The sequence below is a fragment of the Musca autumnalis genome, unplaced genomic scaffold (genome assembly GCF_047663935.1).
Source record: "Musca autumnalis isolate F117 unplaced genomic scaffold, ASM4766393v1 scaffold_2, whole genome shotgun sequence".
Classification (NCBI taxonomy): domain Eukaryota; kingdom Metazoa; phylum Arthropoda; class Insecta; order Diptera; family Muscidae; genus Musca; species Musca autumnalis.
In genome coordinates, this window is record NW_027411755.1 from 2,813,257 (window position 1) to 3,090,321 (window position 277,065).

The 277,065-nt window shown below is 35.6% G+C and overlaps 4 protein-coding genes across 6 annotated transcripts; 2 read left to right on the top strand and 2 right to left on the bottom strand.

The window, feature by feature from the left end:
* Positions 1 to 1,643: 1,643 nt before the first annotated feature.
* Positions 1,644 to 160,925, bottom strand: ZnT35C (solute carrier family 30 member 3). Of its 3 annotated transcripts, XM_073966539.1 has the most exons (8): positions 160,213 to 160,925; positions 141,028 to 141,203; positions 98,853 to 98,963; positions 92,812 to 92,932; positions 70,779 to 70,958; positions 24,128 to 24,695; positions 22,566 to 22,713; positions 1,644 to 4,226 (listed from the first exon to the last, which is right to left on the bottom strand). In XM_073966539.1, exons 1-8 carry the CDS (start codon positions 160,242 to 160,244, stop codon positions 4,081 to 4,083), a joined length of 1,482 nt encoding a protein of 493 aa, XP_073822640.1. In that variant the 5' UTR covers positions 160,245 to 160,925; the 3' UTR covers positions 1,644 to 4,080. The 3 variants fall into 3 exon arrangements, with proteins under 3 accessions (XP_073822640.1, XP_073822641.1, XP_073822642.1); XM_073966540.1 differs by lacking the exons at positions 141,028 to 141,203; positions 160,213 to 160,925 and adding an exon at positions 111,836 to 112,673; XM_073966541.1 differs by lacking the exons at positions 141,028 to 141,203; positions 160,213 to 160,925 and adding an exon at positions 111,832 to 112,110.
* A 30,661-nt stretch (positions 160,926 to 191,586) lies between these two features.
* dao (down and out) lies at positions 191,587 to 254,098 on the top strand. The gene is made up of 6 exons (XM_073966543.1): positions 191,587 to 194,463; positions 224,883 to 225,123; positions 227,087 to 227,367; positions 227,451 to 228,555; positions 232,060 to 232,402; positions 238,189 to 254,098. Exons 1-6 carry the CDS (start codon positions 193,943 to 193,945, stop codon positions 238,494 to 238,496), a joined length of 2,799 nt encoding a protein of 932 aa, XP_073822644.1. The 5' UTR covers positions 191,587 to 193,942; the 3' UTR covers positions 238,497 to 254,098.
* l(2)k14505 (ATP synthase mitochondrial F1 complex assembly factor 2 homolog l(2)k14505) lies at positions 253,828 to 256,441 on the bottom strand. The gene is made up of 3 exons (XM_073966546.1): positions 256,239 to 256,441; positions 255,653 to 256,141; positions 253,828 to 255,591 (listed from the first exon to the last, which is right to left on the bottom strand). Exons 1-3 carry the CDS (start codon positions 256,321 to 256,323, stop codon positions 255,341 to 255,343), a joined length of 825 nt encoding a protein of 274 aa, XP_073822647.1. The 5' UTR covers positions 256,324 to 256,441; the 3' UTR covers positions 253,828 to 255,340.
* A 9,883-nt stretch (positions 256,442 to 266,324) lies between these two features.
* Positions 266,325 to 268,246, top strand: TfIIS (RNA polymerase II elongation factor). Its single transcript, XM_073966544.1, has 2 exons — positions 266,325 to 266,522; positions 266,758 to 268,246. The coding sequence occupies exons 1-2, from the start codon at positions 266,454 to 266,456 to the stop codon at positions 267,625 to 267,627; spliced, it is 939 nt and encodes a 312-aa protein (XP_073822645.1). The 5' UTR covers positions 266,325 to 266,453; the 3' UTR covers positions 267,628 to 268,246.
* The last annotated feature ends 8,819 nt before the right edge of the window (positions 268,247 to 277,065 follow it).

The window sequence follows — 277,065 nt, forward strand, 5'->3', positions numbered from 1 at the left end:
TCACCAAAATCAATAGGCTTCTTCCCATCCAGTATCACCATCAACACCCAAAATTTGGTGACGATCTGAGCAAAATTGCGACCTGTAGCGAGGTTACTAGGTTTAGAATCGACAAAGCTCGTCGAGACATTCATTTTGGTATATATAAGTATAGGTCTACGACCATTATTTCGTTGCATTACAAACTTTTGGTCCAAAAACTACTTATAATACCCTCCACACATAATTGTGTAGGGTATAATAAACTCAATTTATCACTTTAATCAATTAAATTTGATTTTTGGTTAAAAAAAATCTTTTGTATGTTTTATCTGGGTTCCACTGTGAAAGAATTGTCAAATTTCTACAGTGGGACCTAGAGGTTATTTTTAGTTTTCGCCAAATCAATCATGTGATGCAATAGATGGCACTATTTTTACAAATTTGCCGGACTTGCCAACTCTGTTTAAAACTATGGCATACTTTTAGGCGTAAATAAAGATACACTCTTTATAATGGGGAAAAAGTTGGCAACTATGGCAAATACATGAAAATAGCGCCATCTATTGAATCACATGATTGATTTGGCGAAAACTAAAAATAACGTCTAGGTCCCACTGTAGAAATTCGACAATTCTTTAACAGTGGAACCTACTTAAAACTAAAAAAAAATTATTGTTTCATAAAAATCACATTGAATAGGTTTAAAATGTTCAAACTGTCATAGAAATGTGTTCAAAAAGTACGGGAATGGAAAAATATCAAAAATTGCAAACATTCTGGCCGAATTGTCAAAATCAACTTATCACACAATCAGATGTCAGCAAACAAGGTGCGAGTTTCTGCTCAGCCAAATGTGAGTGGTAGAAAATATTTGAAGGGAGCTTCATTCAGCGCCATATTTATTTAAAGAGAAGTACAACTTTTGCTACTTTTTGGACTATCATACTCAAATCGTGTATTCTTTTGCAATATGGTTGTAGGACTTCCAAACATACACTATAGCAAATTTAAACTTCATACTTACCAAATAATAACTGCACAAATAAATACGACAAATAAATGTTACTTTTTGATTTTTTATTTGTATTATAAACTAAGTTAGAAAAAAATGTTATCTTTAATGAAAATATAACGAAACCAGTCTATAGATGATACTGTCACACTTACAAAATGGAGATTACTATATCCTTCGCTATAAAGGGAATATTCAGATTGTCATTCCGTTTGTAAATCATCAAAATATTCGTCTGGATCTTTATTAAGTACATTCTTGATCAACATACAATTCTTAGTCGGCTTTAAAATGTCTGTCTGTTAAAATTTAGGTACCGGTTAGGCATACATTCTAGCTGGTACTAGACGGGGAAATTGATACTTCAAACTTAGTTACACAATAAAATCATTTAAAAGACAACAAAGTAATAAAATCATGTAAAAGACAACAAAGTTATAAAACTGCAATATACTTTTACAATAAACAATGTCTTATACCAATATCATTGATTCAGATATGATTAAATTGTACAAATTACAATATGATTTTTTAAATTTACAAATATTTCTACTGATTTGTCTTAATTATTGTTTTAAAATTCCTCGATGAATTTTACATTCATACCTACCATATGGCATAGCATTAATTATATCTGGAACACAAAGTATTTAATAAACTTTTGATTTTATTGAGTTATGTTTCATTGTCTGGGGTTTCAATGAACCTTTAACACACATATTTTGTTAAGATAAATATGAACAATATCTACATACATATGTTATTTACATATACATTATATTGTGATTGAGAATATGGAATTTACTTTGAAACATTCTTAATATTATAATCTGTACATATATATGTAGTTTGGTAATTGTTAGAATGCATTTGTGTGTGTGTCTTGTGTACAAGACTTTGTTTAATGAAAATAATGCAATTGTTGTTCATTTTCTTACAACAACACTAACAAAGTGTTGGTATGCAATAATCTTTGATTATGGCAGTAATAATATTGTTCTTTAGAAAATTATTTAACTAAAATGCTTCTTCTTCTGTATAATACATGCACACATATTTAAATGAAAAAACAATGTTCTAAACAAATAATTTTGATTTCTGATTATTTCTATAACAAATGCAATATTTTTAAACTTAACATAATAAATTTCTTTAAACTATTGCTTTAGTTTAACAAAAAAATACAACAACTACAAAGATAATACGAAGAACAAAATAAAAATATATAATAAAAATACATGAAGAAATATAATTTTCTTGTAATTTAACACACAGACTTTTCAGACAGAGGGGCGGAGAAGAAAAGGAAATAGCACGGAATGTTGGTGATTTTGTTTCTTTCGTTGTTAAAAGAAAACAAAAAACAAAACAGTATCATTGTCAGCAACAACAACACTACCAGCAGCACAAAAATAAAAAATGACAAAGATTGCATTCTTATAGTAAAGAAAAAACAAACCGTATGTAGCAAATTATGAATCCAGGGTGTTTTGAAATGATTACACTGTGCAACACTGGAAACGCAAACAACTTATTCTATTTTCTGAAAGTACATTCTGAGACTACAAAAACCTTTATAGGGTTTTGTGTTCTTAGATCGTGTTTAGATTTTATGGTCTCATCTAAACCGACCTAAAATGAGCCTTTTTCCAGTGATCGGACCTTTATCTCCGAAACTAATAAGAATTTTACTTTGCAGTCTTCAGCAATATTGTAGCCCTAAAGTAGTAGAACTTATGTGTCAAACAGATGAACTAGGAAAAGCTGAATCTAGCGCATCAAACTCGTTAAAATAAAGAAAAGTTTATATAATTTCTGAAATTCTGTTAGAAGTTGAAACAAGTAACCATTCTGAAAATTTTCCAAATAATGTGGCCATCAATTCTTCAGAGCATTCTGAAACTCTAAAGTTGTTATTTCACGTTGTTTAAGGTGTATTTCATAACATACCTTTTACAAAACTTATTTCACACAATGTTCACACAGGCTGTTTATTCTCATATTGGGGAATTCAATGTGTTACTGAAATATTTACCAAATTGTTGTTGAAAAATTTGCTATAAACAATATAATGTTCTGAAGAGTTGTGTATTACATTTCAGAGAATATTTTCCCAAAATGTAACATTAAGAAGAATTTAACATTTTGGGAGATGCGCTGCAACATATACACAAATTATAGAATTTTAAGATATATTATAACATTTGAGGCAATAAATGCAGTTTTTCGAGTTCACTATTCCTCCAAATATTTTCTTCTTGCTCTTATCTACAAGTTTGCTACAGATGTCAAAACAAGATTCGTATTGGTTTCAGAGATACAGCCACGATTTGTCGATCTTTAACAATGTTTAGATGAGGCCATAAAAACCGAACCCGATCTAAGAAAACAAAACCCAAATATGGTTTTTGCCTATTGGTCCTCTACTTTCATAAAATTCTGGACAGAAGTTGTTTGCACGCAATTGGCTCAAAAATGTTGCACAGTGTTATGTTCACCAAGCACAAAAATAAATAGTTTTGTCAATAGAATGGTGCAGGAAATGGGCCCAAAGAGTATGTCTTATGTACATTTCATAAGTTAACGGAAATATTTGTAAAGGAATTCAAGTCATTATAATTTATATAAATCAGCCACTAAATACAAAAATATTTTTTATAAATTTTTCGCCATCGTTTACTGTCATTTTACTACAAACACCCTGAAGTATATTTTTTATGTATCTATTTATATGACTGCATAATGTTATATACTCGTAAACATACAAATGCATGTGACTAACATACTATATGTATGTGTATATTAAATGCTGGCCTGTATATGTGTCATTGCAGTGTTATCAATGTGTGAATTTAATATCTGCATGTCTGTCTGTTCCACCATGTATAAGTATGCCATTATTTTTTGTTGTTAAAGATGTTTGTTGTTGTTTGTTTGAAATGAAATGTAAGAAGTTGTTGAAGAAGCAGAATCCTTCTCTACTAGTATATGCTGTAAGTAAATAACGAAGTATGCAACCTAACCCTTCGTCTCTATACTCCACAGCACATCTCCACTTGATGTCATCATCAACGAGATTCGTTTACTCAGACTTCTGGCACGGTGCACTGTGTGCAGGTTTCCATTTCGGGTGTGAAATCCTCAATTTGTATGGTTGTCTCAAAGAAGTTGTAACGCATATGAACAGCAGTGGTGGCTTCCTGCATTATTTTTTTGGGATCAGCACCTTCAGCTGCAAAAAGAAAAGAAAACGAAAAAAGGAATGAAAATACAACACCAAAGTAAAAGAGGAAAATAAACGAACAAAATGAAAAATAACACTAACAGAATATTATCATTAAAGAAGCAAACAAAGTGTAGACACCAAAAGACAGACGGACAAACAAACATTCAGAAAAGAGCGACACAAAATAAATCAATATAAATGCTAAATGCAAATCTTCCGTATTACCTCTAGACATTCAAATTTGCTTCTTCTTCTTTCTTACCCCTATCCCTCCATATTCTTTTCACTCTGAAGCAAGGTGAAAGATGAGCAAAACTTTGAAAATTCAATTCGTCGCAGCCAGACAAAGTCCATGGCTTGTTACTTTATTTTATTTGGCTATAATGCAAATTGCATTTTCGCACGTGCATGCCAAAGCCAAATACAAATGTCAGAGCATAGAATGCCATACAAAAACAAAAAAACAACATTCTTCTTAGAAAAGTCTTAGCAATATTCTTTTAACACTGCAGCATCATAGAATAAATAAGGATAAGAAGAAGAAATCAACAAACAACAATAACAGAAAACTATCATTGCCAATTTTATTTTCTTTATTTTTGTTTGTATTGTTTTTTTTTCACAACAAGCAAACAAGCTGGTGGGGCTATATTTTCCACTTTATCCCAGAGTTAGTAGTAGTATTCAGATCATTTGCATAAACAGATCCCAAATAATGCAGCTCTCTGTTAAAACACAGTTCAGTCGCAAATTTACAAAATATAGTTGGAGTGCAAACGCTAATGCTTTTGCTTTGGCTTATTCTCCACAGTAATTATGGCTTTTTTAATTTATAATGCACAGCAATTTAAGCGTGTAAAATAAATTTTAGAAAATTTGAATTAGTGACTCCAGATGGTAGTGTTGTGGTGGAAAATATTATTTCGTATGCAAAATAAGTAATAGGAAGAGAGCGTAAATTTGGTAAGCATTTTGAAAATTAGTTTCAGACGGAACGAATTTTATATACTATACGATATAACATCCAAGTTCAGAAATGACGCCACCTGAATGGGTTTAGTCCATATTGAAACAGGAGTTAGGTGAGTTGGTTTGACTGGTCAATTTAACAGGTGCAGTGTATCATGGGAATCGTTATTGCATGCTAGGCGGATGATCTGTTTTACGCCATCAATCCTTGCCCAATAAGAATTGAGGCACTTTTATCAACCGGATCTTAGTTTCGCCGAAATAACCCTCAATAAGTCTCAGTATTTACCGTCCTACGTTGTTCAAGCGGAACAATTGCCAGATGCCAGTTTTGCCGAAGCAATAGGAGACCATTCGCCTCGAATTGTTTCTTTCACGAACGATTTTGGTTGGATTGGGCTCTTATTTTAAGAAACATTTAAAATTTTTGATTTATTTCGGGCTCCAAGATTCGCCACCTGTGACGATCTTATAAAAGTCCTCTGAAACACCACGATCGTATTTTTTTCCAAAATTTTATTACACAAATCGACACGACACAAATTGAGCGATTTTCAAATTGTGCGAGATCCAACGAGAACTAACCTTTTCTATGAGCAGCTGTTCATGCAAATCGAATGTAAACTTTCCAATGGAAATGCCAGATGGAGCCAGGCAATACATAGTGTTGCATAGTCTAAAAATATTTATAGTATGTGGTTAACAAGGATTCTTTATCTGCTCCCTAAGTGCTGGCTGCTTATAATCTCAAAGCAGATAGATGTGGCATGCGCGGACGACATGTATAAGCCATAGATTGTGATTACCATGACTTTGGGGTAATTAGTGGTCGGAATTATTAACCTATCGACCACACATACAGTGGGTGACACAACTTTTCAAACAAGCCCGAACTGTATTATTTCTACAACCTGGAACAGCTTAGCATGACTGACCGTATAAAATGCTTTAGCCAGGTGCAATGCTACCTTCTGTGCCACGACATGTTCTGGTTTTAGACCTCGGCTATTATGTGTGGAAATGGCATGCAGTGCTGTTGTGGTACTATGCTACTTCCGGAAAACGTGTTGATGATCCGCAACTTGGTAACACGTTCTGATGCTGGGGAGGAGTAAAGACTCATACATTGTTGCATCGCGTAGCATCGCGGACAACATCACCTGGAGGAGATTGCACGGATGGACGAGATCACAAACGATGAAATCACTTCACTTTGTCCGCTCGTTACCGAGGTGTCGGATCTGTCAGTACCACGCCGTTAAACATGCCATATGTCCGATTATCTTTTTTCAGAGTTCGATAACTCATTAACCCTTTGTCCCCAATTTACTACTACTGGTTCCAATGTTGCAGCACTCTAGCATTTTTCCGCTTGTACTCACCGAGGAATTTATAAGATACTAGCTGACCCGGTATCGCGTTGCTGGCCCGTCATTTTTGATTTCCGTGTAAGGCTTAGTAATCTATCTACAATTTGTCTATCTAATATTGATACCTCTAGATAGCCTGGCCGAATTGACGATAAGTCGACGTTTTGGTATAACCCTCATGCAATGGTATCTCCAGATGTAAAATAGAAAATTACTTTAATTATAGCCTCCACCATAATATGAAGGGTATAATTAACTTTATGACTCTGTTTGTAACACATCGGAATATTCTTCGTAGAACCTATAAAGTATATATTCGTGATCAACATAAAAAATACGTGAATATAACGATGTCCGTCTATCTGTTGAAATCAAGATACAGCTCGCGATATTTTACATAGAGCTTTTCAATTTGGTACAGAAGTTTCTATTTTTTGTCGTAGCAGGTTTGGTATTGAAAATTGATTATATCAGTCCACATTTTGATATAGCACCGACTGACCAACCGATTTTCGGAATTTTCAGGGTTTTTAGCCGCATTATCCTATCGAAATGACAATACTTTAGTATTAAGTCTCCCTTAGAGGCATAACGCATTTTTGCAAAGGATTATCACCATAGGTCCACGTTTTGATAGAACTACCCTAGAGCGGTACCGCCCGAGTGTCGATATTTTTAGTTAGTTTTAATCTCATTATCCATCAGAAATGGCTGCAATTTGGTATTTAGCATTCAGTGTGGGTATAAAACATAGAATATTCGGTATAGGGAGTATTAACCATTTCTGCAGAGAATTATCGGCATATAGGACGGTACCTCCCGAGTTTCGATAGTTTGGAGGTTTAAGTCTCATTATCCCACCGAAATGGCTATGGCAATTTGGTGTGTTGTCTTCATTGTGGGTATATAGAATATTCGGTAGACGTTTTTTATGTAGCCTTCATTGACCGATACCTTCCGATTTTCAATATTTTCAAGGTTTTAGCGGCATTACTCAACAGAAATGGCTATATTTGGAGGTATCAAATATTTTAGCAGAGGATTGTCGGTATAAATCCATGTTTTCATTCATAAAACGATAGCTGCCGATTTTTTGGGGATTTTGAATGTTTTAGCCACATTATTCAACCGGAATGGCTTAAGCCTGATTTCAATATAATTTATGGTGGTGTGCATAAACGTTGGGGCCGGTCGAACTTAACGTCGTTTTTACTTCTTGTTAACAGAGAGATGTTTCATGGAACACGTTATTATTTTGCACTCCTAAATATGAAAACATCTGTGATTCATAAAAAATGACTTCAAAATGCTATTGGGTTTATCTGGACTTTGCTGTATTAAAAAACGTGGTCTTGATCTAGTTATTCCAAGCACTGAAGTCAATGTTCATGTCATGTTTGCTGTCCCACTTACTAAATTTGTAAATCTAATCAGTAAGAATAAAGTTTTCAAAAATTGGATGCAATCGCGGTATTCTGCTTCCAAAACACCCAATAATGGCAGAGGCCACAATTGCAATTGTATTGAGTACCAATACGTCTAATAATCTCTGATATTTAGAGATTTGTTAAAACCCGTTTTTGGGGAGGTCCCCCACACCCTCCATTTTCGGTATTCTCCCACCTTATGAACCTACACACAATTTCATCCAATTCGGTCGATTAGAAAGTTTAATTTAGGTAATCATGCCAGTCTTAAAAATCCCTCTATACATTTAGATAGTTTATAGATACACCGAATTGCTGGCCCATCGCATTAGTGACGAATGCACATTTTTTAGACGTTCTAGTTATTTAACCATCTTTGAAATTATGTGTTGCCTGATTTCTCAATCGATTTTTTGGAAATTCGGTCAAGGGACATTTAACATTATTTAGGTATTCCAAATTGTGGGGTTGATCGCGCTTTCCCAATTATTGAGGTCAGAGTTTATAGCGTTGTTGTAGTCACGCTTACTAAAATTAAGGATATTACCTATAATTATACATTTTTAAAAAAATTGGGCTGACCGCGATATTCCACTTCCGAGATGACTATTCAAGATCAAAACAGTCATTACCATAGTATTACAATACATTTTTAAACAAAACGATCAAAATTATCTTTGATTTCACGTTTTCTTAAAAAATTTTGTGGGGGAGGTACACTGGTCACTCCACTGACCAGTATAAAATGTAGCTAAAAACCTATTCTCAGACCTAAAAACTCCACATACAAAATTTCATCGAATTCGGTCCAGCCGTTTCGGAGGAGTTTAATTTCGAACATCATGGCAGTCTCGAAGAATTTTATATATATATAGATATCAAAATATAATTTATCAGAATATAAATTCAGATATCTGACTCATTCCCTATTCCCGTCGCCTCTGCTGGGAAATTAGATCTAATTTGAGGTATTCGATCAGCAGGGATATGGCGGCGGCTGCCGCAAAGATGACATCTATGAAATTCCTATCTACCACCGGAAAATCAGAGGGATTGGGCAGTTATCTAAAGCGTTGTTTGGATAATTCTCTAAATCCTTGCCTTGCAGAGGTTATGAAGTCGAGTAGTATATTGATGGAGATGTGAATAGGGAGGTTGCAAAGTCACGTCATTCGTAAGACCAGGTGACACGTTGGATATATTAGGCAAATTATGACAGTCTATATTTCCTCTGGTAATTTCATAGGGCTGAATTCCATAGTTCATTCAGTTATCGCCGCCTAGAACCAGGTAGTTATAGCCTTCTAACTGGGACTGGCAAATAAAGCGGACCGCAGTTGTTAATCGGCGGTATATACATATTTAGGAGTTCTGTCTCGGCGATTCCACACTTGACCCCTACCGCCCTACACTCTAGGCATGGGTCACTAGAGGCGAGCCCCTGCGAGATTGGTCTGTACTGGAGAGACTGGATTGCAAGTCTACCACTTCCACTTCTCATATAATCCAAGCGCAGTACGTTCTATCCATCACAATTCTGAAGACTGCGGGTGTTGTTCAGCTTTGTTTTTCTTAATTGCTGCGACCATTATCCTTCTCCTACTCATAAAATTCGCAATGTCATTGTTATTCGATGCCAAGGATGCTATTGAATCATGGGTGCAAGTGATCTGGCATCTAATTTTTTTAGCATTTTCACTCATGAATTTTATATGAGCGTGACCGCCATAAGATGACATTCATTTTCGGATCTTAAGACGACATTCATTGTCGGATCCTAAGCATGTCATTTTGACCAATGCTTTGACATGTCATTTTCACCAACCCTTTGGCATGACATTTTCATGTCTTGTTTGGAAAATGGAAAATTCTGTATTGAAATGTGATGTTCATGACAAACCAAACTCTTCATTAATTCAAACTAATTCATGAAATAACTAGAACTAATTTATCAGCATAAAGTTTACACCCAAAATTTCAATTTAATCACCGCCGCTGCACCGCAACAGAGTTTACTTCGTCCACTCTCAGCCACTGATTTCGTTTCATCTTACAAAAGCTTTTCTATTATCTTCTCATCACCAGTTCAGATTTCGACATGGACTCCAACAGCACTCCTTTAAGAATTTCTAGTTCGTGAACCTACATTTAATTTGTAATTTTATAACAAAAATGTTGGAAATGTATGCTCTTTGTTTTGATGTCGCTACTTGTGTGGATGTACAAATCGACTTGTTTGTTTGTAATGATCTGTACAAATGATTCAAATGCTGATGAAAAGATCGGATCTTTCACGACTTCCTTTGCATGGTTTTAATGCTAATGAAAAGATTAGATCTTTCACGACTGCTGGGATGGTCACATAAAAGCCCGAACAGCAATTTTCGAGTTAATGACCGCGGCTGGTACTGCTGTCATAGAGTTTGCGGGGATGTTTCATTATCTAATGATGACGACAAAGACTTACTGAGGATAAAGTGGACACAACTTACAGCTCCATGATCTCTACACCTCCTCAGAAAGGTCAGCCCTAAACAATTTCAGAAATTTACACATTCACGACATCGGTTGCAAACGGGACGGACCAGAAAAATCCGGGAAATAACGCTCATAAAATAAAGACGAATGTTACTTGTAGTTGTTGGGGAGACGGCCCTGGATGAGATAATGATTTCAATTCGGTGCATAGAACCGGCCGTCGCTGAATTGCTCACATATCAGTTGTTGTAAGTAATTGGACGAAAATCAGTTTTGGGACTTCGCATTTTTCATCCCAAGTTGGTCAAGAGTCAAACTTTGCACAAATAATGGTAGGCGTTTTCCACACATTAACTACATTTGTCTTCCTTTCGGAAGCTTGAACATCTTTATCATTAATCATTATGTTTGACATTCTATTCTTACCATGGTAGATAGCTTGCTAAAATATCCCAAATTAATAATTTGAAAATTATTTTAAATTATTTACATCTTTGTGTTTATTTCAGCTTAAGTCCATATTTTGTTGTAATTCAATTGTTTGAATAACAACAAAATATTTTAAAGTGGATATGAAATTGATTAGTTGCGGACGAAGGGTAGGGAATACTATAGTTTCAGTTGTCACCAAACAACTTCATCAGTTCCCTTTTTCGCAGACTCTGTATCGATAAACAGGTCAATAAAGCAATCTAGCAAATTAAACAAAATGAGAAATTTGCTGTATGGCCCTAAAGCTAATCACTAATCAATTTCATATCCACTTTAAAATATTTTGTTGTTATTCAAACAATTGAATTACAACAAAATATGGACTTAAGCTGAAATAAACACAAAGATGTAAAATTCTGCAGTCCAACAATAAAAAACGCCAACAATTTTAAATTATTAGTTATTTTAAATTTCCTTTTAAAATTCATTGAGAATGAGTACCAATCTGTATGTTGAAAAAAAGTTAAACAAACAAAACTTTTTGTCCAAATATTATCTAAAACGTCCAAAAACCATTCATTCGTTCATTACTAACATTCAGATTCAAGATATTGCAAAGCAGACACCTAACTTTTGAACATTTCTAGAAAACCCACCACTGAACTATGCATCGATTTTTAATACTAGTGATGGCTAAACTACAGCCATACCTCCAAATGTTAGACAAAATTGCATCCTTGCATTAGTGCGAAGAAAGAAGTTCCAACATTTATTTCAAATGACTAACGTTCATGTAAAAGTTGAAGCAAAACTTGAAGTTACAGCCAAGGGTAACAAAAGACAGCAAAAAAAAAAAAACAACAAACAAAGGTTAACAGAATACACCACAAAAAGGTGTATCAGTACTAACAACTGCAACTACCAATACGTAGAGTATGTTCAGCAATTGTAAGTTCTGAAAAACAAAAATTGCTTAAATGCTTCACTTGGGAATCTTTACATACTCACTACCTACAATTGCTAGAAATTTTAATCTTTTTTATGTTCTTTTCCCGCCTCTCAAGAAAACAAATCCAGAAAAACTGGATATTTTTGAAAGTTATTTATGGTTATAGGAAGTTGGGTTCTAACCTTGCACACCGAGCTGACTGTTCCTAAAACTCCAAAAAAGCAAGCCAAGGAATCACAAGGTGCTGCCACCACCACTGGAGACAAGACAAGTTTTTTAACCATTTTATGAAAGCGAAATGATAAATGCTGAACGGATGCTAAAGTACAACTCAAGTCATGCGGAAAGGAAAAGTTGTGGGATTTATTTTCACTTCCAAATTTATTGCTTGAGAATTGAAGTGGTAAAACGAAGTTATTTTTCTGTTACCTATAAAAAAGGGCATACAAAAATGTGTGGAAATAAAATCGGGAATTTAAAAAATTCCGCTTAAATGACAATGGCTGCAGTGCGGCCATAGCAATTAGTAAAAATTGCTTGCTGCAGTTCATTGCTAACAACAACGATGACGCAAAAGTCCAACCCAAACTATCACAACAATAACGACAACGATAACATCCTTATTAGAGTTTAACTTTGAAGTATTTGAAATTAAGTTAAGTTGTAGAAAGCCAATAAACCATAATGAGCCGAGTTTTTAAGTGAGTTTTGTTGAGTGGAATGAATGCAACACAACACAACACAACACATAACCCATACAAAACTCAACGCAACGCAACACAACAAAACACAAATACTGGAATACAAATAAAACTAACAATAATCAGCAGTAAAATTGCTTATGCTGTTGCTCCTCAGCCTGATGCTCAATGCCTTCGTTGATGTTGATGATGATCATGACGACCAGCATCATCATTACTCTTCTAATTATTATTATTATTTAGTAGTTCGTGGCAATGCAGTGCCAGAGTACACATAACAAACACAAGCATGTTCGAATGCCACGCTCGAAACTACAGGACCCAACAGCAATACAATTCGCATAGTTTCCAGATAATAACAAAAAAAGTTAACACAAATTCAAAATTAAGTTGTACTCCCTCAGCCAAAATTTTTAGTTTAGTTTTTTGAGTTCTGGAAAAGCAGGGGTATTTTGGAATGACAATATTTTTGTATTCAACGATTTTCTCTCCTATTATGTAACAATGTAAGAAAATAAAAAATTCAATTTGGTATTTGGTGCAATGACTGCACCCCTGTATTACAATTATATGGAACCTTCTTTATCATCACCGCGTTCCCACACGTATAGTGCGACACCACTTATACATATATGCTGAATATTTAGAACTTCTGAGGAGTTTAGGCACCACCAAAGAATAAAGGCTATCAACCATTTTACACCAGGTACTCCCTTCAAGAAGTCAGTCGATCGGGAAGCGATAGCCCTTGGATCGAACTTGTTGCACCCTCCACCATAAATTACCTAGAAAGAAATTGGGAGGTACCGTTCTATGGGCGCTATATGAATTATATAATTCTCTGGGCAATGTTTTATACCTACAACGAAGACTATAACCAAATTTCCCCATTTTGGTGTGATAATAAGTCTAACCCCCATTATTAGAAGTCGTCTTTTGTTATATTTTGGATTTACCGAACAGATTTAGAGCGTTCCGCTTAACTTAAAGTTAAAAGTGATGATTGAATTTCAAGGAGGAGCTTCTTGGCATTAACTTTCAATGTACAAATTATATTTTTAATGCCTCCAAATTGGTTTATTTTGCGTTTTCAAATCCATCAGGTAGTAAAAGAACACATGTTATAATGGCCCTAAAACCTTCAAAATACCGAAAATCGGAAGTTACCGTTCTGTGGGGGTAATATCAAAACGTGAACCCATACCGATCCTTTTCGGCAGGAATGTTTAATACTCTCAACGAAACTTTCAAACTTTTAGCCATTTCGGTTCTGTATGCCCGGGGGGTTCGATACCCGGACCGGGCAAAAAACACCATACTTTTCAACGGTAGTAAAACACACCTCAGAGTAATGTAGGCGACATTTCCTCAATAATCCAAGACAAGCCGTTCGGACTCGGCGATAAAAAGTATGTCCCATATCATTGAGTCAATATGAATCGACGTGAACTCATTGATATGAAACATATACCATCAAAATATTGCATATCAGGCTATACCGTCTACGGGGCTATCCCAAAATGTGGACCGACATAAGCCATTTCCAATACCAAACATCCTAGAGGCAATAGAATTTTTTTCTTTATCTTAAATATTGCGAGTTGTGTCTTGATTCCAACAGACAGACGGATAGAGGGACAACGTTATATCGATCAAGAATATTGATACTTTATAGTATCTCCGATAAATTATTTGACTTACTATTTGTTGTAGTCAAGCTTAATCTCATATTTGTTGTTTTCAAATTTAAAAAACAACAAGTTTAAAGTGGGGTGTAGTTAAAATTGATTACTTTTGGGGATGGCAGAGAATACTAGTTTCGTCCAACGCCACTTGGACTCATCAGTTCTCTTATTTATTTGATGTATTACAAACGGAATTACAAAGTTAATTTCACCAAGTTGCACTCAATTGCAAGCTAGTATCATTGCAGTCGAATTATACTTCGAATTGTTCTTTAATTTTTGGCGTCTAGGTTGATAATTTATAAGTGTTTCCTTTTTATTAAAACTCCGTGGATCATAAAATCTATTGTTCCATATTAAAAATGTGTTTATTCCATCTGTTGTTAACAATTCACATATAAGATACCTAAAACCCTAAGCCCGAAATCCAAACCCTTTTGTATGGAAAACATACACTAAACAAACTTTTTCATTTTTACTCATTCCTATCTGGATGTTTTGTTGAAAACTCATACCAGCACGAGACCATGATACACCAGACCCCAACACCATAATCAAAGGCATCGTTATGACCGTCATCATGGTTGTCGACATGGTCGCCTACCACAACAAAAACATCCACACACCATCACTTTGGTATGAATGAACGAACAACCATTCTATGTATCTTGTCTTTCGCAAAACGCACCATCGCTCGTTCTATGGACATTGGGTATTATTTTAAATACAAAACTTTAAATGAAAAACACTTTTGTATGCAATTTTTCTCATAGGGGTATATCTGAATTCATTTCAAATTCCATGGACACATACACGCGCACATCCACACAAACTCTCTATCTCCCATTTACCAACATAGAAATGTTCAGCTGGAATGAAACTTTGGCTAAATGTGCGGGTGTAGCCGCACAAACAATCGCCACCTGTGGTGCTGTGTTAACAACAAAAACGATACGTGCAGCATCATTTAATTTGGAATATTGTCTAGGTCTGTCTGCCATAAAGGTTTGTATGGGAAATTAAACAACTTATTTTAGTAATTTGTTTAACTGCAATTTTAATACAGCAATAATTTTAAGTTTAAGATCGTGTCAATTCTACCAAGTGTACGCTTTGGGATACCTTCCCAATTTTCTGTAAGATTTTATGTATACTTTCTAAAAACGCCACATGAAAATATAAACTTCCCTATTCAAACGGAAATTAGTCAAAATTATGTGCATTGCCGCTTTGGGTATAACAATTGTAGCGGCGATAATGATGTTCATGTTAATGTTTCCTCAATTGGAGCAGTCCTTATGAGTCCCTTTGTTTGATTCTTTTGTGTGCTGCGAACAATTGTCATTCATGCGTTTGTTTGCGCTTCCTTAAACAACCATTTAATTTTGATAGTTTGTAAGTCTGTTTTGGTGGCAAATGTTAGAGGAAATGGATGTATCGATGACTTTATTAAAGACTAGTAAAAAAATTCCCAAAAATGTATGTATATCGGTGGAGTGCAGAAATGTATAACTGTGGTGTGTAGTTATTGTTTTGCATTCCCATTCAAATCAATTCACAATTATTTTATTCTTAAGCTCGGGTCGATATAGAACACTGTGCGACACGAGATGGGGAAAAAACGGCGAGACACGTGTCTTCTCTTTTTCGATCTTTAATCATGTTGGGGGGTCAGAAAATGGTTAGTAATCTTTAGCTTACAAAATTACACACAGTGAAATTGAGGAAGAGTTTTTTTGTATCATTAAAAAAACTATAAGGAGCTGATGAGGGTTTGTGGCAAAATCGGAAACTATAGCCTCTCAATAACCCAAAAGTCAAAATATGTTTTTTGTTTATTTTAGTTGGTGAGCAAAATAACTTTTGGCTTCAGATTCCACTTTATTACCATTGGACCCAATATCCTTTCTTGGAATAGAATTAACCCCCAGTTTTTGTAACTTATTTTTGTTCGTTCGTCTATGTAATAATTTAGGCATCCATAGCTCAGCACCCAGAATACATACATACCTAATTTTTCGTATACCCGTTCCATATATTATTAAGAATTCTTAATTTTAAAATCAGCCCTCTACATTGCGCTAAAGCGAGTAAACCGATCGACAAAATTTGACAATTCTTGTGGGAATAACAAACATTTTTACAAAAACAGGGGGTAATAATTCAGACTGATTCACAAGTCTGTAACCCTATTTTCGGATTAGCTGAGTCTGTGTAACCCACAGATTAAATTTTCCCTTCCACTAAACGAATATGTTCTTTTTTCAAATCCTGTCTCTTAAATATTACGTTAATTATAATCATGATAACGTCTATGTATACAGGTCACGCCATAATGCCGCTACCACCATTACACATTACACCCAATTTACAATAGAGTAAACATCCATAAAATTGATCAGCAACAACATTTGACCAACAAAATTTTGAATATGAATGCAAAATTAAATGAAATTACACGATAACAAGTAACAATCATTAGCCTTGTTCGACACGACCAAGATGTATCAAACCCCCATGTATATATGCGCACACACACACACATATATCTGCACATATTCGATTCGTAATTATACAGCAAATTTGTATTTTAAAAATCATAAATGCAATAATGATAAGAAATGAAATTAGCAGCAAACAAACAAGATACACATGAACTCGCTTTTCAACATCAGAGATGGGAAATTCGAAAATGGTCGCAAATTTTGTGACACTAAGAAAATGAAATAATATGGGATAGGAATGACACACCATACACAAAACAAAGAATGCAACTCGCTTATGCAACCAAATGCAACCAAAGATAAAACGTTAAGATCGTTGGCAGCCAGCGTAAGAAAAAAAATAATCCGCTGTATCAGACCAATTTCGTTTCAAATTAGGTGCCTACTGTCCACCTTATTATATATCATGAAAAACAAAATTGCAAATAACCGACACGAAATTCAATGAACTTTAAGGAGTCAGCTTGAGGATCTTGACCTCGCAGACGATATTTTTTACAAAAAAATTGAAAATTGCAATGCTTTGGTCGTACATACTAGACAGAAGCAATGGTCGAGCAAAAACCACTTGGAAAAGAAGACAGATGAAAGAGGTAGAGAGAGAGAGAGAGAGAGAGTGAGAGAGAGAGGGCAGCGGTACTAGCCGGAATGAAATTAATTGCAATAGAGCAGTGCCGACCAAGGCCTACATAAGGTCGGCCAATAAGCCCAGCTGATTATTATGTTTGATTTTAAAAACATTATTGTGATTTAAAATACAAAGAAACTAAAATCACAATAATGTAAAATCTATTATGTTTGTTGTTAAATGTTGTTAACAGTACTCTGAATGGCCGACCTTCTGTAAGCCTTGAGTGCCGACCAAGAAGAGCGAAGCCACAAATGTGAATGTATTCAAAACATTGCCAATTTATGACAGTGTGTTAGTAAGATTGTATGCACGCAAGCTACCAAAAAAAAAACAATTCAAAACATTTGCTCTCTCTTGCACGCTCTTTGCGTTCGGATCGTATGTGTGTGAATCGCCGAAAATCTTTGTAACCAGGGACAAATGGCTGTTCGGCACTGCAATAGAGAGATAGAATACTGGGTCGGCACCCAGCAAAAATTCGGATCCGTTAGTTATTATGTAACCCATTACAAAGTAATGTAAACAAAAATAACTACTTAAATTACTCCTTATTATGAGTTATGAGTACGGTGGCACAGAGCTAGTGTGTCCGACTACAAATCAGAGTGTTGTGTGTTCAACGCTCATCACCGGCCGGGTACTTTTTGTTAAAAAAAACCAATGAACACTTGGTGGTGCACATGTAAACATTAAAACAACCCTTAGTATTTAGTGTGTTCGGCTACAAAGCTACAGAAGCTCGTGTGTTCAAATCCAGTAAGGGGCGAAATAAAATAAAAATATGAAGTGTGTTGAAATTGAAAACAAATTCTACCTAAACTGTTCTAAAAATAAAAAAAAAATATTTTTTGTCATATAGCTTATTTTTCAACTTCCAGTGGCGTAGAATAACTAGTTATTCTAGTGGTCATAGAATAACTAGTAATTCAGTGCGACATGCCCTTGTTAAAATAATGGGTTAGTAGGGGGATTTGTGAGTAGTTACGGCTGCCAAAAGTCCCTTACAAAACACATTATTTTGGTAGGATTTTTTGCTGGACATATATGGAGAATAAGAGCGTCGCATAGTGTTGCCGCGGTGGACAAAAACCGAAAAATGTGAGCAAACTTTTATATATGTTTACATTTCTTTCTGACAGTAAAAACATCCGATAAGACGAATCTGAAAGAATTCTGTCGATATGTGCATCCATAATGAAATAATAGCTCTTTAAATATGACAAATATTACCCAGGTAATCTAAAGCAATAATCATATGCAAATTAGACGACCTTTAAAAATACTATTTCTGAAAATTTTGTTCATAATATTAAAAATTTTGGATATTATATATAAATATAATATTTTAGTACAATAAGTTGGCATCAACTGGACATGGGCAAAAATTACCGTTAACAAGAATTAAAAAAAAATTAAATTTGATAAAAAATATATAAATTCTTAATATTTTGTAGAGTAAATCTTTTTATTGCCACATTGGCTCTTCGTTTTCGTGTATTGGACATCTCTTCCGAAATGTGTAAACACTTTCTGCCCATAACTGCATCTTTTGAGATATTTCAATATTTGATCAATTTTACCTATTGCGACAAAAATCGGATCGGATTTGGATATAGCTTCCATATATATTTTCGAATGATGTCATATATTTGAAACACTAAACATGCAATGTATGTCAAATATTGAAGAAATTTGGAAAGTGTGACGTAATTATTCGTAATTGGTAGAACAAAATTGTGTGAGTTATGTAAAACTTTCGGGAAAATGTGTAACTTAAATCCAAATCTTAACAGATTTTTGTCAAAATATATACAGACTAGCCAAATTCATTACAATCTGATTTTAAAAGAGATCGGACATATACCTTTATCGGCAGAATTTGTATATAAATGGGGCTATATCCAAATCTGAGCCGATTTGGAGGCCTAATAAAATAATACATAGGCTATTCGATCAAAATTGACCGAGTTATAGCAATATCTGGGAAAGATATATATGGGGGCTATATCCAAATCTGAACCGATTTTTGTGCAAATCGAAGCTACCTAGGGGCCTAAGAAAAAAATACATAGTATATTTGAAGACTATTCGATCAAAATTCAACGAGTTATAGCAAAATCTGGGGAATATATTTTTGGGTCTAAATACAAATCTGAACCGATATGGTCCAAAGTTGGTATTTTTCAGTCATCATAAGTACTTGCGCAAAAATTCATCAACCTTGGCCAACTCCTTCTTTTTTTATTCCACTTTTGTATGGAAGTGCCAAAAATGACAAAAAGTATAAAATTAAAAAAAAAAACATAATGTTATTAAAATGGATTGTATTTACATTTACACTCATGGAATGACCTGTCAGCGTAAGCGTTGCAACATGATGATAAGCTATTATCCAACATTTACCATCAATCCAGACTGGTCCCTAATTCTTTCGATTTGTTTCAACTAACACATAACAAGTACTATCGTGTGTCCATGCTTATTTGGTAGTAAGAAGACCGCGTGTACGTTAATGCCAAAGTTAGACCTTGTCTTGGAACCCCTGACGAAAGCAGCATTAAGCTGCATTTGTCAGAATTTGCCGCAAGGTTAATACCTGGTCAATAGTGGAGGTCTAAAACAGTGATTTGGCTTAAATATTTAATTGACCATAGGCTATAGTCGCTTACATAGAATGATGGAAACTATAGGGGGAGACATATCCCCCCGGCCCGTTTTGTGTACGGATCATGGGATCCTAAAGTTTCAATCATCGGGTATTCGTTCCTCCTGCCATATGGCTCTTGATAGCTGATAAATACACCTTAACCGCGTGTCTTGAAAAGCATCTACTCCAGCGATCTTAGTCCAGAGCAAAAAAAAAACAATTTAGACACCAAATATGTTTGGACGAAATCCGTTTCCGACAATTTAGAGACGATATAGGCTTGTCCGTTTACCTGTCTGCCTGAAGCGATAATTTGGTTCAACCATTGGTTCTCATCTTATTTTATAAAAACTTAGTTTAAGTTCGAAGATGTGCCCTTTCCTACGGTTGATTTGAGAAATTTTGTGGTACCTCACACAAAACATCAAAAGCTTTCGCTAAAACAGTGCGCACGATAACTCTCAAATCAACCCATTTGGTCAAAACTATGCATATAGCTACATATATTTCTTCTAGACATCGATCTGGTTCTAAAATGGTTTACGATCATATACGAGGGCTGACATTTTCATTGGGAAAATTTAAATTTTTTAGCATAAACATATTTTGATTTGAAAAAATCACTTTGCAAAAAATAGAATGTTATATACCCTGAGATAGAGACATCCTTAGACATTTCTTCCACCTATTAACAATTGATATTATTAGATCCAGTAAATACGATCGCGGTGCTTCAAACGATGTTTGTAAAATCGTCACAGACGACTAATCTTGGGTCTATGCGTATAAGCCCGACATAAATCAGCAACCGATCATGTCGGAATTCGAATGCGAGCCAAATCCAATGAAAGTTGTTCATGGAAGAAGCACATCGAAGCAAATGGTCGCCTGTTTCTTCGGCAAAACTGACCATTTGGCGACTATACGACATAAGCAGCGCAGGACGGTTAATTTTGAGTGGTATACGGCAGTTTGTTTGCCTGAAGTCTCCTGATAAACTCGAATAGCGAAAAAGAGAGGACGAATCATTGTGTGCTTTTACACATCAATTCAAACCAGCGTCTTTTTGTCCGGAAAAACGTGGAATTGATCGGTCATCCGACGTACAGCCCTGGCTAGGCATTCAATGACTTTATTTATTTCCCGCACAACAAGAAAAACGGCGTATGCAACGATACGCCAGAAAACGTAAATTCGTAAAAGCGTTCAAAAACATGTTTTTGAGGTATCTTAATCGGAGTGGAAATTGTCCTGCAGCAATTGGTTTGACCCCATGAAAGAGTATATAAATCATGATGAAGACTATTTAAGAAAACTATATTTGACGACCCTTTTGTCGGGATCAAGTCCCAACTTCCTGAGAAAATGAACCAAAAACTCTAAAAAAAACCCCTGTCGGCACCAACCGTATCCGGCACCAACCGAGTATCCGATTTGGCTGAAACTTTGCACATCGTAAAATTTAATCAAGTTTTATGATGGTTTATATCGGACTGCACTTTCTGGTACCTGCCTCTCTAAAGTTGCAACCTGTCGGCACCAACCATATCCGGCACCAACCATATCCGGCACCAACCGAGTATCCCATTTGGCTGAAACTTTGCACATCGTAAAATTTATTCAAGTTTTATGAGGGTTTATATCGGACTACACTTTCTGGTACCTTCCTCTCTAAAGTTGCAAATTTTCGTTTAAGTACAATTCAAAGGCTGTTGAAGAATCCGTTGGAAATTTCTAAGAAATGTACTCCCTGTGATCCTGTTTACATCGATATTATGTTTTTCTTGAGCAATTCATATAGGCTGAGGTTTATATATCTGCCGGCAAAGCAGACTACATTTTGGATTGGTGGTATTTACTCAATGTCATCTTAGGGGGCATCGTCGTCATCGCTACTACTGGATTTGTTACTTGATCATATTTATTGGGAAGTATCTGAATCCAAGCCATCAGTTTGATGTTTTTCTCTTTAATAGAACTTTCTGGCTTCCTTCTGATCCATGTACACTTCGAAGTCCTCAGTAATAAAAACCAAATTTTTCTTCTAAAGGGAGTCTAATTTCGAACTTATGTCACAAGGCACACGAACAAGAATAAATGAATTCATTTTTGTCATCCCTATCACCCATACACACACTACATTATATGGAGAATAGCAATTAAACAACAATGCTTGCTCCGTTCTGGGCCAACAAACACTTGTTGTTGCGATAAACCTCTTGCAATCGATTCCAACGGCAATCCTTGGAGACACAAAACAAATTCGAACAATTTTTAAAATTCCCCAAACTCCAACGTATAAAACAAACAAATTTCTTCTATGCCTATTTACATACATACAGATATGTATGTGTCTATGTAAGTTGTGCGTGCTCTAACAAACCGAACAATATGAAATGATTAAGTGAGTATGCTCACGGCCGTTTTATGGATTCCACTGTATAAATACATGTTGTACATGTGTACGAATGGTAAGAGATTTTACATTACCGCCTTGTGGGAATATGAGTTTATGATATGAGCGGGAACAGAAAATATGTGCTTGTACTTACCAATTGCCAAGTGAACAGATAACGCCACTTTATTAATGCTTAAAGCCCAAATACGCAAATTATGAACACGCTGTACACCCTCGATTTGTTGGAAAATGTTAAGAACTTCCGCATAATGCAAATAGCTTGGTGTACCCTCCATGAGAACCTAAGTCCACATGCACACGTTCGTAACATAAAAAAACACACGAAAGGAGCAAAGCGCAAATGGGGTAGGTCCAATGGTGTTGGTGTTTGCAACCATCAGCAGTGGGAGATGGAGGTCAGGATCCCATCGCACAATTTTACACACATTGTATATTTATCATTTTTAACCGCAGGCGATGACAGTTCAAATACCGAGCCATTTGTTTTGGCGATGAGGGGGGTTGGTAGGTTTGCACAATTCCAAAGGTAGTTGCAATCATCCAACCAACATGGCAGAGAAAATATTATGGAAATATGAAATGAAATAGAAAGAAAAAAAAACAATAGAATGAAAATCAAAAACAAAAATAATCAGACAAAACAAGTTAGGTTTTCATGTCGGTGTTCTTGTGTTCTAAATTCAAACAATAAAATAAATAAATAATTTGCAGTTGTCGCTGATGGAGGTGTTGTTATTGCTGTTGTTGTTCTGTTCTGTTTTATTTATTTTTTATTTTTTTGGTGAACAATATTACGACAGCAAACAAGATCAAATTACGAAATAAGCTTTGCAAATTTCGAAATTCAAATCTCTGGTGGTACGATTTATTTCCATGCCACAGGAAAGGGAAACACAGAAACCGAACCAAAAATAAAAATCAACGAGTAGATATTTACAGTGTATTAGATGGGAACAGAGTCGTTGCAATCATAAGCCAGAATTTGGAAAAGTATAAAAGACAGAGTTGATGGGACGCATGGTTCTGGTAGTACTTTTACACTTAATGACAGTAGATTCCTTACGTCAGACAGCCAATTGTTTTATGCTTTAAATTCCTTGTTTGTGCATTCTGTTTTAAATTTATATTCATGAATTAATTTCAAATGAAAAATATTTCTTATCTAGCCAAGAATACAAATATTTTGTAGGATTCCTAAAACTGATTTTAAATATATTTTTTCTGCGAATCAAATCTCGCGACACTCGAATATACAACATTCACAAATCATGAACTCAAAACAATGAACACAAAAACGAGCAATACCGACGAGATAAAATTAAAAAGAAACAACAAAACTGAATAACAGAATAACGGCGGCAGAATAAGCATCAGCAATTTACATTTACCGAATATTTTATATCTAAAATGATAAATGAGTTGTTGTTTAGCCTCGGTGAAACGAGAAAAAACACACACAAAAATAAAAAACAACATTTCCACAAAATTATGGCATTCGGTGAGGTTCAAATCAAATGATGGTGTGATAGAACACACACACACAAACTGTTTCCATCACAAAAATTATAAATAGAATCCATGGGAATTAAAACCATTAAACCGCAAATGGAATCAATTAAAAAAGCAACAACAACGATGACCTTTTATATGAATTAAACTTTAATAATATGATAAAAAGAAATAAATTGAACTTACCAATAATGCATCCTTTATAATGGCGAATGTTGTAAAGAGGACAATAATTGAAAAGACAAATGTACAAATAGGATCGGCCAGCGACCATTCAGGCTTAAAGTAAATAACAATTGCGGCAATGAAAACACCGACACTTTGCACCATATCACCCAGTACATGAATATATGCTGCTCGGACATTCATGTTTTGAACCTCCTTAGCCGCTTCACCACCATGATGATGAGTGGCCACCGATGTTTCGGCCATTACAGCAGCCATTTCTGCTCTAACTTCACTAACCGAACGAGAATTCTGATATGAGAAGGTTTGTAAACCTGCTGATGGCAATTCAGCATCGGGCAGAACACCACCCTCCAATGTCTCTGTGGGTGGTGTAGGACAAACTGCATGTGATCGAGTACCATTCTCATTGACAAATTCTGGGAATGGTGATGATTTTTGTGCTGGTGTCAAGGAAATATCGTTAGTATGGGTTATGGATGATTTTTTGCCTTTCTTCTTTTTACCACCATGACTGTGACCCAAACCACCACCATGACTGTGGCCATGTTGAAGTTGAACACCCATGCTGAAAAGAACAAAGGAAGACAAATGTAGAATTAAAATAGTGTCTATGAGAGTATCTTTTGAGAGATATATGTACATACATATTTATGTATGTGGAATATATTCTAAATTTATGACAAACTAGCGGACCCGGCGAACTTCGTCTCGCTATTAAGGAATAAAATTTCATACAAAAACTCAATTTTCGATTTTTCTAATTTTCCGACTTTTCCAGAGAGATTTTTCAAAATTTTCTTCCGTAAAGACCTTCTCCTCGAAAATACGAATAACTGACAAAAAATTTTACAGAAATCGGCCTAGCCGTTCTCATTTTATGAATTACTATAAATTTTTTACACCATTTTTATATATATAGATATGTACATTAGGGATATAACTTTTTCCACTTTTTTGCAAGTATCAAAAATACCACCACATAGCCATGTAGAGCATGAAAAACTATTACGAAATAAGGTATAATTTTTTCTCTATCGCGAAAAAAGTTTCCGCACCAAATGCATTGAAGTTCGGTAATTCATTTTTCAATTTTATCTGTTATAACAACATATTTGCTTTTCATTAAAATTTTTATTTTTTTGCAATCTAATTTAAAATCATTATCAAACCGTTCTAGACCAATTTGTTCTCAAATCGCGCCATTTCGGAGCATATTAGGAAATTTTGACACTACTGCAATTTTTGGTTTTTCTTTATAAACTCGTTAATTTTATGTTTATATTTATTGTACCTATCGGACAAGAGAATATGGTGTCATTTGTAACAAATTCGTTAAAGTTACAGACCGTTTTTAATGACTGCATGTGAGAATTGTATTTATTTTCTATAAACATTTATTCAAACAAAGTCAATTAAAAATTTTAAGTAGAAAAAATATCAAGAGGGTTTTAGTAATCACAGTCGGTTCGGAACATTTTTTCACCGAATCGATCTTAAAAACGTGTTTTCATTATTAGGACAAAATTCCCCACATGGTAATGGTGTTGTATTTTTGTAGAAAACAAATACGATTCTCACAGGCAAAGTCAACAAAAACAGCCTGTAACTTTCGCGACTTCGTCGCAAATGACCCCATATTTTTTTGTCTGGTAGGTACAAAAAATATAAACATTAAATTCACGAGTTTATAAAGAAAAAGTAAAAATTGCAATAGTTACAAAAGTTCCTAATATGCTCCATAATGGCGCGATTTGAGATCAAATTGGTCCAGAACATTTTGATAATGATTTTAAATTAGATTACAAAAAAATAAAAATTTTAATTAAAAGCAAATATGTTGTCATAACAGCTAAAATTAAAAAATGCATTACTGAACTTCAATGCATTTGGTGCGGAAACTTTTTTCGCTATAGAGAAAAATTAACGCCGTATTTCATGATAGTTTTCCATGCTCTACACGACTATGTGGTGGTATTTTTTTTGGTTATAGCCCTAATGTACATATGTATATTGGAAATAGAAATAGAATAGGAAAAGTTGATTATGTAAATTCAACTTAATTCAAATTACCCCCATTTGATCCCCAAATTTTCTATATTGAAAGACGTATTGGTGCGTATGATTGGTATAAATACTTAAACGGCCATTGGGAATATATCAAATTGAGTTAATATCACCTCAACTTTTATTATAATAAATGGGATAATGGAACGTATGAAATAGAGTTGTGCCAAAGGAACTATATGGAACTATATGGATCCAATGATCCACATAGTTTGTATGAACAAACTGCGTATAGTTATATCTCACGTTAGATTTAATGACGTAAATCATACGTTTTGGAACTAGTACAGTGAACAAGAAACTAGATTACCCAACTCCAGTATGCAACATAACCCATCTTACTAAACCATTTTGTATGACTTCATGATAACATATCCTGATGCAGCATCCATAAGAAATATTACAAACTGTAGTAGTGCTCCAACCGAAACGATTCTAGGCCCACACATTCCTCCTATTCACTAAAAATAGATATTTTTAAAATCTAATTTAGAACAAGGGCGAGATCAGCAGCTAAAATAGAAAAGAACCTCCCTTCATTTCAATCCCAAAATATGTTAAAACTTGTAAAAACAAGTATGAAAGTATCAGTCAGATGTGCTAACGGAGATATACCTTGAGCCTCTGACCAAAAATGAAGGAAACACAATAATTATGCCGCATTTAATATATATTGATATTTTTAATAAATATTGATTGTGCGATAGTTACACTATGCAACACTGAAAATGCAAACAACTTCTAGTATGCATACTGTAATAAATATTGAGACTACAAAAATCCTAGCTGGGTTTTGTCCTGTCAGATCGAGTTCGGATTTTATGGCCTCATTTAAATCGGCCTAAAACTACATATTTTTGCATTTATCGGGTCTTTGCTCTCTTTAGCGATATTGTAGCCCTATACTAGAAGAACTTACCTGTTGAACAGACCACATAAGAAGAACTCTATCTAGGGCATCAAAATCGATAAAATATTAGAAAATTGTGCATAATTTCTAGAATTCTAGTCGGTATCAGCTAAACTATTGGGAGTTGAACCAAGTAACCTTTTACTAAAATCTTCAAAATACAGTTCTCAGAAATTCTTCAAAACATTAGGAAACTCTAAAATGATTTTTTCATGTTGTTTAAGCTGTATTTTGTATCATTCCTTTTACAACGCCTATTTCAAACAATATTCACTCCAACACACAGTGGATCCACCCATTGGCCAAAAATAAAAAAATTAATGTCAACATTTTGGTACAACATCTGGCAACTCTGATAGCTATGACATGGACCTTTTTAAAAATATATTAATTTTTGTTTCATTCGAACGAGATCTTTTTAAGAATAGCTTCAAAAGTCGGAACATTTGACTAATATTTTTTGTTGTGAGTACAACCTATATTTTAAGTGCAAGTAAATATATGAAAAATATCGCCAAACGTATAGCCAAATATTATAGTGGATTTTGAAGGAGGAGGTAATATCTTAGTTTTCATTCTAAAATAGTGTTTTAGCGTGTTGCGGAATTCTAGTTATCTGCATATTTTCTTAGTGTATTTTGTAATGCATCATATATTTAAATTTGACCTAAGGTTTTAATCATGATGCCCACCAGTGCCCACCTCGGGAATAATTTTCCAAAGTAGGTCATGGGTTTAAGATTATTCAGTATTCAAATCAGCTGCCATCTAGTGCCAGACTATAACTGGTGGGTCGCTGACTAAAGCTGCCCTAGAATAGTGTTTCTATGGATATATTAGCGTATAACTCTGTTATCTGAACACGTACATTAACATAATTGGCATCAGTGGCAAGATGAAGAAATCTTCTTCCAAACTTGTCTTACGTTGGCGGTAGGTGCCTTTCAGGAAGAGCGCTATAAGATCTATATTAAAAATTTGACCAACTTTCAGACAAAAAATTTGATTTTTTTAATCCGCTAATTTGGTTGGATTTTATGTTGTTTTGGAGATTGTTTTGTTTCCCCAAGCCTATTTTTGCATCATATGATAATCGGGACCTTTGTTCATGTCATTTTGTATTAGCAGCATAAAACAATTCTTACCGTATACCCCCTCCAGAGGGGAAAGGGGGGGAGAATGTTACGCTCCTGGTTTCTTAAAACGCTCTTCGCAGCAGCACAAATCTGTAACCGGTGCAATTGGCTTGATTTTTACACTCTAAATATTTTTGGCCACTTTCTCCATACAAGTTGATCCACTGTGCAACAGTTTATTCTCGTATTTGGGATTTCACCACATTATTGACATATTCATTAAATTGTAGTTGAAAAATATACTAAAAACAACGTGATAGAGGCATTTTACAACAATAGAATGTTCTGAAGAGTTGTGTATTACATTTCAGCGAATATTTTTCCAAAAGAAAACATTAAGAAAAATTTAACAGTTTTGGAGATATGTTGCGAAATGTATACAATTTATGCAATTCTTAGAAATGTATTAAAATTTGAGGCAATAAGTGCAGTTTTTCGAGTTCACTATTTCTTTAAATATTTTATTCTTGTTCTTATTTACAATTTTGCTTCAGCGGTCAGAAGAAGATTCGCATTGGTTTCAGACAGGGTTTCGGAGTCGAGGTATTTTCGGCTCGACTCCGAGTGTAAATTCCTATACCACTAAAAATCAATAAAATGTGCACAATATTTTTAATTTTTCCTAAATTTTTGGTTTATATAGGCTAATCTCTTATTTTTCGTTATATGGGGGTTTCTGAGTGAAACCGGACAATTTTTAATATGAGGTTTTTGATTTCCCTTACTTCTGCTGTAGTGATGCTGCTCACCAGCAAAATATTTTAGTATAGTTTAAGAATTTTTTTGACTAACGGTGCAAAAACACTCATAACTTTTTTAATAATGGTAAAAATAGAAAATATTTTTTTTGTATTTTTTGCTGTTTTATCAGCTATCTAATAAAAAATATAAAAAATTTTTGCAACGTGAATTTGGATGGAATTTTCGCGATTTAAAATTTAAAATCAATTTTTACAAATGACCGTACTCTTCGTTTTTCTTGATTTTTTTTTATTAAACTACGATTAATTACACAAATTTTAAGACTAATTTTGGTAGTGGGATTCAAATGATTACTATTTTTTCTTATTTTTTAAAAACTTGCCAATACAATTTTTCCTTTATACCAGTGTGAAACATTTGTTATTTTGCCAAAAAGTAAAAAAAATTAAACCTTTTAACATTTGTTTTGTACTATTATTTGGGAATTTATCTTAAACATCTTAAAAACTTCGTAATTTTTCGATTTTGAAAATGGTTTAGCTGTTATTGTACCAGAAGTGTAGCCATCCGAATTTCATATATAATTAATAGATTATGCGAAATTTACCCAAATACATAAACATACTTTTTTGAAATCGGAACGGGTAAAACTTGTGAAGGACAATAAAATGTGACAATATCGATTTCTTGGATATGGGAAACCTACATACAATTTTCTGTGGAACATTTACGAAATTTCATCTTTCATACTTTTTCAGTTCTAGAACAAAAAGGACATGGAAGGCTAGAAGGACAAAAAATTCGACAGAAAGATTCCTCATTCTATTTTACTGAACTTCTGTCATCTTAAAATGATGAAACAATATCTCCAAACAGAGATATTGTGCTATTTTCTCAATGATTGTTGGAGGTCAATCAAAAAATTCATTATGTCATAACTCAGAAATTTCAGCTATGGAGTTCATAACATAATCAAGCTTTCATTCCGAAAAGGAATTTTACAACCCCAGATCTTGACTTCCATTTTGAGTTACCCAGTAAAATGTCCCATAGAGACAACAATGTCTTTAATAGAAGACAAGGATGACTTCTCATATAAAACAAGTCGACTTCTGACAAAAGAGATTAAAAGTATATTCTTAATTCGATTATCATTAAACTTATTATAATATACCGTTTGCATAAGTTCTCTTACAGCTTTCATCTAAATTCCTAATGATTAAAACAAAATTGTTGTCCCAAATTTAATGTTATAATCCATAACGTGGAAAAAATTTTGCCCGGAGTCGGAGTCGAGTTATTTTTTTCGACTCAGACTCCGACTCCGACTCCAGCAAAATTGCTCTACTCCGACTCGTAGACTCCGACTCCGAAACCCTGGTTTCAGAGATATGGCGCCGAATTGCTTTAAAAATGCAATATTTAACCATGCATGGATGTGGCCATAAAATCCAAGCTGGATTTGACACAACAAAACCCAACTAGGGGTTTTGTCGTTTGGGTCTGTACTTTCAAAAAATCCTCAGTTCAAATTGTTTGCACAAGATTACCTTAAAAATGTTGCACAGTGTTATCTTGCCGTCAGGGTTTCTTGGAGCATTTAGGTCTTTATCTAAGAAAGTATGCACGAGCCCCCGAAAAAATTGTGCCGCCGTAAAGGGGGCCGCAATTGCAACCTGCTAAAACAATTTCAAACGATCCTCCGAGAGGAGTTCTAAACTTCACTTTTTCCGAATTTTGTGTGGGAAATACCCGAAGTAATGGCCCGATATAGTCCATATTCGAACCTGATCTGTATCTGAAAGGAATAATGCGATGTGCAAAGTGGGGACCAAATCGATTGCTCCCTTTGAGAGATATAGTTCACACCATTTTACTGAAGGAGTGGACCGATATGTCCCATCTTCGAACTTAAACTAATATTGGGCAAAATATTGCGAATTTTCGAATATGGTTCGAATAGATTGAACGGTTCGAAAGTTATGGTGCGAACCAGCCAGACAGACGGACGGACGGACTTTCCTAAATCGACTCCAAATTGTCTAAAACTAATTTCGTCTACTAATTTTTGTACTTGAGGTCTTAAACAATATTTCGACGAGGCACATTTTTGATCGTATCAAAGTGTATTACCCTCTTTAGCCTAAAGGCTGAGGATATAAATATCAGTCGGCTTTGTCGACAAAAATATGCCCTCAGATTGCGTAATTCAGACTTTCGTATCGTATTTTTGGACGTATAAAAAATTTAGATAATTTTTGGGTATTTTTCATAAAGATTTGTATTAGATTTGGATTGAACCGCAAAAATTTTGAACTTTTGTGGAGCAGGTACCTGAACGTGAATCTTCTTTTGGGATTGATTCCTTTCGACAGTTATTGTGCCAAACATCAATGAGTGCAACCCGATTCATATTAACTCAATGATATGGGACCTATTTTTATCGTCGAGTCCGGACGGCGTGTCTTAAGATATCACTTGTAATCCATCTATATGGCTGTAAACAGCACCACAAGGTGGTAAAATTTAAAAACTACCCTCAAACATACATTTTTTAACTGCATTAAAGGGAAAAATTTTGCACTTTTGTGAGGGAGGCACTCGAAGGCATTGTCCGATATAGAGCTTCTTGCAACTTCATGTACATTTGAAAGACATTTTAAGATGTGCAAAGTTTCGGCCCAATCGGTAATTTTTGTGCCTCATCGGTAATTTTTGTGCCTTTGTGTTCATAATCTCAAGACGTATGAACTTCTGGCTTATGACTTCTGACAATACGTATACGCCAAATTGTACATGATTTATTTATGTTTAACATTAAAACAACATTGTCATCGATGTTTTTAAATGTACTATTGATACCTTCGGTATATGTCTTATGAACATGGAATCATTATTTACTGTTCACTAATTTAATATACCAAATTTGCGACATTCTGATTTGTTTGGTTTATTTATCAAACACATACATATATACATGTTGAACGTTGTTCGTTGTCCGTTGTCCGTTTGTTTAGTTGACAACTATACAATAAAAAATTCACCTGCCGCTCACATAAAGTAATATTGAACTTCATCAGATGACAAGGTTTTGTGTTTATGCATATAAATCTAAGTGGATATAAATAATGTTCGCGTTCGCAACAATATGCCGGAAGTGTCAAGTAAATAAAGTCCCATTTAACCGCACATGAATTGGAAACACAAAACGTTTGAATTTTCAACACATGTTCTAGATAAGATTTTTTGATAGCCCTCTTTTGACCTTTGCCATTTATCAAAGCAAAATGTTAAAAGGCTCAAACGCAAAGGGGTTAAAAAACAAGAAAATTTAGTCGCTTTAAATGCAGCCACTACTTTATTTTCCGGGAATTTGAGTTTTTGACAGTTTAATTTTTTCTTTGTAGCAGTGAACATGGGAACTTGACAAGTTTGACAGTGTGTGTGTGTGTGTGTGAATGTGTACACATATTGTTTATGTCAAATAACAAGTGTCGTATCGCACTGTCATACAAATGCAAATGTTCTCTTTGTTTGACTGTTGGTGTCTATGTGTATGGCGTGCATATATGTATGTTTGCATATGTGTGTGTATGTCCGTATGCCGTATTATTATTATTATTGTTGTTGTGGTATTGTAAGTTTAGCACATTTATTGTTTATTCATATTCTCTTAGGGTGAATTTTTCACTCGCCTTGTCATTCGCTCTTTTGACTATGAAAACTGAGAAGAAGTTTTTACTTAACATGTCACAGCATGTCTGTTGGTGAAGAACAAAACACAAACGGCAGCAGGAAGGCCAACAGAAGACAGCCGTCTGTCTTTCTGTCTGTCTATGTGTCTTTGTATGTACTTTACCTAACGGCTTTTATAAGAAGACTTTTCACTTCTGTTCAAAGAAAACTGACAATAATTCCTAACTTGTACATGCAAAAACAACAACAACAACACACACACACACCAATAGAGCATGTTTGCATGACAAGTGTGTTAGTGTTTTGCTTCTCTTGTTTTATCGTCACTTATCTAAAGTTTTATTGTTGTTTATGCTTACTTTCTGATTATACTTTTTTCACTTCCACTACATTTCCTTAACACACGTCGTTTTCAAGTGCAACAGTATGTGTGTATTTGCCTGGTTTATTCCCAAGGAATTGTATACATATTTGAGTTAGTGAGTGTTTGTTTGTGGCTGATTCGTGGTGTTTTGCTGGAAAAGTTGTTTATTTCACCAACAAGCATGTATGTATGTCTATGTGTCTGTGTGTTTGTCTCTGTATTTGAAAGGCTAGGGAAATTTATGTTCTTTGCCGTATTTGACGACAATCGAACTTGTTGACTTTTCTTCTCCGTTGTTGTGTTGTGGTTGTCGTTTATCGTTTGCTCCATTGTTTGTTGTTTCTTTGGTCATGTGTGATGTGTTGCATGAGTAACGAGTCCTACTGCTTTCAGTCACCCACCACTCCCTTTAAAGCTACAACTGAAGTGCATGACTATTTCACTTTGTTATCGTCGTTTTCATCCATTCTTTGACTTTTGTGACTGTTACTTGTTATATTGTTTCAAACAGGATATATTACGGTTACTGCTGATGCTACTACTACAGTCTGTTTATGGCAGACATGCATATTTAATGATTATTTTTGTGGGGAAAGTATGTATACCTTTGTTATTAATTTTGCGGTCTCCCGTTATTACTTTAAGGAACGGCTTAAATTTAATTGCCACACAAAAATTGCAAACAGAAAATTTCAAAGTCTATACTGAAATGTGAAAACGTCCACAAACATATGTTGTTTAATTTCACCAATGATATTTCCTTTATTTAACAAGACAACTTTTGCAGTAAACGTAATTTTATTGTCAAGTTCTTTACGTTCTATTCAAAGGGGGAAAGGCGTTTTGTATTGCCGCCATAAATTATTGCTCGTGCAAAATTCATTCACAGGATGAGACCAACAATAGACGAAGTTTTTCACATATCCATGAGCCACGAAAGGATTGTTTAATGAGGAAATGCTTGATATAGCCAATAATAGTTGAGTTTCGAAGTATGACAACTTTTTATTATGGGCTAAATATGATGAGTGTATATTAAGATTCCCAAAAAAGGTGAAATGAGATAATACTGCTTAGGGAAAAGTTTGTTATACACGTCGTACTATATTGTGTATAATTGTCATTACTTATACGCACAGATGTACATATGTGTATTAGGGTTATGACTTTTCCTGTAGTGAGAATGAATGTACTTTTGCCTATTAATGCCTAAAATAACGTTCATTCCGTTTTATTATAAAAAAGCTTCCACAAAAACACTTTTATTATTATTATATATATCAAGCTTTTTGTAGAAAATTAACTTATGTTGAAACTGAGGTATGGGGTATTGTAGCTCGCGATCAGTTTTACTATACCATAACTTTTGACCGCATTTCGGTAAAATAAACTGTTTTAGCCCGGTTCACCGAGGGGTTTCTTAAAATAATAATTTGAGCGGAAGCTGTGGTCGTACTAATGTAAAAAAATGGGAAAAAATCGTTGAATTAAACGAGTTTCATTATGTTATTTTCCAATTAGTGGTTTTACAACACAATGTAGAGCTTAATGCTCAAAGGAGAAGTTAAAGAGTACACTTGAGAGTTGAAGTTTCTAATGTATGATTTTTTAATATATCCACTGTATCTACCTCAAACGGATGCTGACATTTTGAAACCTGAAAAATGGGGTTTTTTGAATTTTTGCTCTAATCGGGACGCGCAGCTGGATTTCCCTAAAAGCTTATTATTTGATTGTAGTACTCGCGATTTCGCATTTTTTAATGTATAACATGAGGGTGTAGCCCTCACAGGATCACAGTAATCTGCGCCCAAACACGAAATTTTTGTGCATAAATTTTTCTCAAAAACCTATTTTTTTGGTTTAAAATTTACAAACGTCATTCGATTTCCGTGGAAACCCGCGTAAATTTAGTTTTTTTTACGTTCTGAAGGCGTGGACCTGTAGGTACAAATTTCGGGAGGGAAGTTTTACACGACCAACGAAGACATAATACCAAATTTCATCCATGTCGGATTAATATTGAGGCCACAACCGAAAATCGGGTGGTACCGTTCTATGGGGGCTATATAAAAACGTGGACCAATATAGTCCATTTGCAATACCAAACATCCTAGGAGTAATAGAAACTTCTATACCAAACTACAAAGCTCTGTCTTAAAAATTACGAGCTGTATCTTGATTTCAACAGACGGACAGCCGCACATGGTTATATCGACTTAGAATTTTACCCTGATCAAGAATATATACTTTATAGGGTATCCGATGAATATTTCGATGTGTTACAAACGGAATGACGAATTTAATCATAACCCTAATGTACATTAGATATACCGTTGACATTTTTATTTCTTGGGATCCAAATAAGCAAAATGCGAACATTTATAGCGGTTAACGATAAAACGGGATTTCTAACCGATCATTATTTACATCACAATTTATATGGGCGCAACAGAAATAGAGACAATGAAATAGATGAATCGATTTACACCAAAGGGAACGTCAAACTCCCTTGTAAAATTAAACAGGGAAATCTGGTGTACTGATTTTATGAAGCTAGCACTTTTCTAAAATGTTTGCATCCATTGCTAGCGAAGACGAACATGAAACAGACCCCAAAATATGGATATATACCGCCTAGCTAGAGTGATGAAAATAAGCTGATTAATGAAAAATAATGCCACAGTTGAAACACTCACTCCTAAGTATACCATTCTCACACCAATATGTCTTCTATAGGAAAAAAAACTAATAAGGCAGAAGATATGTAAAAGACTAACAATGCAATAAAGCACCAATGAAGTCAATTAAATATTCTACGCTATTGAAACGGTGCCACGGTACTGCAGTAGTAAGCACACAGGTCTTGCACTCTGAATGACTGGGTTCCATTCCTACCGCCACACAGTGGTTCAGAATTTTCCTGCTCAAAACTCTGTAAGTTTTAGACGGATAGAGATATTTTCATAATTCGGTCTAGTGGTTGCAGAGGAATACAAGGTCAACTTTAAAAATTTGAGTTTTTTTATATTTTGCATGAAACTGAGTTCTTAATACGTTCTAACTATTTAAGAAAGGTCAAACACCAATAAGCATACCATAAAAATACAAAACATTAAAAAACATTTTTTTCTGAAATTAAAAATAAAAGAACAAGTAAAAAAGTATCAGTCGACAGAGATATACCCTCAGCCTATATTCATTGACAGGTCGAATGTACATATTTAGTATATTTTCAGAATTTAGCCCTTTTTTGTACATTTGAACTTGCCGACAAATATGTGGATTAGGATTAAAGTTCAAAAGTGTTGCAGAGGGGGTGCTTAAAGGAATGGACCGACGTAGTTCTTTATGGAAGTGGATCTTATTTTCGGTGTCATATCTTTTCGATAGATGCCGCGCCCACCAGTCACTTCAGTAGGTCATCGTATAACTTTTGGACCAGTATGCCAGGAAGCATGGACTTATCCACGGAAAACATAATATAGCTGTAAACAGGGCCACAACGAACAGCATTGGTATAAATTTCCAAAGGATCTTTGAACAGACCCTAAACTGCACTTAGACACAAATGTTGAACTTTTGTAGGGTGGGGGGATTACCCTAAGGAGAGGACCGATTTGAGCCACTTAAGAAGTATTGCCCATCTTCGAACTGAAACTAAGTTCGGACAAAATATGAAGAAGGACCAAATCGGTTCATGAGTTCGAGAGTTATCGTGCTCTCCAGCCGCTACATATGGTGCCGTAGGGTTTTTTTACAACTTTCGGGCTGTTTTTTAAGAAGTATTGATTTGCCCCAGGAAAAAATTTTGTCATCGTAATGGACGCAGCGAATGCAAGTTACTTCAACAAAAATCAAAGTGATTCGAGAGCAGGTTTTGCAGTGAATCTATCCGAAATTTTGTGTGGGAGGTACCCGAAGGAGTGGAAAAATATAGTCCAATCGGGCAGATATATTAGGATGTGTCAAGTATGGACCAAATTGATCACTCCCTTCAAGAGCTATCGTGCGCACATTTTTGAAGTTTTTTGGGAAGGTGGAAGGAGTGGAACGATTTGGCTTTTCTTCGAACTTGAACTAAGTTTGGACAAAAGATTACGAAAGCCAAATTTTGAAACGAATCGGTTGAACAATTTGGGAGTTATCTTACTCTCCAACCACTACACACGGTGTCATAGGGCTTTCAGGCTATTTTCTCAGGAAGTATGGACCTGCCCCTGATGAAACTTGTACCGTCGTAGGGGGGGAGGGTGGGGGGGGTGGTGAAAACAAGTTGTTACAACAAAAATCGAAGCGATTCGAGTGCAGGTCCTAAACTGAATTTTCCATAAATTGTGTATAGGAGGTACCCGAAGGAGTGGACCGATTGAGTCCATATTAGAACCTCATTTAAGTCTGGTAGAAATTCCACGATGTGCAAAGTATGAACAAATCGATTACTATCTTCAAGATTTATCGTAAGAACAAAATTTCCTAACATTTTCGAACTTTTGTGGGGGAGGTACCGGAAGGAGTAGACCGATATAACCCATCTTCGAACTTAAACTAAGATTGGACAAAATATTACGAAAGCCAACATTTTGACCGAATCGGTTGAACAGTTAGAGAGTTATGGTGCGGTGCTGCCAGCCAGACAGGCGGACAGACAGACGGACATTGCTAAATTGACTCCAAATTGTCTGAAACGGATTTCGTCCAAATATACTTGGGGTCTAAAACCATTATTTCGATGAATCACATTTTGCCGGTATGAAAGTGTATATAAAGGGTGATCCATTTAGGGGTTCCCAACTTTTTTAAAGAAAAAAACATAGAAAATTTCAATTTATTATCATTTGAAAGAACATTCTTTGGCATTTAGTTTTTTAAGTTTATATCTATTAAATGTTGACCGCGTCTACATTTTAGACGGCATTGCCGTAGAGTCCAAATTTCGATAATTCGTTCAAACATTTCGACTGGTAACTGACGATTGACACGAGTGATGTTTTGCTTCAAGACCTGAATCGAAGAGGGGTTGTCCACAAACACATTAGGCTTTACATATCCCCACAGAAAAAGTCTAACAGTGTGATATCATACGATCTTGAAACCAAAATGTCGCCGAGATCACGAGCTTCATTTTCAGACATCAAATAATCGGCTATCGTGGTTGTTTATGTGAGAAACGCTACAGTGGCAACACTGTAGCTACACTGAATATACCTCACATAAACCTAGTTCCTCATCATCACTTGTTCTTACTCTCTTTCTCTCCTACTCTAATAATAACTAAAACCAGTTTTGGGGCCATGATACTGCGTTCAATGGCACTGGTCATCACTAGCAAAATAACTTTGAAACTGCAGGAACAGAAGAGAAAGAGAGTGGCAAAAATATTAATTTTGAATTGTGAAGTTATTAGAATAGAATGGCCCAACAGAGCCAAATAGGAATTCGTAACTAGTAATTTGTGAGTCAGAGTAGTTTTGGAAATATGAAATAAATTGCCCCTGGGGCAATCGTAAGCTTACTCGAACTGTCTTTTAATTAATGTGAAAAGTGACAGGGAAGTATTGCCCCGAGAATTATAAGGCTCGATAGTCAATTGGACGAGGTTTGTGACTCTGACGGAGTGTTGCCCATTTGCCTCCTGGGTAATATTTGATGGCCCAAAGTGCTGCGTTAAAGAAGACTTGTGCGCCTTCCTCATCCCGCTGCATCAGCATTGCATATGATACAAGGAACGGTGAGTTTTTTTGTGGTGTGGACATTAGTGCTGGCAAACCAAACTGACCCCGGCAGTTGGAGCCGTGGCGGTCAGTTTTCGAGTTGTTGGGGATCGCCCCAACATATGGTCCTTCGAGCCGGCAAAAACGAATAACAACCAAGGAAGTAAAAGACAGTTGTACAAAAAGTAAGTACACGAAATTCCATCATCATTATTATATTTGCTCGACAACGTATTGGCCCTCGGTCGCAAATATTTGTTGGAAATTGCCGTTACATATTTTTTGCAAGAAGATTTGCAAGATTTCTGACTCTTGTGTACCGTTAAAAATTCTTCTTGTCCATTGGTCTTGCCTTGCCCTTTGGGTTGTTGTTGTTTAGAACTGGCATATTTATTTTGTTTGCCTGCCTTTCCCCCTTACACTTGGCTTATTTACCCAAACGCACAAGTGGTGGTTGGGTTGCTGCTTATGCGCCATCCGCGCTGCGTCGATGCAGTTGGTCTGCTCTGCAGTTGCGCTGTCAACTTACATAGATGTCTCTTTGATGCTAGCAAATTTTTTTTCTCGTTTATGTTCTCTGTCTCTATGAAATGGTAATCTTGCTCGATTGAATGTGCAGGGAAGGAAATCTGTGTGTACCATCCCTTATTGAATTGATGTACATAGCTTGAATGTGGGTTTTGTTTTGTTATGTGGATTCGTGGTTTTCTCTTAATGGTTAATAAATAAGAGAATAAGACAAAACAAATGCAGAGGAGAAGAGATTGGTCATATGGTGGAGACAATGCGAATTCGGGCGAAAACTATTTAAAACAAAAACTAATGTAAACAGATGTTTTGCTCGTTGATAAATGGAAATCTAACTCGCTGTATACAATATTTGATTTGGAACAAATAGATCATTTTGTCACTTGGGCCATGTGACAATGAATTAATTTAATCGACTAATATGTGGATATTAATGATATGAACATTTTCATGTTTTTTGGAGACAGTGGCTCAGAAATTTTTACTCATAAATTGTTTGGAATAATAAAATATAATTTGTGTTTATGTTGGATGTTAATAGAAGACAACATACGGTGATAGAAACATACAACAAATTTACTCGCTGATGAAAAAGAAATAAAGTAAACATTGTTATTGGAGACAAATTGTGTGGCCTCCTGTGTTTACGTGGTGACTTGCTCAAGGCAGTTGTGTGTACATTGGCAAAATGAGGGAGAATTGTTGATGTTACAGGTTGGACATTTGGTCTAGCACAGTGTGTCGATTTGTATGATACACAAATATCTACTTTATGGGGAACTGTTAGATTGCCTGTACATTTGTGACAACTAAGAATTTATTAAAGATTGGTTCAAAAGCCTGATGTGTCGGAGTTTGGACAACAGCTTTCTCGTGGGGAAGGTTGTTTTAGCAAATGTCTAGTTTGTTGATGTGAGGACAAAAACTTTCTCGTGGAGATCTTTGTGAAAAGATTTGGTATTGTTGATGTCCGTGTGATAGCTTTCTCGTGGAGAAGGTGTTTTGGCAAATATTTGATTTGCTAACAAAATTTTTTGGATGAGAACCTTTTTGGAAACTTCTTAATTCATTGGTGTTTGAAAGCAGCTTTCTCGTGGAAAAGCTTTTGGTTAATATTTCAGTCAATGAATTAAATTACTGTTTTCTCGTGGAGAAGTATATTTGGAAAATATTTCTTGGCGATTGCATGAATTATTGATGATTGGCGTGCAACTTTCTCGAAGAGAATTTTCTTGGCGAATATTTGAATTGGTGATGTTTGGATGACGGCTTTCTCGGGGAGAAGTTTCTGAATTGTGGATGATTGTGTTCCAACGTTCTCGTGGAGACGTGTCGAGCGCTTTTATGAAATAGCTTATATTATATCATTGAAATGGGTTATACGAAGCGTGGAACTGAAGTCTGCTATTTTATCGTGGAAACTCCTTTAATTGGTTGAGAATTTGGCGTTTACTACAATACGCCCTTGAGTCATACGATTTGTTTCGTTGGTGTTGTTTTTACTTGCACATATTGATTGGAGATTTGAATTGCTGGTAGACAGCTGCATATTCGCTTTCGCCTAGTGGGTGCGGAATACAGAGAGATCTAAATGCGAATAAATTTCTTTTAAAACAAAAAAATTTTTTACGTGATTTCCAACTTTGGACTTGGAATACCGGTTGAGCTTAGAAGCTAAAAACTTTCTCTGGAGGAAAAGTTAATTTATTTGGAACATTTGGTTTTGCTCAGAAACTGCAAATATCGTAATTGTTGGAAATGCTTATGGTTATTAACTTTCTCATGGCTTTGTGCGGATTTTCGCTTACTCATTAAATTGCTGAGATTATTGACTTTCTCGTGAGGTTTTACTGTGACTTTTCTCTGGCTCCTTTAAATTGAATATATTAGAAGACGTTCTTGTGAATAGTTTACGAATTTATATTGCTCCCTCGAAGTGCTGAAAGCGAAAAGTGTTCCCCCGTGTAAAATTTTGCATCTTGTGTGGTCTGTAAAACTTCGATATAATTCTCTTCAAACGTTTCATTGAAAAGATGTCGGCCTTTGACGATTTTTTGACCCAATGTGAAGAAATTTTTTCATTTGAGGAAATGCTTGAGGATACCGATGCTTCGGGGTACAATACGTGGGCAATTGAAGCCGAGCGATCGGAACTTCAAGATGTATGGGCAGACTGGAATGAGGCCTATACAAATGTTAATATGGAAACCGAATGCGCTGATGAATATAAAGAGGTCTTAAAAACAAAACAAATGCTTGCTCACGAAAGTTATATAAGATGTATCAATATTCTGGAGCAGTGGGAGAAAGGAGGAGATAATGGAAGAAAGCCTAAAAAGGAATTGCAGAAAGAATTGAATGTCGTAAAAGAAGAGAATCGATGTTTTAATAGTTTGGCCCTTGGTGATAGCGGTGTGGACTTTGAATTGCATAGTTGCTTTAGATGCAATTCGGTTCATAATAATATTCTTCCTCATATGGATAAAGTATCTGAAAGTAATGTACATGAGTTTTTCTCATCTTCTGCACTCAACAACAGTATCTCAATGCTTGCTCCAAATGTTTTGGAAAACGAAGTTTCATACAATACTCGTGCATTAGGTGAACCATGCTCAAACAACAGTTCTGTTTCTTGCCTAGACAAAGATTTAGTTGAGTCTGAAGTTAATGGATATATTTCAAAGCAGCAAATTGCGAAAAATTGTACTGATAAACTTTCTGCTTTAGATATTGAAAATCCTAAAATTAATCGAAGTGGACCAGTAGATGTCTTAATCGTTAAGAATATTAATTCATTTATATGGCTACACGGAGACTGGTCCGAAGTATTTGGAATTGAGTGGATTTTGAATAGTCGCACAAATTTGAACCTTCGGCATGGGATAAATATTTCACATGGTATTAGAGAGATGGTATCAGATCAGATGACTAAATTTTTGGTAAATTGTATACTGAATTGTCTAATTGAAACACATGGTGTTTATGGCTCTTTGGGGTCTGCAAATGAATCGACTTTATGTTTGAGGATAGAAGTTTGTGGCTCTATTTCCTCAACTTGGTTTTTTGATAACTCAAAAATTGTCTCTTGGGAAAAAGTGTATCGTACTTTTCTGGAGCGATGTTGTTCTCGTCTAACGGTGGAATTAATCGATTTAATGGTGTCTAGATTTATCTTTTCGAAGATTTCGTTCATTGAGTGGTCTGACTCAACCTGGCTTTTATATTGGCTCAAGGAACCATTCAATCTCTGGACAACCGTTGTGGGTAAAGGGGTTCCTTATATTAAAGAAAAGACAGCTATTGACTGGCGTTACATTCGATGGGAAAATTACTCGGCAGATCTAGCAAACCGGGGGCGGACTCCTTTAGTGTTAAAGGAGTGTAATTTGCGATGGCACGCACAATACTGGCCCTTCGTGAGGATAGCTCAATGGCCCTCTGGTGGTGTGATATCGAAGCTACACTGGAAGCAAAAACTACTGAAGTTACTTTTGCTCGATCAGCCGAGGGTGATGTTATTTATCTCTAGTTTGGCATATTCGTATGCAAATGAGATGAATCATTTTGAAAGTATATGGCTCTTGGGAATGGCTCCTGCTCGATACCTTCTGACGTTGATGTTCACGAAAATTCCTTTCCTCTTGGAATTCTACTGTTGCGTAAGCAATCTAAAGGTAGTAACTGCTACCCCTTTACTTTCTCTGAAGCCCTTTTTGGACCAAGATCGACTTGCTCGAGGTAATGAATGCACATATCCTATTCTTACTCGGTCGTGCAGTAAACTGGATCTGCTTATATTCCCATACCGAGGCAACTATTGTAAGGCCCACGTCGGCTATGAACTCTATTTCTTGGTCCTTGCTATAAACCAGATTGAGTTCTTGGAGATAAATCTGTTGAAATCATACTATCGTAAGCGTGTGAAATTCCTCATGGCTCAGAGGAGGGGTAAAACTCATTTGGTGCAGGTTTCTTCGTCTGAGAAGACATCGCTTGGTCAACTATCCTCACTTTTTGGAATATCTGTTATTGGTACTAAGTCTTTTAGTGACGTAGAGTTTGTGTCTCTACGCACTTGTCGACGCTGTTGCATATTCTTGGTGAACGCCGTACGGAAAAATTGGTCTTATTTGATGACATCTTTATTCGAGGGCAGAGACGAAATCCGAAATTCAAACTTTATTATGTCGCAATGGCTCACATGGGTGGGCTGTGGATTGCTGGTCATGTCCTTTTTATACGAGCCTTCTTATCAGCGTTGCATTGGTTTAGCTCTCGACTTGTCTGTCCCGTTCGCTCTTACTCAAACGGCAAAGAGTAGGTGGATGTTAATCGTGAACTTCGATGAAATGTTATTTATTCGTGCCGCAGTACCTCACATAACCAAGATTCGGAATGAAGGGGTAAAGTGCGGTAATATAGATAGATTGATACCAGAAACTAAATTTGCATTAAAACCTACTGACGTCACTCTTTCTCGATCGGCTGAGAGGCCAAAGTCTTTGAAGAAGTGTTCTCGTTTTTATGCGGCAATGCGTGCTGGTGCTTCCGTACTTCACCTTGTTAGTTTGTCGTATTCGGGAGCAAATAAGACGTCTCATTTTGGAGGCATATGGCTTTTGACAAAGGAAATAAATCCTGGTCCATACTACTTGATGTCCTTTCCCAAGAAGATCCACTTTCTCTCGGAACCCGATTGTCTCGCGAGGAATCAAAAATTAGAATATGACAACATTTTTCTTGCTCTGGTGCCTTTCTTGTACCAAAACCTGCCTACTCGAGCTAGTGGATGTATAGCTTCTACATCGTCCTCACGTGTAGCAAACTGCATTTGTTTATCTTTCCGTACCAGAGTAAATTTGTAGAGCTTTATGTCGAACATAAACAATAAGAAGTGTAAAATCCTGATGGTGGCTCTTTCTCGTGAGAGGGCGACATTTGGTCTCTGTTTTTGGAGTATTTGGTGTGATATTAAGTTCGTGTCTCTCCGACGTTATTGCCCTCTTCTCAGTTTTTTGGTGCAGGAAGGATTTGGAGATATTGCGTAATTTTTTCCTGGTCAAAGCAGAAGTTTGTCTCAAATTTAGCGCTCTTACACTCTTGCAAAGTTTCGTCGATTATCTCCGTCCGTACTACAAGGCATTTCCTCATGGGAGTATTCGCAATCTTACTCTTGCTCGTTCTGAAGAAATTGAAGTCCAGCCAACATTATTTCTTGAAACACTGCCCTACATACACATCATATTTAAAATCGTTTGTCGTTGCCCTCTGTCATATCAGGTGTGAGACGATATAGAAAAAATTAAACATTATTTTGGCACTTTGGTTCTCTTCAATTTTGGCTCAACTATTATGTGCAGTTGAGGTGTTGGCTCTTAACGATGTTTATTATCTCCTAAGCTGAGATCCTGCTTAGTAATAAGTTTTACTAACTTTAGCTTATATTTCATTTGAAAATTGAATTTGTAAATTGTATTTAATGACTTAAACTAGACTAGTTGGGACGAGATCCCAAGGGGGGAGTATGTTTATGTGAGAAACGCTACAGTGGCAACACTGTAGCTACACTGAATATACCTCACATAAACCTAGTTCCTCATCATCACTTGTTCTTACTCTCTTTCTCTCCTACTCTAATAATAACTAAAACCAGTTTTGGGGCCATGATACTGCGTTCAATGGCACTGGTCATCACTAGCAAAATAACTTTGAAACTGCAGGAACAGAAGAGAAAGAGAGTGGCAAAAATATTAATTTTGAATTGTGAAGTTATTAGAATAGAATGGCCCAACAGAGCCAAATAGGAATTCGTAACTAGTAATTTGTGAGTCAGAGTAGTTTTGGAAATATGAAATAAATTGCCCCTGGGGCAATCGTAAGCTTACTCGAACTGTCTTTTAATTAATGTGAAAAGTGACAGGGAAGTATTGCCCCGAGAATTATAAGGCTCGATAGTCAATTGGACGAGGTTTGTGACTCTGACGGAGTGTTGCCCATTTGCCTCCTGGGTAATATTTGATGGCCCAAAGTGCTGCGTTAAAGAAGACTTGTGCGCCTTCCTCATCCCGCTGCATCAGCATTGCATATGATACAAGGAACGGTGAGTTTTTTTGTGGTGTGGACATTAGTGCTGGCAAACCAAACTGACCCCGGCAGTTGGAGCCGTGGCGGTCAGTTTTCGAGTTGTTGGGGATCGCCCCAACAGTGGTCGCAATTGAAGGTTATGTTCTCACCGACATCATTTTTGAAAAAATATGGACCGATGGACCATCAGCGGACAAACCACATGAAACAGTTTTTTTTTCTGGATGAAGTGACACCTCTTGAACCTCTTTAGGTTTCTCTAATTTCCTTGTTTTCATACCCATTCAGCCAAAAATGGGCCTCCTCACTAAACAAAAATTGGCTTGAAACACATCCCCCAATCGTAATAAAGTTGAACGATTTGTAAACGTAAGTCTTTCCATGATGACGTAAGTCTTTCCATGATGAAATGCCAAACAATACTAAACAACAGTATGACACGACTCACACGTGATCTGTCAAAAAAGGCTATTGAAAAAAGTACCTTTAGTTGGATCACCCGTTACCTTCGTTAGCATAAATGCTGAGGGTATAAATACTCCCCTTCGGTTTTCATAAAACTAATATAACTCTTATAAAACCTCATATATTAAACAAATTTCCATTTGTGTAAAAAAGCTATAATTCATATGGGAAACTGTATGGAATACGCAACAATAAAAAAGTGTTAAACGGACGGAAAGGGACTGATACAGAAGGGCTGAAAGAGGGCACTCTCGGGCATCATTCCAAACTGTTCCCTAAAAGTTCTAGTCCAGTAAAGTTGGGATTTCAATAAAATTTCGTACCTGAGGAAACTTATTGAAACCGTTCCTTAAGACAACAATCGTACGTACCTAACAATAACCAATATCTGTTATAGTTTCCGAGAAATAGCTAATTTTGTCTCCAGAAATTTGCAAACATTTAACAAAATTGCGAAAAAATTAACAATCGGTGGCGACAAAAAATTGGGGTTTTCGCCACACATCACAACATGTTCAACGGTGACAAAAATACCCCCAGCGTAATTAGGCCACTGTTTATGATATCTACCTACGAACGCCTGCAATTTTGGGCTGAATATTTCCATAACTTCTTTCGGGGGATGTGTAGTTTGAAAAATAAAATCAAATAAATTGTTATTCTGATTTTTATGGAACCAAATCGATTAAGCCAGATTTTGTGAATGAGGTAGATAGAAACTCATTTGTGTACATAACTGCAGACGGTTCCAGCTGAAGAGAAGACCCAATTTCTGTTCAAAGCTCAAGTGAAGAAGGTCACATCGACCTAGTTGTGGGAGTTTCTTGGGAGTTCGTACTAAGCTACCATTGCCTAATGTCTAAGTAGTTTTACTATCAAATAAACCACTCTCCAATATTTTTAAGAACAACCTAGAGTTTTTATTAGCTTTTATTGAGTCTTTATTCGTCTTTTTTACTTGTTCATAAAACTTAAGGAACTTTTGAGGCGTTAACAAAAACAACCCAAACGTTTAATATCACCAATCAATAACAATTCATCAATCAATCAAAATAGATTTGTATAACAAAGGACAATTTTGATTTAGATCATAAACACAACAAGCTTTACGATTTAAATCAAAATCTTAACTAAGTTATTTCACAGAGTGACATGTAATTTTCCCTTCAAAACAAAACAAACAAAAAAAATCTCAATTTTTATTTTCTTGCCTACTTATTTTACCATCAACCTTGTCCAACTTAAGAAAGTCCATTACAAGAAATATTTCACAAACATATGTAACAAATAACAGTACAGAAAAACGAGAAAAGGAGAAACAGATAAGGTCTGTTTTTAGGCCACAGCTTTCTTTGAAGTCATAAAATTGAAACGCTTGACAAGTTTTTGGTTTTTATTGTCGTGATGTCGTCTATTGACATAAATGTGGATTTAAAACTGAAATTGCATTTATAGTATTTGCACAAACATACTAATGTACATATATAACCTAAGTAGGTTAGGACAGGGTCAAGGTCTGTACTGTTTTGCTCAAGACATTTCCTTTTGATATTTATTCCTCTTTTTTTCTTGTTTTATAATGCACAAAATGCCATAACAGCAGACGAGCCAAGCGAGCAGAGCATCAAACTTGAGAAACTAAACTAAAGAAATTGTGAATGAAGCATTGTTTAGCAGAACTTTCGCCATATGTGCGGGTGAGTGCAAAAACATAAAAGCATTTGAAATTACTATAATTCTGTTTCAGTTTCTAGCTGAATACTTCAAAAAAAGAACAAAACAAAAAAATACTAAACAAAAACAAACAAAACATATTCTTTATGTGCTACGCTCCAGATTACTTTTACTGCAGAGCCTGAGGAATGGACCGAGAAGACAAGCAGCAACGATAATAAAATAGTTTTTATTTTTCTTTTTCTTCAGTTTTTATGCATGTCTGAGGAAACAACGAATGGCATGAAAAGTTCGCATTGTTAAAGTCATACTTAAACAGCAAAAGTTGTATTCTTAAACTTTAGGCGATTTTCTTAGTTTTTGTTTTTGTACGCTTAAAATATGTATAATTTTCTAGGAAATATTCTTGATGTTTGCGAAAATTTTAAAATGAGTAACGAAAATAATATATAGTTTGTCTTTTTAAGCTTCTTGTAAACAACAATAGCCCGCCGCTATACTGTTTTAAAGCCTTTTTTAAGATTTTGCCATTTTTTAAGATTTGTCATGCTTAAGTGTTCCATACGCCATTTGCCTGTTTTGAGATAAACGCATTTTAATGTTTTGCGTCACAACTGTGTGGAGCTGGCTAAAGCAAATATTTATATTTTTGACTTGAAATATTAATAATAGTGTATAGAACATATTTGCAAAAATTTTGAGGAATATGTATTGGAATATAAAAGTTATAGCGATTTTTTTAAAAAAATAATTTTTGTCGATTCGTTCCATATCCGCACTTATGACACAAATGTGAAATATCGTAAATCACATGGAACAAAGTGACAAAAAAATTTTCCATCTTTGCCTTAATAAATTAAATACTTCTAAATCGAAAATTAAAATTGTGATTTTTGAAATGTGTTTTTAAACTTTTAAGTTTTTAAAATATTAATTTTATAACTGAAAAAAGTTTATGCTTTCCCATCGAGGCGTGGATATCTTGGAAACAAGAGCAGATAGGAGAAAGCCGACAGAAATTCAGAAAGAGCATACCGGAAAACCCTAGAAACCATCTGTATCTCAAAAAGTCAAAAATGGCGTATGGATCACTTAAGCATGACACCGACGATATGTATGCACATGTTCACTTTTCTGGTGTATCCATAAGGAGAAATTTAAATAATATTGTCCATCGCTCTTGAAAATATTTTAATTAAAATTATCACTTTTAAACATGTCATTTCAATGTCCATTCATTTTAATATTGACCATTTGTGTTGGCCATAGATTTCATCTAAATATGTATTCAAAAAAGCTTCAAAAAGCTTTTAAATAACATTTAATGTTCATTAGTAAAATATAATTTAATCGCTATGATCCAAATAATAATTGACTTCTATCCAATATATCTACGTAAGGGCTTTATAGAGATTACAGTTCTCTCAATTAGGCCAGTACGTCATTCTTGTAAAGAAATTCAATGCTTATTCGGCCATAAGACATTCAATTCAGTATTTATTTAGATTGGATAGCATGTCTGGCATCATATAGCGGTAACATTCAATATCACAATGACATTTATATTGGAACATAAATAGAACTGCGGTCGTATGGGATTATTGGGAAAACGTTTATATGCTTTGTAATATCAAATATTCCCGAGGCAAAGAATAAATAGGCAATGGTTTTCATATTTTTAAAGTCGAGATTTATATATATTTATTAGGAAGTGTTACTAAACCTCTTTTCATGGCCTCAAAAAATTCTGAAACATGATGCCTAGCCAAACAATTTCAAAATATCTTGCCTCCGACTGAAAAATAACAAGTAAAGTCTTTAATTCGGCCGGGCCTAACTTTTTTACCCTCCACCATAGAATATTCGTAACTAATATGGAATAATTAAATTCGATTCCTGTCCACAATTCTATGTGATGAAGTTTTTTTGACCACTAAAAAGCCACAAATGCCAAAGGCAGAAAATGTAAACTTCAAATTATTTAATAATCGGACGGCGCCGTTATATTGAGGCTGTACCAAAACGTATTGTTATGCCCACAATTTTTGGTAGAGAAGTTTTTGGACCACTGGAAACCCTAAGCGCCAATTTTGAAAATTGAGATAAAAATTTAAAAATACCTTAAATCGAGTAGTACTACTTATGGAGCTATACCACAACTTGGGCCGATGAGACCTGCAAACGAAAGACGCATCTGTGCGTCCTATGCCAATTTGTTTGGTCGCTAGAGTGATTACATCAGACGAAAGGACGAACGGACGTGTCTATATCGACTCTGAATTTTATCTTTCTAGGTTCGCAACTGCGTTACAACCAATAAACAAAAACTTTATATACCATCCATCCTATGGCTGAGTATTATATAGTAGCTGAATCCGACGGGTTTTACCAGCCGAACGGTTTAATACCTCTCGGTATAAATGTGTATCAGCTGATTCCATAAAAATTGTACAAAGAGAAATGTAAATTTTACCACATTTAGCCATTACAGACAATTTTAAGTCGATTTAACCCTGTACGTCCGTCTGTATATCTCGAGACCGATTGGGTCCAAAATTTTTCACTCGTAATTTTTCGAAGATTGGCCACATTGAGTTCAAAATGTTACGCTTAAATAGTGTACACAATAATTCTCTAGGGGTCCAAACTTTGCCACTCTTAATATTTTTAAAATTTTCGTAAAAGTGTGGAACCGATTAAAATTGTTGAAATGGCTGATGAGCACGATAACTAACGAAACGAGTATCTGCTTTGACGAATCTTAAAGTTTCTTCCAAATGTACATTAGGGTTATGCCATTTTACAACCTAATATTTTATTTTATTACATGTTGATGAGTTTTTATCTAAGATTAAATAAAATCTTAATTATACGGTGATTCGATAAAAAATCTCACTTACAAAATCAGTTGAACATTTTTGGCAGACTTTTGAAGTCACTATAAACAGATATATAACTCGGAGTCACACGACATAACCAAAATTCCATATCCTTTTGTTTTTCACTAAAAATATAGTGTGATGGCGCATTCCACAAACTTCACAATTTCTTTGAGATGAACATGATCGTACGAAATGTGATTTCCCTAAGCAATTTATGCAATACTTATGCACTCTAACTACATATTCTCTCTGAACGGGGGTCATCTGCTTAAACGTTGGACACATTCGTAATGGATGGTTATTAAAGCATAGCATACAAAGTTCTACTGATCCAACATTCATATTGCGTACTTCTTAGGTCGACATGAAAATAGAAAAAGAGAAAAGAGAGAACAGCCCATATTCACGGGTGTTGTATAATAAATGTAATTTATATAACACTCATACACGTGCATCAATTAAGAACTACTACTGACAGGAAGCACACAAAGCTTAACTATAGGTCGATATATGTTACCTGTAGATGTCTTTATTTTTACCACCCTTACATGACAGTCACTTCCTCTATTAACGTCGATTACTCTTCCCATCTTCCATTCATTTGGTGGTAGTTGATCTTCTTTTATTAGCACGAAGTCGCCTTCTTTTACATCACCTTTTGGATTCTGCCACTTGTATCTTTTATGTAATTCTTGAAGGTATTCTGTTTTCCATCTCATACTAAATTTTTGATGAAGAATCTCTAGCTTTTCCCATCTATTTATTATTGATAAGTTGTCGTCTGGGAATTCCGGTGCAAATATTAAGGGGCCACCGCGAAGGAAATGTCCTGGCGTCAAAGCTTCCAAATCATCAGGATCTTCGGACAGTGGTGTTATTGGTCTTGAATTTAAAACACTTTCAATTCTAACTAGAAGTGTACTAAACTCCTCAAAGTTAAATTTGTGTTCCCCAATAACTTTTTTAAAATGCAATTTAAAACTTTTAACACCTGCCTCCCATAAGCCACCCATGTGCGGAGCTCCTGGTGGTATAAATTTCCATTCAAAACCATGTGCTAAGTATTTTTTACAGATTTCTTCGGACGATGTCTTTAAAAAATTAATATATTCAGACTTTATTTGACGATTAGCGCCTACAAAATTAGTCCCGTTGTCAGACATAATTTTTTTTGGTAAGCCTCGTCTTCCTACAAATCGTATAAAAGCCGCCAAAAATGCCTCTGATGATAGATTGGAGCAAGCTTCTAAGTGGATAGCTTTTGTTGCAAAACAAACAAATACAGAGGTATAAGCTTTCTGATATGGTGAATTTCGCAATGTTCCACTTTTTATCTGGAATGGGCCAGCAAAATCTACTCCTACATAAGTAAAAGGCAATGTTAATGAAGATCTTTCAACTGGCAACGCTGCCATAATCTGTGATTTTAAATTTTGTTTGTATCGGGCACATACTACACAGTTATGAACATACTTTTTTATCGTTCGTTTCAATCTTGGAATATAGAACTGTGTTCTTACTGTTGCCATCATGAGTGATATGTCTCCGTGTAATAGTGTTTTGTGAACAAAATCGAGAAAAATATGACAGAAATGTGATGAATTTGGAATTATTATTGGAAATCGTTCGTCGTATGTCATCTCTGTGTTAGCCAGCCGTCCATTCACTCGAATTACTTTGTTCTTATCTAAAAATGGGTTTAGAGATCTTAACGTGCTATGTTTTGAAACATTTCTAGAATTAATTAAATCATCATATTCTTGTTGAAAGTAAGACCTCTGTGTTAATCGAACAAGAAGCATTTTCCCTTGGTTTAGCTCTTCGTGGGAAAGCATTTTTTTCATTTTATTCCATTCTTCTTTCGTATAAATCTTCTCGTTTTCTTTCTGTAATTGTAAATTCGATTGTCTGTCTATAGAAATCGACGATTTTTTTATGGATTTATTTAAAAATCTACTTATATAACCTGCCACCCACAAGGCCTTATTATAAGAAGAGTACCTCGATATTATTTCATTTTCAACAATCGTAGTATTAAACACCGCAGTGTTTCTCTTTTCCGGTGGCTCCGGTAAAGGTAAACTAGATTCTGGCCACGTATCTTCAGGACTCAATAACCATATTGGACCATTCCACCATAGCGAATTGTTTACTAAATCCTTTGCACTACTGCCTCTAGTACCAAGGTCAGCAGGATTACATTTTGATGAAACGTGCCTCCATTTTGCATTTTCAGCATTCTGAAATATCATTGTTGTTCTATTTGCCACATATGTATTCCAGGCTGATGGGTGCTTTTTTAACCATGCTAGTACTATGGTTGAATCTGTCCATAAATATATGGAATTTACATTGAATTTTCCTGTTGACACTACACTCTTTATTAAAGAAGAAAGCAATACAGCTCCACATAACTCTAACCTTGGTAAACTTATCTTTTTTAATGGTGCTACTTTACTCTTAGCCACTAACAAATGCACATGACATCGTTGCCTATTTTCTGAACGAATGTATAATGTAGCACAGGATGCTTTCTCAGACGCGTCACAGAAACCATGTATCTGAACATTGTTTTCTGGACTGAAATATACCCATCTTTGTATTTTTATTAAGTGTACGTCTTCGAATTCTCTTATGAAAGTTCTCCACTTGGACAAAATAGAAGGCGATACTTCTTCGTCCCATTTTATTCCGTCTAGCCATAAATCTTGTAAAAGGATTTTCGCCTGTATAATTAAAGGTGATAACCAACCTGCAGGATCAAATAATTTTGATACTGCAGATAGTATTTTTCTTTTCGTTATAGAATTCTCTACATAAAGCTTATCAATATTATAAGAGAACGTATCTGTACTGCATTCCACTGAATGCCTAACGTTTTTGCCGAACTCATATCCTCTATTTTTAAAAAATCAGAATTTAATAAATTTTCCTCAGGTATTTGGGATAAAAGGGCTTTATTATTTGCAGTAATTTTTTTTAGCGGAAATCCAGCTGCCTTCAATGTCAATAAAAGCTGATTTCGCGCGTCTAATGCCGACTCAAGGGTATGACCGCCAGTCAAAATATCATCAACATAAGTTTCGTTTCTAAGTATTTTTGCTGCAAGAGGTTTTTCAACTTCTTCTTCAGAAGCTATCTGCAATAACGTTCTTATCGCTAGATATGGTGCACAATTTATTCCAAACGTTACTCTGTTCAATTCATAATCTACAATTTCATTCGTAACACTGTCTCTGAGTAATATTCTTTGAAATGATCTATCGGATTTATGAAGTATTATTTGACGGTACATTTTTTCAATGTCTCCGTTAAATACATATTGATACATACGCCAATTTAAAAGTACAGACGTTAGACCATTTTGTAAAATTGGGCCTGTATGTAACACATCGTTTAAGGAATATGAGCTTCTCGTTTTCCGCGAACCGTTAAATACCACTCTCACTTTTGTGCTAACACTATCAGGTTTAAAAACTGCATGGTGAGGTAAGTAATAAGAATAATACTTTCCATCGCTCTTAAATTCTTTCGAAGTAACTTTGTCCATATGACCGAGTGATAAATATTCATTTAAAACCTCACTGTATGTAATTTTCAGATCACTATTCTTTTCTAATTTTTTCTCCATATTTTCATACTGACGTTTCGCTAAGTATCTTGATGAATCCAAAAATATTGCGTCAGGAAATTCTTCCTTAAAGGGCAACCTAACAACATATCTACCGTCCTGCCGACGATAAGTTGTTCGAGTGTAATATCTCTCGCAATATTCGTCAGCTTCTGACAAAATTGTGGGTGAATATATTTCTTCCTGTTCCCAGAATTTCTTTAGCAGTTCTATAATATTCTCTGACTCCTCTGATATTTCTATTGTTGCTAAAGAATGTGCTTGGCGTATAATTGGACCATAAATGTACCATCCGTAAACAGAGTTCTGAGCCACCATATTTCCTAAAATATTCCTTTTTACACCATCTAATATAATGTATGGTATTACGTCACTGCCTATTAGCATATCAACCTGAGCAGAAATTAAGAACCCTGGATCTGCTAGTTTAAGATTTTGAATATCAGTTAAATCTGACAACACAACGGTTTCGGAGGGTAAAAAGCTTGTTAAATGCTTTACTACTATTACTTGCGTTTTCAGTTCAAAATTACCTTTATTATTACATAACCTAATTCTACATACTTTATCTGCGTTAGCCACTACTGTTCCACCTAGCCCACTCACTCTGAAATTTGCGCTTTCAGTTTGTATATTAATTCGCTTCACTATTCTGTGCGTTAAAAACGATCTTTTTGAAGCCGAATCTATAAGTGCTCTGATCGTAAATATTTCCCCCGCATGTTTAAGTTGTACCAGTGCAGTTGGCAACATAACATCATCTTGGCTTAGAGATACATGAGTGTCTACATTGGAACGTTGATCTAACGCATTTGATGAACCAGGTATATCATCATTTGTTATATGAGTACTAGTCTGATGTTCTATACTAGAACGTGAATAATGTGAGTCCCTTGGTACCGATCCAGGCCCTGATTCTGATGTCATATTCGATATGTGCAATTTTGTGTGGTGCTTTCTTTTGCAATATAGACATCTATGCATACTGGTACATTCTTGTGATATGTGTCCACTTGCCAGACAATTATTGCATAAATGTTTCTCACGGACTAGTTCCATTCTTTGACTGACAGAAAAATTGTTAAATCTATGACAGTTTTTAAGAATGTGGTTTTTCCCGCATAAAACGCATCTATTTGTATGTGGTTGATTTAAACTATGTTGTCCTGAATAATCAGAATTTACTGTTTGTAGAAGCATTTTTCCTCTAAGACTATCTATCCTTTCAAGAACTTGGTGTCTATTTATCAAAAAATCTTCCATTTGGGACCAAAGAGGTAATTCCGAGTGAGACTCTAACGATTGTTCCCATAAGGTTAGTGTAATAAAATTTATTATAGTCAATAAAAATATGAAATAGTTAGCAGCTGAATGTGCATTGATACCAAAGGCATTGCCCAAATGATAATGCACTCAGCAAGGGAGCTGGTTCTTATAGTGGTAAGAGCATGGAACAATAGAATATGGGCTAATAACACTGTGTGTAATTTTTTGTGTCATTGAAAATTAACCATATTCTGACACCGCAGCGTAATGGAAGACGAAAAATAAGAAGACACGTGTCTCGGCGTTTTTCCCTGTTACTTCGAATTTCGCGGTTATGGGCCCCCAAAAACCTGAGGCTTTGATGTCAAAAAGGAACATTTTGTCAGGCTCATATCTTCTAAACCGCTGAGAATTTTAGTTTACTCCTGGAGGCAAAGTTGTATCTCTCATCTTAAAGAATAATAATTGTGAAGACATAAAATCCATTCAACCTTATCTTCGAGGTCAAAATCGTTAAGGTCAAGTTTCCGTTATATTTTTTCTCAGATTTTGGCCTACAGATATCAAACCGATCAAAATTGAATCAAGCAACCAACTACAAAAATGTACCTTAGATCTCAATAAACAACTTTCTAGAACGTACGAATCCTGTAGAAATGGTTCTTAAAGGTCAAAATAGCAAAACAAATGCAATTTTTATTTTCTTTTTTCGGTTTCTGCTCCATAGAAATTAAACCATTCAAAATTCAAGAAAACATTCAACCACAATAATGTAGCGAATATATCAGTATATAACTTTGTGGAACATCAGAGCTCTCTATGAACTGTTCTTATATTAACTGTCTTATAAAAATATTAGATTTTTCTACTTTTTTCTCCCATTTTGGGAGAAAAAGAATAAAATGAACTACAAAAATTTACCTAAGATCTCAGTCAACAACTTCCTAGAACATATGAACATTCTAGGAACGGTCTTTCATGTTCAAAATTCACTAACAATTATATTATGGTTAATGCTCAGGTCTGGAAATAACAAACTGTCCAACACTCTAGAAAATTTGTAAGGTTTTTTATTTACGGACCTGACCAGGAAAGAATGGGTAAAACTAATGAAATTTTGAGCTTAAAGGGCCGCTCCTATAATGTTCATATGTTCTAGAAAGTTGTTAACTGAGATCTTAGGTACATTTTTGTAGTTGCTTGTATTCTTGAATTTTGAACGGTTTGGTATCTATGGACCAGAATCGGAGAAAAAGTATAAAAATCTAATATTTTCTAAAGTTTTTTGCTATTTTGAACTTTAAGAACAGTTCGTAGTGGGCTCTGATGTTCCACAAAGTTGTATACTGATATATTCGCTACATTATTGTGGTTGAATGTTTCCTTGAATTTTGAATGGTTTAATTTCTATGGAGCAGAAACTGAAAAAAAGAACATACAAATTGCATTTGTTTTGCTATTTTGACCTTTAACAACCATTTCTACAGGGTTCGTATGTTCTAGAAAGTTGTTTATTGAGATCTAAGGTACATTTTTGTAGTTGGTTGCTTGATTCAATTTTGATCGGTTTGATATCTGTAGGCCAAAATCTGAGAAAAAATATAACGGAAACTTGACCTTAACGATTTTGACCTCGAAGATAAGGTTGAATGGATTTTATGTCTTCACAATTATTATTCTTTAAGATGAGAGATACAACTTTGCCTCCAAGAGTAAACTAAAATTCTCAGCGGTTTAGAAGATATGAGCCTGACAAAATGTTCCTTTTTGACATCAAAGCCTCAGGTTTTTGGGGGCCCATAACCGCGAAATTCGAAGTAACAGGGAAAAACGCCGAGACACGTGTCTTCTTATTTTTCGTCTTCCATTACGCTGCGGTGTCAGAATATGGTTAATTTTCAATGACACAAAAAATTACACACAGTGTTATTAGCCCATATTCTATTGTTCCATGCTCTTACCACTATAAGAACCAGCTCCCTTGCTGAGTGCATTATCATTTGGGCAATGCCTTTGGTATCAATGCACATTCAGCTGCTAACTATTTCATATTTTTATTGACTATAATAAATTTTATTACACTAACCTTAACCTTTCTAGAACATACGAACCCTGTAGAAATGGTTGTTAAAGGTCAAAATAGAACATACGAACCCTGTAGAAATGGTTGTTAAAGGTCAAAATAGCAAAACAAATGCAATTTGTATTTTCTTTTTTTCAGTTTCTGCTCCATAGAAATTAAACCATTCAAAATTCAAGGAAACATTCAACCACAATAATGTAGCGAATATATCAGTATACAACTTTGTGGAACATCAGAGCCCACTTCGAACTGTTCTTAAAGTTCAAAATAGCAAAAAACTTTAGAAAATATTAGATTTTTATACTTTTTCTCCGATTCTGGTCCATAGATACCAAACCGTTCAAAATTCAAGAATACAAGCAACTACAAAAATGTACCTAAGATCTCAGTTAACAACTTTCTAGAACATATGAACATTATAGGAGCGGCCCTTTAAGCTCAAAATTTCATTAGTTTTACCCATTCTTTCCTGGTCAGGTCCGTAAATAAAAAACCTTACAAATTTTCTAGAGTGTTGGACAGTTTGTTATTTCCAGACCTGAGCATTAACCATAATATAATTGTTAGTGAATTTTGAACATGAAAGACCGTTCCTAGAATGTTCATATGTTCTAGGAAGTTGTTGACTGAGATCTTAGGTAAATTTTTGTAGTTCATTTTATTCTTTTTCTCCCAAAATGGGAGAAAAAAGTAGAAAAATCGAATATTTTTATAAGAACAGTTAATATAAGAACAGTTCATAGAGAGCTCTGATGTTCCACAAAGTTGTATACTGATATATTCGCTACATTATTGTGGTTAAATGTTTTCTTGAATTTTGAATGGTTTAATTTCTATGGAGCAGAAACCGAAAAAAGAAAATAAAAATTGCATTTGTTTTGCTATTTTGACCTTTAAGACCCATTTCTACAGGGTTCGTGTGTTCTAGAAAGTTGTTTATTGAAATCTATGGTACATTTTTGTAGTTGGTTTTTTGATTCAATTTTGATCGGTTTGATATCTGTAGGCCAAAATCTGAGAAAAAATTATAACGGAAACTTGACCTTAACGATTTTGACCTTGAAGATTAGGTTGAATGGATTTTATGTCTTCACAATTATTATTCTTTAAGATGAGAGCTACAACTATGCCTCCACGAGTAAACCAAAATTCTTAGCGGTTTAGAAGATATGAGCCTGACAAAATGATCCTTTTTGACATCAAGGCCTCAGGTCTTTGAGGGCCCATAACCGCGAAATTTTAAGTAACAGGGAAAAACGCCAAGACACGTGTCTTCTTATTTTTCGTCTTCTATCACGCTGCGGTGTTAGAATGTGGTTAATTTTTTTCATGTCGCACAGTGTAATTATTTTGTAACTTAGTTCCTCAGATTGATTTAACGTCAATAAAAATCAGAATTTAATACACAGCCAAACGAAACGGTTGTGGTTAAGTTCTCGTCTTTTAACAGAGGGTATATCTCTGTTGGCAAATCATATTTTAGGCTAGTTATTTTCTTACCTGCACAACTCTGTCACATACCACTCCTCGTAACACATTTCGAAAATATACATACATCAATGCACACACAAACAATCGTGCAAACAAAAATCACTGACATACACACAAAGATATCATTCTATATAACATGTTCTTATTACTAATATTTATAATGCTGCCAATTAAATCTTGTTAGAGTCTCTAGATGTTGCCTGGAAAATCTATATGCTGTTGCCAATGATGTTGTTATTGTTGATGATGATGGTGGTGGCGGTGTGTTGGTACTCTAGCCATTGTTATTGGCAATGCCTCCTTGTCTTGCCTTTGCCTAGCCGATGAATTGATGCTGCCGTTGCTCGTCCTGGCATTGTTGCTGTGGTTGCTGTTATTGTCGCACACTAACGAGCTTGTAAAGTTATAATTCAACATGTCTCTTGGCAAAGTAAAAGCAAAGCTCTGTGCTCCACACACAATGCTCATATTACAAATTACACACGATGATACGTGACTTTTAACTGCACTCATTCACACAGACCCTCACCATTAATACACAGAAATTCTTAGGATAAAAGAACACAGGCCACCATGTACATACGAGTATGTGTGCGTGTAAATGTGGTTTTAAGTTAATGGCTGATTGCAGGAATGTTGTTGCTACTGTTGTTATGGTATATCAAGGCTGGAGCAGTTATTTCGGACTCTAGAATTTCCCAGATTCTCCAAGCACACCACAATATGATCTCTGGCCATCGATGAGTGGCAGCGGTAGAAGTACACCGACCTATCGATGAGTAACAATGAAAAATTCAACGAAATAAAACAAACAAAAAGAAAGCAACAACCACAAGAATCTTGGCAATTCAATGCCTTCTCTCGTAACCAATAACACCAGCAGCATAACTGCTGCTGAACCACTTTACATGAGACTTTTATAAATTGAGGTATTGGTGTTGCAGCTGTTGTTGTTTTTGTTTTTTTTCTCCTGTGCTACGGTTATTACCGTAGTTGCTTCTTCGTTTTCTTTCATACGAAACGAAAAGAGAAAAAAACAACAAGGTGTATGAATGAGTGCAGCATAAAAGCGTTGAAGAACCATTAAAAAATTACGACCACAAATAACACCCAATAAGATTCTTCAAAGAGAGCTCTTGTTGCACACATTTTTACAAAGGTTTTCTTAAAAAAAAAAAGGAGAAGTACTAAGCTGGAATCATGCAAACATATAAGCCAACACTGGGTATTTATATGTGTATCTGAACTATAATGTATGACTTGTGTGCTAGTATTTCTAACGAAATGGAAAAAATAGCTACATATTTTTGTTCTAGCACGTGGCACATTAGGATGTTATGAGGAAGTTAAATGTTCAATGCTTATAACCTATACCGCCAGGGTAGGCTGCTATAAGTGGCTTTGCAACAAATCGAAGTAGTGGTTTAACGAGGGTATATACAATTGCATATGGTCAAAATGTGTCCCATCAAAATAATGGTTTTAGACCCTAAGCATGTTTGGACGAAATCCGTTTCATACCATTTGGAGTCGATTTAGCAATGTCCGACCATCTGTCTGGCTGGCTGGAGCGCACGATAACTTCCGAACGGATTAACCGATTTGATCCAAAAGTTGGCCTTCGTAATATTTTGTACAAACTTAGTTTAAATTCGAAGATGAGCCATATCGGTCCACTCCTTCCACTACCTCCCCCACAAAAGTTCAAAAATGTTAAAAAAATTGTGCGCACAATATCTCTTGAAGGGTGTAACCGATTTGGTCCATATGTGGACTACATCGGTCCACTCCTTCGGGTACCTGCTCTCGACCTGCTCTCGAATATTTTTGATTTTTTTTGTAACAACTTGTATTCGCTGTCCCCATTACGACGGTACAAGTTTTTTCAGGGGCAAGTCCATTCTTCCTGAGAAAATAACTCGAAATATGTTAAAAACTCACTATGTGGTGGTTGGAGCGCAGTATAACTCTTGAACTAATCTACCGATTTGGTCCAAAATTTGGCCCTCGTATTATTTTCTGCAAATTTAGGTTAAGTTCGAAGATGGGCTACATCGGTCCACAACTACGGTACCTCCCCCCACAAATTAAAAAATGTCACTAAAATAGTACACGCTATATACGAGAGCAGTTCGGAAACTTCTTAGCCTAGCACAAAAAGCGCGGTATAAACAGAAAAAAGTTAAGTGTTTTGGAAACTTCCATCTCTGTATTTATGTTGAAGGGAGCAACCGATTTGGTTCAAACTTTGGATCTGTTAATATTTTGTCCAAATTCAAAAATGTCCCATATCGGTATCCTCCTCCACAAAGTTCAACATGTTTTTCAATATTTTTTTGAAGTGTTTCTTTGGAAATTTATACCGATGCTACTCGTTGTGGTCCTGTTTACAACAATATTATGTTTTTCGTAGGCAAGTCCAGGCTTCCTGGTACCGTGGTCCAAAAGCTCTAAGCTATACGGTGTCCAACTGAAATGACTAGTGGAGACGATATATCCTAAAGAAATGGCGTCACTGGGCGGAACTTGCCCCTGCTATTTTAGTTACTTTCCGACGTAAACTGTAAAAACGCCGATACACGTGTCTCATCTTTTTAGCTCTACTTTCATAATCTACTCGATTTTCCTTGTAATTTTTTTTTATTATTGTCGCACAGTGTTTCTGCATAATGGGTATCGTAGAGAATTTTTAAATTTTTAGACTTTTACTTTACTAACTTTTAGAGACAAAACTGAATGAACCCCAACAAATGATATTTGAAATAGAAAGTGCATTGTAAGAAAAGCTGGGAAATTTTAATGATCACGTAAGTAAGTCTAGACTTCGATCGGGAAATTTTAATATGTTTTATGCGATTACAAACATGAACTTTTCCCAGAAAATATTTTTACAATAATACCCATGTACAAGTTTACCAAGATTACCAATTAGACCTATTCAACTTACGTGTGACATGCTAATATGCTCACGCCATCCGTGTTTTTTTACTCTTGTCCAGAAATAATTTTGCTTTTGGTTTTTGTTTTCCTTGCTCGTTTGCAGAATAAACAGTAATTGAAGTCCCGCCATTTATGGCTTTCCAAGTTTCTAGCCATTGTGTGGTCGTGAAACTAACACATTCGCAAAGGTGATGTTGTTTTTGCTGTGTCGCATGTGTGTGTGTGTGTTCTGGGAAGAACTAAAGAATACGTAGCGATTGGACGGCGGAACAAACGTTTACATTTTGTGACAATATAACGACTCACGTAACGTGACAAATGTGACAAGCGTGAAACGTATAACAAGCCAAACGTTAATGACAAATTGGCAACAATGTTCGATGCATGCCATGGCACGTCTGTATGTATGACAATATTTTTTCTTACGGTTTTGTCACACATACAATATGTGTTTGTACAATATTCATTTCATGGTTTCTTAATGTGTGGGGACCCGGAAAATGAATACAAGAAAAAATCAAATCAAAAGAAAAGAAAATAACACAGAAAACAAGAACAACTAATGGTGATGGAAATAAGTTATTGCTTAACAATTTTTTAAAATTATATACTTAAAAGCTGTGTTGCTTAAAAACATTATAAAATCTGTGGGTTTTAAACAATTAACTCACAAAATTATTGTCCATCTGCACATAATCCTAAAACCATAACTCACATTAAGCCAACAAATATCCTACAAATTCGAAATCCATTTATTTTAAATAAAATACAAACAATTCGGGTTTTTGCTTTGTTTCATTTTGTTTCTTTCGTTTTAACACAATGGCTAAAAACTAACGCACCAGCAACAGCAACAACAACTCAACAATAGAGTCAAAGCCAAATATAATACAAAAGGAGTCAACGCACAATCCTGTATACCATATACCTAGTTTATACATACACACATACATATGTATGAACCCACAACATTCATACAACCTCACATGCAGTTTTGCAACAGCAACATCAGTAAAATCCTTTTTTCTTAACAACCATAAATAATTGCATTGTTCTTGTTGTTGTTTTTATTTTTTGTGGTTTATATATTTTTTTCTCGCTTTGTAGTTTCTGCTCCATATCCAGTTTTTTTTTTCTTCAACTTTTTCTCAAAAAGGCCCATAAACACATTCCGACCAATAAAGCACACATCACATACAGAAACCAAGTGCGAGAGCCACAGCCAAAAAGAGTTAAAATAAGTCGATTGAACCTCTTGATGTGTGAACATGTGTTTGTTGTTATTATTTTTATTTATTTTTGTTAGCGTAACATTACCAAACACACCGGTGTTTGTATGAATTGGACTAATGTGTGACCCTTTGAAATGTACATTCATACATATGAAACATATGAATGTGGTCGTAATTTAGCCCACCACTGTGGGATGCATAAGATAATGAACCAGTTTTCTGATAACCACACTTTTCAATATTGTGGTAAATAAGGCGAGGAGAAGAATAATTAAAATTTCGACAGTGCAATACATGACTGGACAAAAGAGTACAGATGCCAATGAAAACGACATCTGTGTATCAGGTATAATATTCCTTTGTATAATCGACCTCTAGGAGAACAAGTAAAAAATTATCAGTCAGCTTTGCTGACAGAGATAAATCCTCAGACCGTGACTATACAAAAAAGTGACAGGAGCGGTGGAAAAAATGCTTCGTTGTAGAAATATATAGAGTTTTCCTAGGAGATAAAATGCTTTGAAAGTTTTAGGTGTTAATTTTTAGGCGTTTGTGGGGTAGGTATCAGGAACAGTCAGCATAATTTTTCCACTGACAGGCCTTATAACACACTCTAAACAGAGTAAAATTATAGCATTGTAACAAAGGCTATTAAAAACTTTAGTGTGAGAGATGTATGAAGGAGTGTTCCCAATGTACTCGGGTCATTTCGGGCCAAATATCTCAGGAAGTATTGTCTTCCCATAGCAAAACATATATAGTTGATGTCATGATTACAACACGCTGTAGCCGATCTTGAAAATGGATTTAATTTTGGGAGTCATTCCTATAAAAGTTTCGAACTTTTGAGAGGTCCGGCCTGAAAAGCATTGTCCGATATATACCGTATTAGAAGTTGATATATGTACGTTTGAGAGAAATATAGCAATTTGCTAAACTCCATCACAAAAGTTCAACATTTTCGCTTAAGCGAACTTTTGTGATGGAGGAACCCAAAGGCGTTGTCCGAAATAGACCTTCTTGGTATTTTATTTAATCTTTTTACAATGTGTAAAGTTTCGGCCTAATCGGATTCTCATTTCGTAAGTAATGGTGCTCATCAGTTATTTAACCTGGTGTCGGCAGGATTTTTCAGAGCTATTGACTTATTATCTCAGAAAGTATGGACGTGTCTCCGAAACAAAACTGGACCGTCCTATTACAGACTAAGAGATAATCTGCTGCAAAATATTTCACAATTTAGTTCATTTTGGATAATTATGGAATTTCTTTGGGGGAGGTACCCAACGAAGTGGACCAATATGACCCGTAGTCGAACTTGATCTAAATGTACACAAAATATTACGAGGACCAAATTTTGGACCAAACCGGTTGATGCGTTCGAGAATTATCGTGCGCTCCAGCTAGCCAGACAGACAGGCGGAAAGTGCTAAATCGACTTAAAATTTTCTGAAACCGATTTCGTCCAAACATAAAATCCAAATAATATTTATTAGCAAAAATACGTCCTATGTTTTCGTCTGCAAGTTCTTACGTGCAAAAAAGGTATTCGATATATCTATAATTGAAAGTTTCAATTTACACAGGTTGAGGGTATATTTATGTTTTGTTACACTGTGCAACACTGCATTTTTTTGCATTTTTTTAAAGTACATATTTAGACTACAAAAACCTTAGTAGGGTTTTGTCCTGTCAGATCCAGTTCGGATTTTATGGCCTCATCTAAACCGGGCTAAATCTACACTTTTTTGCATTTATCAGGTCTTTATCTCAGAAACGAATACGAATTTAGCCTTGTTGTATTTAGCAATATTGTAGCCCTAAACTAGTAGAACTTATCTTTTGAAAAAACCACACAAGAGAAACTCCATCTAGGGCATCAAAATCTATAAAATATAGAAAATTTTATATAATTGCTGAAATTCTGGTCAGTATCGGCGACACTATTGGGAGTTGAACCAAGTAACCTCTTGCAAAAATCTTCCAAATAAAGTTCTCAACAATTCTTTAGAACAGTCTGAAACTCTAAAATGCTTACTTCATGTTGTTTCAGCGGTATTTTGCATCATACCTTTTACAACACGTATTTCAAACACAGTTCACACCAACAGTTTATTCTCGCATTTCGGATTTCACTACATTATTGGCATTTTTATTAAATCATCGTTGAAAAATGTACTGAAAACAACGGCATAGAGGCATTTTACAACAATGACATGTTCTGAAGAGTTGTGTATTACATTCCAGGGAATATTTTTTCAAAAGAAAATATTCAGAAAAAATTAACGGTTTTTGAGATATGGTGCGAAATGTATAAAAATTGTGGAATTTTTGCATACATTTTGAAATTTGAGGCAATAAATGTAGTTTTTCGAGTTCACTATTCCTCCAAATATTTTATTCTTTTCCTTATCTACAAATTTGCTTCAGAGGTCAGAAGAAGATTCGCATTGGTTTCAGAGATATAGCCCCGAATTTCTTTAAAAAGTCAATATTTTACCATGTTTAGATGGGACCATAAAATCCGAGCTGGATCTGACACAACAAAAAACAAACTAGGGGTTCTTGTCGTTTGGGTATGTACTTTCAAAAAATCCTCAGTTCGAATTGTTTGCACAAGATTACTTTAAAAATGTTGCACAGTGTTATCAAAAAATCCGCTGTGCCATCATTACTAAGTAATTTGTAAAATAAGTAGTTTTGCCTAGCAAAAAGTTAAAGATAACCTGTATTTTCTAGCTCAATGGTAATGCAAAAGGTAGCTTGTTTTCATTACTTTGTAAATTGTTGGTGGAATAAAATCAGTTTCATTGACCAACGTTTTCGTACAGGCACCTAAGGTCAAAAAGTTGTGCTTTAAAGTACTCACAGCATTCTGAACAGATATAATATATAAATTTCATTTGCTATGGATTCTTAACTATAACCACTGTCCAACTAGTCTTGTTTAGTAGATTTCAGATTTTCCAGTTCTACAGTCCATAAAAACAAATAACAGAAACTCCTCAAGCTCAAAACACATACATGCACGCATAGACATACTATATGTAATTTGAAGAATAAACCTCAAAACAAACAATCTCGCATACACACACACTTTCACACACTGATTCGTAGGCAAATAAATTCATTCATATGTATACTCCTTTAAGCATACGCCTGAATTTATGCCTCGTTTAATTTCTTACTCTTTTTTGCAAAGGAACAACAAATACAGCAACAACAACACCTGCGACCTGGCAATTGTTATAAACAAACTTGTGTGTTTTTGAAACGCTCTTTAAAGTGTACGGACCAAACGTAGAAATAAATAACTACTCACAAAAAAAAATATCCAAACACACAAAGCCACACGCATAAATGGTCAAATGGCTGTTGCAGCCAACCAACCTGATGTTGAAAGTCAGAGCAAAAAAGGAACTGGCAAAGCCCATCACACTAAACATAGTAAACATAAGAGTTATACAAATACTAAAATTTATTTTACAAAAAAAAAAATCACAAAAGCGCACACATCAACACACACACACACTTGCCACTATTAAATATAACAATGAATCCAACAGCATCAGAGAAAGAAGAAAAATAAGTTGTGGAAAAACACAAGAGCGGGACTAACAAAAATAATAATAATAACAATAATAAAAAAGCGAGCAGGCAATACTACAACTATGAGACTCTAGTGATGACCGACCGTCCATGTATGGCGTTGTTGATGATGATGATGATGATGACGGCGATGATGAGAAAACGCCAAGCCATGGCATGCCACGCCATCCGTGAAAGAAACGACAAGGCACGCAAACAAAAAATCACATAACTCACAAACATACAAGAGGATATACCAAATCAGGATTTCACTTTGTACTTCAACAAACTTACAATAGTGTGGAGGATCAAATAATGCGGTTCATCAGGGGTTTAAGGAGTTGTATAATTTTAATCACCCTTTAAGGTTCAAATGAGAAAATGGATTAAGCTCGTCATTATTGGCTGTAGGCGAGTAGGAAATATATCATTCAAACTTATTAGTGAAGAAGCGAAATAAGTTACTAAAAGATCCACCCTAATAAACAGTCATAAACATGCATAAAAACATACGCTCCGAAATAAGAGTAGCGACTGCATTACAAACGACAAAAGCAATTAGAGTGTGTTGAAAATGTATTATAACAGGATTTCTGTAAAGACGCGACTTTTTTCCGCGCACACACACGCACATATCCACAAACGCTACTATTTCCTCCTCATAATTCCGTGTGAACACATACATACCCCCCATGCACTTTAGTGTTGGTATAGCGTTCAAATATTGTAAATGTAGACGAACGAACAGCAGCGATGGTTTTTTTCCCAAACGACAAATGTTATTGTCGTTGTTGCCGGTGTCGAGTAACAAAATTCCACTGTTTACGGGCTAAATCTGATGTGGAATGTGCCAACAAGGAGGGACAGACAAACAACTCCGACACAAAGACAAAAACGAAAACAGTAGAACTAAAGCATGAAAGCTTAACATTTAGCAGCGGGAAAAATGTTGAAATGTTTAACGCAAAATTTCACCAGCCAACAACGCTGACACTCGTTAGCGTTGGGGTTGCTGTGATTTAGATGACACTGTGTAATCTCAGCTTTGTTATGCTTCGCTATTAGACAAAAATTCCCAAAGATGATGGAGAACATGGCGAAGGAAATATACGAGGGTGTTATTGTGATAACTGTTGGCAATAACACCTTTAAAAAATTGTATATTTTTGGGGTCAGAACAAGTAACCTAAAAAGTTGCACATTGGAGCCGGAAAAAGTGAATTGTGGTTAACGGTTAAATCACTCTCGAAACCTGGGAAGAATGAAAATAAGACTTCAGTCACGTTTGTGCGACGCTACATGTTATGCTAATTGCATTAAGGATATTTATTTTGACCACAGATTCTTTAAGGAAAACTCTGCCAGGACGACATGGACACTATAGGAAAGCTTGTCGAGACAGCTATCCCCTGTGCTAATAAAATCTTTAAAGAATATTGCTACATCGGGCAATATGTCTCGATGAGCTTTCCAATGATACCCATATTGTCTTGGCAGAATCTTTCTTAAACGATTTGTGTTCAAAATAAGTATCCTTAATGCAGGGTCATTCCCAAAAACGGCCAGGGTCATTCTAAAGATTTTATTAACTCAGGGGATAGCTGTCTCGATAAGCTTTCCTATTGTACTCGACGACATGGGTACCAGAATTTTTCTTAAAAAATCTGTGGTCCAAATAAATATCCTTCTTCTAGGGTCATTCCCAAAAATGTAAATATCGCGACATCGGGCAATATATTTAAAATATTTTATTAGCACAGTGGATAACTGTCTGAATAAGCTTTCCAATGATACCCATGTTGTCCTGGCAGAATTTTCCTTAAAGGAGCTGCGGTCAAAATAAGTATCCGTATTGCAGGGTCATTCCCAAAAACGGTAAATATCTCGAGATCAGGCAATATTTTTAAAGATTTTATTAGATCACGAGATAGCTGCCTCGATAAGCTTCTACAAAAAAACATTTTTAATTAGATCTGCAGATAGTTATCTCGACAAGCTTTCCTGGCAGAATTTTCCTTAAAGGAACTGTGTGTCAAAATAAGTATCCTTCTTCTAGAGTCATTCCCAAAAAGGTAAATATCGCCACATCTGGCAATATTTTTAAAGATGTTATTAGCTCAGGAGATAGTTATCTCGATAAGCTTTTCAATGATACCCATGTTGTCCTGGCAGAATTTTCCTTAAAGGAGCTGTGCGTCAAAATAAGTATCCTTCTTCTAGGGTCAATCCCAAAAAGGTAAATATCGCGACATCGGGCAATATTTTTTAAAGATTTTATTAGCTGATACCCACTTTCTCCTGGCAGAATTTTCCTTTAAGGACATAAAAAGGATATTTGTTTACAAAAAAGCATTTTTTAAATAACTCTGTTAACTTTAACAGTGCTCCGCTAAAGCGCTGTTACCAAAAGCCTTAACAGAGCAGTTTGTGTGGTAAATACGAATTTATCTTAATGGACACACGTCGATGCTAACAGAATTCCGACTACTAACAAACCCAAGGTACGACATCTTGGAGTAGTTAGTAGTCGGAATTCTGCACCATCGACCAATCTTCACGTCGTCCACGCCTGCCACAGATATCTGTCGGTCGGTCTGTGGAATGAATAATATTCAAACCTGTTAGAACGCCTGAGAACTGCGAGAGTCTGCCTCCTCATGTCATCAGTGGGACATCTGTAGGAAGATATGAAGATTCTTCCAGTACGGCAACACAATGGCAAGCTTTTGTAGCAGTATTAGCTCGGGTGTGACTGTGAGAGTCATCCTAGTCAGCGTACGGTAGATAGACTCCCTCACCCAGGTAACTCAGGAGGGATCTTCACGATTTAGAGGGAGAGAGAGATCCAACATTCAAAGCCTAACAACCAAGTTGTAATAGGATTCACACAGATGGAGGAACAGATTCCAAAAGCAACTATCGTGTAAATGCGGACCTCGGTGTACATCATCCATAATATATCGTAGCTGAAGAACGTCAGTTGCCATCACTAACTAGAGTAGTTTTGGCTCAACTAAGTTCCGGATGATGCTGCGGTCGGATTTCTTATAGGACAAGGATTGATGACAGCGTGCAAAACATCTGCCCTACTCAATTAACTCCAGTATCTTTGAACAGACAGACTCAACTAGGGCAGCTGGTCTACAAATAACAATTTACTGTTACAACAAGAAATTAATTCTAAAACATTGTGATCTTTTTATTCAAAGGATGCATTGAATCCTTATAGTCGTCCTCAGTCTTCATTTCCCAAAATCCGCATACTAACGACTTAAAGTTTTAAATAACTTTAGTATAAAATCTTCATTTTATATGGCTCTATATAAAGAAGGAACTTTTTTCAAACTATCATCTAAAAAATAACCCCAAAAATGTCCTTGCCGCTTCAAAGTGGAGGGAATCTCTTTAAACTTTCAATTGCTTAATTTGCCATTTATTTGAGCATCGCATAAAAAACGTAGAATTAATTTTAGTCTGCAATTGTTATTCCACTACATGTGTATGTACTCTACTAATCACCAACATCCCCCCTCCCTGCACTTTGCTATAACCCGCCTAAAGTCTAGAATTCATTTCAATTAGCCAACTCAATTGTGCCAACATGCCAAACACGTTTATCAAACATTTCCAAGTGGCAAATACATTCCAAAATGGCAACTCAACTTAACTCGGCGACAAATCTCAGTGAGACTAAACTTGAGCCCTCCAAAAGAGCCAAGAAAAAGTGCCAACATCAGCTAAACTATACAAAAGCACAGACAACACGAAAAAGAGGAGTAAGAAGTCCTAAGCCAAAAAAAATTCTCTGCTGCAAAAATTATCAACTAAAGTGTAAATACGGCACAGCAGCCGGGACAAATGCTGAAATCTTAAGCTTGTTGACACAAATCTCTTGGCCAACAGTGAACCTGAATGAAATTCCTAACAACACAAGTCCTGTCCGACGATCCCTGGGTATAAAGAAAACAGGAAATAACGGACACTAAACGAAAAACACAAATAATGCTGTATTTACATCATTGCGAAACGTGCACAGTAGACATGGGTGTAGAGAGGAAGAAGAAAATAAAATAAACTAGTAAATATAATTTAAGAGAATTCCTTCACTCATTGCAGGTACTCAGTTTGAGAAGTACTCATCATAAATATTACTTGTGGTGACTATTATCGTATTAGATGCTTATTATTTTGTACTTACATTAAATTCACCAAAATGGCTAGACCAGATGTTATTAACATGACAGGAGCGTTCAGTTCAAAATCTTGGTTTATGACACGTTGAATGGCTAGCCACACCAAAATGGCTGTAATGAACCAAATCATGACAACAGATGCCAAGGCTCCAATCACTTCGGCACGATACCAACCAAAGGACATGCTGTAACAGAAAGAACAGAAAAATATATGTTAAAAGATATTGGTAAATCGGGGGTTATGTTTCAAAGTTAATGCGAAAAAGGAGAATGACTCTGTCATTGGAAACTTGTGAGCACCAAAAAATGGGCTGTATATTCCCAGCAAACCAAATGTGGGACGTCCGACACGTCTTCACCTCCTAAATGTAAGCTTATCAATGTATCTTTCTCCGAAAACTCGTCAAATGATCTTCCTACCGTACTCTATTGTAGGTAATAGACTACTTTTTTAAACCCCCTTTTTATATATTTTTATTTGTTAGTATGTATATCAGCACAGTTTGGGCAGACGTTGACAATTTTGTTCTTTCTTTGTGCGTTCTGAATGGACAATTTTCCATCTCCATTACTCAACTTAATTAACATAGATAATTGTTCCTTCGCATGTACTTTTTCACGGCTAGATTTTTCCGCTTTCATGCTGGCTTCGCAGATCTCTAAATTGCCAACCGAAAGAGCAAGCCTTCGAGGCGCAGACTGTCAACGCCTTTAGTTTTTGGTGGCCTGCTTATAGAGAATCGCCTAGGCCAACCACAAAGAGATGCCATCCACAAGATAACTGCAAAGATATCGTCCCGGCTGTGACAACGACTCAATAACAAGTAAGAAAGTATTAAACGGCTTTGCCGACTGAGTTATACCCCCAGGTTGTGTGAATTGAAACTTTCATCTATTGACAATATCGATTCTAATACCTGCTACGCAGATTTTGTGGAACTTTTTGGAAATATAAACTTGCAAAAAATATATTTGGGTTGAAACTCAAAAGGGGATGTACTTGAAGGAATGGACCGACATAGTCAATTTTGGAAGTGGATCTTCTTTTGGGAGTCATTACTTTCTACAGATATGGTGCTCACCACTCATTTCAGTTGGTCACCGTATAACATAGAGGTTTTGGGTCACGATGTAAGGAAGCATGTACATGCCCACGAAAAACATATTATCGCTTAAAAAGTGCGCGAGAGAGTTATAGTGCGCTCCAACCAGTATACATGGTGCCATAGGAGATTTTCACAACTTTCGGGTTATTTTCTCTGATAAAACTTGAACCGTCGTAATGAGGGCAGCGATTACAAGTTGTTACAAGAACAAGTAAAAAAGTATCAGTCGGCTTTGCCGACAGAGATATACCCTCAGCCTGTGTATATTGAAACAATTTTTTTTCCAAAAAACGCATGTATTTAGAGAGTTTTAAAAATTTTGGTGGTTTGAACTGACAAAAATGTTGATTAGGATTTAATATCAAAAGTTTTGCGGAGGAGATACTAAAAAGAATGGATCTCCAGCCACTACATATGGTACCATAGGGGTTTTTTAGAACTTCAGGGATGTTTGCTCAAGAAGTATGAACTTGACCCTGAAACAACTTTTACCATCGCAATTGAGGCAGCAATGCAAGTTGCTTCAACAAAAATCAAAGTGATTCGAAAGCAGGTCTTAAAGTGAACATGTATCCGAAATTTTGAGTGGGACGTACCGGATGGAGTGGACAAATATAGTCCATATTTGAACCTGATCTATATCTGGTAGATATATTAGGATGTGTAAAGTATGGACCAATTCGGCCACTCTCTTCAAGAGTTATTGTACGCACAATTTTTCCGAACATTTTTGAACTTTTGTAGGGGAGGTACCTGAAGGAGTGGACCGATATGGCTTATCTTCGAACTTAAACTATGTTTGGACAAAATATTACTAAGGCCAAACTTTGGACCGAATCGGCAGACCTGTTCGAGAGTTATTTTGCCCTCCAACCTCCTCACACGGTGTCATAGGGGTTTTTTGCAACTTTCAGGCTATTTTCTCAGGAAGTATGGACTTGCCCCTGATGAAACTTATACCGTCGTATGGAGGGCAGTGAATACAAGTTGCTAAAGCAAAATCAAAGCGATTCGAGAGATGTTCCTAAACTGAACTTTTCCAAAATTTTGTGTGGGAGGTACCCGACGGAGTGGACCGATTGAGTCCATATTAAAACCTGATCTAAGTCTGGTACACGCTCCGCGATGGGCAAAGTATGGACCAAATCGGTTACACCCTTCAAGAGTTATCGTGCGCTCAAATTTTCCGAACTTTTTCGAACTTTTGTGGGGGAGGTACCGGAAGGAGTGGACCGATATAGCTCATCTTCGAACTTGAACTAAGTTTGGACAAAATATTACGAAAGCCAAAATTTGAACCGAATCGGTTCATCCCTTCGAGAGTTATCGTGCGCTCCAGCCAGCCAGACAGACAGACAGACGGACGGACATTGCTCAATCGACTCCAAATTGTCTGAAACACATTTCGTCCAAACATACTTGGGGTCTAAAACCATTATTTCGATGAGGCACATTTTGCCCGTATGAAAGTGTATATACCCTTCATAGCCTAAAGGCTGAGGGTATAAAAATCGAAGCGATCAGAGAGCAGGTCCTAAACTGAACTTTTCTGAAATTTTGTCTGGGAGGTACCGGAAATATTATGAAGGCCAAAATTTGGACCAAATCGGCTCATCCGTTCGAAAGTTATTGTGCGCTCCAACCAACCAGACAGATGGACGACTTCAAATTGTCTTAAACGGATTTCGTTGAAACATACATACTTAGGGTCTAAAATTATTATTTCAATGAGGCACATTATGCCCATATGAAAGTGTATATACGCTCGTTAGCATAAAGGTATAAAAATCTCCTCAGCCATTTTCTTCTTCAGGTTAGTCCAGATTTTCCTAAATTTCCAGACTCAAAAAATTAAAAAAATCAACAAAAAGTCATCACCCTAGGCCAGTATTCTCTGTGTACTGTATTGATCTTCAGTAGATTATGTTCTGGGATTTCTTATTCAGATCGACGAAGAATAAAAATCATTTAAGACAGCTTATAGCTCTATTCAGTTCCAATCAGGTCATGAGAAATTCCTAGGTCAGAGGATTTTCTTGTGAGCTCGTGTGTTCCGCTCTATTTATTGAACTTTGATCTTCTCAACCCGCTCCGTCTGCCCCCTAAATATTTTGTTCAAACTTAGATCAATCTTTACCTACCACCACAAAGGCTCAATTTTTTGTCGTTAAAATGGTGTCCATGATAACCCTCGGAGGGAGTAACAAATTTGGTCCATATTTTACAGGTTCGAATATTAAATATATATCACTCCACTTTTTCGGGTACCCCCGCACAAAATGTCGAATTTTTTAGGTAAAGTACAATTTAAGATTAGATTTTTTTTTTTTTGAATTTTCTTGAATAGGCTGCGACATTTTTTCATGGGCAAGTCAATACTTTCTTCTTGAGATAATAGTCTAAACTCAAATACCTGATGGGCACAATAACTTACGAATGGGCAAACCGATTTGGCCGAACCTTGCAAATCGTAAAATGTGTTCAAGAGGATGTACATCGGATGACACATTCCCTTAAGCGGGGTACACACGATCAGTTGTGACTGTCGATTTTTTGCAAATATCGATAACTGTCAAACTGGCAAGCAAGCACAAAACATTTTGTGGTTGCCTGATGACTGGCAAAAATGAGCGGCTACACTGGCAAGCAACCGATTACTTGATCGTGTGTAGCCCGCTTTACAAAAGTTCAAAATTTTCCTTTAAATGCGTTTTAAAGAACGTTTGGTAATTTCTACCGAAGGTACTTTCTGATGTCTTATTTACTGTATTGTATTTTCGGTATTTTCGAATATGCACTGCGTATCGGTCCACTCCTACCATTGAAAATTCCATTTTTTTTTTCTTTTTGACATTTTTACTGCTGGTAGTCCTCGCGGCTCATATTACGACAGTATAATTTTTTCGGGGATAAGTCCATACCAATTAAGCTATGAAAATCCTATGGCCACCAACTATGGCTCTTAAAAGAAGTTCTCGATCTGATCCAATCATTGCACATGGTAATTATTTTTCTTCACCTTTGTCATATTCGAACATACGCGTACATCATTGTTCTCATCTAAAGAATACTCGGGGCAATCTATTTGCATTTAATGACACCATGGCCGAAATAATTTTTGAACCATTTTCACCCGTTTGATACTACTCTCAGCTGATTCATAAGAAATTAAACAACACCAAGGCCACTTAAACAAATTTTGCCTCTCTTCTACATATTTCATTCTTTTTTTGCTACCTCATATTAAACGTTATTTAATAAACATAAAAAATTATCTACCATTTGAAACTTTTTGACCAAACACTACAACAGGGAGAAAATACCACACAACACTCATCTTCACATTACGATACGATTCCTCCTTCGAGTAGTTGAAGGAGAAGAAACTTTTATTTATAAACACACATTTCATTGGTGTTAGCCTTGAAGTATGCAACAATCTAATAAAATAATTGCATAAATAAATTATATGATTCAGCATTGTTCTTGTAGCCGAATACTAGCCACAGTCGTTTCCATTATTCTACACTTTTCCATTGTTTCATTTAGGGTTGATGTGGAGGCAGTGGTTTGACCGGTATTGTGGCACCTCTGATACTTCTCCACTGTTGCTTCAACTCTCGAGATGGTATTTGTTACGGAGGGCGCTGGCGTTTGTTTAACAACAATTTATTAAATTTGCAGATGCTTGAACAGCCAACATGCACTTTTGTAACAACACCTAAATTTAGCACCCCGTTTTCCCCACCTCACTCACATTCATGCACGACGCATTCACTCACTCATAAGATCCCCTAAAGCATGCTTTAAAAAAATAAATGTTTGTTAGTACATAACATTTACAACATTACTCTTAAATGCTACAACTAAAGTCGTTTGGATCCAGCATTTTGGGTGAGTAAGACACGTTAGGAAGGAGGATGAGCGGGGAGTGGTTGGTGCTAAAAATTTATAAATCTTCAAAAGAAGTAACGTCACAAGAAGCAAACGGAGTATGCATGATAGAACATGGTGGCAATTGTGAATGTACATAAAGGGCAGTTAGCACTCACACACACATTCACACACACCGACAAACACAATTTGATGATGAAGAAGAATCACAAGCTAAACAAACACACCCAGAACGTCCGTCGTGACCACAATTGCAATGAAAATGAAATTTTCAGAAGCCATTGTGTAAATATAAATGTCTATCTATTGTTTGTGCTCCTCCTGATGCCACACACTGATATTCACATGGAATAATGGCATTCAGTTCCTTCTCTTGCCACTGTTGTTGTTGTTTATTTTCTGTTTTGATAAATTAGGCTTGTCAACTTTTAAGGCCAGAATACGAAAAGCTGCACCTTGTTGTCTTGGCCATAGTAGAATGCCAAAACAATGCTAGAATGCACCCAAAAAGTATGCTTCGTTTTTTCTTGTCTTGTATTGTATTTATTTTCTTTATTTCATTGCAAATATTCCTCCATTTGATGTAGCTAAGCAGTTTTGGTTGGAATGGGTGGTAGCAGTAGTGTGATTGCTGCACTCTCCTCACATATTCGTCACATACACATACATACACACACTCATACTTGTGCATTTAAACTTCCATTCACAACACATTTAAAAGAAAAACGTATTTTTTATTTGCTTTATTGTGGTCTGCATACAATTTTCTTACTCATTTCAGGGAATATGGAAGTGCACATTAGCCAGTCATTCCACGTCGGATGAGAATAGATTTACGACAACATTTGGCGTCATCAATGATCTCAAATTGTTTTTCTTTTGTATTGTTTTGACAAGTATCTGGGATATTCCTAAAGGATTTGAATTGAGTGGATTAAAGACATGTATGAATTTGTCAAAAAAAAAAAGATATTGTCTCAAATCTTTCCAACAATAACCAGGGGCATTTTTCTCATATCGAAGAGTGCAGATCGATTCTAGTTTTAGTTCAATAAAATGCGAAGTTCCTATTTAAAAGAAATATGCGCACTCATTATAATACTCTCAACCTTTAATGAAGATATAAATATATACTAGGGCCCAAAAAACGAAATTTTTTGAAAGGGTTACCCCTTAAATGGCGATCCGTCAACGTTAAACCTTTCTGCTTCTATAAAAGGGTGCTTCTATAGACCCTTTCTCAAAGAAAGGGTGCTTCTATAGACCCTTTCTCAAAGAAAGGTGCTTCTATAGACCCTTTCTCAAAGAAAGGGTGCTTCTATAGACCCTTTCTCAAAGAAAGGTTGCTTCTATAGACCCTTTCTCAAAGAAAGGGTGCTTCTATAGACCCTTTCTCAAAGAAAGGGTGCTTCTATAGACCCTTTCTCAAAGAAAGGGTGCTTCTATAGACCCTTTCTCAAAGAAAGGGTGCTTCTATAGACCCTTTCTCAAAGAAAGGGTGCTTCTATAGACCCTTTCTCAAAGAAAGGGTGCTTCTATAGACCCTTTCTTAAAGAAAGGGTGCTTCTATAGACCCTTTCTTAAAGAAAGGGTGCTTCTATAGACCCTTTCTTAAAGAAAGGGTGCTTCTATAGACCCTTTCTTAAAGAAAGGGTGCTTCTATAGACCCTTTCTTAAAGAAAGGGTGCTTCTATAGACCCTTTCTTAAAGAAAGGGTGCTTCTATAGACCCTTTCTTAAAGAAAGGGTGCTTCTATAGACCCTTTCTTAAAGAAAGGGTGCTTCTATAGACCCTTTCTTAAAGAAAGGGTGCTTCTATAGACCCTTTCTTAAAGAAAGGGTGCTTCTATAGACCCTTTCTTAAAGAAAGGGTGCTTCTATAGACCCTTTCTTAAAGAAAGGGTGCTTCTATAGACCCTTTCTTAAAGAAAGGGTGCTTCTATAGACCCTTTCTTAAAGAAAGGGTGCTTCTATAGACCCTTTCTTAAAGAAAGGGTGCTTCTATAGACCCTTTCTTAAAGAAAGGGTGCTTCTATAGACCCTTTCTTAAAGAAAGGGTGCTTCTATAGACCCTTTCTTAAAGAAAGGGTGCTTCTATAGACCCTTTCTTAAAGAAAGGGTGCTTCTATAGACCCTTTCTTAAAGAAAGGGTGCTTCTATAGACCCTTTCTTAAAGAAAGGGTGCTTCTATAGACCCTTTCTTAAAGAAAGGGTGCTTCTATAGACCCTTTCTTAAAGAAAGGGTGCTTCTATAGACCCTTTCTTAAAGAAAGGGTGCTTCTATAGACCCTTTCTTAAAGAAAGGGTGCTTCTATAGACCCTTTCTTAAAGAAAGGGTGCTTCTATAGACCCTTTCTTAAAGAAAGGGTGCTTCTATAGACCCTTTCTTAAAGAAAGGGTGCTTCTATAGACCCTTTCTTAAAGAAAGGGTGCTTCTATAGACCCTTTCTTAAAGAAAGGGTGCTTCTATAGACCCTTTCTTAAAGAAAGGGTGCTTCTATAGACCCTTTCTTAAAGAAAGGGTGCTTCTATAGACCCTTTCTTAAAGAAAGGGTGCTTCTATAGACCCTTTCTTAAAGAAAGGGTGCTTCTATAGACCCTTTCTTAAAGAAAGGGTGCTTCTATAGACCCTTTCTTAAAGAAAGGGTGCTTCTATAGACCCTTTCTTAAAGAAAGGGTGCTTCTATAGACCCTTTCTTAAAGAAAGGGTGCTTCTATAGACCCTTTCTTAAAGAAAGGGTGCTTCTATAGACCCTTTCTTAAAGAAAGGGTGCTTCTATAGACCCTTTCTTAAAGAAAGGGTGCTTCTATAGACCCTTTCTTAAAGAAAGGGTGCTTCTATAGACCCTTTCTTAAAGAAAGGGTGCTTCTATAGACCCTTTCTTAAAGAAAGGGTGCTTCTATAGACCCTTTCTTAAAGAAAGGGTGCTTCTATAGACCCTTTCTTAAAGAAAGGGTGCTTCTATAGACCCTTTCTTAAAGAAAGGGTGCTTCTATAGACCCTTTCTTAAAGAAAGGGTGCTTCTATAGACCCTTTCTTAAAGAAAGGGTGCTTCTATAGACCCTTTCTTAAAGAAAGGGTGCTTCTATAGACCCTTTCTTAAAGAAAGGGTGCTTCTATAGACCCTTTCTTAAAGAAAGGGTGCTTCTATAGACCCTTTCTTAAAGAAAGGGTGCTTCTATAGACCCTTTCTTAAAGAAAGGGTGCTTCTATAGACCCTTTCTTAAAGAAAGGGTGCTTCTATAGACCCTTTCTTAAAGAAAGGGTGCTTCTATAGACCCTTTCTTAAAGAAAGGGTGCTTCTATAGACCCTTTCTTAAAGAAAGGGTGCTTCTATAGACCCTTTCTTAAAGAAAGGGTGCTTCTATAGACCCTTTCTTAAAGAAAGAGCCTCTCTGGGTAATGGTCCAAAAGCTCTAAAAAACCCCCGCAGGCACAAACTAAACAGAACGTAAGTATATCCTTTTTGTCCATCCCTCAATTACACCTCACAATCCATATAGAATTTCCCATACAATTCAATGTGTGCATAAGTTTTGTTGAAAAAAAACATTGAGAAATATTAAGGTTTGTCTTTGCATTTGCAAGCAATTGTACGAGCCAAAGTTGTGGAGTGTGGCCTGAAAGGCACCAGTTGAGGAAACGGAAATGTGCAAAATTTTCGCCAAATTAGGTGGTCGTTTTCTTGCTTCTATTCCAATGAATCTATGCTGTGTTCACGTATCCCCACTACTGCTCCCCTCCACCACCAAACCCGCAATTGTTACATTTTCAATTGCAAACTTTTGGGAAAGGGATACGCCTTAGAAGAGCCAAAAAAGGGGGTCAGTAATTTTGTGGAAGTAGTTTGTTGGTCGTTTGGTTATTTGGTTATTTGGTCTATTTTTTGCTGTTAAGAGTTGGGTAAGTGCAATAACAAACCTATGTATGTGTGTGTATGTTTGGGTGTGGTGTTCAGACACACACACACCACTAGGACGTTTTGAGGTAATTTTCGTTCGTTTGCTGTATAAATTTAAGTTTTTATTTTTCTAAACAAAACCGAAAAATTCCAAAAGTAATTTCATATTGAAGTTGTGAATTTACTTATTTTGTAGGTCGAAAATTGAAAATTACATTTTCATTGCACTCAAAACAAATATATCCAGTATTCACTTTATTCACCACTAAATGTCAAACAAATGCAGGCAGAAGAATTTTGGGAGGGAAGGTAAAAAGAGTAAAGAGCACACACTTGCCATTTGCAGAGACTCCTGGTAGGCATCAGCAAATAGTTAATGGTCAAAGTTGGGAATGTTTGTGTTAAGCCAAGAGTAAAAACAGAAACTTTGACTGGCAACAATTAAAATGTAGCCAAATCAAATATGCAAGGGGAGAAGGTGGAGAGATAGAAGATGAACAAGAAAATATTATATATATTTTTTAAATATGGCTTTAGAGAGATTTAAATTTGATATCAAAAACCTTACAACTACCACTAAATCCCGCTTTAAAAAGCAAAACTGCACTTTGGCAATAGCCTAATTAGAAAAGAGTTGGTATAGTTTGCATATTCCTCCCGTACTCTGTTTGCCTGGATTTTCATTCGTTTCTTATGCACCATACACTTTTGTTTAGATATACATTTAAAGTTGTAAACAAATCTTTGGAGAAATAACGTCAACAATAAAAACCAACAAAAAATTGCTTTTGTTCCTCGTTTGCATACAAAATATGGCCGAAATGGCGACGTCAAACCTAAAACCACATGGCCAAAACCAACGCAAAACACTCAGAAGAAGAAATATCCAAACGACGACTTTGTCTATAACATAACTGACTTTCAGCCTGCCTGCCAGCCAGCCAACCAGCTGCATGCCTGCTCGGCTGGCTGGTTATTATACCCGGTTTGGGCCTAAAAACCAATCTCATATTCATAAAATATTCCAAGCTACTCACTTATACTCGTAAAGTTGCCTCGCTGTTGTTGCATAGAGAAAAATAAACAACGAAAATTTCCCAAAAAAAGATGAGAAAGAAACTTATATATTTTTATTTGGATACAAAAACTACTGCCATAATTTGCTAGAGTTTGGCATGGCCGACAAAGTAATTCCCAACACATTAGTAGTAAAATTTGGGAATAAGCAAATAATCAAAGGTTACCACGGCTAATCATAAGCCAACCAATTCACACAAACCCGGGGGTAGTGCTAGGATGCCAGTCTGCTTTCAAAGAAGATGCAAAAGATGGAGTCTTTCACAACAATCCGAAAATTTAGATGATGCGATTGAAGTCTGTCTTCTCTCGCACAAGATATCCAATATTTAGTTAAAATTAGACTACAAAGAATACTTTCGGTAAGAATTTCCAAACGATTCTCGGACAGACCCTAAACTGAAATGTTGAACTTTTCTGAAGGAGGTACCCTAAGGAGTAGACTGACAAGGCCCATTTTCGTACTTAAACTATGTTTGGGCAAACTATTACGAGATCCAACATTTGGGCCAAATTGGTTGCTCCGTTTATGAGATATTGCCTTTACCATGTTAGCGAATATATTTCAACATTGGTGGGGGATGTACCGTAAGGAGTGTACAGATTGGCACCATCATCGAACTTTGTCTAAGATTTGAAGAAATATTAGGATATGAAAAGTTTAGAACAACCCAGTATCCAGTTCAAAAGATGTCGTGGGCACAGCCGTAGGATGGGTTTAAAGCATTCGGTTCATTTTCTTAGGATGTATGAAATTGTCGTCGTAATGGGGGTAGCGAATACAATTTGTTGAAAAAAAGGAGGTCACGTCTCTTTTAAGCCACACCCCTGAGAGACCACGTCTCTTTTAAGCCACACCCTCTATGAAAAACGCCTCCTTTAAGCCACACCCCTGAGAGACCACGCATCTTTTAAGCCACACCCTCTATGAAAAACGCCTCCTTTAAGCCACCCCCCTTATTAACCACGCCTCTTTCAAGCCACCCCCTTATTAACTACGCCCCTTTCAAGCCACCCCCTTATTAACCACGCCTCTTTGAAGCCACTCCCCTTATTAACTAAGCCTCTGTCAAGCCACACCCCTGAGAGACCACGCCTCTTTTAAGCCACACCCTTTATGAAAAACGCCTCTTTAAAGCCACGCCTCCTTTAAGAAACTCCCATTACAGACCAAGCATCATTTAAGCCACACCTCTTAACACCTCTTTTAAGCCACACCCCTTATTGACCCTTACAGACCACGCATCTTTTAATCCACACCCCTTATTGACCCCTACAGACCACCCACCTTTTAATCCACACCCCTTATAGGCCACGCCACCTTTTAAGTCACACCCCTTATAGGCCACACCCGTTTTAAGCCACACCCCTTATAGAACATGCCCCTTTCAAACCACTCTTCTTTTAATCCACACCCCTTATAGACCACACTCCTCATAGACCACGCCCCTCATAGACCACACTCCTTAAAGACCACGCCCCTTATAGACCACGCCCCTCATAGACCGCACTCCTTAAAGACCACGCCCCTCATAGACCACACTCCTTAAAGACCACGCCCCTCATAGACCACGCCACTCATAGAGCATACTCCTTAAAGACCACGCCCCTCATAGAGCACACTCCTTAAAGACCACGCCCCTCATAGACCACGCCCCTCATAGAGCACACTCCTTAAAGACCACGCCCCTCATAGACCACGCCCCTCATAGAGCACACTCCTTAAAGACCACGCCCCTCATAGACCACGCCCCTCATAGAGCACACTCCTTAAAGACCACGCCCCTCATAGACCACGCCACTCATAGACCACACTCCTTAAAGACCACGCCCCTCATAGACCACGCCCCTCATAGACCACGACCCTTATAGACCACACTCCTTAAAGACCACGCCCCTTATAGACCACGCCACTTTTAAGCCACACCCCTTATAGACCACACTCCTTAAATACCACTCCCCTCATAGACCACGCCCCTCATAGACCACGCCCCTCATATACCACGCCCCTTATAGACCACACTCCTTAAATACCACTCCCCTCATAGACCACGCCCCTTATAGACCACACTCCTTAAATACCACGCCCCTCATAGACCACGCCTCTTTTAAGCCACAACCCTTTATAGACCACGCCCCTCATAGACCACGCCCCTTATAGACCACACCTCTTTTAAGCCACACCCCTTATATACCACGCCTCTTTTAAGCCACAACCCTTTATAGACCACACCCCTTATAGACAACGCCTATTTTAAGCCACACCCCTTATATACCACGCCTCCTTTTAGCTACAACCCTTTATAGACCACACCCCTTATGGACCACGCCTCTTTTAAGCCACACCCCTTATATACCACGCCTCCTTTTAGCTACAACCCTTTATAGACCACACCCCTTATGGACCACTCCTCTTTTAAGCCACAACCCTTTATAGACCACGCCCCTCATAGACCACGCCCCTTATAGACCACGCCTCTTTTAAGCCACACCCCTTATATACCACGCCTCCTTTTAGCTACAACCCTTTATAGACCACACCCCTTATGGACCACGCCTCTTTTAAGCCACACCCCTTATATACCACGCCTCCTTTTAGCTACAACCCTTTATAGACCACACCCCTTATGGACCACGCCTCTTTTAAGCCACACCCCTTATATACCACGCCTCCTTTTAGCTACAACCCTTTATAGACCACACCCCTTATGGACCACGCCTCTTTTAAGCCACACCCCTTATATACCACGCCTCCTTTTAGCTACAACCCTTTATAGACCACACCCCTTATGGACCACGCCTCTTTTAAGCCACACCCCTTATAGACCACGCCTTTTTTAGGACACACCCCTCATAGACCACACCCCTTATACACCACACCCATTATAGAACAAGCCTCTTTTAAGCAACACCCCTTATAGAACACGACTCTTTTAAGCCACACCTCTTATAGAACACGCCTTTTTTAAGCCACACCCCTTATAGACCTCGTCTTTTTTGCAGCAAAACTGAACATGTTCCGACTATACGGCTTGTTTGGTGAACTACAATGTGTTTGCCTGAAGTCTCGGGAGAAATTTGAAAAAGGCACAAGAGAAGAAGAAGAACAAGAGAAATCATTGTGCACTATGGCAATGCGAGTTCTCAAACATCGATTCAAAGCAAAGCCTTTTGGACCGGATAAAACGTTGAATTGCCGTACCTGACCTGACTTAGCACCCAATGACTTTATTTGATACCCACACATTAAGAAAGAATAAGGCGTGGTCAACGATTTTCGTCGCCAGAAAATGCTGTTGAAGCGTTTAAAAACCGGAGTACGTTAAGGCTAAAAACTATCAAATTTTCCGAGAAAAATTCATGCGGTGCATATAAATGAGAATCATTTCCACAGTGTGTGAATATAATTCTCATTCGCTTCCTTTTGCTACCCACATAAGTATTTCGGTTTTGGACACCAGAAGTCGTGAAGTGCTGGAGTCAACCGAAGATACACGAAGTTGACGTGTCGCCTGGTACCCAACATAAACGAAGCTTCCTGCGAGACGTTCGCTTCCGTGACTCGTTCGCTTCTCTTGTATACACTGCGATTCGTTCGCTTCCGCGACTCGTTCGCTTCTGTTGTATACACTGCGATTCGTTCGCTTCCGCGATTCGTTTGCTTCCGCGACTCGTTCGCTTCCGCGATTCGTTCGCTTCCGCGACTCGTTCGCTTCCGCGATTCATTCGCTTCCGCGACTCGTTCGCTTCCCTCTAAATACGATCGTCTTCTCGTTTCATGCTGACTGAACCAAAGGGCCTCAACGAGAACCACCAACCCGACTACCACAGCCGAATCCAGAGCCGAGGGTCACCGCACGATTTCACCTAGCCGAGGATATCAACCCGAGTCGCTCCAACACGACCGCACCAAACCAAGTAACTTCAACCCGAGTCGCTCCAACACGACTGCACCAAGTCAAGTAACTTCAACCCGAGTCGCATCAACACGACTACACTGAGTCGAGTATCATCAACCCGAGTCACTCCAACACGACTACACTAAGCCGAGTATCATCAACCCGAAGACATCAGCCCGAGTCCCTTCAGCACGACTACACCAAGCCGAGTAATATCAACCCGAGTCTCTTCAACACGACTACACTAAGCCGAGTAACATCAACCCGAGTCGCTTCAACACGACTACACCAAGCCGAATACCATCAACCCGAGTCGATTCAACACGACCACAAAACCCAGAAGCCAAACAAGCAGAGTCATTGGGTGCGAGTACTACAGCCGAGCATCAACGTAACGACCACTACCACTGGGTACGATCAAGCCAACACCTGCCACCAGCGCTACAACTACAACTTTACCAACATCACTCTTTCTCGTGTCGCCCGAAGACGATTGACTACGAGCCCACAGTAAGGTTCCACCCAGCTGAGACGAATAACCACCATATATAATTGCATTTATCACATAAGTATCGACATGTTAATCATAAATTAAGCAACAAGGGGTGATAATAAAGAATTGAATTGTCATCACCCGTGTTTTCACTTAAAGTTTCGTGGGTCCTTGAGTTGACCCTGGCTGCGACTGAACTCACCTCAGCCTTAGACAAAACCCCCGTTATATCATTCCTTTCGTAGGATTTTTAAGAGCTGTTATCGTTGTTATCGGAATTACAAGGACAAATCGGTTGTTCCGTTCATGAGTTACATCGACTCCAATTTGTCTAAAACGGATTTCCTCCAAACATTTACATATGTATGTATATGGTATCAATGGTATCAATATGAATTTTCGAAATTTTTTCTCAAAAATGATTTTCTGTAGCACGGATGAATGAACTTTTGCCTATTGATCACAAAACTAACGTTTACTCCATGGAAATAAAAAAGTCCACGCACAAATCGATTTTAAATAATATATTTTTTTTTTTTTTTTTGAAAAAAATTATGAAAAGAAAAACAACAACAACGCAACTGATTTCTAGCATAACTCAATTCTACAAATCAAAACGGGAACTTCTTGGATTTTTGTCGCACAGAAATTAAAACTTTTTTTGGAACATTAGAAATTTAGAACTGCAATACCCCCCGAGCCAACCTCTTAGACATCCAAGCTTTATAATCCCTATTATTTTTGTGGGTTACAAACCCATGGATTAAATCAAGTAAGAAACTCACACACATATAGGACTGGTAAAATTTACTAAGGAAACATAGATGGAAACAAATACGTGAAGTTTGTTTTTCTTCTACTTAGTAGTCGTTTTTTCTTTTACTTAACTAACAAATGCAAAACATAGGAAACCCTTCGCTCAGCCTAAACGCTACGTAGCAAAACGAGTGGGGTGTATGGTAAGCAGGCATATGCATTAGCCAGCTTGAATTTGTTGCTCTCTTACTTGTTAGAGACTTGTTAAGGGCCGTTAGTTTGTTGTTTTTGTCTATTCCCAGCGTAGAATCTCATCATGTAATGCATTTTATTTTAAACCAATTTTTCCGGTAAAGTTTGTTTTTCTCTTGATTTCCTATGCAGGGCTGCTTTTTACTTAAATTGACATTAACATACGGAAATTTTTAGTTTATGTTTATGACAACAAGAGGAAGTCAACAACGTTGTGGTTCTATAATGTTCTTACTCTTGTTGTTGTTGTGAACTAACTTTACCAAAAATATATGCACGTTTTTTACATAAAACATAAGGGAAGCACTGAAAAAAAAACTTCTAAATCGACCTTACAACTTGTGTGATATATTGAGTGGCTTCATATTTGTGACAACAACAATCTAAACACTGGAGTAGGCAATAATATTGAACACAGCACAGAATGTCTGTTGTATATGGTAAATTGTTGCAACATCATGACCCATGTACATTGGTAACTCAATAGGATGTTATAAAAACACCTGGGAAACTATGCACAAAAATGTGAACTGTTTTTGTGGTCCTATTTGATTTTGTTTTTATTTCATTGAAGTTAATCATGTACATGTTCATGATTCCCATCGTTTATGGCCTAGAGTCTGTCAATTTAAAATTTTGTATTAAATAGTTTTACCTCAGGGCCACATATCACTAGAGTATGTTTCAAGAATTTTGCTAAAAAGTAGTTTTTACATTAAAGTTGAACTGAGTAATGGAAGAAGATTGTTTGCAAATAAATAATCAATGGCAGGAGGGTAATACTATTTATTGGCCTATGTGGTATCGCTCTCTGGTTTATTATTATGTACAACAAAATTTTCAACACAAGTAACAAATATACAAATTATGGTTTCTAGAATACATTCAATTAAAATTTATGTAAAATATTTGAATTAAACTTTTAGAAAATGTTTATTAAAATATTTTTATTTAGAAGTAAAAAAAAACAACAACAACATTCCTCAACTTTTCACATTTTTACCAGTCTACATGTAAACCTATGATTTTTTAATTAATTGAATTAATCGAGCTAACATGACCTAAGAAGTTTGTGTTGAAAAAGTGAATTCTATCAAAGTCCCACACTTATGATTTTTTTGTTAATAATAAATATAGAAATCACTTCATTCGCTCACACAAAAACCCAATTTGTACCCAGAGTTTTGTTGGCGAACACCCGTTCACGTGCAGCCACAATACATATCCGTTTCCGGAATAGAACAACTTACCACTCCGTTGGCACAAATGACGCTCGTTTATCAGAACGTCTTACAACGCCTTCTCTTTTTCCTACTCGCTGCCGTGTCATGTGAGTGATACGAAACAAATAATAGAAAGAAATTTGTCACTCAGCTAAGAGCTGCTATTAATATTTGCAACATACTATGTGCAAAAAAGGATTTTTTTGTTTGTTGTTGTCCCTTCTTTTTCTTCTACTCTCTTGCAATTTTATTCCCACTGAGAAATATGGAATTCTATTTCACGTTTCAAATCGAATTCATGTTCACATATGTTTGATTCTCAACTCGTGTGATCCCCAAATGCCAATGTCGAACGGAGTGCTTCGTATAGTTTTGGTTTGCCCATTAAATGCCAAATAAATTTGTCGACTAAAGACGTTAATAAAACTAAAATTTGAACATTTATTGAGATTCCGGTGTGTATGTGGGTGGGATGTTACGGTAGAAAATTTGACATTAAATTAAATGACCGGAAACTAACGAACAAATATAAAAGTCTTAAATGTGTGATCGCTTCAATATTGTAGCAGTGTGTGTGTATAAAAAGTTGAATATAGTCATTGTAGCAAATCAATCGAAAACTTTTACAATTTAAAGAATATGTCTTCAGTTAACATTTGTAGTGTAGGAAACAAAGGAACAGTGGTTTCAAGGCATAAATATGTATTTGAAATACATTTTAAATCGAAGAAGACTAAACTAAAGATAAGTCTCAGATGAGTTTGATGCCTGTTACAGCCGATCAGCATCATCCGACGTGGGAGCATATCACGGGTATAATATGGATTTATTGCATATCACCAAAATGTAGAAGCCCGGTCCAAAAACCCTAATATTATGACGAACGGTTATATGCCTGATATTAGTTCGCTTTTGGAAGGCTATAACCGTCTGGTGCTAGGGGACTTCTGGCTGAGCAAATTTATAGCTTCACATTTGTAATTGCCACAGCTCACCAGACATACCATTAAGGCACACGATCATTTCCCTTGGCTCAAACCACCTCCCTGTAGACATATCCGTTAACATACAACCGGACTTCATTGTCTCTGACCATAGAAAAGCCAATGGGCAAAGATTCAGAGTATTTACCAATCGCTACAAAGAGATGCCCTACCCTCAGATGGTCGGGTAGATGAGAGACACTTTCGAGACCTCATCACAGCTGCAACCGCTCGACCAAATATCCCAACAGATGCGACGGGATTAGCAAATCAGCGTGATGACCTTCGTCGTACAAACTCTGAAAACCCAAGAGTTAGGGAACTTAGAGTTAGGTTAGAGTGGCAGCCGGTATCACAAGATCACATAGACCTATTGAGGTCCCCAGGGAACTTACTTGCTAATATGCGAGCATAAGCGGAAAAAGTGGCTAGACCATCTGAAGCAAGCCATCCTGTAGTAATGGATTGAGTAAATTGTGGGCAACGGTTAAACCACTCTCGAATCAGAGAAAGAAAGATGACAAAACTGCTGTCACGAAAGTAACATTCATCAGTATGACAGAGACAGATCTGAAGAGATGCGTATTATTAAAAACCGGTAATTTATAGAGTACCCCGAGATTGATGGGATGTAGACGAGTGCTCTACAACGGACACACCTCTCAGCTGAGGAGGTAGCACCACAATTAAAGATGAGTAATGTTGAAGATGTCATCGGAAACGAAAAATCATCAAAAGGGTTAGGGCCACATAAATGGTGGTATTGATTAAGCAACAAGATGAACCCAGAGTTGAGTATTTTACATGTGTCATCAATTTATCGTTACCCTCCTATATTGTAGCACAAATGTGGAAAGGCTGCAAGCAAAGGCGTCGTACATGCCAATTTACCTCCTGTCGACAGTAGTGAAAATCTTAGAGGCGCTACTCCTCTCCATAGTGAGAAGTTCTTTCCCATTTGCCCAACATCATTATGGATTCCGGGAAATGCCCAGCACCACAACAATACTACACACCATATCCGCACATATCAGTCAAGGACAGACCCAGAACATGCCATGCGACCGAACAGTTATGGTGGCTCTTGACCTATCATAGGCTTTTGTCAACCTACCATCAACCATGCCAAGCTGTTCGAGGACATAAAGACGAGAGAAGTCGCGTTGGTGGAATTCCGAAATAAGAAGTCCAAGACTCGTAGAGTAAGACAGAGAGTTCTCCAAGACGAGATGATATCTCCGTAACTGTTTAATCTTCATGAAATTCCACACCATATAGACGGAATAGATATCGTACTATATGATGGCACGATCTTGGCGACGTGTCCTATCGTCGATGATATATGTGATAGGTTAAATATCTATTTATATGGCTGACTTAGTGCAGTTTTTCCATCTGAGGAATGTGCAAATATCCGTCGATAAATTCACGACCACCTAGACGGTTGTAATGAAGCAGCCCCTGACCATATTGATCGATGGTGTCCTGATTTCGACCCCAAGATATTGGATGTAACGTTCGATAACATATTAAAGTCGTCCGCACAAACCGCTGCTATTTGTGATATGATCAGAAGTAGGAACAAGATCCTCGAGTCGCTGGCCGGCAACACTTGGGGTGCTGACGAAGAAACCTTTTTACCTCTTACAAATCTATAGGCCGGGCTGTGGTAAGTTATGCGGCACCACTGTCGTATGTAAATATTACCGATATACAGTGGAAGAATATTCAAACCTGGCAGAGTGTCAGTCCGAGCTTGAGTATCAATACCACAATCTAGTGCACAAACATTCCAGAACCAAGACCGTCAGGAGATCAAAGAGTCTGTCAGGCATTCATACTGATGCAGTTGCGAGAGCAATACGAAACATATTGTGAATGCCGTAACTTGGAGACTGCCCTAATCTATCGCAGCAGATTAACGCCGATTGAACGTGAGTGGTCTTCGTCTTGATAAGACCCGGACGATACATCCGCCTCAACTCGTACTGTAGTTCGATTCTCTAACTCATTTTTTGAGTTACCGACAATTATCGGTAAAATTAAAATGCTTATAATTTCGGTTGGGTGCCACCGTGGTGCAATGGTATGCACGCCCGCCTTGCACGCAGAAGGTCGGGGGTTCGATTCCCCGACCAGGCAACATCAAACATTTTTCAACGGTGGCAAAATACCCCTCAGTAATGTTGGCGACATTTCCTGAGTATCTCAGCCTTGAAAAACTTCTCCACAAGTGGTGTCTTAAGACACGCCGTTCGGACTCGGCGATAAACAGTAGGTCCCATATCATTGAGCTAATATGAATCGGGGTGCACTCATTGATATGTGAGAAGTCTCCCTTGTCCCGTATGGGATGTTGTGGAACAATGTTTTTTGTTTTTATAATTTCGGTAATTACCGATGTTTTTCGGTAAGTTAGCGACGAATAAAAAGCAGTCGTAAAGTTCTACCGATAGCAAGAGTGTTGACAACTTTTTTGAACTTTTCATTCATAATTTTGCGTTTTAATTTTACCGATTTTTGTCGGTAACTCAAAAATTGAGTTAGAGAATCGCACTACTGAGCCCTAATTGATGGCACGATATTCAACTCGTGTCCTGAATGTCGAACAAAGAATTTTAATGGTCAGAACAGCAAACTAACAGCTGTTGTTGCCCTTTTTCCAATACGTAGAAGTCAGTAGTGGGATTCTCTAAGGCATTTTTATACCCTCAGCATTTATGCTAACGAGGGTATATACACTTTCATACGGGCAAAATGTGCCTCATCGAAATAATGGTTTTAGACCCCAAGTATGTTTGGACGAAATGTGTTTCAGACAATTTGGAGTCGATTGAGCAATGTCCGTCCGTCTGTCTGGCTGGCTGGCTGGCTGGAGCGCACGATAAATCTCGAACGGATGAACCGATTCGGTTCAAATTTTGGCTTTCGTAATATTTTGCCCAAACTTAGTTTAAGTTCGAAGATGAGCTATATCGGTCCACTCCTTCCGGTACCTCCCCCACAAAAGTTCGAAAATGTTCGGAAAATTTGTGCGCACGATAACTCTTGAAGGGAGTAACCGATTTGGTTCATACTTTGCCCATCGTGGAGCGTGTACCAGACTTAGATCAGGTTTTAATATGGACTCAATCGGTCCACTCCGTCGGGTACCTCCCCGCAATTTGGAAAAGTTCAGTTTAGGACCATCTCTCGAATCGCTTTGATTTTTGCTTTAGCAACTTGTATTCACTGCCCTCCATACGCCGGTATAAGTTTCATCAGGGGCAAGTCCATACTTCCTGAGAAAATAGCCTGAAAGTTGCAAAAAACCCCTATGACACCGTGTGAGGAGGTTGGAGGGCAAAATAACTCTCGAACAGGTCTGCCGATTCGGTCCAAAGTTTGGCCTTAGTAATATTTTGTCCAAACATAGTTTAAGTTCGAAGATAAGCCATATCGGTCCACTCCTTCAGATACCTCCCCCACAAAGGTTCAAAAATGTTCGGAAAAATTGTGCGTACGACCATACTTTACACATCCTAATATATCTACCAGATATAGATCAGGTTCACATATGGACTATATTTGTCCACTCCATCCGGTACCTCCCACACAAAATTTCGGATGTTCACTTTAAGACCTGCTTTCGAATCGCTTTGATTTTTGTTGAAGCAACTTGCATTCGCTGCCTCAATTGTGATGGTAAAAGTTGTTTCAGGGGCAAGTCCATACTTCTTGAGCAAACATCCCTGAAGTTGTAAAAAAACCCTATGGTACCATATGTAGTGGCTGGATATCCATTCTATTTAGTATCTCCTCCGCAAAACTTTTGATCTCTAATCCTAATCAAAATTTTTGACAGTTCAAACGCCCAAAATTTTTAAAACTCCCTAAATACATGCGTTTTTTGGGAAAAAATTGTTGCAATATACACAGGCTGAGGGTATATCTCTGTCGGCCGACTGATACTTTTTTACTTGTTTATTTATCGACAAATATCGATAAAATTAAAATGCTTACAATTTCGGTAATTAACGATGTTTCTCGGTAAGTTAGCGACGAATAAAAAGTAGTCGCAAATTTCTACCGACAACAACAGTGATGCCAACTTTTATTTGAACTTTTTATTTACAATTTTGCGATTTAATTTTAACTAAAGATGGTTTTCTTCTTCGTTCTTTTGTGTATGCCCAAATTTTGTTATTACTTGGGCAAAATTGATAGAAATTTTCATTATTTTATAAACAATTTCCTAAGGAATCAATCAGTCAATGCGAATATGAATTTGTATTATATGTATATATGATATCTGCTAGTCTGTAAAAATTATTAGATCCTTTGGACCCACTGTACATTAGCTATTTTAAAAAACCCACAAAAGGGCGCTATGCCAATATATTTCGATTTTTTTTTCAATAGCTACATTTTAGTGGTGGTATAACGAAAAAGGACAAAAAAACAAGCAAACTTACCGTTGTGTTGAAGGTCGACCGGCAATCCATATGGCAAACAAGGATATCATAAAACTTGCAAAATCGGTTAACAAGTGAGCAGCATCTGTTGCAATTGCCAAACTATTTGACCAAATGCCACCTGTAAAATGATTGTAACATGAGAAATATTGTCTTTTGTTTTTGTTGTTGTTTTTGTACTTTAACATTTTGTTTTTATTTCGAGCATAGCCTTCCGCCCTACACTAACCAACCAACGACAGGAAGGTATCATTTGTTCTGTTCATGCTTTTCTGAAGTTCAAGCGCCTGGAGGGCAATCGACAGGCAGCAGCAGCGGCAGCAACACGAAACAAAAGAATCCAATACAACAACACTGAAAAGGCGGAGTTGTCCGTTTGTCTATGAGTCCAATAAAATGTACACGGATGACCTTTTCACATTGTCATACCCCCCAAAAAAAGCAATGTATGGCATTGGAATGCCAGCGAAAGAAGAAGAAGAAGAAGTGCTGAGTTGAGTGGGTGGCTTGGGCATGCAAAAGGCAAACAGCAACGACTTGCTACAACTTTCGAAATGACTGACATGACATTACATCACACAAAAAAAAAGAACACACATACCATTTACCAAACCAGAATTGCAATGAAATGCAGCAATTCTCAAAGAAGTTAGTTTTGCCTTTCGCAAGTAGAGTATAATTGATGGAATCGAATGATATGACCACCACCAGTTAAATGACACTGATATTGTGAGATCTTTTTTTTAACGAAACGTAATGGGAGGAATCTACTGGAAATTCAATGTTTATGTTTGATAAAGGAAACCAAAAGAAGACGTGGTTCTTTTGCACTTGGTTTGCATTTTTTTATGTGAATTGGAATGTGGGAGAGCTTGTGTTCCTTTTCATTAAAGGGCAGGAGTTCTCCCACTGTGAAATTGTTCAAATTTAAGTGAACACGCAAATAAAATGTTATGAGTAATTACAAACTAATGTTATATTAATCTGTAATCATTTATTAAAACAATAGCAGACGAAAAAAGTGTGATTTGCTATACTCCGTACCAACCTATGTTTCAAGTTTCGTATGATGCAGCTTCTGAAACTCCTTTTCTACGGCTTAGAATCATTTAATAGAAGAACATTATCGGTGTTGTATATACAATCGGTTATGTGCATTTTAAACTCATAATGAGAAAGTAAAAAAACGCGTTAAAATAAAACCGTAAGTATGGATTACACTAAGAGCTAGAAGTGCACTCAAATGCGAAAATTTCCTGAGTTCTGCGTACCTAGAGAAAATAATTAAAAAGCAAAAAGTATTTCGGACTCGTCGATAGACAGTAGGTCCCATATCATAGAACTAATATGAATCGGAATGCACTCATTGATATGAAAGAAGTCTCCCTAGTACCTTCTGGGATGTTTGTGGAACAATTATATTATGTCAAGAAGCATTGTCTTGCCCGCGAAAGAAACAATTAGAGTCCAATAAAAGTTTCAATACATTCCCACAACATATAAGCTGGTGCCGGCAGGGCTTTAGAGCTTTCGGTCTATTTTTGAGAAAGTATGGACTTGTCCTAAAATAGAGGTAAGTGTACAACCTGGGGCAAAAAAAAAATCAAAAAGAACCGATACATGTTCTTAAACTGCACTTGGGAGGCACAGGAAGGAAAGAACCGATATAACCCATCTTCGATATAAGCTTGGAAAATTATTACGAGCACCAAATTTTGTACTAAGTCAGTTTATCTATTCGAAAGTTATCGTGCACACCTGCATGTATAGTGGCAGGGTTCCTAGAGGTTTTTACAGCTTTCGGGCTATATTCTTAGGAAGTATGGGCGATATCTTAAACTTCACTTTTCTAAAATGTACCCGAAGGAGTGGATCGTTTTTAGCGAACAGTTTTTAAGGAAGAACTGAACCGATATGGTCAATCTTAGAACCTGATCTATGTTTGGACATAAACTACGAGGACGAAATGTTGGACCAAATCGGCTGATCCGTTCGAGAATGCGCTCCAGACATACAGAGAACGGACAGGGCTGAATTTATTCCAAATTGTCTGAAATTGATTTCGTCCAAATATAGGTTGGGTTTAAAACCATTACCCCCGTTATCCTATAGGCGTCGGTACATAAGGAGCCTCGAGGCTTTCATACTCCGCTTTATTTATGACATAATAACAATAAAACAAGTAACAAGTAAAAAAGTAACAGTAACAGACAGAAATATACCCTCAGCCTGTGTATATTGAAACAAATTATTCCCAAAAAACGTATGTTCTAAAAATTTTGGGCGTTTGAACCGACAAAAATATTGATTAGGAGGAGATACTAAAAAGAATGGATCTTCAGCCACTACATTTGGTGCCATAGGGGGTTTTTACACTCTTCGGGCTGTTTGCTCAAGAAGTATGGACTTGCCCCTAAAAAACGTTTACCATCGTAATTGAGGCAGCGAATGCAAGTTGCTTCAACAAAAAAAGTGATTCGATAGCAGGTCTTAAAGTAAACTTATCCGAAATTTTGTGTGGGAGGTATCGGATGGAGAGGACAAATATAGTCCATATTTGAACCTGATCTATATCTGGTAGATATATTAGGATGTGTAAAGTATAAACCAATTCGGCCACTCCCTTCAAGAGTTACCGTACGAATAATTTCCGAACATTTTTGAACTTTTGTGGGTGAGGTACCTGAAGGAGTGGACCGATATGGCTTATCTTCAAACTTAAACTATGTTTGGACAAAATATTACTAAGGAAGTATGGACTTGCCCCTGATGGAACTTTTACCGTCGTGTAGGGGGCGGTGAATACAAGCAGGTCCTAAACTGAACTTATCCGAAAATTTGTGTGGAAGGTACCAGAAGGAGTGGACCGATTGAGATCATATTGGAACCACATCTAAGTCTGGTAGACATTTGACGATTTGCAAAGTATGGACCAAATCGGTTACTCCCTGCAAGAGTTATCGTAGGTACAAATTTGCCGAACATTTTCGAACTTTTGTGGGGGAGGTACCGGAAGGAGTGGACCGATATAACCCATCTTCGAACTTAAACTAAGTTTGGACAAAATACTACGAAAGCCAAACTTTGGACCGAATCGGTTGATCCGTTCGAGAGTTATCGTGCGCTCCAGCCAGACAGACAGACAGACGGACGGACATTGCTCAATCGACTCCAAATTGTCTGAAACACATTTCGTCTAACATACTTGGGGTCTAAAACCATTATTTCGACGAGGCACATTTTGCCCGTATGAAAGTGTATATACCCTCGTTAGCATAAATGCTGAGGGTATAAAAAAGGATCAGTCGGCTTTGCCGACACAGATATACCCTCAGCCTGTGTGGACTTAAACATTTTTCCCAAAAAAATATGTATTAAAGGGGTTTTCAAAATTTTAGGCGTATGAACCGACAATATATGGATTTGAATAGAAGCTCAAAAGTTTTGCGGGGAAGGTATCTAAAGGAATGGACCGACATAGTCTATTTTGGAAGTGAGGCTTATTTCAGGAGTCATTCCCCTTGATAAATATCGCGACCACCTGTCTTTTCAGTTGATCACCATATAATTTAGAGGTTTTGGACCATCATATAAGGAAACATGTACTTGCCTACGAAAAACATAATATCGTAAACCACTAGGATTACTTTGGTAAACACTTTCAGGACCTTAACCGCGACCAGATCCCTAACCGCACTAAAATGTTGATCATTTGTATGGGTGGTACCGCAAGGAGTAGACTGATAGGGCCCATTTTTGAACATAAACTAAGTTTAGACAAAATATTTCGAGAATAAAAGTTTGGACCAAATACGTTGCTCTGTTTGTGAGATATCGCGCGTACCATGTTAGCGAATATTTTCGAATTTTTGTGGGGGGGTGCCGGAAGGAGTGGACCTACAAGCACCACCTTCGATTTTCATCTAATATTCGAAGAAATATTATGATATGCATAGTATGGACTAACTCAGTATTCGATTCGAGAGTTGTCGTGCTCTCCAGCCACTACATATGGTGCCATAGAGCGTTTTTACACCTATCGGGCTGATTTCTCAATAAGTATGGACTTGCTCCTGAAAAAACTTTTACCGTCGTAATTGAGGCAGCGAATGCAAGTTGCTTCAATAAAAATCAAAATGAAGAGCAGGTCTTAAAGTGAACTTATCCGAAATTTTGTGTGGGAGGTACCTGAAGGATTGGACAAATATAGTACATATTCGAACCTAATATATATTTGGTAGATATATTAGGGTGTATAAAGTATGGACCAAATCGGTCACTCCCATCAATAGTTATCGTACGCACAATTTTTCCGAACATATTTGGACTCTTGTGGGGGAGGTACCTGAAGGAGTGGAACGATATGGGTTATCTTCGCACTTAAACTATGTTTGGGCAAAATATTACGAAAAACAAATTGTGGACCGAATCGGCAGATCCGTTCGAGAGAAGTAACTTGCGCTCCAACCACTACACACGGTATCATAGGGTTTTTTGCACCTTTGAGGCTATTTTTTCAGGAAGTATGGACTTGCTCCTGATGAAACTTGTACCGCCGTAGAGGGGACAGTGAATACAACAAAAATCAAAGCGATTCGGGAGCAGGTCCTAAACTGAACTTTTCCGAAATTTTGTGTGGGAGGTATCCGAAGGAGTGGACCGATTGGGTCCATATTGGAACCTCATCTAAGTCTTGCAGAAGTTTCACGATGTTCAAAGCATGGACCAAATCGGTTATTCCCTTCAAGAGTTATCGTGCGCACAAACTTTCCATACATTTTCGAACTTTTGTGGGGAGGTACCGGAAGGAGTGGACCGATATAACCCATCTTCGAACTTAAACTAAGTTTGGACAAAATATTGCGATAGCCAACTTTTGGACCAAATCGGTTCATCCGTTCGAGAGTTATCGTGCGCACCATCCAGCCAGACAGAGAGACGGACGGCATTGCTAAATCGACTCCAAATTGTCTGAAACGGATTCCGTCCAAACATACTTGGGGTCTAAAACCATTATTTCGATGAGGTATATTTTGCCCGTATGAAAGTGTGTATGTATACCCTCGTTAGCATAATTGCTGAGGGTGTAAAAATAAAGAAGAAAATTATTATTATGTCAGAAATGAAGAGGAGCAAGAAAGCCAGCCGCGAGGCTTCTTATATACCGAGGCCTTAAAAGTTAAGGGTATAATTAATTATGTAGATGGTATGGACTATAGTAAATCGTTCGAAATTAACACGATTACGCTGGTTAGGTAATACTGCTAGAATGAATTAGTGCCTTCCAGCTTAAAATCGTCATTGCGTACATACCAAGGTTTCACCATGAAGGGAAAAGAGGTCAACATTTCGATGGAAAAAGTCAACTCCAAGGTAGAGAAAGACCACATTGCAATTCATTTTCCATATTTCCGCCTCACATTCCCACAGAAAGAGTGTCACCTTTGCACCATCTATCACTAGGAAGGAAAGGGAAATTATTTAAGCTAATAATATTTCCTTTTCTTAAAGCTTTAAATCTCAAATAACACTATACAATGTCATTTCCCAAAAAAAGGAACTACAATTACTGTCATTGACAATAGGACTAACATTTTGCCTTGAGCTATTTTTAAAATTTAAAAATATTTGCATGGCAGAACTTAGACAATAGCTACCATTTAAATTCAAACCTCATTTGCTTTACAATGATTAGGTAGAAAAATATAACCGCAAACAGAAATGTCCTCAAGGACATGCTACCATGCTTCACTTTTCTTTTTGACCATCATCATACGCCCACCCACCCCCAGTCTTCTTCTTAACAGAAAACTCAATCTTTACCCAATTTTCTACTTATTTAAATGGTAATAAATTATGATTTCGTGTGTTTTGTTCGCTTGGCCGACCGGCTGGCTGCCCAGCCTATTTAGTATTCTGCTCCAGACCCAGTTTAAAGAAAAACATGAACATGCCACATTAAAATCAAGGAAGGCAAATTATTTTCGGACAATATAAGTTTGTAACTGTGTGTATATATCTGCGGCACTTTTTTTACTTACCCACAATTTCGCATATCATGAAAAATAAGCAAAGACCGCTGGCAATGAGAAGTTTACGTCTTGCCTTAACGTCCACACCTTCGCTGCGTTGACGATGACAATGATCACGCACTGTAAAAAAAAAAAAAAACAAAACACAATGAATGTAAACTGAATTATATTTGAAAGAGAAAGAGAACAACGAAAACGTAATATAATTCTTTAGAAAAGTATAACAAATAGACCAAAACAATATGGTAAAAAATGTTTAACCGCATCTGAAACAGGAGAGGACCACCATTAAATTAAAGGAGGAAGGCAAAAAAGTTCTAAAAGTAATTTTCACAAACAGATGAAAAACATTAAAAACGAATTAAAATGACAATGTGGGGAGGGGAGGTATCGTCTATTCTAGTTTAAATTAAGAAAACGCTTTGAGACAACAACAAGGAACTTCGTTATGCAAACAATTAGTAGAGGGGAATCATTATTGTTATTCTATGTACAATGACGATGGTTTTAAAGAAATCGGAGAGACTTTTTGTTGCCTGACGTTAACCGCAGTTAGAATTCAAAAAATCTATATACAATATACGCCCGTTCATCTCCAGGATATACCTATAGATGTCCTCGTTCATGTTGTTCTATTTAAAGTACTTTGGTTTATTTGAATCTAGCCTTTATAAAGCAAAAAAAAAACGAAGTGAACATAAATACACAGCTCTTCATTCACTCCTAAAATTACATTTCAAATTTCAATTTGTCACCAATAACTTTCCTCAGTCACATCTATCTACCTACATTCAGTTCGTCTTATCCAAAGCCTTATACGGGGACAATAGGCAGGGAGAAGCATTTAATCCTTCAAAGAATACAATAAAACTGTTTTCTTCCAAAGACGATGACAATCAAGCAATGAATAGTAATGAATAGTATTTGTGTGCCGCCGCCATTCATCCTCAGTACTCAATATATTTTATTATCACTACTTTTTTTCCAACTTTTGCATATCCAGAGTCTATTAAATGCCTTTATTGCAACATGTCGCCGCCATATTTTATTGTTGTCTTGCTTTCTTTTTTCGTTTCATTTTTATGTCTTTGTTTGAGTTTTTTTGCATATGTGTTTGTGTGTGTGGGTTACTTTCTGCTTTATGCAGCTGCAAGCAAGTGTTGCAACAAATACTTTTGCGAAAATTGCCAAATGAACGTTCGTTCACACAGGCATGACGAAACGACAAAAAAGGACAAATTTCTGCTTTATTTGCATAAAAATTGCACAAAAACGTAAACTTTTGAATCCAAATTAAATTCTTAGGATATTCGAATATACACTACAGCACACACTCACACATATCCTGAAGCTTATAGCCGACCATAGCCATTCAAATGCCAGCATTAAAAAACGTAATCCAACAAACTTGTTTTTTGAGGATGCCAGATTAAAAATAAATGAGAATAGAAAAATGAAAGGAATTAGACGAAAATTCTCAATCACCCTTAAAAAAGGTGTTTAAAGATTTGGAAATTATTTCAATGATATATCGACCCACGCACGCTCTAGCGGCAATTTCTATAAAAGCTTAAATCTTCGCCATCAGTTTTATCTGACCCAATATTCCTACTAGGGACAAGGGGACTTGTTTAAATATATCACAGTCTTAGGCACTATACTACAATTGGCCACAATTGGGAACCCAAATTTCAACGGGCAAGCAACCTAATAATATGGCAACTTCATTGAAACCCTAACGCCTTGCAAGACTATAATTCTCATTCGTCCTGTGCCACTGGTGACATAAATATTTCAATATTGGATGCTACTTCATAGAGCTAGCTGTCCATCAAGGTAATCTTGGGGTTGTATTTACAAATTTTGTGAAGACTCCTCATTGTACAGTGGTCCCACATGTATGAAATGGAGTGCCAAACTTTTGACGAATTTAGCCAAATTTTCAACCGATTTGTTTGCAGTTTTGAGTTTTGAGTAAACAAAATAATTCCTTGCAAAAAATGTTCGATATACGTCCACGTTTATACATAGCCCCCATATAACGATTTTACCCAAACGTTCCAACCGATTTGGTTGTAATTTTGCATTATAAGTTTGGAGTAAACAAAACTCCTCCTCAAAAAAAAAATGGTGCATATAGGTCTACGTTTAGGTATAGCTCCCGTATTAAGGTACCGCCCGATTTTCGGTATTTTGATAGGTCTAAGTTAAGCTATACCTAAAGCTCCCATATAAACGTATCTCCCGATTTTAGGAATGAATGAATGAATGAAGAGTTTACAGGCGTGGTATATGGGATTTAACTTGCCGGGTGGCGGATGGGACAGCTGGAATTTTTTCATCGTAAAATAAAGTCTTTCCCATGTATTTAAAAAATATCGGGACACACAAATACTCACAACATTATTAAACCTCAAAAAAGTAATTTAAAAATAATTTATTTGTAGGGAAGTTAGAGAACGAGTTATGAGTTTGTTTTTTCGTAAAAGCATTGTCAATACCATCAACTATCATTTTCATTTTGGAAATTGTATATTTACCTCTTCAATTTATTTAAATTTCACTCATAAACCACGAATGCTTTGCGGATGTATTTTACGTTCTTAAGACACCTTATAGAAATCACAACTTTTTCGACTTAATTTGGCATACTATCACTGTAAATTTACAAAACTAATACTGGATATTAAAAAATTGATGTGTTTAGAGAATATTAATATCATTCACAATCAAATTTGTAACCATAAATTTTTCTATATTTATACACGGCAGAACCACTGTGCATTGTGGCGATCATATCAATATATTACCACAGAGACTTCGTTCTCCTATCCTTCGCAGTTTATCATTACAATCGTCGTTCCCGATCACATTATCATCTGAGTTCCAGAACTGCGCAATATCATCGTTCCCGGTCGTCATCATCTGAGATCCCGAACTTCACAATATCGTCGTTCCGGATCATCAGCAGCCGAGTTCCCGAACTCGTCTCGTATATTGTCTTTCCGATCATAATCGGACGGGTTCCCGAGCTCCATCGTATCGTCCGAATAGTCATTAATCAACACCTTCCAGATGATATTTAAATAGTAGAAACCGATTTTCAAACAATTTCACGTTCCCGATCATTAACACCCTAGTGCAGGGTTTATAATGCTAACGCCATATTAGCAAAAGCAACGAATATTTGCAGCTTTGCCTGCTAAAATTTCTTCGAAATATGTTTAGCAACAATGAACAACGGCAACATGTAGCAAAAAATTTCACAAAAATATTGCTAGCGATGCTGATGCTATTTGATATTGTTGCTATAATAAAACAGCATCGGACACGCATACTCATATTTTGCAGCACACATGATCAACACATATCACAAAAGAGAATAAACAACAAAGTTTCAACGGATTAGTCAGGTTCTCATCAAACAATTGTTTTTGAGATTAGGGTTACCTGTGTAATGCATTAAAAATCACGATATAATTTCGTTAAAATTTTCGTTCAAAGGACATGTGAATTTTTGGTGAAGTCGTTCAATAAAGTCTAAAGTATTCTTTAGGTTCTGACATATGATGAAGGCATTTTGACATTTAACACCTTTTTTATTACTGCGTTGGCAACTATAATCACAAAAACACCCTCGGTTGCTTATTCGCTGCGACGAATGGTCAGCCGACTGCTAAATATGTAGCGTGGTTGTCGATTATGCCTAACGAAAAAAAGATTAGGCGTAAAAAACGAAATAAGCAAAAATGTACAAAAATAAATATGCGTTCTGTTGCTTATTTAGCCGTGTGTGTCAATATTGTGTAGCAGTTGAAGTGTACAGCTAATGCTTATGTTTTTAGATGCTGGCTTTTAAACCCTGCCCGAGTATTAATCAGCTTCGACGTGCTCGATCATCGTAGAAGTCGATCAATCAGCTTCACCGTGCTCGATCATCGTAGAAGTCGCGTCAATCAGCTTCGTCGTTCCCAATAATCAGCACCGCTTGACTTTAACAAACATCGTCAACATCTGAACATCAATCAACATCGTCATTGCTGATCATCAATTAACACCGTCGTTTCCGATAGCGGCCTAATCCCAAAACCTATAATCCTATCCCATTTCATTGAAATAGAACATACTAGTATTTAGATCAATAAACATCTGATATAATCCCAAAAAGGGAGAGAATTAGTCTTTTGTGGGTCCTTATGGAGATCCTGCAGGCGACTCCACTTCACAGAAAAAAAATATCATATTGACGAAATTCGATAAAATTATTTGATCACAAAGCAAAAATACAACTGATAAAGTATTTCACATATTGACTAAAATATTTATCACTTTTTTATATTGAACTGATAAAATGGAATATGTGGAATATTTTGATAAATATTTTTGTCAATATGTGAAATATTTTATCAGTTGTATTTTTACTTTGTGATCAAATAATTTTATCGAATTTTGTCAATAAGACAATTTTTTATCGCCGGAAAATCGATAAATTTTTGATTGAATCTTTGAATTTTTTTATCAAATGGCTAAAATTTTTTCCTGTGTTACCCTAGCCGACGAGAAAACCTCCGTGCAATCGCATTAAATATTTCAAAGCCACTTGAACCGAATAACCCATTACAAAGCAATGCAAGCAAGCTACTTTCTACATTATCAGTATCTACTACCAACTTTACTCATTACCAATTTGGTAATAAGTGGTGTGGTTGGAAACAAAACACAATACAGAAATGAAAACTACCTCTATATCCGAATTATTTTTTTATATTCAATGGCAAAGTGGAAAGTAGACACCATCAACATTGATAGTTTGGCATCTCTGCACGCTGATCAGATAGAAAACATATTTTCATTTTCATGCATTTTATGTGATTCCGACTTTCTTTGGCGTTATGTGTATAAGTGTGTGGTGAATGGTGGATAAGGAATATCAAACTCATATGTTCATGTGCATGTGTGTATGCAGGTTGAAGTGAAATTTTCATATATTTTCCTTACGTTTTCGCATCGTTTTGTCATTTTTTTGTTGTTTTTGTGCTATTGCTGGTGAATATTTGTTTCAACGATTGTCGTTGTTTGTTTTGTGTTCGTTGGGATTTTTTTTTTTTTGTTCCTTGTGTGAGTGTCACCCATTTTTATTTGTTTTATATTCATTGGCGCATAAAATTCATTCATGAAAATCCTCCTGCGGCAGCTTAAAGTGTAGAATTTAATTGATTTTCTGATGCTGGATGAAATGGGGTAGCATGTCCATGTATAGTTAGTTGTTGGTGATGATGATATCGTGCAGCACAACGAAAGGTGCCACACGGTGAAACGGAAGCGCTCCAGAGGAATGCAGCTAGCAACATAAGAATAATGGGGGGGTGGGGGACGGAGAGAGAGAAAGAGAGGAAGAGGGTATCTTTAAACAATAACCATTCAAACAATTCCTGTGCTATATTTTGTAGCTTTCTCTTAATTTGGAATACAAATTTGAAGACAGGTGTGTAGATGTTGGTGTGTGTTTCGATGTGAGTGGTGTGTGTAGTTTCCGTTGAAGCTTTTTTAATATTTCAATTTAAAATATGTTAATAATTTCATATGTCGCTAAGAGTGTTGCCAGCCAACCAACCACCATGGTGCATAGTAGTGGCTGACAAAGTATGAAATTGGTATATTTATTAATATATACGTCGGTATATGTGTGTTTGTTTGCCATTTCAAATATGCAAATTTAATTCAAAGTACTTGTGGGTCGTTTGTACTCAAACTTGTTCGCAAAAATGCTCATTCACATGAATGTATGTATGTATATGTGTGCAAGTGAGTATTATTGTTGTTGTTCTTGTTGTTAATGTATGCATTGATAACATGCAAACCTTTTATGTGTCAAAATATAACGTTAAACATTTAATTAATGCCATTGCCTTAATGTGTTTGATGTATTATTAGCGTGTTATTACATCTGCATGAATGACTGAAGGAATCCGTGAATATTTGCCACATAAAAACGACAGGCATGACAAAATATTGAAAGTGAAATTAAAAAAGCCCCAAGTCAGAGAAATAATTCGATGTTTGTTTTGTGATATTATTATTTTAATTAAAAAGTAAAAACAATTGTTGCGCAATTTGCACAAAAGTCGATTGAGGCAAAAGAAGTGAATTACAATTTTCATTTGTTAGTGTAAATTTATAGCTGTAACATTTTGTCAAAGAAATTAAGACAAACTTCAGAAGAAATTCTAAACATATAGCATGAAAAATCCTGGTATATATTGGAAAAATACATTAAAAACTATTTATTCGTAAAAAAATCCCAAGGAAAAATGTCTTTAAATTGCTTCAAGTACTCAAAATTCTGCACAATTTTCGGATAGTGTTCTTAATTAATACATCACAGACGTAGCCAGACACCATTTTGGAAGGGGCCTAGAGGACGAAATCTGAACTTTTGCATGTAAAATATCTGACTACTTCAGTGCAGTATATAAAAGCTTAAATACGGGATGATCGAAGGTCTTTACCCTGGGGAGGATACTACCTATGCATATTCTCTGCATTTATTGAATGCTGAAACTTTTTTATTTTCAATGGAGAAATCGATTTTTGTTGCTGTACACAGCTACACTTTCTGAGCCGTATAACTTGAGGAATATCTTTCCTCCAGTCAGTCAAACATACATATGCATTAAATTCCAAAGACACATCAATAATCATTCTTATGCATTTTTCCAATAATAAATTATTGATTTATTGAGTAAAATTTTAATTTTTCTTTATTTGATAATGATAAAACAATTAAATATATTAACACTTCACTGATATTTATAATATTTACAATCAGCGTTCGAATAACGTATAAGAAAGAACGGAAACTCCTTTCCTCTTTGCAAATGAATTGCACAATTGCAATTATTTAAGAATCTGAATATTGACGGCGAACAACAGCAGCAGCTGTGGCAGTGACGCCGTTCAAGCATCAACAACTCGTTGAAAACCAATTAAACATTATTAATAGACTGGGGAAAACTCCAGGAGGAAAACCTGACAGTGTGAGCCAATATAGAGTCAGCACTGTGCGTGCAGGCACCATTTAATGTTTTATGCCACCACCAGCACCACCACCAATAGCAGCAGCTGTATTCAGTTGGGTCTATATCATCCAAATGTGCCACCAACTGACAAACAGTTAAAAATGCAATATTTCTTCAACTCTCTCTGTTGACTTGGCAGCATAAATTGTATAACAACTGTTGTTGCCAATTGTTGCAACATTAATTTTTGCAAACACACACGAATATACAAATAGTAACACACACAGACACACCGATATCAGCACTCACAAACACCCTGTGTGGAAGGCAATTGTTGCAAGTGGTGCAACAGCATTTTATAGGTCGGGTGTTCATTTCATTTGGATTTTTATAGGTTTTATTTAAATGTTTGTTTGGTATTTTTTGTTTTTGTTTTCGTTTTGTCTTCTGTTTTATTCGCATTTTTTGTAACGTAGCCGCTAAAACTGTTGTTGTTGTTTTCTTTTTTTTTAATTTATAGTTGCTGCAACAACATGCAAATATGTAGGAAAACACTCACAGCCATGCCGGTAGTAATCGCGGTACTGGCGATGGCCATGGCCACTTCCACCAAAACAGCCGACACACACACACGAACAGTAACAATTGCAACAAAATGTTGTAAAAGCTTAACAATACAAATACAACTACAATATTTTGGAAGAATTACAAGGAAGATCCAAAAAAACTGTAACGGAATATATATGGCCCTTGACTGGACCTCTGTGTTCGGTGGAGAATTGGATGGCACACCAAACATTCATTTAACCAAAGGCCTATGGAGAGTGGAGTGGAGGTAACACAAGACTGGAACAACACATAGGGGAGGGGAAAGAGGAAAAAAACAAATGTTGAAACAAAATAAAAACAAAAACCAATTGCGGACGCGGTTGTAGGCCATTAAGAGTGCTTGTTGTTGAGCCTTTGCCACATGGGGTTTTCATAGACACAGATACACCGATGACTTTTGTAAGCTACCAAATACAGTGATGTGAAAATGAAAACACATTGAATTTTGAGCTTCCAATGAAGAGACAAACATAAGCTTTTCGGAAAAGGAAATAATTCTTTATAGGTAAATGAAATATTCCATGAAAGGGATTACATTGTGCCACATAGAAAGGTTTTAATGCGTTCTTTTCACATGAGCTTTCCATCGAAATTTCAGTGTTCCTCTTTTAAGAAGATTTGGTGCTGCCATCTGCTATGTTTGGCGCAACACGATGGTTCAGAATATCTGACCAAAACGGCCTTTTTGGGAATTATTGTTAACTAAAACACGAGCGATGGAAACAAAATGCTGAGAACAGATCCCACATCATATCATATCACTTTCGTAGGTTACAAAAAAAGTTTTGAAAATTCTGGTTAAAATTTTAGCCATTGTGAGGTAGGCATCATAATCATTGGTCCTGATTTGTTTACTAACAGACCTAATCAACATAGATTTATAAAACAGTGGCCCTAAATATTGGGTCATTTCGGTGCCCATGTCTCAGAATCCGCAAAAACTGTCCAGGTGTAAGCGGTTTTCATTCAAAGTTAGTTAAGGTGCACCCTTCATGTCATTGTTTTATAAGGAAACGATACAGTCAGTGCATTTTCCCAATTTGAACATCTATATCTCAAAAATGGTAAAACCTACGAAAGTAACATTCAGGTCAATCTTGTAGAGTATTTTCACTGCTATAAGATTTTCTCTAACCCCATTTCGATAGGACTTGCGGTTTCCGAGCAAACTCGTGAAAACATAATAAAGCCCTAAAAATTTGATTTTTAAAATCCCTCCGGCAATTTTTTTCGTTTCTTGATTTTTTTCATCTATGAACATTGTAGTTTCAGAATCCGCAAAAACTTCCCAGGTGTAAGCACCTTTCATTTTTAATTAGTTAAAGCGCATCAAAGCCTTGAAAATCTCATTTTGGGAGTCATTTCCTCTGATAGGTGTCGTGGCCACCAGCAATTTTAGTTGATTACCGTAGGATTTTAAGAGCTTATCGACAACGTGGACTACCCGTGGACAACGAATAACCTCAGCAAAATTTTCAAAATGATCCTCGAACAGCCCTTAAACTGCGCTTAATCTAAAATTGTGATCTTTGGTGAAGGAGGCACCGGAAGGAGTAGCCGATTAAACATACGTTTACCAATATGTTTAATGAAAATAGAGTACATGTGTAAAAAGCTACAGGCCAAAAAAGAGGACCGAAAAACTTTGGAAATTTTCCAAAGAACAAAGAAGACTTTTGAACGTCTCCAACATAAGACCTTGGAAGGTCTTCTAAAGACAACACAAGACCTTTGGAGATCTTTTGAAGGCCACTGAAGACCTTTGGAGGCCTTCTAAAGCCAACAGAATATCTTTGGAGGCCTTGTCAAGACAACACAAGACCTTTGGAGGACATCTAAAGACAAGAGAAGACCCTTGGAAGTCTTCTAAAGACATCAGAAAACCTCTAGAGGTCTTATATATACAACAGAAGACTTTTGGAGGTCTTCTAACACCACAAGAACACAAGTTTTTCATTGGATTACATAGGTATTAACATATTCACATGTATTTGTAAAACAAATCAAAAATAGAGGACATAGAGTACGCCCAATGAAAATAGAGGACAAATAGAGTCATTAAAAAATAGGGTACGGATACCTAAATTAGAGTACTGTACTCTATAATAGAGTACGGTTGGTCACCGTAGTTATAGAACTTCATGAAACTTGATAAATGTTCGGAAGACATTTTACGGTATGCAAAGTTTCGGCAAATCGGATACTCTATTCGCAAGTAATCGTGCTTTTTATTCATTTTAATTGATGCCGGCAGGGTTTCATTATCTCAGGAAGTGTGGACTTGTCCACGAAAGATATATGTACCGATGTAATAGGGACCGCTAGGATAATCTGATGCAAAAAAATCAAACCGACCCGAGACATGTTTTTAAACTACACTTGTGCGAAAAATTGCGAATTTTTTGGGCCGAAGGTCTATACCCGGAAGAAATATTACGAGGAAACAAAACAGTTGATTCAATCGAGGGTTATAATCCATTCGAGGATTGAGGTCTACCTCTTACATTAGACCCTTCCAAGAAATATACCATCTAAAAAATACCACTTCCAAAAGGTCTTTCAGCTGTAGAAGACAATGACGAGTGGTTTAACACCTATAGAAGACCCCTTCAAAATATCTACTTGCTATAGAAGAAACTTTCAAGATGTCTTCCAATTAAGGAGACGCTTCGAGGTTCTTTCATGTTTCATCTATCTATAGAAAACCCCTTAAACAGTAATAGAAGATCCCTTCAAAAGGTCTCCCATCTAAAAAATACCCACTGAAGAGCCCCTTTCAAGAGGTCTCCAGTTTATAGAAGGCCACTTTTAAAGATCTTCTATTTAAAGAAGTTCACAAAAACATATGAAACATCCTTTTCACGGCGTGTTGGCGTTCAGAGCCAAACTAATACCTTCCGAAGGCTGCGGTTGTCGTGGAAGCCATACAGATTGAATGTGAAAAAAGCTCAACACTGTAAAAAACAACTTGCTTTTGAGAAATGAAAAGTTCGATGACAGAGAAGTCACTCCACAGGCGATATATCTGATGAGCTGCTACCAACAGCAAACCGGTCACATAAGGGTGGTTGTGTGGGTTCGAATTTTTCGGCTTTAATTTTTCACTTGGAAAAAATCTTAGGTGATTAAGCTGGACTCCAACGAGAAAGTAAATAAAGAAGTTCATTTCAAGAGGTATTCTATCTAAAGACGACCCCTTCAAGAGGTCTTCTGTCTATAAAATACCACTTCTAGAGGTATTCTATGTAAATAAGTTTACTTCAACAGGTATTCTATCTAAAGAAGAATTCTTCAAGATGTATCTAAAGAAGACCACATCAACTTCAAGAGGTCTTCTATTTAAAGAAGATCACTTCAACATGCCGTCTGCCTATAGAACGTATCCAATAAAAGACCCTTCAAGGCGTCATCTGCCAATAGAAGACCTCCACTTTTGCGATCAATCGTGAACTTTTGTGAGGGAGGTACCAGAAGGAGCGGACTGCCATATCGGTCCATCTTAGAATTTGAATTCAGTTTGTTTGAATTCAGAAGTGTTACGAGAATCAAATTTTGGAACAAATCGGTTGATCCGTTTGAGAGTTATAGCTGCTACAAACGGGACTATATTAATTAAAAATTGTCTAAAGCGGATTTCCTGCCAAGATATGTGGGGTCATTAATTCGATGAAGCACATTTTTATCGTAACCTAAAGGTTGAGGGTATAAAAAGGGTAACATAATTTCGTAGCCGGGTATTTTACACTGGAAGTTAAACTTTTCGACACTTAGACGATGATATCCTTATTTTCAACTCTGGCATTAGCTTTGCCTTAAAGAAATTTAATTTGACAGCCTTAGCAACAATGGATTACATTTATTGCATATTGGTTGCAGATTAGAGTGATTTTGAAAAAATCAGATTTTATCCGCTCATCGAACTTAGTGAATCTGGAGACTTGTTGACCTCCAGATTCACTAAGTTCGATGTTTGTATTTCAACTGATCTTCTTTGGAACCAATATCAAGGTTTTTTGCTCTGCAAGTCCTTGGAAAAATCTTCTTAAAAAATCCACAATTCTGCCCTTGGAACGTTTTCAAATTTAAAGAGTAATAAAAATTTGTCATCTTTGTAAAGGTCAGGTGATGTCATTCATCCTAATATCATCATATCCTAGGATTTGTGTCAATTGTTCCAAGTATTTTTTCACCACTGTCCTTGGAGCATTTTAAATTTACACACAAATACACAAACACTTTCATACAAACAAATAGATTTGCAACTGGTATTATTACTACGCACCGGAAGTGACCACGACGGCAGTCATTTGTAGTTGTTGTGGATAGCAAGCACAGCAACAACTACAACAAGGACGACAACTACTAGAATATAACCCAGTAACATCAGTACAAGTGGATGTAAGTGCATGCACACCACAACAACAACAGCAATAACAACAAACGGAAATGATAACACTGCCTGTTACAATGAGACGCGGGGCACACAATTCGTCCATCCGTTTTGCCCATTGATGATGGTTCATCGTCGTCGTCGTCGACCACCATTCGCCGCGTTCGTTATTGTTGTTTACATTGCCATTGTTTTTGTTAACAAAACTCTTTTTTTTTAACTAAAGCCATTTTTAGGTTCAAGCCGTAGCGCCATAAAACACGAAATTTAAATAACAAAAGTTTCAACAAAATATTGCCAAAACAAGAAAAAAAGTGAATTTAACAGAGAATTGACTCTGTGCAACAACTAAAGTTAATACACTGCCAATTTTGCTTGTTTATTTGTTCGCCGTTTCTGTTTTTTTCTGCGAAGGAGTGAGAAGTTTTTGGCGGTTATTAAAATTAAAAATAACTGAAGGTCCAAATGGAGTTTAATTGGAGTAGTTTTTTTCGTTTTCCTTTTTTATGATGATCATTGCCAAATATTGGGGCATCTGTTTTTTCTCCTTGCCACAGACATTGTGAAAAACTATTTACATTTAAATAAATAAATGGAAAAATAATTGTTATCAATCACTTGGCAGAGTGAAAAATATTAAAATATGTATTTTCTGAGTGGGTGTATGCGTGTAAAATCGTGGGTAATAAATTTATGAGAAGAGTTTTGTTTGTGAACCTCAAATACACGTAACGTAATATTGGATAACAATGTAAACTGGAAAAATAGTCACATTCCAAAGCGACGAAACAATTTTCACTTAAATATTTGCAAATGTTTTTCTTCTCCATTGGTCGCCGATAGATATTTACACCATTGTTATTCATTTATTTGCATTTCTATGTTTAATCTTGAGATATAAATTCACGCATTTTATTATCCCCGCTTCAAAAATGGTTTGTTTGTTTACACTGTCATTTTATTCACTCACTCACTTTCTTTCTGCTAAGCTATTTAGTTGACTTTCAATACGATTTTCGACAGAAAGCGACTTTATTATTATAATTGTGTTGTTATTATTATATTCAATTAGTTTGTATTTCGCGCGTTTTCTTCCCGTTCACTTTCGCCACCATGCAACAAACAAACAGCGTCAACATTTACGGATCTTTAACACTTCAATTTTTCCTTTGCCGTGTTGACTTGCTGCTGCTGCTGGCCGTCTTCCTTCATACAATTCAATTCGATTCAAAACACAAAAACACACTCAACTAACCTTAGCCAATTGAGTTTAATATCGTTACTATTACCACCTTCTAAATTGCCAGCATTTAGGGTCAATTTAACGTTTTGCTTCATAATAAGTTTTTGTTGTGTTTCCTAGTTTGGGTTTCGTTGTTGTTGTTGCTGTTCATTCTGATTGCGACGACAAAACGACACATCTCGAGAAATAGGAAAACAGGCGGCAACAGCGAAACAGAAAAACAACAAACTGCAACGGTTGTGGCTTGAATGAACATTCAGACTGTTACAAGCAGCCCTGCCCAGCAGAAGTGTTCCGCAGAATACCTTAAGTCGATCAGTGGTCCCACACTCTCATCTTCCTGGCGCAAAGTAGCGACGACGACATAGTAAGTACCCCGTAAATGGATTGTAATGATGTGCATGGATGAGTGAGCGAAGGCGAGCCAACATTTTGTCGTCGTCGGCTAATGGCTGTGTTGTGGTGACCTCTAATTGTAGGGTAAAGGCCTTGCTAGTTTCTCGGCCGAATGTTGTCTATTCCGCATTCAGTCGAAAGTGAATTAGGCATTCAACCATATTTCCGCCCCACAGACGAGCAGCAAGCAAATCAATAAAGCAACAATTATAGAATTAATGAATATTGAAATTACTTTGGGATTATAAATTTAAATAGAAAGAAAACACATAGAGTGACATTTTCGAACAGCTACTGTTACTACTTAGGGGTGGTTTACACTATATGTAAATGTCATATGACATGAAATTTTCCATCGTTATATATTCGCTAATATGTGTAATATTGGAGATTTTCCTTACGCCATTTACTCTGTGCGTCCACACCAGCAAAAATGTAAAAAAAACTACGTCTCCACATTGCCTCCGTGGGTAAATATGAAATGTTTTTATTTCGTGTCATATGACAATGATAGATAGTGTAAACTACCACTTAGTTTGCGTGGGGTATAAATCAAGCGGAGGGAATTCAGAAAAACTTAAAGGGTTTTTATGAACCGTTTTTTTGGTGGAATATGTCAATATAATATTTTTGTAAGTAGATCCCACCAAAGACTCCCGAGATATAGTCATATTCCAGAGTAAATATCTTAAAAATATTAGCTGTTGCCTTTTCAAAATGACTTGTATGGCTGATAATAAGAGCAATTCTACACTATAATTTTTTTTGCTAATTCATAACAGCTAATAAGGATGCGAAATTCAAATCCTATTTTTTCAATGATGTGTGTTACTATATACATATATAGTATATGAGTTATACTATAGTTAGCAATTGTCAAATCTATAAAAAAGAGTCGCAGATAACACACAAAGAAATTCCTCAATTGGACCCCGAGAATGAATGAAAACAACAATGTTTGTCTTTAACATTGTTGTTTTTAATAACAGTAACAACAACAATAAAAACAATGGCTAATTCGAGGCAGATTTACTGCCACAAAGTAATTACAATAATTGGAAGGTAATATTTGCCAAACAACAGCCACAACAACATCAAGCATTGTGGTAAACAGATTTATTGCATCAGCTAAATTGTGTGAATATATATTTCAAGCAGGCTTATTTAGTTAACAGATTGATGTGTGTTCAAACTGATATTTTTACACTCAAAGAAAACATTATTTTAAAATAAATAAAGAACAAGTATCAGTCAGCTTTTCTCACAGAGATATACCCAAAGCTTGTGACGGTACAAAAAAACCATAACAGGAGCGGTGAAACTATATGTACTAAGTAGTTCTGAAAATAAAAAAAATTTCAGGGTACATTTGCTGGGGTTTTCCACTGTTCTAACAAAGAAAGCTAAAAGAATAAGGGGATAAATTCGGCCGAGCAAAACATCCACATATAAGGCTATGTTCACAAGATGGTTATTTTTGTTAACCCCTGGGAATACAAATTACCAAATCATATCCATTTTGTAGTTAAAGAAGTAAGAAAGTATCAGTAAGCTGTGCCGTCTGAGTTGTACCCTTAGCCTCCGACTTAAAGAAAATAATCAAACACAATACTTCTGACATCTATAGGGGTTTTTGAGGTTTTGGGCCAATATCTCAAGAAGTATTTGTACCCGAAAAAATTTGTACTATCTGAACATAACTTTTTCCAAACTTTGTGTGGGAGGTATCCGAAAAAGTGGTCCTATGTAGTCAATAGTCGGACATAATTCGAGGCTGTTAGAAATAATACGATGTACAACGTTTGGCCAATATCGAATTTTCCCTTCGAGGGTAATCTTACGTACTACCCAGTTTAGTTGGTGCCGGCATGCTTTTTTCGTAAGAACGTTTTGCAAAAAAAAAATCAAAACGATCAGAGACGTGCTATTAAAGTGCACCCGAAGGACGGGACGAATATAGTCCATATTCCCACCTTATACATGACTAGATGAAATAATAAGATGTGCAAAGTTTGGACCAATCAGAATCTCCCTGCGAGGGTAATCTTGGGGATTTTAATCTTCCATTTTGTTGGTTCCATCAAGGCTTCTGCAGTGCCTAGCAGGTATATCAGTTGGTTGCCGTAGGGTTTTTGCGAGTTTTTGGACATTATGTCAGGAAACATGAACTTGACCACAGAAGTACTTTCGCTAAAAATTTCCAAACTATCCTCGAACAACTTTAGGGACCCGAAGACGATGTCCGATATACACTTTCTTCAAACTTTATGTACGTTTGGAAAATTTTTTACGATGTTTAAAGTTCGCACCAATGTCTGTCACTCCTCTCGATTATCGTGACCACCAGCGATCTGAAATCGCTCATCGTAGAATTTTTTAGAGCTTTTGGACAATTTTGTCTGGTTGCATGGACTTGCCCATGAAACATATTATATAGTTATAAACAGTTCCCACGGTGCGCCTTAACTAATTTTAAATGGAAGGTGCTTACACCTGGGAAGTTTTTGCAGATTCTGAAACTACAATGCTCATAGATGAGAAATATCAAGAAACAAAAAAATCGCCGGAGGGATTTTCAAATAATCTCGATTTAAGTTTTAGGGGTTCTTTACAATTTTACGATTTAGCTTGGAAACCGCGCGTCCTATGTAAATGGGACTAAGGAAAATATTGTAGCTGTGAAAATTCTCCACAAGATTGACCTTTATGATATTATCGTAGGTTTTACCGTTTTTGTGATATAGAAGTTCAAATTAAGACAATGCACTGACTGTATCGCCTCCTTAAAAAACAATGTCATTACTGCAATTAACCTTATATATCTTGAAAATGGTACAACCTAGTAAAAAATAAATCATCAATCTTGTAGAGAATTTTCACAGCTTCAACATTTTTTTTAGTCCCATTTTAATATGACTTGCGGTTTCCAAACAAAATCTTGAAGACTTAAGATAAAAACCTAAACATTTTAACTGAACCTCTATATCTCAAAACTGGTAAAACCTACGAAAAAGCCTGAAGGTCAGTCTTGTAGAGAATTTTCACAGCTACCAACTTTTCTTTAGACTCATTTCGATACGACTTGCGGTTTCCAAGCAAAATCATGAAAACCTAAAGAAACCCTAAAATTGTGAATTTTGATCGCGATATATTTAAAAATCCCTCCGGCGATTTTTTCTGTTTATTATATTTTTCTTATCTATGAACATTGCTGTTTCAGAATCCGCGAAATATTATCATGTGTAAGCGGTTTTCATCAAAAGTTAGTTAAGGCGCACTGAGCATGATATTGTTTTATAAGGAGGCGATACAGTTAGTGCATTGTCTCAATTTGAACTTCTATATCTCAAAAACGGTAAAACCTACGAAAATATCATCAAGCTCAATCTTGTGGAGAATTTTCACAGCTACAACATTTTCTTTAGGGACATTTACATAGGACTCGCGGTTTCCAAGCAAAATCATGAAAACCTAAAGAACCCCTACAAAATGTGAATTTAAATCGCGATTTATTTGAAAATCCCTCCGGCGATTTTTTTGTTTCTTGATATTTCTCATCTATGAGCATTGTAGTTTCAGAATCTGCCAAAACTTCCCAGGTGTAAGAACTTCCATTTAAATTTGGTTAAGGCACACCGTGTTCCACAAGGAGTATCTTTGGCAAAAACCTCAAAAATATCTTCGAATAGCCTTTAAACTACTTAAGTTCACTTTTGTGAGGGAGGTACCTGTTCGTGATAGTTTTTTTATTTTACGATGTGTAAAGTTTCCGCCAAATCCGATATTCAATTCGTAGGTGGTAATCGTGCTCATCATTCATTCATTTATTAGTTGGTGCCGTCAGGTGTTTTTAGAGCTTTTGAGCCATTATCTCAGGAGGTATGGACTTACCATCGAAAAAATGAGCTGCGAGGACAGCCTGATGCAAAAAAATCAAAACGATCCTTTAAAAACCCTTAAGCGAAAATGTTGAACTTTTCCGAGAGAGGTAATTGAAGGTGTTGTCCGATTCGTAAGTTATCATAAAATTTAAAACTATCCAAAAAATGTTAGTAAAGTTCATTTTTGGAAAAAATTTTGGCAGGTACTCGAAGGCGTGGACCATTAATTCCATATTCGAACCTGATCTAGAACGGCTAGAAATATTACGATGTGCACAGTATGGACTAAATCGGTTAGGCTATCGGCATTTAAAAGGAGTTCAAATTAGAGTGAGGCGATTTGAACACCATCACGGGCGCCTGGAGTTTGTGATTCTGGGGATTGTGCTGAGCAAAAAAGTCAACTAGACCATATGTCTACGGTGAAATTCGAGCCCCCGGATTCTGACTTGAAGTTTTTTTCAAGGATTTTTGGATATTTTGGCATATAACAACCAAACCACTGAGATTTTCGATCCAACACAAAGACAACAATTGTAGCCAAGACAATAGTTAAGAACTATCTAGTACATCGCAAAAGCATTGGAACGCTCCTTCAGGCAGTTATGGCCTCGAGAAGGTGCACATTTTTCAGAAAATATCGATAAATGACACTGTGCTACAAAATGGGACTCAAAGTCAATGGGTAGAAAATTCCTTGTGGAGATGAAAGCCCTTAGTGAGTGTACTAAGAACCCAAAAGGAAATTTTCACAATAGGTCAAGCTTCCGAGATATCGCGTGATTAATAGTTTAATTTTGGCTCCTTAATTTGTGAGAAAATAGCTTTATATCTCTGTTAAGCGTTATTGTAGCTTCATTTTGAATGGTGAATCTTTTTATAGAAAATTTCATCCCTCTAACTCAATTCCTTCCATGTCCTTTTCGTCCTTTATTTTTTGAACCGTAGTAAAAGTACCACAAGACGAGATTTTACAGCATCCAAATATTCTGCAAAATTGTTGTTCAGAAGATTTTAGGTACGGTTCCCATTGATGACTAATTGACTTTGAGTCCCATTTTGTATCACAGTGTCATTTATCGATATTTTCCGAAAAATGTGCACATTCTCGAGGCCATAACTGCCTGAAGGAGCGTTCCAATGCTTTTGCGATGTACTAGAGACTTCTTAGTTATTGTCTTGGCTACAATTGTTGTCTTTGTGTTGGATCGAAAATCTCAGTGGTTTGGTTGTTATATGCCAAACAAAAACAAACAAACATTGTTCCACAACATCCCATACGGGACAAGGGAGACTTCTCTCATATCAATGAGTGCACCCCGATTCATATTTAGCTCAATGATATGGGACCTACTATTTATCGCCGAGTCCGAACGGCGTGTCTTAAGACACCACTTATGGAGAAGTTTTTCAAGGCTGAAATACTCAGGAAATGTCGCCAACATTACTGAGGGGTATTTTGCCACCGTTGAAAAATGTTTGATGTTGCTTGGCCGGGGAATCGAACCCCCGACCTTCTGCGTGCAAGGCGGGCGTGCATACCATTGCACCACGGTGGCACCCGAAAAATCATTGAAAAAAAGTCAAGTCAAAATCCGGGGGCTCGATTTTCACCGTAGACATACGGTCTAGTTTACTTTTTTGCTCAGTACAATCCCAAGAATCAGAAACTCCAGGCGCCCGCTGACATTTTTTTCCTTCCATACAAATCGCCCCGGCCTAGTTCACATACCCATACCTCGGTAAGAGAGAAAATTGTCTCTTGTCCCTTGGATACAACTGTGGAAGCGCTTATAATAACGGAAACCATAAGTCCTTTAGAATCGGTTATCCCTGAGTGGTCGTTCGTCCGTCTGTAATCACTCTTTTGTACATTGTTCAGACATTTTGTGTGTTGTTGACCGGCCCTCCTTCTAAAACCTTTGTTTACTTTTTATACCCTTAGAATTATGGCTTACGTTAATATTAAAAAACATGTCGATTTAGCCATGTCCGTCCCAGCTCTGATGAAGTAATCGATTTTGATCCAAACCTTATACAGTCTAACATTTCTCGTTAAAGTACAGTTTATGGATTGTTGGAGTATACATTTGAAACAATTTCGCAATATTTTTTTTATTGCAGCTATATAGTTTCCCGGGATAATGACCATAAAGCTCTTAAAGAACGCCACAAATTACTGGTAGAACAATAGCAAGCAATATAATAAAACTAAAACATCTATAGAAATATTATACGCAGGAAGATCTTTGGGAGCTGTTGTACATACGGCTCCATATTGTTACATTCTGGTCCATGCGGAAGGAGTAAGAAGGAGAGCAATTCAGATGGGATTTTCAACCCTGCCACTATCAACCCTAGAGAATTCACAATGAATATACATATCACACAAACACAAGTAAACAAACATACACACCACATACACCTATGGCAAATGGCTTGGTGTCCTATTTACTATTTACCTATTTACTGCCCGCCCATCCTCGGCCCTTTTGTCCATATTGATAACACATAATTTTAAAAGGACCCCAATTACCACACACGCACCTCAACACAACATACGCCTTTGGAAATCTATTTCATGGTAAAATATATCCACCTAATATATGGGAGTAATTTTTGGAACTACGTGAAATTGCATTTCCCGAATAAATTTCACCTTTAAAATACCCTAACAAAGAAATTCCTTACCTATCCCAATTGTCGTAGAAATTTTCAATTTTCCAAAATAATTTCTTTGTCTTATTACCCTTAGATGATGGCATCATCAATGACATTAATTACACATCATTAGGCATAATGCGTTAAATTTTAACTAAAGATTTTATTCGTCGTTATGTGACACCACCAAAATAGCTACAAACGTACACACATTTGTACATTGCAAAATTTCCATATAAATTTGCTAATAAATCACATTAAACATGTCTAGACTTTAAATAGAGGAGCAACTACGGAGTACGAAAGAAGTACTGGAAAAAAATAACACTTGACTACGTGCCGTAATATCAGATCAGCAGCATATAGCCGCCGACCGAGATAATGACAAACGGATGGAGGAAAACAATAAATGAATCCCGTAAAAGATTGGAACATTGCTGTTGATAACTAACAACATTAAGAGAACGAAATGTTTGTCGGGGTATTTAAACGTATTTGAAAATTATGCAAATGGTTTCATTTAACGCTAAATTTTGATAAGAGGAATGAAATTCAATTAAAATTATTTAATGAGCTGAGGAAGAAGGAAGGAAGAAAACGAACAAGAAAACCATGAGAAATCCAACAGATACAGGAAATAGCGAATATGCCGGATATAATTATTTCAATTTATTTGCTGTAGCAACACTTTTTGGCACCTAGACTAACACACACACATACATATGTATATCCGTACAACAATTACAACGACTTTGACTAGCTAACTCTAGCTACAAAATCGTATTTTTTTTCTTCAAAATTGCCCTCAAACCGTTTCATCAATGTCTCTCTCTACATGCCAATTTGTTCCAGATTTGGCATATTGGACATTGTATTGTGTCCATATTCGTTACATTGCTGTTGGCCAAACAATATCAATTCCATTGCTGCTGAATCAAATTGAAATGAATTAGATGGCAAATTCGAAAGAAATAAAAAGTGTCATCATTTATCGAATGAATTTAGCAAATTTGGTTGGTTGTTTATCTGTGGTGGTCACTTGGCGGGGGTTGGGTGTTGAAAACTTAAAAAAGAGAGAATATTTTGATTTGCGAAGTGGGAGGGAAAGAAAAAACTTAAATGGGATATTAAAACTTATTATTATTAGAGTTCTGAGAAAATAGAAAAATCTTAAACATATGGAAATAGGTGCTAAGAGACTGCGGAAAACCGTGCCATTAAAACAATAATGACTTGGTGGAATTTTTTTTGAGGTTATTTAAATTTGAACTGTTATAAAGACACGAAAGAACCATCCAAAGTACTGTAGTTTGAAAACGATTTAGCATTGGCCAGATTTTTCTAATTGGAGTTCTATGAAAATATTTGCCGACAGGGATATTCCCTCAGCCAATAACTGCACAAACTGAGCACAAATTTGCTAATAACGGATTCCTAGTTTAAAAAATTAATACTAATTAATAATAATAAAAACTTTAGTGCTAGAGATGTATGAAGAAGTGAACCTAAATCTTAGGTAATTTCGGGACCATAATCGAGGAAGTATTATATACTGTAGTTATGATAACAATGGAAGCATAGACTTTCCCACCACAAAAGCAAATTTTAAAACAGTCCTCGAACACCCTTAAACTGCATTTAAGCAAGGCTTTGTGAGGAAGTTATATAAATGTGTTGTCCAAGATACACCTTCTAGGAACTTGATGTACGTTTGGGGATCAGCCAATTGTACGTAATCGTGCACATCAGTCATTATAGTTGGAGCCGGCAGGGTTTTTTAGAGATTTTGAGCTCTTATTTTAGGAAGTATGGTCTTGCCCCGCAAACGAATTGTGTCGTCGAGAGGACAACCTGCTGGAAAAAATCAATACAATCCGAGACATGTCCCTAAATAATAAATGAAATTATAGTCATATTAGATGTCTGGATGAACTATTACGAGATACACATTTTAGACCAAATCGGTTAATCCTTTCAAAAGTTTTCGTGCACATAATTTCAATAAAAATATTTAACTTTTGTGGGTGAGGTATCGGAAGTAGTGGACCGATATGGCCCATTTTCGACCTTGAACTAAGTTTAGAAAAATTTTACAAGTCCAACCGATGTGTATGAGAGTTATCGATCGCTCCTACCAGCAAGGCAGACAAATTGTTCGAAACGGATTTCGTCCAAACATATTTGGGTCATGGTTTCCCAGAAAATTACATTCTTGGTGATCGCTGATTCTTAGTTCGAATCTTTCCTGTTTGTGTTGCTTGGGGGGTTAGACCTCTGTCATTTTTTTTCAACTCAAAGGAGACAGTATTGGAAACATAGAATTTCATGTACTAAGGCGTTATGGACACTTGCAAATTTAAAAAAATCGAAAATTAAAACAGGTAGAATAGAATATGTTGCAAACAATTTTGGGTCGAGTGGACAAAAATTGACCGAGATATGAGGGTTAGAATAAAAAAAATATTGCGATGTGTATGTAATATCGAAGTTTTAATCGTGGTTTTCTCGAAATTGCATTTTTAAGGCGGTGCCCACTGTAGCTCGAAAATGGATGATCCCATCTTCATAGGTTTTTGTTGGAGAGACATTCTTCAAAAACAATTTTTGACGGATTTATGGCAAAAACGACCAATTGCCAGAAAACTGTGCAATATTTTTCAACAAAAAAAAATTCCGAAAGTTGCTGAAGGTGTGATCTTTCAGATGATATCAAAGTCTTTTAAAAAAGCTTGGTAGATATCTTGTAAAAAAAATCATGAAAAATGTCTCAATAAGAGGCCATAACCCCTTAATTCCACAACACTATCCGAAATTCCGGAGCCATGCTTAATTGTTGACTCCGTTGCCTCTTATAATTTGACATCAATAAGCAAGGCGAAGGGGCAATCTCTGACTAAAGTTTGGCCCTTAGTTTTTGTCAGATGGAAAGATCATTTAGAGATCGTTTTGGACAACTATAACGAGAGTGTTATCCTCTACTCCCTCACATGGAAGACTTTCCATCTCTTATCCTCTAAGATCTTGTTATAAAGACATGGATTTGGAATACGCTCACCTCGCCCTTTGACATAAAGAACCCATTTAGTAAGGGGCTACATATTGAAAGTTGCTAAAGCTGAAAATTAACAACATTTATTTATCCACAGTATTAAAAGGGTAGAGGGTGCCAGAGGGTATGCACGCCCGCCTTGCACGCAGAAGGTCGGGGGTTCGATTCCCCGGCCAAGCAACATCAAACATTTTTCAACGGTGGCAAAATACCCCTCAGTAATGTTGGCGACATTTCCTGAGTATTTCAGCCTTGAAAAACTTCTCCATAAGTGGTGTCTTAAGACACGCCGTTCGGACTCGGCGATAAACAGTAGGTCCCATATCATTGAGCTAAATATGAATCGGGGTGCACTCATTGATATGAGAGAAGTCTCCCTTGTCCCGTATGGGTTGTTGTGGAACAATGTTTTTGTTTAAAAGGGTAGAAGCTCTATTCACAGTTTTCTCGTATTCAAGAAACAGCTTTGGTCGGTCTAGTAGAAAGTTTTTGACTACACAGATTTTACTTTTTTAGCTCAGTCGCGGCTTTCGTCGTTATTTCCCATACACATTTCTCATGCGAATACTCAGTATAAGGTTTGCAATGTTCTCGCTTACTTCATTTACTAACAGAGGGTCCTTTGGGTACTGGGGATTTCCGCAACGCATTCAGGAAGGTCCGTAAGTGTAAAACAAATAAAAATTAAATCGAAAAAAATGTTCCCTATTTTCATCCAAAACTATTGGTCATCGTAGCTATATGCCAATTCCGATAAAGTTGAACATAAAACCAGTAAGGAATGGATCAAAGTCGGGCGGGGCCGACTATATGCTACCCTACACCACTGTGAATATGTAAAATATAAATCGGAGCTATATCCAGATCTTAACCGATTTTGATATAATTTGGCACATTTATTTCCAGACCGAATTCAGTCACACATTCCAAATATCATTGAAATCGGACTTATATAGCGTGTTTGGAGCAGCAAATACGCGAAATCAGCCGAAAATATATATGGGTGCTATATCCAAATCTGAACCGATTTCAATATAATTTGGCTCATTTATTTCTAGACTGAATTCAGTCACACATTCCAAATTTCATCGAAATCGGAAATATATAGCGTGTTTGGTACAGAAAATACGTGAAATCGGCCGAAAATATATATGGGAGCTATATCCAAATCTGAACCGATTTCTATTTAATTTGGCACACTTATTTCTAATTCAGTCACACATTCCAAATTTCATTGAAATCGGACATATATAGCGTGTGTGGTACAGAAAATACGTGAAATCGGCCGAAAATATATGGGAGCTATATCCAAATCTAAACCGATTTCTATATAATTTGGCATACTTATTTTTAGACCGAATTCAGTCAAACATTCCAAATTTCATTAAAATCGGACGTATATAGCGTGTTTGGTGCAGCAAATTCGTGAAATCGGGCGAACATATATATGGGAGCCATTTCCAAATCTGAACCGATTTCGATATAATTCGGCACATTTATTTCTAGACGGAATTCAGTCACACATTCAAAATTTCATTGAAATCGGACATATATAGCGTGTGTGATGCAGCAAATACGTCAAATCTGCCGAAAATACATATGGGAACTATATCCAAATCTGAACCGATTTCTATATAATTTGGCACACTTATTTTTAGACCGAATTCAGTCAAACATTCCAAATTTCATCAAAATCGGACGTATATAGCGTGTTTGGTGCAGCAAATACGTCAAATCGGGCGAAAATATATGGGAGCTATATCCAAATCTGAACCGATTTTCACCAAAAGCAATAGCGTTCTTCCTATGGCTAAAAAAGTTGTAGTCCCCAATTTTCAGCTGAATCGAAAAAAAATGCGTCCTGTACGTTGCGAAAAAAAAACATGGACAGACGGACAGACATACAGACGGACGGACATGCATTAATCGACCCAGAAAGTGATTATATGTATATCCCCAAAAGGAACTATGGGTCTATTTCGTTTCCTTTTGTATGTTACATACAAATGCACAAAGACATAATACCCCTTACCACATAGTGGTGTAGGGTATAAATATAAACGTAAGGATTTATTTTTATATCCTCCACCATAGGATGGGGGTATATTAATTTTGTAATTCCGTTTGTAACTACTCGAAATAATCATTGTAGACCCCACAAAGTATATATATTCTTGATCAGCGTTCAATTCTACATCAATATAGCCATGTCCGTCAGTCTGTGGAAATCACTCTAGCTTCCCAACGGATTGAAGTAGGTGGATGAAATTTTGGTAAAATCTATTATATTTATATAGGACTTTTGGTATTGAAAGCGGGCTATGTAGGTCCACGTTTTCGTATAACCCCGTCGTTCTAAGGAAATTTTAGGATATATGTCCCATTTGACCACCGAATTGATTTTAATTTGGTATATTGTGTCTCCATAGGCTAAAAAATATTTCTACCAAATTTTGTTTATATAGGTCCACGTTTTTGCTATAGCCTCCATATAAGGCCCCATATATAGTACGCGTCATTTTTAGATATTTTGAACGTATTAGTCCCATTTGACCACAGAATCGGTTGTAAGTTTGTATTTTGTTTGTTCCACAGGCTTAGAAATATTTCTACCATAAAATGTTTATATAGGTCCAGGTTTTGATATAGACCCCATAGGCCGATATCTCCCGATTTTCGGTATTTTGAAGGTTTTAGCCTCATTATTCCACCGAAATGGCTGAAATTTGGTATTTGGTCTTCGTTGGGTGTAAAAAACTTTCCCCTGGAAATTTGTAGGTATAGGTCCACGCCTTCATATAGCCCCCATAGGACGGTACCTCCCGATTTTCGGTATTTTGAAGGATGTGGCTTCAATATTCCACCGAAATGGCTGAAATTTGGTGGTTAGTCTTCATTTGGGGTATAAAACATTCCATTAGAAATTTGTCGGTATAGGTCTACGCCTTCATATAGCCCCCATAGAACGAATTCGGAAAATTGTAAATATTGGTCCATGTTTTGGAAAGAACAAAAATGTCGCCCCATATTAATTGTTTTGAAGGAAGTATTATCAGTTGAGATATATGTACTACTCCTGCAATAAAAGGAAGAGTTTAGTACTTTCATAAACGAAATAAAACTAATTGTTCATATTCACTTCAATACAGTTCTTGGTGGAGGGTATAAAAAGTTCGGCCCGGCCGAACTTAACGCTTTTCTTACTTGTTATTTTTTGCTTGTACGGCAGGTACGAATCTGCCCACAGTTCACACAAAAAACATATTTTTTTATATTTAATATTATTATAGATATTTAATAACCATAGTTTTAAATAGTAAAATTTGGCTATGTGCAAATTTTTGTCATTTTTACTAAGCTATTAAGGAATATACATACATACATATATGTACATATGTATGCATGTACAAAGAAATGTTTAAAATGACCAATAAATAAAATTTCCAACAAATGATTATCCCATTCTAACTTTCACCAACGACTCCCTGTGGTGACAAAAACTATTGTTGGAACTGAATGGTACACTTCTGTCCGGCTGGTGTATGGATGGCACCCATTGATTGATGAATGGTCACAACGTTTTGTTTTATGGCATTTGGGAAAAAGCTTTTGCCAGAGTGTGTGTGAATCAACGAACATGTGACAGATATGTAGATACTTCTCTTCCGACAGAAATGCTGATATGTCCGCTAGTTTACTCACATTCCACTCTATATGTACATATGTATATGAACATATACCGACATATGTTTATTGTCCCTTAAATGGGTTTTTGAGTTATATTGATGTGGGTTCGGGGTGTAAATGACATTTTTTGTTTTGTTTTCTTTTTTTTCTTTCTATTTTGTTTAGTTCTTTTATTCGTTTATTTTCTATTTACTTCGCCGTTAAATGGAACCTTGATTTATGTAATAGTTTTCACTATAAAACTGCCAATTTTCCTCACATTTCATTCTCTGGCAATAAATTTTCAATATGGCATAGCCTCAAAACATTTCTGGAAAAATAAACAATGAATTTGTTGGTTATACATTGAAATGATGTGTGATTATAAACAAGATTGGAAGGCATGTGGAGGAGGACCATGTGTGGGCCAAAAAATGACACGGAAAAAGGAATTAGAACGGAAAATTAAAAGAAAATCTTATTTTAAATCTTATAATGATGAATGGGGCTCAATAATATTTGTATTCTTCTTGGTAGCTGACCTTGGAGCTTAAAAAGGATGACAGTTTCAATTAAAAGGTTTATAATACTATAAAGATATTTAAGTACTGAGATAAATTAGTAATTGCAGTTAGTTTGAAAACGTATATACAATGTTAATATAAGAGCAGAAAATATTTTTGCTAAAATTTGGAGTGAACAGAAATGAGTTCTGTTTACTGATATTTACATTAAAACAATATTACCTACGACTATTATAACTCTCCGTAGGCTTTTGGAAGTGGCCATTAAGACCTTATCCATACTGCCCTATAGAAATATATTACATATGTACATTTCCCATTCATCCGAGTATGCCCATTTATGTGTGTCTATTTGATTACTTTTGCGTTTTAAAAATAACGTGATTTCTATCATAATATTAAAACCGATTTTCATCACAATTCTTTTTTCAGCTGTTAATAAATATTTAATTTATTGATAAATTGCATTATAAACAACATTATTATCATTGGAATGAACACAACCAACAAATTATGCAATTTATTTGCATGGCTGTCGTTAACAGCGCCATCGACTTTATTACAAAATATGGCTTTGGGAAGACAGAGTAACTGCTATCAACAATTTACAACAAAAACAAAAACATATCAGGTGTTTACAATAAACCACTTTATCCATATGAATATACGGCAAGTAATGAGAATACTATCACCAAAATAGGTGAGTATTTATTAGGCGGGTCATAACATCCCCCTTCTGGCAATGGGTACACATCTTTTCAGTTTTGCATTTAATTCTAATCAATTCCACATGCCAAAGATACAAACGTACGACGGACAAATCAATTCAAATATGTGCTAATTATTTCGTAATAAATGTTTGTCGCACTCGTATGTAGGACAAACATGTCACCTACCCGTTCATATGAATATTCATAGCATCGCGTGCTACTTATACATCAAGATAAAAAGAATGAAAGACCACACACAAGATACAAGTGTTTCTGTTTGAACAAAATCAAGCCAACCCGGCTCGAGTGGAATACCTAGAGTTCAAATGAACTTAGTTCATTTGATCAGATCTTAATAGAGCTGAGTTGATTATTTGCAAACTATACTGTGCTTCAACTAAATATATCTTCCCTTCTTCCTTCCATTCACCCATTTATAGCCACTGCTATTACACACCCCAATATCATTGTCACTTTTGTCTACATTATGGCCAAGATGAAAGAGAGAGGGCACAGACAAACGGACGACACGTTAGCAATGTTTACATTGTCGTAAATGCAACCATTCTCTGACAATTCCATTGATTGTTTTATTATTTCTGTTATTTGCATTGAAATTGTTTTTTATTTGTCGTTCGTTCAGTCTTTCGTTTGTCGTTGACATTCTTCTCCTCACATTAATGTCGTTAGCGCTCAATCAAATGAATGGAATGTTAAATATTGTATTTTATATGTGGAGAACAATACGAATATCGACAAGAAAATAAATAAGAAACCTCTTATCTCGCTCACAACTGTCCAGATGACCAGTCAAAGCCAATGTGTTATGGCCACAAAGTTTTTTCTTTAACAAATAAATGTAAACAAATACCACAAATGAGAAAAATTTAATATTTGCGAAAAATAAAAAAGTGTCCATTGCAAAAAACTATCTAGCCAAAATACAATCAAGTACAATAGAATCCAATGACATTATTAGCTTTTGATTGTTTGTCCTTGATCATACATCACAGGACGTTGACATTTTCCAAAACTCAAATAATGTGAATACGTAAGATTAACTTTTCTTAATACATAATAACCAGTCCATAAGAAGACGTCGTAACCACAAAAAAGTCAAATTTTTTAAACCAAATTTATTTAAGACATGATTTCTATTGCCAATCTGCAAATTTAAAATAATAATTAAAAGCAATCTAAAGGGATCTCCAAGTGACCCAAGAAATATGTAGTTATGGTTACAGAATTCCGACAACTAACAATCCCAAGATTCTAGGGGTCACATTCGACAGGACGTTCACATTGTCCGTGGACACCACAGCGACAAAATGAAATGTAGCAACAAGGTCGTCCCGGGCCGGCAGCACTTAGGGCACAGACAAAACTTAACGCCATAGTCCGTTCTGTGATAAACTATGCGGCGCCAGTGTGGTACACGAACATAAGTGCAACGCGATGGAACAATTTTCAAGCCTGTCAGAACGCCGACCTCGGAACTGGTACAGAGTGCCGCCTCCTGTCTTCACGATTTAGATAGAGGGAGGTAAAACGTTACAGAGAGAACCCCTAGACCGGTGGTGCTCAAAATATTTTGTACATTAGTCTCTCTGAGAGAGTCTTCCATTTGCTAAACCACTGCAGATGAGAATAAAGAGAACGTATGTTGTTGTTGCAGTCACGTTAACGTATATGGGTGATCTTGGTCGCAGTCGCAGATGCCATTAACAACTATTGAATGAAGTGATCGGAGTACATCCACCCATATATCGCAGCCTAAGAACGCCAGTTGCCACGACAAAACAAACTACTTTCACATAAATTCCCACAGAACAAGGATAAATGACGCCGTGCAAGACATCTACCCTACTTGTCTTACAGGCCCTCACGATACAACGCCCCTTTTCAACGGCGCTCAAATAAATTCATTATTCAACCCACCTTCGAAGTAGTCACATTCCTAGACCTGGAGATAGTGCCAGAGCCAGATTAAGCAGGAATACGTGGGGTGCACGATAACAATCTGGCCTAACAATGAAAACGCGAATATTTACCATCAACAGTAGTGTTATTGTTTTCCAGCACAGACGTAACCAGGGGGAGACCCTGAGCCAATCGCGATCTTCCATTATCCGGACACGCACGGCTTATTTTTTTTTTAGCACAACGGCCGTTTTTACGAGATACACGAAATTTGTTTTTGCGAGTGTCGGCCACGATTGAATTCATTAAACCAGTTTTTATGTTTTTATAGGATGGCCCTATATCGACATACAAAGTTTTATTATTTATTTATTATTATTTATTTATTACATTAACTAGTAGTAAATACAAAGTTAATAAGAGGGTAGCTTTGGCTACAAAGGCCATCAGCTACACAAAGTTTTACAAAGTTTTAATTTGATCGATGCACTCTTGCCGTGATTATTCACGTCGAAAGTTGTGAAAAATGATCGGACGAAAATGTTCACAAGTAAATTCCATTTTTTTGCAATTTGATTTGTTCAAGTCACTGTAAACAACACAAACTGTCAAACTTTCCAAAAAAATTCAAATGGCGCCTGGCAACACGCGGTTTTGCCTAGGCCATATAGTTGTCGGGCAGCCCTCGTACGAACACACAAACATATATCTCTTACAAATTCGTGTTGCATACGTGCCGGCTTTTACCTCAACATATTCAAGGTCATTCTTAATTTTATTAATAGTGGAATTCTGTTACTGTGTGACTCATTCATTGTCGGTTGTGCATACATTTAGGCGCCAAAAATATTACGACATACAGTCTGACTTCTCTGTAACAATTCTTTATAGGGAAGTTCGTTATAAAGAAGTTCGACTATATGTGGGGAGATGGAGAGAGAGCTGCCATGATTATACGTTAGATTCTATGAACGGGTGCCAGCTACGTCTCCGATATTGGCAAAAAAACACACCGTCCAAATCAGCGACTCAACAATGCCACATCCTACAGTCTCTGACTAGAAGGCTGGCAAATTTTACAACTACAAGTATCAATAATTGAGAGATAATTCGGATTGGTTAATAAATTTCTATAAAGGTCAAATCAATGGAGACCGATAATCAACAAAAAGTCTCAAGAATTCGTTATGGAAACATTTAGCAACCTTGTAGAACATTACAAGGGGAAACCATATCTCCACATATAGGGCTGGTCTATTTTCATCTCAAACCCCGTGTGGGGGAAAGGAGGCATGGACTTTTAGATTGATGGAATTCAGGTACGTGATGGAGTCAAAAAACTGTGACGCATATGAAATACATTTACGTCGAATAACACATACGTATACAGCGTCATATATCTATAAAAATATTTGGGTTTTCGACAATCGAAAAAATCTTTCTTGGGGCATATTGTCAGGAAGCATGGCTATTGACCGACGAGCTGCAATTTTGAGTACTGTTTTTAACTTCACACTGTTGCACTCAGTACTTCCGTATGACAGTTTATAGCCGGCACAGTGCTATAGAAGCCCACAGCAAACGCACAGGGAGATAAATAAGTTTTATAACTTTTATGCAATTATATGACGTTTTAGACGTTTACAACTTTTTGATAGTCGAAAACAAACCGATCGTTCCTGGTGTATGTGGAAGCATGGATGATACAGAGATGATCCTTACGGCAATTTTTTAGGTTTTTCAAAATGTTGTAAACATCGAAACATCGTCATATCTATTATATATTTGAGTTTGGTGATAAGTGACTGACTGACTCATCATCAACGCCCAGCTAAAACGGCTAAAGCTAGGAGCTTGAATAGAAATAGATTGAAATAGATCGCTGTTGGTGCAAATGTGCGAGATAAGGCCGGGTTTTGCAAAATACGTTCTGGAACCACAAAAAATAACAATAACAAAAATCCTTCTTATTCACTGTTATTACTTACATATGTACTTAGTTGGCAACACATTTGTCAAATTAAATGCTAAAATTTCTTAATACCGTAAAATATCACAAACAATTTCAATTTTGCGCCTAAAAAGGCGCATTTATTTTATCGTAAACCAATATATATTGGAAAGACAATGAAGGCTGTTATTTTCCATTGCAACAGATGTCGCAGTTGGTGATAATGGTATAAACTTCAAGTAAGCTATAAAACTTTGCTATAAGCTATATAATTTTGTTTTCACATAACAGGTGTCGCACAAAAGATTTTCTTTCGTTAAAATCCAGTTAGACAAAAAATGATTACAAACGATGAATTTGTAAAAATTTTGATTTTCAATTTCAAATTAAATCAAAAATTCTTTCAATAATATTTGGTTTGGTGCACATATGAGTTGCTGTTGAAGACAAAATTAGGGTATTAAATTCAGAAATAACAAAAATAATTTCTATTAAAAAAATAGTTTTAATGTTGAGAATTTCTTTATAATTGTGTCACTTCCCCTAACGAAGTAGCGGGCACATGCTAGTGACTGTATAAAACATATAGGAAGTACTAAATGTCGTAATCTTTAAAAATATTGTGGTATACAAATGGGATCGTCTCAAATTGACAGGAAAGGTACTTTACTAAAATCGCTTAAAATCTCCAATTTGGCCCATGTTATTGGATTATTGCATATTTTGATTACTGGTAACGTGTTATTATCAAATACTTTGCATTTTTTTGATTTATAGCTTTTCATGATGTTGCAACATTTTTCTTATATCCTTACACAATAAGTTCAGATTTCCACTGAGCTGAGCTCTCCGATCTAGCAAATTATTTTCAATTCATCTCCGTAATATTTTCAGATTTTATCATTTTTCAAATCTCATTTATTATAATAAAATATAAATGAAGCCCCTTGATTTGCTGGTGTTAACCCTTTACCAAATGGATGCTGTGAAATTTATGGTCACAGCCAACTACATTCAATAATAATAAATGGCTTCATTTCCATTAGAAAAAATGTATTTCTAAATATTTCATTCTACATAAAAATGCAACATGTTGCAAGCAATGCAGAAACAAAACACAATTCTAGCACAACAAAAATTAAATGATTTATTTTTATTCTAAAACAAGGCTGACAATAAACAGAGAAAACTTATTTTTACATCACCAAGGGGAGAATTTTTAAACAAAGTTGTTCAATTATTCGCACTAATAGCTTGGATTTCCCATTGCTCGAGCAAATTATCAATGAACTCTCTATGCCAGCTACCATTTTTTCCCATACAGAGACCGACAATACATCCATTGTCCTCTGAACCAGCAGGAAGGCAGTCAGGCTGGCAGGCAAAAGGAACAGAAGAAGCTTAAACAGAAATGATGTGCTATGTGACCATGTTAAATTATAAATTACGACCATTTCATTACGATTTATAACTGACAATTTTTTACTTTGCGTTGCCTTCTTTCTTTTTGGTCCAAATGAAGGCATAAAAAGCCATACAACAGACATCGGGGACATGGACATTTTGGGGACAAAACAGGGCCTACATAAGGGGAGATTGTATTGTGGCACTCTCTGTGTCTCTCTGTATGTACATTTTCGGGAATCAGGACTCTGTGTAACCAGTCCAGAACAGATAAATATATATAATCATTAAATGAATCATGGAGTAAATGATGAATACAAACTGCCCTGCATTAAGTCCATAAGTGTAAGCATGTACGTATGTGTCAACCGGTGTGTGTATGCGTGTGTGTTAAGAAATATCTGTGCGTCTATGCGTTTGCGGAAGCAGATATGCAGAGATGCATTTTGTCTTCACACAAATTTCCATCATACCGAACGAATTACACATCTTCGTCCTCCCTTGGTAGCTGCTAATGGTATACCCATCGGTCATATATAAGTGAATGTCCAAAAATGATTCGAAATCTTCCATACATTGTACCCAGCATTTTTCTGATATTTTGATGAGGATGGGAAACCAAAAAGCATGGCAAAAGAAACGTTGTAACAATTTCCCAACCCATTCCCCTTTCCCGCCACATCCAATGGACTTTTTTCCTCTTGGTCATTGCACATTATACTCTGTATTTTTTCATCATTCAAAAAACATAAATTTAGATTAGCTGTCTGTGATAGTAAATTCAACATTTATTACATGCTCATATGAATTCTCATAGAGAGGGTCATAAGGGCTGATGTGCTGCTGCTGAGTGTAGAAGGAAGTAACGCTGGTCATTTGGATGAGAGTGTGCATGTCGGTTTCGTTTTAAACATTTTTTGCTCTGGAATATGTCTGGACATGTTGCCACAAAATTTGTGTAAAATGTGAAAAAAACACATCACTGCAGCGACAGTCGTCAGACAACGACATCGACTAGAAGTATTTTGTGGCAGAGTCATATAAAAATTACTAACTGATGACATATGAGCCGGGAGTTGATTCTGGCTAAAATGAAAATTTATATTTATGGTCAGTAAAATGCACAACAACAACAAAAATATAACCAGCAAAATAAAACGAAATTTTCACCCCCTCAAAACGTATCGTTTTAGTTATGGTCAAGTAGATTTTCAAGTAAATAAAAAAGTAACAAGTTTGAATAAAATGCTCATCGTCGCCACCATGGATAGACATCATTCATCAAACTCGGGACCAATATTATGGCCACTGCAAAATTGTAATCTTTTTTAAATAGTTTAGCTTTTAAAACGTTTAAAAATGCGTAAATATCAAGGCAAATTTTGCAGCAACAACAACAATGAAATTACTTTTGACATGCTCTGGAATGAAAAACAAAAATTCTCAAATAATTTGTTTTCACATTAACGGCTGCTAAGCGAAGCTAAGCAAGTTTCGTTTAAGTGAATTGCAACGCCATGGAATTTTGTTTATCACGGAAAACTTAACAGCCCTACTAGCACTTTAAATGTAAATAAGTCTAGGTTTATTATTTTTTTAAGTAATTTCAACTACATTACACTTTCAGGGTTGCCAGGTATCTTCATCTATGAACTAACAAGGAATAAATAGGTCAAAAGCCAAAGCGGCAGAAATCAAGAAATTATCTTGCATCGGCTGGTCCATAGGAATGGTTCCATAATAGAGTCTCTGGCGGTATAATCGAATATGTTTATAAGCGGAATGGACGTGTAGACTTTCACAAATTAGTAAATCGAACTAATCTACTAGGATTTGCACAACTCTGCTACCCCAGTTAATGGCTTTTAAAAACATTTTAGAAGAATATATAATTTTTAATTTTTCCCAAATTATTTTTTAAAAACATGCAAAGAAGCAAGTAGGGAAATTGTTAACAATTGTAACCAGAATTATTCCCATACACCCACATATCTCAAAAACACATGCCAATGGTTACTCTAGGAAAAATATTACCAATTGGTGAATTTAAAAAAACATGTTGCGTGTCTAACCCTCATAAAGTAAATAGCAACGACACCATCATCATCTTCATAAAACTTTATCAGCAGCAGTTGTTGGATAAAGCGGTAGAGGAATAGATAGTAACAGCAGTCATTCTACATTCCTCAACTAAAATACAGCTGACCAATAAAATTTGCCAAATATAAAGCGGACAACAAAAAAAGTACAGATCTCGCGCTGGTCAATTCATAATCCCTCGAAATTTTAATTAAAAACTAAAATTGAGTTTTAAAACTGAATTGGCGTGGCACTATCACTAGGCATCATCATCATCAAGCGATGCTCCACTTCTCAACCCAAAAAAGTCACCACCGCAAAAAAGGGACAACAAAAAATAACACGGGAAAAGCCAATGAAACCTTTTTGATGTGAAATAAATTAAAACATGTACTTATTTTTATGATGTCCGGAAAAAAATCACATTCTCTTTATCCAAAACAATAACAAAAACAACAGCAGCACCGCCAACTACAACAAAAAATGTTAGAAACTTTATCATGTCAACATATTTCACTCATCATCTGTATTTCAGTTGAAATTGCAATTGCCGGCAACACATACAAACACACGCACACAAACATACAAAATGTAAATCTCTTTCATATCCAACAAAAACCACCATAAATCTCCTAGGCTGAGAGAATGAAAAGAAAAAATATTCTAAATATTGCATGTATTTTTATAACCAATTTGAATAAATACACTGAAAGAATTTTTTGGACAAATTGGTGTCAGAAAAGGCGACTATGCATGTTGTAGTTTTACCTCGTGCTCAAATTCAATTTTTTTTAATTCGGTTCGATTAAATGTCAATCTGATTTCAATCAGAATGTGGTTACTACTAGAAATCTATAAAATTTTATAGTAAGAAACAATGATGACGTGAGTTAGCCAAACAATAAATAGTGCATAATTGCTGCATGGTATTCTAATATATACCCAAAGACATTAAGAAAATATCAATATACTTCGGTAAAACTAAAACTCAAAATAATGATTAAAAAGTTTATCAGTACACTTCGATACTTCACTTTGGATCGATAATTCGATAGTAGTATAGAAAGTCCCAATTTACATTAGGCGAGTTTACTTGCGGCAATTGTCAGTTTGTGGGTGAGAGAGGGTGTTGAGAGACAAAGGGTTACCATATACCTCACCTCTCTCTCCATCAAACTGACAATTGCCGCAAGTAAACTCGCCTAATGTAAATTGGGACAAACAAGAATTATTGCAGGTGCCAGAGTTGCCAATTCGTTGTGTTGCCACACTGTCGACAATTTTAAAGTAGCGCAGACAAAACCCCAAAAATAAACATCTGAAAGTATGCTAGATGTTTGTAACATACTTTCAGGTGTTAGACTACGCTACGTGAAATTTGATGGCAAATAAAATAATATGTTTTAGGTTTGTTTTTACGCTACTATAACATTGGCAACACCGTTAAGATGCTGGCAACACCGTTAAGAGGCTGGCAACTACCGTCTGGCGTGCATCATTATTTCTATATACTGTCGATAGCTATCCGATTAAAAAAAGTATTTTCTTTTCAATGTTCAACCCAAGACAAATTTGGATTTTCTCGGATTGTCACATCCGCAACCACAACAATTAAACTTCGGTGAGATTTTGGAAGTGTGTGAATCTTAGGAATTGCTCTGAACTCGCCCATGTGATGGTCTCCGACAGGTCGCCTACAGAATACGAGACTCCAGCGCAATCTCCCCAACAGCAACCGCACACGCAGCACTTAACACCTGTCGTTGCTGTTCCATGATTGGCATTTGCATGCATGGTAAGATCGAGGAAATAGTGGACTTTGTGAGCCGGAATAATTTCAAGGGCGCGACGATGCAGGAAACCAAGCTTAACAAAAACTGTGTTGTGTCGGTTACAACGTAATTATCACATCAGAAGTGGAGGAACGGGACTAGTTTCCCTGTCGCAGAAGTGTGGTCAGTATAGATCGATCTCGTATGAACCTAGCTCTAATGACAGTTAGACGTGGAACTGTCGAGGTATAGTTGACTAAAGTATACAACCATCTGATTAAAAGCTGTCTCCAGGTTATATACCCAACATTAGCTCGCTTTAGAAGGCCATAACCAACTGGCCTTAGGGGAATTTTATGTTCATCATGAGTTGTGGCATTCGGTCCTAGCTATACTTTTGCCATACACGCAGAGAAAAAAAATATGATTGATCCAACAATATTCGAAGAGCAAAATATGTATTGTAAAGATATTGTTAAATTCCAAATGTAGTATTGTGATTCCAACAATTGGGTTTTGTTAAATCCAAAAATTGTTTTTGTCAACTGGACCATAGTTCTCTCTTTTCTTCGACAATTTTTTCTCTTCTCTCGCTATTCGATGCCGTGTTGAAAAAAACAATTATGGTGAGTTTTGTTTGTATGACATGATGCCTTTATCTTTGTTTTTGTGTGTATGTATACCAACAAGGAGACTCTTGTTTTTATTTGTTTCTGTTTTGTTTCATTCTTTTATCTTCATTGAGCTTTGAGGTTTGGTGTTATGGTGTTTAATTATTCCTTATGTTGTGGTGGGTGCTTGTGGCTTTTTGTTTGTCTTTGTTGTGAGCCAATGCAGCAAACCATGTATTGTGTTCATCAATGATTGCAATATTATACGCGACATTTATATCCAAGTTATGCGAAAAGTGTATATGAGAAGTATAAACACTCAAATCAAAAATGTCTGGGATGGTTTTCTGGGTTGACAATACTTTTTGTAAACAAAATTAGATTATGATAGTTCCTACAATTGGTATTGTTAACGATTTTTACAATATTGCGGAAATTCGAAAGTTGTTTTTGTTTTCTATGTTTGGAACAAAAGATGGTATTTTTGGATTTGGATTACAATGTTTGAACAAAACAAATACATTTTTGGAACCAAAACAGATATTTTTGTTCCAACAAAAGCGAAAAATATTTTTTCTCTGCGTGTAGTTCCCCACATATAACTAACCATCGTGTCCTCCGGTCTGAAAAATTACGCCACCTAGCAATCCGTCATTTCTCTTGGGTCAAACCATCCATCCCCACATAACTTTGTCCATCTGCAGACCGCCCGATTTCAACACCTCTGAACGACACACTTTCATTAATCATCGGAAAGCTAATTAGTCTAATTTCAGCGAGTTCACCAACCACCGCATCGGAGAACTGCCCAACGCCTCTGATGTTCGGGTAGCTGAAAGGATGTTCCGAAACTTCCACACAGTTGCAGCCCTTCGCTATATGCCGTAGTGAGATCAAATTTCAGGACAGAGGCGGTGGTTCTTCTAGTAAAAGAGTGTTGTGGACTTTGTCGAGCCAACCCAAGTGACCTCAGAGCTAGGGAGCTGACACTGGAAGTTAATAGGTTGGTCGCTAAGCACAAGCAGAATGCTTAAGTCACTCTCGAATCCTGTAAAGAAGGAAATTAGGACCTCAGTCACGTTTAGCGAAGTTACGCTGACTGATTCGAAGAGGCGCGCAAGTTATTTTAATCGACAATATGTCGAGCACACCAGCTGTGACAAGGCAAAGAGAAGAGTACTGCTTCGCATTATAAATTTTCCTAGCTAGGAAAAACCACAACAATTTGCAATGGATGATGTTGCAAATGCCACTAGGAACGCTAAATCATCCAAAGCGTTAGGCCCTGACATTATTTTATGGTAAGGTTGAAGAAGTTGAATGTGTCGGGAGTTGAATTTCCATAAAAAAGGTTCTCAACCTCTCGCTAGCCAATTACATCATGATCGAAGTTTGGAAAATGAGCAGGGTGGTCTCGGGTACTTTCCTTAATGTCGTTTGTGAAAGGCAGAACTCCCAATTCATCAGCGCAAGGAGTCTACGGCAACTCTTTTAACCAGATGGACTGCCAGATGACTGGCAAATGGTAACAGAATTCCGACCACTAACTACCTCAAAATTTTAGTGGTTACATGTGACAGCACGTTCACGTCGTACGCGCATGCCGCAGCTACAAGCGACAAGTTAAGATGTAGGAACAAGGCCCTCAAATCCCTAGACAGCAGCACAGGGGTTGCACACAAACTTTGAAACTTTGTTGACGACTTATAACACTATCGGTCGGTCTGTGGTAAGCTATGCGACGCCAGTGTGGTCCTCAAACATAATTATTATGCGATGGAAGAATATTCAAACCTGTCAGAACGACGCACACTGGTCCCAACCTGCGACAAAAATCGAAAAATCGATATTAGCGAATCTCTGAGATAATTCAGCAAATTGTCTCTAAACATATTATATTTTAATATTCCAGCACTGTTCTTGTAATTTGTAACGGTATTTAACAAAACAAAACAGAAGAAATTGACATTTACGTATAATCTCTTAAAAACTTTAAAAACATCAGTAAGGTTGTGACTTCTTACAAGTCAAGTAACACAACATTGAAAGGATAAATTTATTTTTTTCGAAATGAAAGTTTTAATACAAGGTTTTCTAATTACTTTTACATAAAAATTTGTACACATTATTCGCATAAAATGTGCTGGAAATCAATTTTTTTTTATAATACTTTTTTGTGGATTATTTTTCCAAGTCCCAAAAATTTAAGTTGAGTTTTACTAACTTCGCCATCCTTCGCCACTCTCCAAATTTTTTGAAGAATGTTCGAAATAGTGTCAAGTTTACAAAAAAATTGGTTCCAGCTGCATATATTTGCATTTCCCTGTGTGACATTAAAAATACTGACGATGCCTCTGGTCGTTTCAGTGAACATGCTGTATTACTGTATTCTCAGTTTCTTCTTTGTTTTGTGTTTTAATTGTTTGTTTTGGTTTTTTCTTTAAAGATTTAGACATTTTTGTTTTGGGATCTACTTATGAGTGTATTTTTTTACATTTGTATATTTTTGATATATGTATGATGCTACATATAATATGAAAAACAAGTAAAAATGTAAAGTTCGGTCGAACCGAACTTTATTATATCCCCTACCATGAAATATTCTGACCTCAAATGGAATAATTTGTTTCCTTTCCTGTCCACGATACCAGTCGGAGCACTTTTTTGACCACTAAGAACTCCAAATAGCAAATTACAACCAATTCGAACCGAAAATTTAGATAAAAACCTCAAAATAACTGAAATAGGGAGGTACCGTAATATGAGGACTATACCGAAACCTGGACCTAAGACCACAATTTTTTGCGCAGAAGGTTTTTGATCATTGAGAACTCCAAATGGAAATTACAACCAATTCGTGCCGAAAATGCTGATAAAATCTTCAAAAAAAACCTGAAATCGGGAGGTATCGTAATATGAGAGCTATATCGAAACCTTGACCTAATACCACAATTTTTGGCGCAAAAGATTTTTGATCATTGGGAACCCCAAATACCAAAGTACAGCCAATTAGTGCCGAACATGTTCAGGAAAAGCTTCAAAATACCTGAAATCGGATGGTACCGCTACATTGGGGCTATAGGAAAAACTGGACCCATATTGATGATTTTTTGGCTAAAGTATTTTTTACTTATTTTTAGCATATACTGAAAATATCAGATTGATCCGACGATTATAAATATTTTTGTCGCACCTTCCCATACAAGTGGGACCACTGTGCGACGCCCTGAGAACTGCAACAGATTACCAACTCATGTCATCAGTGGACCATCTGCATGAGAAAACCAGTACGCAACACAAAGGCTTCCTCCAGTATCAGTACGGTAGGGTGTTAGGGTGAGAGTCATCTTAATCATGGTGGAAAGGACTCCCCCATCAAGGCATGTCAGAAGGTATTTACAAAATCTGGAGAGAGGTCCAACGATAATTTGTTTAATTATTAACTGCCCTGCCAAGCGTACTTCACTAACTCCAGTAGATTTGTGGTTACAACCAATAGAAGCAGTCACATTTACAAACCTCCACAGAGTCACTTTTAGCAAGAAAACGAATATACAAACGTATCATATGCTGCTACAACAACGACAAGAACTGTCTCATCACAGTTGGTGAAGGAATGTAATGAACAACATTCTAAGTTAGGGTGTCTGACTTTGGACTTGTTGGTATCGAAAAATCAGATGAACTAGTCAGAGCCCGATCCTCTTCTAACGAATTCCTAAAAGAGCGAGTTCCATTTCCAACAGGAGTTGTTAAAACTATATATCTTCAATTATGATCTATCACAAGCAGGAGCCAGAGTGGATATGAGTGCTACCGGCCGCTAGTCTATGGGAAACAATGTAAAGCGTGACAATGAAGTGAGTAAGAAAAGGAAACGGACAAACACCTTCTCTGTCCCTGTCCTGTTCAAATGCAACGGAAACATTGAGTTGTAGGACTCCCGGACATAAAGCTTTTGAGATTTCTGCCTTTATCAGCCTGGATATAACCGCTAATCATCAAAACGTAGTAATAACCATAAGAGAACTGGTATTGGTATCAATATTATTAAATAACTCGGAAAATGCTTCATAATTTCAGCCCAAACTTCAAAAATCTCTTCAATTTTTCTCTCCGTGTATAATAACTTTTTTAATTTAACTTGACAGTACAATTCAACACAGTTGGTTTTCATAGTTATTCATCACACACACAGACAAGCTAGAGCTAGCGTTTGCTGCTATTTTACATTTTCGTTAGTTATTTTTTTTTTTTTTTGTTTTTTGTTTTATTTTTTTGATTTGTTTTACAACTTACCCTCAATGTTACGTTGACCGTGCAAACAGAATACCGAGGATCTTGGTTTTGCTGCGTCTGGATTATTGTTATTATTGTTGCCAGTTGTTGTGGGGAACGTGTGATTTGTGGCATTAGCTGTGGTCGTCGTTGTAGTAGTAGCTGAACCATAACCAGTGTTCCGCTCTTTGAAATCACTGAAATTGGAAGAATGACAAAAACAATCCCTCAATAAAAAATATAGCGGTAACAACAACAAAAAACACAAATAAAATGTCAATTGCAACACTTGTATACCTACATTTAGGCGAATCATCAAAACTAATAAATGTTGAAGTATACTTTTAGGCGTGCACATAAAAATATTGTAAACTAAGCGACAAAATTATTATAAACGAGATTTTTTAATTGCTTTATGGGAAGCACTTGGTTAGGCTGATATTTCGTTGCCAAAAGAATAATTAAAAAGTTGTAGGGTTTTTTTTTATTTCAAAAATGGCTTATTTTCTATAGAATAAAAATTTAAATTTCTTATTTTCCAATATTATATAGTTTCAACCCTGTTCTTCGAAATTCTGTTCAAGTTAATTTTGTGGTAAAAGTTTATAATTTCAATTGTGCTAAATGCCAAACCAAAAAACGAAAAACTTATTCCAATAAATGTTCATTTGCAGTTCCTTCGCCAAAGAATTCTTAAAAAAATTGTCGCATTTTCATGTTGATGGTGAAATTAGCACATCACAATTGTAAACAAGTTTCGAAATTTTCTTGGCCTCGTTCTCTTAAATTGGCTGGAATTTCTTCGGCACAAAAACTACTTGGAACTATGTGTTTATGTAGACAACCAACCATCCAATCCTATGTTGCTGGGTAGCATAGGAAAAAGGACTCCAATGAAATTTCGAAAAAAAGAAATCCAAAGTTGTTTGGCATAAAACTTTTGCATAAGTAAAGGAAATACGATGACGATGTCTAGAGATACAAACAAAAACTGCAACCAAATATGTATTGCAAATAAAAGTTTTTGGTTTGCACTCTAACCTAGAACTGTAGCCCCCCTTTTGCCAATGCCGCAAAAAAATATAGAAAATTGCAATTTTGTTCCCTTGAAAGATGTTATTTGTCAATCTATATTTGTTATCGATCGATTTGCAGCTCTTTGAGAAATTCCGAAAAAAGCATGTTGGTTTCAAATTTGCCATTAATTCAGGAATGTTGTAGTGACAACAAAAACAAACAACAACGAATTTCATCTGCTATGTAAATATCTTATTTATAAGCATTTCAGGTGAAATCTCACACCAGTCATGTATCAAGTTTCATGGCATGGCACGGCACAGCAATGGCGAATAAAATCTTCATGAAAACACAGCAAACACAGAAATTGTTTGTTCTAAATGTACCTAGCTTGAATATCCTTGAATCACTTGGAGATGAAGAAGACGAAGACGAAAAACGAAATCAACCCATTTTGCCATGGTTTATTCCCTATGGCTCAAGTCGGTAACATACCTCTACAGAAATTGAAGAGAAAAAATGAAATGTCATGGATAAGATATGTCGTTTTGCCTGTCTGCACTGCAGCTTTTTGGCCTTGAACGTTATTTTGTTGAGCCCTCGTGTAGGTAATGCATCATTTGATGCGCCATGAAACACCTCCGAGGTGCCACCGATAACGCCGTTTTCCTTTATATTGGAAAAATGAAAAGAATTACGGAAAATACATACATACATATGTATGTGAAGATTGTCGGAAAATAGGATGTAATGAAGATGCTGTTTATAAAATCTGCATTATGTCACAGACACCAAAGAACGGTTCGGATTTATGTCGACATGTGGAAAATCAGGTTTGTCTCGGATACTCTATTATCTTACTTTTACGCACGGAATTGAACTTGATTTCACTTGAGCTTGTAAACACTTACAGTGACAAACTCAAAGGGTCTGTGAATAGAATAAAAATTTTCAGCCCTAGCTGATAAATTGTATCCGAGAACGGTATTTATAGTGTAGTAATTTAAGCGAATAATAATGGGATCCGTGCATTTCGGTCAAATAGGATATTAATTGAGTAGGTTTGGCAGAGCATTTGAAAAGGTGCAGTCCGTCGAGCGGGCCTTGACATATAGACAGCTACACCATCCCGAAAGTACATTGTTGAGCCAGAGCCAAATAAAGGTAATTTGTCGTGGCATCTGACAATCCTCACTTGTGATAGATATGGGGTGTAGTCCGAGGACCACATTCGCACGATTTATGATATCTGTGACTGTATCTTGTGTTGAACTAATCCTTCTAGATCAGAAAATTCCATTCTGACATGCCTGGGTGTGGGGGTCCTATCCACCATATGGTGATTAGGATCGCTCTCACTGTAACACCCGAGAAAGTAATGCAATGAGAGTATGATATTGTGTTTCTGTACTATATTTTGTCTCCTCATGTAGATGGTCCACTGAAGACATGAGGAGGCACCCTGTTGCAGTTCTTAGGGCTGCAATCTGACAGGTTTGAATGTTTTTCCATCGCGTTCCACTTGTGTCCATGTTCTTTGTTTGCATCCCATATGCTGCCGGCTAGGGACTTGAAAACCATGAACCTACATCTCAATCTCAGCTTTTTGCAGATAGCTGTGGCATGCGCGGATGACGTTAACATGCTATCGAATGCGATTCCTAGAATATTAGGATAGTTAATAGTCGACGTACTGCTACCATTTCTCACCTCCGTTGTTCATGTGGTCAACACAGTGACCGTAGATCATGAGAGGTACCTGACGCCAATATTTTACAATAATCCGCATACGTTACGATCTAAATGACGGATATATCAACCCACTTTGGGAAACTCCCCGTTTCACTCTACTTGGCGTGTGCTTCTTATTCCTGAATTCTACATACGACTGGCGTCTACTCATATAATTGACTATCCAACTTTCAAGCCTGAGCCTGAGGGTTGTCTGCTCAAGTCCTCAAACAGCGTGGACTGTTTGACAGTATCAAAGGCTTTCGAGGCTATAAACACTGTCCTACACACGACTAATATGTGCCAAGACAAAAGCTGGCATCGTTGCTGCCTTCAGTAGTAGGACCACCACGCCCATTTTCCTGACTTCAGCTTTACCATGAAGATACCAGCAGGGACTAACGCTTTGGATGATTTAGCGTTCCTTATGGCATTTACAACATCATCCATTGTAAATTGTGGGGGATCCTCATCGGAGGGAAAATGTATAATGCGACGTAGTACTATTCTCTTCGTACTGTCACTCCCGGGGTGCTGGACAATCAAAATAACTTGCACACCTCTTCGCATCAGTCAGCATAACGTCGCCAATCGTGACTGTGGTCATATCTTCCTTTTTCTCAGATTCGAGAGCGAATTTACCCTTGCCCAAAATTCACTTATTCCGGCTCCAATGTTGCAACTCTTCAGATGATTTTAGATGCAGCCACTTGTTTCGCTTATGCTCACCCACTAACCTGTTAACTTCTAGTGCCAGCTCCCTGATTCTGGGGTAAGCTCGTTAGCTCATAATTTGATAATCCCGCCGCATCTGCTGTGAAATTTTATCTCAGAGGTGACGAATTCTGAAGATCTGCTGATGGAGACAAATATGGGAAGATGGTCTGAATCAAGAAAAACGACGGGTTGCCAGGTGGCGTAATTTGTCAAACCAGGTGACACGATGGTAATATCTAATGAGCTGTACTACTCTCCGCTTATTCTGGTAGGGGGCCCTTATTGACCGTGCAAAACGTAGAGTTAAATATCTGCTCAGTCAGCACTATAGCCCTCTGGTCATTGCCGAGGACCGAATGCCAAAATTCAGACCAGTCGGTTATGGCCAAAAGCTGGCTAATGTTGGTCCTATAACCTGGTGTACGGATATTTACCTCGGCAAATATACACTTGACTGCCACCCCCATACATTCCATGTACGGGTCATTAGAGCCAGGCTCAAGCGAGATAGGCCTGTATTGATGAGTGCAATAGGGAAGCTAATCTCCCACCTTCTGGTGCGATCTTTCCTTAGTACTTTGTAACCATCACAACGCATAAGATGCAGTTGTATTTGAACTTGGTTTGGACTCATGAAATCCACTATTTCCTTTATCTTACCACGGAGTCCATTGTAATTAACTTCCAAAAAAGCTGCATTTTCAGGGATTGGAACAGAAACGGCTGGTGAAAGTGCTACGTGTGCGTATGTTATTGGAGGGGATGCGGAGGTGATTCGTTTTCTGACGACGCCTCACAGGTGCTGTGTTCACATAGTTCCAGTCGTAGTACCTCACCTCTTTTGTTTCTTAAAATGTAATGGACCATTTTTTTTTTTGTTTCTCCCATTATCTCAGTTAATTGTCAATGCTAATTTTGGCCTTTCCTAACATTTTCTTACTACGGTGCATACTAATATTTTTTCTAGTTTTTCACATGTCTTCTTCATCTTTGCCTATGTGTTTGTTTATTGTAGCGTTTTCCTCGTGTTGGAAAAAGGATTTTTATTTGATCTCACTTTTCTCGTATAGAGTTTGCGGCACATTTGAATCGTAAATCCTCTAGGTTACAGATTTTAAGACTTTGAACTTTATATACATTCGAAGAAATTGAAAAAGAAACAGCACAGAACAAAGAAGCAAACAGAAAGAGTTTTGTTTTCGCGAGCATGTTTTATGGTGGATTAGAGCATTGAGCTTTTGAAAGGAGTCGATGAGAAAATGTCGTTAAGGTAAAAAAGTAAAACTAAACATGGAATGTCATGGGAATGTCACACATTATTTCATTAAACTTAACAAGGACGATTTTGATGCTTGACAATTATCAATTAAGAAACACCAAGAAGAACAAGACTTCGAATTAAATTTATTTTTTCTGAAAACTTCTGTCACTTGTTAAGCTTTCCAGGAAGATTAGTCCACTTTTTCATTAAAATTCATAGTTCAAATTTGCAAAAAAATATAACTTTTGCTCTTTCTCCATCCATATTAATTGCCTCAATTCTCTCTTCTTTATTCGTTTGCTGCATACCAACAAAAGCAAATGTAAAGATTATTTCCAAAGTACCGGTTAAGAAAAAAACTTAAGCTGATTTCTAATTAAAGTCATATTCCAAAAAACAAAACCCAATACAAATACAAAACTCCAAAAGAGAAAAATAAAAAAACAAATTTCAGCAGAATGAAAAGTTGACGAAAAATGTTCATTAAAATACAGTAGCAACGTTTTTAGCCTCAACCTCCTTCCCGCTTTCAAAAAAATTAATGCATATTGATGTACAAAGGCAGTTGCCATCAACATCAAACAAAATAAGTATTGCCCAGGCATCAACTTGACTGCCACAAAACCACGCTGATCTGAATAAAACAAAAAAAAAACGACCAACCAACCAACTTCCTTCGAAAAATACAAAAACGACAGATTTGAAATTTTCCACAGTCGACATAATGTCATGTGCACTCTTGCTATAGTTATGCTGCATAGACGAAGTAAAAAAGCGATTTGAGATCTTAACACCAAGTTTTTATTGCCGCCACTTTCCATTTTTTTTTTTGTTGGTTGAGACAAACTCGTCTGTGCTCTGCTGTCATTGCTGTTGTGATTAATATTAAGTTTAAATTAGTTTTTCGTATTTTGTTTCTTCCTTCAATCCTTCAGTGGAAATTTTTGAATCCTTCACAGTTGGTATTTTAAGGAGCACACGTTTGCCATGCATCCATGCACATTAACTAACCAACCGCCTCCCAAAAGGAAAAAAATTACAACCAAATTATTCCAAGAAAATGATTAAAATTAACAACTGCAACTGTAAATTTTAAGAGAGAAGAAGAAGAAAGAACTTTGAGATTGCGAATGCGAAATTTGCATGCCCTGCACGACGAATACGAGGCAAATAAAATATATTGGATTTATTTCTTAAATAGTTGAATTAGGAAGCAAAATTGTATACCAGCATTGTCTACCAGGATTTTTTCTTTCGTCCCGGATTGACCCGTAACCATAGTGTTTCGGCCAGTGGCTGCCAACCCACAATTAAAGTTATGCTTCTACGTAAGTTTAAATGCTGCTACAACAACAACCAGGATTTTTAAATAGGATCCCTTTGTGATTTTACCGATTTTTGTCGGTAACCAAAAAATGAGTTAGGGAATACCACTAATGAAGTTAACATTCCGCCGATACTTCAAAACGATTGATCACCGTCTTAAAGGAAATTTAGAGTTTGTCCGTGACATACGTTGCCAATGCCGGGAGAGTGGCATAAATTCCCAAGGCATGGAAGCCAAGTCACTTGTTATCGAATGCCTATAGACCAAATAGCCTTTTTACTGAATACAATCGAAAGATTGCTGGACTTGAAAACATAAATGATGACCTCTCTAGAAATTCTTAGAATGATTATGTAAAAGGGAAGTTGACTGAGGGCATGGAGGATTCGACTCACACCTTAGCTGCCTTTCTTGATATAGAAGGAACTTTTAAAAATGTGAATCCACTATTGTACAGCCTAACGAATTGGATTGATGACATGCTGGAAACCAGACTTATCAATTTCAATATTAGGGAGAGTTCTGCAAGAAAGTCAATCACCCGAGCCACCACATAGCGAGGAGTTCTATCGCCATTACTGTGGCTTCTGGTAGTGAATCGGATACTCAAGGAGTTTGACAAAATAAGGAATAAGGGTAGTTGCCTACGTATGTATACGTTGTCTGAAGTAATGCAAGTTGACCATCTCGTCGGGTACACCTTAACGGCCTTGGTGTGAATACAGCCAAAACAGAGTTGGTACTATTCACCAGAAAAATAAATATTGGTGACTTTGTGCCCACAGTAATAAGCGTTTCTACAGAAGCGAAGTACCTAGGTATGGTGCTCGACCATCGACTAAAATGTAAAGGAAATGTTGTAACGTGACCGATACATATTACCTATATTATATTATCGGTTACTTTTTTTTGGTTTTATATTGGCCAACTTAATGTAAACCCCACCCTAACGTACTATGGTAATTCCCGTTAAAGACGTACTTGCCATTGATATAAGCGCATCACGAAATATAGAATCTTATTTGACAAACGATATTATAGAATTATTTTAATTCGGTGTAAAGAAATGTGAACTCTTTTCAAGCTGTGGGGAAACAATTCTCAATCACTTTATTTCACCCACTAGCTAAATTTTTCGGTTTTTGGCACCAAGTATCGTCAAGTGCTGGATGATTTGTGGCAGTGTCCGGAGTCGGAAAATTTTGTACAAAACCCAAAGCCTTGTTTTCTGCGATTCGTTCGCTTCCGCGATTAGTTCGCTTCCAGCGATTCGTTCGCTTCCGCGATTTGTTCGCTTCCTGCGATTCGTTCGCCTCCGCGATTAGCTCGCTTCCTGCGATTCGTTCACTTCGAACTGACTCAATATCTTCTCTTCACCTAGCCGAGTGTCACCAACCCGAGCACAATTGACGGAGACACCAAGACGAGGGCCATCAATCCGATTGCCGAAGCCAAGGGTAATCAGCACGCCTATTAGAACCGACTATATCGAGCCGAGTGCCTCCAACCCAACTCCTAAGGCCGAGGGGCATCAACACAAGTACCCCGAGACAAGTGTTGTCCACAAAACTACATCAAGCCGAGAGCAGTCAACACGGCTATTACAGCCGAGCATCATCAATATGACGAGTGCCGTCATCACACCTACTATAACCAACCCGCTTCCACCCGGCAATACGAGCCGAGTCCCCCACCTTTACGAGAACCAATAATTCTACTGGCCAACTCCTGTCATCCGAACACCGTCGGGCCGAATGCCACCACTGTGCCAACTTCAGACGATCACGCCAAAGCCACTGAAGACAATAGCCTGCGACGTCCACCATACGAAACCACCCTGTCGAGACGAATAGTCGTATCAAATTAATAAATAAGTCTACACGAATACCCACATATTTCTCATAATTTAGGCACCAAGATAAGTTATAATAAAGAAATACATCATCATAACTCGTGTTTTCCCTTAAGGTTTTGTGGGTCCTTGAGCTGAACTTACCTCATTCCTAGTAAAAATCCTCGTTATAATCTGAGGAACGCACGAAGAGAGACTTGATTGCGCTATATTCCTGCAATAACTCCATAGGCTAAAGCTGGGATCCCAAACTACATGCCCTAAGTAATAATTCGTACCTGCCCAAGCTAGCTACTGTGTCAATGTCAACAGGTTTCATTACTGGAACAATTAAAAGCTCTCTCCAGGTGGCCCATAATGATGTTCTGAATACTCAGCCACAGGTTTTGTAACTTCAATGTCAGGCATCAAGAGGTGCTTTGAAGCTCAGAGAGCTAAACTTGTGGCATTGCACACAGCTTGGGTATGCTAACGTTTTGAAATGGATATTTAGCCAAGTTGGGCTAAATGGCAGATGGCGCGATTACATGGAGTGGACTTCGACACACCAGATGTAATTAACCAGGATATGAATTAGTGCGTTGAGGGAATTCCAATCCCGGATAGCCTAGCAATTTTCACCGATGCGTCGAAGATGGAAAAAATAACAGGACCTGGCGTATACTGTAAGGAACGAAATATCAGACGCTGATACAAACTTCACGACAACTGTAGCATTTTCTAGGCAGAAGTTTTTGCAGGTTTGAGAGCTCTAGCGCCATTGGGTGGGGATGACAGCATTTGCAGGTGGAGTGTTCTCGGTATACACATACTGGTAGACATGAGGACCACCACAAGGCATAAAGGTTATTTGCCATTTAATCTAAAATTGTTCAAAACTGCAGATTTGTTTTAAAAAAAACTTGTGGATGGGTCGTTAAATTTAATGAGGTACCAGGGGATTGCAATGTTGAGCAAGACGTTATTCTCAGTCTTCTGACTTACAAGTAGAACACTGTGTCCAGCCATTGTTCTGCTTCTTTCTCCACAAACTCAAAATGTTTTACTTTCAGAAAACCGCAAGGATCTGGCAGAACCGACCTGGATGTACGTTATAGAAGTCAATCTGAGGACGTAGAACTACATCACTACCCTCACTTAGCAAGTTAGAGATTAAGATTGCTGTAAGGGTCATTAATGGCCACTGTCATATAAGATCTATAACGTGCAAGTTGGAGGGCAACAATATTGAGCACTGCCGGCTCTCCGAAGACGAGGGAAAGACTGAAACGATCGAATACCAACTCGCCAGTGTCCTGTCCGAAAAACACAGACACATCTCTTTCTCTCTCTCTCTCTTACTTATCTTTCATAGAACCCGCGTTTCTGGTAAGTTACTGCAGGATCCTCAAATGACGGTGGGCGGGTCTTATTAGATCTACTTAGTTTCAGTCAAAATCTCGTACCAATCTCTTCTCTATTTTTCATTGTCTGTTCTATCCACTTCCCCCTTCTCCATTCCCGTTTCCCCTTTTCCTTTCTTTTCCCCTAATCACCGAATGGAAAGGCTCTTTCTAATTTTAACTGAGGACCACCACAAAGCTTTGCGAAAATACTTATTTTGAACGTATAGAGCTGTCGAAAGTTGCCTTATAGTCGAAGTCAAGATGGTAAGTATCGATTTGCTTGTATTGAGTCTTCACCAAAATTTTCCTTAAGGTGAAAACCTGGTCAATAGTGAATTTGTCAGGTTCAAATCCATATTCACATGACCCAATATATTGAATTGATCACAGACTTTAGTTGTGAGGATACTGTCTTATCAATTTCTGTCACATGATGCTACCTAGCTGTTGCTTTCGCCTATCAGCATGTAGCCTCCTGCCTTGATCCGCTTGGCTAACAAGCTATCGGCTGATGCGGTCTTATTATTCTGACTTGGCGTATACATTCAATGCTACCATCTCGGATTTATTCTGTGGTGTCGTTGTCATCGCTACTGCGGGATACAATCAGCTCATTCTAAGCATGTATACGTATCACCACAGCCACCATGTTGATGTTTTGCTTTTTTGCAGAATTTCGGACTTCATTCTCACTCCTGTATACCTCGATTTTTCACACTTCCGCTTTCCAATTTTTTGCTTTTTATTATTTATTTATTTTTTTTTTCATTTATTTATTTATCACATGTTGCTCTGCACTAGACTTTCTCTGTAATAAGTCTGGACATCCCAGGTATATTTTCGGAGATTATGGTCCTTACACATTTCCGTGGGTCAAATAGGGCGATTCATTTGAGTCAATGACATATAACGTTCTTATAGCTGAGTTGGATGTTCAAGGAGCGTCAAAGTCTCGCAAAGTAAGCCCCAAAACCATCGGTACTTGGACATTTACTCCCGAATCTCTGCCTTACTAGTTCCTTAAACTTAATAGACTGCACTCTTTTTTTATAAAAATGATCATGTGTATGACTTTTTAAAATTTTTTTCTCAAAAATGATTTCCTGTAGTGAGAATGTATGAACTTTTGCCTATTAGTGTCTAAAATAACATTCGATGAAATAAAAAAAATGTTCTCAAAATATTATTTCCTGTGTCATGATGCCTATTAATGACTAAAATAACTTTTATTCCATTTGAATTTTAAAAAAGGCCCCACACAAAGCACTTTTAATTTTTATGATATATGAAATAAAGTTATAAATAATATAAAATTATATATGTGATATAGTACGATGATAAAATTAGTGAGAAACAAACGGTCATGCCATTTTTGTTATGTCGTGTGCCCCTATACCTAGTTGTCAGTTAAATATCTACTCACAGTGACTTTAAAAAATTGTCAAAAGTTCTGAAAAATTAGAACTTTAAAAGCTTTTTGTGCGAAAGCTTTTTTGATCGAATCACTTTATAATTAAGATTTTATGCAATCTTAGGTAAAAACTTATCAAAATATCATACAGGGATACGAGGTTGTAAAAAAGTCCTAACCCTAGTGTATTATTACTTCCTCATCATAATTGTTGCTGGTGTAGGGTGTTCAAGAAGGAAAAAAAAATTCACAAGAATAAAAAATACGAGCACTGATTGTGTCAAGCCAAGATAAACAGAAGCCAATCGATTTTATTTTTTTTTCGTCAGAATAAAAAAATATATTTTCCCTCCTTTCGCTCTATCCCCTCTCTTCACCCTACATTCTTCGCAGTAATCTCTTCTACGAATTCCTCGTAATATTGTTAATTGCAACAACAACAACTTAGACAATGTATAACAGCCATGCACGCGTCTTTACGAAAAAGTTAACTACAACTCTCTTTCCCATAGAAAACCCCAAAATAGCATTCTCTTCTTGTGCACCATTGATGTATAACAATAAATGAAATTATGAAGCAGAAAAGAAGGAGGTTTTGGCCTCCCTAATGTATGCTAATTACAATTAACGCCAAGTTTTGCTTCTCCGTTTTTGGCCTAGAGTAAATGCAACAAAATGAATGAAAATTAAAAAAGGGAAAATGAAAATGACAGAAGCCTAGGAAAAAAACTTTGTTTTCATTTTTTCTTAACGTTTTCTTTTAGCCAATACAAAGTTTGTGTTGACGCCACCATGCACGTGATATTCTTGAAAAGATTAAGCTCCAAGAGACAAACCCGTTGTGGGTGTGACAACATCAGGCAAAGTCTACACAGTAAGGCAACAATGGTACACTTGTATGGTGCACTTTGACTCCACACTTTTGCACAGACAATCGGAAGCAATGTCATGGAAAGAATTCAATGAAGGAACTTACAGCCTGGTTTACCATTTCGATAAGAAAATGAAAAAGAACGAGAACAGTCCCAAGTAAGTGTCCAGTATAAACGTTTCCCAAGAGAATTTTGAGGCCCTATAGGCCACAGGGAGTCAAGGATGACGAAAAAAGAAAACAAACAAAAATATCAATATTTATTATTTTCTTCATGAGAAATAAAAGCGTCACTTTTCCTGCAGAAAATAATTTTTATTGTGAAAAACAATATTTGTATGGTACGTGAAAAATGACTTCTATTAACAAAAAAAATATGAAAGAATATCTTCCCATTGTCGATAGCTCCACTGTTCATCTCCCCCGATACAATCCAACTGCCTTTTATACACGTAATCATTTTTAATTGTCGACACTGCACTGGGTGTAGGTCGTCCCCTGCAAGTGACATCAATTTGCAAAAAGACAACAAAAACTAAGCCTTTCAAGGCAAGGAACAATAGGACTTTATCACTCCTAGTTACTGTTTGCTTTTTGTGTCTGTAAGGAAACATCACGTGTAGTAACTATCTGCAAGGAAGTCTTGGACTGCAACAGCTACCATTCACTCAGTCATCCAGCCAAATGACTCAAGGAATAGAATGCACACAAAAAAGAGCAAAGTGAAAAAAGTATGAGAAATTGTTAAGCGTTTTTGATTGACATAATCCAACTTTCAAGGGATTTGCAACTGAAGAAAAGCGCACAAGGCAAAGAAACGCTAGGACATTGACAACAACGGCAAATGCAACGATTGTAGCATGCCGAAAGTTAATCAAAGCGCATTGAACGACGCATAATAAACACAAACCAACCCTCTCGCCAAACAAAAACAAGATAAATCTATAGTTTAGATAAGTGTGCAACACAGCGAAAGTGCAGAATGGGGGAAGATTTAACGAAAGCAAAATGTAAACATCCTTGTTTGAGAAATTTAACTGCAATACTTGACACGCTATACAAAAACATTCAAAAGACACCAACCAACTAACCGCCAGCCATTATCAATACTTTTGGGGGCGAAGAAGCCACTGCAGTTTCAAACGTCACATTACCACAACTGTTGTGCCACGAAAAATTCCACGAACATGGCCAACCATAATGGTTTCCTCAACACTTCCCGTTGTCATCATTGCCCTCATCTTCGTCAGTGTCCCCTGAATAAACCCAAAATAAAGTAAAGGAAGAAATTAAAACAAATTTTCATTTCATCAACGAGTAAACAACAAGTCAAATAAGCAACGCGGTATTGGCCGGGTAAGCAACCAACAAGTCAAGAACTCACTCGCTCACTCTGTCACTTCCAAAGCCAATTGATGACAGTATTGATGGCATCGGCAAACTGTTGTGGCTCCATGGCATCCAGTGCACCACAACACACCCCATCACCACCTACCATTTAAAACCCGGCACATTCATTTCTTTCAACCTCAAGCCCAAACCTCAGAGACCGCATAATTATGATGACAAAAGTTACGAGATGGATTGAAAGACGAATAACGGGGAATGCAAATGCACACACACAGAGATAAAATAAAGGGACAGCAGCAGAACGCCAATGTAGCCCAATGAAATTTGTTGCCAAACGAAGAGAAGTGACTTGTCAAAGACGGAGTTTGGTTAAATTTATGTTGGAGAAATATTTATATTGTGATTTACTTCAACTGATGGCCACCACTGGGAATTTGGGGGGATCATATCAAATGTTGCAATTATAAAGGCGTTGAAGTTGCTGCGGTGTTTGTGGTTATGAAACACAAAGAATTAATCAAATCAAATGGTTAACTATAAAATCCATTGACGGGGTGACAGTGACATTCTGTTGCATTCAAAAATTCGATAAAGCGCTTTAAACGAAACGTCAAGAATTAATTTCGTTTATTTTTTAATGATTTGTTTTTGTTTCTTTTTTATTAATTAGTGTAGAAAAGATATAACAGATTCTACAATTGGTCGCTAAGAAATTTTTAATAATCTGCAGAATCTGCAAGAATCTACCAATTTTTACTACGATAACAATTTTTCCTTTGTGTTTTAAAAAAAAATAGCAAAAATTAGTAAATTAGTAAGTTCTGGAACATACATATTATTTAAAAAAAAACTTTTCTAGCTTCTTCTTCCTAATAAGGAGCCTATGATAACACCCCTGGTGTAATGAGCTTAAAAGTGCCTCCTAGCATGATCACTTAGGAAGATGATACAAGTTCGAAATAAATTCTCGATTAGTTGACAAAGACGAAGACTAATGATGCTGACCAAAGTTGCCATTTTAGAGATCATGGCTTAGGTCTAATAAATAGGATGTCCGGACCCGAACGAAAATCTGTAATTTACGCACAGTCAACAACACCCACATCAAAGCCGCAACTATAAGCGAAAAACTATATTACAGCTGCCATGAAATAAGGCGTGGTTCAGATTCAGATTAGACAGATACGAACCACTTACGGCAATTCGGGTAAATGCTAAATTCTAAAAAAGTCTTCTTAGTTCCAAATTGGAACTCTTTATCCCAACTGTCTGAAATTGAGTGGTTTAACAATCGTCGAATAATTGTTAGGGTTTATCTCAACGAAGTCTTGAAGTCACGACTCTCTCAGTGTAGCGCGGTCATACTAACCATTGTACTGTGGTCCCAACCACGGCTGCCAGTTCGGTCGGACCTACCTACAATAGTTAATTTCCTTTCCTGTCCACAATATCAAGCGGAGACGTTGACCACTGAGAACCCCATAACTAAATTTCAGCCAATTTAGGCCGAATATGTAGATAGAAACTTCAAAGAACCTGAAATCTGACGGTACCGCTATATGGGGGCTCGACAAAAACCTGGACCTATGTCCACACTTTTTGGTGTGGAAGTTTCCTGATCAATGAGAACTCCAAATACATAATTGCAGCCGATTCGGGTCGAAAATGTAGACAAAAAATTCAATATACCTAAAATCGTGAGGTACCGTTAAATGGAGGCTATACCAAAACATGCACCTATGTCTACAATTTTTGGTGCAGGAGGTTTGTGACTACTGAGAACCCCAAACACCAAATTATAGCCAATTCGGAAAAGAAATGTAGGTAAAAGCTTTAAAATGCCTGAAATCGGATGGTACTTCTATAAAAGGGCTATAGGAAAAACTAGATCCATATTTTTGGCTAAAGTATTTTTTACTTATTTTAAGCATTTACTGAAAAAAACAAATCGATCCAACGATAAGAAATATTTTGTGTATTTTGCATTGTGACACTTTGGAACTTAAGGGTCACTAGAAAATTTTAAACAAATTTTAAATTATTTTATTGGCTCATTTTAAAGTAAAGTAAAGAATAGAATCAATCCATCGAAAAAAATTATCTGAGATATGAACATTTATTGTGTGTTTGTATGTAGCGTAGAAGCTAACAAGTAAAAAAGTATCAACCAGCTTTGACGACAGAGATATACCCTCAGCCTATGTGAATTGAAGCTTTCATCTACAGACAGATCGAATACCGGTTACAAAACCAAAATCCTTTTCCCCAAAAATTAAGTATTAAGGAGGGCTTCAGAATTTTTGTGGTTCTTTTAAGACATTACATCTTGTCGACAAAAATGTGGATTAGGATTAATGCTCAAAGGTGTTGCGGAGGAGGTACATACAGGAATTAATCGACATAGTCAGTTTTGGAAGTGGATCTTATTTTGGGAATCATTTCTTTTCGATATATATCGTGCCCACTAGTTATTTCAGTTGGACACCGTATAACTTAGAGCGTTTGGACCACTATGTCAGGAAGCATGGACTTGTCCGCGAAGAGCATAATATCGCTGTAAACAGGACCACAACGAGTAACATCAGTATAAATTTCCAAAGGATCTTCGAACACTTCGAGCACTTAAGGAAGAGACCGATTTAAGCCATTTTCGAATATGGACAAAAGATTGGGAGATCCAAAGTTTGGACCAAATCGGTTGCTCCCTTCAACAGGTATAGAGTGTACCATTTAAGTGACATTTTTTTAAATTTTTGATAAACTAAGTTTGGAAAAAATGAGGCCAAAGTTGGACCAAATCGGTTGATCTGTTCGAGAGTTATAGTCCAACTACGAAGGCCAAATTTTTATCCGTTCGAGAGTTATCGTGCGCTCCAGCCAGCTAGACAGACATTTCTATATCGACTCCAAATTGTCTGAAACGGATTTCGTCCAAAACACATTATTTCGAAGAGGCACATTTTGCCCGTATGAAAGTGTATATTAGGGCTATAACCAAAAAAATACCACCACATAGCCGTGTAGAGCATGGAAATCTATTATGAAACACGGTGTCAATTTTTCTCTATCGCGAAAAAAGTTTCCGCACCAAATGCATTGAAGTTCTGCAATGCATTTTTTAATTTTATCTGTCATAACAACATATTTGCTTTTCATTAAAATTTTTATTTTTTTGTAATCTAATTTAAAATCATTATCAAAGCGTTCTGGACCAATTTCTTCTCAAATCGCGCCATTTCGGACCACATTAGGATTTTTTACACTATTGCAATTTTTGGTTTTTCTTTATAAACTCGTGAATTTTATGTTTATATTTTTTTAACCTATCGGACCAGGGAATATGGGGTCATTTGAAACGAATTCGCGAAAGTTACAGGCTGTTTTTGTTGACTTTGCTTGTGAGAATCGTATTTGTTTTCTACAAAAATACAACACCAGTACCATGTGGGGAATTTTGTCCTAATAATGAAAACGCGTTTCTAAGACCGATTCTGTGAAAAAAGTTCCCGCACCGGCCGTGATTACTAAAACCCTTTTGATATTTTTTCTACTTAAAATTTTAAATTTGTTTTGTTTGAATAAATATTTATAGAAAAAAAATACAATTCTCACAGGCAAAGTCAACAAAAACAGTCTGTAACTTTCGCGAATTAGTTGCAAATGACCCCATATTCTCTTGTCCGATAGGTTAAAAAAATATAAACATAAAATTCACTAGTTTATAAAGAAAAACCAAAAAGTGCAGTAGTGTCAAAAAATCCTAATATGATCCGAAATGCCGCGATTTGAGAACAAATTGGTCCAGAACGCTTTGATAATGATTTTAAATTAGATTACAAAAAAATAAAAATTTTAATGAAAAGCAAATATGTTGTTATGACAGATAAAATTAAAAAATGCATTACAGAACTTCAATGCATTTGGTGCGGAAACTTTTTTCGCGGTAGAGAAAAATTTGCGCCGTATTTCATTATAGTTTTTCATGCTCTACACGGCTATGTGGTGGTATTTTTGATATTTGCAAAAAAGTGCAAAAAGTTATATCCCTAGTGTATATACCCTAGTTAGCATAAAAGCTGAGGGTATAAAAACGTGTTTTTCTCGAAATTGCATCTTTGAAAGCGGTGCCCACTGTAGCTCGAAAACGAATGATCTGATCTTCGTATATTTTTGTGGGATTAGTATACAAACAAATAATTAATTTTTAATTAATTAATTTAATTAATTTTTTGTCGAATTTATGGCCGAAAAACTACTCATTTTTTCGATAAAATTGAAATATTGACTTTGAAACTTCATCATTTTGTAAAAATATGATATTTTTAATTACGTTTCGCTTAAGGACAAGATCATTAAGTTCTTAATGATCCCACAAAAATATATTATGATCGGTTTATTCGTTTTCGAGCTACAGTGAGCACAGCAAACTGCTTTAGTAAAAACAGCGTTTCGCAGGCGGGTACTTATCAGAAAACTATTCAAGATTTTTCCAACAGAAAAAAATCCGAAGGTAGCTTAAGTTGTGACATTTTTCGATGAAAGAAAAAACATCTTCTAAAAAGTTTGGTAGATTTCTTTTAAAAAAATCATGAAAAGTGACTCTTTTGGCGCTCAATAAGTGACCATAACTCCTTAACACTTTGCATCTATCAGGGGGATCCTCACTGTTAGCATACTTTTCAGTTCAATTCAGCTATGGAAAAAACCAAACGAAGCTTCACATGGTAGTTTTACATTTCTAAGCGAAAAAATTTTAATTAGTTAATTTTATAATTCTTCTATAATGCTATAATTCTTCTACGTCAGTATATTCTGAAATAAACATTTCCAACGTACATAATAATAACAAGGGAAGACTTCTCTCATATCAAAGAGTGTGGTCCGATTACATTTTTATCTCAATGATATGAGATCTTCTTCATATCCCCGAGATCAAACTGCGTATCCATGATTGTAGGACATCACTAATTGAGAAGTTGATGCCACCGTGGTGCAATAGTATGCACACCCGCCTTGCACGCTAAAGGTCGTGGGTTCGAATTCCAGGCCAGCCAATATCAAATTTTCAACGGTGGCAAAAAACGCCCTTAGTGACGTTGGCTTCATTTCTTAAGTATTTCAGCCATGTAAAACTTTTCAACAAGAGGTGTCTTAGGACACGCCGTTTGAACTTGACAATAAACAGTAGGTCCCATATCATTGAGGTAATATGAATCGGGGTGCGCTCATTGATATGAGAGAAGTCTCCCTTGTCACATCTGGGATGTTTGTGGAACAATTATTATTTGTCTCTCCGAGTTTCGAAACCATAACATTGTGTCTGCACGGCGGGTATTCTATCAATATACCAGGCGAAATTCCCACGATATTCGCAGGTTAAATTCCATGTTCCATTGGTAGCAAGTGCTTCAGAAATTCGCAAAACCTTTGTCAGACAATTCTCTACAAATGAAATAAATTATGTTATCCCTTAAACGCATTTTACACTTGCATTTAAAACAGGTGTTTTGGGAATTTACGTCATTTATGTGACAGATATTCTATGGAATTGACAACTTAAATGACGCATGTTTTATAAAACACGTTAGATGTAAAAGGCGCTTTACACCATTTTCACATGTAATTCGAATAATTTCAGTTGTAATTCGAAGCATTTCACTTGCAATTTGAGAATTCCAATTGAATTTCGAATTATTTCATTTGTAATTTGAAAATTTCATTTGGAATTCGAATTATTTCATTTGTAATTTGAGAATTCCATTTGATATTCGAATTATTTCATTTGTAATTTGAATTTTTTCATTTGTAATTCGAATTATTTCATTTGTAATTCGAATTGTTCCATTTATAATTTGAATTTTCTTCATTTGAAATTTCAAATGAAAAAATTCGATTTACAAATAGAAAAATTCAAATTACAAATGGAAAAATTCGAATTACAAATGAAATAATTCGAATATCAAATGGAATTCTCAAATTACAAATGAAATAATTCGAAATTCAATTGGAATTCTCAAATTACAAGTGAAATGTTTCGAATTTCAAATGAAATAATCAAATTACAACTGAAATTCTTCGAATTACGTGTGAAAATGGTGTAGTCAATAATCCGAAATATATGACAAATGTCATAACAAGACTCAAATTCAATCGGCATAATATTGTTGAATGAAACTACTTTCCTACGAACTCTCACTGGCAGCAGGGTTTGATTATCAATTTATTCATAACACATGGTTTCATGTCAGATAGGTATACAAGGTCATTGGATCTTAAATACTTACATTATTATTGGGGTATCCTCCTTCTTCGGCATGATGATGATTATATATTTATATTCCAACAATCAGGACTCACGATCTTTTGATAACAAGCACAAAATAAAGTTAGAACGCGTCAAACTCCGAAACTTTCACTTGAAGACGAAAACAAAGGCACTCAAATTTACCAACCGTCCATGTGGACAAGGAAAGAAATTAGGCACACGACACCAACAAGAAGTTGTCGACTAATTTAGTGGTAACGCGCGCGTATCTCTCTCGAGAAGTCACGAGTAAACAAAGATCAACAAATGCTCAAATTTTTGAGAGGGCTGTGTGGTTTTCTTTTCGTTAGATTTTTTTCTTTGAATTATTTTTAATTTTGTTTTTGGATTATTTCTTTAAGAAAAAGCACGATTTCACTGATATTAACTGGGAACCGGCAGGCAGGCTGCAGCTGTTGAGACCAGTAGTAGTGGTGTTACGATAACAGATTCCAACTGAATGACTTTTGAAGACTGAGGATTTCTTTCATATGTTTTTGAAAAGTTTCTGAGTTGACGTGCCGTCTCCTACATTCATAAATGAATGTCTATGAAGAAAAAAACAGTAAAACACAAACAACAACAATAATTATAACGAAGACGAATTAGCAGCAGATAAGAATAAAGAACTAACTGCCTGCTTGGCTTGCCTGGCTGCTGCTGAGAGATAGTGATTACAACAGCATCAACAACAACATGAATAACGTAAATCAACGAAGTTGTTTGTTTATCCGCATGAACGTCAAAATAAAATATATAACACAACAAGTACATATAAAGATTAAAGAGAGCATTTGTGGTGAGAAGTGCAATGCTAATACAAGAGACGTTGAAATCATCATCACCCCGAACTGGACGAAGAAGATCAAAATGAAAAAAAAAAAAACAAACAGATCATAATATGAATGTAATAAAAGTAAAATAATCAAATAGAGGATAAATAAGAAATAACTAGCAAATGCCCGCTACTTCGTATGCGGAAAGGAAACGAATTATATATAAACAATATTTAATACGGGAATGGTGAATACTGGAGATTCTGTTGTACTAAGACCTATTTTTATTACCAATACTTTTTCCATTGTGGTCAGAATAAAAAAAAGCCCTATCGCATCCCTACACAGCTACCATATTTTTTATTTCGAATTTCCAAAACTACGTATCATATTGCAAATTTCAGATTTGACTCCTGGTTGTACCCCTTCACTAACACAGCATTCTCTTCGAGTACGAATTTCAATCACGCACATTCACAATTCAAGGTTCTAGCTTTAGCGGTTTCGCCCAGAACCCGAATAGGTCCGTTAAATTTTCGGCCACGTTTTCGTATATCCCCATATAACGTTACCTCTCGACTTAGTGTATTTTTAAAGAAGAACAAATGTATATTGTCCAATTTTCTTTAAATTTGGACCTTGAATACTCAGAGGATATAGAAGTTTAATTTAAAAAATCTCCACTTCAATCCACGTTTATTAGAAGAGATATTTTGAAGATTTAGAGTATTTTGAAGATCTTCTGCATATTTTCCAACCGAAATTCGGAATTTGTGGCATGAAAGGTTAGAAAACTTCTTTACAAAAAATTGTACTTAATGTGCACCGGTATGTCAACCGTATATAACGGAAAATTTTTTGAAGGCATTTCAATTTAGGATTTTTTAATATCAGGGGCTAAATACCTTCTAGTTAACAAAATTGTCGCATTGGACCACATTTTCAAATTTACATACCAAAGCGGTCAGAACAAAAAACATTTTTCGAAAAGATACTTCACGTTTGACTACTTAATTTCAGAACATTATTTAGAAACTCCTTTGCGTTAACATCAAATCAATGGGACAATATTCAGTACAATTTTTCAAACTCAGAACTTTGTCTCAAACTTTAGAGTGATCTTCACAACAAATATTTTTCCATTTCGTATTTTTTGTACAAATAGCGTATTTTTAAATTATATAATCCCAGCTTTGTTCCTACACCCAACACCAAATTTAGTACCTTAACTATTTAACATGATTTTGGTATCAACATGTTACCCAACTTTTCGTACACATAGGTAAACGTTTCAAAAATTACTTCCTTATATTCAAAATATATCCTAACCCCTATTCAGTTTTCCAGTTTTACCAGTTCCCCTGAAACCCATTTGAGGACTATTTAGTAGTTTTTGTATAAATAAGTACGAATTTTCAAAACCTCCTCCCTACCTCCACTCTAAACACCAATTGCTGATCTAATACCAAATTTCAAAATTCCAGTTCTACCCTTTACAAAATCACAAATTGTACAAAATTCTATACCATATAGCAAATACCAAAAGGTACCAAATTTTGTACCATTTAGCACTTTTCGTACACGATTTTCCAAAATGTACTTTCATATCTCAGCTCTATCCGTTCACCTAAACCCAAATTATAGCCAATGTAGTTAAATTTAGCACTTTTCCATTAGTACGAATTTCCAAAACTACCTCAATCCTACACTCCAACAATAATCTGTTCACGCAAATACAAATTATAGCGAATTTCGTACCATTTAGTACTACTTCGTGCACATTACTACGATTTTCCAAAGCTACCTCCATATCTCAATTCTATATTCCAACAGTAATCTTAATTCCAAATTTCAGAATTTCAGCTCTTCAAATCCAAATCATACTAAACTCACTACCATTTAGGACTTTTCGACCTTTGGTACATCTTTCTTACTCTTCATCACTGACCCCCATTCCAAATTTCAGGATTCCGGCCCTATTCGTTAACCCATACCCAAATTGTACTATATTTAGTACCATTTAGTATTTTTCGTATAATTTTAATTCGAATTTCCAAAAACCTTTCATTTTTACTCTTCATCAGTGATTCTCATTCTAAATTTCAGGATTCCAGCTCTATCCGTTCACCCAAATCCAAATTGTACTAAATTTAGTAGCATTTAGTACCTTTCGTGCACTTTTAGTTCAAATTTCTAAAAACCTTTCTTTGTTACTCTCCATCAGTGACCCTCATTACAAATTTCAGGATTCCAGCTCAATCCGTTCACCCAAATCCAAATTGTACTAAATTTAGTACCATTTAGTACTTTTCGTACCCTTGCAATTCGAATTTCCAAAAACCTTTCTTTTTTACACTTCATCAGTGACCTTCATTCCAAATTTCAGGATTCCAGCTCTATTCGTTCACCCAAACCCAAATTGTACTAAATTTAGTACCATTTATTACTTTTGGTATACTTATAGTTCGAACTCCAAAAACCTTTCATTTTTACTCTTCATCAGTGATCCTCATTCCAAATTTCAGGATTCCAGCTCTATCCGTTCACCCAAATCCGAATTGTACTAAATTTAGTACCATTTAATACTTTGCGTGCACTTATGATTCGAATTTCCAAAAACCTTTCTTTTTTACTCTCCATCAGTGATCCTCATTCCAAATTTCAGGATTCCAGCTCTATTCGTTCACCCAAACCCAAATTGTACTAAATTTAGTACCATTTAGTACTTTTCGTACCTTTATAGTTCGAATTTCTAAAAACCTTTCATTCTTACTCTTCGTCAGTGACCCTCATTCCAAATGTCTGTATTCCAGCTCTATCTGTTCACCCAAATCCAAATTGTACTAAATTTAGTACCATTTAGTACTATTCGTGCACTTAAAGTTCGAATTTCCAAAAACCTTTCTTTGTTACTTTCCACAAGTTACCCTAATTTCAAATTTCAGGATTCCAGCTCTATCCGTTCACACAAATCCAAAATGTACTAAATTTAGTACCATTTAGTACTTTTCGTACCCCTGTAGTTCGAATTTCCAAAAACCCTTTGGTACATCTTTCTGGCTCTTCATCAGTGACCCTCATTCCAAATTTCAGAATTCTAGCTTTTACCGTTTGCCTAATACAAAGGGTACCATATTTAGTACCTTTTAGTACTTTTCGTACCCTTCCAGTTCGAATTTCGAAAAATCCAGCCTTATCTCACCCCTAAACACCAACAGCAACCCACACTACAAATTTCAAGTTTCTAGCTTCAGCCGTTTCGTCTGGGCGTTGATGAATCAGTCAGTCAGTCACTCACCTCACTACTTATTTATATACATATATAGATGATCACTATTTCTATAAATTTACTTTACACATGTATCAAAAATGTTAGACGTTTATTTAAATTTACTTTGCACTTTATTATCTCAAATTTTAAGGAATTAGGTACTCCAAATTAAGAAAATTACGTGCTCAAAGTTGTCAATCAATCCAAAAAGAATGATTAAAACACTTATGTAGAATTTTACACAAACACTGTAGCCAATATTGAAAATTTGTACAAGATCATATTAAAAACCATCACTTCGTCTAATGTTAACGAAACAGTGGTTTCGTTTGGGCGTTGATTATTAGGCGGTCAGCCACACAAATGTGACCATTTTTAGTACATTTGAGTGCTTTTCGCACCCTTGTAGGACGAATTTCCAAAAACCCATCCTTATCGAGCACCTTCGCCCAAGATTAACCCTCACACAAAATTTCAAGATTCTAGCTTCAGCCGTTTCGTCTGAGCGTTGATTATTAATCAGTCAAAAACCCAGCCTTATCGAGCACCTTCGCCCCAAGACTAATCCTCACCCAAAATTTGGGAATTCTAGCTTCAGCCGTTTCGTCTGGGCGTTGATTCTTAGTCGGCCCCACACAAATTTGACCATTTTTAGTACATTTTAGTGCTTTCCGCACCCTTGTAGGACGAATTTCCAAAAACCCAACCTTATCGAGCACCTTCGCCCCAAGACTAATCCTCACCCAAAATTTGGGAATTCTAGCTTCAGCCGTTTCGTCTGGGCGTTGATTCTTAGTCGGCCCCCACACAAATTTGACCATTTTTAGTACATTTTAGTGCTTTTCGCACCCTTGTAGGACGAATTTCCAAAAACCCAGCCTTATCGAGCACCTTCGCCCCAAGACTAATCCTCACCCAAAATTTGGGAATTCTAGCTTAAGCAGTTTCGTCTGGGCGTTGATTCTTAGTCGGCCCCCCACACAAATTTGACCATTTTTAGTACATTTTAGTGCTTTTCGCACCCTTGTAGGACGAATTTCCAAAAACCCAGCCTTATCGAGCACCTTTGCCCCAAGACTAATCCTCACCCAAAATTTGGGAATTCTATCTTCAGCCGTTTCGTCTGGGCGTTGATTCTTAGTCGGCCTCCCACACAAATGGTACCATTTTTAGTACATTTTAGTACTTTTCGTACCCTTCTAGGACGAATTTCCAAAAACTCAGCCTTATCGAGCACCTTTGCCCCGAGACTAATCCTCACACAAAATTTGGGGATTCTAGCTTCAGCCGTTTCGTCTGGGCGTTGTAGATCACATCATCACTTTACTCTTTTATATATATATATAGATTTACATGGTGAAGTGAAGAGGCACTGGGGATGCAACTAATTATGTGATATTTATGGATACTTATCATAAGTCCCGGTCCACGCTAGAGTGATTTCATTGAAAAAAAAATCATGAAATTATGCGTTCTTTCGAAATTGCTGTATTGGGGATTTTGAACTAGGAACGCCTAATTTCATGAAATTATTTTGTTGAAAGAACTCTAGTGTGGACCAGGACTAAGGCTAATTGAGGAACTTTAGTTATACACATATAGAGCTGCAGCTTTGCTGGAATAAAAAAACAAGTCGATGAGTTCGACCGAAGTTTTTATACCCTCCACCATAAATTAAATTGAAACCAACTTTTAGACATTTCAGATCGATGATATGGCTGAAACATTAAAAATACCAAAAATATACATATAGTGGCGGCCAGGACATTTGCAGTAAAATCAACTTAACGTTAATTGGAACACACTTTTATACCAAAATTGTTTGTATTTAGTTAGTTGATAGAGAATTCAGATGATTTCATGCTTTACCCCCACCGAAAGTCCTTTAAAGGACCGACGTATTATTATAATCAATAATAATGTGCTTTTGGTCTTATTTTCCATTACTGCACCACGAATATGCAGATTTATTTGGCTCTTGAAACAAAAATGATATTTCTAGTAACCTCAGACATCATTCCGAACCATACACTACAATTACCGCTCCATACAGGGAGTACATTTATCCTTAAATTACTTTTTAACCAGTTTGGATGAGTTACTAGGGTGAAAATCCTATTTTAAGGATGAGATATGAGGCTTTTCTAAATCAAACAAATATGGTAATCTGATCACTATCATGCTGACATAATGTGTTAAAAATATTTTGTGCTTATTTCAACAACTGGAGTTTTTTCAGCATTGAGGACAATTTGTGTGTGCCATTTTTAAAAGTATACAATTAAACCAACCTTTTGTTTATATGCACCGAATAATTTTCCCAGCAATATAAACTTCTTTTCCCTCAAAAAGTAGTAATATCGATTGGTTTCGATATGAAAATGTACTTCGTTCCATACAAAAGCTAACAGAAAGATCCCTGGGGATTCCATCAATGTTGGGTGTTTTTCAGCCTTTGTAAAAATTTTGTATGTAAATTATCCCTCATCTAAATTTTGCTCAATTTTATAGGTAGAGGTAAAATATTTTTTTACAATATGTCGCCATTCTAATGACCAGATTACCATATTTTGTTGACTTAAAAATGCCTCATAAATTATGCTTCAAATAGGATTTTCAATCTAATGACTCATCCAAACTGGTTAATAAGTAACTTAAGGAGAAATCTACTACACTAGGGTTACTAAAAATATAATTTTTGTTTTGTAAGATCCAAATCAATATAATTTTTTGCTGCATTAATTGAAAATAAGGCCTAAAGCACATTATAAGGGATTATAGGAATACTTCGGCCCCTTATAGGACCTGCGGTGTGTGTAAAGCATGAAATCAGTTGAATACACTATAAACTAACTAATACAACCAATTTCTGTACAAAACCTCAGTTAACCTTAGGCCAGGCTAATATGGACCATTCTTAGAAAAGCGGAATGTACTTCCCTCACATATGGGGAATCTCAGAATGTTTTGACATCACTCGATAGTGCTTCTAGCAATACTTTATATAGAAATCTTATTTCATCAAAATCTTCACATTTTTAAATGAAATCGAGTAATCTATTAAACTGAATTGATTGTCCCTAATTAACTGGCCGCCACTGTATAAACATCACATTTCAGCTATGTCGATGAGTTACCTTCAAAATTCACAAAATGGGAAGTATCGTTCTATGGGAGCTATATCAAACCGTGATGTTGTACCGACCATTCCCTGCAGGAATATTTTATACCCCGAACAAAAGCCTAATACCAAATTCCAAAAATAAACGAAAACGAACGTGAAATAAAATAAAAATAAGTAAGAAAGTATCAGTCAGCTGTGCTGCAGCAATCACCATAATTATGCCGTTTATAAAACATATGGATTTTGTATCACGAGTTTACTTCAAAGTATGCGGAATCTGTACGTACCGTAATGTGGTGCTATGAAATCATTGACATATACCAAAAAATTTTGTAAGCAAACTTCTGATTCGTAGAGAACCAAATTATAAGGCTCTATATTAAATATTGCGAACTGTATCTTGATTTCAACAGACGGACATAGTTATATCGGCTTAGAATTGGTTGTTGATAGAGAATATGAATACGTTATAGAGTCTTAGATGAACTTCTCGAAGGACTAAGGGAGACTCCTTAGATGAACATGTACAGAAATGTCATGATTAACGTCGGTATTCCGGCCTAACCCCACGATGTTCTTACAACACGGACTGGTTATAAAGCGACCAATCAGCGCCCCTTGCACCGTAGTGAGATACCAATTGTGTTCAAGTGTTTGACCGTGTTCACCAACTTGGTTTGGTGCGGAACCTATCTAAACCACCACGATACTCCCAAAAGGGGGCCGACACCAACTACCAGTCTAGATCAAAAGATCTAGGGGCAACAGGCACCCGTGGTCCCAGAATTAAGTCTTTGGTACGACCTCGTAACCATGAAGACTACTACCAGTTGGTCCCCAAACGGAGCCGGGACTGGTGGTCCAAATGAACATGTACAGTCAGATTATATTTTTAGTTTAAAGGTAAGCGAGCTCTAGCACTTGAAGGTAAGTTTTACATGGCTAAACCCTCAGGAAATGCATGCCAATATTATGTTGCTGAGCTAAACCAATATTGGTAAATATGAAGGTGCCTTACCTAGAAATCGAACTAAGTCTGATATTTGCGCCATGAGAGTACCCACGTTTTTTCACATATAATATTTCCAAATCTGAAGCTTTTATCAAATTTTGTGGGTACCACGAAAATAATTTTCAAAAAAAAACATTTTGATCTAGTGGATTTTAGATAACGACCGCACTTTGTCGAATGAAAACAAACTATTAGGACTAACGGTAGATGTGTCATTGATATATGTACATGCAGATCCGGGATGCGAATATACAATCTATTTAATCCTAATTATAGGTTATATCGCTCAACGTTGTGCCTTCTGACCCAAGGTATTTGAAAGATTCCGATTTTAACATAAAGTTTAAGATATATAAATATATAAAATCTGTTGTCAGCATAGGTCGATGCATAAAACGTCCAGTCTGGCCGAATTCCTCCGTTGGTCAGGTGGCATTTATAGTGACAGTTTGCGGATTCGAATGAAATGAAAACCCAAGGACAATTGATGAAGAAAACTCCTGCCTATATTGCCAACTTAATCCATTCATTTAATGTCGAAGCCCGGAAATACAAACATAAAAACTTGATAAACACTTCTGGAGATACGATATATTGAAGTTCAATAATAATTTTAATAGCTCCATTATACGATATTCAGTATGATTTACATTTTTCAGAACTTCCTTAGTGACCTCTGTTTGTGGGTATTATATTACAAATATTAAGCCACGTAATATTAAAACAGCACCAATGTAAACAAAGAGTGATTAACACTTTGTTTTTGTTATTTTTTTATCTACTTGATTTCTGATAAAAACATCACATTTTTACATTTAAACAGATCGGGCAGAGGACACGGGAGATTTTATTTTATAACAAGTTATCACTACATGTCATACTATGGCATTCTACAATAGATGAGATAAGGAGATATGATAGTAAACAGATTTTATCAACTAAATAAACGATTCTTAAAAACAACTATGAAGTAAAAGCTAACAGCACGTCATCGAAAATATAAGTTTATGGTAATTACATTCTTTTGGAAATGTATCATCTGCTCCAGAGCCTGCAAGAATCTACTATTTTGGCATTTTTGGAAAAAAATTACAAATAGTAGACTCTTGCGGCATTTGTACAGAGCAATAGCTTTCTGATTGTAAAATAAATCTCCAACTGTGCGACACCTACATTTTCTTGTTTGACATTAAATTTTACAAAAAGCTTTTAAATTTTCTGATAAACATTAAAACATAGACTAAATACTCTTATAGACAGAGAAGTCTTAATGTGTGCTGTTTTTTGTAGATGGGGCCCTTCCATTCAATATGCTCTCGATATCCTGAAGTTGTCACTCAAATATGTCGTGTAGTAGCCCCATAGACAAAATAATCTATAGATAGAGAATTTTAATGTGTTTATTTTTTATAGATGTTGCCCTTCCACTCAATATGCTCTCGATATGCTGTGGTTTTCACTCAAATATGTCGTGTAGTAGCTCAATGTTAAAAAAAATTACCACTAACGCCATCTAACTATTACAGAGCATACTAAGTAACATGCTGAGAACAATTCTTCGTCTACACCTTCATTAGTCTATGTTTTAAGCAACATAAAGCCTTTTTTAAAAGTATCCTTCATTGCCCACCACCATAGACTAATGAAGGTGTAGACGAAGAATTGTTCTCAGCATGTTACTTAGTATGCTCTGTAATAGTTAGATGGCGTTAGTGGTAATTTTTTTTAACATTGAGCTACTACACGACATATTTGAGTGAAAACCACAGCATATCGAGAGCATATTGAGTGGAAGGGCAACATCTATAAAAAATAAACACATTAAAATTCTCTATCTATAGATTATTTTGTCTATGGGGCTACTACACGACATATTTGAGTGACAACTTCAGGATATCGAGAGCATATTGAATGGAAGGGCCCCATCTACAAAAAACAGCACACATTAAGACTTCTCTGTCTATAAGAGTATTTAGTCTATGCCACCACCTTATACACACACTCTTCCTTAAAACAGTTGAAAGCCATGTTACACCATGGACAACGATATAGACAATGGAAGCTTTCGTTCTTTTATCATAAAATATGTCGCACAAAAGCTTTTTGCGCTTTTCAGGTTGCAAGACAGTCATATAAAGATAGAATAGCTCAATTGTTAACTTGTTTCAATAGATGGAGTTAAACTCTGTTGTTGCGATATCATAACAACATTACCAGTGATTTTAACCACTAAAGCAATATCTAAAGGAAAAGAAACATAGACAAATAAATAGACAACGGACGCTTTGCTTTTCTCATCCTAACAGAACAGTTTTAACGCGTTCAACTGGTTAAGCTTTTGTGTTTGCGTGGTCAAGTCACTTGACTTCGAAGTAATTTGTGCTGTTTTCTAACAAATTAATTGATATTTTGTATCTTTTTTCCACCATCTTCCAGTTTACAAGACACTGAACCATAGATATTTTTTGTCTGAACAAATACTTGATTATACCTTAGTTTTTAGGCATTTAAGGTTTTATTGACTTCAGTAAAATCACTCTAAATTGTTCAACTCAGGTCTCGAACTTATCATGAAAATTTCAAGACCCTCGCCAAAATCTCGGAAGTTACGCCGCATTTGACATTTCACTGGAAGACAGCTAATGACGCCCTATACATTTTGACATACGACACGGGATATCCATGGCTAGTTCTGATGAAGCCTGGTATGGGTCTTTTATATTTTCCAGGGTATATTTGCGATGAATATAGCAAAAACAGTTTGGATCAAGCACATGACATCTCCTTAACAAACTCATGTTAAAAAAAACATTAAAAAATAAACATAGTAAATCAGGGTCCCGAGTTATATACATATCTCAAAAACAAGAGCTGATGGAGAAAAACTGTTTCCCGATTTGAAAATAAACAATTTAAGTTAGAATCGGAATATAAATCGCATGGAACAAAAATAGTGTTGACCAGTGTAAGTATGCAATTGATTTGACAATTTAAATCCCCTGGATTTACTAAACCCAGTTATATGTATGTAAACGTACAACCAATTTATGATTTTTTTTGATAAGGCAAACTCATGCCAACGTATGATTAAATTTTTATTTAATCATACGTTGGCATGTTGGAACAGACCAAATGTAATTCAAGAAACGGAAATAGAGATAATAACTGTGTTCCAAAACCTGCAAAATATACTATTTCCAATTTTGTGCTAAACCCCCAATACCACACTCCAAAAAATCATAACTTGCAATTCTGGCGCTGAATGGCGCTCTCTTCTACTATTTTCTACTACACGAATTTTGCTGAGGAGACAGAAAAGAGCAACATGTTTGCTGGCACCTGATTAGCTGATATCTGGCAGATTGATTGCAATTTTTGCCAAATTTCCGTTCCAGTACTTTTTAAACAAATTTTTATGGAAAGCAATTTTTAAGATTTCGCTCTTTGGCTAGGTTTACAATTAAAATAGTATGGGAACGAAGCTAAGTTATATTATTACATAGAGAAACCTATTCGTGACAATGCTGCCAAGTTAATACATCATTCTCATTCCCATGGTGTCTTGGTAACGATGACATCACTCGAGCTTTTACGATATAAGAGAAAATCCACCAGAGCTTTAAGAAAACAAATAAAACTTCCAGACATAGACTAAATACTCTTATAGACAGAGAAGTCTTAATGTGTGCTGTTTTTTGTAGATGGGGCCCTTCCATTCAATATGCTCTCGATATCCTGAAGTTGTCACTCAAATATGTCGTGTAGTAGCCCCATAGACAAAATAATCTATAGATAGAGAATTTTAATGTGTTTATTTTTTATAGATGTTGCCCTTCCACTCAATATGCTCTCGATATGCTGTGGTTTTCACTCAAATATGTCGTGTAGTAGCTCAATGTTAAAAAAAATTACCACTAACGCCATCTAACTATTACAGAGCATACTAAGTAACATGCTGAGAACAATTCTTCGTCTACACCTTCATTAGTCTATGCTTCCAGAGGCATTGCTAACATATTTTATATAGAATAACGGAAAGTTTAATAAACATAAATTGTCATATGAAAATTTCGTTTGAATTTGAGAATTGTTCAAAAACATAGGGACGTCCATAGTCCATATTTACATTAGTCAATTTTCCTTGCGGCAATTGTCAGTTTGATGGAGAGAGAGGTGAGACATATCGTCGGTGTCATGCTTAAGTGTTCCATACGCCATTTTTGACTTTTTGAGATATAGGTGGTTTCTAGGGTTTTCTGGTATGCTTTTTCTGAATTTCTAGTCGGCTTTCTCCTATCTGCTCTAGTTTCCGAAATATCCACGACATGACGGGAAAGCACAAACTTTTTTCAGTTATTAAATTAATATTTTAAAAACTTACAAGTTTAAAAACACATTTCAAAAATCAGAATTTTAATTTTCGATTTAAAAGTATTTAATTTATTGAGGCAAATATGGGAATTTTTTTTTTGTCACTTTGTTCCATGTGATTTACAATATTTCACATTTGTGTCATAAGTGCGGATATGGAACAAATCGACAAAAATTCTTTTTTTTAAAAAAATCTCTATAACTTTTATATTCCAATACATATTCCTCTAAATTTTTGCAAATATGTTCTATATAATCTATACTTATAAAAGAGTTCAGTAATGATGACTCACTGACTCACTGACTCACTGACTGACTGACTGACTGATAATCAACGCCCAGACTAAACGGCTAAAGCTAGAATCTTGAAATTTTGGGTGAGGGTCACTCTTGGTCCGAAGGTGTCAGATAAGGCTGGATTTTTGGAAATTCGAACTAGAACTGTACTAAAAGTACTAAAAGGTACTAAATATGGTACCCTTTGTATTAGGCAAACGCGAAGAGCTAGAATTCTGAAATTTGGAATGAGGTTCACTGATGGTGAGTTAGAAAGGTGTACCAAATGGTTTTTGGAAATTCGAACTATAAGTGTACGAAAAGTACTAAAAGTTACTAAATTTAGTATTATTTGGTATTACGTGAACGGATAGAGCTAAAATCTTGAAATTTGGAATGCAAATCAAGGTTAGAAAGATGAGTTGATACAAGGAGGTGGTTTTGAAAATGTGCACTCATGTGTACGAATAGTACTAAGTGGTACTAAATTTGGTACAATTTGAATTAGGGCGAACCGATAAAGTTGGAATTCTGAAATTTGTGAATTACTATTACTGTTGGAGTGTAGGTTAGAGATATGGAGGTAGTTTTCGAAGTTCGTACATATGGGTACGAAAGGTACTAAATAGTACCAAATAAGGTGCAATTTGGATTTGGGGGAACGGATGGAGCTGGAATCCTGAAATTTAGAATTAGGATTACTGTCGGAGTGTAGGATAGAAGTATTTTGGAAATTCGTACTTTTGGGTACGAAAAGTACTAAATGGTACCAAATTTGGTACAATATGAATTTAAGTGATCGGATAGAGCTGGAATAGTGAAATTTGGAATTAAGATTACTATTGGAGTGTGGGATTGGGATACTTTTGGAAATTCGTACTTATGGCAACGAAAAATACTAAATGGTACCAAATTTTGTACAGTTTGGATTTGGGTGATCAGATACATTTGGAATCCTGAAATTCGAAAGTAAGATTACTTTTGGGGTGTTGGATAGAAGTAGGTTTGGAAATTCGGACCTATGGGAACAAAAAGTACTAAATGGTACTAAATTTGGTACAATTTGGAATACGGTGATCTGATGCAGCTGTAATTCTGAAATTTGGAATTAAGATTACTGTTCGCGTGTAGGATTGAGGTAGTTGTGGATATTGGTACTCTTGGGTACGAATAGCACTAAATAGTACCAAATTTGGTACAATTTGGATTTGGGTGAACGGATATAGCTGAAATTCCGAGATTTGGAATAAGGAGTACTATTGGAGTGTGGATAGATAAAGTTTTGGAAATTTTTAGTTATGGGTAGGAAAAGTACTAAATAGTACTAAATTTGGTACAATTTAGATTTCAAGGATGGGATACATTTGGAATCGTGAAATTCGGAATTAAAATTGTTGTTGGAGTGTTGATAGAGGTAGGTTTGGAAATTCGTACTTTGGATACGAATAGTACTAAATGGTACCAAATTTGGATTTGAGTTATCGGATGTATCTGGAATTCTGAAATTCGGAATTAAGCTTATTGTTTGAACATAGCACTGAGGTAGTTTTGAAAATTTGTACTTATGTGTACGAAAAGTACTAAATGGTACCAAATCTGGTACAATTTGGATTTGGGTGAACGGTGAACTGGAATCCAGAGATTCGGAATAAGGATTACTGTTGGTGTGTAGGATTGATGAAGTTTTTTAAATTTTTAGTTTTATGGGTACGAAAAGTACTAAATGGTACCAAATTTTAATTTATGTGATTGGATACATTTGGAATCCTGAAATTCGGAATTACGATTACTGATGGAGTGTTGAAAGAGGAAGGTTTGGAAGTACTTACTTTGGATACGAAAAGTACTAAATGGTATCAAATTTGGTACAATTTGGATTACTGTGATCGGATGCAGCTGTAATCCTGAAATTTGGAATTAAGATTACTGTTGGCGTGTAGGATTGAGGTAGTTGTAGAAATTCGTACTCATGGGTACGAAAGTACTAAATGGTACCAAATTTGGTACAGTTTGCATTTGGGTGAACGGATATAGCTGGAAACCCGAGATTTGGAATAACGAGTACTGTTTGAGTGTAGGATTGATAAAGTTTTGGAAATTTGTAGTTATGGGTAGGAAAAGTACTAAATAGTACTAAATTTGGTACAATTTGGATTTCAGTGATAGGATACATTTGGAATCGTGAAATTCGGAATTAAAATTGATGTTGAAGTGTTGATAGAGGTAGGTTTAGAAATTCGTACTATGGATACGAATAGACCTAAATGGAACCAAATTTGGATTTAAGTTATCGTTTGAACATAGCACTGAGGTAGTTTTGAAAATTTGTACTTATGGGTACGAAAAGTACTAAATGATACTAAATTTGGTACAATTTGGATTTTGGTGATCTGATGTAGCTGCCATCCCCAATTTTGAATTTAAAATACCTGTTGAATTGTAGGATTGATAAAATTTTGGAAATTTTTAGTTATGGATAGGAAAAGTACTAAATAGTACTAAATTTGGTACAATTTGGATTTGAGCGAACGGATAGAGTTGGAATCAAGAAATTTGGAATTAAGATTATTGTTGGAGTGTAGGATTGAGATATAGAAGTAGTTTTTGAAATTCGTACTTATGAGTGCGAAAAGTACTAAATTTGGTACAATTTGGATTTGAGCAAACGGCTAGAGCTGTAATCTTGAAGTTTGGAATTAAGATTACTGTTGGGGTGTAGGATTGATGAAGTTTTGGAAATTCGTACTTATATGTTCGAAAAGTACTAAACGGTACTAAATTTGGTACAACTTGGATTTGAGCGAACGGGTAGAGCTGGAATCAAGAAATTTGGAATTAATATTACTGTTGGAGTGTAGGATTGAGATATGCTACAACTTGGATTTGAGCGAACGGTTAGAGCTTGAATCTTGAATTTTGGAGTTAATATTATTGTTGGGGTTAGTTTTGGAAATGCGTACTTAGTTTTAGAAATGCGTACTTATGCTTACAAAAAGTACTACATTTTGCACAATTAGGATTTAGGTGCAATTATAGCGCTCGAATCCTAAAATGTGGAATTAGGTACACTTAGGGGAACGAAATGGTTCCATGTATGGTACAATTTTGTATTGGATGAACGGATAGATCTGGATTCGTGAGATTTGGAATTAAGATTATTATTATCATTTGCTTATAACGTCTGATTTAAGAAATATGTGCCATAAATATACGTAAAAAGTTGTAAATGGTACAGGATTTGGTACAATTTGTTATTGTGTAATGGGAATTTTGAAATAATAGGAGGAGGTTCGTATGTATATATTTACATGTAAAGTACTAAATAGTTATATAATTGGGGGAACAAATAGAGCTAAAAATAAGGATGGCGGTTGTTGGGTTAGGCCGTATTTGCGCTGAGAACCTCAATTAAAATATCTCAAAAAATGTGGATTGCTCTTGATGTGTAGGCGTGACAAAAATCGAACTAAAGTGGTACGTATTAGTACACAAAATGTTTCCACCATTCTATATTATATATTGTTCATTTGTTTTATATATTTAACGCATACGAAGTAGCGGGCACTTTGCTAGTATTATTTATATTTCAAGTTAAAAATATAAATATTTGCTTTAGTCAGCTCCACACAGTTGTGACGCCAAACATTAAAATGCGATTATCTCAAAACGGGCAAATGGCGTATGGAACACTTAAGCATGACACCGACGATATGATAACCTATTGCCTCTCAACACCCTCTCTCACCGACAAACTGACAATTGCCGCAGGGAAAATTGAATAATGTAAATATGGACCAATCAATGAAATTATAAAGTGAATATATGATGTTTCTGTTTAACAATTACAGTCTCCTTACAGTCTCCTACATTTGAAATAAGGAGCGCTACTTCCGCCGTGGTATATGTACATATCTCTGATATAAGTGCCCGGGGACTTTGCACGATTTTTAACACAAAAGTCAACATAAAAGGACAATGCTGTTTAAACCGAACAGTAGATTCCAAGACCAAAATATCATATTGTGTTGAATTGCCATGGGGTATAATAAATAAACGAGTGTCTGCTTTATTGATTCGGAGGTTAGGTGCCAAGAGATGGGTTATGTACACATTGACGTCTCTATGCAAGTAATACAACATATTAATAAAATTTAATTTGTAGGAAACTTTTGACAAGTTGAGATATGGTAGTTAAGACCTTGGTACATAAGAAGCCTCGCCGACTGGTTTTCTTGCTCCGCTTCATTTCTGATATAATAAAAATAAAAGAATATAAAAGAAAAGGGTAACATGGTTCGAAATTGGCTCGATCAAGGATCTAATTAAACCTACCAGACTAGACAGCAACGACATAGAAATATAAATATAGGAAAATTCAATAGTTAACGTTTTTCAATATACGTCAATCCAAGCGAAAGTCGTACGTACAGCTAATTACATTTAATTTGCTTATATCTCCGCCACAAAAAGGGATATGAAGAAAGTATTTATGCAGCTTTTTAATCTATTATGTCGGTAATTAAAAAACTCGAAATACGAAAATAATCAACCTGTTTACATTGTTAAAAAATTAAATTAGGTAAAAATGCTTTGCTTCATTTCTGACTTAATAAAAATAAAAGAATAAAGAAGAGGGTAAGCTGGTTCGAAATTGGCTCGGTCAAAGACCTAATTAAACCTACTAGATAGTTAACATTTTTCAATATGGCTGCTACAGCCTGTTTTTGTAAAAAAAATATCTTTCAAACGAATCCGTTTCAAATCTGGTTTTTTGTAAAAATAATGAAAAGCATTCGCCGGATTCGGAAAAGCTACATATCATATCATTGTTTTCATTATTGGTCTATTCCAGTACTGCAAGAATCTACTAATTTTTACTATTTTTTTTTTTTTTTTTTTTTTTTTTGATAACATAATGGAAAAAAATTTATCGTAGTAAAAAGTAGTAGCTTCTTGTGGGTTCTGGAACAAAGCATATGTTTGTTTTGAACATTTTTTGAATTGTTTTCATTGAAAATAATTGCTCTGTTCCAGAACCTGAAAGAAGCTACTATTTTCATAGACTAATGAATTTATAGACAAAGAAATCCTCTCAGTCAAATTGTCTCATTGAGTGAGACTTGAGTCAGTTGACGAGGTACTCAATTTTTAAAATGGCAATACCTATGCATTATAAACTATTTATGATGGTAAAAGACAATATGTGGTTAATATTGGCCGGATCTACATCCTCAAATAAAACCAGCAAGGAAAGGATCAAAGTCGGGCTGGGCCGACTATATGATACCCTACACTACCGTGAATAGGTAAAATATATATGGGAGCTAAATCCAAATGTGAACAGATTACGATATAATTTGGCACATATATTTCTAAACCAAACACCGTCACACCCCAGCAAAATAAATTGGAAGTAGTGCAATGTAGACTAGTTCTTTCACGGCATGTTTTTATGCAGTTCAAACGGAGTCGTGAAAAATGCACTCCATTCCTCACATTTTAACCGCATTTGGATGCAATCCAAAGAATCACATCCATTTGTAACATTTTAACAACATCCGGAGTCAGTTCAACGGAGTCGTGAAAAAGGCACTCCAATTCCTCACAATTTAACAGCATCCGGATGCAGTGCAAACGGAGTTGTGAAAAAGGCATTCCGTTCACTACATTTTATTAGCAGTTGTTAGAGATCCCTACATGTACAGGTAGCGGACTACATTTCCAAAAAGAGATAATCGTGTTAACATTTCCAAACATTTGTTAATACAAACTAAATAATATTTAATTTGTGAACATTTTTCCGGTAACTCACGAGAAGAAAATGAGTGCTGTTGGACTACATGTCGAAATCTTAACTGGTGATGGGAAGACAATATCAAACCCATTTAGCAGATGAAGCAAAAGCACTTAAGCTTGGCTTAATTTAATAAAGTTATTAATATTTTTGTTTTACACAAACAATAAATGCATTTTATTTTGTTATTCAAAACACGTGCTCTGGACTGCCTCCTATTTTACCCCAAAGGGTCAGTTAAAATGCAATGTCAAAGGGTCAGTTAAAATGCAGTGCCAAAGGTTCAGTTAAAATGCAATGCCAAAGGGTCAGTTAAAATGCGGTGCAATGGAGTGCCTCTTTCCGGGGTCACTCCCTTGTAAAAATCATGAGTGAAAATGCATAATTTGATGCACTTCCAAATCACTTGTACATATCATTTAACTGCCTCTATGGAGGCAAACTTTTCGCTGGGACATTCCAAATTTCATCAACATTAGACATACATAGCGTCGTTGGTGCACCAAATACCAAAAATCGGCCGAAAATTTATATGGGAGCTATATCCAAATCTGAACCGATTTTGATATAATTTAGCACATTTATCTATAGACCTACTTCCGTAACGCATTCCAAATTTCATAAAAATTGGACAGATAGAGCGTATTTTGTGCATCAAATACTTCAAATCGGCCGAAAATACATATGGGAGCTATATCCAAATCTGAACCGATTTCGATATAATTTGGCACATTTATCTATAGACCTAATTCCATCACACTTTCCAAATTTCATCAGAACTGAACAGATACAGCGTGTTTGGTGCATCAAATACCTAAAATCGGCCGAAAATATATATGGGAGCTATATCCAAATCTGAACCGATTTTCAAGCATTTCAAGCAATAGCGCTCTTCATTAGGCTAAAAAAATTATCTACCCCAATTTTCAGCCAAATCGAACAATAAATGCGACCTGTACGTTGCGAACGGACGGACGGACATACATGCATAAATCGACTCAGAAAGTGTCTATCTCTTTTCCTTAGGCATGTTACATACAAATGCACTAACACATAATACCCTTACCACAGGGTGGTGTAGGGTATAAAAATCAACAAAATATTGCAATTTACCCCAAAACAAACTGCAATTGGGTGAACACAGAGCATATTGAGTGTAGGCGCGACCCCTACAAAAAAACACATTACAAAATCTCTGTCTATGCTATTTTTTATTCGATAACATTTTTTCCTTTATGTTATCAAAAAATAGTAAAAACTAGTAGATTCTTGCAGTACTCTGGAAGAGACCATATGTTCCTTGTGGCACCTCAAAAAATATTCAATATACAGACAAATTTTGGAAACAATTTTCAATGCATGTCAAAAAACATCCCAGATAGCATTTGGAAGACTAGTTTTTCAAAAATCACATTGAGGAGTCTTTTTAGAGTCCTGTTGGTGATCAAAAACTGATTAAGTCGCTTGTATGATCAGAAAGGGACTCGAAAGTGACTCCCTGTAGTGATTAAAGAGAGTTCAATTTAAAATAAAACAATAAATGTGTAGCAATCACAAATTAGTCATTGAAGTGTTTAAAATGTGACCATTTTTTTGTTATTTATTGTCACATTTTGATCATCTGGAAGATTGAAAAGTGCTTAATCAAAAAAGGGTCATGCAGGTGTTTGAAAAGTGATTATAATTATGTATCTTCTGATCATATTTTGAACAGTTAGGTGATTAAAAACTGATTGTTTTGTTTTATTTTTATTTGGTTGTAAATAAAAAAATAAAATTCTCATATACACTTTCTACAAAACTTTGATATAAATGTAACTTATTAAATGTATATACAAACACAACACATGTTCAGGTTTTGCCAAGTGAAATGAAGAAGCAGTATACTCACCGCCCAACATAAAGGATAATTAAAAGTCATAACAAAGCAGAAAAGAAAACAAAGGAAAGAAAAAGAGAAGAAAGGGAAAATTCTTTTAATTTATTTCGTTTAAATAAAAATACTCATAAATGACTCTCTAAAGATTCATAAACGATTATAAACATGACCCAAAAAAGACTCGAAAAAGAGTCCCAAATTATTCAACAAATCACCAATAAATGATTGAAATGCGAATCGAAAAAGACTTTATATACCATCAGAAAATGGACAAAAATGACTCGAAACTAATACAGAGGAAGACTCATTTGTGATTTGCTTAGGCGAGTCGCCTGAGGTTATGTTTTCCTACCGACAAAGGAGTCATTTATGATCAGAAAATGAGCTCATATTCTAGCTTTTTAATCGTGCAGTCGGATCAAAAAAGACTCGAATTTGATTAAAATTTTCAAAAAATGCTGACTGGGATTTTGGAAAGAGTGTGTATGTATGTATGATTATCTAAAAATGTCTCTAAATCAATTTCCCATCAAAAGCTAGATTTTTATCAAATTCCAAGACCCTAATACACATTTTTTGCACAATACTTGTTGGCAATCTACACTCACGACCTTTATTTATAATTATAAATAGTTTTTTGTTGAACTTCACCACATCTGACAAAGGATTTGTGTAAATTCTTAGGGTGGTTCTATCCTGGTGAATCATTAAAACATGCTAATATTTTGACATTTTTTCATAAAGCGATTAAAAATACCGTTATAACGCATATGTGAAACATGTTAGGTATTGAAAATGTCGGCTACTACATCCCAGATAGCATTTGGAAGACTGTTTTTTTTTTCAAAAATCACATTGCGGAGTCTTTTTAGAGTCCTTTTGGTGATCAAAAACTGATTGAGTCGCTTGTATGATCAGAAAGGGACTCGAAAGTGACTCCCTGTAATGATTAAAAAAAGTACAATTTATAATACAACAACAAATGTGTAGCAATCACAAATAAATCATTGATGTGTTTAAAATGTGACCATTTTTTTATTTATTGTCACATATTAATCATCTGGAAGATTGAAAAATGCTTAATCAAAAAAGGGTCATGCAGGTGTTTGAAAATTGATTATAATTATGTATCTTCTGATCATATTTTGAACTGTTGGGTGATTAAAATCTGATTGTTTTGTTTTATTTTTGTTTGGTTGTAAATAATTCTCATATACACTTTCTACAAAACTTTGATATAAATGTAACGTATAATATTAAAGGTACAGACAAACACAACACAACAGGTTTTGTCAAGTGAAATGAAGAAGCGGTATACTAACCACCGCGCAACATAAAGGATAATTAAAAGACATAACAAAGCAGAAAAGACGACAAAACAAAGGAAAGAAACAAAAAAGAATAAAAACAAAATTCTTTTAATTTATTTCGTCTAATAAAATGACTCATAAATGACTCCATAAAGACTCATAAATGATTATAAACATGACTCTAAAAAGACTCGAAAAGGGTTCCAAATTAATCAACAAAACACCAATAAATGATTGAAATACGACTCTAAAAAGACTTTATATACCATCAGAAAATGGGCAAAAATGACTCGAAACTAATGCAGAGGAAGACTCATTTGTGATTTGTTTAGAAGAGTCGCCTGAGGTTACGTTTTCCTCCCAACAAAGGAGTCATTTATGATTAGAAAATGAGCTCATATTCCAGCTTTTTAATCGTGCAGTCGGATCAAAAAAGACTCGAATTTGATTAAAAATTTCAAAAAATGCTGGCTGGGATACTCTACATTTCCACAAAAATATAATTTACAAAAAGTCGTCAACGATCCCAAAGGGCTGTCTGCAAAGAGTCGTGAACGAATTGGAAATGTCGTGCACGATTCATCAATGTTGTCTTACAGACATTTTCTATTGGGAGCATTTTTTATAAAAACCAAAATGTGTTTTCGGTTGTCAAAAGAACGAACGAATTGGAATTATTTTCCTTACAAAAATATAATGTTAAGCTCTGTTACCATATCATAACATTGTCAGTGAATTTAGCCGCTAAAACAATAACACATGGAGTGAGACCGGTGTGAAATTCAATATGATTTTAATTTTTTGCAATAAAATTTGACAACACTGTTGCTATCGGTAGAATTTTGTGACAACTTTATTTTGATTGTTAACTTTCCGACAAATTTCGGGAACCACTTGTAGAGAAGTTTTACACGGCTGAAATACTCAGGAAATTTCGCTAACATTACTGAGGGGTATTTTGCGATCACTCTTGATCCGAATAGGTCATATAGGGCTGGGTTTTTTGAAATTCGAACTAGAACGGTACGAAAAGTACTAAATATGGTACCATTTGTATTTGGCGAACCTGTAGAGCTAGAATTCTGAAATTCGGAATGAGGGTCACTGTTGGAGAGTTAGAAAGGTGGTTCAAAAGGTTTTTGGAAATTCGACCTGTAAGTGCACGAAAAATACTAAAAGTTACTAAATTTAGTACCAATTGTATATTTTGAAAGTATATAGCTAGAATCTTAAAATTTGGTATAGGAATAAAGAATGGGAAGTAATAGTGTATAAGAAATGGTTTTGGAAATTAGTACTTATGTTTACGAAAAGTACTATATGGTACTAAATTTGGTACAATTTTGATTCGGATGAACGGGTAGAGCTCTAAATCTGAAATTTGAATTTAAGATTACTGTTGAAGTGTAAGATTGAGATATGGAGGCAGTTTTGAAAATTCGTATATACATATGTGTACGAAAAGTACTAAGTAGTACTAAATTTGGTACAATGTGGATTTGGGTGAACGGATAGAGCTGAAAACCAGCAATTTGGAACTAGGATTCCTGTTAGAGTGTAGATGAGGTATGGATGTAGTTTTTGAAATTCGTACTTATGTATGTGTACAAAAGTACAAAATTGTACTAAATTTGGCAACATTTGGTATTGACATTTGAAATTAAAATCAAGGTTGAGGAGTAGAGTAGATACAAGAAGGTGATTTTGGAAATGTGAACTCATGTGTACTAAATTTGGCACAATTAGGATATGGGTTAACCGGTGGAGGTGGAATTCTAAATTTGGACTTAAGATTACTATTGAAGTGCCTGTTCTAGATATGGAGGCAGTTTTGGGAATTCGTACATATGGGTACGAAAAGTACTAAATGGTACTAAATGTGGTACAATTTGGATTTGGGTGAACGAATAGAGCTAGAATCCTGAAATTTCGAATTAAGATTAATGTTGGAGTGTAGGATTAAAGTAGTTTTGGAAATTTGTACTTATGGGTACGAAAAGTACTAAACGCTACTGAATTTAACAGAATTTGGATTTGAATGAATGAACCGAGCAGCAATCCTGAGATTTAAAATTAATATTACTGTTGGGGTGTAGGATTTAGATAGTTTTGGACATTCGTTGTTATGGGTACAAAAAGTACCAAATGTTACTAAATGTGGTATAATTTGATTTAAGTGAACGGATAGAGCTGTTATCCTGGATATTGGATATTCATACTTGCACATTGTACAAAATGTGGTACCTTTTGGTATTTGTTAAAATATAGAATTGAAATGAATTTTGGTATCAGGATCACTGTTGTTGTGTAGAATAGATATTACATTTGATATAGCTGTAAGAATAAAGGTGGAATTCGTAATTTTGCTATTATAGTCATTGCTGCTATGTAGGGTTGAGATATGGATGTGGTTGTGTAAATACATACGTTAAGAAAACGAAAAGTACTAAATGATACAAAATTTGGAAGAGGTTTTGCAAATTCGTACTTATGTATACGAAAAGTACTAAATAGTACTATAATTGGTTTTATGGGAATGTCGTCACCATAAATGTGAAATTCGTTTTTGATGGAATCTGTTACGTAAAGCTAAAATACATGCTCTGGCAAAATTTCAGCTTCTACGTTCAAAAATAACGATCCTATTCAGTGATGCCAAATTGGCCGATTTATCGGTATTTTGACGATTTTTCGAACAAAAAAGTAGAAATGACGGTTTGACGATTTTTACCCTTAAAATTCCAATTTTTAGTTATGCACGTAGAAAAATTTATTTAGAAATATGTTTGGATCCAAACATATATATGTCTGGGACCGGTTGCAAACAAATATATGTTTGGATCTAAACATAATATGTTTGGGTCCAACTAAATATATGTTTGCAACATTTTGTAACATATCTCAATTTGATATGTTTGGGTAAAACATATTTTTTTATGTTAGAACATCTTTTTCATGGGTGGAGAGAGGATGATTGTCAACGAGAGTAATAACAGTCCTCTCGCGGCTGCGTGATGCTGTTTTATAATAAAGAGTTGTGTGTATTGTATAATAGAAGACATAGAAGCGAAGAAGGGGGCTTTGGTGCTTTGATGGCGTGTATGTGTCAAACTCGTGTGTTTCTTGTTTTGTTGTTGTTAACCAACGTAGCAGGCGAAGAGGATAAGAAGAAATGGTATGAATTATTTTGTTTTTTCTTTCTTCAGTGTTTTAGTTGCCAGCGTAGCGTCAAGACGGTAAAGTGAGTGAATAAATCAGTGTTTTGTGTTTTCTTAAAGAAATTGTGTTTTTAGTAAATTAAATGCCCAATAAATTTTTTAATTGAATCGAGAAGTTGAATGGAATTGTTTTATTGGACAGGGAAGAAATCGCATTTAACATTGGTAATTACATACCTATGTATATTTGAAATATGCCATATCCATATTTATTTATTACATAAACATTTGATTCTAGATGCCGATTCCCCACTGATGATGTCAACTTTGAGTAAAATTTGTTTTATTTCACAACTAAGGAGAAGCGTTCAACTACGTTTCTGTACATTTTTCTTTTTAAAAGTGTGACTATTTACAAATTATTTCAATCAGTTTTTCTTTTATTAAAGTGTGTTATGTATTTCTTTAGAATTTTGTATGTACCTATGTGTCTGTTGTTGTTGTGCCTTTCAATAAAAAAACAGCACAATTTGTGTGTATGTTATAGAGATATCAAGTGAGCTCTTACTGAGAGCAAGAGAGCATACATTTCAAATTGTTTTACATTGAAATTTACGCTCCCTTGCTCTCAGTAATCGCCCACTGGTGCGTGTTTGTTTTTTTTTTGTGGCTTTTGGGTTTGTATTTTATGCACCCAAACATTTAAATTGTTTGCACCCAAACATATAAATTGTTTGCACCCAAACATAAATTTGTTTGCACCCAAACATATAATTTGTTTGCACTCAAACATATGTTTGTTTGCAGGAGTCAAACATATGTTATGTTTGGGACTGTTGCAAACATATATTTGTTTGCTGCAAAATATGTTTGGGACATATGTTAGAGAGGCCGTTTTTTCTGCGTGTGGCAACTTTCTCTCATAAAATTTCTGTTTTGTGTAAATTTCGTGATTGGTAGCACTGATTTCTGAAAGACTATACATAAATCTATCGTCTTATTATAGAACGTTTATATATAACCGAATTTACTTTCGGTAATTTTTTGTTGAAAAATATTGCATAGTTTTGTGGCAAATGGTCACCTACGAGACACTGTTTTTAAAAAGCGTCTTGCGCTGTCTCTAAATGGATCATGACATATTTCTATTGGCTTATTAAGTACCTAATAATCTTGTCATTCGATGAGGGAATTTAAAAATATTAATTTTTAAAAAAATACTGGACTTTTAAAATGCAAACTTTGTTAAAAAATTGGGTAGTTTTTTTTGGCCAAAAAAATCGTTCATATTTTAAAAATCTCTTCTTTAAAGAAACAATTTTTATGTACTTAGTAATAGAGTTGTACAATCTAGTTCATTTGAGAGATCTAGTTCAATAGCTCAGCTCTTTTAACTGAACTAGTTCAGTAATATAGTTCATAGTTCACAATCTAGTTCAATCATTCGGGTCAGAATCGTTCACGGGCTCTTATCATTCGCTTGATGAAAACAAACACACATACACCAAATAGGAACAAACATTAGAATAGTATAATTAAACTACAAAAATATTACATTTAGATTATTTTATACCATTCATAAAGAAAGATTAACCCAGATAAAGCCACTGGTCGTTTAAACGCCACAAAAAATGGTTGCAAAAATTTACGTAAAACTCTGGTTTTTTCGAATATTTTTGTGGGGTTTTTTGCATTTTGTTATAGTATTGTCTGTTATCTTTAATTTCACGCTGATAACGCTTCACTTGACTCACGCATTTCCACGCAATTGGCCAAAAATCCAAGCTATTCAAAAAAATCGACTTTTTTGTAATTTTCGACTTTTGATGAAAAATTTAAATATGCGATAAAAATTTAATCAAAAATGTTAGAATCATATAAAGTCAGGGATTTGTTAGGAATATAGTAAGCGTATTTTCTCAATCAAAAACCAAGGGATTGGAATGTAAGGATACACCTATGTTACCCTCCAAAGTTTTTGGAACTTTTAAAAGAAGGCCCGATTGCAGGAAAACTATACGTTTAAGAGAAAAAAAGTTCTTTTTTAAAAAATGCTTAAAAAATCTCAAAAATATAATTTTCATAAAAAGATTTAAGTTTTCTCGCAAAAAAAAATCTCGGCGCTAAGTGGGGTAAGCTTGTATTAAGTTTAGAAAAAAAAGTTCTTCGGAAAAAATTGTAATTAGAATTTAAGTGGCTGGCAAAAAATCTTATGTTGTGTGTTTGCAGAAATTATAACTCCAAAAAACTTTATGTATGTTTCTTTTTTTTCCTTTTTTTCTAACCAAAACGAGGCAAATTGAATGATAATGGATTCGATATATTGGGATGTGTTATGTCAACAATGTTCTTTATGTAGAAATTACTTTTATTACAATGGGGGTTGGCACTTCACATTGATCCAAAACATAAACAAAACTCATAACATTACCAATTGTGAATGACATGTTGAACTAGATTGTGAATCGTTCGTTCGTTGATCGTTCTTTGTGGATCTTTCGGTCTGCGCTCAGTGAGCTATTGAACTATAATGAACTATATCTACTGATCTAGTTCATACGCTCTTTTCAATGAATCGTTCAATTGAACTAGTTCGTTCATGAACTATACAACTCTACTTAGTAATATAGTATAATTGTTCCACAAACAGACCATAAGCGGAGAGTGAGGGTTGTATAAACCCACAAAAATATTTGATGATCCGTAAAGTCTTTCTCGACCGATAGTGAACACCGCTTTTTTAAAACAGTATTTCGTAGGTGGTCATTTGTCACAAAACTGTTTTGTTTTATGAATTAGTTATTATTTTCTTTACTTAACACTTTATTGTTTAGCATATATAGTAATAACTTGAACTGAAACACAAATTATTGTATTTTCCGATTTTTTTTGACGATTTGAAATACTATTTTACTGATTTGACGATTTTGCCTCTCGAAAATTGACGATTTTCGACCAAACTTATCTGGCATCACTGATCCTATTCAATAAATGGAATTTCGGGTCAGTGGTGTTGTTTAGATTAGGAATTTTTTGAAATGCGTACAAATTCTGAAATTTGGTACAGAGATCGTTGCGAGGTTGTGTTGGAAAGTACAGAATGGTACTAAATTTGGTGTTGGTGGAAGCAATAAAGCGGGAATTAGATTACCAGAGTATGAAAAGTACTAAGGGGTATCAAATTAAGGGTTATTGGACAACGGAATAGAGGTGGAATTTTGAAAATTATTATTAGGTTCACTGTTAGATGTGATCACTGTTACAGTGTACTCGAAGTACAAACTAAAGTAAGTAAATTTAAAAATTGTACTGAATGTTGTTCTATTGGTTTTATGTGAACGCCAATGTGGTTTCTAAACAATCCTTTACAAGAAATAGAAATACCTCAAAAATGCACCGTTATGTAGCAGCTACATCAAAGAGTGCACATTAAGTAAACTTTTTTGAATAAAGATTTTCTACCCTGTCATACCACAAATTCCGAAAAGTACCAAATTCTTTGAAAGGTTAAAACCAGAATTCTGAAATGTCCAACGTAAGTCACTGTAGGTATGTATCTTCGAAATAAGGTCGTAGGTTTGAAAATTCGAATTAAAAGGGAATTAAATAATTCTGCGATTTTTAGCGAATGGATAAAGCAATAAATCTGAAATTTAAGATTTGGGCGCTGATGGTGTGTAGTAGTTACATACTACGATTTCTTGGAAATCTAACTAAAGGCGAACGAACATTACTTAAATGAAATTAAATAGAAATTAAAATAGCTATTAGTATACAAAAAATTCCGTGTTCATCATCAGTGTTGTTTAATTGTATTTTATTCCCTTTCCGCATACGAAGTAGCGGGCACTTTGCTAGTTACAGATAAAACACTAAAACACATACGAAACCCGATTGAAAGTTAAGTTTAAGTTTATTTTATTGAGACTTTTTAACGAGATTAAGGTATTTGAAACGTTATAAAGGAGATACTTAAAACTAGAATGTATTATTTTAATGACTGATAAAAAGAATATAACCCATGTTATTAAAAATCAGCAGTTAAACAATCATTATATATGTTTACAATAAGAAAGAAAACGCTTGCTCCCGGCTTGAAAGCTTGAACATTCAGTGGTTTTTTATTTTGCTATTTATATTTTGGCTTCCATGTGACAAGTAAAATATTTTCATCATTGGACATTCTGTTGATATGAATTACATAATTTTGATAAAAGGTTACCGGATTATTACAAAATTATGTTAACCTGGGTCTCAATTCTGTTTCTATGAAAATGTGAAATGAAGACTTTTATAAAAGAAAAACTCCAACTTCAAATGACCAATTTAAAATAATTTAGAATTCATTGACACAAAACGATGTTGTTAAACTCTGTCATTCTGGTTTTTTTTGTTCTGTTCCAGAACCTGCAAAAATCTACTATTTTGAAATATTTGACAAATTTATAAATGAAAACATTTTCAAAATAGTAAACTTTTACAGGTCCTGGAACGAAGCACTTGTAAACATAGAGCAATACCCTGGTGGAATAAGCATGATCAATACCTGTTCAATATGTCTTGGTTTCTATTAAAAAATACCAAGAGAAACTTTGGTTTTTATTAATTATTTGCTCGCCGAAGTTGTGCCACATACAAAACTAGAGTTGGGCCATCTAGTTCCCGGGGTGGATCGATCTTTCTTACCCCAAAAGGAACAAGTTCCTTAATATAGTTCCGAGACCGATATATTTCAACAAATCTTTCTCTTTTTTTGTCATCGTTCCAAATAGATCCAAGAGCGAAATAGATCTACGAATCTTTCTGTTTAATCGTTCTTTTTGTTTCCTTAGTTCCAAAAAGTTCCGTGGCCGAAAGGTTTTCATGGTTTGGTGGATGAATTGATATACATATAAATGAATTTCAGCGAATAAACAGCAACAACAAAAAATCGACGCAGGCGTTAGATTGAAGAAACGAGAAAAACGAAAGGAACTATATAGACGGAAGAGCTGGATATAGTTCCTTAGGTACTAGTTCGTTCCGGAACTACACAACTCTATGCAAAACAATGGTCCGCTTTACACTTGCACATGCGTCATTTGAGTTGTCAAGTCCATAGAAAATCTGTGAAAAAAAATGACGTATTCGCCCCATATACTTGCTTAAACCTAATTTACACTTCCACATAAAACCAGTATTTGGCGCAAGTACGTCATTTATTTCACAGATATTCAATGGAATTGACAACATAAATGACGGATGTGCAGTTGTAAAGCGGACCTTTTGTTTGTTTTGTATGTAACATAACTTCAGACGAGCAAACAATTAGTAAGAAACAAAAAACAAAGTTTTCTTTTGGTTCAATGTTTATATTACTTCGCACATTATCCTGTTCCTATGATACCCATTCGATGTCAAAAAAGGCTTTATGAAACATGTTCTTATCCATCTGTATATCAGCCTGTGTGTGAAGAATCACATGTAATAAAAGGGTTTATATTTGTAACATCAAGTAATGTCAGTACCGAAGAGTACAACATTTATCAAATGTTTGGCATATTTTCATGTTTACTTTATTTGTAGCTGATTTCTTTGGCAACCCCCGCATTCAACCAACAACCCTCATTTAAGAAATTCTTCTGTAGTCATTAAAAACTATTACAACTTCAAAACAAAAACATGCAACGCACAAAAAACACATAACCACAACCTTTCAATCAGGGAGGGTAAAATTTTGTACAATTGTACGATATTTAACATTAACGTTATTTAAATTCAACCTAAATGTACGAAAAAAAGCTTCATACTTAAAAAACCCTTTACACACAAAAAACATCACCCCTAGTGTCTACTGAAACTCTTTGTCTGGTCCTACATTACCCTTCAAGTATAAACCTACAAACTAAATTTCGGTTGAACTTTTATACCAAAAATACCTTAGCACCAAGTTCCGTTTTCCATCCCAGCCTTACATCCCATACATTTCACGCTCTTACACGTTCGCATGTAAACAAATTGTAAGTGAGAGTATTTCCTCACTCTCACTGACAGTTTCCTCTGCGTGCTTGGTTGAGTGTGTATGTGTGTGAGGATGTAGCCACTTAATTAGAAATTTCATATGACACACATTTTTTTGGCCCAACCATCCTAAAACAAAATGAAAACAAGTGACGATGAAAGAGAAATGGAAAGCGAATGCCAAGAGGAAACAAATTTATACACACACTCTGCTCTCCGTCAACTACCCCCATTTCAGTTTAAACAGTTGTAGTAATGTACTAAAAACTCGCTGAGAATATAAATCAAAAGAAAAACAGATGAAAGAAAGCAAAACATGTGCTAAGTTTGACATTTACATTGCATACCATTGGGCGCTTCAGTTTAGCTCAGCACGCAGTGTAGTGTGGCATACGTTCAAGGGATTGCGTGCATTTCATAGCCAGTCAAGCAATTAGCCAAAATCAACCACCATTTTCGTAATAACTCTAGCCAATGTTTGTTTTGGATTTATGGTTATGGAAACGATAGAAGGCAAACCAAGTTGACGGTGGAAAAATATTACAAAACTTTGTGTGAGTGGAATAGCTACGCTGAAACAAGTGAATGAAATTCAATGAAGTGAGAGTTAACAATGAGAAAAGCTAGAAGAAGAAGAAGATGGAACAGAATATGGCTCAAAATGGAAGAGAACTAGGAAGCAGAAACAGAACAACAACCATCTAGTAAGGGAAATTAAAGTGAACAACAACACCGCACGTTATGTTACGTGCAAACACAAGAAGGACAACAAAATGAAATAGAAAATTGCCACAAGGGGAGCAAGCACACGACGACTATACCACGAAACTCAACACACACACTCTCGAATGCCGTTTTTTATCCATTTCATTTCATTTTCATTATTCTATTCAAAAGCAAACGACAACGGTAACACCAAAGACAAATGTCGAAAGAATGAAAAAGCGAACGAACGTTGAATTAGTTACGGTAACAGGCGACGACGGACGGCAACGATAACGGCCCAACGTTACTTAAATAATATATTTAATTTATCCCTGTGCTATAAGTGGTTCTTTTTTTTTTCGGAAAAAAACTGTGTCTGTGTGTCTCTGTGCCAGTGCCCGTACCCGTGTCCGTGTGTGTGGTTGGTTGTTCAATAGTCGTATTTTTTCCCATTTTCCGCATAAATTTTCACAACCAAGTATACTATATTTAACATAATAGCTATGGGAAAACTCAAAAAAGAAGAAGCAGAAATAGCACCTAACTAAAATAAAAAGCAAGAAAAAAACTAAAATTAGTGGCAGCACCAATTTAATCAACAACGTAACGCTGTAACCACATCAACTGGGTCCTCTGCTCCTTCATTGGTGTGTTAGTCGAATAATTTTGTCAAAAGGAAAAGGACAACCAACTTCTAAACTGAAAATCGCTCGAAAGTTTATCAGAAAAAATCAAATCGCTGTTCTTCATTCCTTCATTCGCCAGTTCGTCGGTTCGTTAGAAAGTTCAAAAAAATTAACCAAAAAATAAAAAAATATACACACAAACCAAAAAAACAAGAAGAGTATTGGTAGTAAAAAATAAAATTATGAGTGCAGAAGAAAAAAGTTTATAATTTGCCTTATTCACACACTCACACAACAACAAAACAAAATACACACACACGCGCAATATAAATTTCGTTAAAGAGTGAAAATGTTAGCCTTCTTCTTCTTGTTTTGGTTAAAAATCAATAAATGGCCACTAAAAATATTTAAGAAAATCAATTTCTCAAATAAGCTCTAACCTTCTTAAGCTGTCTGTGTCGTCGTACGTAGCGTTTGCACAACAAACGACACCCTACCTACCTGCCCATCTCCCCATCGCTGTTCATATTTCGAGAGGGGCGTCTATGAAAATCTTGTCGAGGTCTTTTGGACAATTGACAAGTGACATAAATGAGGAAGAAACATTGCCAATATCATCGTCAAAATCGCCAGGATACGAAAATACCTCAAAATATTTGTGTAAAAAGCTAAGGAAGTCTCAAGCCTTGTACCTCCAGTACCAGAAGAAGCAGCAGCACCACCACCAGAATCATCAGTCAATACAAGGAGCCAAGGAGATTTTTCGTAATCAAACAAAGACGTCGACGAGATTGAATTTGTGTGGAAGAGAAAAAGTGTAAATAAATGTGTGTATAAGTGCGTGTGAGAGTGTGTGCGTGTGTGTGAAAGTAAGCGTATTTGTGTGAATGTGTGTACAAAAAGTACAATAACCGAAAAAATAAGGAAGAAGTGGTAGCACCACCAGCAGCAGAAAAGGAAAGAAAAGACGAAAAAAAGAAGTTTTATACGCATCGAAATCAGAAGAAAAAAATATAATACTGCGGTAAAGTGTCGGGAATACGTCGTCCGTCTTGGCCTTCAAACGGTTTATTGTCGGTGGCCCAAAAAAAAAATGATTTTCCCGTCGCGATGTCGGTCAGTGAGTGAGTGAGTGCACGAACAAATAAAACATGTTCACATGGATGTTAATGTGTCATAACACAGGCTATTTGGTGTAACGCCTAAAAGTCTAAAAGTGTGCCAGTGTATAAATTATCCCCCTACCCTGTGACAAAAAAACCAACAACAACAACAAAAACGAAACAAACCCCAAAAATTCCCAACTCTATTAGAAAAGTATCACTGCTACATTACTCTGCAACTCCCCAGCAACCTCCTCCATACACAATAACACACTCACACATACATCCAACACTCTCGATATACCATGGCTTCATCTCTACTGGACCTGGATGACTTAATAGAATTTCAATTGGATCGCCTAAAACTGGATGAACTCAATTTCAAGGATGAGCTGCAACTACAGAGACAATTGCTGGACTTGGATGCATTGCAATGTCCCCAGCGGAAGCATAAAGCCACAGCAATGGCAACATCGAAGTTGGCCAATCAGCACCATCAGGCACTACAGGTGCCGGAAGCTTCATCATGCATCGATTTGCCAACCAGTTTCATGGCATCTACTCAGGACGTGACTCCTGCAGCAGCGATTGCTACCGGAGCCATAGCCCGTACAAGTAGTCGAAAAAGTCGGGCAAGTGCCGGTGTAGGCGGTAGTGTACAAAATGTAACCACTGCCAATAATGGGAGCATTGAAATAGCCATGGAAGAGCTTGGAGCCGCTGGTGGCAATGGCAGTGCCGGAGCAGCCGTTAATCTACGTCATTGCCATAGTTTCAGTGACAGTGAAGACGATGGTCTAGCCTTAGACCAGCAAAAAGAATTTAGGTAAGTCTGTGTGTTCGTTGTTGGTGGTGAATCAGTCAGTCAGTCAGTTATGATGAATGCGTACAAAAATGTGTTCCATAAAAGTGTCCATTTCCATTTCGTAGGAATTTGTCATTAAATCATTTATAATAATGAAATGCATTCTTTTAGTACTTTCTACGTTTTTTCTTTATTTCTTGTCGTCCTTATGCCTTGTCTCTCATTTCCATCTCATTTTGTTGCTCTCTCTCTCCCTATCTCTCTCTTTCGCTGTGTGATGATAATTTTTGTGTTTGTCACTGAAGGGGTTACCATTTCGGATTACATGAACAAAATTTGATGAGAAGTGACCAAAAACACATAAAAAGTTACCAATTTCTATGGAATACGAAATATTCAATAGATAATTAATTAACAAAATATTAATAGGAAGAGCCAGCCTAATCTCAGTGACAATAAATCTCAAGATTGTCAGAGAAGATTATAAATTTCGCCACCAATCCTCATTACATTTTCTTGGTATTTTATATAGAACCAAATTGCAATTTATCGGGAACTAAACCCAATAACAATTCCCAAAATAGATTTATCTGTCTGTTCCAAAAACAATAAAATACATTACACCGAAGACAATACTACTTACACAGTAGATACATATATCTACAGACTAACTTCTATATTTCTCGCGGAATGACAAATTACTGCGTTATAGAGAATAATCAGTCTGAAACTGGTACGTTGTCATCTAGCAAAGTCGTCTATGCTTCGATAAGATACCAAACATAGACAGTATTGACCAGTTGGATAAATCCGTTCTATTTCTTTTAGGTATATTTTAGGCTCGAAGTATACTAAAATGGGGTCAATACAAAATATGGGGGCTAAGTGGGTATGCATTCAATACCAACTTCAGGGATAGTTTCTCTAACATCCTTGATTCAAAATGATTTTTGCTAATCTTTACAGAAAAATGTTCAAATTTTTACATATAAATATAAAATGTTCATTACTTGTTTACTTACCCCCTGTTTATACCCTCAGCCTTTAGGCTAAAGAGGGTATTTACACTTTGATACGACCAAAAATGTGCCTCATCGAAATAATGATTTTAGACCCCAAGTATGTTTGTACGATATCCGTTTCAGACAATTTTGAGTAGATCTAGCAATGTCCGTCCGTCTGTCTGTCTGTCGGTCTGGCTGGCTGGCGCGCACGATAACTCTCGAACGGATCAATTGATTCGGTTCAAATGTTGGGTATCGAAATATTTTGTCCAGATTCGATTTAAGTTCGAAGATGGACCATATAGGTCCACTCCTTCAGGTACCTCCCCCACAAATGTTCAAAAATTGTCGCAAAACTTGTGCGCACCATAACTCTTGTAGGGAATAACCGATTTGGTCCATACTTTGAACATCGTGTAATTTCTACCAAACTTAGATGAAGTTCCAATATGGACTCAATCGGTAAACTCCTTCGAGTACCTCCCACACCAAATTTTGCAAAAGTTCAGTTTAGGACCTGCTCTCGAATCGCCTTGGTTTTTGTTGTAACATATTGTATTCACTGTCCCCTATACGAAGGTACAAGTTTCCTCAGGGGCAAGTCCATACTTCCTGAAAAAATAGCCTGAAAGTTGAAAAACAAACCCTATGACACCATGTTTATGGGTGGAAGCGCAATATAACTCTCGAACGGAAATGCCGATTGCGGCCAAAATTTGACCTTCGTAATATTTTGTCCAAACATAGTTTAAGTTCGAAGATAAGCCATATCGGTCCACTCCTTCAGGTACCTACCCCACAAAAGTTCAAAAATATTCGGAAAAATTGTGCGCACGATAACTCTTGATGGGAGTGACCGATTTGGTCCATACTTTACACATTCTCATAATGTCTACCAGATATAGATCAGGCTCAAATATGGACTATATTTGTCCACTCCATCCCGTACCTCCCACACAAGATTTTGGATAAGTTCACTTTAAGTCCTGCTATTGAATCACTTTGATTTTTGTTGAAGCAACTTACATTCGCTGCCTTAATCACGATGGTAAAAGTTGTTTAAGGGGCAAGTCCATACTTCTTGAGAAAACAGCCCGAACGGTGTAAAAACCCCCTATGGCACCCCCATGGTCTATGTCGGTCCATTCCTTTAAGTACCTTTTCCGCAAAATGTTTGAACTTTAATCGTAATCAACATTTTTGTCGGTTCATACGACCAAAATTTTGAAACCCCCTAAATACTTAAGTTTTTTGTGAAAAAAGTGTTTCAATTTGCACAGGCTGAGGGTATATCTCTGTCGGCAAAGCCGACTGATACTTTTTTACTTGTTTTGTAAAAATGTTTATTCTTTTCACACGAATTGTCAAATTTTGTAGATCGATTTACTCTTTAGCGCAAATTTAGAGCGCTGATTTTAAAATGAGGAATTCTTAACGATATATGGAACGGGTATACGAAAATTAGGTATGTAGTACGTCTTCTGGGGGCTGAGCTACGGATGCCTAAGTTATGACGAATATAGACGAACGAACAAAAATTAGTTACAAAACAAGTTAGCCAAGGCTATAGTCGGATCGGGGCCGGCTATATGATACCCTATATCACTACACCTGTGCATCAGCTTTTGACTGGTAAAGTTCTAAATATTAAAATTGGGATAGCTTAGCTCTGAATGTCTTCATTAATACAGGTCAATTTTGTTGAAACGCATTAAGTGCATCAACCCCCCAGATGGGGGTCTCACAGAGAATGAAGCCTATTGATGGTTGGCGTACATCCCACTTTTCCATTTTTTTATTTTAGTTGTACTGACGATGCACTTAAATGCGTTTCATTTCGTGAGTATCCGATCAAAATTCCGACCTGTAGTGTGATTGCACAAAAAATAGAAAAAGGGATGCATTACCGACTATTGCGATATCTCTGTTGTTTGACCACCTATGACTACCTACTTCGCATCGTTGTAAAGGTGATATTTTCTAATTTTCTTGCAAGGTTTTGCTTTCGATATACCTCTTACAGAAGAGAGATATTCGCTTTGAAATAAAACGTTGGCCTTTTTTCCAAAAAAGTTTTTTTCACATTCCGACCTCTGAGTAATATCCGACCATTACCAAAATCAATAGGTTTTTTCCTCTGTGGGACCCTCGTTAACCACCAACATTTCGTGACGATTAAATCAAAATTACGACGTGTAGCGTGATTACAAAAAAATTAAAAAAATGCTATGTATTACCGACTATTGCGATATCTGTATTATTTGGCCACCTACGCCAACCTGCTTTACATCATTGTAAAGATGGGACTTTCTTTATTCATAGTCAGACTTTGCTTTGGAAGGTTCCCAACTAAAGCTGTGATATTCGTATTATTATTAAAATCGCAAAAATGAAAGGTTGTGTTCTCTTAGCGGCTATTGCTATATCTTCGTTGTTTGACCACCTACGACAACCTACGTTACATCGTTGCAAAGGTGATATTTTCTACTTTTGCAGGTTTTGCGTCTGATATACCCCATATAGATACGGAGATATTCGCTTTGAAATAAAATGTTGACTTTTTCTCCAAATAAATTTTTGGCCGATTCTGATCCCTGAATATTATCCGACCATCACCAAAATCAATAGGCTTCTTCCCCTCCGGGACATTCACCAACACCTAAAATTTGGTGACGATCGGATTAAAATTGCGAGCTGTAGCGTGATTACAAGGTTTAAATGGACAGACGGACGGACACACATAGCTAGATCGACTCAGCTCGTCGAGACATTAATTTTGTATATATATGTATGGGTCTACGACCATTATTTCGATGCGTTACAAACTTTTAGGCTAAAACCAGCCAAGATCACCCATATACGTTAGCGTGACTGCAACAACAACATATGTTCTCTTTATTCTCATCAGCCGTCGTTTAGCAAAGGAAAGACTCACTCAGAGAGACTTATGCACAAAATATTTTGAGCACCACCGGCCAAAACCAACTTATAATACCCTCTCCACATAGTGGTGTAGGGTATAAACAGGGGGATAAGTTGCCCCTTTAAAAACATTTGTCAAAGAAACCGAACTAAGAATAGATTTCCACTCCTCTCTATTTATTGCTTTTCTCTCACAATTTGGAATATCGTGTTTTTTTCTCTTTCACTTGTTAACTACATCGAAGCCTTGGCCTTCCAGTTTTGCGGGTTAGCGATTTCATCATCGCTCATTCGTATGACATGGCCTAGCCAACGCAATCGTTGTTGATCGATACGACGTCGATATTAAAATCTGTAGGTTCATTGGGAACGTAGATCTTTCGAATACTTTTTTTCTGAAACACACCGCACAGTGGTACCACTTGTATGGGAAGGTGCGACAAAAATATTTCTAATCGTCGGATCGATCTGATTTTTTCAGTAAATGTTTAAAATATGTAAACAATTCTTTAGCGGTACCTCCCGAAGTGTTAAAGTTGTTATTTACATTTACAACACACGGAAATGCAAATATATGCAACTGGAACCACATTTTTTGTAAACTTGACACTATTTCGAACATTCTCCATGCCTAGGATGGCATAGTTAGAAAAACTCAACTTTGAGGACTTGGAAAAAAGTCCACAAAAAAAAGTACAAATTTGTATGTAAAAGTAATTAAAATACCTTTAGCTACTAAAACTTCCATTTCAAAAAAGAAAAATAACTTTATCTTTTAAATTTTTAGTTATTTGCGTTATAAGAAGTCACCATCAGCCTGTGTTAATTGAAACACTTTTTTCCCCCAAAAAAAAACGAATATATTTAAGGGGGTTTCAAAATTTTGGGCGTATGAACCGACAAAAATATGAATTTGGATAGAAACTCAAAAGTTTTGCGGGGAAGGGATCTAAAGGAATGCACCGACATAGTCCATTTTGGAAATGGGTCTTATTTTGGGTGTCATTCTCCTCAATAGATTTCGCGACCACCTGTCGTTTTAGTTGGTCACCATATAATTCAGAGATTTTGGACCATTATATCAGGAAGCATGTACTTGCGTGAACTTGGTCGTGGGTTCGATTCCCCAGCGAGGTAACATCAAAAATTTCAACGGTGGCAAAATATGCCTCAGTAATGCTGGCGACATTTCCTGAGTATTTCAGCCATGTAAAACTTCTCTACAAGTGGTGTCTTAGGACACGTCGTTCGGACTCGGCAATAAACAGTAGATCCCTTATCATTGAGCTAATATGAATCGAGGTGATCTTATTAATATGAGAGAAGTCTCCCTTTTCCCGTATGGGATGTTTGTGGAACAATTATTATTATATTATGTACTTGCCAACGAAAAACATAATATCGCGGTAAACATTTTCAGGGAATCCTCGAACAGACCCTCAACATGGTTGCTCTCTTTATGAGATATCGCGCGTACCATTTAAGCGATTTTTTTCGAATTTTTTGTAAAAGCCCTACCTTCGAATTGCAATTTCATCTAATATTCGAAAAAATATTACGATATGCAAAGTGTGGACCAACTCAGTGTTTGGTTCGAGAGTTGTCGTGCTCTCCATTCACTACATATGGTGTCATAGAGGGTTTTTACACCTTTCGGGCTGTTTTATCAAGAAGTTTGGACTTGCCCCTAAAAAACCTTTTACCATCGTAATTGAGTTGCTTCAACAAAAATCAAAGTGATTCCGGAGGTAACCGAATGAGTGGACAAATATAGTCCATATTCGAACCGTATATAAAGGGTGTTTTTTTAAGCCCGATAGAACTTGAAATTGTAAAAAATAACACAAAAAATTAAATTGTAATCAAATTTTTTTTTCTATTCGAAAGATCAATACGTGACATTAACATTTGAAAATGATTTCGGGCATATGGGCACCGCGGCTGTTCTTGACGAAGTGCATTCTGGACGTCCAATTTTTGGCCACTTTTTTGAGCACTGCTGACCGTATGTCACGAATAACACGAACAATGCTGGCCTCCAAGGCATCAATTGTTGCTGGTTTATCAGCATAAAGCAGTGACTTCACGTAGCCCCACAGGAAATAATCGAGAGGTGTCAAATCGCACGACCTTGGAGGCCAATTGACAGGTCCACTTCTCGAAATCAACTTATCGCCAAATTTTGATTTCAATAAGTCGATGGTTGCGTTCGCCGTACGCACGTAGTGCCATCCTGTTGAAACCACATCTCCTCCGGATCAATGTCATCCATATTTTCAAACAAAAAATCATTGATCATGGTGCGGTAACGATCTCCATTGACCGTAACGCGAGCTCCGGCCTCATTTTTGAAGAAATAAGGTTCGATGATGCCACCAGCGTGAAAACCGCACCATACGGTGCATTTTTCTGGATGTAATGGAGTCTGTAGGGTCTCTTGTGGATTGGTCTCACTCCATATGCGGCAATTTTGCTTATTAACAAACCCGTTAAGCCAAAAATGCGCCTCATCGCTGAACACAATTTTGCGATAAAAGTCGTCTATAAGTTGCGCGAATCGACGACTGATTTTCAAAGTAAATTTGGATAATTTCGTAGCGTTGTTCAAGCGTGAGTCTATTCATGATGATTTGTCAGAGTATACTGAAACAAATAAAAAACATTTCATCAAAATTTAATTTTTTGTGTTACTTTTTACAATTTGGTAGATACACTAGGATGTGTAAATCGACCAAATCGGCCAGTACCATCACGGTATATAATGCGCACTATTTTTCCGAAAATTTATTAACTCATGTGAGGGAGGTACCTGAAGGATTGGACTGATATGGCTTATCTTCGATCTTAAACTAAGTTTGGACAAAATATTATGAAGACCAAGTTTTGGACGGAATCGGCAGATCCGTTCGAGAGATATCTTGCGCTCCAACCACTACACACGGTGTCATCGGGTATGGACTTGTACCGTCGTATATAAGACAGCGAACAGGAGTTGCTACAACAAAAATCAAAGCGATTCTAGAGCAGGTCCTAAACTGAACTTTTCCAAAATTTTGTATGGGAGGTACCCGAAGGAGTGGACCGATTGGGTCCATATTAGAACCTCATCTAAGTCTAGTAGAAATTTCACGGTATGCAAAGTGTGGACCAAATCGGTTACTCCCTTCAAGAGTTATCGTGCGCACAAATTTTCCGAACATTTCCGAAGTTTTGTGGGGAGGTACCGGAAGGAGTGGACCGATATAACCCATCTTCGAACTTAAAATAAGTTTGAACAAAATATTACGAAAGCCAAATTTTGGACCAAATCGATTCATCCGTACGAGAGTTATCGTGCACACCAGCCAGACAGACAGACGGACGGACATTGCTAAATCGACTCCAAATTGTCTGTAACGGATTTCGTCCAAACATACTTGGGGTCTAAAACCATTATTTCGATGAGGCACATTTTGTCCGTATGAAAGTGTACATACCCTCGTTAGCATAAATGCTGAGGGTATAAACATATCGACGCCTCCAAACAATAGTATGCTAAGTCGACTTAGCATGTTTTCAAGTTCTTTAAATTTTTATATTTAACGTCCTTTAACTTAAATTCTGTCAAATGTTGGTAATGATCGGACAATCCGAACAGAAGTTATTAAGAAATATTGACTTAGCATAGTACTGAAGTTCAAAAAAATTTCCAAACTTTGAGAGCTTCTCCTGCAAAACTCACTTTTTAGACTTAGCATACTATTATTTGGAGGTGTCGATATGAAAACTAAGGTCGCCCCACAGTGCGAAATATGGACAATTTAGTAAGTTTTAATGTGAAGAACTTAGGTTACTAAAATTTTCCAAAAATGTTTCTTATAGTTGAGGGTCGTATGTGGATAAATATGGGCCACATAGACCTGCGGTTTCATATAGCCCCCACATATCGGAGGTGACCGTTTTTACGTATTAGGTTAATTTTTCAACCGATTTTGCTGCAAATTGGTATATTGGGGTTTCAGTGGATGGAGAAGATAAGTACAAAATATTGAGCGGCACCGGCCAATATAACATATTTTAAAGATTCCAAGCACATTTACCAATCTATTTGATTGCATTTTGGTACTGTTCTCCGTAGGTAGAAAACCGAAATATACTTTGAAAATTTGTCTTCATTGAATAGAAAATGTTCTAAAAAACAATTCAGAGCATAGATCCTTGCTTTGGTCCCTCCCCCAAGCATCCATATACGTTAGTAAATGAAAAAAAAAATTTTTGAGATTTTTTATTTTTAGTATAGTGCCATTGATATAACATAAATTTTACAAATTGAACGTTTCGACTGTGGATATGTTTATCTTATTACACGGTTCTGCAAATGAGTATATCACCTTAAAGCATCTGGTGCAACTATGCTTTGTTTTAGGTACTGAGAAAACTGCTCAAATTTGACGATTTTTTCTATAAAATGTGAATGAAATTCTCAAGAATGTTCATAAAACTATTAAAAGCAACATTTCTTAGTATTGGTGAACCCATTTTGCGATAAACGAAACCAACACTGACGTCTAACGCCGGTTCTTTTATCAAATTTTCAAAAATATAGGTACATGAATATTCCAATGACATTCTAAAAAAAGTCGCATATCTCGCAAACCTGCGCGAATCTGCAGCTAATTTTTGGTTTGTCTATAGAAAAATATCCTACATCTCAGAAAATGTGCGATTTATTCTGCAATTCACCACAATACCTTAAAAAACCTCCAAAACTTTGTATAAGTTGTAATAATTTAGTATACTTTTAAAAAATCAAATTTTTGGGGAACGAACAGCAACCAAACTAAATTAGATATTACAAATCTATAAACGCCAAATAACCAAAAAAAAATTGTCGAGAATTATAACAGCAACAAAAACTATAGTCAACTTAAGTACAATTTGTTTGTATCATTATATTATTTAAGCAAAGCTAGAAGCATTTTTTTAAGAAAATAAATATTTTAAACCAAATTGCAACTTTTAAGTACATTTCTAGTTGTTTTGCGGGGTAAATCGCAAAACTGAATATGAGGCATTAGTCATGGGATACTTAGCAATAGAATTCAACAAGAATCTCATTAGTTTTATGTTCCTTAATTTTTGAGTAAAGTTCCCATATTTCGCACTGTGCGCCCTGAAGAGATGCATATCGTCACCTGAAATGCCCAAAGTCGTAACCGTCAACGTAACCCTTTGAGGGTTACGTCTTTAGGCATTTCAGGTGACGATATGTGTAATATGTTTTTCTGGGAAGAATAACAATTCTTTAAACTTCTGGGGAAAGATATAATAATTTTCGGAAAGCATTGTAGATATCAGTTGTATTCACACGTGGTGTGCTATAGACAAATTCAAACCTTAAAAAAAACGTCCAAAGGCCAGCCCAATTTTTTAGAATAAAGCGTCCCTTCTGTTTACTATAAAAATTGGTAACTGTAGCGTGTAGTGGGCGACCATGGCCAGATCGACGCAAATCTTTCAGACATTTTTAATATAATGGTGTGTCTACGACCATTTATCGATGTATTAGAAACATGGTTCCAAAAAAGTAATGCTTCCACTTCAAACTTTAGTTTTACCTCCAAAAAATCCGTCTGTTTTCATGTTATAAATAAATCCGACCATTTTTGTAAAATATCCCAAACCGGATGTACTATTTGATATACGCCCTCTCTCATTCATGTTTTATTTCTTCTTTTTTTTCATTCGCTAATTCTCTCTCAATCGCAAGCTCTCCTTCTTGGTTTTGTTGTGTTTTTTATTCAAAATTTGTTCCAAAGCAAAATGCCACCCGCTCACCCCTTTCCAATAGTCTAACTCTGTATTCTTTTTTCTTTCTTCCACCAAAAATAAGGTCACGTGTGTTAGCGTGCTAATAGGAAATCCGAAGCAGAGAGCAAGCAGCTTTGAGCAATTTTCATGTGCATTGGTGTGTTTCGTGTTTTGAATTTTTCATTAATGTTTGTGTTTTTTTTAATTGAAATTGATTTGGATAGGAAAAATACCAAAACATAAGTGACTGGTAGGTAGGTGGCTGGTGGCTCTGTCACCCACACAGACACACATCGATGCTTTTAATGTATGTATGTGTATATGCAATCTCAATTGTCCTGTTTATAATTTGGCGCTCATTTTGTTTGGTCAATTCTTTGAGTGCCGCCATTGCAATTGATTGTCAGTCGGAGGGTGGTGGTAGGTGATGGGTGAATGGAAGGAAGAGTGGATACATCTAAGGTGTCGTCTTCGGAGGATGTTTATATTCTTGGCAAACTAACATTTCGATACTTAATTAATGGCCTGTTGTTGTGTTCTCTAGATTCGTTCGTGTGTTTGGGATATCCTTGTGAGCCGCCTTTAATTGATTATTTGTTTGTGTATTTTAGGACCTTCTGAACCCCTCTCCACCGTCCCAAGTAAATATGAATCACTGTCACATATATTTTTTGGCATGAAGTGCAACATCGTTGTATGGGTTGAATGCCAGAACTGCCTAGATTTATGACAGATTTCCTTTTCTCATATTTCATGGCTTTTATAATTCGTGTAGCTGTAGTTGTTTTGTTATTGTTGTTGTTGGCCTTTCGTCTAAATCTCATTCCGCCTCCATTGTTTTTTGAATATATGTATATTTTTTTCAGTTTTAGTGTTATCGGGCAACCTAATCATTCATTAGTCGCTCAGTTCGTTGTTGAATGTTAGGTTGGTCTTTGAGTCGTCCATTTGCTGTTCGTTTATGCCATGCCACACATATGGCCTTTAAGTCTCTTGTATTTTGGTTTCCACATCATTTCATTTCAGCATAATTGTTTTGCAACTTGTCTTTCAGCGTTTTTTGAACTTTTTTCCTAGTTCACATTTCTTTTGGTTGTTGTGTGTGTGTGTCTTTGTCTTTTTTTGACCCTGTATTCAACCTCATATTCTGCATTGGCATCTTTATGCAGTTCGACGATACTGTGTTTTTTTCCTGGAATCTTCACAGAATCATGTAGTATATGTAAAGTTGGAATATTTGTATTACTTGTGTATGTAAATCATCTCCGTTTTCTTTTTGGATGACTTCATTGCTTTCTTGTGTGATGAAATCCGCAAATGTGTTCTTCTTTTCTCTCACTGTGAATATGATAATTGGTGTATAGAGTGTAATACATTTATTATTCATATTGGGAAAAATTAAGTTTTGCATATATCATAACCTAGAAAGTCTGCCGAGAAATTTTCGTTCGAAACACAATAAATAGGGAAGTGCTGGTGCTTACGTGGATCGTTATTACTCCATATAACAGTTTGCTGTAAGAAGACTAAGGAATGTGACTAAGCTTTCAATGTCAGGTCGTCTTTATAAGTATAAAATGTGTCTCAAAATTAATAAACTGTTCGTGTCACTGCAAGTCTTTATTTAAAAAGTTAATTAAGTTGCTAACCTACCACGGTGCTCTTGAAACAATTTTAAATGGAAGATGCTAACACCTGGGACGTTTTTGCGGATTTCAAAACTACAATGTTCATAGATGAGAAAAATCAAAAAACAAAAAAACATCGCCGGAGCGATTTTTAAATAAATCGCGATTCAAGTTGACATTTTTAGGGGTTTTTAGGTTTTTACGATTTTGCTTGGAAACTGCAAGTTTTATCGAAATGGTCAAGATTGACATTTATGATATTTTCGTAGGTTTTACCGTTATTGAGAAATATAACTTAAACTTGGGACAATGCATTGACTGTATCGTCTCCTTATAAAACAATGTCATGACTGCAATTTCCCAATATAAACGTATATGTCTCAAAAATTTTACAACCTAGGAAAAAATTGCAAAAGCCAATCTAGTATAGAATTTTCATATATAAGATTTTCTCTAGTCACATTTCGATAAGACTTGCCGTTTTCAAGCAAATCGTGAAAATCTAACAAAAAAACCCTACAAATGTGACATGAACGTCTATATTTTTAGACGAAATTCGTTTCAGACTATTTGGAGTCGATTTAGCATTTAGAGTCCGTCCGTCTGTCTGTCGGACTGTCTGGCTGGTGATCACGATAACTCTCGAACGGATCAAGCGATTCAAACCAAATTTTGCATTTAGTAATATTTTGCCCAAACTTAGTTTAAGTTCGAATATGAACACTATAGGTCCAATTCTTCGAGTACCTACCCCACAAAAGTTCAAAATGTTAGTGTAAAATGGTGTGAACGATAACTATCGAAGATATAAATAGATTTGTTCCAACCTTTGCACATCGTATTATTCCTTTCAGATATAGATCGGCTTTGAATATAGATTATCACGGCTTACTCCTTCGGGTAGCTCCCACAGAAAATTCGGAACAAGTGAAGCTTAAGATCAACGGATCCGACAAGAAAAACCCCATTTTTTTGCGCCAAATGTTTATGCAATATCAAATGTTAGTTGGTGGAATAAAGGCCCAAGGATGCCTCTATCTCAAGATACATAACATGGCGATCTTGCATCATCCGTTCAGGCACGGCTTAATTTTTTCTTTCACAACGACAGTTTTTGGACGACCCTCAAGAACTTCGTTTTTTGCCGAATTGCGGCCACGATTGAATTTATTAAATCAGTTTTTCATAGTGCTATAGGATTGTCTTTTATTGACATACAAAGATTTATTTTGATCGATGTACTCTTGCCATGATTATCCACGTCGGACGAAAATGTTCACAAATAAATTCTATTTTGGTTTTGCAAAGTGATTTTTTGTAAACAACACAACACATGGTCGTATGTGAAACTGTCCTGAGTACGCTAAGGCTAAAATTGTCACACTTTCAAAAAAAAAAAAATCAAATGACGACTGGCGACACTGCGTGTTACTTAGGCCGCAAACTTTTCTAATTCGCCACGTATTTCACTGACATGCGAAACGTAAACAAAACACATTTGTCGGCCATTTTGAATTCTAAATAAATAGGAGTAGGAAATCTACGATAGTATCGATTTTATCAACATATATAGATATGGGAAACCTACGTATAATTTTCAGTGGAACATTTTTGTAGAAAATTTCATTTTGTTTTACTTTTTGAGTTCGAGAACAAAAATGACATGGAAGGAACTGAGCTAGACAGCATATTCGACAGAAAGGTTCCTCATTCCATTTAACTGAAAACATTTCATCTAAAAATGATGAAACAATATCTCCAAACAGCGATATAAAGCTATTTTCTCAATGATTGATGGGGGTCAATAAAAACATTCATTATGTCACAATTCAGAAATTTTAGCTATGGGATCCGTTGAGGTTCTTAATTGGGGCTTTCATTCCGAAAATAAATTTTTCCAACCACAGATTTTTTGCAAACATTTTGTTTGCAAACATGTAAAGAATCAATTGGATCAACAAGATAGGGATGAATAGACTACACTTCAGAGGATAGTAAATATCCTGTAAATTGTCCTTTAACTTAGTATAATATACCGGTTGCATATATGTTTTCTTATACCTTTCTTTTAAAATAAATAATGATTTTTAAAAAAAAAAAAGTATTCTTGTTCCAAATTTAATGTTATATTTCTATAACGTGGAAAGAATTTTGCCCGGAGTCGAGTTATTTTTTTCGACTCAGACTCCGACTCCAGCAAAATTGCTCGACTCCGATTCGTAGACTCCGACTCCGAAACCCTGTTTCTAACAATAAAGGATTTTGAGGTTTGCTGAAATTGGTTAAAATCCATGAATGTAGGCATATACTATTCAATATAAATGTTTTCTGGATTATTGATTTTAAATATAATCGTTTTAAGCCCCGGGAAACATATTATCTTGCGGTCTCACTAGACTATCTCCCTTGTGCCTTATGTTTAGAAAATTATTGAAATTTGCGTAGGTCCCATAGAGATGAACATAGGTTTTTCGTGGCATACATCACGACACACCGACGTAGCCAGGGGGAACGAAATGATTTTCGTTCCCATAGGATATAAACTTATGTTACACATTTTTTTAATCATTGAGTACAATTTTAAAATGTTTTAAATTTTTCAAGAAATATGTAAGGTATTTGGAGGAAGTATTACAGAGAATTATTAAATACATTGGTATATTTATTGTCCAACATATTTGAAAGTATAAAAATAATGAACACTTTAGACTTTTTGAGCAATTTTCTGAATAGTTGGTGTTAAGTTTTAAGGTGTTGTTTAAGCGTTTAATCGTAATTTTAGGCTGACTGTAAGTGTTACTGAGTTCAGAACAATACGTTTTTTTGTATTTATTGAATGTTTATAACACTATGCAACACTGAAAATTCAAACAACTTCTAGTATGGATTTTTTGAAAGTACATATTTAGACTACAAAAGCCCTAGTTGGGTTTTGTCCTGTCAGATCCAGTTTGGATTTTACGGCCTCATCTAAACCGGGCTAAAACTACACTTTTTTTGCATTGATCAGGCCTTTATCTTTATCAGAAACGGAGAGGAATTTGGACTTGCTGTCTTTAGCAATAGGGCATCAAAATCAATAAAATATGGAAAAATTTACATAATTTCTGGAATTCTGGTTGGTATCAGCTAAACTATTGGGAGTTGAACCAAGTAACCTTTTGCAAAAATCATCCAAATAATGTTCTCAGCAATTCTTCAGAGCATTCTTACACTCTTAAATGCTTATTTTATGTTTCAGCTGTATTTGGTATCATATCTTTTACAACACCCATTTCAAACACCTTTCACACGAACACTTTATTTTCGCATTTGGGATTTCACGATATTATTGACATATTTATTAAATCGTCGTTGAAAAAAAAAATATACTAAAAACCACGTGATAGAGGCATTTTACAACAATGGCATGTTCTGAAGAGTTGTGTATCACATTCTACAGAGCATTTTTTAAAAGAAAACATTAAGAAAAAACACAGTTTTGAAGTTATGGTGCGAAATGTATACAAATTAGGGAATTTTTAGATATATTTTGAAATTTGGGACAATAAATGCAGTCTCTTTCGAGTTCATTATTTCTCCAAATATTTTATTCTTGTCTTTATCTACAAATTTGCTTCAGAAGTCAGAAGAAGATTCGCATTGGTTTCAGAGATATAGCCCCGAATTTCTTTAAAAACGCAATATTTAACCATATTTAGATGGGCCTATAATATCCGAGCTGGATCTGACACAACACAACCCAACTAGGTGTTTTGTCGTTTGGGTCTGTACTTTAAAAAAATCCTCAGTTCGAATTGTTTGCACAAGATCGCCTTTAAAATGTTGCACAGTGTAAACAACATCTAGAAAAAAAATTCTTGCGGTCTTTTGTTTTTGAAACTATTGATAAGAACAATAAGTATATAGTCTCTAACACGTTTTTGTAGTGAACTATTTTGAACATCATAACAATTACAAATTCTTAATTATGTTTGAAATTTGAAAACTATATCAACATTTTTTATGATATAATTTCTATTCCACCGCAGTGTTGTCCGTTAAGATTTTTTGAAACTCGCCTCCTCCCACAAATTAGTAAATGTCTACTGTACAAAAAGGATTTTTCTGTCGCATTTTTATGTTTTGTTCGATCTTTCGAATGTTAAAAAAATCAAGATTATTGAGATTGAGGTCAATGTTTATATTTTATTTATTGCATATTATTTCAAATATGTCGAAATTACATTGAATTTCATCATCAGCGATTTTTCTGTCGATTACTCTTTGAATTTTATTTTGGGAAGTACATTCAGTGGCAAAGCACTTTATAACGTCAAATTAAATAAAAAAACTGATCGGAAACACATTCAGATTCATCAAAATCTCCACAAGTATCAGTCGGCTTTGCGGATAGGAATATACCCTGAGCCTGTGTGAACTGATACTTTAATCTATGGACATATTGAATAGCGGCTACAGAACCAAAATTCTGACAGCTTTCGGGCCATTTTCTCTGGAAGTATGGACATGTCCCTGAAAAAAACTTGTATTGTAGTAATAGGGCCCGATAACAATTGTTGCAAAAATGCAAACCGCTTCGAGGGAGGTCTTTTTATTTATTCATTTCATATTTTTAGTTATAACAAAATTATTAGCATAAAGGAAGTGAAGCCATAAATACTGAGGTCTTAAGCTTATATAGGTATATTTACTAATTATCCAGAGAGGTCTTAAACTGTACTTTCTCAAATACTCTGTGGAAGGTTATCGAAAGAGTGGATCGAATCGGTTGATGTGTTCGAGAATTATCGTGTTCTCCAGCCAGCCACCCAGAAGGACGAACATAGCTAAGTCGACTCCAAATTTTCTGAAACAGATTTCTTCCAAACACACTTTGGCCCTAACACCATTATTTCGATGAGGCAAATTTTGACTAAAGGCTGAGAGTATAAAAAATGTTGATTGGGAAAAATTGCGTTCATGGATTTTTGCTAAAATGGGCGCCAGAATTTAATTTTAAAAATATTTAAGACTGACAAGACAAGAGTTTTCTTGGTTCCTGATCAAGTTATGTGAAAATCCAAGATAGGAAACAAGAATTTCTGTAAGAGAAGTCCGACGATTGGACACCAAAATATCGTTAGGGAATAACTTCAATGACAGTAACAACGATTGGACACCTGCATTTCCGAAATTAAAAAACTGACCAGATTCTGACACCGCAACGTGATAAAAGACAAAAAACAGAAGGCACGCGTCTCGGTATTTTTTCCTTTATTTATTTAAATCCTAAACCCATCTGCAAATATAAAAAATACTAGTGGATATCGCCATGATATCTGAACGTTCCCTCTGCATAAATCAATTCTCTACTTATCCAATTTTCCTTCCATAAAATTGGAGTGAAAAATTGAAGGAAGTAGGAAACAAAGCAACGGTTAAGATATTTCTAAGGTTTTCCGATTGTATACTCTTTCTTTTGGTCTTACCGAAGTGATATCACTGAATTACATAACATTCACTGTAGTTGTGAGTTATTCGATAAATGTTACACCTAAAAGTATATGCGATTATTAATATATCTATTGTTTGAACATATATTAACTCTGATATATTTTAAAAAAAGTTCTGAAAACAAAGGGAAATTGGCCAAAAAGTCTTACGTCATTTTAATTAAAAAATAGTCATGAAAATTATTTCACCAGTAATATTAGTATAAAATAAGGTTTACATCATTACTAAATAAGAAATGTTCGCTAACATGAACTTTCAAATTTTGGTCAGGTGGGCCCCCCCCCCCCGAAATGAAATCCTGGCTACGTCCCTGTCACGACATATCGGTAAAATTCAGTCCAGATGGATAAGTATTTATAAAATCAATAGCTCATAGCATCATATTACACGAAAATATTGTAACTATTCACAATATTAGTGATTCTTTTAAGGTGTGCTAATTACGTGTCCATTGAATTTTGGACATTTTTTACATTTTTGGAGGTTAATCAAATTGACAGTTATGTTTAAGTTAATGTATTGCGTTGTATTCTTTAAACACACTACTGAGAATATATTAGTACAAATACTTTATTAAATACAACTACTTTTGAATGTCTTTTTAGGCAAAATAAATGTTGGTAGTGGGGTGTGCTAATTATGTGACCAACACTGTATGTATGGTGGCATAGGGGTTTTTTGCAATTTTCGGGCTGCTTGCTCAAGAAATATGGACTTGCCCCTGAAAAAACTTTTACTGCCGTAATTGAGGCAGCGAATGCAAGTTGCTTCAACAAAAATCAAAGCGATTCGAGATCAGGTCTTAAAGTGAATTTATCCAAAATTTTGTGTGGGAGGTAGCCGAAGGAGTGGACAAATATAGTCCATATATAGATATTTTAGGATGTGTAAAGTATGGACCAAATCGGTCACTCCCATCAAGAGTTATCGTGCGCACAATTTTTCCGAACATTTTTGAACTTTTGTGGGGGAGGTACCTGAAGGAGTGGACCGGTATAACCCACTAAGTTTGGACAAAATATTACGAAAGACAAATTTTGGACCGAATCGGTTGATCCGTTCGAGAGTTATCGTGCGCACCAGCCAGACAGAGAGACGGACAGACAGATGTACGGACATGGCTAAATCGACTCCAAGTTGTCTGAAACGAAATTCGTCCAAACATACTTGGGGTCTAAACCTGTATTTCGATGAGGCTAAATTTTGGCCGGAATCGGCATTTCCGTTCGAGAATTATCTTGCGCTTCCACCCATAAACATGGTGTCATAGGGTTTGTTTTTCAACTTTCAGGCTATTTTTCAGGAAGTATGGACTTTCCTCTGAGAAAACTTGTACCTTCGTATAGGGGACAGTGAATACAAAATGTTACAACAAAAACCAAGGCGATTCGAGAGCAGGTCCTAAATTGAACTTTTCCGAAATGTTGTGTGGAAGGTACTTGAAGGAGTTTACCGATTGAGTCCATATTGGAACCTCATCTAAGTCTGGTAGAAATTTCATAATGTGCAATGTATGGACCAAATCGGTTACTTCCTTCAAGAGTCATCGCACGCACAAATTTTCCGAACATTTTCGAACTTTTGTGGGGGAGGTACCGGAAGGAGTGGACCGATATAATCCATCTTTGAACTTAAACTAAGTTTGGAAATAATATTACGAAAGCCAAATTTTGGACCGAATCGGCAGGCCCGTTCGAGAGTTATCATGCGCTCCAACCACTACACACGGTGTCATAGGGTTTTTTGTAACTTTCAGGCTATTTTCTCAGGAAGTATCGACTTGCCCCTAATGAAACTTACAGCGTCGTATAGAGGACAGCGAATACAACTTGAGTAAACAAAAATCAAAGCGATTCGAGACCAGGTCCTAAACTGAACTTTTCCGAAATTTTGTGTGGGAGGTACCCGAAGGAGTGGACCGATTGAGTCCATATTGGAACCTCATCTAAGGTTGGTAGAAATTACACGATGTGCAAAGTATGGACCAAATCGGTTATTCCCTACAAGAGCTATCATGCGCCCAAGTTTTGCGACAATTTTTGAACATTTGTGGGGGAGGTACCTGAAGGAGTGGACCTATATGGTCCATCTTCGAACTTAAATCGAATCTGGACAAAATATTTGGATACACAAAATTTGAACCGAATCGATTGATCCGTTGGAGAGTTATCGTGCGCACCAGCCAGGCAGACTGACAGACAGACAGACAGACAGACAGACGGACGGACATTGCTAGGTCTACTCAAAATTGTCTGAAACGGATATCGTACAAACATACTTGGGGTCTAAAACCATTATTTCGATGAGACACATTTTTGGTCGTATCAAAGTGTAAATACCCTCTTTAGGCTGAGGGTATAAAAATTTACGCGTCACCCCTCGACACTGCCAACTAAATACCTTGGCTAATATACATAAGTTGAAAGAAAGTACATTTTAATTGACAAATCCGAATTACAATAAGTAATGTTTTATATACAATATTTTTCCTTGCCTGTCGTCACTTAATATTTAATCCCAAAAAGATTTAAAATTGCTTTGTAAGAAGACTGCATGCGACGATCGCAAATTTACCACTAAAATATACTATCGAAATTAGTCTAAAAATTTTCAATAAAAAATGGACCGTTATTCTACTTTGGCTGATGTAAAACAAATTATTTTAAAAACCGTTAGATTCTCTGAACACTTTAGATCAATTCTGCACTAATCGTTTTTTAAATTGGCGTATACGATTATTTTCATTTTTTGCGCGCTAGATCGGTATTTTGTCCCACAGCTATGAATTTGTGTATAGTGTATGAATTTGTGTTACATGTCGCATAACCTTTTTTCTTGTCTGAAAATTCTTTTGGTACTAAAATGTTCGGGGAGGCTATTTTCAATTTTAATTGTGGACCGGGTATTAGTTAGTGTTATCTTACAAAGCCAAAAGTGCTTTGCGGGAATAACAACTTCAGACATCGCGGCGTCTGTCGATGGCTGTTTTGGCAATTGGCGATCTTCATCTCTTTAATTTTATATGACCCAAATATTTCGTTAACCATATGCTTTAGTCGTTCCGGCCACTATATTCTAGGAAATATGGAGCAGACTTGTGGCCCTATAATTTGAGCACACATTCTTATGTGTTTTTTGGTCTGGAACTGATCGACAGATATTCGGTCGTCTCGTGTGGCATTTTTATTCTTCCGACTGTTTAATGATGTTTTTAACCTCATCTTAGCCGAGCGTTATACACTCAATACCATCTTTTGAGATTGGGTCCGTGGTATCTTCGTCGTCTTCGTTAGCATTGGATACTAGTAGTTTGGAAAAATGCGCTTTCCATAACCTGAACACACTATTGTAGTACAGATTCAACACAAAAATCCAAATAATTCCCATTTGTCTAAAAAAGATTGTCAGATTGCATTTTTTATGGAGATCCATTTTTAAGAAATTTCAAACTAAAATTAATTACAATCACGTACTAGATTTTTGAGATGTTATTTTGACAAAGTACACACACATAAGATACCTATTGCGCTACATTTGCTCAATGAAGATTTGGAACATGGTCTAGAAAAAATGCCCCAAATACAGTTGAAACATCATTGATTGAAAAATCTTTGGAAGTTATCAAAAACAGATTATTACATTAATTCAACTTTATAACAAATTTTAAATCTTGCATTAAGAATATTATTCATGGCTTAAAATCCTCAGAATTTGAAAATATGGTCTCCCAGATATCGTTATTCTCTGATCTCAGATTGTCATAAATTTGTATTTTGTCACTATTTAAACCTAACCTTTGATAAATAAAATGGTATTTTTTTTTTAATTTCAGTGGTCAATACTGAACACATTATTATGCTTATGCATATTATTGCAGCTGGACTATTCAAAGAAAACTGGTCTTTTAGATATACATATGTAACCATCATAGAACGTGAAACAATTATGTAAAATCGAAAAAGTTTAAAAATAATCGCCCCCACGTTGTCTAACATTAACGAGACAAATATTTGTATTTACCTTACACTTGTCAGTGTCCACATATTTCTCCGTCCTACGAATACTTTTCATTGATACATACATAAATGTATGTATGTACAACAATTACTAACACACCTTTAAACAGGGAATGCAGTGATTTGACGAATAGATTTAAATTGGTAGAAGTAGTGCAAAGAAGATGACTAGTGGCCATTGGCCATGCTAGGTTCATTCTCCAAATTGTTGGGTTGTCTAAAAGTCATTGAAAATGTCCCTTAAATTCTAATCATAAAGAACATAATCACGAAGAAGAGATTACTAATGTTAGAGTAATTCTTTTTTTAAGGGGTTACCTCAACTTATCAGTTTCAAAAATATTTAAAAATATGTTATTGGCTTATTTTGAAGTACAGAAAAATTCTAATCGATCGGAGCAAACTTGGCTGAGATATGAGCATTGGATTGATTTGTATGTAGCATAAAAACTTAAAAAGCGTATTTCTCAAAATGACATTTTTAAATTCGGTGCCAACAATAGCTCGAAAACAAATTGACGGATCTGCATATGGTTTGGTGAGATTAATAAATACTTAAAAGGCTTGTCTTTAAGCGAGACGGATTTTTTTTAATCAAAATGTTGACTTTGACTAGCCATAATTTTTTTTTAAATAGATTTTTAAAATTCTGTTTCGCTTAAAGACACGGTAATTAGGTTCTTAAAACGCCCACAAAAATATACCAAGATCGGTCCATCCGTTTTCGAACTATCGTTGGTACCGTAAAACGTTTTTACCAAAAAAGGGTTTCGCAGGTAGCCATTTACCACAAGGCTATACAATATTTTCCAACAACAAAAATTCCAAAAGTAGTATAAGATGTGCTCTTTCTGATGAAAGAAAATATTGCCAAAGGCAGCAAGGCCAAATTCATATTTGTTTCTGAGATAAAGGCCCCATAAATGCAAACAAATAGTTTTAGCCCGGTTTAGATGAGGCCATAAATTCAGAACTGGATATGACAAGATAAATCCCAACTAGGGTTTTTGTAGTCTCAATATAAAGTACAAAGCCTGCTAGCTGGCCTAACAATGAAAACGCGATTATTTACCATCAAAATACACGGTGCTCTTGAAACAATTTTAAATGGAAGGTGCTTACACCTTGGAAGTTTTTGCGAATTCTAAAACTACAATGTTCATAGATGAGAAAAATCGAAAAACAAAAAAAAATCGCCGGAGCGCTTTTTAAATAAATCGCGATTTAAGTTGACATTTTTAGGTGTTGTTTAGGTTTTCACAATTTTGCTTAGAAACCGCAAGTCCTATCAAAATGGGACTTAAGAAAATATTATAGTTATGAAAATTCTCTAAAAGATTGACCTCTATGGTATTCTCGTCGGTTTTACCGTTTTTGAGATATACAAGTTCAAATTGGGACAATTCAAATTCAATTCAATTCTGTATCGCCCCCTTATAAAACAATGTCATGAAGCGTGCGCCTTAACTAACTTTTGATGAAAACCGCTTACACATGGGAAGTTTTTGTGAATTCTGAAACAGCAATGTTCACAGATGAGAAAAATCCAAAAACAAGAAAAAATCGCTGTAGGGATTTTTAAATAAATCGCGGTCAAAATTCACATTTTTAGGTGTATTTTAGGTTTTCACGATTTTGCTTGGAAACCGCAAGTCCAATCGAAATGGAGCTAAAGAAAATGTTGTAGCTGTGAAAATTTTCTACGGGATTGACGTTTATCATTTGTTGCCAGCCTGTACCATTTTTGAGATAAAGAAGCTCAGTTTACATTTTTAGGTTTTTTTGTTAGGGTTTCGCGATTTTGCTTGAATAAGGTAAGTTTTATTGATATGGGACCTGAGAAAATCTTAAAGCTGTGAAAATTCTCTACAAGACTGGCTTAAGTAACTTATCCTAAGTTGTACCATTTTTTAGATATATAAGTTTAAGTTGGGAATTTGCAGTCATGACATTGTTTTATAAGGGGGCGATACAGAATTGAATTGAATTTGAATTGTCCCAATTTGAACTTCTATATCTCAAAAACGGTAAAACCGGCGAGAATACCTTAGAGGTCAATCTTGTAGAGAATTTTTATACCCTACACCACTATGTGGGGAGGGTATTATAAGTTGGTTTTGGCCAAAAAGTTTGTAACGCATCGAAATAATGGTATGGGTCTATACTTATATATACCAAAATGAATGTCTCGACGAGCTGAGTCGATCTGGATATGTGTGTCCGTCCGTCAGTCCGTCCGTCCGTCCGTCTGTCCGTCTGTCCATCTAAACCTTGTAATCACGCTACAGGTCGCAATTTTGATCGGATCGTCACCAAATTTTGGATGTTGATGAGGGTCCCGGAGGGGAAGAAGCCTATTGATTTTGGTGATGGTCGGATAATATTTAGGGGTCGGAATGGGCAAAAAACTTATTTGCGGAAAAAGTCAACGTTTTATTTCAAAGCGAATATCTCTCCGTATCTATAAGGGGCATATTAAAGGCAAAGTCTGCTAATGAAAGCAGAAAATATCACCTTTACAGCGATGTATGGCAGGTTGTCGTAGGTGGTCAAACAACGAAGATATCGCAATAGCCGCTAATAGAACACAACTTTTCATTTATTCGATTTTAATTCTAATGACGAATAACACAGCTTTTGTTGGATACTTTCCAAAAACAAAACCTGGCTATGAAAGTAGAAAATCCTGTCTTTACAATGATGCAAAGTAGGTTAGCGTAGGTGGCCAAATAACGGAGATATCGCAATAGTCGGTAATACATCCCATTTTTCCACTTTTAAAGAAATCACGCTACAGGTCGTAATTTTGATCGGATCGTCACCGAATTTTGGGTGTTGATGGGGGTCCCGCAGGGGAAAAAGCCTATTTATTTTGATGATGGTCGGATAATATTTAGGGGTCGAAATGGGCAAAAAACTTTTTTGGAGAAAAAGTCAACGTTTTATTTCAAAGCGAATATCTCCGCTTCTATAAGGGGTATATCAAAAGCAAAACCTGCTGATGAAAGTAGAAACAATGTAACGTACGTTGTCGTAGGTGGTAAAACAATGAAGATATCGCAATAGCCGCTATTAAAACACAACTTCTCATTTTTGCGAATTTAATAATAATGACGAATAGCTCAGCATTGGTTGGGGACCTTCCAAAAGCAAAGTCCGACTATGAAAGTAGAAAATCCCATCTTTACAATGATGTAAAGCATGTTGGCGTATGTGGTTAAATAACGGAGATATAGCAATAGTCGGTAATACGTCCTATTTTTTAATTTTTTGTAATCACGCTACACGTCGTAATTTTGATTGGATCGTTACGAAATTGGGTGTTAATGGGGGTCCCACAGAGGAATAAACATATTGAGTTTGGTAATGGTCGGATATTATTCAGGGTTCGGAATGTGATGGTTGATGGTTGGCATACTTTTCTATTTTTTTATTTGAGTTATTCTGACGATACACTTGAACGCGTTTCAATAAAATTGACCTGTATTAATGAAGACATTCAGAGCAAAGGCGCTAAGCTATCCCAATTTTAACATTTTGAATTTTACCAGTCAAAAGCTTATGCACAGGGGAAGTGGTGTAGGGTATCACATAGTCGGCCCCGACCCGACTATAGCCTTGGCTCACTTGTCATAGCTACAATATTTTTTTAAGTCCCATTTTGATAGGACTTGCGGTTTCTAAGCAAAATCGTGAAAACCTAAACAACCCTTAAAAATGTCAACATAAATCGCGATTTATTTAAAAAGCGCTCCGGCGATTTTTTTTGTTTTTGGATTTTTCTCATCTGTAAACATTGTAGTTTCAGAATCCGCAAAAACTTCCGAGGTGTAAGCACCTTCCATTTAAAATTGTTTCAAGAGCACCGTGAATAGTTTTATTGTTTTCTTAGGTAGTCTCATGCGGTCAAACCAATTGTTGAAACACTGCGATTGAGATACATCCAAAAGATGGGGTTTTAACCGCTTTTACAGCATCTTCTGACGACGAAAATCGTTGACCACGCCTTTTTTCTTGATATACTGGAATCAAATGAAGTCATTTGATCCCCAGTCGGGCGGACGGCCCATCAATTCCACGTTTTGGCCGGTCAAACAGGCGCTGGTTTGAATCGATGTGTGAGAGCCCGCATTCTCATGATGCAGAATAATTCGTCTTCTCTTGTTCGTTCTTCGAATTTCTCAGAAGACGTCAGTGTACATAAATCTACATAACAGTAGGCATCTACCAAAAATTGTGGTAATAGGTCACGTTTTGGTTATAGCCTCGGCCCAATTCAATGTAATTTGGCAATTAGAGTTCAAAGTAGTCAAACAACTTCTCCACAAGAAATTATGAACATAGGTTTTGGAGTAGCACCCATATAAACATACCGCTCGATTTATTATTATCGATATTTTCGGCCCAACGTGTAAGTAATTTGGCATTTAGAGATCACAATTGTCAAAAGACTTCTCCATCAAATCGATTTCAGGTATTTTGAAGTTATTATAGACATTTTCAGCCTAATTTATATTTAATTTTGCAATTAGGCTTAAAACTGGTTAAAAACCTTCACCACGAAAAATTGTGGAAAGGTACCGCTCGATTTCAGGCACGTTAAAGCTTTTAGCTACAGTTTCTGAACGAATTAGCTTTAATTTAATATTTTGGGTTCATGTTGGATGGTCAAAAAAACTACTTCACCAAAAATTGTGGACTTGGGTCCACGTTTTGATTTAAGTCATTTTGAAGTTTTTATACCCTACACCACTAAAAGGTATTATTAGTTGGTTCTGGCTCAAAAGTTTGTAAAACAATGAAATAATTTTTTTATATTTAACTCATTTATTTTTATTTAGAAGTACATAAAATTAAATGTCTATTGGACAAAATGGACGACATATCAAGGGTTTTCCGTGGAGTATATCTCGAAAACCAATTAGAAATTTGTTTTACTGCCTTTTTCCTATTTTAGATCAACTTGTTGCTTAATAGTAGGAGAACAAATGGAGAAAAATGTATTGTTGTGCATCATAAAGTGCTAATATCTGCTATAAGCAAATTCGTACATTTTGACGAAACCCGCGTCAAACAATTTAAAGTCGATTTATCCAAGTTTGTCCGTCTCTCTGGTTCGAACACATGGTAACTCTCGAACAGATTAACAGATTTCGTTCAAATTTTGAATCTAGCAATATTTTTTTTTTTCAAACATAAAGTCATATCGGTCCCCTCCTTCGGGCACTTCCCCACCCACAAGACTGCAAAGTTCGAAATCGATTTTTTCTTAACATAGATTAGGTTGGAATATGGATTATATCCCTTCATGTACCTCCCACATAAAATTTCAATTATCCGATTTGATCGAAATGTTGAACATCCTAAAGTTACTTCCAGACGTACATACATATATCAAGTACCAAGAGGGTCTATATGGGACAACATCTTCGGATACATCCCTCATAAAAGTTCAACATGAGTGTAGTTTAAGGGCTGTTCGAGGAGCCATTCCACATTTTGATCAATGGTTCCCTTTGCGGTCTTGCTTACAGCGATACTCTATTTTTCGTGGGTATTTCCATGTTAAGTGAGGAATGGTCCAAAAGCTCTAAATCTTACGCTGACCAACTAAAATTGCGGCTTGACACCATAACTATCAAAAGGAATTACTTTCAAATTATGTACATTCTTTCAGGTATCTTCTGCACAAAAGTGCAAAACTTTTGCAACTTTTTGCAACACCCACAATCGTGAAGCTATATATACCACAAATATTTCGATATTTTTGTTGAAAAGTTTTTACATCCAAAAAAGACCACGAAATTCTGAAACACAATTGTTAGAAAAATATTTTGGTTACGTAGCCCGTATTCTGTCTATAGATAAGAGTCTCAACTCACATAGGCTGAGGGTATATCTCTGTCACAAACTCGACTGATACTTTTTTTACTTGGTTTCCAGAAAACAAAAGTTATGAATTTTCATAAGTTTGTCTCCGCTGTGCCGACAGAAGTGATTAGTCTTTGGGCATAGTACTTGGAAAGTTTTTAATGTCATCTATAGATGGGATTCTACCCGGTATTTACCCAAAACTTGGGTAAATACCAGGTAAATACCAAATAAATATCTTTTTTGGGTGTTTATTTGGGTAAAAAAATTTTTTTTTGAAATCAAAATTTTGTTTTTTCTGTCAGACAGAAAATCAAAAAGAATACCAGAAAAGCGGTAAAACCACGCGGACTAAACTTTTTATGCGCCAAATTGGTCGTTGGAGTTGCTTGTGCGAAATAGTTAGCGAAGAATGCAAAAATTATAGCTTTTTCGAGGAGGACGCAAATCTCAAGATTATCCGCTGAAATCGTGGATCAAAATTGATCATATTTTAACTTGGCCCGGTATCCAAAAACGGTAATTTTATTCATAGTCATTTAAAATTTGGTAAAACACTGCGTTTTCACATCTAACTTCATGATTTTAGTTTCTGTAGTTTATACCCACAATTTGGGTAAATACCCGGGTATGTACCCATTTCTACCCAATTTACCCATTTTAATGGGTTTTTACCATTTGGGTATTTACCCATTTCCCATCTCTAATGTCATCGAGTCCATAAAAATCCAACCAAAAAAATTAAAATAAAAATAAGTGGGAACAACAAACATTAATGTATCAGATGCATTTTTTTCCGACTTAACCTATTTTTTCACCACTAAGCTAAAATTTTGCCGAGCTTTTTTAGAGATATTTTACAACCATGTTTTGCGTAGTCCCATATCGTACGCCTATGAGTCGTAGTTTGTATCGCCTGATAAAAATGTTTTCCTTTTTTCTTAATGTAAAAAATTCAGAAATTTTTAGTTGGCTTTCGCGGACTCTGGTAAAATCGTAAAATTTTTGTGTTTTATGACATAAAAGAATGTTATGTTATACAATAGCTGGATATACATCCAGTTTTGAAAAAAGGAGCCGTAGACAATTTTTGATTGGATTCGAGCTATTGTTCTTTCTGAAGGTATTTCTTTCAAATTATTAATTTATTAATGGTATACAAATAACATTAAAAGGTTTTTAAAATAGATCTTCTTATCAGAATCAGTCCTCGTGGTAAAAAAATGTGTTCAATTGAAAACTTAATGAGGCAAAATTAATACAAAACTTGTTAATGGGACTGAAGTTAGTGCGTGATATCTGGATGTGTACTTTAAAGAAGAAAATGCGTTATTTTCGGACCGAACTGTTTAAATCCTCAACACTGTATATCTCTTTTCGACATATTCGCGAATGCAATCCCTGTATTCAAACGTGTATCTATTTTTACCACTTTCTGCAAGGAGGTTCTCCCACCCAAAGGATTTCCAAAATCCATATTACGGACGATATTTTTAAAAAAATATGCTAATAGCTTCTAATTACAGAAAATCTTTCGAAAGTGAAAACGTGGAGCTATATTAGCAATTCTCTGCGGGATTTAGAAGCCAAAATTCAAAATAGAAGCTAATGTGGTTGAAAATTCTGGGATACACCAACATGTAAACCTATATGTGTAATATTAATTTGAAAGATTTTTAGTTACTGCTTCAATTCTGTTAAAGATTTTGGTTAAAAACTATTGTATGGGGACTATACTGAACGCGGTCTATATGGTTCATTTCAAATCCTAACCATCCAAGGACTAATATATTATACTCTGTTCCAAATATCAAACTTGTCTCTAAAATATTGTGATCTTTATATATAGAATGCATTTGTGACAATATTGCATATAACATCAACTAAAAACCCTTTAAAATAGCTTTACGTAACGCTACACAACATTTTTAACTTTCATAATTTTTGGTCAGGTTGGGCCCCCGCCCCTTCCCCCCCGAAATGAAATCCTGCGTACGTCCCTGCCCTTGACTGTAACTACAGGACTAATATTGTTAACACTAATTTGATTAATGGTTTCGTATGCACCACGAATATTTCCAAAATTAGAAGCGTTTTGAGCTTGGTTGAGTCTCGATGTTCCAGAGAGTGTTCTTACATTCCATGTACCATTCGTCATTATCAGTTCTTATATTGTTTAAAGTTGGGTGACTGATTGAGGCATCGCATCCGCATCTAGTGCTGTGGTTGCCAGCTACCCTCTAGGTAAGGGTTTGTTGATAGTGAATCTTCTGAAGATATATTGGAGCCACCGTTGGACCTAGCATTGGCCCCTCCACTACCATCCCTATCAAACAAGGAGTCGAGGAAAGAACTTCAGTGTAATGTACTGCAGGTATTTCTTCTATGCTGCATTTAAGGTTATTCGGTCCACAATGGTGTAGCGTATGTCATATTCGGCACCTTTCCTTACTTCTTTTGTTCTAGAAAACAAGTCATGTTTTTCTTCAAAAAATAGTATTACTGTTGTTGGACTTTGGATGTTTTATTCCTCTAAAATTAGAAGCGGACTGAAATATAATACCAGAGGAAACATATAATAGCACACAGTAATAACAGCACAGTAAAGTAATCTATTTTACCATCTGTAGAGTTGTCTAACAAATGGAAGCAAGAAATTCTGAACCCAATATTCATAACATAAAATAACAATTTCATTACCCAAAAACTTTGAAAGATTGTGTTCTTTCTAAAATGGCTAGAGTTGGGCAATCTCGTTCAATTGAACGATCCGGATCACTTTCCTCGTTCAAAGACGAATGAGTAACATCATAAAAACCAACGTGTGAAATTAAGTATACGCAGTTTGTCAAAGGAATTACCGGTGTCCATTATACGAGTTAGTGATCCGGATCGTTCAATTGAACGAGATTGCCCAACTCTAAAAATGGCATGTTTACCTTCAGGAGTACACCATGCCCATAAATCCATATATTGGTTTATTATGTTTACTATTGAATTTTTAATGTACACATAGACATCAGCGATGGCAAAATATGTTTTGATCAATAAACTCATACTTTGTTAATTAAATAGATTGCAGGTTAGATGGTTTCTCGGAATGGGTGTGCAGGGTACTACAGGGTCGGTTTATGCCATTAAACTGTCGACTTCACTATACGTTTGTTTGAAATTCAACAATTGCGTTTAACAATCATTAAGCATTCAAATTCGTTTTTCCGTTTTCATAATTCCAAAAGTAGTTTATGGTTTTAATTACACTTCATACACATACATACATAGTTCAAGTTCCCACCACTACCATCAACATTATCATAATACATTCATAAGCACTTAACAGAAAGTAGGGCATCCCACTCCAGCACTTAAACTCCAACACATTAATTGGTGTTTTTTACCAAAACAAAGACGAAGAACAGATTTTTATTCCTTCTATTAGAACGACCTTTACCTTGTAACAATGAATCACAGACCTCAACTCAACTCCTTTTCATCGTGCATTACATCATGGCATGGCACATACCTACTTACAGAATACGACGATGTTTTCTTTCTTTGTTTCTCTATACACCAAACACAGTTACACACATACAGACTCACACACTTTTTCAGATGAGTGTGTTATTATTATCTGGCAAATGTTTAATTTTTATATTTTTTGGAACATTTTGGAAATTCTGTTTCATTCTCTCCCCCTTTCATTTTAATTTCAGATCTCTGGTAATTGAATGGTTTCAACAACTCCGCGCCAGAACTGAAGATTTCAAATCGGATGAAGAATCGAGAAGGATGCGAGAAGCCGGCAATGATTCCTATCGTAAAGAAAGACATGCTCTCAAAGCTTGTGACCTCTATACGGAAGCAATATTTTTGGCGCCATCACAAGACAGTATAGCAGCCGCAATGGCGCACGCAAATAGGTCCACAGTATTGCATGACTGCGGCATGTATGAGGTATGGAATAACAATAACAGCAGCAGCAACAACAACAATGGCAACATTAAAAACAACTTAAATGCAACCACAAAATGAAAAAAAGAACAGCAATATGGACTCGTTGTGGCTGATGATGGTTGTTGTCGGTCGAACGGTCTATATTGGCTTGGTATAAGGCACACACACACACACACTTCTTTAGCCTTATTGTCACATGCACACATCATATAATTATTTCATATTCGTGCATTCGTATTAATAACGATTACTCTATTCCATAATTGTGGGTTGAGTAAATATTTCCTCTGAATGGGCATACAAACTTGACAGGATTTGATTGTAGCGAGCGAGTGAGCAAGCAAACAAGCCGTGGGCCTTGGCTAAAATACAGTAACTCAAAAGAAATCTATTGTTCAACTTTTTAATATCTAAATTTGTAGTCAGGATATTGCACAAAAATATATAATTGTGACACTTAAGTCCATTCAGTGGCACACCAATGAAACTAAAATTTTTGAATCATACAATTGAATTCGTTTGTCACTCATAATTACCCAGCAAAAATACTCATTACAAAAAGCCTTACCTAAGTTAAGTAAGTTAAGTAATTAAATAAGAAGAAGCTACGACTTTTAGTAATTACCTATTGGTACAATCCCACGACAGCGGGTTCTAACGTACCGGATTGACCCGAAACCATAGTGTTTCGCCAACGGCTGCCAACCCAGCATCAAACCTATCCTTCTACGTAGGTTTCAAGCTGCTACAACAACCTATTGGTAGTTAAAATAATGTGTTGGGAAGGGCTTTTGTAATGAGTATGTTTACTGGGTAGGCAGCAGAATGTGTTAAATTAAAAAAAAAATAAAAAAATAATATTTTTTTATTAAAAATAGAAATGTAAATTTTTGCATACGATGTCTGGTCATAATAATTGATGCCTATCCCAGCAAAAAAAAAAATCCTTACTAAATAATGGGTTTTTATAGCACTTTTTGGTAGTCGTAACTACTTACGAAACCCCTACTAACCCATTATTTTAACAAGGACTTGTCTCACTGAATTACTAGTTTTTCTATGACTACCAGAATAACTAGATATTCCATAGCTACTGGAAGTTTTAAAATAAGCTTTAAGGTAAAAAATTCACAGTTGAGGTGGAACAATTCATATCTTTATTTTATTTCGCTCATTGCTGGATTTGAACACACGAACTTCTGCTTTGTAGCAGAACCCGTTACACAATATGCCACGCATACGAACATTAAGGGTTGTTTAAACGCATACATGTGCTTGCGTGTGCACCACCAACTGTTCTTTATGTTGTTAACAAAAAGTACCCGGCCAACGGTGAGCGATGAATACACAACCCTAGGATTTGTAGTCGGAAGCACACGCTCTGTGCCACCGTAATCATAACTTAGTAAGGAGTAAAATAAGTAGTTATTTTTGTTTACATTGCTTTGTAATGGGTTACATAATGACTAACGGACCCTAATTTTTGCTGGGATAGATACGGTGATTCATGTACGAACACTTGGTGTATGTAGCACCTATTAGGAAAATTATGAATATTTTTTATATCAATCCCTGATAGGGACATTACATTTTCAGCCAAAAAATTAGCTTACTATGTGAGTAGTTTCTCTTTATTCCTTCTGTGGTATTCGTAGTAAATTTATCAAAATTTATTTTAAATAATTTTGGTTACATTGAGCCACTGTAAATTACTTATTTTTCCTTTTTATATATAATTCTGAAATATATGTGGAAAATCTACAACTCTAATAAATTATTTAAAATATGTGGGGTTAATTTGAAACACTGTAAATCGCTGCGGATGCCATGATTCATCCATCATGTGACACTAGGTGCCTAGAAACTCATATGTTGACGATGTTGTTGGTGTTATTGTCACTAATAATTTATTATTAATAATTAATGTTTGTTTTACTCTCTCTCTCTCTCCTCAATTATACAGCAAGCGTATGATGACTGTTTGTGTGCTTTGGATTTGGGTTATCCGGAGGAGTATCATCCATTGATTAAACTGCGTCAAGCCTCTTGTGCCTTAAAAATGCGTAATTTCAGTTTGTGCGAACAGCATTTGCATGAGCTGTTACACATGGAACTCTCGGAGACATTTGAAGCTCGCACTCATGAACTCTGGCATGAGTGCGAAGTTCTCAAAGCGGAAAAAATCGAAATGGGAGTTCAAACCGACAACGACTTAATAAGTAACGGTACCAAAATCTATGAAGTGTAAGTATTACAAAAAACGGTTATGGTGAAAATTTTCTAATAAGAAATTCTGCTAATGAATGAAACTTTCTTTTTTTCTGCAGAGCATGGCTAGATAATACCAATGTTATAACGACTACTAAAAGCGCCTATCTGAGGGCCATTACCAATATACCCAATAACACGCCCATTTTTCAGGAAGAAGCCGCCGTCTTTGTGCCCAGCGGGGCGGCGAGAGTTTGTGATCATTGCGGTGTCACACAGTTCGTACCATTTCCATGCATTTTCTGCTCTAATCGTACAGCCGTCTATTGTTCACGCAAGTGCCGAGCGGCACACGCTTCCATACATGCTCTCGAATGCTATGCACATCAGATTGAACTGTTCGAGGAGTTCGGCGTTGAGTTCTCAAAGCCACGGCTGTTACAGCTCGCTTTTCGCATGCTCATCAATGGCCTGCCCCAGGTGGTGCCACACTGTCGCAAAAAACCCACAGTTAGTAAAATGTGGAACGCCTTCAATAGCATATTAACCGAACGCAATTGCACCTCTTCGTCCACCTCGTTAGCTGCCTCGTCGACCTCCTACTCAGCACTGCTGCGCCTCGAATCGCACCTAGATAAAGAGGAGAAACCCAGTATGGTCTCCTTTGCTATTGTCGCACACATACTCGCCATCTATTTGGGCGAATATACCGATTTCTTCGAACTACTTGAGCTGACAATGCCCGCTGCAGCAAAGCTGACACGCCAGGAATGGGAATTGCTCGCGTCGGCTTTGCTGTTGCGCCACATCTGTCAGCTGCGGCACAAAAATCTCATACACTGCCCATCCTTTGTGCTGCCCGCCGATCCTCATGTCCTCTCGCCCAACGATGAGTTCTCTCTGTGGGAAACGGTGCGACATGTACGTCGCGGCTATCTGCATCTGGTAGCCGGCGATGTGACGACCGTAGCCTATGCGGTATTCCCCCAGACATTGAGTCACTGCCGCCACTCATGTGCCGATATGATTTATCGCAAGATCAACGGTTGCAAGCTGACCGCCTATGCCACCAGTGATATACCAGCAGATGCCTGCATTTGTAACTGTTTCGTTAGTGGGAACTATCGACAATCGCTGTATAGCCATCGCAAATTGGAATTGTCAGCACGAGGCATTGATTGCAAATGTGAAAAGTGTTTTCGTCCATATCCCGATGAGGATTTTGTAAGTATTTCCCAATGAACTAACAACCCAACTATCCCAACTAACCAAACCAATCGAACGTCAATGTCAGTCACAAATACGATTTAGATGATCACATAAACATACATACACACATTTACTATATATGGTGGAATAATGATTATAATGATGATGATAATGATAAAAATAATGATGATGTTAGTGTGTTATTTATTGTGTATTTCTCAGTGTTCTCTAGGTGTTGTCACATACATACATAAATACATATTAAAATAAAACAAAACATAAGTATCTACATACATACATACATACATAATTGCTATATCATTACATTCGTATCCCTTTGAGTTTTTATTCTTTGAAATTTGATTTGTATTCCTTGTGTTTTAATTGTTTTTTTGGAATTGGATGTGGCGGAAATTTGACTAACAAAATTATGTGCTTTGAAATTAACACTGGAATTTTTATTGTTACACAACACATACACAAATATACAAAACACATACAATTACACACACACCTACACTTGTGTACACCACTAAATGTGTTAAATGCGAATGCTTTACTTGTCGTTCAAATGGTTTACTTGATTGATCAGTGATGATAACACCTCTATCTACTATTTTTATACTACTATTGTCTAATACTACTCCAATACATACATACTTACTTATATATCTTAAATATATACTAAACTCTTCTTGATGTTTTTTTATGGATCGAATGTTTTAACGAGGAAACTAGCTATGAGTTCTTGATTGATGAATGGCATACCTGTATAGCGTATGAATGTTAATTTATGTTGATATTTGTTGTTGTCTTTTGTTTGTTATTTGTGTTTCCTTTCCTTAACCTCCCACCGTTTGTTTCATTTTCGTTTGTAAAGCATCCATTTTGATTTAAGTTATGTGATCGATCATAAATTTAATTATACACTACACTACTACGCAAGGAGACATAAGAACCTATTCTTTTAAATAAAACGATGCGCTCGTATCAGACACCAATCGATCCAAAAGCACGATTTTGGCTCTATGACTAGGATTGGGAATTTTTAGAACATCCCAGGAGAGACGGGACAAGCGAGACTTCTCTCATATCAACGAGTGCATACCGGTTCATATTAGCTCAATTGTTCTACTGTTTATCGCCGAGTCCGAACGGCGTGTCGACGTACCCCCGACCTTCAGCGTGCAAGGCGGGTATGACTTTCTGAAATTTTTTCTCAAAAAATGAGGATCAATGAACTTTTGCCTATTAATGCCTAAAATAACATTTATTCCATTTTATTATTAAAAAAAGTTTCCACACAAACCACGTTGAATTTTTTTTTTTTTTTTTTTGAAATATGCTATGAAATGAAAAAAAATCTGAAAAAATATTTCCTGTTACACGAAAGAATGACGTTTTGCCTATTAATGACTAAAATAACTTTTATTCCATTTCATGGTAGAACAAAGAAGGTAAAGTAAATACTACAACAAATACAACTCAACAACAACCGCATACAAATTTGTTTTTGTTTGTAATGTTAGTGTCACCGGTATATAAAACAAACAAGGAAATATCTATAAATTATTTGAATTTAAAAAAAAATAATATTTTTTCACATTTCATTAAATATTTTAAAAAACATCAATGAAAATTCGTTACATTTTCAATTTGAATGTTTCCATATCATTCCACTAAATTGATAATTTCTCGCAAAATGTAGAATTCTTGCAAAAATCTTTGGGTGGCTGGGTTTTCATTGAAAAGGGTGAAGCTGTTTCAGTCTTTTGTTTTTGAAAACAAAAGGCACATGTTTATTAAGGCTTTATTTTTTCAAAATGTACAAAATGTTACACATATTAACAAATGTTGTACCGGCTCTGTAAGTGGTGTTTTAGTGTGCGACACGTCGTTCGGACTTGGATGAGGTTACATGTCCTTGATATGAAGAAGTATTTATGGGAAATGTCGTACGGAATTTTACACTAACATTACAGCCCAGTTCAGTCAGCTGGGTAATGCTGTTAACTTATATTGTTCTACCATGATTCCATGGTAAGGAAAAAGGTCCCGCACAAACCACTTTTAATTTTTATGAGATATGAAATAAAGTTATATATAATATAAAATGATATATATGCAATAATACAATGATAAAATGATTGAGAAACAAATGGTTATGTCGTGTGCCACTATAATATCTGCTTGCAGAGACTTCAAAAAAATTTCGAAAGTCCTGGAAAATTAAAAACTTAAAAGCTTTTTGTGCGGAAGCTTTTTTATTCGAATCACTTTATAATTAATAATTTATATAATCCAAGGTAAAAACTCATCAAAATATCATACAGGGATACGAGGTTGTAAAAAGGTAATAACCCTAGTGTTCATACTATTGCACCAAAGAGACATTACCATATCAAAAAGTGCCGCCTGAATTTATTCTCAGCTCATTGATTTGGGATCGTCGAATTCGAACGGTGTGGAGAACAAGGCTAACGATTAATTACTATTCAAACCCAGTGACCTATTCAAATTTGCTTAGTATTAGCTTTGTGCGCCTCTTATACAAAATAATCATAAAAATACAGTTCGTCTTCGGACGCCTACGGGCTTTAAAAAATAAGTTTACAAAATAACGATAAGTTAAGCCAACGCTTGCCTGGTGGATTTTCGAATATTAATCTAAAAATCAATTAGAAAATTAGTGGATTCATCCCTATTGCTTCTTGTGGCGTTATCAGTAAATTGACCAAGAATTAACTTCAGTAAATCGGATAAATTCGATTTATTTTTCAGTTTATAATAAACATAAAAATACTTCTTCGAAAATCCTCAAAGAGATTAGAGAGACTTCTCTTATACTAATGTGTGTGAGTCCGTGTCCAAATGGCATGTCTTAAGACACTCCTTTTTGATGAGTTTGACATGGCAGAAATACTCAAAACATGTCATCACAGTGCCTCTGACAGTATATAGAATACTCTTAAAACCCCACCATTATGCCTTTCATGGGTACCAAAATCTCCAACTGCATGTGGATGAATTTCTCCTTGTAGTAGTGAAGGATATTACATAACATATTTGAGATCAAAACATACATACCCACATAAACATATGTGTTTTTTAAATCATGGCATTCCATTATATTGATTGATGTATAATATTCGGGACATTTTTCCTTTTTTTATCGTTTTTGGTTGTTGTATCATCACTCTCATTTAAAAAAGTATGCATACATATACATATACAGTGCTGGACATATCAATGGAAACTTTTTTCCGAAAACTATATATAATAATTTTTGACTAAATTAATTTATTCCTTAACTAGATATACCTCCATATGTTTGCATAAAATTAAATATACTGGTATATTTGGCTAAGGAATGAATGTACTTAGTAAAAAATTATTATATTTAGTTTTCCGAAAAAAGTTTCCATTGATATGTCCAGCACTGTATATCTCTATATATAAATAATATATACATATACATATTCCGAAACCATTACGACCTTCCAAAACCAAAATTTTCAGCATAAATTTCATCGTTACCGCTGTGATAATCCAAACTGCAAACAAATCTTTACACCTTCAAACCTGAAACGCACCCGTAATCTGCAATGGTGGAAGTCGGACTATTATCGCCGGCCAGAAAACAATGGTTCCGAATTGTTGGTCTGTACGGTTTGTGATCAAACGCAAAAACTCGAATGGTTTTGGACATTTACGGCAGCTCTAATGGACTGTGATACCATCGAAGAACGTTGTAAATTGTATGCGGCTATCGAGCGGGCCGATGCGCAACTAGTGGACACACATGAATTGAAGGTGGCACTGGCCCGTCAATTAGTCGAACAATGTTTGTTAATACACAGAGGTATGTGATGGCGAAAAAAAACAATTCTCATTGCCAAAAAAACTAAAAATTTTTGTCTTATATGTATTTAAAATCAGACAGACACTCAAACACGTTCACACATACACACACCCACACATATACATACATACATGCTCAAAAGCAGAAACAGTTTTTGAAACAAATTAATTACATTAAACTTCGTACAAAGAACTCCTCCTAAGTAGCCTGGCCATAAGTATTTTACAACTGTAACATAACACAAAAGTAATTTTTAAGTAATTTTCAATACAAACTCAAACTCAAGTAGAATCGCTAGTTCATAAAGTCTTTCTTTCTGTTTATTCCTTAATTCTCCTTACATTTGTAGTTTTATTTAAATCTAGTTTAGGTTATTAATTAATTAACTATTCGCTAGCGTTTTTTAAATCCTTATAAGAAGTTTTCTTTGTACTCAATTCTAGTTGATTTTGTATACCACCTACTTGTGTGTCCCACAACAACTTGGTAGTTACAGAACACAACTTAAAAAACTATGTACACCGAGAAATGAAAATATTCAGTGAAATTTTAGAAACATTTTGTTGTGAAGATGATGATGGTGTAAATTGTCCAATATGTCAATTAAACATTTGATTAAAATCTATTTTAATTTTACCAATAGCAATTAAAATATGTGGAATTGCGGAGTAAAATACATACATACATATTTCATAAAATTGTACATATGTTGAACAAAATTTACAAATATTAATACATACACATAATTATTGCATTTCCTTTTCCCTACAGTCTCTCACAGCGCGGACAGGAAGTAGTTGGTAATGGACTCTTTTGCATCAAGAGAGTCTATCGGCACAGGCAATGTCCTGAAGAGGAGTTACAAATTTATATTTATTGAGTTCCTGTTCTTTTTAACCCAATTAGCGCCGAGAATTTTTTGAAAACTTAAAATTGTTTATGAAAATAATATTTTTGAGCCTTTTTTCTCTAAAACGTATAGTTTTCCCGCAATCGGACCTTCTTTTAAAAGTACCTTTGGAGGGTAATATAGGTGTATTCTTATATGCCAATCCCTTGGTTTTTGATTGAGAAATCCTAACAAATCCCTGACGTTATATGATTCTAACATGTATGATTAAATTTTTATTGCATATTTAAATTTTTCATAAAAAGTCGAAAATTACAAAAAAGTCGATTTGTTTTGAATAGCTTGGGTTATAGACCAATGGCATGGAAATGCATAGGTCAAATGAAGCTTTATAAGCGTGAAATGACAGACAACAGACAATACAATAACAAATGCAAAAAAACCACAAAAATACTCGAAAAAAACAGAGTTTTACGTCAATTTTTGCAACCATTTTTTGTGGCGTTCAAACGACCAGTGGGTTAAAGGCAAAACCTAAATTATTTCAAATTTGAAATACATGTATTTTTTTGTTGTTTTGAATAACGCCCACGCAAACCACAATAATTTAGGTTTTGTCTTAATGGCAAAACTATAGAAAATTGATTTGAAATATGTTATTTTTGTTTTTAAAGGACGAGAACAAAAATGTTCGAAATTTCAGTCATCTGATTGGCTAGCAAACATGCTGGTAAATTCTACTCTGTCAAATTTGCGAAGCAAAAAGTACATAGGTGAAGAAAGCTCCATTCTTGTTTATAATCTCTTAATGTTGGGGACAACTTTTGCTAGTTTTAGGAGTACGAAACGCTTTTTAGCAACAATTTTATGATCCACTGTTTTTGCAACTTTCGAAATTTTTCCATTGTCGTAATATTTTTTTAACAAATTTTTAAGGAAAAGCAAAATAACAACCCTTTACTCTTTTGCTAGCTTTACTTCTAAGAAAAGGTTATTATGATTATTATTAGTAGAGTAGTTCTCTAACTTTGTTTATGGGGAACGTCTTTGGTAACACGGAAATGAGTCTGAGCGATTTGGCAGCATCATAAAACATGGTAGTAAGTAGCACCCGATTCCCACATAGGACTGAAGCTGGATGTCGAGGAGCTGCAAACACAACAGACTGCACGGGCCTAATCTACTCACAGCGCCAACTTGCTGGAAGACGGCAATAATGTGGAAACAAAGTGGCAAAGAACAGCCTACCGCATAACTTTTGCAAAACGAAGCGCCGGGGGAAAATATCGGGAGAAGAGGAGAAGTGTATTTTCAGAAGAAAAAAGAAAGACAAAAAACGTGAATGTTAGAAACTCAAAATGGACATGAACCGGAATTAAGTTAGAAAATATTAGAGTTGGGCAATCTCGTTCAATTGAAAGATCCGGATCACTATATCGTTCAATGGACACCGGTAATTTCTTTGACAAAACTGCGTATACTTAATTTCACACTTTGGTTTTTATGATGTTACTCATTCGTCTTTGAACGAGGACAGTGATCCGGATCGTTCAATTGAACGAGATTGCCCAACTCTAGAAAATATTACCAAAGAGTAAAACACCAAACTAATGTCATGACATGTACAGAGACATAGAGCATTGGAGAATATATAAGAAGATAATCTGGAGCCAATCCCAACCGATGATACAGAGGATGAAAGCAATAAATCGGCTGACGAACAAAAAGGCAGTAGGAGCTAATGGGCTGCCAGCTGAGCTATTCAAATCCGGTGGCGACATGCTGATACGGAGTATGCATATCATCTAATATGAATCAGCACGGTGCCACTGTGGTGCAATGGTGTGCATTGGTATGCACACCCGCCTTACACGGTGAATACCCGAATTTTCAACGATGGCAAAATACCCCTCAGCATAATGTTTGGCGATATTTCCCGAGAATCATAGACATGTAAAACTGCTCTACAAGTGGTGTTTTAGGACTCGGCGATAAACAGTAGTTCTCATATCACTGAGCTAATATGAATCGGGGTCCACTCAGTGCCCCTTCTGGGATGTTTGTGGAACAATTATTAATAAGCAAAAATAAGCTGGAGGAAAGTATTCCCAGAGATTGGAACCTCAGTATATTAACTCCTGTGCACAGATGATTCTGTGAGCGGCTAAAACCCATTAATTGGGTTATGAAAATGCGGTTTTTGGCCTCGCAAATCCATTATAGACCAGATCTTCCACTAACCCACAAATCCTAGAGAATACAAAAGAAAACAAATCGAGATATTTGATCTATTCCACGACTATAAGGCCGCCTTCGACAGCCCAATATGATCATGTCTGAGTTTGGCATTCCTGCAAAATTTATACGATTATGCAGTCTAACATTAACTGACACACGATCAGCAGATAAAATAGGAGTTACACCTCTAAAGATTTTAATATGAAACGAGGTTGCAGACAATTTTTCGACAGTGTATAATGCGATATATATAACATCTTTCTAGAAAATATCATACGTGACTCGAATGTGCATAGAAACACAATAAAAACCGCACGAAATTCAGTAGGGATATCATGCTACAGACCTACGATCTAACTTCATCGACATTGATAACATGGAGAAAGAATCTGTCAAAGTGGGTCTGGCAGTAAACGGTAATAAAAAAAATTCAAGGTCCTACTGTGGCAGTTAAAAGGTACAACTAATGGATAGTTAATGACTTTATTTACCTCGGCACAGCTGCAAATACAATGAATGACATCAGTTTTGAAATAAAGCTAAGAATAATAATACTCTCTACAGGACACTAATATTACACGTGCTAATATATGGATCTGAAGCATGGTTGCTTGAGAAAACGTATAAGGCATCACTTGGAGTATTTGAGAGAAAAATTCTTTGGAAGATATATGGGCCAATTTCCATTAACTCTATATCACCGACGTATGTATCAAGAACTGATATACAATGACATAGATGTAGTTAAAAATTTGAGTTACATCGACTGTGTTGGCTAGGTCATGTCATGAGAATGAATGAAGGTGACCCCACCAGAAATTCTTTAAGCTCCAAATAAGGTACATCCAACAGTTTTTAGGTTATGGCAAAATTGAGACGGTTTTGGGCAATTGTCATCCATGAACACAGGATGAGTGTTAAAAACGTTAAAATTTTTGAAGATGTTGCAGGTTATCGGATTATCTACCAGTTATACATACATATCGCTTATTTACTCAAAGAGTGACACATCTCAAAAAATCCAGTTTCTAGAAAAACGCGTTTTATGTTGGCGACTGAAAATTGACCTATCAACTTAAAAAGATTATTACAAAAAATAAAACTACTTGAACAACATTTTGTAAAGAGCTGGCCAGATATCAGTGTTAAATTTCTGTACAGGGTAAAACATGATTTGAAGTGTTTTAGTGCTTCATATATTCGAAAAACTTTTTTGTTGATTTATCTCTTAATAAATGAGCTGTAACTCGTTGAGTTTTAGAGATATCAGCATAAAAAGTTGGCACAAGATAAAGTAGTAGTCGTAGAAAAAATAGAAATTGCTAAATCAGAAAACACATTTTTGAGTTATGCCTCTCTTTGAGCAAATGAGCGATATGTTCCCACAACATCCCCGAAGGGACAATGGAGACTTCCCTCATATCAATGACTGCACGTCGATTCATGTTCTGGTCAGGGGTTGAACCGCAGACCCTTTGAGTGCAAGTTGGACGTTCTTACCACTGCACCAAGGTGGCTTCCACCGTTTATACTAACATGTTTAATGTCTACCAACATTGTTTTCCTTGCGATGACAATATTTAAAATCTTCAGAAATAGGTTGGGTTTGGTTGGGTAATAAATTTGTAATCAGTAAAATAAGTTTGGAATAATATTTAAGAAGCGAAAATGTCTAAAAAGATTTTTTCACGGAGTTCCTGAGCAAATAGATTTTTGGAAATATTCATTACTTACTCTTAATGAATATTTATGGAATTAAAAATTCTTATAACTTTAAGTTCGTGATATTACACTGAACGAAAATTACGTTGTATCTGTCATTGATTTTGAACCAACGTAAGACTTCATTGTATTAATGAAGAAGTTTCATTGAGTTTCATAAAAATACTTTCATTATTGTTTCATAGCATTAATGTGAAAATTTTATAGCAATAATAAAATTGAAACTTGTAACTACTTAATTGAATTAATAAAGAAGTATCATCGCATAATTGAGGAAACTTTATTGGAATAATGTTTAATGAAACTTTTCATTTATTCAATGAAACTCTACGTTGGTTCAAAATCAATGAAAATTTTTCTTTCAGTGTAATGTCATTGAAATATGGACCCATATACGATTTATACGAATTTAAAAACAACGACAGCACAGACGCAGTTTCATCCTTCAAATCAAATCCTATAATACACACATTTATAGCCCAACAATTTTTATAATAAATGCAAACAATTGTAAAATCGTTTTTATTAAATTTACACCATCATCTCTTTACAATTTAAGCGTAGATAGTGATGAAACTAGATATCATTGTGTACATATATATAGTCAATACAATAATTAATTACGTTTAAACTAGAGATTCGTACTGTATAAAAGATCATTTCAGAGTAAACCCCCCAATCATTACAAATTTTCTAGAAAGTTGCGCTAGTTTCAATTTATTCAAATAATTCTATTATAAAAATAGGTTTGTTCCGCCCTATGCTTTTTCGCTAAAAATGTACAACAACACAACAGATTAAGACAAGAAATATGTCGAAAACTGAAACACACACCACTAAACAGGAAAATTCAAACTCAATTGCATACATAAAAACAAAATTATTTTTTTTATAAATTTTCAATATTAACTAATTTATATTTATTTTGTTATTTCAATACTCCGTCTGCATCGTGCACCCAATCAACACAACACAGAAGGTACAAAACCATTGGATGAATGGGAGCTGAATAAACTGGGTTCCATTATGCGAAGTGCTTTACACATAGTTGCAGCTCAACATCGTGTCTTCAGTTTGGAATATGTCCAACACATGTCATATTTCTGGGATGTTATGGCCCTGAGCAACTACAAGTGTGGCGATAAGGAGCTGATGCAAATGCTACATGCCCTCGAGTTCATACCCGATGAATACAAGGAGATCTTTATCAACTACTATGAAGACTTTATAGCACCAAAATTTGTGGAAGAGAGCTATGCTAATATACTGGATACTGAAGTGTAAGCAAAAACAAAACAAAAACAACAAACGAGAAATATAACATGGACTACAACTACAACTGAATGGACTTAATCTAAAAAAAAAGAAAAAAGAATTATGTGAAGTTAAAACAAATTCCAGTCATGTTCTTATTAATTAATCAAGGGAAAAATATGAAGACCATAGAACATCAAATTAGGAATGGAAATTTAGATAAATTTTTGTTATTGCATTTTATTTTGTAAAATATTATATTCCAGCAAAAAACAAAAAAAAACATGTTCAAAACAAAACTATAAGCTGAGCAATAAAGGCGCGTGTATTTTATTTTTATTTATTATAAAAAAAAAATTAACTCAATCACCAAAAAAAGAGATAATGTAAAATGTAGCAAAAGATAATAATTATGTATAGGTAATGGATATATACATACAAACATGCATACACATACATTTAAATTATTACCAAAGATAATTAAATCTTTCACCCTTAATATGGCTAACAGAAGAATTGTAAACTGTGCTATAAAATTGCAAAAAATCGTATGCTTTTAATTTACATTTTTGTAACTTTCGATTATCCGACTTCTTTAATGAAAAGTCTACAAATTGATGCCAACAACTTTTGCCGAAAAAAACTCGACTTTTTGCCATCGATCTTCGATGTTTCTATCACAAACCGTTCCCGTAGACTCTGTAGAGTTTATTTTATTATTTAGAGAGGCCCCCCTCTTCGACTAACCCATTTTTGTAACCAAAAGTCTAGAAATTGATGTCAACTTTTGCCTCTGAAAAAAAGAGAAATCTCGACTTTTTGCCATCGACTTTCAATGTTTTTAACATAAGGTGTGTTCCAGAACAATTTTTAACATTTTTCTTTATTTATTACTACAAACCCTTCCTGTAACCTCGAAACATTTTGGTGTGACGCCATCTGTAGACAATAAAACGGTAACAAAAGCAAGTTCCAAAATCGATTTTATGTGCACTTTTGGTAGGCCCAAAAGGTTCTTGGGTTGCCAGAAAGCGATACAGAAAACATCATCCACTTTGGTTGTTATTTCTTTCGTTATCCAAAGGTTAGACAGAGGCTGTTTCTACATGGGTATTTGTCATGGTTTACTATATACTTTGACATATACAGTGGTGGCCAATACATTTGCAACAAAATTGCACGTTTCAGAAAATTTTCTACAAATATTTTTTTGAAAGACAATTTAGGTTTTTTTTGCAATTATTTATAGTTCAATGCTTCAAGTATAAGAAAATAAAAAGTTTTGACACAATATCCAAGAAGAATTATGAAAAAATTGAAAATACATAAGACGCTTTCAAATTTAATGGTAAAAGAATGTGCAAGAATGTTGCTTAACATTTCCTCCTGCGGTTTACTATGATATAGATAACAGGGCTATAATTATTTTGCCCCAGTTCTGAATTTTATATTATATGTTAGGAGAGAAGATTCTCAGAAGTTGTCGTCAGCATTGGTTGATAAATACTAGAAATGTCCAAGTCCAAGTTTGAGTAAAACTTCTAGTCGTATGGTCATACCGCAGAATAGATTTGATGTTACAGTTAAAAATCAATGTTGTAGTAGTTGAGATGACATTACACCTCCAGAGTTTGATGAACGAACGGAAAGCATTTCTAGCCTTGTAAATGCTATCGCTAATAGACGAATTCAATGATGTGTCCGTTTATTGAGAGTGACGTTCGGCATGTTGAGCTTATTGTCATAAGCTTAGTCTTTTTGGTATTTTTCAAAGCGTATTTTTAGAGGCGTTTCATGTTGGCGCTTCCAATTTGGCTATCTATGGTCAAAGCTGTAAACAAAAAATCAATAGTCATCTGCATAGTCTATGACGCCAAAAAAAATCATTTACATTCCAGCCAATGCAATATAGTGTTTCGCTATTTGTTGATTATAAAAGCAGAATTTAGAATGACAAAAAAATAGTGGTGCATAAGATGTTCTACACCCTGCAGATAGAGAAGGGTAAGCTTTTTTTGCCACACCTATATAAATATCCTTGAGCAGGGTTACATTTTTCAGAGGGATGTCTTTATTTATAAGGGCCCTCCACTAAGCATTTCGGTAAAATGTGTTAAAAGCTAGTTCGAAGCCCACGAGTGAGATTCCCTTTTTTAGGATTGTAACTGTGGTTTCCTTCTTCTATTCTTTGGGGAAGAAATTTGTCTCCCACACATCTCCTATAATTGCACGATGGGGCCAATAGCAGGTTTTCGAGGCAAAAAGTCAATTTTTGAAGTGAACAATTTGAAAAAAATAATAACGGATTTCGATTGCCAACACTCTGAATCACTAAAAATAAAAAATAAATCAATCTGGTAACATCACATTGCGACATACTGATCTGGTAATGGTGACATATTTTCTTATGCATAATTTTCCGACATTCATTATAAATAAGTAGTGAAAGCATTTTAGGCGCCAAAAAGAACATTTCAACATTTTTATATTTTTTAAACATGGAAAGCTCTTCAATGGGTATGTAAAATAAGATAGTGTTAACAAATAATAAAAATGTTATGTGTGGTAAATGTATTTTTGAGTTAAGATGTTATGTCTTTTTTGGAGTATTTTGCTTTGTTATCCATGTGTTCTCTGGAGTATAACTTTTGAGATCTAGGTAGATCTAGGATTATATTATATATATGTGGTGAAAGGTATTAATGTGTACTATCATTTTGTGAAAAAATTAGCTGCGCCTTTTCATAAAAATCAGATTTCAGATGTCGTAATACTTAAAAATATGGACATTTTTATGTATTGGTTGGAGAATAATCGGAAACCCATTAATCTTATCAATTGGATTTCGGAAAAATTTAATAGACGTATATAATAATAATATATAATTTCAAAGATATCGCAGACAAACTTGGCTTTTGTGGCGGAATCTTAGCCGATTTTTACTAAATTTGGAACCTTTTTTATTAACTTATAACAGACCACAGACAAAACCATGAAATTTGAACATATGTATATAAGGGAGATATTTCTATATCTGAACCGATTTCAATATAACTTGACAAACTTATTTGTAGTCCGAATTCCGTAACATTTTCCAAATTTTATTGTAATTTGATGGAATTTGCATGCATGGTCAATCATTTGCCTGAAATCGGGCGAACATATATATGGGAGCTATATCCAATTCTGAACCGATTTCAATATCATTTGCCAAAAATGTTTTTAGACCAAAATCCGTCACACATTTCAAATTTCATCAAGATTGGACAAACATAGCGGGATTGGTGCCCAAATACCTAAAATCGTGCGATAATATATATGGGAGAATTATCAAAATCTGAACCGATTTCAATATAACTTGGCAAACTTATTTGTAGTCCTGATTCCGTGGTATTTTCCAAATCGCATAAAAATTGGGCAGAATTTGCGTGTTTGGTCCATCAATTGCTTGAAATCGGGCGAACATATATATGGGAGCTTTATGTATATATGAACCGATATGAACCAAATTTGGCATATTAGTTTCTAAGCCTATTATAAACATCTGTACAAAATTTGGAAGGTCTAGCTTGCCCCGGTGATTTGTTGCCTCGCAAACCTGTCATTGGCCCCATCGTGAATTGGTGCAATGGGTTATGGCCCATACCGATGTAATTCCGAGAGGATGTTGTCCTGACCTACTGTCTTCCCATTTTTATATGACTTCGGAGTTTTTAATACTTCTTCATACATAGGTGAATCTGTGACATATAAACATATAATGCCTCTACAATAAGTCAAACAGAAAGAAAGCGACATGCCCCTGTCCCTTCCCAAAGAAGACTTGCCAGGTCTTTATATCAAATGTCTTACTGTGGAGGACAACAATTACGAAAATAACTTCTGTCGGAAGAGGCATGCTTTACCTTCTCAATAGATTTAGAGCCTCTATATTTATTGATGATGTGAAATTCACCATTGCATCTGTAGTAGATGTTCTTGGCAGTGTGGATTTATGTTACGCAACTGCCGCTGCTTGTAAGCAACCACTACACTCGGAGACCAGCTGTCCATTGTGCTCATCCTGAAAACGATATGAGGGGAAAGGAGGGAAATAGGAAAAAGGAGGGCGAGATTAGATGAAACAGAGAGTCGAGATCAATCAAACTTGTTTTAGCCTTGAATAACCCGCCCCATAGCCATAGCCATTTAAGACTCCAGCAATATCTTAACACCTGCAGAGAAGGTATTGTTTTAGTCTCTTCCACATCTTCACATATCCTGCAGTTGTTGTAGCAACGCAAATGTGTTCGTTCGTGTATTATTTCAGTTATCAGGTTGCTCTGTATCCAGATTCAAGAATTCTGCAACCTGAACTGGTTGCGTCCATAAGGAATCAGGAGACAGGTGAGTGGGGTTAGCTGGGCAGCTAAACAAATGCAGTGTATCGTGTGCTGGGTATGTGTTGGGTATCGTGGCGTCAATTCGGGCCCAATACGAACTGAGGCGGCTGCATCATCCAGATCTTAACTGGGCTAAAACCACTCGTGTTTGCCTTGGCAGCTGGCGTTCTTCTGCTGCGATGGATAGGGGGTGGTCTCCAAGTACGGCATTCACACTGTATCTCTGTACTGCCTGCGCAACCGTATCAGTGTGAATGCTATCCAAGCCTGCCTGATAGGCTCTTTGGTCTAGAGGTATGTATCCTGCAGTACTCGGTGTTGTCCTCGCACTTACTTATCATAGATCTTATGCATCAGCGACCGGTAATGGCCCCTACAACAATTCTGATCTCTGTCTTGCGAAGTGAGAGAAGGGATGCAAAAACACTCCCTGATATTGACGACAAGATTAACTTCGAAACCTAACACGCAGGTCCGTCCTGCCAGATCTTTACCGTTTTCTCTATATGTAAGACTCATTTAGTTTGCTAAGGAAAAAGCTGAAGGTCCAGAGACTGAGAACCTCGTCTCACTAGTTCATTAAATGTCTCATGTTCCTCCTGCTTACATTTATATAAGATGCCAGATTCTTTCCAAAAGCCTTAGACTTCTCTGTAGTTTCACTTATTGTCATGTTAGTGCATTCCTGGTGGTCTTGGTGGAGTTTTCTTGATCTTTTATCAATTAGTGTATGTCAAAATTTGTAGCTGTAGCTTTCCCCCGTATTCTGGCTTTGACATATTTAAGGCAGGTTGTTTTCATGCGATTCTTTTACACAATTGCCATGTGGGCTGTTTTATTATTCGAGAGATATAATCTCCTTCATCCATATCGTTTTTAGGGTCTCTTGGGAGGATTTGATTCATAGGTTGGACATTTCTTCGATTCAAACAGCTGTTTATTGTATGTTGTAAATTTCTTTATGCTTTCGTTTGGTAAAAAAAAAACTGTTCATTCTCAGTAATCGCAACGAATTTCCTCGGGCTACTGCGGTCGAACATACTTCATTGTCCTATGTTTAATGTCAGGAAAATTGCTCTTGTAAGTTTTTCTTTAATTGGGGGATTGTTCTTCATTCAGTTCGGACTCTACATAAGATTCTGTGGCCGATTTTGTATGATTCGAAGTTTACTACTGCTTAATTCTTTGCCGGATCAACTTCGCCTCTCTCAAGGATGTGGGAAGACAGAGTGTTTTTTTCGAATGAATCCTTATACATAGCTTTTTATTCATCTTTCACCATCGTGACACAAATTATTGCTTCTGGTATTTCAAAAATCCGATCAAAATCATTTATGATCACTTAACAGCGACTTGTCATAAAAGACTACTTGCGGTACTGGGTTCAGTACGTAACTGAAACGTAACTTTATTCTTTTGGCTTTGTCTTCACAGGTATTTTCTTGTCCATAAGAGGAACAGACACAGCGTTTTTATAATTCTATAGGGTTCTACGGTTCAATAAATTAAAATACTGGACACAAATCACAGATATTCGAATCTTCTGAGGAAAAGAAAAACTAATGGTTGCCACTTGTGTTCCTCGCGTTATCCTGATCCGGTCGTTATTAAAAATTTAACTACCGGGAACCTGTACAACATTTCTGTAACTCAGAAATGTTGGTGATTTAATATCACCTAGTTTAAGAGAAGCATATGGATTTTTGTAACTTTATGGCACTGTGTTATCAAAGACGATCAAAATTAGACGAAAATTCACAAAAGCTCAGAAATACACATAAAAGAAAAAGAAAAAATTAAAATGAAAACTATATAAACACCACTAGCCAGTCGCCGCCAGTTCATTATCCCCAACAAAAATAAAAATTAAAAACCAAAAAAAACGGCTTATTTTCTCATTAAATAAAAACCACAAAAACGAACAACAAAAACAAATTATATATCCCAAGCAAATGGCAAAATTTCGAGCTATATACAAACAACAAATAAAATCTATTTGTTATAAATTTTGTTATTTAATTTATTTATTATTATTAACAATAACAAAAACCCCAAATTGATTACTGCTTAAAACAAACTCAATCTCGATATAAATAACTGCAAATGCATACATACAAACAAACAAAGAACATACGTATTAACAACAGCAAACAAACAAATTGAGGAAAATTTAAACAGCTAGCATTTGGACTGAATGCTAAATAAAAAAACAAACATAAAAAATATTCAAATTAACTTAAAAATAAGCCTAGTTTTATATATAAAAACCAAAACAAAAAACAAGAGAGGAATATAACGGTTATTTTTGTTACATGAATTGAATGAGAAAGCGAATGAAAGAATAACTCATAACCTCAAAACAAAACAAATACACAACCCGTTACTTTAGGTAAATTGTTAATAATTTGAAACAAATTTATTAAAACCAGAAACAGAAGCAAAAACAAAAATATATTTATTAAAAACAAAAACAACTAAAATCCCATTAAAAAAAATAACTTTCCACACAAAATAAACTTTTTTGAGGCAATTTATGTAAATATGTTTGCATTACAACAACCAAACCAACCAAACAAATAACGATTACTCGCATAAGTTTAAATAATTACGACAGAAAAAAAAACAACAACAACCACCACATACATGCAAAATTCAAAAAATATTCATTTTATTCGCATTTCAAATTCAAAGCAAACGTCAATCTTAATGCAGGAAATGCTCAAAACATTTGTTAAAATCCTTCTTCACTTAGAGATCTTGAAAATGAATTGAAATTCAACCTAAGACTTTTTCCCTAAGAAATTAAATGATTTTTCCTTCTAGTGATCTCAGCGTTTAATTTGATTTCAAAACCAATCTCCTAAATTATTATGACTTTGTTAAATTTGACATGTGTTAGAACCTTTGCCATTTAAGGTATAATGGTGCGTATGACTATTATCAACATTCATACGCATCATTATACCGAAATTACATATTTCCATTCGTCTCCAAATTATGGCCACAAAAGCTAAACTATAAAACTTCAGATTCCAAAGGAAAATGATTTTTTATATCAAATGTCCTAAATGTAAAAAATCATTTTACTTTATTAATTTCTTCTTCGAATGGAAGAAATCTTCGCCATAATAGGCAAAATTAAAAAGTAATTTTCAAAACTTTTTTGAGTTCAATTTAACAAAAGTACATACTTTTAAAATATGCTATATGTTGAAATCTCATCAAAACAAATGTCTTTGAGCAACACTGTTTAAAAAAAGCAATCGATATTTAATTAAATGTTGAGTTCTTACGTTCTTATTTTATTTTCTTTTTAAAAACTTTCACAACACCACAAACACAGTGTAATGTATAAAATGAAAGAAGAGAAAAAAACAATATTTATGATAATAATAATCTTAAAAAAACCGTTACCATTGCATATTACCAAATGACAACAACATGGAGAATAAGAAGAAGAACAACAACAACCAACCATAACATAATGACAAAAAGGCTTTTTATTAAGTTCAGCTTCTAAGAAGCTTTAGTTTTTAGGCTTTTTTAATTGTATTGTAGCATATCAGCATAAGTAATGAATAAATTAATTAGTAAAAGCTAATAATGACAACAAAAAGAAAATCCAAAAAAAGACAAGCAAAATCCAAATACTAACGAAATGTACGCATATGACATGAAATGCGCAAGGCTCAGCCTTCAACCATAACTCATGCAGTAAAGAAAAAACAAGAACAACAACAAGGAGAATGTTTAGCAAATTAACAAATTCTTACTAAAAAACTAAAAAAAATCTTATTAAATCAACTCACTCACCAATACAATCCACTCAGTGATGATGATGGTGATAACTAAAAACTGTTTCCTCTTATTTTGATTTGTATTCGTTCGTATGTAATTATCTTTATTTTTGTTGTTTAGATTAAATAATCGATACTTCATTAGCTTAATTTTAGAATATGTTTTGTTTTATCTTGAAAAAATTATAATTAAAATTTAGTTTAAGTAGGCGACAACAATTAAATTAAAAATTAAGTTTATTTTATGCTGTGTATAGAAACAAAAACTAATTCCAAATACTCATTTTGAAATAAAACTAAAATTTAAAACAAAACACCAACAGATCTTATTAGAAATTGCAATTATTGAAACACTTCCTTCCTTCCACCCATCTGTTTTAATTTGCTGATTCGCTTGAACTGTGGCATTGAAAATATTCATAATTCATGAAAATCATCGCAGCTCTACTCCTTTGACAAAATATTGAACCCATATCCGTCCTGTTATGAGCCATAAAGTCTAGGGTGCTTCTCATTCCTAAAACCATTTAAGTGGTTTACTTCGCTTCTATATGAAATGTTCTGCCTAAAAAAATTGGAACAATCAATTTAGGCCAATGCACAAAATGCACTGGGACGTTATACCTGCATATTAATTTATACACTGACATTAACCCTCTCATCCCCGATGTTGCATATATGCAACATTGCTTTTATGAGCGTCTAAATACCGCTATTTTACATATTCTGCTTTGAATTTTTCTCAAAAGTATACTCAGGAGGCTGTTTAACCTTGTTACAACAAAAAAATATCGGATGTATCTCGATCAACATAGCTACGGTGCATTATTCAGTGTGAAGTCTAGAACTCCATTAAAATTTAAATTCGTTGTGTACAGTACAAATTAATATATTCTTCTCTAAATCAAAATATAGGAGCTTTATCTTAAATTTTAGTTTTGGTACTTCAAAAGTAAGACCAAAAGAACCCTCCTGAACGATAAAAACATTTTTATTTACACAATTCAACAAAATAATGACCAAAATAATTTCAGAAATAATGTACTGTATCTTCAGAAGCTTACGACGAAGAAGCATCTCACTTTCACCTTCTCACCACTGTATCATAAATAACCAGTGAGAAGCAAAAAAGGGAACACGGGTTCATGAATTCGATATTACAAGAATGAAGCAATAATTCTTGCTACTATAGCTCTGTTCCTTTACGTGCAAGAACCTTCAAGTTTTATAACTTTTTACTCGAAAAGCGTTCCTTTACTTCAGACACCATACAATTCATATGGAAGCAGATTTCAACTTTTGCTACTTTTGCCGGTTTTACCACTTTCAAAAGTAAAGGAACAGACCATATATTATAGTTTTGTTTAACAATATTTTTAAATAATTAAATTACAAATTTTTGTATAAAAGGTGATGTTATTTTAAATTAAATCACCATTCGCAGCAACAAAAATGCCAATTGCAGTAAAAGTTAAAAATATGGCAACATCGGCACTTATCTTCTCCCTAGTTGTGTTCCTTTACTTACCTGAGGTTACCATTATTACCATTTGTTACCATTTTTAACCTGCAAAGTGTTCCTTAACCCCAAAAGCTGGTAAAACTGGAAGCCATTTTTAAGAGAGTGAGAGAGGAGAGAGATAGCAGAAATACCTTTCTCTTCTACCACAGGCTACCAGACGAATTTCTTCAGGTAAAAATGGCAGAACTGTTTTTTCGATATTTTTGACGATTATTTGACAATGAAGAGAGAAATGAACAAAAAAAGAAGAAAAGGGCGAACGCGTTGACAAAATAAAATTAAAAACTTTGAAATAAAAGAAGAAAATTTAGTTTTTATGTTTCTTTTTGACATTGCTACCAGATCTACCATTTTTTCGTTCCTTTACTTTTCTGGTAAAACTGTTCATGAGAGATCAATTTTGAACAATTTTTACAGTTTTCTCTTTTACTATTTTTACCTTTAAAAATGTAAAGAACAAAGCTCTTGTTTAAATTATGGCGTCTTTGTTCCTTGACGCGTTGACAAAAAAACAACAACAATATGGCAAAATTTACAGCAAAGCTCAGTGCTGTCGTGTGTTTTAGGATGAAATTCAAGTTCTTATATGAGAAAGGACTTCATTTTCTGTATCCCACAAAAATTCAAATATTCTCAAAAAGTATTTCTATGCCTGGCATAACTGTTACTTCCTTTTAAATCGTTTAAGTGTTCTATTTATTGCACGTTATATTTATTTTTCTAGTAAATACCACTGTGCGACACAAAAATGATTAACCATATTCTGACACTGCAGCGGGATAGAAGACCAAAAATAAGAAGACACGTGTCCCGGCGTTTTTCCCTATCACTTCAACTTTCGCAGTTATGGGCCCCAAAGACCAGAGGCCTTGATGTCAAAAGGAATCATTTTGTCAGGCACATTTCTTCTAAACCGCTAAGAATTTGGGTTTACTCGTAGAAGAAAAGTTGTAGCTCTCGTCTTAAAGAATAATAATTGTGAACACATAAAATCCATTCAACCTCATCTTCAAGGTCAAAATCATTAACGTCAAATTTCCCTTTTAATTTTTTCTCGGATTTTAGTCTACAGATATCAAACCGATAAAAATTGAAACAAACAACCAACTAGAAAAATGTACCTTAGACCTTAGTAAAGAACTTTCTAGAACATACGAACTCTGTAGAAACGGTTCTTAATGGTCAAAATAAAAATAGCAAATCAAATGCGATTTTTATTCTCTTTTCTCGGTTCCTGCTCCATGGATACTCAACCGTTCAAAATTCATGAAAACAATCAACCACAATAATGTAGCAAAGATATCAGCAAACAACTTTCTGGAACATACGAAATGTCTATGACAGGTTCTTAATTTGAAAATAGCCAAAAACTTTTGAAAACATTCAATTTTTATAGTTTTTTCTCCGATTCCGGACCACAGATACCGAACCGCCCAAAAATTAAGGATACACTCAACTACAAAAGTGTAAATAAGATTTCAATAAACAACTTTCTAGAACACAAAAAGATTCTAGGAATGGTCCTTCAAGCTCAAAATTCGATTATTTTAGATCATTCTTTCCTGTTCAGGTCCGTAAATAACAAACCTTTCAAATTTCCTTGAGTTTTGAACAATATGTTATTTCCAGACCTGAGCTTGGGGAAACGTTAAAAATAATTTTATTTTTTTTTTGTGAATTTCAACTTGAAGGACCATTCCTAGAATCTTTTTTACGTTCTAGAAAACTGTTTATTGAAATCTTAGGTACACTTTTGGAGTTGAGTGTATCGTTAATTTTTGGACCCGTCCCATCCATTTAACAATTTTTTTTAATTTATTGAAATTACATGGGTAAAAATGTGTGTTTTTTCATGTATGAGGTTTATGAAAACGAAAGAATTATTTTCTTCTAATTATTGAAAAATATTAAAATTTCTTTTTTAATTAAAAAAAATGTTCAAAACAATTTTTTATTATTTTTTTTTTTTTTTTTTTGTATTTTTATAGTTTTTTATTGGGGTTTAATCATTTGTAATATATAGAAAGATATAAAAAACACACATATTTTGATGAGAAATAGTAAAAAACGAGTAACAGAGGGATATAGTCGGACGGGACCGATCATGTGATACCCTACACCCCTTCCTCTGGGAACTGTTTCCCACGGAATTTATTTTATATGATTGCGATATAATTAATTAATATTTTTGCATCATTTATTATTGATATAATTTGCATCAAAGCAGAGGTCAAGAGTTGGTTTTCAAGTTTCGTCTTCGTAATTTGTCGGAAAATGCCCACAGAATTTAAAATTTGGAACTAAAAATAAATTTGAATATTTTTCACACAATGGTTCATGGCCAATTTCACACGAAAAATGCTATCCGATCATTTTTCAAAATTGTTGGATTTTTTCTTGAACAATCCTCTTACTTCGTGCAAAAATTTGTCAGTACATATTAAAATATAACTGCGACCTCTAGCGTGATTATGGTTTGGCTACACACAATTAAATCTATGGGATCCCTCTATATACTAGGCTGTAACTAGGCTGACATCAATGGAAAGGTTAAGAGTTCCTCTTCTGAATATAACATACGGGGATGTAACATATCTTCCCGGAATAAAGATATAGTCATTATATTAAAAATTTTACCAATTTTCACACAAAAGTTTTGGTCCAATTAATTCGCTAAATATTATCTGATCATTATGTTAAATAGCAAGCCTCTTATTTGTTGTAAACCAAATCCTTACTTCAAATATCGCGTCGATCTGACCACCCGCTGCAAAATCGGATAAAATTTTTGTTTTTGGTTTATTTCACCCCCTAAATATTTCACGATGACAACATAAAACTAATCGCTTCTATTCTGGTGGGAACCCGAACTCCATACAAAATTTATTGACGATTAATACATAATTGCGGACGGACACACATATCCAAATTGCTTTATCTCATATGAATTTTAGAATCTGCGACTAATATTTCGCGGTGTTACATGAATTTTCCACATTGTGCTGTAGGGTATAAAAACTAAAAAGTTTAACTTTGACCTTGAATTCCTCTGCAACTGCTAGACCGAATTATGATTAACCGCAAAGCTGATTGTGTTATCTGTCTAACAAAAAAAGGAATTACGAAAATATCTCTATACGTTTAGATGTTATAGAATTTTGACCAGGAAAAAACGATTCTGAACCACTGTGCGCCGTCAACGGAGTCTTTCATACCAATTTTAAGTGTTTGCTGAAAATCTACACTTCTGATTGGGTCCTCCTCCCGCTTCCTTTGCCAACTTATCATTTAGAGGCTACGAAAAAATGGGACCTTCTTCAACTCAGCATTGTTTTTTAACTGTTGACCTCCAAAATTCGTCCCTCTTTCAATTTATTAAAGTAGACATGTTTGCTGCAATTACACATACCACGAACAATGTTTGCATGAGCTCGCATAGATGCCAAAATGATTCGATATTGTTTGTTCGTTGTATGGGCCAAAAAAATCATAAGCATTTATCGTTACAAAACCAATAGTATTTATTGCAGCTTTTTAATAAAAAAATCCATACTTAAATACGTTTGCTCTACTGTCTATGCTATCTTAGGTAAGATTGCTCACAAAAAATTCTTCACATTCTCCTTTTTTCTCATTACAATATCTACATTTTCACGGATGCTACAGCTGAGCATCCATTAACCTAACCCAACCTACATTTGTCTTTGTTATGTTTGCTTTAATTAATATGTTTTGTTTGAGTGGTTCTAACGCAGTGTTGCCCTGACTTTGTACATTAATTTTCGAAATTTTGGCAAACTTTCGTAAAATTTCAGAGCTTGGTCAGCTGGAAGGCCAGAATTCGTCTTCTGTATCATCTTCTTAAATTTGCTTTAATTAAATATGAAAATATCTACCAATAAGAATCCTATATGGAGGCAGACCTTCGAATATTAGGTTACAGCTTCATGGTAGGAAAAAATTATGTACATTTGCATCAGATCCTCGAAATGGAAATTGGATATTAGCTATTTGATATTTTATAGGAAAGAATTGTCCACATGTAAAGAAAACGATAAAAGTATTAACAAACACAACAGTAATTACCAAAATGTCAGCGAATCCTTCGAATATAGTTGACAGACCTATCAACAACATATTATTAATTGATGGCTGCATTTGGTAATATTTAGGTTCTCGGGCTTTTACCCTTACAATACTCAATAGAAAGGTTTATTGTTACTATTGGAAAAATGTTGTCATCCAGTTCTCCCTAATATGCCCATTATTAAAACCTTACGCCACGCGGTAATATTTTTTATTGGTAGCCGTGCATACTGTACCACGTTTGAAAATGTCTTTGCTACATACTGATCAAAAAATTGCCATTGGCCAATGTGGGAGTTCGGACAAGAATCTCGCCGTAATCACCTTTTGTTTCTTCATAAACATTCTTCTTTCTTTTATACTTTAACCCTCATAACTCAGAAAATTCCTTAGAAAGTGTAATTTCAAAACAGCTCCAAAAATATTTAATAACAAACTTATCTGTCTTGATTTATTTGTCGTTTATTTACTTGTATTTTACTACAAAGAAATCAGCATAGATATATGCATATTGAGGCAAAACGATCCAGTGTAAATGCAGTTTAGCATTATTTTTTAATAACTTTCATGTTACATTACCCACATACAGAGACCATACACAATGATAATTGCAAATTACAGAAACGTTTCCAAAATTTACACTCTGGAGCACCCACAATAAACTTTACATGTAACTAGATCTCCACACTCAGGTTGTAAATTTAGAAATACTATTGAAAGACACATTTTCAATACCACTTGTTCAAACTAAAATTCAATTTATACAGCTTAAATTTAATTTTTGTTTTTGTTTTAGCTTTGCAATAAACAACAACACACATGCCACCCATCACCCATCAAGAGTAATCGTAACAATTTCATTCAATACGCTCTCTGTTTCATTAAGAAATTTCCACCTTTCAAAATCCACCTCTGTCTTTTTCTCCGAAATACTCAACAAAAAAGCTCTAATTCGAAAAAGGCTTAACTTAAACGAATTTTTAAAATGGTATCCCCCTGTTTATATTCTAAGACCGGTTACTCGCAATTATTGCTTATCTCTTTGACTTTCTGGCCAAACCTTACAAAATAACAAGAACAACAACAAACTTTATAATGGAAATATTTAAACAAAATCTAAATAAAAATTCACATAATTTATACATACTTATATACAAGAACAACAAAAAAATGACCTCGCCTCTTTTCTGTTCCACTTTTACTTTTTTTGTTGTTGATTTCTTTTCTAAATAAATATACCTGCAATGATGATGATATATAAATATTTGTATACTAGAACTATTACATAACGATAATATTCAAAACAAATGACTCTTATGATATTTTATTTTATGTAAGAAATTTTTAATTTAAATTTAATTAAGACTTTTATTGTTTTAGCAAATTATTTAAAAATTCAACAAATGTTTATATACATACATATATGCGCCGCTATATGATGCTATATAAAACTCATGGGCTGGCGCTCTGTAATGCAGTTGCCTGTGAAGTAATGCATTATTTATGAATCATTTTGAAGAACCAATTTCATTACAACAAAAATATATTTTAGCAAAATGAAACAAACAAAAAAAAAACAACAAACTATTTAATTGAATTTTTATTTAAATTATTTAACAAACAAAAGCAACAAAAAACTAAATAATAGTAATAATATAAAAATGCATATATTTAAAAAATAAAACAAAAGCTGAGATTACTAAATTAATTCAAGCAAGAAAAAAATAACAAAACGAAAAAGTACCGTTGATATGAAAACAAAAAAAATAAAATAATACAAAAAATGATAATGCAATAAAGAAAAAAATAAAATTTTTAACAAATTTAAATGCAAATCAAAGAAAATTGTTTTATTTAATACAAAGTTAGTTTGGTTGTGTAATAATAATGGTCGTTAATATCTTCTGAAATTTCAATACATTAAATTGACCGATTTAGTGCCGCGTTACTAGTTAAACTAGCATCAATGCGACACTCAACGTTCCGACTTGGTGATCTTTTTTAGTTGTGGTATAGATGCATTTTCAGGAATTTATTGAGGAAATTTGCTAACTATAGATATGGACGTTTTGACTTTTTGGAATAAATGCGCATGCTTCTATAGGTTGAAAACAAAGTACTACTGCTCCAATTCGTTTTGGTGTCAGTCAGTTACAGTCAGTTTACAGTTAAATCTATTATCGGCTACTATTGTTCTTTTTCCTTTATTGCCTTCTCTAACACTTTATTTTACCATGCAGTCTTTTAACTGAAATTGTGTCTTCGGCGATCTGATTCTGGTATATGATATTTCATTTATGACGATGCCCAATCGTTCTGCCTTAAGGACTTTCAACTAGCTGAATCCGGTGCGCTTCGCTACGCCGCAGCACATTTTCTTGGAGGCCAATTTCCGTCTCACATTCCAAATTGCATTGAAATCCGGCATATCAAATACTTGAAATCGGACGAAAATATATATGGGAGCTATATCCAAATCTGAACCGATTTCAATATAGTTTGGCAAATTTATTTCTAGGCCAAATTCTGGAGACTGTATCTGTAACCAGTCATCAGATATCTACATACAAAATCTAAATTTCTTGGAGGTACCTCCGATCCTGAGGCTATATCTCCGGATCGGCTCGGAATTTCAAAATTTAATATAGCCTAGTTTACTTTCAGGCGATGTTGCAATATACTCTCAAATTTTTAGGAAGATCTGTTCAGTGGTTTTCGATTCCATAAATTACAAACAAACGAACAAACATTTCACTCTTTTATAGATATAGAAGATATGAAATATGAATAATTCCGAGGTTTAGAGACACCTTTGTCAATGTTTTTTATCCTTTTTCCAATGTCCTTTCTCCGGGGTATAGTTCTTTCGTATCGACGTTTATACTGAAGCTTCTGTATATCAAATCCAATCAGACCATTTTGAGTCCACCCATAAATAGCTATTACAGATTAGTAATGCAAATAAAAATGTGACGATTTCCGTTTACAGTCAAAACATATGTATCTTTATAACAAAAGGTGGTATCTACAAGTAATAAAACAACAATTTCATTGAAATTGCTTTGAGCACACAGTAAAGATTTAATATTAAATTATTGTTTTCTCCTTTTTGAAGTATTCCGAACGATTGAGATGGACATAAAGGACAGATGCGGCTAAACGTGCCTGTAACTCTAGTTGACTTAAATCGTGAGCCCACTCAACGCGTCCCCAAAATTTCAATTGATATTCCTCTTCCAGACGTGCTAATGTAACCGCTTTGTCGACAGCAACGCGCTGATCGATGGCAGCAAATGCCAAAATTATGGACTTTAAAGTATCGACAGCAAAAACAAAACCTAAAAAGAAATTATCATTATTTTTATTATGACAGAAATAAATACCATAATTAAATATTACCATATAAAACATCTTCACTGTGAGATAGTAGATATTTGGAAATTTTCATTTTATCCTCCGCGGACACTGTTGGTGGGGTAATACCCATTGTTTTCTCCAGCTGAGTACCATATCTCTCATTGAACCAATTAATCAAAGGATCCCATTCATTACGTTGTAGTTCGTGTAAATCCTTTTCATTGTCATATTGGAACAAAATGGTGTCGGTTGGTATGTAATTTAGTAGATAATTCACCATATCAATTTTGGTGTGATTATTTGGATTATCAATGGCTGTAAAGCAAAGAGCGGACAAGTGCATCTTAGCCCTCTCTATGTGTTCCTTTTGATTATCAAACTCTGTAGCCACTGCTATTGCAAGAGGTTCGCTTTTTACTGTAAACGGTGCACCTTTGGGTGTTTTCAGTTTACGTTGATCCAAAGTTACCTCATATTTGCCATCATTGTACAATACAGAGGTTTGTTTATAAAATCGTTTAATTGGAGCAGCTATGGAAGGGAAAAGTGGAGGTTGTGAAAAATAGTTGAATAACACATGCAGAAATCAGCTGTCATTTAGCCGGCCTTTAATGCGACAAATACGTACCATAACAACGCTTGATGGTGTTTTGATTCTGCCTTGTTACATTTACCAATGCTCGGGGTATCAGCTTACATAAACCATTCATCATTTCACTCAACTTTTCTAATTTCCAAATACCCTTAAAACAATCTCGGTCACGTAAAGAGCACAACAACACTCGATTTTGACCTGTTCAAGCTGTCAAAATGTTTATTTACGTTTTCATACAATTTATTCACAATAACAAAAATTTTGACAGATTAAAACCAATCTGAAAATGCAGCCTACGTGAATGACATTATTGTGAATGATGAAAATAACATATGACTGTGTTGCCACATCGTCTAATGCAGCTATGAGGTGTGTTCGTTTCCCAGAAAAAATTTTGGAATTTGTGCAACTCGGGTGCCACCGTGGTGCAATAGTATGCACGCCCGCCTTGCACGCAGAAGGTAGGGGGTTCGATTCCCCGGCCAGGCAACATCAAACATTTTTCAACGGTGGCAAAATACCCCTCAGTAATGTTGGCGACATTTCCTGAGTATTTCAGCCTTGAAAAACTTCTCCATAAGTGGTGTCTTAAGACACGCCGTTCGGACTCGGCGATAAACAGTAGGTCCCATATCATTGAGCTAAATATGAATCGGGGTACACTCGTTGGTATGAGAGAGTTCTCCCTTGTCCCGTATGGGATGTTGTGGAACAATGCAACTGGAGTTATGATTTCACAACATCTTTCGATGTTGTCCAACAGAAGTTACGAAGTTATGAATTTTGTAAGCAGTTGCCAAAAATCGCCATGTCTCAATAATTAAGTCGCCAAACGTGTTGAAAAATCGCCACGTTTGGCGAGAAATCGCCATACCTGACAGCCCTGGTAACAAGGAATAGATATTGCAGTGCAAAATGATAAAGCAGTGCAACCAATAATTTGCAGGGCAAACAACAAGAAAATGCATGTTAACCATGGTGGAATAAGAATCAAATCATACAAAACGAATGTGTGTTCCAACGCCATGAAGGACTTTATCCTCACGATTTTTTTAATGTAAATGCATATTTTCTATCTTCTGAAAGTCATTTAGGACTCGGTGACCAATTTCAAGAAAATTAAAGGAGGTTTAGTCGTAATTTTTCAGGAGATGCCTCTACCTTTCCTTACAAGTCCTTGGTTTTGGCTGGCTTATGTGTTTTACGAAATTTATTATTTCTATATTTTCGTGACTTTTCACATTATTTCAACTATATTCGACTAAATATTCAAAATAAGCAACATTTCCTTTTATTCATGCTGTTTTTACAATGAAATTTAACAATTTGCTCTTTTCTAGGATAGCGTTTTTCCTTAGCCCTACATTTTAATAATTTGCTATAAAATATAATATTTTTGCACACAAGAACAAATATTTTGTTAATATTGCAGAAAAAGTTCGATATTGACCGGTTTTTGGCCAAAATATTTAAGAAAAGTTAGTCGATGGTCAGACTAGCACGATTTCAACATGGCGACGTCAAGTTTATAGGCGAGGGGTATGAAGTAGTGAAACCCATGTACATGGTTTTCTGTGTTTGTTGTGCTGTCTCTTCTTTTTATTCGTTGCAAGGCATATTTATAGAAGGTAGAAGTGACAATCAGCTGTATTTTTACTTTTTTTGTGAATTTGGTTTTCAAAATGTAATAGGGTCTACTCATCAAATTTGAAACTTCCAAATTTCCTACTTTAAAATACTTCTTTTCATCCTAAACGCGTAATAAAAAGGACCCACGACAGTTCTGAATGTTTTATATTTACATTTTGATTCAAATTTGTTCTATTTTAGAGGATTTTAAAAATGTTATGTTTTTCATGAGAAAATTTTAAGAACGACCCTATTGTTCCATATCATAAAATTGCTGTAGTGGGGAATTCGATTTAAGAACACCTAATTTCATGATTTTTTTTAATGAAATTCACGCTAGTGTGGACCGGGACTAACAACAATGTTGTTTTTGTAAATTTGTTAGTTGTTGTATTTCATGCATATACCTTATATGAATTTGCCTTGATTCGTTGCAAGATTTTTTCTTTCATTTTTATTTTCTCAAGGAAACGTTAACAACAAAACAAGCATAAAAAGATTTAATAGTAATATTAATTTAATTATTTTGTGGTATTTTTGATTAAGCTTTAAGACCTCAGATATTTTAAGCAAATAAAACAAAGATTTTATTGCATTTTTTTTCCAGACGTTTCGTCGCTTTTTGGCGACTTCTTCTGGGGAATTCGTGATATAATTTTAGAGGTGTTTTACATTAAAAATAATAATAATAACGCCTGAAATTGATATCTCCCACTGTTTATTTGATGGCAATCCCATAGCACGAACTGATGTTGTCGGTATCTTCTTTTAATTAATTATTTTGTATTGTTTTTTAGTTTATTTACTCCCGGTCCACACTAGGCGTTCTTAAATCGAATTCCCCACTACAGCAATTTTATGATCTTACTCTTCTATGTAAGTCGATCTAGAGACGCATAATTTCATGCAATTTTTTCAATGAAATCACTCTAGTGTGGAGCGGGACTTACATCTGTTTGTTTTTATTGGTATGAGAAACACAACCAACGCGAACGGTAAAATAAAGCCCTGTTCCTTTACGTTCAAGAATCTTCAAGTTTTACAACTTTTTACTCGAAAAGCGTTCCTTTACTTCAGACACAATACAATTCATATGGGAGCAGTTTTCAACTTTTACTACTTTTGCCGGTTTTACCATTTTCAGAAGTAAAGGAACAGACCATAATGAGGACACGCAAAAATCTTAAATTTCACGTTAACGTGTGTGGACACTAACGAAACTAGAAAAGAAACTTTAACGAAATTGGTTTCAAGAGACCTTGCTAGTCTGACCATCGACATACAAAAACCGAATATTTTTGACGCATTGAAAACAGGGGCTCAAATCTGTTTCTATGAAAATGTGAAATGAAAACTTTTATAAAGGAAAAATCTGTCAAATGAAAAAAAGTTATAAAGGAAATATTTTTCATTTCAAATTTTCATAGAACAAGAATCCAGCCACAGGTTTAACAACGTTTTCATTGTTATTCTGGCTTATAGGGTTGCCATGGATCCATGTTACATACATTTTTTAATTGCCACAGGACCAACATTTTTTAAGTATTTGGTTATTGTCAGGGCAGAACTACCAGGTAGTGGTGTCACACCAGCTGTTTGTATATGAAAAGTCAAATCCCTTTATAAAAAAATTATTTTTGTTGTAATTTCCCCAACAACATAAAGAAAGTTTTGACATAACACATTAAAAATTATACGATGCCACTAACTGGGTAATTGTGCCATGGTTATTGGGTATGGACTTCTCAAATACTGAGGTGTTATTATTGGTAAAATAGAAAACCGAATATTTTTGACACTCACTGTACATTTTTTGAAGGCAAAATATCATTCAGAAAGAACTATATTCCACGAAAGAATTCTATCATGTCAATGATTTGGAACTACGATACCAAAAGTTTTTATTCGAAATAGAGAAAATGGGACACAACATTTGTTAATCTCTGAAGTATTTTGTTCAATTTCAAAAATGTTATACAAATTTGTGATCAGTGTATCAAGCTACTTGTGGAAAAAATATCCCGATCCGAGCTTAGTCCATATTTATATTAGGTCATTTTCCTTGCGGCAATTGTCAGTTTGATGGAGAGAGAGAGGTGAGGCATATGTAAACCATAGCCGACCAAGATGAGCGCTTAAATTGTTTATGTGTGGGTAAAATTACACTGACAGAACAGAACAGGGTGATGATTTTCATATTGAATATGAAATGAAAAACACAGGAAAAAAGTTGTCAGGGCGTGTTAGCGTTCAGAGCCAAACATAGTGGTGGGTGTGTGGGTTCGAATCGTCGGCTTTCCTTTTTCATTTTCATTATAGATCATAAAAAAGCTCGATTAATAAATTAAAAAACAAAAATTAATACTAAAAATGATCTTCGCCTAAAAAGGCAAAATTTTCAAATAGAAAAAATATATTGCTGGCGCGTTCGCTTTATATGACTAAAATTAAAAATAATATACAGTGAATCACAGTCAAAAGTATCCACTTCAGTTTCTTTTATTAAAACTGCGATTGCTAAGAGTTAATTAATGATAGCGATTTCGTTCTTTTTTATATTTTTACATTAGGGTCTTAACTTAAATATAATAAAATAAAATTAACGAAATTCTGGTAAATTTAGATCTAAAAGGTCTACATTTCTTGGCCAATTCCAAAGCAATCTTATATGAGGCCTTGATTGTGACATTATCATAATTGACTTTGTCTTTTATAATATTAAGACACCTATTATTTTTATTTGTTAAATTATCTTTAAGCTGGCATATTATTTTTTCGCACATTTCCCGTCATTAAATGATATTTTGTATACGTATTATATTGACGCCTAAGGTAAGATGGATATACATTTTTTATTGTTGCATTGCAGACGTCATCAAAAATATTAATACAAAACAAAAAATCATTTTCAAATTCTTCCCTCCACATATTTGCTGTACAACTGCAAAATCTTTTCAGTGTACCCAAAAAAAAACAAATAAAGCGGCATCAACCTGCTTGCATGACATTCAGTACAAGACTGAAGTAAAAAAATCAAAACATTTGCTCTCTTATACCAAGTTTGCACTTGCGCTCCAAAATCCACTGGATTTCACGAAATCCTGAAATACACCCCGGTGTTTACACTTATTTTCTTGTTGATTTCAAACATATCACAATGATCAAGGTAGATGCATATGGGCAGCTGATCGAACATGAATTTTCAACACAAGTTGTTGTAAATTGAATAAATAATCAAAAACTATACGACAATATAGAACTTTACAACTTTATTTGGAAAATTATCTATATATCGTATTAATTGTGTTTAGTTAGTACTATAACAAATGAAAAAATAAAACATGATTTTATCGTTGAGGCATCGTTGCACAATATTAGTACTTGCAGTAGTTTTCCCGTTTAGTGTTAAAAATGCGTTCCCGTACTCCGAAATCTAGCAATACTTGCACTTCTCTTTAAACAAAAATAGCGCCGAATAACACCCTCTTCTCCTGTTTTCTGCCATACAATTTTTGCTTAGTAGAAACTAGCAGCAAGCATGTTCATTGGCATCTAATATGATAGCTGATACGTTTATTTTGACATTTATGCTGGAGTTTTTGCAATTTCCATTATTTTTCCGTTCCCGTATTTTTTAAGAAATTTGTATGGGGAAGCAATTTTTGACAATTCGCTCTTTTTTCTAACATTACCATTAAAAAAGTACGGGAACACAATGAAAAATAGCATTGCAACAAAGTAATTTAACCCTTTCGGTGCTTCTTTTTTGTTTTTGATCTGAAAAATATATTTTTCCAATTTTATATATACTTAAGCCCACTATATGAATAATCAAAACTAATTTTTTAACATTTTGTTTGGAAAAGTGGTTTTTGGACACTATGCCATATGGCATAGAATGTATTTAAAGGAAAAAAAAACAAAACTAAAATATTGAAGTTTTTAATTAAATTTCATCTTATAGAAGACCAGGAGGCCTTATAGAAGAGGAAGAGGTCTTCTTATAGAAGAGCAGGACGTCTTCTCATAAAAGAGCAGAAGGTCCTCTCATATAAGGGCAGGATGTCTTCTCCTGGAAGAGCAAAAGGTCGTCTTATAGAAGGACAGGATGTTTTCACATAGAAGAGCAGGAAGTTGGCATATAGAAGGGCAGGAGGTCTTCTTATAGAAGAGCAGGAGGTCTTCTTATAGTAGAGCAAGAGGTCTTCTTATAGAAGAGCAGGAGGTCCCCTCCTTGAAGAGCAGGAGGTCCTCTTCTTGAAGAGCAGGACGTCTTTTCATAGAACAGCAGGACGTTTGCATATAGAAGGGCAGGGCGTCTTTCCATAGAACAGCAGGACGTTTGCATATAGAAGGGCAGGACGTCTTCTGATAGAAGAGCAGGACGTTTGCATATAGAAGGGCAGGACGTCTTTCCATAGAACAGCAGGACGTTTGCATATAGAAGGCGGGAGGTATTCTTATAGAAGAGAAGGAGGCCTTCTTATGCAAAAGCAGGAGGTCTGCTCATAGAAAAGCAGGACGTCTTCTCGTAGAAGAGAAGGACGTTTGCATATAGAAGGGCAGGAGGTATTCTTATAGAAGAGAAGGAGGTCTTCTTATATAAGAGCAGGAGGTCTGCTCATAGAAGAGCAGGAGACCTTCTTATATAAAACCAGATGGTCTTCTCAGAGAAGAACAGGGGCTCTTCTTATAGACAAGCATAAGATCTTCTCATTGAAGACCAGGAGGTCTACTTATAGAAGACATGAAGGTTTTTCATAGAATATCTGGAGGTCTACTATTAGAAGATTTGGGTGTCTTCACATAGAAGGTCTTCTTATAGAATATCTGGAGGTCTTCTTTTAGAACATTTAAAGGTCTTATAGAAGACCTAGGGTCTTCTTATAGAAAACCTAGGGTCTTCTTATAGAAAACCTAGGGTCTTCTTATAGAAAAGCTAGGGTCTTCTTATAGAAAACCTAGGGTCTTCTTATGGCAGATTTGAGGCCTTCTTATAGAAAAACTGGAGGACTTCTTATAGAAGAACTGAATGTCTTCATATAGCAGAAGGACTTCTTATAGAAGGACTTCTTATAGAACACCTGAATGTTATCCTATAGAAGGGCTGGAGGTCAGCATGTAGAAGACGTGCGGGCCATCTTATATAATATCTGGAGGAGTTATTTTAGAAAATCTGCAAGAATTGTTATACATCATCTGGAGGTTTTCCTATAGTGGATCTGGAGGTTTCCTTATAGAAGACCTGAAGTCTTCGTATAGAAGACCTGGAGGTCTACTTATACAAGATCTGGAGGTCTTCTTATAGAAGACCTGGAGGTCTATTTATACAAGATCTGGAGGTCTTCTTATAGAAGATCTAGGGGTTTTACAATAGAAGATCTGGAAGTCAAACAAAGTGAAACATTTCCGTTGGGAAAAATCTATGCCATATGGCATAGTATGAAATATAAAAAATCTGGCAGCTCCATTGAACTATATTTCGGATCTTTTTTTTTCGTTTTAATTATTAAGGCAATGATTATATACTAAATTAAATACAAAAAGTTAACAAAAAAAATATTTTTGTTAACAAAATATATAAAATTATAAGATGGTATTTTCATGCAAATTTTAAATCGAACGAGGAGCGCTTGCTCTTTGAGACATAACAATGTATAGGGTCCACCAATCAAAAATTTTTGTCGAATTATTTTTAGATAACGCTACAGGGAAAAATACAAAATTATTAAAAAAAGAGTGCCCATAAGTATTTTGCCTTAAAACGGGCTTCAAAAACTGGTTATGCCATATGGCATAGAATCACCGAAAGGGTTAATATTGTAAAAGTAATGTATTGGTCTGTTCCCGTACTTTATTAAATGACAAGTGTCAAAAGTAGTGTAATATCGATATAAAGTGTAATCCGAATAGTACCAACAGTAAATTATTTTCTTATGTTGGCTTATGTTGAGTTAAAGAATTAAGTCCATATTTACAATGGGCAATAGTCAGTTTGTTGGTGAGGGGGAGGGTGCTGAGAGGCAAAGGGTTTACATCAAACCCGTTCGTTGGTATTGATATGGTTACGAAGTTTTTCGGCAAATCACACACACGCGACCCGAACGCAAAGTAATGTTTGGTTTACATTCGGCGTATTTTCGTGATTTCGAAGGCGTTTCGTGATTTCGCGCGGAATCACGCAAAAATTATCATGATTTCGCATACAAAACTGAAATCATCTCATTTCGTGATTTCAGCGAAATCACAGTACACATGATATACAACCCTGTTATTGCCGGAAAAAGTACCAAAAGTTGCAACACTTTTCACGTATCACAATAAACAAGGTAGATGGTCAATTGATGCAACAAAAAATTTTAGTATCAAAATTTGTAAACAATGTGAAAAAATATTAACCCTTTCGGTGATTCTATGCCATATGGCATAACCAGTTTTTGAAGCCCGTTTTAAGGCAAAATACTTATGGGCACTCTTTTTTTAATAATTTTGTATTTTTCCCTGTAGCGTTATCTAAAAATAATTCGACAAAAATTTTTGATTGGTGGACCCTATACATTGTTATGTCTCAAAGAGCAAGCGCTCCTCGTTCGATTTAAAATTTGCATGAAAATACCATCTTATAATTTTATATATTTTGTTAACAAAAATATTTTTTTTGTTAACTTTTTGTATTTAATTTAGTATATAATCATTGCCTTACTAATTAAAACGAAAAAAAAGATCCGAAATATAGTTCAATGGAGCTGCCAGATTTTTTATATTTCATACTATGCCATATGGCATAGATTTTTCCCAACGGAAATGTTTCACTTTGTTTGACTCCCAGATCTTCTATTGTAAAACCCCTAGATCTTCTATAAGAAGACCTCCAGATCTTGTATAAATAGACCTCCAGGTCTTCTATAAGAAGACCTCCAGATCTTGTATAAGTAGACCTCCAGGTCTTCTATACGAAGACTTCAGGTCTTCTATAAGGAAACCTCCAGATCCACTATAGGAAAACCTCCAGATGATGTATAACAATTCTTGCAGATTTTCTAAAATAACTCCTCCAGATATTATATAAGATGGCCCGCACGTCTTCTACATGCTGACCTCCAGCCCTTCTATAGGATAACATTCAGGTGTTCTATAAGAAGTCCTTCTGCTATATGAAGATATTCAGTTCTTCTATAAGAAGTCCTCCAGTTTTTCTATAAGAAGGCCTCAAATCTGCCATAAGAAGACCCTAGGTTTTCTATAAGAAGACCCTAGCTTTTCTATAAGAAGACCCTAGGTTTTCTATAAGAAGACCCTAGGTCTTCTATAAGACCTTTAAATGTTCTAAAAGAAGACCTCCAGATATTCTATAAGAAGACCTTCTATGTGAAGACACCCAAATCTTCTAATAGTAGACCTCCAGATATTCTATGAAAAACCTTCATGTCTTCTATAAGTAGACCTCCTGGTCTTCAATGAGAAGATCTTATGCTTGTCTATAAGAAGAGCCCCTGTTCTTCTCTGAGAAGACCATCTGGTTTTATATAAGAAGGTCTCCTGCTCTTCTATGAGAAGACGTCCTGCTCTTCTATGAGCAGACCTCCTGCTCTTATATAAGAAGACCTCCTTCTCTTCTATAAGAATACCTCCTGCCCTTCTATATGCAAACGTCCTTCTCTTCTACGAGAAGACGTCCTGCTTTTCTATGAGCAGACCTCCTGCTTTTGCATAAGAAGGCCTCCTTCTCTTCTATAAGAATACCTCCCGCCTTCTATATGAAACGTCCTGCTGTTCTATGGAAAGACGTCCTGCCCTTCTATATGCAAACGTCCTGCTCTTCTATCAGAAGACGTCCTGCCCTTATATATGCAAACGTCCTGCTGTTCTATGGAAAGACGCCCTGCCCTTCTATATGCAAACGTCCTGCTGTTCTATGAAAAGACGTCCTGCTCTTCAAGAAGAGGACCTCCTGCTCTTCAAGGAGGGGACCTCCTGCTCTTCTATAAGAAGACCTCTTGCTCTACTATAAGAAGACCTCCTGCTCTTCTATAAGACCTCCTGCCCTTCTATATGCCAACTTCCTGCTCTTCTATGTGAAAACATCCTGTCCTTCTATAAGACGACCTTTTGCTCTTCTATAAGGCCTCCTGGTCTTCTATAAGATGAAATTTAATTAAAAACTTCAATATTTTAGTTTTGTTTTTTTTTTCCTTTAAATACATTCTATGCCATATGGCATAGTGTCCAAAAACCACTTTTCCAAACAAAATGTTAAAAAATTAGTTTTGATTATTCATATAGTGGGCTTAAGTATATATAAAATTGGAAAAATATATTTTTCAGATCAAAAACAAAAAAGAAGCACCGAAAGGGTTAAAGGAACACACCAACATTTTTTTCAATTTTGGCCTGTATTTCTTCTAGAATCTTATTTCTGCTATACGCTTTAGCTGAAAATAGACACGAATAGCGTACGGTACATGTGGTTGCCAAATCGTTATCTATTTATGGCGCACACGTTTTTTCATATGGCAACTCCGTTGCAGTTGTCAATACACAAAAAGCAAGTGAAGATTGAAGGCTATTTACCAAGTTCCGAAAGAATTACAAGTTTTTAGCTGAATTTATTTTTGCAAAATGAGTGTCGAAGAAGAAGTTTTCAAAATACAAAAGAAGATGGGAAAAATCACAACCGAGGATGGCACTGTAAGTGATTGAATTTTTCAACGTGCATTCAGCACTGCAAAAACTAAATGACAAGATAATGCGGTCGATTTTTGAGTGCTGAGCGCATGAAGAAGAAAAAAAGCGCCTTCTTGGTGTCTGTTTGTTTTGAGAAGTACAGCCTGCTTTACGAAACAGAACAAGCAGTGCTTCTCAAACCACACAATGTTTTCATACACATTAGCGATTTTAATGCCGACTTTATGGGTTATCCTAGGGACAGGAACAAGCATTGGATTTACTAAAAGCGTTGCAGTCCTTGAACATAAATTTGGAAATTCTAACAAAGACACGCATTGGTATGACTGTCAATGAATTGCGGAAGAGTAGCAAAGATGAAGAGGTCATAGCTCTAGCAAAAACACTTATTAAAAGTTGGAAGCGTTTCTTAGCTCCACCTGCGTCCGGAGGAAAGGACTCAAGCAAATCAAGTAAATCATCCAGCTCATCTAGTAAAGACAAAGAGAAATCATCTTCTTCATCATCATCGAAAGATAAAAAAGATGAAAAGAAATCATCCTCCTCATCGTCATCATCCACCAAGGATGACCGTAAATCCACACAGACCTCGTTCCCAGCATCATCGGGCTTACATGATGCTGTGCGTATCAAGTGCCGCGAAATGCTCTGCAACGCTCTTAAAGTAAGTGAAATACCCGAAGGCTGTCCAGAACCCGAAGAAATGGCCGCCGAATTAGAAGAGGCTATTTATGCTGAATTTAAGAACACCGACATGAAGTACAAGAATCGTATTCGTTCACGTGTAGCCAACTTGAAAGATGCCAAAAATCCAACGCTGCGCGGTAATTACATGTGTGGAGCTATAACCGCTCAACAATTGGCCAAGATGACACCTGAAGAAATGGCCAGCGATGAAATGAAAAAACTGCGCGAGAAATTCGTCAAAGAGGCAATTAATGACGCTCAGTTGGCTACAGTGCAAGGTACCAAAACAGATCTGCTTAAATGTGGCAAGTGCAAGAAACGTGATTGCACATATAATCAGTTGCAAACACGTTCTTCTGATGAACCTATGACTACGTTCGTAATGTGTAACAATTGCGGTAATCGCTGGAAGTTCTGCTGAAACCGTCAAACTGCATACACCGCCAGCAGCATTGGGGTATATCTAACGAAAACCAACGACCGTACCATTAATTTCCTCTTAACGTTTTTTTTTTTTTTACTTTTAATTATTAATTTAAAGTAAATGCTCACATTCTGTGAGCTATTTGTTTATTAGAAACCTAAACCTAATTAATTTCTGCTTTATTTTTGTAAGTTGTAGTTTTTAGTTGTAATGAACACGTGTGAAAAACGAAAGAAAAACAAAACAAAAAATATGACATTTGTGAAGTATAACCGGGCGCATAGATTTTCTTTTAATTACTTTCTAGTATTTCTAAAATGAAAACTTAAACAATATATTTATTTATTGTGAAAATATGAATTCAATATTTTATTTTAAAAAATGTAGTCAGTCAATCATTTGATTAATATGTTCCTCTCCCTATTGAATACCTCTTCACTCACTTAATACCCGAGTTATAATTTTTTCCCTTTCCAATTGTGTATTTGGAGAGTGAGATAAAGTCGTTTTGGTTTTATGAAAAAAAAACATATTTTTAAAATTGAGACGATTTTGAAATGAAATGTAAATCTATAAACTTTATTGAAAATCAATAAATTAAAATAAACTACAAAAATGTTCACCAGTTTTAATGAATGTGAAGTTTTTCACTTATAAGTAAAGTGATTTAGCTGCTTGCTAGCAAGGTGGACAAGATTACAATGAAACCGTTTTTAAGGTTTTGATGCAAAATGTGGGGAAATCCTTTAAAGAACAGAGGAAAAATAGATTTATGGCAACAACGCGTATTCTTAAGGATATATGAGTAACAGAGGGGGATTGAAAGAGTGACTAAAGATGTTACGTTTATAAACGCGGGATGAGTTATAATACACCAAATTCCAATTAGCACTGTCTGGTCACTCGATATGTAGTGAAAATTGATGTGAAGAGTTACTGTTATGACTTGCCAGTTTTTACTGGACAAGTTTCTTCCAGAAATAATTATTGACTGTCAAGTGGCTATAAAAAGAATCTGTGGGAGGAAGATAGCCTAATTTTGGATTTTACCAAAACACATTTGTAGTCTAAATTTGTTAAATATATGAGGCTAATATATATCAAAACTTTGCAACAATAAAGTCGTTCAGAATGGTAAAAGAAATTATAACATTTTAGCTATTGAAATATGCTAACATTGAACAACAAGCAGAATTTAGAAATCATGCGGATTAATATTTTCATCGTGTTCACATATACAAATTAATGAAGGGAAGTTGTAGATATGCAAAGCTATTGGATTCTTGCAGATTCTTCACTTCTTTGCCCTGAAAATGGTTAAAAATTTTGGAGCTATATCAAAATCCGATCCGATTTTCACAAATTATGTATGTACCCTAATGTGGGGCTATACCAAATCATTGACATATAACAAACATTTTTAGTAACCAAACTTCTTCATAAAGGACTTGAAATATTAAATTCCGTTAAACTACGTTTGAAATAAATTTTTGAAAATGTTTTAGAATTATCTTGCACAATAGCCATTTTAGTACGTGCCGGCAGGGTTTTGGAGCTTTTGGGCCATTATCTTTGGAAGTATTGACTTACTACGAAAAAAATGTACCGTTGAAAATGAGGCCGCTCGAACCCACTGTAAAAGAATCAAAACTGAAAAAATTCAAAACGAGAGTTATCGTGAGCACCAGACAGACGGACGGACATGGCTAAATCGATTCCAAATTGTCTTGGGGTTTAAAACCGTTATGGGTACTTTACACGATATGTATTTTACATATGGGTTGTCACTTTTTATATACAAAATGTATACGCAAAGTGACAACCCATATGTAAAATACATATCGTGTAAAGTACCCATTATTTCGATGAGGCACATTTTTGGTCGTATCAAAGTGTATATACCCTTTCTAGCCTAAATGCTGAGGGTATAAAAATTAGTAGATTCTTGCAGTACTGGAACAGAACAATAATTTAAATTCAGTAATTTTATTATATGCTTTTGCTTGTTACAACTTTTCCAAAACGTTAAAGAATCCACTATTTTCAACATTTTACTATTTTTATATACTTAAACTTTAGGCTTTGATATGATGAAAATTTACCTCATCAAAATACTGGTTTTAGTCCCCAAGTATATTTGGACGAAATCCGTTTCAGACATTTGTAGTTTTGTATTTCATTCAGACCTAGATCAGGTTGGAATATGGACTATATCCATCCACTCCTTCGGGTACCTTCTAAACAAAATTTACTGATGAGCACGATTACTTAGCCGAAGTCCACGCTATAGTAATTTCACAGAAATTTAAAATAAAATGGTCCGCTTGTTTCATACCAATATTGGAACAAAGCAAAAGTGATGAACAACAAATGATAGCGTGTACGCTAGTTTCTTGAAATGTTATGTTTTCCCGAAAGATGCAAAATTTCAGTGAAAGTACTCTAGTGTGTACCGGGACTTACCAATTAAATATCCGATTCGACCGAAACGTTATAATTGTTCCACAAACTTCCCAGAACGGACAAGGCAGAAACTTTATACATCGTACATTTTTTTCCAAAATTGCATCGAACAACACCTTCGGAAACATCCTCACAAAAGTTCGTTTTTAAAATTTTACGGGAGCTACTCCTTGTGGTATTGTTTAAATAACGGTCCAAAAGCTTAAAAAATCCTACGGTGACCAACAAAAATTGTTAGTGGGCGCGTTAAAGAGTGATTCACAATGGTCCATACTTTGCACATCCTAATATTATAGTACGTTTACATTTAAGAAATCCACTCGATTTTAACTGTCAATTCCATTGATGAAATCGAATGAATTTCAGATGAGTTTTCATTTGACGTATGAGCAAAGGAATTGACAGTTGAAATCCACTCGATTTAGTAAATGTAAACCTACTGTTATACTCAAACTAAATCATGTTCAAAGAACGACTAATCAGACAACTGATTTTTGGTACCTCCCTCACAAAAGTTTAAAATTTTGGCATAAGCGCAGTTTAAGGTCTGTTCGAGGATTTTTCTGAAATTTCCATTGAAGATAGTCCTTGTGATTCTGATTACCACGATATAATTTTTAGTCCCGGGCCACACTAGTGTAATTTCATTGAAATTTTGACATGAAATTATGCGTCTATAGATCGAGTTCCATAGAAGAGTAAAATCATGAAATTGCTGTAGTGGGAATTCAACCTAAAAACACCTAATTTCGTGAAATTTTTTAATGAAATTCACTCTAGTGTGGACCGCGACTTAGCGACAAATCCATGATTTAGGAGTCGATTATGCATTGCCACTAAACTTGAGTTGCATTGTCAATTGCCAGCACACAGGCTGAGGATATGTGCATATATCTCTGTCGGCAAATCCGACTGATATTAGTTCTGTTCGATAACTTCGCAAGTACTTCTCAGTTTTCTTTTACAGAACACGTTTGTTATCGAAAAGTATTTTGTAAAAGTTTGTACAAATTGTTGGGTTATCGAACAGGCCTATTATTTAACTGTTCGTTCATACATTTAAAATGGAAAACGAAAAAAATGTTTTCCGGTGTTTGTCTGATTACACGGTGCGCCTGAGAAAAATCAAAAAAAAAAAAACAAATCGGAGGACCGCTTTTTAAATAAATAGCGGCCAAAGTTCACATTTTTAGGGTTTTTAGGTTTCACGATTTTGCTTGGAAACAGCAATTCCTATCGAAATGGGATTAGAGAAAATATTGTAGCTTTGAAAATTCTCCACCTTTATGATATTTGCATAGGTTTCACCATTTTTAAGATATAGAAGTTTAAATTGGGATAATGCCTCCTTATAAAACAATGTCATACACGGTGTGCCTTCTTAAATAACTTTAAATTAAAACCGCTTATATCTGGGAAGTTTTTGTGGATTCTGAATCAGCAATGTTCATAGACGAGAAAAATTCAAAAACAATAAAAAATCGCTGGAGGGATTTTTAAATAAATAGCGGTCAAAGCTTACATTTTTAGTTTTTTTTTAGATTTTCACGATTTTGCTTGGTAACGGCAAGTCCTATCGAGATTGTAGCGGTGAAATTTCTCTACAATATTTTCTGTAGTCCCATTTCGATAGGACTTGCGGTTTCCAAGCAAAATCGTGAAAACCTAAAAATGTGAACTTCGATCGCGATTTATTTAAAAAGCGATCCGGCGATGATTTTTTTTTTTTTTTTTTTGACTGAAAAAACAAAATCGTTTTTGACTTTTCTCATCTATGAACATTGTAGTTTCAGAATCCACATAAACTTCGCAGGTGTACGCACCTTCCATTAATACGTCCGTTGGACACCTGGGTCTTGCAGACGCTTTTATATACAGTCAAAAAGGTCTGGCCAGACCCAGGTGTCCAACGCAGGGTTAAAGTTGGTTCAGGTGCACCGTGATTATTAATCCGAGACATTATAAAAAATCCTTTTAATAGGTCGCGGAATTTGTACATATATTATTTTATTTATAAACCGGGTTTAGAAATTCAAATATTCGGTTATATTGAACACCATTTTATTCATGTATCATTAGCCGGTTTAACACTCAAAACCAAAATAATCTCTATATTTCTTAAAACGAACTCTCACTTATACCATAACAACTATAATTTTGTGTGATCGTTACCAAAACAGGGGTGTAAATCAGACGGGGCCTTTTTAGGTTGTTAAAAAATTCAATATAATTTTTAAGGAAAACACGAAAAAATAAGCAAAAAAGTAGTAGACTGATATAGTTTATCTTCGAAATTGGCGTAAAGTTGAAAGAACAATCACGATTTGCAAAGATTGCCAGTATTAAAATCCCACCGATACAAATTGTACTGTCGTAATATGAGCCGGGAGGACTATCTGCTGTAAAAATATCAAAACGACTCGATACATATAAAGTGCACATTTGCGAAAAATATTTAAATTATGTGTCGTAGGTACCAGAAGCAGTGGGCCGATCTAGTTCATAATGGAACATGATTTAAGTGTGAAACAAATATTATGATGTCCAAAGGTTGGACCATTGTTAATCACTCCTTTAGATAGTTATCGAACTCATCAGGCATTTTAGTTAGTCATCCTGGATTTTTTAGAGCATTTGGACTAATATGTCTGGAAACATGGACTTGCCCACGAAAAAACATATGGCTGTAAGCAGGATCTCAAGAAGTACTTTCGGTAAAAAATAGCAAACGATTCTCGAACAGCCCTTAAACTGCACTTAAGCAAAAAAAGGTGAACTTTTGTGAGGGAGGTACTCGAAAATGATTTCCGATATAGACCTTCTTGGAACTTGGTGTATGTTAGGAAAAAAAATCGGCCAAATCGGATACTCAATTCGTGCTCCGGCAGGGTTATTTAGAGATTTTGAAAGATTTACTTAGGAAGTTTGGACTTACCACCGAAATTATGAACAAAAATTAAATTTTACGGGGGAGGTACCCAATGAGTGTGCCGATACTGTCCATATTTGAGCTTGATCTATGTTTGTACAAACAATTACGAGAACCAAATTTTGGGCGAAATCCGTTGATTTGTTCGAGGGTTTCCGTGCGCTCCAGCCAGCCTGAGAGACGACCCCAAATTATCTGAAAAGAATTTTGTCTAAAACCATTATTTTGATTAGTCATATAAAAGTATATATCAGCAAAAATGTCTAAAATCGTCTTTTCCATTTCAAAAAAATCAAAAAAGAAATTTGATACTACATCTATGAATTTTGGTACATAGATTATAAAAAAATCGTCATTTCAAATCTGTTTTCGTTACCAACTTTGATCGTTGCGCGCAAAAGATATGGCCGTTTTAATTATGCTAATTAGAAAAAAATCTAAAAAAATCGCGGCTTAATATAGTAAGATGTTATATCCTATTATCGTTAACTGAATTCGCAACCATTGCGATTATGCAAAAAAAAAATTGAAAAAATTCAATGGATTCGCGAAAAATTAAATTTGTTAAATAATTTCACGTATTTACAAACATATTTTTGAAACAATAGCGCTTATACTTACAAAAAATATATAAAATAATTATAGCAGCATTGAAGCTATAGTATTCGTGTTATTTGCAAGAATACAAAGAAAATATGACGAAAAAAATAAAAATCATGTTATTCTAATTTTATTTTTTTATGGTTTTATAGGAAAGGTTGAAGAAAAAATGTTTGAGTTCTTCGTCATTTTCGTCCAAATTTCACGCAATAATGAAGATATTCCGTTGCAACAAATTTTTCGCTTATAGTTTTCCTATTGGCGAATATTTTTAGAACATTATATTAAATCACAAGGAATTCCAATTGTGGCATAACATTAAAATAATGTTATATTGAATATTACAACATTTGAAACGCATATAAACAGCGTAATAGTGAAAATGACATGATGCGCATTCGATTTTCGAAAAGAGCGAATCAATTCCTTTTATTTGGTGTACACTTTGTGAAATTCTACTTGGTGACCACGATGTAGCATCTGTTGCATATTAGGATGTAAAAAACAGTAAAATGGCTATGATTTCCACGAAGTACATTTACATTTGATGCGCATCCGATTTCGATGACAACCTTTAAAAAATACATCATTTGATGTCGTTTCATTGCGATCCATCAAGAACCGTGGATGTAGCATCGCACTTAATTTTTAGAAAAAATCAATTGTATCTCCGGATTAGCGATAGTTTTGAAATATATGTTTTCGCACATTTTAAACAGGCATATAACTCTATTTATTTAAGTAAAAATTACACTTCCAAAACGCGTTTCAATGCGCGCAATTTTCAAAAACATTTTGTGCAGCTTTTCGAAATTTGAGGGGTATCATATCCGCCGATCTAGTGGACAAATTATAATTTTAAGAAATCCATCGGTGAATCGTGCTAAAACAGTTTATTTTACCTATATGCGTTCAAAAGTTATGGTATATTACAACAATTCGCGAGTTACAATACCCCATACCTCAGTTTCAACAGAAGTAAATTTTCTACAAAAAGGCCGATATACCCTCATTAGGTGCCACCGTGGTGCAATGGTATGTACATACGCCTTGTACGCTGATGGTCGTGGGTTCGATTCCCCGGCCTGTTAACATCATATTTTCAACGGTGGCAAAATATCCCTCAGTAATGTTGGCGACATTTGTTGAGTATTTCAGCCATGTAAAACTTCCCATATCATTGAGCTAATATGAATCTGGGTGCACTCATTGATATGAGAGAAGTCTCCCTTGTCCCGTATGGGATGTTTGTGGAACAATTATAATTACCCTCAGGGTTAAAAAATGTAAATATACAATGAAACATGACTTTATTAGCTTTTTTGTTTAAGCTGCGGTGGTATCCTAGGACCACTTCAGGACTTTTATTAATAGAACGAATTTAAGTACATTTTTTAATTTACAAATATTATTAATGTATTAAAAAATAACTAAACATTTTTTCAAAAGATATAAAATTTCGAATCATATCCTAACTCCGGCATGTACCAGTAGTTGGCACCATTCGTATTTGAATTCAAATAACTCATAATTACTTTAACAAAATAAGAAAATGATCTTAAAAAAGTTTTAACAATAGGTGTGTCTTTTTACTTACTAAATGTTGCTGAAACATTTTTTTCAGCTACTTTTCCTTTATACAACTGTCAAAATCTGCAACATTAGTAATAATTATTACTAATTATCCCAAAAAAGACACAGCTAATATTAAGTCTGTCTGGTTACTTTCCCAGCAAGAATTGTCCAAACACGGTGATTTTATTAAAAATAAAAAAGAAAATGAAACAAAAAAGTATTTTTCCACTTTACAAATTTGTTCTCCATGAAACAATACAATTAGACTATGTTATTTCCACAATAAAATTGTTTTTAATTTTCACAAACATAAATCAACTAAAAACAGATGATTGACCGTTTCAGGAAGAAAAAGAATTGCTAGTGGTTGCTAGAAGAAATTTGTCCAGCAAGAATTTGCAAACTCTCAGTGAAAGAACTGTTAAAATGTCTCTATCGAATCGCTCTCTTTTGCTGATTTTTTGTGTTAACAGACGACTTTCAGCAACATTTGGTACAAGTTGTTACAATTTTTAGGGTAACCAGACAGACCTATTGTCAGCTAACTCTCTGTAAAATTTCATTGAACTAACCCTGCGTTTACACATGACAGGACAGTTGAGTACATGTATTGATTGTCAAAAACCCAAAACTTTCCTGTGTGACGTATGCGTCCAGACAACTGCAAAAACAGTTATAAAATTATGATTGAAAATCGTCGATTTCTTTTTGTTTTCCGTTCACATATTTTGTTTTTGTTCATGTTCTTTTGTTTTCAATAAATTTCAATAATTATCTCACACATTTTCACAAAAAATATCAAAAATTTGTTAACCCGACTGTCTGTGAAAAAATGATGGACAGCTGGAAGACAGCCGACAAATGCATGTATGTGTTAGTAAATCAGAGTTGTATTTGAAGACAAACTGTCGGAATTTAACTTTTTGGTAGTGAGTGTTTTTCACCACAACCCAAAATGCTTGTCTCTTAGTGGAGACGTCAACATTATAATGTCTGTAATTATATTAAAATTAAGAAATTTAACAAAATTGTTGTTGTGTTGGTAGAGAATAGTCAAAAGAACACTTTAGAAAAATAAATTATTAAAAAATTATATTGATTCTTGCATTTTTGCCGATGCCGACTTTAGGGGCAACAAATTGTAAAGTTTGCCAGAAGTCGGCATGGGGTGAAAACCACGCGATTTGTCCATTATTTTTGTCTCAAAATTGTACTAAAATATTAAATAAATACTTTAAAGTCTAATTAATAAAAATAGCTTGATTAAAATAATTGCTTTTTAGTGATTTTAGGCAATATTAGGCATGGTTTGAAGTGCGTACATTTGTGTCATGCCGGCAATTGGGTAATAGTTGCCGACTATAGCACCAACTAATTTATTTAAGCAATATATTTACAATTTCCTACTTTCATGATGCACAATTATTTGGAATACGAACTAATACTGTACATACTATTGACATTTTAAATAATTTAGTTTTTAAGTTAAAAACAAATCTAAAACGAACAATTTTGAATGAATTCCAAATGCTTACAAAATCTTTATTTTATTTACTTTTTAAAAGCAATATCGGTTAAATATGTATTATTTGTGTAAAGGTATGCTTATTGTTATTTAAATAATAAAAACGAAAATTTATATACTAAAATACAAGGTGCCGACTATTGGAACATGTGATGCCGACTATTGGAAAATGGTGCCGAATACTAGCAAAAAAGCACTATTCTAACAAATTCGCAATTTTCACAAGTTTTAAAAGAAATAATTCAACATTTCTTTATGTCATCGGAAAGTAAACTAAATTTCGAAGCAAATAAGCTTTATTTCATTGCAATTGGCCAAATTTGCTCGGAATGGCGAAGGATTG

Excerpts from the sequence above, each read along its gene's own strand:
- ZnT35C (XM_073966539.1), bottom strand. The coding sequence starts at position 160,244 with ATGCCGAAGAAGGAGGATACCCCAATAATAAT. Across the intron at positions 98,964-141,027 it reads CGGTCAACGTAACATTGAGG|TGCGTGATCATTGTCATCGT; the intron begins GTAAGTTGTAAA and ends TTTTTTTTACAG. Across the intron at positions 70,959-92,811 it reads GGTCGACCTTCAACACAACG|CATGTCCTTTGGTTGGTATC; the intron begins GTAAGTTTGCTT and ends TTTCTGTTACAG.
- dao (XM_073966543.1), top strand. The coding sequence starts at position 193,943 with ATGGCTTCATCTCTACTGGACCTGGATGACTTAATAGAATTTCAATTG. Across the intron at positions 225,124-227,086 it reads ATGACTGCGGCATGTATGAG|CAAGCGTATGATGACTGTTT; the intron begins GTATGGAATAAC and ends TCAATTATACAG. Across the intron at positions 232,403-238,188 it reads ATGTTTGTTAATACACAGAG|AAGGTACAAAACCATTGGAT; the intron begins GTATGTGATGGC and ends AACACAACACAG.
- TfIIS (XM_073966544.1), top strand. The coding sequence starts at position 266,454 with ATGAGTGTCGAAGAAGAAGTTTTCAAAATACAAAAGAAGATGGGAAAA. Across the intron at positions 266,523-266,757 it reads TCACAACCGAGGATGGCACT|GGACAGGAACAAGCATTGGA; the intron begins GTAAGTGATTGA and ends GGGTTATCCTAG.